Genomic DNA, 208,346 nt, shown 5'->3' on the forward strand with positions numbered 1-208,346 from the left:
CTGCAGTACTGTCCTCAGCTGTGGGCTTCCCAGAACAGGCCTACTGGAGAGTGTCCAGCAAAGGGCCATAAAGACAGTGAAGGGACTGGAGCATCTCTGTTGTGAGGAAAAGCTAGGACTGCTCAGCCTAGAGGAGGGGAAGGCTCAGGGTAAGGGCAAGGGATCTCATCAGTGTTTATAAATATCTGAAGGGAGAATGTAAAGGAAATGGAGTAAGGCTGCTTTCAGTGGTGCCCAGTGAGGGGAACAAATAGAAACACAGGAGGTTCCTCCTGAACATCAGGAAATGCTTTTTCACCCTGAGAACACTGAGCACTGCCAGAGGTTGCCCTGGGAAGTCATGGGGTCTCTCCCCTTGGTAATATTCCAAAGACACAGATCTGGATGAAGGTGGCCCTGCTTGAGCATGGAGGTTTGGACTAGATAACCTCCAGAGGTCCCTTCCCACCTCAAACATTCTGTGACTTCACAGTAAGCTGAGCTTGTTCAACCGTTTTAAGACAGACAGATCCAACACTGCTCTTCTAGGGCTACAGATCACACTCCAATTATTTCATAGTGATTCCTCTGTGACCAACAGTGACTTTCAGTGGTCACTGTGGGTAATAATGTGGGGCAAGGGGGGATTGTTAAGAAACTGAATCACACAGGTAGAAAATAAAAGTTGCTTTTGCTTCCATACCCAGCAGGAAAACCAATGAGAGAAATGTGGAAAAGGGGTGAGCTGGGAAGGAGCTGTGGAAAGGCACAATAACTGCATCTGGAAAAACCTGCCAGAGGGCAAGGAATTTAAGCCTGCCTTAGTTTATTCAGGAGATAGCCAAGGCAAAATGGGATCATAATCTGCACCTATATGAAAGGGTTCCCAATAGAAATCATTATGAAATTATTTAAGTTAAAAGCATCTGGAAATGCATGGGTTAGCATACTGGTGTGCCAACAATTTCCTGTGCACTGAAGACCCCTGCTACTTTCCTGGCATTTCCAGTTCAGGTTTGCAGAACAGTTACAGGGTGCTGTACACACACCAGGAGCCACTGTCTTCACTCTGATAGCTGCTTCTCTGCATCAAGCTAGAAATGGTGACTACAAGACTCCTACCTGAGATCAGAAGACTGAAGTTAAAATGAGAAGCAAAACCTTTCAGACCTGTTTTTCCCCTTTTTTCACTTTGAAAAACTTTTGATCGAAGTCCCTTAAAGCCCCAGTTAATTCTTACAACAAAGTGCATAGTGTTACATTTTTCATGATAATTTACTAACTTTACAGTCTTGTGGATGCTTGCTACTAAAAGCGTTCCATCTTTTTAGTACTGCAGTTTTCTCCATGTGCCACTGTAACATCTTGGTTTCCTCACCTCACAGAAGCTATTTTAACAGATTGTTCATCACATAGAACTGACATCCAGGAGCTATCCTTGCCTCTCTCACTTTGGGGAAAGGGTCCATTCTGTTCCACATTATCTTTGTTCTCTGAACTGATCTCTCGCTTTTTATTTTACTTCTGTCCAGTTTCATACCCAAACCAACACTTTGCTTTTCGCAGTATTTGCTATTGCTCTGTCTTGTGTGTTTTGCTCGGCCAGCAGAGACATTGCTTCACTCTGCAAGCTGCAGCTGAAACATTCCCTGCAGTGTTGCTGGTGCCTGATGACTGATGCGAGGGGTTCAAGAAAAAGGCCATGCAAAAGTAAAAGCACTGGAACACAGAATTATGGCTTATGATCCATCTGTGAGGCAGCCTCTACCTTGCCCTTGTCACAAGTCTTCAGGTCCTTCTGCGTAAGACTACACAAGCCACATCCTAATGACCACCGATGCCACAGATGAGCAAAAAAATCTCAAACACCAAAGGAAAAGCTATTGGTTTATATATAGATATATATATAGATATATACTGTGTTTACAGAGTCAACAAGTTAAATGCAATATTCATAAGAGCATTAACAATAAAAATACAATCTGTGTGTAGCCAAGTACAGACTTAAAATGGTAAAACAGGAAAAAGGATCTCACCAAAAGTACAAATATACAGTACAAATTGATTTATTTAAAACAGTTACAAAAAAAAGCACAACAAAATAGAGATTATCCTTATAATTATTAATGCTTTGTTAAAGATCAGGTGGGAGGAAAGGGGCAGGAACAAGATTGGAGGGGAGCACCTGACTAGTTCTAAGGCTTTAGATACAATGCGGTCGGTTACATGTTAATACAGCCATTACATAACTGGGATTATAGTCGGGGTCAGCACTTTTTATCTACAAAGACCTCCTTGCCTCAGGGCAGCCAGCCCCGCCGCTCGCAGGGCACGGGCAGAGCCTCCCCTGGCGCTAAGGTGCCGTGGCAGCAGAATACAACCAGAATGTGCAGGGGTGTGGGGTGGGATGGGGCAGTGGCAGCCTGGGGGGATGCGAGGGACAAGTCCTGTCCTCCACCAACAGATGTGGAGACTGTGGAGGGGCCTTGACCATCAGCATTTTAAGCCATACATGGAACACACCCTGGGCCAAACTCTGTACAGAATGTGCATTTGTAGCCATCTTAGCAGCTTCTGCAAATTTTCAGGCACTAGGACAGCCTGAAAGACAAAGAGCAGTTTTGAGTGACACTGGAGAAAGGCACATGTACTACTGCGGGCAGGAACTCGCATTCGGGCTGCTTAAATTGCTGTAGTTTCTCTCACAATATTTTCTGAGTAACAAGGATTGTTAGTTCTCTACCGGGAAAGTGACTTTAAGTGTGGGGTGGGATAGGGGGTGGGGACACCTAATGTGAAAAGTGCATTATATGTGGGCACCTGCTGGAAAGGGGAGGCAAAGGGGCCTCTGCAACCTGCCTTCCCTCCAGACAGAGCTTCCTCTGCATAGTCTGGTAGTGATGAGCACTTGTCACTTGGAGCAAGTCTCACGTTCCTGGAGCAACAGTGTACATGCAGCCTAGACACAGGCCTGGCCTCTGCTGGGAAGCTGACCCAAGGAATGTTTGGTGAGGGACAGATGGCTACAGACATTCGTTATTGCATCCTACACACTCCTGCCACCACTGAGGGAGGGTGAGCTGGGTAAGTCTGAGGCCAGGAAGCCTTTCTCCTCCAGGTAGGACAGACCGCAGCTCTCCTCCCCTCACAACAGCAGCAGGAAAACAGTCTGTTTCTCCGAGTAGCCTGTCACATCTCTGCCAGCAGAAAAGCCTGAATAACCATCTCATTCCACAATGTCTTCCTGGCTTTATCTCCTCCCTTCCCTGTAAACCTAAGAAATAAGAGCCTCCTCCATGGGCTCACTTGCAGACTTTCTGCCTGCAGCAGCACTGGTCTCACATGATCCCTGTCTTGGGAGAACCTCAATGCAGCCAGCACCACAGGCAGGCACTGAGCAACACAGCCCAAGCCCGTATGGACAGATTCCAGTGATAACAAGCACTGCCAATCTGGGCTAGAGGGCCACCAGTGGCCCTGTCCTGCCCACCGCCTCTGGGGCAAGTTGCAAGCAGATGCCCAGATTCTCCACCTCTCTAACCCACTCTGGGATGTGCCCCAGACTGTTTCGTCCATAGATGAACCAGTAGCTGAAACAAGCACAGCCATGGGACTGAGGGGGACTCTGGGTAGAAGCACCAAGGTCAAATTCACCCTGTCCTGTTTCACAGAGCTCAGAAACATGCTCAGAAGCGCACCTAACCCAGGCCCAGGGTGAGCACCTGCACAGCCCTTCAGCTGCCACAGGACAAGGATGCTCTGTCACAGGGCAACCCCCGTGGTCCATCAGTGTCTGCCCTGCCAGACCACTGTTCAGTGTGGCCATGACTCCATGAGGAGCATTCGTTACAGTAACATGAGATTAGGCAGGCTCCCCAGACCCTCTCCCTAAATGACAGAAACTTCTGTGTTCAAAGGTGCACACAAAGGGTTCTGCGCCCATCAGCTGCTCACATGCTCCCTCACTGTGTGCAACCAGCCCATATGCATTCACGCACCTTAGGTATGCCAGATCCTCCCTAGCCACCTGCCACAGCTCTGAATCCTCTGCATGTACCATGCAAGGGGCAGGAAAGAGAACCTGGGCTCGTCTGCCTTCTGCCTTTGTCCACAGACACCCTGGATACCCTGAGCATTAAGCACTAACCCACATGAACTGAGGTCTTTGTGTAATAGAGTCCAATAAATAGCAACTGTGAAACACACAAGGTGATGAGGCTGGGCACCTGCGCCCAGGCAGTACATTTGACTAACAAATGGTGCCATGAAAACAGCATCTGCTTCCACAGCTGCTGCATCCAAGGAGGCAGAATCTTCACATTACAGCATCACCATGACTTCATACATTTCAAATGCAGCTGATGAGATCAGAAGCAGTGCATCATTTGGGGGGGGAAGCTGCATGTGATACGGGCAGCATCCTCATTCTGGAGAAACCCTCTGAGGCACAAACACTGAAGCATGAGCAGCACATCTCACCTAAGGCTGGAAAAGAAACTGTCCTAGTGCAGGCATTTCAAAGGCAACAGAAACAGTCAGCATTATGCTAGGTAGGAGAACAGGGCTGACGGCCTGGGATGCTCTGTAGACTCTCTAACTTGCCCAGTGCCCAGGCAGAGCACCCCTCCATCTCACAGCCAGGTGGCTGCAGTGCGTGCAGAACAGCCCTGAGACACCAGCACTGCCTGGGGGACAGCTCGGCCCAAGAGGCTGTGCAGGAAAGAGCAGCAGTGCCGCAGCAGGCAAGTACACAGGATGAAACTGCAGGAGAGAAGAGAGAGGGGGAGTGGTACACAGAACATCAGGAGCAGCACTGGGAATCAAGCAGGGGCCTGCATGCCAGACAGAAACCCTCCCAAAGCCTGGGCCGAGAAGGGAGATGGGCACCTCAGTACCAGGAGTGCTTCACCCCCCTTAAGTCAGTGAAGACTCTTATCCTCAATTTCATGGTGACTATTTTTAATTCTACCTAAGCAGTTGGAGCTAGTGTAGTAACACACCATCAGAGAGGGCAACTTAGTGTAATTACAGGAGCCTTCACTTGAGTGGAGTGTTATTACCATAACGAGGTATTAGTATATGTTTGTATTAAATCTCACTGTGAAGACTACTCTTGATTTTACCATATTGTTGTACAGGTGAAGTCCAAAGTAAAAAAATTAGAAAAACTAACACAACCCACCCCGAAAATGCCCTGTGATGCCGTGATATTTTTAGAGTCCCTACATTAACCACAGAATTGTATGCAGCAGAAACTTTGTACCTTGCCTGCACATGCACAACCACTCATCTCTTGTCTAGAGCTTGTTCAGGAAACTTGCCTGCAGGGAAAAATTAGCCACCCGGAAAGTTTTCGTCTGATTTAATTATGAAATAGTCTCAGTTCTCTCACATAAAAAGGATGTCTTTCCATCCTTCTCTAGAGAATGCTAAACATATTTTACTCCAACTTAAAAAAACCCACCAAAATCCAACAACAACAAAAAAACCAACCCAATCCCAGTCACACACGGCTAAGCTTCTGCAAAGGCTATAAGCCTGACAGATGTTTGCTTTTTTAAAGTTATTAACATGGGAAAGAATATTTGATTTGGTGGCAAACAAATCTATTTCATAGCAGAAAACTTGTGTCCCATCCCAACTCACATCCCATCCCAAGTGCTCAAGTTCCCTATTTGCCTATACCCAAACCCATCCTTTTGGTCCTTCCTCTTGAATTTCTGCAATTCACTCAAATCTGTACATTCTTTGCAAGAAAGAGCAGTTGGATTCAGTGGAAGAGACATTAAACAGAACCACCAGAGAAGCATCTCCATTCATCCTGCCCTCAAGAGCTCCATTGGTGAACGGTCCTTTTAAAGTGCATGTGTGAAGAAAAGGGATTCTGGGAGTAGAGCCCCCTCAGCTCCATTGGGACCCATCTCTCCCCATCATGAGAAAGGAGGAATAAAATCTTCAGCAATTTTATCTGCTATCTTAAGCCATGTCTGCCCTCCTCCTCTCCCCGCTCATCCTGAATGCCCAGACCCTGCCCTGCAGGGGATCTGTTCTGGGGGAGGTGTGAGAAAGCCCCAGTCTCAGCCTCCGGAATGCTCTCAGCACACCCCCACTGCCTGCCCCTGCTAGCCTGCTGCTGCTCCCTGAGGCACTGGAGCCCTCTGGATTCCCCAAGAGGACCTGGTCAGACACTGAACTGGATGGAACAACCCCAGTCCTGCAGGGCAGAAAGCAGCCAGGCTGGTGAACCTCTCACAAAATCTATGCAATGTCTCCATCTGACAGTGAGGCTCACCTACAGGGGATGCCCTAGCTGACAGCCCAACGGATCATTTCCCTGCATTGGAACGCCCTTCGATGGACAGTTTGACCTCCTGGGGAATGAAAGAGGGACGGAGCAGGGAGGGCCGAGACTCCTCTCCCTGCGTGCTGTATCTTTGGAAGCCTGGGGCTGCCCAGCTGTGCTGGCCACCAGCCTCAGGCTGAGAGGGCTCCACACAGGAGCTCAGGGCTGTGCCCTCCCTATCCATGTGGCTCTTCCTTTCAGCAGCTCCTTTGGGTGGCTCTGTAGACCCCTGAGCTGTCCTGTCAGATCTCTCCCTAGCAGACACCATCTGATCTGTCAGAGGGTAGTTAGCCTGAGAAGCAGAGTTGCCATTCATGCTCTGTAAACTGATGGAGATGCAGACGTCGCCCACCTGCAGCCTGTGGCAGGGCAGAGCAAAGAGCTGTGCAGTCCGCCCCGGGCTGCAGGAGGACCAGCCCTGGCCATACACAAAGAAGGGATGCTCTGGGGGCACATCAATGCTCACTTTACTTTGTTGCTCCCCAACCACAAAATGCAGTGTGACAAGCCCAGGCCACTGGCTTTCCTGAATATCCACCACGGTGCTGGAGTCAATCTTCAGGCCTCCGCTCACCTCCGCGCTGCGAACAAAGTCTTGAGTCTGCAGGTCCTCCACCCGCTTCAGCTCTCCCGTGGCCAGCTGGATGATGGCTCCTTTCATGAAGTGAGAGGGCAAGTGTGAGGAGCTGGGGGGCTGCAGCTGGGCCAGGTCCTTCTCCAGCATGCTTCCTTGAGCCTGTGCCTCTGGGCTCCGGCCCACCAGGGTTTCAGAAGTGGAAGACCTGATGGGCTCAGATCCAACGGGAACCAGGACTGGCTTGCCGTTGGCTATCACCATTCCTTTGGTTAACTGTCTTTGTCTAAGTGGCTCTTCCGGGGAGGTGACATAGGGGCTCCTGGACCGGCTCTTCTCAGGAGGAGCAGCCCTCTCGACCGCGTTCCTCAGCGCGTCCTTCGACTCCCCCTGCTGATCAGGGACATTATGGCAAAGGTTTACAGGGCTCGGGTCCTCTTTCCTCTGGGCTGCCAGCACATGATAATCCTGAGATGCCAACACCCCCACCACCCTCTGAACCTCCAGATCAGTGTCTGGGGTGCTTCTGTGAGCAGGCACAGAGACCTCTGTTCCCAACGTCTGGTAACCTGAAATGAAAGGTCCATCAACCCCACACCCCACTGCTGCAGCCCCAGGCAGACTGTCTTCAGCTTTGCTAGCAGCAGAGTCCACAGCCTCACTGGTCCTCCTCACCACATCGTGTTCCAGATGCCTCTGTCCACCATTGGCAGCAGCTACCTCTGAACTCAGCTGACTGTCCTGCTGAGGAGACTCTGGGCTTCCACCTGCTGTGGGTGTCTCATATGCTGAGTACCCTGGTGGGAGACGGGACATCTGGTAGTAAACTGGAATTCTACCTGGTGCAATGTCTAACGGCTGCGTCCCGGTGTGGTGCTGCATCTGGCCAGAGGGAGAGACTGCAGAAGCAGATTTGTTGAAGGTGTGGGTGGGAGAGGTAGTCTGGGGGGAAGGGGCAGCTTCTTCCGTAAACAGAGAGGCGTATGGCACAAAGTGGGGAACATGGGAGGCGGTGAGGTTGGTGGAAGGAGACAGGAGAGGGCTAGGCAGGAAGCCGGGAGGGACAGCGTAGGGCACGGTGTAGTGCGAGCTGATGAGCTGCAGGGAGGCTGGAGGGATCTGGGCATAGTGGATGGGTGGGTAGGGCACCCCAGGGTGCTGGAGAATTGGTGAGGCCACATTGAAGGATGGGGGCAGGGGGCTCACGTTGACTACAGGGTGCAGACCCGTGGGGGAGAACGTGGCGGGAGGCACTGCCACTTTGTAGAGCATCCCGTACTGGTCCACTGTCAGCCCCGCCACCGCTTCCGCGGCCTCACCAGGGCCATAGCGCAGGGCCGCAGCACTCGGCCCCGCCGTCCGGGCCCACTCGGGGCCCTCTCCCGAGGTCTGGGCATCCCCCGCCCGACCCGCCTCGGAGCCGGTGCTGGCGGCGGGAAGCTCCCGCTTCTTCGGCGGGAGGCACTCCTGGCTGCGCTCCTGGCCCGCTCTCATGGCGCCCCGCGGTCTCCCGGCAGCCCCGGCCGCGGCGCTGGTTCATGGGGGCACCCGCTGGGGCTGCCACACGCCGGCTCCCGGATCCCCGCCGCCGTCCGCCGCCTCACCTGCACCAGGAACAGAGGTAGCCGTAAGTCCCGGCTCCGTCGCCGAGGGCCCCGACAGTGGCGAGACCCCAGTGCCGCAGGGAGCCCCGATCCTACGGAAGAACGCGGCCGCGACTCCCGCCCCCGCGGGCCCGCCCGGTGCCCCCCGCGGCCGCGGCTCACCCGCCATCTCCCGGCTCCACCGCCGCCCCCATCCGCCCCGGCGCCGCCCGCGGCCCGACCCCTCCCCGCGCCGCGGCGCACGGCGATGACGCACCGCTCCGCGCGCCAGAAGCGCCTCACGCGGCGGGCGTGTCCACCGCCAGAACCCTCCTCCTGCCGCCGCGTGAGGCGCTTCCGCCGCGCCGGTTGCCGTGGCAACCCGCCGCGCCCGTGTCCCCTCGGGCCTGTGCGGCCTCCCCGCTCCCGTCAGGAAAACGGGCCCGGCCACAAAGCAATGCCCTGCATGCTTTCTGCATCAGACGCTCTGCTTCGTGCTTGCTGCCGCACTGGAGGCGCAGAGCTGATCTCTGCCGTCGGGAGAGCGTGACGCTGTCCCGGGGTCACCAGCAGAGCGGCGGGCTCCCTGCGGCCCCGCGGACCGGGCCCGGCCGCCCTGCAGGCGGAACCCTGTTTGCGGGCGACGGGACCCGCCCGGCTGCACCACGGGGGAGCGCTGGGGGCTTGGGGGGGAGGGGGAAGGCCCTCCCCGCGCATGACGTCATCAGTGACTGCCACGGCGGAGACGCGTCGCTCCTCTCGAGACCGGTACCGTGGATGCTTCCGCCAAGAAAAGTAGTGCGAGCGGCCTTTCTTGTCCCGCTGGTGCCGGCGCTGCGCTGCTTCCCCGCTGTCCCCATCGTGGCCTCTGCGGCCGTGCTCTCGCCCGAGGCAGGGAAGGTCTAGAAGCCGAGGGGAGCGGGCCGGCGCGCGGATCCCTCCGCCTGCGGTATCGGTGCTGCGGCCCCGCCGCCGCCATTTTGAATGCCTGGCTCTGGCCGCCGCCGCTTCCTCCGCTGCAGGGACCGGCCCGGTGAGTGGGGCTGCGGCTCCCGCCGCCCCTGCACTGGGCCGCCTCCGCTTGCCCCTCTCCTTCCCTCCCCTCCCTGCGCTGCTGACCGGGCCGGACTCCGATGCCGTGGTCCTGGCCGCCCAGCGTCCCCCGGTGCCCGCGCTGCCCCTGTCCGCCGCCGCGCTTCGTGGCCGGGCTGCGCCGTAACGCCGTTGGCTTTTCCTGCTGGCCAGGGCTGCCTGGGGTCCTCCTGCGGCCTCTGACCACGCTCGATTCTCGCCGTGGCCCTGTGCCCCTGCCCCCGCCCAGGCCCGTCCCGGACTCTGCCCCGCGCTGTGGGCCCGCCGCTCCCTCCCGGGGCTCGGAGCAGCGCCTCCGATCTGCCTCGGCTCTCTCCCGCTGCAGAGGCGGTACTTGCAGGGCCCTGGGCCCCGCTCCCCTGTTCTGAGGGTCGCGAGGTCTCGTACGGCATTCCTTGGAGAATGTCGCGTGGCCCCGTCTCTGCTCGGGGCCCGCGGCGGGCAGGGAGCAGCCTGGACATTGGCGTCCGTGCTCGCTTTGGTGCCTTGTTGCTTGGGCGGCACAGCTGCCCGGAGCCTCAGCGTCTCCTTAATGCTGTATTAAGGTTGCGTGAATTTTAATGGAAAAAAAAATCTGTGATTTATGCCCTAAAACATTTGCAGTAAACTGCAAGAATGGGTTTATGGTAGTGGTAGATGCTGTTCGAGAATCCGTCGGTAAAAACAATTTCGAGTCCCTTCTTAAAGGCTGGTTGAGTTTTCTCTCTCTGACATACTCTTAAACTCTAAGACATACTACAAGGTTTATTTTTGTAGTAAGCATTGGTTTTGAAGTTTGTAGGTAGAGTAGTTGTGTTCTATTACGGTGCTTAAAAACACTTAGTGGTGTATTTTGGTTTCTGCTGCTGGAAATGTTACAGGAACAGAACAGAATCCCTGTAGAATGCCTTTGGAATGGTGACACCTCATCTGCATGACCGGAAGGTGTGTTTGACACATGCTGGCTTACGCAAAGCAAAGTAAATGAATATTTTTCCCTGCTCAGTATTCTGAGCATCTAACATTAAAACCAGCAGAGATTATGTTAAGTTTCTCTTTCTTTTTCCTGTTCTGCTTCTGTGTGTCAGTGCTTAGCTGGGGTTTTTATGCCTGTCTGCTCTCCCCCCTTTCTCTCAACTACAAATTTGTTTTTCCTTTGTTGGCACCACCTGTTCTGCTAGCAAATTCTTTCTTTTGCCTACTCATGTACACTCAGGATTTGGCACGGGATGTAAAACTTCACTGGGTACCTGAGAACTCCATGAAGGCAAGAGATTTTAGATTTTTTTTCCGAGGAATTCAGAGTGAACCACTCAATCCTTCCATAGTGGGAGAAGGAGGGAAAGATATTTAAATTCCTGTGAGTTTAATAAGAGGAAAGTAAGGGTAATTGTTTAGCAATGGGATCCAGCTTTTCTATCTCCAGTGTGTAAGGTAACTTTCAGATTTCCTCCTTTTTGCTTAAAAACATTCTCTTCTTCCTTTTTTATTTTTTTATTTTTTTCTTCCAGTTACTGTGATTTGATTTTTTTTTTTCCCTAAAGGTGTTGTGGTGGTATGATAGGAATGGTTGGGCCCTGCACTGGCTTTGTTGCAGTGCTCTGGCAAGAGAGTGAGGGACACAGAAATGTTCTAATTCTTGATAGCTCCTTTGCTTACAGGGTTTTGCACTGGCAGTGCTGTAAACAAAGATGAGATCAGTAAGTTTGACAGGCAGTAGTGTGAAAAGGTCATGAACAGCAGCAAAGGAACTGGACTTGTCTGTCTTGGGTGTGCAGACAAACTGCATTAGTTGCTGCAGTTCTGATCTGGAAAGTCATAAAAATCTTAACTGCTTCTGCAGGTAATGGTCCTCATTCAGCCAAGCTTCTTGTGCCTCCTGAGTGTGAATATTTTGTTTTGAGTTGGCACTGTATGTAACTCCAGGAGGTGGATGGATTTCTTTCTAAGTTTTTAATAATGGGGCAAACCCTTTTGGTAGAAAGTTGTGTTAATTTGTTCAAGACAATACCCAGGGGTTTTATGAGGAGAAAGGTTTGGTCTGCCACGGTCATTGGGCAAGGGTTTTAGAGTTAATAAGTTAATAGATAATGAGGCTGTAACTAGAAAAACAGGGTTACAGTAACTTGACCATAAGTGAATTTGCTAATATCACAAGCAGTGGTGTTAGCCCTTATCTGTGGTTTGGCAGAGATGCTGTAGGTAAAATCTAAGATTAGAATTATCTCAGAGCATCCCTGAAGTTACCTGATATATTTAAAATTTGCACTAATGAGTGTGAAAATGTGGCATGTTGTCTTTCACCTGGCATTAACCAAGGTAAAGAAAGGTGTGTGGAGGAGTTTGTCACAAAGTAGTACCAAATTTTTATTTATATTTATTTTTAACTGTGAAAGAAAGTGAACAGGAAATAACCAGGTTACCTTACAGATGAAAATAGTTAGGAAACTAGAATCAGGTGAGAAATCCAAAGGCAGGGTAGGTCAGCAGTGATGAAGTACAGACAGAAGCCAGAAAATGTGGGGTTCTGATCCCATTTGTCATGCTGATCAGCTCTCACAGGTACCTCTTCTTCCAATGCTTTGTTAGCTTCTAAAAAAAAAAAAAAAAAAAAAAGGGAAATACTTTTTTCTTTGGCAGGTGTTGATGTTAACAGTAGCAATGCTTGAAGCTAACATTAATGAAGTTAAAATTAGAAAATTTTTTCAAGCTGAAGGTCTTTCAGAACAGAATGTAGCTTTCTTTGTCATTGTCCCATCTCCTCCTCTCCTCAGCTCCTGAACAGGGTGGTGGCTTGCTCTTGCATGCTCTTGTGCTACATTCCTTGGTTTATGAGTGTAACCAGAAATGGGACCTTTACTTATTCTTGGAATATTTTTTAGCTCGTGATTTAGGACATTTTTTTTCTTTACTTGGCTTCTCTCTCTCTTTTTTTTTTTTAAATCCCCATGTCATCTTTGTATAGTACAAAGTGTAACACTGATGCCTTTTAATATCATTCTGTATCTTGAAGCCCCTTGCTTCCTTTATTTCTTTTTGATTTTCTGATGTTACTTTGTAGTTCTCTGTTTAATTAAGTATCTTTTCCTTAAGAGATTATTTTACTGCTTGGAATGCTGTATGGTTGGTTGCTTTTTCTCTCAACTCTTTTGTGTTGCCTTTGCCCTTCATTGCCCTTCTGTAGGATGATGGTGTTCCTTGGCTAGGTGTTGACTGTTTTCTGTACAAATACTGATAACACTGGACTGTGTGCCCACATCTCTGATCTTGTTCAATGCTTCCTCTCTATTTGCAGTGTATATTCCTGTTTTTACTGCCAATATGAGGCTTGATTCAGCTGTACTGGGGCAAGGAGGGGAGCTCTGCTGCTGATACCACTTGGGAGTTGGGTCAGGGTTTCATGATGTAACTTCCCAAAAACTGTTTTTGCTTGAGAAATGTGATTACTGATGCATGCACTGAGGTGGAGCAACTGAAGCTGTGTATTTCAGGTGTGTTTGAAAGTGTGTGCTGCTTCAGCCTTGGGTTGCTTTCTAGGATGAACCAAGTTCAGAAGTGCAGTTTGCAAGAAAAGCTAAAACTGGGTATGTAAATAGTTCAGACAGCTTCCCCAAACAGCAAAGCCCTTCTTGTGAATAATTCCGTAAGCTTTAGTGGGGCTTGGGTATTAATGTTTACAAAATTCAAGGCTAAATAAGAATGAAATTTTATAGCAAGAGTGGTAATTGTTCTATACAAGTCATTAAGCAACATTTTCTTATTTGAAAGAGTAGTTTTAGTATTTATTTCTAGACATAAGCTAACATTTCTGAGTTGTTTCCAGATAGCAGGATCTTGACTCAGTTACACATTTAAGGTTAGTAACCCCTTTTGTCTTCACATGTCTGTTCTGATAGGGGAATATATCTTGGCTGAAGCACTTCAGAGTTTTCCATATGGGCTTTGCTAGTATTAAATGCTTCTTGTGAATATAAAAGGTTGCTGTGAACACTCGTATTTGAACATTATTGTATTCTAGGAGATACTTTTAGTGAGGCTCAGTACTTAAATATTTTTTGCATAATGGCATGTTAAATAAAATATTTGAAACCTGACAAGCTTAAATAGAAATAAGACTATAAAAGGGGAGAAAACTGATTTAGAAGCATAATTTAGATTAAACCAAGGGGTTTTTAATACAATACAATTCTTGGTTTCTTGATTAGTTATTTTTCATTTTTGGATGGTTTACTAAGAATGAGTTATGTACAGAAAGAATGTATTGTTATTCCTCAGGGGAGGAATAACAGAGGGAGGAGGCTCACTGAGCTAATGCTTTTCATGCAATCCAGAGACTAGGAAAAAAGCTGGAACTCTATTCTTAAAGGAACTTGCACACCAGCCACCCGCACCATTGGAACTAATCTGAGTTGGGTATCTGGCTCGTTCATAAACTTTCATATTGGTAGAAGGTTACTCAAATGAGCAAGGCCTTCAAAACAGGAAGGGGGAAGCAGACCTGTGGAAGAATTGTGCATCCAGTTCTGCCAGATGTTGTAAATATTACCCAGCAGTCTCTCCTCAGGTGTTTGGGGATCATACCTGATTTCTAGAGTTTGTAGTTATCAAAGAAATGTCAGGGTCAAGAAACATCAAATGTCAACTGCTTCTGTAAACAATGAGGAAGGGAGGTAGCTACTTTTGAAAATTGCCTTGTTGTTTTGTGAAAGTGCAAAACAAAAAACTTACGCCTGTACTTACGACAAATGCTAACTAATCCTGATGAACAAGCTCTGCTGCTTTGAAGGAAGTTCTTAGCAGCATTTAGCCAGCTGAAGTTAAACTTAAGGTCTGCTATTACTAAATGATACAGTTGTCCTCTCCCTGGTAATGATCTTGTATAATAAAACCCATTTCTGTGATACAGAGAAGTCTCTAAAAGGTAATTCTTCATGACAGTTTGTTATTTTATAGCTTAGTAACCTTGCACATAGTTCATAGTGTGAATTTCAAGATTCTCGTTTCAAGACATTATATTGTCAAAATTAGATGATCATTTAGTGTTCTAATTCTTCTGAACTCTTATTTATAATTTGCTTTTCCAAATTTTTAGTATTATTTTTGCTTCAGCTCATCATTAATCTGTTCATTGATGTGTAGCCCTGATTCCCTCGTTCCTAGAAGTCTGTAAGGTCCTATATCAAGTCCCAGTAAGATTTTGATACTGTAACTGTTTGACTGCCTGGGCAGAACTGTTCTACATTATGCTGTGTGTCTCCATGCTTTGTTTATATGATCAGAAAAATACTGAGTACTTGCCACTAAATGATCATCTAGGGCTTGCTGTAGCCCCTTTCCATTCTTTGTGCCTTTTATTGTGCTGCAGCTTCCTAAAGTGCCAGCTCTGTATCCATGGAGGATATGGGACCTAGTGCTGGTCTTGCTTTTACAGATTGTGATTATGGTCAGCAGGTCTAGTCTGCAGTCATGGATGGCTTGGCAGCCATGTGGAGCAATGTTTTTTTTCCTATTGTTCTGCATCTCTCAGAGTCGTAGGAAATCAATACACAAGTAATGCTAAAAGAATTTTCTTGGGGTGTAGGAGTGAAAGTGAAATTCTGAATGACTTCACCAAGTATTGTGATATCTGACCAGAACCCGGTTTGCTTGCTCAGATGGCTTGGCTTTAGGATTATTTGCTTTCCTGACCCCTGCAAACCGTGGATCTTTGCTTGATGACCAAGGGGTCTATGCTACTCTTAGATCTCTGGGAGAGATTCACGGGCAGGACATGAAAAATATCTTCTCAGGCATCCTTGGATCCTTTGTTCTTGGTCTTGAAGCTGTGCACACAGCTGTATTTTTTAATGAAGTGGTAGTATCTGCCCCAGCAGTGCCTGCTGGCTTGCCTTCTCTGGTTTTGCAGTTGCTTACTCAGTAGACCTTGTGTAAGTACTGTCCTGATGCTTGTCACCTGCTGTAGTTGGATATTTGAGAACTGCAGCTACAGTTTTTGTGGGCAACACAGGGCTCTTCAGGTGTCTGAATCTTGCACAGGTCTCCAGGGAGAGCAGCAGGAAGCCCTTCTGTGGGCTGCAGCAAAACTGACCACGTTTGTTTCCCCTTGCTACAGCCACAGGGGCAGTTAAGCTGTTGTGCCTCCTGAAGCCTGGGCAGTCAAGCGTTACCCATGCTGTGCATCTGAGAACTGAGGCAATGAAGTGGACAAGGAGAATGTAGTTGCTGGTGGCTGTGTGGAAGCCATGCCTGACTGTGCCTTTCAAATGTGACAGTGTCAGAGAGATCCAGTAAAACGGAAGAGCTACTGAATATTGCTGGAAGTTTTTTTGTGTTTTGCTCCTAAGCAAACTGCTTGACCTGTTTTTCTGTCCTTATTATTCTTCTCAAGGAATGAAATTTATTTTTTTCTTAATGTTCCAGTGACACCTATAGACCATGTGCCTGGGTAGGACACTGTTTTGTTGCTCAGTATAGGAATATGATACATAGCAAAGACATATGCTAGAAGACAGACTGATAAGCAGTGTCTAAAGAGAACAAATTCAGCAGAAAAAAAAAATCCACATTATTTATGTCAGTGCTTTATATGGAAATCCATGAGAAGTACTCTCAAACCGAAATGTCACAAGAAGATCTTTTGGAACAAATAGGTAAAAATAGTAATAAATTGCCAATAGAAAGTAAAGTTCACTGGAATCTCTGAAGGAACTCAAAACTGTTCAACTTGTAAATCTGATATGTCACTATCTTAATGAACACCTTCTTTACAAGAGCAGGTGGCAGTTTGTTTGATGGCAGTTTTCTTAAAGGGCTCCAGGAGAGGACCCAGGAACTGCGTGGTTCTTGTCAAGTTCTTAGGAAATGAGTAAAAGCCATCTGGATTATAAAATTGTGGATTTTTCAGAAATCTTGACAGAGCCTCTAACTAGAGGTTTTTATTGTGTTATGACACAGTTTTTCAAGGGAGATCTTATGTGGATTAATAGCTAGCTAAGGAGGAAACAAGTGGCCAGACAGTGACAGAAAATCTGTCTGCTTTTGTAACAGGCAGAGGTTATTGAGGTGCTCTGTGAAACTGCCAGTAGGTGTGTTCTTAAAACTGTCTGGAGGAGTGAATAGTGAGGTGACAGTTTCATCCTAAAGTTGTGGAAGGGTATTGTGATGCTGAGGTAATACAAAGTAAAATGGTGAAGTGGTGCAGAGAAGCTACTGTAAAGATAAACACACAGTGAAGGGCTCTAAATAAGTTGTGACTTAAGCTGGAGGTCTTGATTTTTGTAAAAAATGTCAGCTCAACAGTAACCAAGTGGGCAAAGTGAGTTTAAACATTTTTAGCTTTCTGAGTGCAAAGAAAAAATATCTTTTGTGTAAACCCATGATGCACCCCTTGCTTGAATACTTTTTGTAGGTCCACTCCTTGTTTAAAAAAAAAGGAGAGGTAGAGAGCCATAGGAAGGAATTGTGCAATGGCTTCGCACAGAAAACGATTAATATAGGACTCCAGTGCTTTGGTGCGGAGGTAGCTGAGGGGCAGATGCAATTAAAGGCTGTAAAATCATCGATGGCATAAAAGCAGTTAACAGGTGATAAATATGTTCTCCTGATCTAAGAATTTAGTTTAGTAAACCTAGCTTGGTCAGTTAGCAGGTTTAGAGAAGCAGATAATTCTTCAAGGAAGTTATAGTTAAACGGTGCAAATTATTATCACAGCTATGAATGGGAAACAGCTTTGTCAGTGTGTTCCACGCAGTGAAGTGACACTATTTGGAGTTAGTGTAGAGCACACTTTTCTTGCATACTCTCTTTGTTCCTGTGCTGCCAGACAGTAAGTGTGACAGGACTGATTGTTTTAGAAAGGATTGTTCTGTTTGGTATGTAATAGAGATGCTGTCAGCTTGATTTATTTCATTTTAAAAGGAAGTTATGTGAAATATCCATACCTTTTTTTCTCCTCATCTGCTTTTTCTACTGACTTTGACAACTCTAAGAAGGATGTGTGTTTGGCACAAGTTAGCAGGATTTTTGAAGCATGGCTTTCTGAAACACTTGTATGAAATCTTCTGCAAGTTACTGAACAGCACTGCTCTTTGTAATGGTGTTTTGTCTCAAGCTGTCATGATTTTGGGATCAAGTGTCCTTGGAGCCTGACTTTTCTGGAGCGGGGCAGATGATGTGAATGTGAGAGCATACCTTGCAGTCTGCCATTTCTGCCTCTTTCAGGTAGAGAAGTTATGTTCACCATAGCAATTCCAGTGTTTAATGTTCTGGAAAAGCAAATGTGAGGTACAATAAATTCTTCTGGTTTTCAAGTTTACTTTAAACCGTGCTACTGAAGCAGTCTGCATTTTCTTAGTTCTACTTACATAATTGTAGGGTGAGAGAGGAACAAAAATATACAAAGGTATAACAGCATTATGAAGCCTTTAGGTACACCAAAGGTTTACAGATCTCTATCTTCTCACAGAGGATGCCAGCCCCCATCAGACTGCGAGAGCTGATCCGGACTATCCGGACAGCAAGAACCCAGGCAGAAGAGCGTGAGATGATCCAAAAGGAATGTGCTGCTATCCGGTCGTCCTTCCGAGAGGAAGATAACACATACCGATGCAGAAATGTGGCAAAGCTGCTGTACATGCACATGCTGGGATACCCTGCACATTTTGGACAGGTAGGTTGGAAACCCGTGTTTGCTGTAAGCCATATGCCAATCTGCTCTGTGTGCTGGGGGCACCATACTTGGTCAGAGCACTTCTAGTAGCACTTCTGCTGTCTGCTCTTTGGGATGTTTTGAGGTCTGTCTTGTATGTTCTGAACCTACGTTTTGACTTTGTTAGTGAGATCAGCTGTTTGGAGATTTAGGTATTTTGTTAGGAAGCTTAGGGTTCTACTGGTTTTGCCAGATTGTCTGCTCCCTTCACACATTTCTGCAGAGTAATTCTTAAGCAGTAATTCTTAAACCACAGTCCAGTACATAGGTATATTTCTAGTTGGGTTCAAAACAGCACCTTGGAGTTCTGTGCCTAATGGGAAGTACCAGATGCTTCAAAGGAGGTTCTGTATCCTTTTCCTTCTAATTCTCATCAGGTAAGAGCTGATCTGTCTCCAGCAATAAAAATCAGTGTTCCTTATCCCTATTTCGTGAGGTGACTTGGAGAATGCTGATACAGGTTTTTTATCTCTTGGCTCATTTTTGACATGCTGTTGTTCACACAGGTTGTGGAAAGGGGAGACAGGAACATTCGAGTTCTTGATCTACAAGATGTTTTCCAGGTTGAGTTTTGCTTAGTCTTTGGGGCATTGTCTGTTTTTCTGGGAAGTCAGTAAGCGTCCTGTTATTAGTAATCTAACCTAGGCCTTCCATAAAGCTAAATAAAAAGTCATTCAATATCTCTTGAAGTAGCTTCATCTCTTGGGAGTCTACCCATTCATGATCAAGTTTACCAGTGCTGACACATCTCACTGAAACTGTAATCACTGGAATAGAATTCCAAGTAGTTTTAATGTAAGGGAGTGAGTGAGTCTAGTCTGATCTGTTGAATATAAAGCGAATCATTTTACTTTTGCATCATTAGATTCTTCTTATAGAATACTGAAGAGTTGCATAAGAGCAAGTTAATTTGTGTATTACCCTGTTTTTGACACAGCAAAGGTGTCCCTGGTCCAAGAGAAACTACTGTCATAAAAATTCAGGCTGAGTATCTAGGAGCTGCAAGAAGAATGAAAAGTGTACATTTAAGTTTCACCTAGATTATCAACATTTGATCTACATTAGGAACATGTTGAAGTTTTTTGGGGGTTATTTGATCTTGTTACTTATGATTTTAATCCCATATATGGAAGATGAGACCAGATATCTCATAGTTTTTGCTTTTGTCAGTAGTGGTGAATTACCTCTTCACTCTCAGTGAAGGAAGGATAAAAACGATGATTCAGTGCCTTTTGTTGCCAATGTTGCTGCATCTCAAACAGCAGCATCTATGCTGACTATTTTGTGAACAGAATACTTCATTCCAAGTCCTTAGTTCCCAAGTAGTTTATCAGCTGCACATTCAGGAAGGTTTTTGGCCCAGGGCTGGGAAGGGCTTTGAACAAGTATTCTCAAGGTGAATAAGCTGCTAAACTTTGTGTGTCCTCAGTGCTTGTAACTGGAAGGAATTTGTTCCAAGGGCTGCTGATGTAGGTGCGGTATGGTTTGTGTAAGCTCTGTGGGGCTGTTGAGGTCACTTGCTGCTCCAGCGGTGGGGCCTGGTAGCCCAGGAAGTTAGAGAGTAACAGGATAAAAACATGTTTTGATGAAAAGCAGGAGAGTGCCACAGGCTACATTAGACAGTGTCTGAAAGATGGAAGCAGACAACTACAGTTAATGGTATGGATGTAGTAGCCAGCAATAAAAGAGAATATAGAGAAGGTGTCAGAATTAGTGGGTGATTGATCTACTTCTTTCAAAGCCAGGGATCCTCAACTTATACAGAAATATGAGCATGAGCATCATACTTAGCTAGCTGCCGAGATGCACAGGATGTCAAGCCATTTCTTGAGCTTGTGCAAAGGCCACTCGTGCAAGTCTAGAAAGTGTCAGGCAGTCTGGGCAAATGGTAAAATCAATCTATTGCTGTTGTTATTTCTCCTTGGAAAAAATCCTGTTGGAAGAGTGACTTATGTCAGTAAAAATACGAGTAAGTCATAGTCTGGATATATGCCTGTATGTGGCTTTACTAATGTATGTTACAGTACTGATGTAGCAGATTTTGATTGTTCCTTTAAATGAACTGGATATAATGGTATCAAGATTTCTTCCACTAATTAGACCTAGTAAGAGCTTCAGCTGGTCATGTTTCTCAGTATTGCTGTGCATGGCGTTAGTTTGCATGTGTTTGTATACAAGTGAAACAAGAACTCACCAGCCTTTCACAGGGTTATTTTCAATAATATCTTTCAAATTCAAAAGTTCTAGAAATGTATCTTGCAGTTACTAGTTTCCTTCTGCTTTTTCTTCATCATTCATATTCTGCCTCTGACATTTAGACTGTAGCTTAGATGTCACCAATTCTGCATTGCATTTTTGCAGAGGTTTGTATAAGAAAGTATCTTGTAAACTTGGGGAAGAAAGTTGGTTCAGAGGTACATTATTCTCTTACATGACATGCTGGAAAGGTAAGAGGTTGATGTCTAGTGTTCTGTGCCTTATCTGTGGTTGATCTTGCCTGTTTGTGTGAGTTCAGTTTCCTTGTGATGACTGATCTTATTGTTAAGAGCTGTTTATTCTAGACTTTCATTTCCTTCAGTTCCTAGCAAACTGAACTTGTTTTCTTTCAAGCTTTGTCTTACCTGTTTGCCACCCTGTTGGATGCTCCTGTGTGACAATTTCTTGCATAGTGGAGCTGATGTTTTGATGCCATGCAGTCCTGAGAACTTGTCAGTGGCTGTGCCATAGCACTGACTTTCTCTGGCACTTCAACTTTAATTTTCTTGTCAGCATCATCCTGTAAATCTTTACCTTCCTGATCACAGAATATGTGTGTATCTGTTGTTCTCTTCAAGCTTTCCTATAGCTAGGGACCATGATAAACTTTTCATGACACCCTCTATTTTGCCTGTACATGCCCCCTTTACTTCCTTTTAAATGAATCTGTTGTAAGCTTTGTCTGACTCCTCCTTAAACCCATTAGGTATGCTTACTTGCTGCCCCACTCCTTTGTAAAATAGACTTGCAGGATGCGTTTGTGAGGAGTAGGTCTCTTAACCTGTTCTGAAGAGCCATTTCTGCTGCTTCTTGTCTGAAATGTAAAGATTGATGATACTTGATTAGTCATCTGTTAGAGAAAAATATTTTTGTGCATAGTAATGTCAGAATATGTCTGGTTGTTGTCTTTTTTCTGCATTAAGCGTTAAGTTCAACAACAGATTAGCAATTCTTAATCAGCTGAGTGCAAGTAGCAGCTGTGTATATTATCTTGAGCATCTCCTCTATGCTCTTGAGCCCAGTTGGCCCTTCTGTGTGGTGAAAAGAAGGCTTATAGTGGGTACAATGCATACAATTTTGTGACACTTCAGGTGTTCAAATAGAGATTATAGAGCAGCACAAACCCAAAGTTTGTTACGGTTCATAATAAACAGAAGCTGGTTTTGGCAGCTTACAGAGCACTGACCCTCTCCCTGGTAGGTGGACAGACCCATTGAAGCCTGGTTCAGAAATTTCCAGTGCATACCAAATACGACACATGATACAGATTTCTAGATATTTACTATTTTGTTTTTAATAATATATATCTTGTCTCTATAAATCTGCTTTTACTTTTGTGATCTGACATAAACCCTGGTATATCTGCAGTCATGAAAGGCCAACAGTGTCTTAATACTTCAAGGTGCAGGAAATGCTGATGACTCTCCTGCTGGCTTGCTGAGAGCTTGGGTCATGTAACCTTTCTTTGTTTTCCTCATCACCAAAATGGGAATAAAATACACTTTTACAAATGCATTCTGAGAGACCAACATGAGTAAACATAAACATTCAGACTTTTTCTCCTCTAGTTAAGAAGCAGTTTAAGCTAACTCTGTCCTTTTTTTTGTCATCTTTTCCCTTTTTTTTTTCCAGTTGGAGTGCCTCAAGCTCATTGCCTCTCAGAAATTCACAGACAAGCGCATTGGGTATTTAGGTGCCATGTTGCTGCTGGATGAGAGACAGGATGTCCATCTTCTTATGACCAATTGCATCAAGAAGTAAGGGTACCACCTCTCTCTCCATCAACACATGCTTTGAGGCTTCAGGATCTGGGAGTATACTTCTGACAGTGATATTTTGAGTACTTCAGGTTTTTTCTCTTGTGTTAGAAAACTGGTATCTTCAATTTGTTATGTGCTGTCAACTGTACAAGACTGTTTTTGTATTGTACTGTATTGGGTGATCCTGTTCAGCTTCCATAGAGAAAAGAGAATATAAAATTCCTGAAGAGGTGTATGTAGCAAACAGCACTCATGTAACTACTGTTACAGAATGGTAGTACATGTTTCTGGGTGTCATGTTAAGATAAATAAAACCAGGGAGATGAAATGACCAGAGTAAGCTGCTCAGCTAGCGCAGGAGACCTCCAGTTGATGTAAAGATCTCTCCTCCATTTCTGTAGATTCATTGACTTCCAGCTTACAGTAGGAAAGAGCCATGCAAGCAGTAATGCGGCATCAGTAAAGATCAGTAGACCTTCTCAATATGTTTGAATCTGAATGTTTTTATAACACTGTTAAGGCTTTGTAGGCTGGACAGGCCGTTATGTGCCACAAAGTCATATATGCTGCTGCAGCCATGTTGTCCTGTGTTTGTTTACTCGACTTCTGGTGAGCTCTGAAGGGTTTTCTGAATGCAAGGATCAAGGCTGTGTATCCTTTCATTTCAAGGTTGGCCTAATGGTCCTGATGGATCTTTTTTCTTGGAAACAAGGCAGCAACTTGAGATGTGCTGTCTGCCTTCCATCTTGCTGCAATTAGACAAGATATGGGAAATATTTTTTCCTTCAACTATTTCTCTTAGCAGAATGCTGTTAAATTTATGATAAATTGATGCATTTCCAATAACACTCATTTTCAAGATGGATGGGAGCAGGAGTAGAACAACTGGTTTCTTCTTGTTGATTTATCCAAATGCCTGCTTGATTGTGTGTGATGAGTCTGTTTTTATTATTTCTTTTAGAACATAAGCCTCCCAGATATTAGTTAGTAAAGTATTGGTCTTCAGCTAGACTGTGGCTTGGAAATAAACTTGACAAAACTGCAGGCCTGAGGAGACATTTTACTAAAGATCTTTCATTGAAATGTCATACCTGTGAGGCTGTTTTGATTAGAGCCAGACTGCTAGGTTAACACCTCTTTTGACTGCTTATGCTAAAATGAATTTGTGTGGTACTGATGGTAGTGAGTTTGAACTGGAAATGGGTCAGACTGAAGCTAAGCAAAACTGGTGGACAATTTCCCTCTGCCTCAGTGAATTGTTAATTGTTTTCTCCTTTGGCTTCTGAATCAGTCACTTTGTCTAGCTTATGTCTAGACATTAAGGTACTTGATTTATAGCATTGTCTCTCATTGATTTATAGCAAGTTCTAGATTTTTGTTACAAAAGAAGCAGGCACCATTGTGGAGCATGTATTTGCTGTACACACTGCTCTATATATCTGCCAAAAATTGTTAAAGGGAGGAAACAAAAACCAGTCCATTTAGTGGCATGTGCTGTCTGCTTCTTCATCTGCATGTTGCCATAGCTGCTTGATGGTACAACCAGAGTACTGTGTCCTGCTTTCTTGCACATTGTGCACGTTTGGCTATGTACCCTTTCTCTCCCACCATGCAATTCCCAGCTCCCCTCGCCTCCCAAACCAGGAACCACGTTTTGTACTATCTTCAACACTGAATTATGGAGACTGGTGACATGAGAATAGTCTGATGGAAAAGTGGTTTAGAAGTAATTTTAAAGTCTGTTGGGATTGCCATGTGGAAGCTATAATTGTCTTGTAGTTAGAGTGACATCAGTAGCTGGCCTCATAAATAGTATCTAGTGCTAGGTGGTTTCCCATCTTTTTCGACCACTTTTCACAGCTTTCTTAGGCATACGAATAGTTATGATTGCTAAACAAAGTTCCCGTGTAGATTATTTTCAAGGTGTGCTGCTATTTGGGGGGTTGTTGTTTTTATTCAGGATAGAGGATATTTATACGTAGGTTTTTATGTTTGTTTGATTTGTAAATGCAGAAACTAAAGCTCCAAAATACATTTTGTCTTTACTTTAGAAGTTTAATGGAATTCTGTGTGGTCTTCTCAGGTCCACCCCTAGATACCCACCAATAGTTTTAACCGAGTATTGTGTCTTTATGACTAGTGGAAGTAGTAGCTAGCTCTGTGGTACATGCATTCCAAGGTGCTATTGCTCCTATGTTATGCTCCCAAAGAGCAGAGATTCTGGATTAGATGACTATAATGCGTGAACACACATTTTCTTGTGTGTTCAGGTTTTCTATTGTGTGCATGCTGATTGGCTTTTTGTTGTTCTCCTTTACAGTGACCTTAATCACAGCACGCAGTATGTGCAGGGGCTGGCACTCTGCACTCTTGGCTGCATGGGCTCCTCAGAAATGTGCAGAGATCTTGCAGGAGAGGTGGAAAAGCTCCTCAAAACTTCCAACTCCTATCTTAGGAAGAAGGTACTTCAGGAACTACTTTTAAATACCTTGTTATGGTTTAAAACACAAGACTGATCAGATACTTTGCTAATATCTGGAATACCATCTCCATGGCTTGGATCACACTGGCTGAATATTTGCCAGTGTGCAAGACTTAAGTCCACACTTCCTGTCTATCTGTGGCAGAAGCGTGTGCAAACCTCTAAGTTGTTTCTGTTTCTATACTCTCTACCTTAGGGTTATATTTGGTACTGTGAACGCCTGCCTGTTCACAGACACTAACCTCAAACTTCTAGTCATCAGTTTTTGTTGTTTTTTTTAAATATATCTTCTCAGATAATTCCAGAGAAACTTTGATTATTAACAGTGCAGCCTGATGTCTGAAGATGTGAATCTATTTGATCTCTTGTGTTGATGGTGGTGGCAGTGGTATGGTAGAGAAACGTTAAGGGCTTGAAGTGGACAAACAATTATAAATTGTCTTCTTTCCATAGCAAGTGTGCTGTTGCATCTGCAGAGTGTGATCACCCTTATTCTTTTAAATTTATTTCATAGGAGAGGGTGGGAAGCAGTAAGATTTAGAAAGTGATGCATTTTCCTAGTCTAGTCCTGGATCAATGCCAAGAGGTACTTCTGTATTCTGGGAGGAGGCCCTCGGTGCACTTGATTCTCAAGTAGCTGCAAAAAAGTGTTTGTCTTCTGTACCCTAGAAGAAGTAGTGTAATTTCTTTGCAGTACACTTTTGCTTTTCATAGGACCCATCACCTGTAGGAGAAAGCTTTGTGGCCATGGAGATCATATTTAAGGGGAAGAAAAAGAGCCATAAATTTGACATGAATTTCATTATTTGCTTCCAATGCATTATCTCCTCCCTAGCAACAGGAAGACGGGCTGAAGTAGCCCTGATAAAGGCAGAGGTGCTTTGCAGTTAATAACGCTTTTGAAATGAATGAGTGTTAAAATGAACCATTGCTAGTCGGAATGTTACTTTGTAGCACAGTGCTTTTTTTTATTTTTTTTTTTGAGCTACTTTTACTGAACTCTTTCTTCTGTGATGCTGTTTAGTGTTGCATGTAGTAGCGAGATGTGAAAATGTACCATCAACTTTCCAGGCTTTCATATATCATTACATTTGTGATTCTTCCTACTCTGCTAGAGGTTCTCAAAACATATCACTGTCAATGCAGTATGTACTAACAGAGCTGTTTTCCTTGTACAGGCAGCGTTGTGTGCTGTTCATGTCATTAGAAAGGTGCCTGAACTCATGGAGATGTTCCTGCCAGCCACCAAAAACTTGCTGAATGAGAAGAACCATGGTAATACCCAAGACTGTACTTCGCAAGGCTGTGGCATTTTTTTATGGGATGGTGCATTTGCTGCCTAATCCTTTTGTTTGAAAGGAACTGTCTCTAGTTCTGAGTACTGAGACCTTCTGAAGAAGGCCCAGTTTTGGTCATATAGGGTTTGCTAGAGTACCCAGATCAAAAGAGAAAAAATCAAGAAATATGAGGAACCGAACAAGTACAAAACAATTAACACATATTGTCCTTCTGGAGTCTTATGTTGTATAGAATCAGATAGGTTTAGGCTGGAAGGGACCTTAGAGAATGTTTAGTCCAACTATGTCTATTACCATCTGACTGTATATTTAGTATGCAAGGTTCTGCAGACAGAGTCCGATTTCTCTTCTCCTTTGGTCTTTAGTTGCAGCTTTAAGACATGTGCATGTTGCTGTCTGCTTTCTCTTGGGCACAGCTGCAAGTGCAAATATTTTTGGGGATAGATATATTTGATTCAAGAAGACTGTTGTTTTAGATGATTTCCTGTTTTTTTCTTACAATCTTTGTGACATGTCCAGAGACAATGAAATTGTTAAATGTTGATTATTTTTTTCTTCCCCTGCTCCCTTCCTCCTTCACCTTTAGGTGTTCTTCACACATCCGTTGTCCTCCTCACAGAAATGTGCGAGAGAAGTCCAGATATGCTTGCACACTTTAGAAAGGTAAGTCTGAACTGATACTATTTCAGAGCTAATGAACTGATAATATTTCAGAGTTAATATTCATAGTTTATGGTAGGCTGGGTTTTTTGGGTGTTTTTACCATTGCATCCTCTTAGTTTCCATAGTGAAAGCAGTATGTGTGTCTTAATAAAATCCTTAGAACTATTCAGGTGAAGAATTTGATGTTACTGTCTGCTTTGTTATCAAAAAAGAAAAAAAAATAATTTGCTTTGGAAATTTTGTATCTAGCCCTAGTCCCCTTCAATAAGCGGGTAAGTTACAAAACATCAGTCTTCAGACTGTGCAGTGTGATACTGATCCTGAAGTTAGATTTAAAGCGTCTTCTTTGTTCCTGTAGGGTTTTTTCCATTCTTTGCAGCTAGTTGCACAGTGACATTGGAGTCAGGAATGTATTAAACATTAAAGAGGCAAAGATTAAAAACTTGAGGCTTATATTAATATGCATTAATCACAGCCACACAATTTTATAAACTCAGGTCAAAAATACCAATGAAAGTTCAAGTTCTGTGGAACTAGAGGTATCTGTGGATACCTCATCTCTGGTGCCTGCTATGTTACATCATTTCCCATTTTAACTCAAGGTTTGAGAATCAGTGTCCCTTCTCCTTTGCCTAGGAATGCTTGCCTCTCCTCTCCTGCCCCCCAGCGTATACTCCCTAACACTGTTTGTAATTTGCTGTGCTGTATTTTTGCCATATGACAGGTTACCAATAGAAGGGCATCTGAAAGTTGCATTTATTATGTCATTCTGACTTCTTGTTTAAAGAAGGGAAAGTTGAGCAAAGCTGGTAGAACAGAACTGGCTGTTTGCTCCTCAGAAAAGTCTTGAAGGTGCTTATTTATTTGCATGCACAGTTTACTGTTCTTCCTTGGCTTTCCTGTGTCATGAGGGATTTCAAACAGTGCATCCTTTTATGCATCTTTCTTTGCCTGATCACCTACATAGGAGCAGGAGTGAAAGTGGTAGTAGGGTCACCCTGTAGGTAGCCATCCCTTCTACTTGCTCAGTTAAGATTGTAGTAGTAGGAAAAGAGGGAAGACAGCATCCACAAAATTTAGGTACTAGATACATTTTATTTTCTAGCCATCTCTTGTAGTTTTTTATGCTGTGAATGATATAACATTGACCTATCCCTAATGCCTGCTTCATCTGTTTTGTCCCTTTTGTCTGTTTGGAATCCTGCTGAGTTAGAATGAAAAGGTAAGAGTTAACTCTTTTAGATTGTGCATGCTTGTGTTGAATCTCTTGATGTTTGTCTCTTAATGCCACACTTGTGATTGACACCACATGCTTAGGTCATTTGTCTAATGCTTTTTGTGTGTCACTAAACTGCTACACCCATGGCAGCCTTGAATCTTGGTTGTGGCCTTCTCTAAACCCAACCCTGCTTTCCTCAAGCTCTCTGTCATTTGAGGAAGACTTAAATAATTTTTTGTGCCTATGGGCGCAGACTGTAGCCTTGGGCTTTCTTCTTATCACAGAATGGGCTTTCTGTTTTGCTTAAATCATGAGACAACTTTGGGTGATTCCCAGAATGCAATAAGGTGGAGAACAGACCATGTAGCTACTTTCAGGGAAGAAGTAGTTTGACTTGGGAGAAACCTGAAGGGAAATCCATGCTCTAAGTTATATGGAAACTCTTGGAGAGGGTGTAGATCACAGAGGTTTTCTTTCTAGAAGCTAAGTCGAATGGACTGTCAGACTTGAAGAAATTCCAAATAATTTACTGTAATCGGAGTAGTACGATACTTGAAAAGGTCAAAACTCTTGGCTATGCCTGATGTTTCCATGGAGATGTATGCTAAAAATGAGTTGGGTTCTAATGTTCTGCCCCTGTACTCAGCGCTGGTGAGGTCACACCTTGAGTCCTGTGTCCAGTTGTGGGCCCCTCAGTTTAGGAAGGATATTGAGGTTCTGGAGCAGGTCCAAAGGAGGCAACTGGGCTGGTGAAGGGACTCGAGCACAGATCCTATGAGGAGAGGCAGAGGGAGCTGGGGGTGTTCAGCCTGGAGAAGAGGAGGCTCAGGGGAGACCTCATCACTCTCTACAACTCCCTGAAAGGAGGTTGGAGCCAGGGGAGGTTGGGCTCTTTTCCCAGGCAACTCTCAGGAAAGAATTTTGGAGAGGGTGATCAGACATTGGAATGGGCTGCCCAGGGAAGTAGTGGATTCTCCGTGTCTGGACATATTTAAAAAGAGACTGGATGTGGCACTGAGTGGTCTAGTAACTGCAGCAGTAGCGGACCAAGGGTTGGACTTAATGATCTCTGAGGTCCCTTCCGACCCAGCCAATTCTATGATTCTATAGCCCCTAAGCAAAGTCCTGGAATTACACAATTTCAGTAGTCCAGCACATCCTGTTGTCATGAAGAGAGGAATTTAAGTTGATATTTCCTCTCAGTTCTCTGGTAAATTTAGTACTTAAAAAACCAACCAAACAAAACCCAAACCAACAACAAACAAGCAAAAAAAAAAAAAAAACCCAAGAAAACCAACAACAAAACATTATAGTGAGTAGGTCCCAGCTTCATTGTTTCTGGTTGTGCCATAGCTAAGCTGTAGGTTTTCATAAAACACCAGCTACAGATGTACAGGTTGAACTTCGTGGAAGAATCCATAGCCTTGCTTTCAAAGATAAGATTTTGTTCTTGGACCTGTACTTCAAAGTTCAGGGGGAAGGAACACCACCCTAACAGGACAACTTTCTTCTTCACAGCTTGTTCCCCAATTAGTTCGTATTCTGAAGAACCTTATCATGTCTGGGTATTCACCAGAGCATGATGTGTCTGGGATCAGTGACCCCTTTTTGCAGGTAAGAACCGATGCAAACAATGATTGATAGCTTTAATTCAAGTACTGTGTTTTGAGACTGAGGTATGATGAGGTTGTTACCCCAGGGCAGCTGTACTGATTTTAAGATTTGGTGTCTTTGTTAGAGCTGATTCTGCAAATGCTCTTAAATCTACCGTAGTGAAAGTCACCTGCCTTAGTTTCAACAGCAGTTGTGCCTTCTGATGTTAGGTGAAGCTGTGACAGAATGGGGAGGCTGCAGCACATGTTGGTCTTGCAAGACCATGCCTATTGGGGGTTCTCTTGACAGAAAGTGAGTACAGCACAAGCCTGTTCTTGTTGGTAAAGGTCTTATTAAGGATAAGCATTTGCTTAGGAGTGGAAATCAGCAGCTTGTTTTGCTTCTTTGCCACTCCTCAGAAATGAACTAGGCATTCCATGGCCCCTATGTGAAGTGCTTCTATCTAATAAGATTTTTTTTCTTTTGCTTTATTTTGTGTAACAGGTACGAATCCTGCGGTTACTAAGAATATTAGGACGAAATGATGATGATTCTAGTGAAGCAATGAATGATATACTTGCACAGGTGAGGTCTGCAAGGTTGATGAGCAGCTTAAACTTTGTCTTTGGGTTTCTTAATTTGGATTCGGCAGCTCTGTTGAGGATATAGCTAGTTGCTCTGCTGGGTTGCATTTTGCTGCAAGAGATGCATGCTAGGGATGGATTAGTTTCACGGCGTGTTGTGCAGAACAGCAGAAAAGGTATTTGTTATGAATGCATTGGAGTTGCTTATTTTGTTTCTTTTCCCCAGGTTGCCACTAATACAGAAACAAGTAAAAATGTGGGAAATGCCATTCTCTATGAAACTGTGCTGACTATTATGGACATAAAATCTGAGAGTGGGCTGAGAGTAAGTTGCTTTTGCTATAGCCTTTTTTTTTTTTTTTCCTAGGTTTGAGTAATTTGTGTAGACGACATGAAACTAACTAGAGCTTGTGCTGTGTCTTAGCTTTTCCTCTGCTTAGTCAGTTTCTAGAGTTCTTTGTTATGCTTTTGGCCAAGAACCACAGTGATAGTGTTGACATATTGCCTTTAAAATTACCTTGAAACATTGAAGATGACCAAGAGCCTTTTTTTGATCACTGACTTTCCCTCTTTCTGCAGGTGTTAGCCATTAACATCCTAGGCCGTTTCTTATTAAACAATGACAAAAACATAAGGTAAGTTGTATAAAGCGTGTTTTGGCAACACCCAGTTTAAAATATATGAGAAGCTATTAGACAAAGATGGTGCTGAAGTAGAGCTTCCCAGGAGACCATACTGGGATCAGTATGTTGTTGGGATCAGTATTATTGTCTAATTTTTTTTTTTTTTTTTTTGTCAGGGCATTCTTTTCACTCTGAAAATCTTAACTGTGGCCCTGCCCTTCTTAGCTGATAAGTCTGGGTGTGTGATCTAATTCCTAATGTGATTTCCTAATCTAGTCAAGTTTTTTTTTCCAATAACCTGTGAATCTCCTGTCTTGTCCCAGCTGGTCATGGTGACATTCAAATCAGAGGTGGCATTGAAGATCTGAGAAATCAGGCAAAGACTGTGCTTTTTCAGATTGTGTGCTGTTGGCAACAAGGAAGTTTGGTTGTGCTTTGGTCACTGAAACTGGACATGGAATTGCTTTAGATGCTAGAGTGAAGTCCCATTTATAGGCATTATGATTGCAAATCATAGTATTGGTAGAAGACTCTAGCCTTAGCAATGAAACTTGTGCTAGTTTGAATGTGTGGTCTGCAGAAGTCTTAATCTTTAACTGCTTTGTTTTTTTCAAAATCTTCATGAAGAATGGACAACTGACATGAGCCCCGGATTGGTACGTGTGCTTGTCCAGGCAGCAGGGTGCTTGCTAGGCATGTTACAGATTAGTACAGTAACTCACCTTTGAAGTTGTGCCAGCGGTCCCCTGGAAGACTTCCATTTGTTACTGTTTACAAGAGAACCCTGTTCTGTTGCAAAATAAAACTACATTTTGGGGTGGTGCATGTCTATTGTAGAAACTAAATGCCTTCTTTTGTCAACTCTTTATTTACCCTGTGTCCTTATCCCAGATATGTAGCTTTGACATCACTGCTGAAAACTGTGCAGACAGACCACAATGCAGTTCAGCGGCACAGAAGCACAATTGTGGACTGCCTGAAGGACCTTGATGTCTCCATTAAAAGGTACTTGAAATACCAATGCAGTAGATTCTCAGGATTATGGAACAGTGAGCAGGACAGAGGACAAAATGACAGTAACCTTGGGGAACTTTAATTGTGATTAGTATGAATGCATAGAAGTGTTCATACTTGAAAGAATGTAATGGAGATACGCAGTCACCTTCCTTGGGAAGCTGCTTCTATATTTTAAGCATCTTGGATTGGAAAAAAGTATTTTTGTTTGCCTGAATTTTTCCAAAATGAAGTAAATGGAGATCAAATAGTGTGCTCACAGCAAGATGGGAAGCCTCTACAAAGTGTGATCCTAATCAAAGCTGCTCTCACATGTTCTGTGTTGCTTTTCTTTTCCAGACAAACAGGTAGCACCATGTTATCTTGAAGCAGTGTGAAGCCATTCAAATAATGCATTCTAGTTTAAATTTTATTAGGCAGTGGTGGAATTCAGACTTACTTGATTGCTCAAATAATTTGCTTATAAACCACATCCTGTTATGCATTCTTGGTGTTCATTTGTCATTTAAATCGCATGTCACTACTTCTCTGGGCAGTGGCAGAGCGTGTGACCTTACTTATCACTACAGGAAGACTTTTTTCTGCTATTCACTCTAAACTTCCTCTTTTTCTCCCTATTACTTGAGTATGTTCCTTTTACTCATGATGGCAACTTTCTCTTGCATCTGTCTTGACACCTCTAGATATCTTAAGTTGTTTGATCTCACTTTTGCCCAACTATATGGAATGCATCTAAACTGAGCCTTTCAGCCTGTCAATTGCTTGCTCTTTCTTTCAGTACTCTCTTCCTTATCATTATTCTTCCTGTAACTTGTGATCTGAGCTCAGTGCAGCATACGACGTGACAGTAATAGTGACAGTTGCATCCATGCTGCTTGTGTGGAATCTGTCTGCAGCAGGCCACTATTTCACTGAGCTCTTGTCACATCATGAATATGCTTTCAAAATGCTCAAGCTCTTTTTTTCTCTGTTGTCAAATGGAGTAGATAGGTCATAGACAGGCATAAGTTTGGAGGATGCCTATCAGAATGACTATGCCTACCTTTGAATCAGAGCTAGATGATTTACAGTACTGTTCAGTCTGATATGAATGGAGTAGGAAAGAAATTGGATCAGTCTCACTTGGTAAGCTTAATTTTAGCTGCTACATAATGGGTATCATCAAATCTATTTTTAGAGCTGCAGTCTATCCCAAAACACAAATGCCTGTCTGGCTGATGTTGCTGATTGGTGCCAGAGGCAGCATGAGGCTAGGCTGCAGAATAGCAAAGCTCCATCTAGGTTTCTGGATAGGAAGAAACAAAAGCATTTTAATGGTTCCTTCTAGGACAACACAGGTATGCGACAAATGAAAATGGTTCGTGTCTGAGTGCTGTTGGAGGATGAAGCTTCTGAGTGATCCATCAGCAGAGCACAGTGTTGCCATGCTGACACTCATGCTGCTGACAATGCACTGTCTTCACTGAAGCAGTATTTTGACCAGGTGTCAGTCCACAGGCAGCAAGTTTCAAGGGCTGAGACTTGAGGGACTTGGTTTTATGGGGGTTTTATTTCACTAGCTGAAAATACTTTATTGGTTTTCTGTTTCTTGCCCTAGGCGTGCAATGGAACTGAGTTTTGCTCTTGTTAATGGGAACAATGTCCGTGGAATGATGAAGGAGTTGCTGTACTTCCTAGACTCCTGTGAACCAGAGTTCAAGGCAGACTGCGCATCTGGAATATTTCTTGCAGCTGAAAAGTATGGGGTCAATTTACTTGCTATTAATTTTTTTTATATGTCCTTGGAATTATGAGCATTTTGTATGTTGTTCCTAATCATCAAAAGAGTGTGTTGACCAGCTTTTCGGTTTTCTCCAATTGCTGATCTGTGAGTGGTTTGTCAGGTTTATATTCATTCAGCTTTCTGATGTTAGCATTAATGCAAAAAATGCAAATACGAAGAGTGTAGTGTTTTGTGGATATTTTTTGTATGTGTTTTGTTGGTGTGTCCCCCTTAGGAAACAACAGGTCAGGAAGTAACTGAATGGGGAGGTTTTGATAATGATGGGTTTCTTGCTAGAGTTGAAGGCCAGCAGTTACTGCCCTAACCTACTTTCTTAATTTTGTCAGATATGCTCCTTCCAAACGCTGGCATATAGACACAATTATGAGAGTCTTAACAACGGTAAGTGAGATTTCCTCTTGTGTGTGTGACTGTTTTTTAATTCTGTAGGAAGTTACTCATTATCAAGTTGGAGATGGCAGTAAAGGCTGGAACATAACAAATCATACAGTACAGAGAGAAAGTGTACTTACGTGGTTGTGACCCAAGGCAGCCAGTCAGAAATATGATGTAAATTCATTAAATGCAATTGGGTGGTCCTTTAGAAGAATCGTATGATTTCAGAAACACACCAGAACACAGTGTGAGCAGTGTTTTTTCTACTGAAGTAGTCACTTGAACTTCTCAGTTAGGACAGCTCTTGTCTTTGATTCCAGTATATAGTGCTTTTGGGGGAGGGTGAACACAGCCTTAAGTTACTTGCAAAGAGAAAGGGGATGAAACAGTTTATTGGAATTAATCCAAGGTGAGTTTATCAAAGTTTTTTTAAATGAAACTGTGTCAGCAGCTCTCTAGTCCCTCTTTTTTGACTTTAATTATTACTGTCTACCTACAGGGATTATTATATATATATATTTATATATTTATTTATAACTGAAATTGTGTTTTGGCAAACAAAAAGAGTTCTTTAACTTGAGTAGGCAGTTTGTTACCTGAGGCAAAGGGGAGGGTAAACATTTTTTTAATCAATACTTCAAATTTGAGAAGATCATCAAGAAGCAAGCCTGACTTGTGTGCTGTTTTACTACCCTGAGACACAGCAAAGTAGATTCCTCTGAACTGAGAATTGATTTCCGTTACAAGGTTGGCTGTGATAATTGCCCTCAAATTACTTTCTTCAATAAAGTAACTTCCTTCTCTTGGCTGCTAGAGAGACTGTTTATAAAGCTGCATTCATGAGGCTAACTACTGCAGACTTACAGATTCTTTTCAGTCTAGCAGACTTATGAGAGCTAACACAGAAAGACTGCGCCGGACATCTTTGTCCAGGTGAATTTTCACTTAGTTGACCTAATTTGGCTTACTTCATTTCCTTCTTCTTCCATTCTTTGCTCTCAGTGCCAGGGGAGTACCCAAACAGAACCGGTTTTGAACAGTATACATCTTCCTTTCAGTGCCAAAGCTGTGTGACTGTGTATTGCCCCACTTACTTTCCCAGCCTTGAAGTGAGCTTTTCCCTCTGGGTTCCATGTTCTGTCCTCTAACCAGAGTGGTATGCACACAAGTTCCTAGGTCCTCTGCTTACTTGGAGTAGTCTGGCTTTGAGCAAGTAATTGAATAAGATGCATTCAGCCCCCAGGGTGTCTTTGACCTAAAGCTTTCCATTTAAGGGAGCAGTTTTCTGTGCCGTTTTTTGTTCCTTCTGTAGCACAGGCTTATTTGTCCACGTTCTGTCCTCTTGATAGTTTCAGGATATCTGCAGTATGGTTTTCTCTGGGTCTAGTGAGTTCATGGGAAAAATGTACTGTCCTGTACTTCTACCCATCTTAACCAGCTCAAAATCAACCATAAATTGCTTGGGGATGAGGAGCGTGATTTTTATTTCTATCAGGTAGCCTTGTGAAAGATATCAGCAGATGCTGGGTGTTAAGAGAGCATTGGATTTGTCTCTTGAATGCACACTTGTTTTTGCAGGCAGGAAGTTATGTTCGTGATGATGCTGTTCCCAATCTGATTCAACTCATAACTAACAGTGTGGAGATGCATGCCTACACTGTGCAGAGACTCTACAAAGCCATCCTTGGTGATTACTCCCAGGTAATACCAAATATGACAAGCTTTAGTTTCCTTGTTCTACTGTAATAAACATGTTTACTAACATCTCAAGGTAAATCACGCTGTCTAATCCAAGAGACGGATCGCAGAGGAGGCATGTCTCCTACAAGTTCATGTTCTTTTTGTTTTATCTAATTATTTTATGGAATTATTGATTAAATTGACTATTCTTGCTTCTGCTCTGGAGAACTTCTTTGGGTGGAAGGAGGGCTAAACTTGCTCTGGGAAATGTTGATGGTTTAATTTGTCATACAGGCATCCATTTAGCCCTGAGGTTTCTGATTTTTCTTCTTCTAACAGCAACCACTGGTACAAGTGGCCTCTTGGTGCATCGGAGAATATGGAGATCTTCTAGTGTCTGGTCAGTGTGAAGAGGAAGAACCAATACAGGTATAGCTTGAAAAAGAATAACTGAGTACCTGGCTGGGGCTGGAGCTGCTTGGCTGTGCAAAGGCAATGCTTGCAAAAGTCACTAAGCAGTGGTGTCCATGATGGTGATGGACCCTGGATAGGAATCTCCTTGCCATGCTAAAAGGCATGGTCTGCATAAGTACTCACTGTGAGGAGTGCAGCCAAAATTGGCAGAGCCATGTTATTTCAGTGTGACTTGCAGGGTATCTGCTATGGTCTTAGCTGTGTATTTTGGTGGTAAGCCTGCTTCAACGTGAGGAACTGGAACTGTAGATCTCCAGCTAGATGTATCTGCCTCATACACTGAACATAGGCAGAGGAGGTATAACATGGCCATTAAGCAAGAGACAGCTTTTTACAGTATGCCACTAGAAACTTGTTGCTCTCTGTCTCAGCCTAACCTTTCTGTACCTTTTCAGGTAACAGAGGATGAAGTTCTTGATATTTTAGAAAGCATCCTGATATCTAATATGTCTGCATCTGTTACACGAGGCTATGCTCTCACTGCCATCATGAAGCTTTCCACAAGGTTCACCTGCACTGTCAAGTGAGTTATCATGGATGATGTACTGCATAGGGCTTTGCTGCAAATATGCTAGCATCAGTTGTCTTCAGCAAAAGTATTGCTTGGACATGTTCTGCTTCCATGATTTACAAGCGTCCTCTTGTTACTTGTTGGCTTCTACAGCCCTCCTCTGCTTGCAGGGTGGAAGACTTCCACTGATCTGTGCTGTTTTCTCTGTGGATGTCCTCTGCTGTGTAGGGCGTTACTCCAAGCTGCTGTCACTAGAAAACTCCTTTATGGGGAAAAATAAGTCCTTATTTTCAGTGGACTGTTCTTTCCAGTTCCTTTTTTGGATGATAGAGGTTGAAATAACCTTGTTTCCTACTGATGGTATCTTGGTGTGAATAGTTGAGCATTCTTATGATACACCTTGTGGTGGTATATTAACCACCTGCTGATGTTGCTGTGAAGAGACAGTTCAAAAATGGATGTTGTATAGACACTCTAGGAAAACAGGAAAACAGCAGTTACTACTGTATTATATGAGTCCCACAGGACACCTGTTGAGGCCAGATAGTGTCTTGTGGATGACACATGCTAGTCCCTTGCTTATTGTTTCTAATTCCATGGTGTGTTCCTGTTTTTTCCCCCCCTGTCTTGGTGCAGTCGCATTAAGAAGGTAGTTTCCATTTATGGCAGCAGCATTGATGTGGAGCTGCAGCAGAGAGCAGTGGAATATAATGCACTTTTCAAGAAGTATGATCATATGAGGTAAGTGCTGATGAGTTTTGGTGTTTGCAAAGGATCACTTTAATTACAGTCCTCTCCTGTGTACCATGTGTTGTGCTTTGAGAACTTTGTCTGGTGATTTTGGTAGGATTACAGACAAATTAGAATCCCTCATATATAGGGTTAGTGGGTGTTTTAAGAGCTTAACATGAGGTTATTCTATGACCAGAGACTTTCTCTGCCACAACATTTGCCCTGCTTTGAGCTCAAACTTGACTAATTTTTATTTGTATGTGTTGAATCTTAAATTTTACCATGCTAGATCACCACAGTCATTAGGTTCAGACTTATTTTAGAATGTCTTTGGAGTAAATATGCAGACATCCATTGATGTGTCCTCCTAAGCTGTACTCTAAACTTGAGGTAGTTATTCCAACTATAAATACTTTTTGTTTTTTTAGAACATCTTTGATGTACTGTATCTTCTTGTAGAATCTTTTAAATCTGAAATTCTGCATGCAAAGGCATATTACTTCACTGCATCACTCAGCATCCCTGTTCTACAGTTTGTGAACACGTTAATCTTAAACCTTACAGTTGAGAGATCCCCATTCATCATTGCTTTGCTTACATTAATTTCTTTCTGAGAAAGTTAGTTATTGCAGCAAATCACAGTTTTAAGTCTGTGAATCTTTGCAGACTAGCCATTAATCTGCTATGTACAACAGTTAATTGTTGATACATAGGTATTCCACTGATCATCTTCAGTGAGGATCATAAGATTGGAAGAGATGTGGAAGTGAACTTCATCCACCACTGTAATCTTTCCGTAAGATTCCATTTGCTGTAGGAGTATCCATTTCAGCATCTAGATTGAGAGTACAGAGAAAATTGGTGCCACTGGACTAAGTTTTGCCTGTGTTTTTAGGGGCCTCCCAACCTTCTTACAAAGGCTCTTTGCAGCCACTTTTTTCTGTGGGTGCCATCCAATACTACGTCTACCACACAACATCCCTATGAGTTCCTCTTTTCTCTCCTCCCACGGGACCTGTGCCGCAACTCAAACTGTTCTTGGAAAAGTCATGTTAATGACCATGGGCATGTGAGCTGCCCTATTGATGAGCTGAGAAAAATCTGGCATGAGAAGCTTTAGATCCAAGTTGTCCTGTCCTGTATTGCAGACTGTATCCGGTGATCAGCTGCCTTTTGATCATATGCTATTCATAGTTTTGGGAAGCATGACACTTCAGAAAAACTTGTATGAACTTCTTTCAGTTTTACAAGAGTGTCTGTATCCTCCCCCTCCCCCCTTATATTCTGGTGTTTGTTACAGTGTGGAGGTCGATGTTTAATGTTTAATAGTTTCTTTGGACTGAGACTTTGTTCATGGTCAGAAATGTAGCCCATTGTTGGGTGTATTGGCTCTGGAACACTTTTTTCATCCCAAAAGACATGTTGACAGTGTGGCTTTCCTCCATTACAAACAGCACTTTCTGTCTTGATCTGCAAGGGTAATGGCCTTTCTTGTATTACAGACTAGTTCTCCCTGTACAGGTTTTCCAAGTTTTTTGTTTTGATGTCAGGATTCTGGATCCTGTGCTGCTGCTGCCTCAGTATCTGTATCATTTCAGGAGGGTACTCTCGAGGGCTGAAATTAATCTTTTTGGAAACCTTATTTGGCTAAATAAGAGCAAGTTGCTTTGCTTTTTCAATTTTGTCACCTGTTTTAAATAGCTAACCCTTCTGCAAAGAGAAATCAAATGACCTCACTCTGACTCAACTGCATATGGAACAGAGCGGCCAAGCGTTCTGTGTCTGCAGTTCATCCACCATTGCTCAATTATTTAATTTTGTCTTGAGTTTGTTATTCTAGCCCCATAGTGGAGACTGTGTCAAGTACTAGGGGAAAATGGAAAGCAGGAGGGCTTGTTTGGCTTTTGGCTGTAAAGTAGTTTTTATGCTGGCACAGAATGCCAGGGCTTGCTTCTGACCACCTCAAGCTGTCATCCAGTCTTACATTCTTCTGCACTGGAGCTAAAATGAAAAGGCAGGTTGCCCTGTGTATATAGTCTCCTGGATGTCTGAGTATTTGGATTGGGATCCAGGAAGATGGCACAGTGTAACTATGTCAGCTTCTTTCAGGCCAGCCCTGCTTGAGAGAATGCCAGTAATGGAGAAAATCACCACAAATGGCCCCACTGAGATTGTACAGACCAACGGAGAGACAGAGCCAGCAGTACTGGAAAACAAACCTCCATCCTCTGGATTGCAGCCTGCTAGCCAGGTAATGGAAGCTAATCTTGGCTAAGTTTCCAGTGCCTGTCAGACCACACTGCTGGCCACTGCCATAAACTGATACCATTTCCCTCCTTCTCTCTGCCTCCTGGCTAGTTGTAGCCTGGTGGTTTTTGCATCATCTCTACTCTGATGGCTCCAGTGTCAAGAAAAGGTGTGTGGAAGAGGTCATTGTGGGGGAGTGCAAGAGCATGGTGGCGTTAAGCTATATGCCCCAGCCTGTCCTGATGTGCATAAACTCCTTCAGCCTTCTCTATCTTTGTGGTCCCAAGAGCATGGAAACTAGATCTGTCATGGGGTATGGGACCATAGCCAGACTAGGAACCTCCTTGACTGGCCAGCGGCTCTGTTGGTCTTCAGTTTGAGAGCAAGACAGAATTCATTGCATTTGCAAGGGAAAGTAACAGGAAGTTGAATTGTAACTGTTACATCTGCTCTCTCATTAGGCAAAAGAGTTGTTGGACTTGCTGGGGGGAAGTGATATAACACCCGTAATCCCCACTGCACCTACAAGCAAGCCAGCCTCTGCTGGTGGGGAACTTCTTGACCTCCTGGTAGACCTCAGCCTAACAGGTGAGCAGGCTGTATCTCTTCAAAGTCTACATTCTCAGTGCCAGGGTGGGATGAGGGCTCTCTGGTTCTTCACTTTCTATCAAATTGTGGTCTTCACTCTTATTCTTACCATATTAGCATACAGGTGGAAGTCAGGGAATCAAGTCACAGGTTGAGCTGCATGATTAGCTGGTGAGACTTGCGTGTTTTTGCACTCCAGCCTGGGAATGCTGTGAACATTTCCAGAGAGGACTGTGAGATCTGAGGAATTCGTTCTGTTTGGATGCCTACTAGATCAGGAGGATCCAGTCCTTGTTAGTGAAAGCAGAGAAAGGGACAGTGACAGCACAGATGATTTGTAGAGCTTCTCTAAAGAAATACACAGCAGTTGATCTTTGGAGGAGTAATTACTCTTCACTGTATGACAGCTAAGTAGTAATCTTTAACCATTTCTTGTAGGTTCTCCGGTATCTGCCCCTGCGCCCCAGATAGCACAGCCTCCATTCCTCCTTGATGGACTTTCATCACAGCCTCTCTTCAATGATATTGCTACAGGTTAGGGATGTAAATCCTCAGCCTGGGGTGTCACAGCACCGAACTAAAATTAAAAATGAGTATTAAAAAAAGGGGGGATTTTGGAGTGAAGTGTGGCACAGACACCTGAGGGGTGGGTGTTTAATCTTCAGAAGAGTTCAAGTCTCAGGGAATGTAAATGTACTCTGTCATGCTGAGAATGATCTCCAGGTTCTGTAGGTCTGCTAATTTTATATTTTTTTTCTGCAGGAATCCCCTCAATAACTGCATACAACAAGAATGGGCTGAAGATTGACTTCACCTTTGAGAGGTCAAACACCAACCCTAGCATCACTGTAATCACGATACAGGCCTCCAACAGCACAGAGCTGGATATGACAGATTTTGTTTTTCAAGCTGCAGTACCAAAGGTAGAACCACTAAGGACAGACGCAGTTGTAGACTGAGGGCCAGCTATATATACTTCCCAATGGGTGCTTTCATGTTAGCAAGAAACTTGCAGCACAGTCAACAAGGCTAAGAGCTGTTACTAGTTTCTCTTAGTGCTCAGTTTTGTCATCTCTTTCTTGTCTGAAAGTAAATGTTATTTTCCCATCAGACTGGTCTACTTCTGCTTGGACAAAATCTTGTTTTAGAATCACTTGTTAGGAAGGTTGCTATAAACCACAGAAAAATGTTGGCTCAAAAAAAAAGTGAAGATACTAATATTTCCCTTTGTTCTTAGTTTCTAAGAGATATATCATGTTCTTTGCAGCTATGAATACATGAAAAGAATCTTCTGAAAGCTATTAGCTGCTTACAAAATTTTAGATTAATCCCCACGTGGTGTTGAGTGACATTCCTTCTTTAATCAGTGTGTCTCCCCTTGCACTTTGCTGCAGCACAAAATGGGGGAGATGGATATTGCCTAGTTTATAGTAGAGCAGATCATGTAAGCAGGCTGTGAATGGAATGTTCCTCAAGTTTCAGAAAATAGGTTCTCTTCAGGAAGTTTCACTTCAGGAATCAGTCATGCTTTCACTTTAATTTGGACAGGTTTCATACATGCTCTAGGAAGGGATTAGGAAAAGACTTGGCCTCCTGAAGGGACAGGTGTGCTGAGCACTCTTGACTCTCCTTCTCTGTGTGACACTTAAAACAAAGCATTGCTGCTGATCTTGATGCGCTACAGTAAACCCTTAGCCCCTAGTGTTTGTGCTGTCTGGGTCTTGATTGTGTAGAAAGCAAGTGAGACAGTGAATATTTTTTTATTTAGAGATAAGGGGTTGAAGAACAGATGATTTGATTTTGTTGTGGCTGTACTTAAACTGTCAGAGCCAAGAACTGACCTCTTAATTTTCCTTGGTTTCACTTAGTACAGAACTTAGGCATCAAGCTGTTTTCTCTGTTTGCCCTTTCTTCAGACGTTCCAGCTGCAGCTTCTGTCTCCCAGCAGCAGTGTCATCCCTGCATTTAACTCGGGAACCATCACACAGGTCATTAAAGTCCTGAATCCACAAAAGGTGAGTGATTTCAAGAGAAGGTATGAAAGATGCTGACTTGGAATTGGGCATTTAGTTGTTGGTTAGGTATGCATCTCTGAGAGATAGGGAGTGATGGTAGTGGATTATGTAGTTATAATGACAGTCATTTTGGTTAGAGTTAGGAAGAAGTTATGAAAAACACAGGAGACTGGACACAGGCTTGGCCTTCAGTTCAGTTTTACTGCTGAATCAGATTCACAGCTTTGCTGGCTTGAATTCATTGTCTTATGCATCAGAATGGTTGTTAAACAGGCTTTTAAAAGACCTTTCTAGAGGAGCTCAGCCTGGTGTTTGTACGTGTTGTAAAAGTGGTATCGGAAAGGCACGCATCTTGACATATAGATATATTTAGCATTTGCTCTTGCTATCTGTAGCAGTGTTACTGAAAATGTTATGCAAAAACCAGCTTGGTCCATAATCTTAACAAAATTCTGTTTTCTCAAACAGTGTAATTGGTTTTAGTGTGATGCATGTAGATTTAAACAGTTGATGTAAAGAATCTTAAGGTGTGATTTAATAGAATTCCATTTGGTTTACAGCCTTCAGAGGCTTCAAGACTGGGATATAATAGACTTGAGGGGAGGGAAGGGTGTTGCCCACATGTTCTCCTTAAGAGGCTTTGCAAGTATTCAGGTGGCATAAGAAAGAAAAATAAAATTTCATATTCCTTCTGTTGTGGGACAGCCTTAAGATCTTCACAGTCTTTAAGAACTTAAAACATTTTAGGTTTTTCATACATTAACATTTATGCTTTAGATGTTAAGTGTTACTGCTTGACTGATGTGCAAATTAGAAAAATGCTCATATCTTAGCCCAAGGATTCACTGAAATGGCTGTCTTCTAGAGTATAGGTTTTGTGGTTTCCATGGATCTCCTCTTGTTTCCATGTAGTGTCCTCCCCCCTGCTTATGTTAAGGCAGAAGAATAATTATTCTCTTTGTCTTGTATACATCTGATAGGAATTTCTCTGAGGTGCTGTAGATCACCTTGAAAGAGTTTAAGGAGTTTTCCTGTTAGATGCCAGAAATTGCAATAGATCTGCCTTTGATGGGGCCCCACAAGGTGAATTCCATCCTGGATGGTGGGATGCTTTCTTGTTAGAACCAGAACTCCTATTAACACTAAAGAATACTGTGGTGCAAAATACTATTTTACTACCTTTCTCTCTTGCCCAGTGTTTTCTAACTCTTCGGCCTCAGGTATTTGTGTGCCTCTTACTGTCGCTTAGGTTGCTGTTGCCTGAGTACAGCTTTGCAAGAATTCTGTCCATGAGATAGCGTAGTTACTTGGAATACTCTGAGGGAGGCAACCTTGGAACAGCCTTGCTGTTTAGGAGGTAGCTGTCTTGTCAGTGTTGTAAAGTCACTTGTTCACTTGGATATGGACTGTCTTTACACTGGATTTAAGCTGATGGCCCCTTTCACAAAACAACACCAAATAGAGCAAAAATTGACGCTGGTTCTAGTGATCTACTAGTGGTAAAGCACAGATGCTTTATTCTGAGGCTGGCTGGAGTTATTTCCCTCCTTTTCTCCCTCTGCTCAGTCTTTTGCATACTTCCCTGTCAATATGGGCAAAAGAGAAATAGCTAACTTTTTTCCTTTTAGGCCTTTTGGCAACAATTTTTTTTGAGAGAGAGAACGTGGAATCTAGCTGGAGCAGGCTGTGCTGTAGCTATTTTTCGGGGCTACCTTTTATCTGGATGAGAGTCAAATGAGAGTGCAAAAGAACTTCTGAGCTATTCCATCATTTACCCACACTAGGAAATATTCTTAGAGGCTGTTTCCAGTTTCTTAGGCTATTTCCTTCATAGTGGTACTGAGCTATGCAATACTTGAAGTTTCCAGGCCACTGCTTTGGGTGAACAGCTTATATGGGAAATGACACCTCATTTCCTGCAAGCCTCATTGCAGAGCAGCAGCGTCCAGATCTGCCTTCTGCACTCTTCCCTTGTTAGCTGGAAGCTAAGATGGAAGCTATTTTTGTATGTTTAAGGACTTCAGTGCTTGTGAGATCAGGTCCAGTGCAGAGATAGATGTGTGTAGACGCTATGCTATGCTACAGGCTTTTCTTAGAGCTTTTACCTGATCTGAGAACTACAGTGACCAATTAACATCCTACTTGATTAAGCATTTGTCTGCAGTGTCATATCTTATCCTGCACATCCTTCCAGCTAGCTCCTGTGGTGAGGAAAGGTCTGTGATTTGTATGTCTGGGGTAAAGGAGGCAGGCTGGATGTGGGGGGAATATCCGACCTGTAATGAAGACCTGAATTTGTTTTGTGTTTTGTTTTTTTCCCTTTTCTCTTGTAGCAACAGCTACGTATGCGGATCAAGTTGACATATAATCACAAGGGCTCAGCAATGCAGGATCTAGCAGAAGTCAACAACTTCCCCCCTCAGTCCTGGCAGTGAGGCCCTGGCACCATTCTTATTCTCACCCCACCCAATCAAAAGAACTCTGGGAAGAAGGTTGTGATCCTTTGTAATCCCCCAAACTGCACCATGGGCATGGGGAACAGATGAGACCTGCTAATGAGGAGGAATTTTCCTGAAGTGTTTGCTGACTTTGAAGCATATCTGTTAAGACTATTCTCTCCTCCGCTGATGAGGCTGGTGGCTTGTGGAGGCTATTGTGCACTCCCTCACACATGCATTCACAGCCAGAAGCAACATTCCCTTCTCCTTGCTCCCTACCTGCCCTACCCCCATCCCCCCTGAAAAGAAACACAGCCTGGTTGGAAGAGAAGTCTGGAATTTTTAGCAGGGAACTCTCTTCTCTCTGCAACAAGTGAACAGCTGCCCCTTCTTTCTGCTGTCTTTTTCCCCTGGGGTGGGCAAGGCGTGTTGTCATTCATTACTAGCTGGATTCCTTCAGTCACCTTCATCTGGGGCTCAATCTGGGGACTTGGGGAATGTCAGGCTGCCCTGTCTTCATGTACCCCCTGTGTCTGAAGGGGTTGGAGGCTTCTTATGGCCTAATTAGTGCATTATTGTATACACCCACCCCTTAGTTACATGATACATACCAAGAGCAAGTGAGGCCTTGGGGGAGTTCATCTGCAAACCTGTGACAGTGCAGGAAAAGAGGTGCTGGCGAGAGCTGGTAAAATGGCTTTGGTGCTGTACTTGGAAATGACCAAGGAATGAGGACCTTAGTGTTGAATTTTCTTTATTTTCATCAATAGCTACAGCCATACAGATTCAGAGTCAGTCTTCTGTAGCTTCCCCAGAAAGTGTGGCAGTGATGTGAGAGATGTTAGAGGTTCAAGGAGCAGCTAGTTTTCTACCACAGGTGGTTTCAAAGCCTTTTAACTTGGTAGTAGTGGTTTATGGGTAGAAAAAACATATTCAGCTTTTTAGGTCAATCTTTGAGCAAGGACTCTGTTCCTGCTGTGAGAGGAACACACAGCAAAGTTGCTGCAAAGTTGCTCTTCCCAGTTATTCCAGACCTTCTCCCCAGTTTGATTTCCTGTTGTAGACCCCCTTTGGATTCCTTTGGATTCCATCCGAGTTACTTCTGACTGGGACATTTGTGTTGTATCTGTAATATTGGCACTGAAATAAAGACCATGCAGTTTAAAGAGACCTTTTCCCATTTTGTTACTTAATTGATCCCTGTAGGTTTCTCCTTGCTCCCCTTTCAGAGATACGTGCTAGTTTAGGTTCAGACTGAAAGTAGCTGAACTGGTTTTTTGAGTGGAAGCCAGTTGTTTGGTTATTTGGATCCCAAGGTATGAGGCCCAGTACTCTTCTAAGCCTACAGAAAGCATGTTTAGTTATGCTCCCTAGTGTGAACTGTTGTCAAGGTAGTACAGCTCTGTGAGTTCTCACAGAGGCAATGTGTAGAACATAAAGCACAGTGTGACAAAGCTATTCTGATGTTCAGCACTCTCCAGGGAGGAAAAGGGGAGGATATATCTTGGATCTTCAAATGTGAGTGTGCTGGTAAGTGTAAGGCACTTCAGCTTGCACCCCAGTGCTTTCTCAAAAGAAACTGTTGGCACATCTGCTTTATTTCTGTTACGGGGCTTTCCAGATAGTAGTCACTCAGTGCTCTGACAGCAAGCTTAGACACAGCTTTTTGCATCTAAACTAATACTAGGCTCCAGTCCTTGCTAAAAACATCGCAAAAGTGGTGCTCATTGTACCTAGATATTATTGAAGACCTATTTTGCTCTTGAGTTGGGAGCTGGAGGCCAGTAAAGGTTGTTCAGTCTGCTTTGGTTTTAACGGCATTAAGTAATATAATGTAGGACTGACTTAAGTGCTGGTCTGTGTAAATAAGTTCAGCTTCTCTTGGAGGGCATTTTTGCTGCCTTATTGATTAGACAGGTTTGCAAAGAGCTTTGGATTAGCAAAGAGCTTTTTCTGTTCTATGGGAAGTGGTATCAGCATGGAGTTTTAAAATCTAGAAACATGATGTATGCTTTCCTTAAAAGGACTTTAGGGTTGTGGCCTCATGCCTTGGCTGTCAGTGGTGAGATAGATACTGTACTTCAGCTAGGAGCATCCTGAAGCAGGCAGTCATGCAGAAAATGTATGAAAAGTCCATTTGTAGGTATGGAACATTGATCTGTGTTGCTCTCACTGCAGGTGTGAGTATTCACCATCCCACTAGCTCAAATTTCTGTGTTGAAGGCTGGGCTTGTTAGGTTCCAGTGAGCTTTGAGGGCATTCCAGATATGAAGCTAACTGGAAGTCTTTGCCACAATTCCAGGTCTCCCATCCTCCTCACAGAGTTTTACATGGTCACTTGTAGTGAAAGCTGGCATGCCTCAGCCTCCATTTGTTTTTGCTGAGAAAGCCCTGATGCAGGAGCAAAGATGAGGAGAAAGAAGTAAACTGTCTCTTACCTGGCCAGTTTGTTGCAGCAGAGTTGGGAACAGCTTATTTTGTTCCTCTTGTTGTACTGTTCTCTCTCCCCTAGAGCAGATGAGTTTTGTTGTTGGCCTCTGGTAAGTTTGTAGGGTAAATTGCTAGTCTGTTCTTGGCTCCTTCAGCCACCCTTACACAGTGTGTTTGTGTTTTGGGAAACAGGCACTTTGTCAGGTGTTTCTGAGTCGAGCTGAAGGAGGTGTTTTGTGTACCTGAAATGCATTCTGGTTGAAGCCATCCCTTGGCTATGAAGTACTCCTTTGTAGCAGCCCAGCATTCCTGTTGCCTTTGGAGCTCTTTCCCTTCCCCTTGCTAAGGGATGGGACCCTAACATGGCACCAGAAGAAAGGCCAGGTTTCATACCTTCCCCGTCTGCAACACTACATAACCATTGCTTGCTCCATCACCCACCCTTAAGTGCATCTCTTAAGTTCTGTGCTGCTGCTTTGTTTTCTGACTGGAGAGTACTCTCTTGAGGGTAGGGTTTTTTTCTGCCAGTTGAATGCAACAATGCTAACAAGTCCTTGCTTTGGTGTAAGGGGAATAAGAGAGCAAGATGCAGACTTCGTGGTTTATCTTAATAATTACCTGCATTGGAGACTTTGGAGCTGGGAGAGATTGAATGTCTGTTTTTTCAAGTGAATGTATTTTGAGTCAAAACATGACAAAGAATAGTGGCCATAATGGGCCTGAAGGGGGAGAAGACAAGAGAAGATCCAACCTTTTACTTTGTCTGGGTTTCAATGGGACAAAATATAGCCTTGAACAACCTTTTGAAGCAATAGCAGTGAGGGGACTGCCACCTATACAGTACCTTGGATATATAACTCAGCAGATGTTGAAACAGCTGGAAAGGTGACTTAGTGCCTTCCCCAAGGCTGGTACAAGCTGCAGGATGGAGCAGCAAAGATGGCTTTTTTTTTTTCTTTCTTTTTTTTTTTTTTTTTAAATCTGCTGGTGCGCTTTCTATGTGTTCATTTTCTACTTGGGAGCGGTGAGGGAAGGAGCCACTGGACTGCTTCCTTCTGGACTTTCACTCTATTCCTGTATATTACTCCTTTTTCTTTCCTGATGTAATTTACATTTTACATGGAGCCCCATCCCACCTCTCTGATGGTATAATAAAAAATAAAAAAAAAAAAAAGAAAAAGAAAAAAGAAAAAAAGCAACAACCCCCCCAAAATGCAATCAAATTTAAAGTGAAAACTTGCAATTTGACCAAGGAGCTTGGTGGCATTCAAACTTTTGCAGACCTGTTTTTGAGGTGTGAAGAATTTAAATCCTGAGTATTAGGTGAGTGAGGAGCATAACGGATGTAAACATTTACATGGGATGCATTAGACTTCTTCTGTGTGTATTGTCTTTTGGTTGAAACAAATTATGAAGTGACTAATAAAATGAGTCGATATTCAATGATTTACAACTGTGCCTTGTTGCTTTTTCAAGTACAGTGGGATAGGATGTACTGTTTCTTAAATGCTTGGCCGTTACAGATGATGTGAAATTATCATTAAGGGCAGAATTTCAATAACTTTCCAGGAAATCTTTTAGAGCAAAATGAATAGATGTGAAATAGAACCCTGACAGAGCTTGTCAGTTACTACCAGCAATACTTGTCCAGGTGCTAGAAAGGTGTGATGAGCTCCAAAGACAAAGAATTTTTTCCCCTGGAGTTTGCAGCCTCCCTTTGGAGATGGCTACATTTCCCTTGCTGATGAGGAAGCACCCTTACATACTGCATATGCCCCTTAGGGCAATGCACAAACCTGCACTAAGGTTCTTCCACAAGTTTTTTAGTAGTAGTAACATTTTGATAAATTTGCATGTGCTTTCTAACACATAATAGTGCTTCTGGCTGTGAAGTACCATCTCTCTTGTCATATGGAAATTCTCTTGGGGCAAAGTGGTTGCAGAACTACAAAGGTAGAAAAGCAGAGAAAACCCAACAAAAATGTATTTTTAAAGTTGCTTCAGCTTGTGTGTATAGTCTGAAGTATTAAGAACTAGGTGAGCTTTCCTGTGGCTGACTTGTTGAATTACGTGAGTTAATACAGAGCACTGGGGAGCAGCTTTAAGCGTGCTGATGCAAATGGGTTGCCTGTCCCTACCTTGTTTGCCCTCCCGATACCTGAGAACTGGAAAATGGCACCAGAGTGTGCCCGTTGGGGTGGCAATGAACCCTCCATCACCCTGGGCTCTGGTTCTGAAGCAGGACAGGACACCCGGAGCCATTCCTGTGACTTCTGCTGCGAGTTGCCTGTGCTGTGGTGTGCCCAGAGCAGCTCCGGTTCTGCTCGGCTGGCTCGTGGGGGAGGCAGGAAATGTTTAAAGGAAGCATATCATGGAATTGAAAGTGTTTGGTACAGTGACTATGCCAATGGTGGGGATTCCAAGAGAGGTCTGGGCTTAATTGTGAAGACCAGAAATGTGTGCAGGAAGAAAGAAACTTGATGCCAATGCCAGTAATAACTTTCGTAACCACTGGAGACTTTAGGGCGAAGGCAGGAAGATTTTTGCTGTTTTGTTTTTAATGTGTTGACCCTCTTAAGGCATGAGCAGTACCAGAGCTCGGCGGGGCTTCAGAGCGATGCTGCTGCCGCTGGTGCCCATTACCACTGCCAGGAGCCAGGACTGCCCGACCTAGCACACCGGCAGAAGGCGTGTTCGGGGGCCGGGCTCCGTCACCCCGGGACTCGGCCCGGGGCAGCTGGTGGGACCGGCGGCTCCAGAGGTGAGCGGGTGAGCGGCTGCTCCTCTCCCCGCCGACCGTGCCTCCCCTGAGCAAGCACCTGCCCGACCCGCCGGGCAGGGCGCCGGAACGCCCCTGCTAACGCTCCCGGAAGGCTCCAGCGCAGCCCTCGTACAGCTGCGAGCAGACAAGAACCGAGTGCTTCAGCCACCCGGGCCCGGGCCCGCCGCCGTGGGCCGGCTCTGCAGCCGCACCGGTCGGCGGAAGCGCTCGCCCTTCCGGGGCGGGGCCGCCGCCGCGGCCCGGGGTGTCGCGGTCCGACCGGCGATGGGGGAGGCTGGTCCGGGTCCGGGGTCTGGGCCTGACCCCAGAGATACGCCGGAGCCGGAGGAGGACGAGGCGGCGGCGCCGGGCGGTGTGCGGGGGGGACGGGCCGGGCCCCGCGGCGGCATCCGGGTGCTGAAGGTGAGGAGGGGGCCGGGACCGGAGCCAGGGCCTGCGCGGGGCCGCTCCGGGTCAACCCGGCGGGGCGGGGGCGAGTCCCGCATTGGGGCTCCGTGCCCAGAGCGCTGCCCGCCTTGACCTTGGCGGGGCGGCCGGGCCGGGGTCTCTCCGTGCCCATCTCCAAGCGGCCCGGCAGGTGCCCGCGGGGCGCCCGACGAGCGGTGCCGAGGCTGCCCGGTCCCAGTCCAGATCGCGGCCTGTGCCGAGGGGCTGCCTGCGGAGCCGGGCTGGGGGCAGCCGCTGACTCTGGGGGTTTTGCCGCCTTGCAGAGAAATGTGAAGCGCAACGGGAGCAGGAGCTGCCTGAACAGGAGTCGGTTTGGTTCTCGTGAGAGGGACTGGCTGAAAGAGGACGTGGGACGAGGCTGCGTGTATGTTTATGGGAGAGATTCTGCAGCTGCTGCCTCTTCAGACCTGCGCCTGGTCCTCTGCAGGGTGGACACCCCGGCGTCTGAGATCTGTGATGGAGAAGGGAGGAAGAACCTCTATGTGCAACTTCATGGAGACCTGGTCAGGTGAGGGCTGAGACGGGACAAATCTGTTTGAGAAACATAGCAGTGAAGTAGGAGTTCACCTTTTACAGATCTTAGTTAAGCCATAGGTGTTTTAGCTGGGAGGTTTGGCTAGTGCTCCAGACAGAAACTTGTCCTGATTTTGTAGGTTGAGTCTACTGTTCATATGCTCTTTTATTATGTTCTGTGGTATTAATATTTTAGTATCCAGAAAACTTAAACTGTAAACAGTTATTCTGAGTCAGTAAAACATTTCAGGTACTTTCACCGTTATGTCAGATAATATTTATGCATTAGTAATTCTTTTTCTAAGAAGAGTTGCCAGCTAAATAATTAAAGGTAGACATAAACATAGTGTAGTCAGGGTTATACAAAGAAGTCTTAAACATCAGATTATATGTTTTATGCCTGCAGTTGATTTAAACTAAAAATTGACAGCTCAGGGTTTAATGTGCATGAACTTTATGCTGTGGGTGTGTTACAGCCTCCTCTTGGTTTACAAGCTCCCATTATGTTTGTTAGAATTTAGACTTTGGGTTGATCCTTTTGGACTTAAGACTCATTTATAACATTGCTGTTTCTTTTCTTGAGAAAAAAAAATTGCTGTGGTCTCCTTGAAGAATAAACAGTAATACATGCTGAACTGGACTTGTGACTGGTTTTTGACAGTGAAACAGAAGTCTTAAATTGCATGTATCCAGTTTTTAAAACCATAGTACGTGTTTGATTAGGTGGAGGGAGGGAGTGCTGATGGTGAAGCATGCAGAGAAGACGAAGTTATTAAAACTGTCTATTGGAAAAGTTATTAGACACGTTTGCCTTTCCCAGCCTGGGTTATCATGACCAGAAATAGGTTAGTTGGAAATACTTGAATGTAACCATGAAGGCAGCTGGAAATCTTCATTAGTTGCCTGAATGAATGGAGGATTTATAAAGAAAAGTACTTGGTTTAAACCTTTGCAGTGTGCAGATTTCCCAGCATTTAGAAAGAGCATACCTTTTATTGCAGATTATGACAGAGGCTTGGTAAAATGTATAGATGTGTTCAGAGTAGAATATTTGGACATTTTTTAGCTTTTGAAATGGCTTTGGTGTTTGAATTCTCTTTCTATGTATGTGTTTCTCTTCTTCTGCTAGGTAGCTGTGCCTGTCTTTGATTTTTAGCAGGCTTTGCACTGGATTAGCAAATTGGTCCTGGTATCAGTGTTTTAGAAGCAAGCACCAAGTTGCAAATGCTTACTTCCCATCTTCATTGTCTCTTGGTGTGTTAAGCACTGTGTCAAGTTTTGTCTTAAATGTCATGAGGAGTTCTTGACTAGAGCATGTCTGTTCCCTGTAAACCTTAGAACATCTTTGCCACAGAAGAGATTCCTGAATTACCTCCCACTGGGTGCATTCTCTAGAGAAATGGGAGTTACCAGTATTGCTTAAGTAGTGCCCTGTAGGTAACAGGAAGCTGAATGGAACCTGCTTGCATGTCCACAGGAAGATGACAGAATGCCAAAGATATCCCTGTGCCCTGTTGAGATAATCCCTTCCTTCAGCAGAGCTCGATGGTTGCTTTAACATAATGTGTTTGCCAATACAAATTACTGTGTTATGCATCTGATTGCATTTTACCCTTGTGTTACAAACAACTTCTGAATTCTTCACCCTTTTAATATCAGTAGGTGACTTTGTTTCAGAAGCTGAGTATGGCAAAGATAGCTTTGGCACCTGACTCCTAGGACTGGAAGCTGGACAGTAAATGGAAGAATAGCAGAAATCTTTTATGTATTCACTTTAAATGTTCAGTGGTGTCCTTATGGTCATTCTGCATTTTTCTTTCAAGTGTGTGTACAGGGGAGTCAGTTTCTGTCAGGTTTCTTTAGGTTCTCCTAGCTAGTCCCTCCTTATTATAGCATCCTGTCATACTGATTTCTTGCAAAGGTGGATGGATTAAACAAAAATAGCACAGATACCTTATTTGGTCTGAACACTTCCCACAGCAAAAATTTAAACTACAAAGATTTGAAAATTTGACTGTTGCTTATGGAGAAGAGCTGCAGTTGCAGCAGGAGGTGTGAAAGTGTTCATACTTTCTATTGGGTTTGCTATCTCTTTGCTCTTCTTTTAACAGAGCTGCTTCTCTGACTGTTGGCAAGAGCCTCAGTCCATTCAGCAGCCAAATTGGGAAGCTTGAGTGGTGGTTTGTTTTCCATAAGAGACCTAGATGCAGACTTCTTGAAGTGTTCTTTTTGTGACATTCAAGCATTTATGGCTCCTAAGCCATGGGTTACATGCTGGAAAAGCTCTTTTCTGGCAAGTGTGAGGCTTTACTATCAGAAGAATTGCAGGGTCCTTGAGGGGAACTTGGGCAAGGTATCTGGAGATCTGCACTGAAGGGTATAGAATACAACAGGGTCTTTTGTGTTGGAAGTCAGCATTATTCAGTACATCTATTATTTATTTCAGCTTCTAGTAGCTTGTGTGTTATAGGAGATGGGTAGACAGGTTTGTCATTTCCAAGATTACCTCAGAAAGCTTTTCTGAAAGTTTGGTATCATGTTCACTGCAACCTGTAGCACACAAAAAGAAAAAAATTTATAATATAAAAATAGAAATTTTGTTGTTTTGTACCATAACTTTGAGGGTAATCCTATTTCTGATCTAGAGGTCTTATGTGTGAATTGAGTTGCTATATATTTGCTTGAGATACCTGAGGTTATTTTACTTCTTGAGATGTGTTCTGTTGACTACAAAGAAAGTCTAGATGTCTAGATACTTGTAAGTGGTCTGAGTTTTATGAAATCAGTCCTGCCTTAATTACATGGTGGCATTTGTAAAGCTGTTGGCAATAGTGGAATTACGATAATATAATCATTAAAAAGTAACAGGTATTTTTTTTCTTCAGGTGGGAAGAAGCAGAAAGGTTTGGGACACACAGTAATGAAATAATTTAGGTTAAGACATGCAAGTGGTGAATGCAAGTCAACAAAGTTTAGTAGAAAACAGGTCTTACCAAACAAACTTGATCCTGATGCTTTGAAATTCGAAGCTTAGTCGCCAACGGCGTCAGTCATTTGTCATGCATGATGTTGGACAGGGGTCTGATCCAGCTCTCATTGCAGGAATTGCGTGACCTTTAAAGGTCCTTACCCACCCAAACCATTTTGTGATTCTGTCTTCTGATGTAATTGGTAGGAAAGCAATACACAAAGTATTAATATTGGTTGGCTGATACCTTACAAATTGGAGACTGTTACTCAGTTTATGCGTTTGTTTTTTGGATGAGGGGTTAGTGTATATGTGAATTAAGAAAGGCAAACTTGCGCAGTTGTGGTGCTCTGTTAATAATATGCTCAAAGAAAGGTAGCAACTTGGGAAGGCATCAATGGGGAAGGGGTGATGAGTACCAGGGAGTCAATATGGTAGATTATTCTAGATGGTCTAGCAGACAATGTGCTCTGGAAAACAGCTTTTCGACATCACCAGGTATATTTGTGTAAAAGCCAAGTGTACTAAATACTGATGAGGAAAGGATAGCGGCTGTAACCTGCAAAAACTGCAGATCAGGAGGATTCATGGATTGAAAGGATATAAGTGAATGTGCCAGATAATCAAGAGCAGGCTGATCCAAGAATATTAATACTGTTTAGTAGCACCCAGAAGTCTCAGTATGGTTTTGTGTGGTCAGTGCATGGAAACAGCAAACAGTCATAGAGCTGGCACTTACAGAATGTTGGTAAGCTAAAAAAAAAAGAAACATTGTTAAAAATTGTTTTGAGTCAAAGTAGACCCACCCTACTGTAAGAAAAATTTAAAAGCACATTGAGCCTCACCTTGAAAAAGAAGTTTGAAATAGTTTGACATGGTTAGTCTCATGATTTGTAAACACCCATTTAAAGGATAGGTGACAAGTTGAGGTCTAGTGACTGTAATTGGAAGCTAGGCACTTCTAGAGTAAAATTGAGGATTTTTAATGGTGGATAATGACTGGGCCACTGGAGCAATTTATTTTTACTCCCATCTTACATTTTCATTGCTTAATATTTTAAACCAAGATTTTTTTTTTCCCTAAAGCAAAAGTTCTAGTTTACCAAGAAACTCAGTAATTTTTGTTGCAGAAAATAGCAGTTCAGCATCTCTGGAAGAAGTGAGATGAGAGGATCAGAAAGCTTCTTTTCTGTTCTGAATATACTAAACCTGATGTTTCAGAACTTTCTCTTATTGTCATTCATTCAAGTTAGCTGCTGAATCCTTCCTGTGATCTGTTGTAGCTCTAAAAACTTGCCTTCTTTAAATGCACTGTTTGAGTTCATTTGCCAAACCATGAGAACCTTCCACTGATAAGAGCTAAAGGAGAATGGGAAACTTCTTTTTAGAAGTCAGTCCTCAGGAGGATTCTCATATGCTTTGCTCCCAGATGCATTTGAAAGAGAAGTTTAGTAGAATTCTTTTATATCTTTCAGTCATTATTTATAGGGGTTTTTTTTAATTATTTGGGTTTTGTGTAATATTTCTGGTTTTGTTTCATGTTGTTGTTTCCTCCTAATGATTCTTAAATCATGGAATGGAAATTACCTCCGTGGACTGTATGGCTTATGCCTATTGCTTTTCCTTTCCATTTCCCATCTGCAACACGATCCTTCAAGTGCTACAGTGCTTCAGTTCTCCTGGGCATGCAGGAGGCACATCCCCCAAGGATGTGTGCTTCCCAGAACTTTTCAGAGGAGCAGAACAATCAGTATGTCAGTACTGTAGTTGCACTTTAGCTGCAATGAGACTTGTTTAATATTTTTTGTTTCTCAAATTACTTTCTTGTGTGTTTTGGCAGGAGGCTGGAGCCCACAGAAAAACCCCTTCAGCTTGTGTATGACTACTTGGCTGGGTTGGGTTTTGATGACCCCGTTAGGATGCAGGAGGAGGCAGCAAACTCTGATCTCAGCTGTATGATTCGCTTTTACAGTGGTAAGACATTGTGTATATGTCTGTTCCTGTAGCTTTAACTATGAGGTGGAACTCAGCTGAAACCTGAGTCATTGACCTGTTGAGTTTATAGGTGGCTACATCAAAAACCCAAAGTACCAATAAGAATTTCTTAGAATAACAAGTTTTTAATCAAGTTTTCAAGATTAATAGAAAAAAACCCCAATTCTGTAGTTCTCTTGATCCTATCTGTGGCTTGAGGAAAGACAGCTCCACAGGAGACACAAAATTGTTCTGTTGTCTTCAGTTGCCAGTGTTGTGACAAGTGCTTTAGACCTCCCTAATGGGATCAGAAACATCTCGCAGTCTAGTTCAGACTAGATATGCATGAAGATTGTATTTCTAAAGGGGGTGTGGGTATATGCAGGGAAGGTCCTGGTCAGATACCTCCACATCCTGTTAACAGAGTGAGAGTGCCAGCTGGGTGACAGTAATGCAGGCTGCTGTTAGAAACCAGGTGCATTTCCCTGCAGAAGCAAGATTTCTGAGTGGCCTCTTGCATCAGTTTGGGCAGGATACCACCAGCACAAGGAGCAACAGGATGATAGCTCTAGGCCTGTGGGCATGCAGTGCTAGCAGTCAGAAAAGTAATTCACTGAAGAAAAGAGGAAATATAAAAGAAATAAGGGAAAGTTGATAATGAAATTATTATCTTTAAATACCTGACATTTGCGTTTTAGAAGAAAAAGTGCTTTTAATGATGTGTGCAGTCTGGATTACAAATTTGATGTGAGGAGATCCTTAACACTTGTAACTCAGAAGTCCATCAGGTCAGGCTTATTCCTGTTCTTTAAAGTACTCCATTAAGTGACTATTTTGAAAATTTTCCTAGCCAATGAGAAGGTATAAATATTGGACAGAATCTTGGAAAGCATCTGGGAAATTTGTCATTGTCTTGAAAAACAATTATAAATTAAAAAAAAAAAAAGTGCAAGGAGTTAGGATGCCCTAAAAGCAAGTGTATGTGCATTAGAAGGCTGAAGAAGACTTCTGTTTTGCTGGTTTGAGTCATAGCTATCAGTGCACACAGCACAGGTATAACAATCAGTGCCCAAGTCCTTGCTTCAGGGAAATAACTCTCTTCTGTAGTGGATTTTCCAGGCCTTCCTTTAAAGCCCAATAGAAACCATGTATTTAATAGTTTCTGTGACTTTAGCTGACTCAACAAGTTTGAAATTGCTTTTCTGTTGCATCTGAATGAAGAACGTTTGGCAAGTTTATAAGCTTTCTATGATCTGGAATTACCTGTGGATTAAAAACACACTACATGGCAACCATTACAACCTTGAACTGAAAGACACTCTGTGGCCATACCAGACATTGCTGCACCCCCTGAGGAAGTTGCTTGTCCTCTGCTTGAGATTTTTTGTAAAGTACAACTTGTCTTTACTCAGTCTCTAGCATAACTGTTGCACATTATAGCTGTGTTGCTATTTGTACTCATGGCTGAGAACGAAGTAAAAATGGAAAGTAACTGCTAATGTCCCCTTTTTCTTCAGAAAAACCTTGTCAGGTGGAGCAGTTAGATCGCATCCTGCTCTCTGGAGTCTACAGTGTCCGCAAAGGAAAGACTCAGTTGCACAAGTGGGCAGAGCGCTTGGTAATTCTCTGTGGTACATGCCTCATTGTGTCCTCTGTGAAAGACAGCCACACAGGGAAGATGCACATCTTACCTCTTGTTGGAGGGAAGGTAAGACACTTTTTGGTCAACTTCCTGTGTCTTAGAAACACGGAAGGGATTATAATGATGGGTATTATCCACAAGAGCTTAATCTGGGCTTTTGTAGCAAATTACAGCATTAGCGTGTGCGGAGAGTTGTAGAATCCCTTTCTATTTAGTAGTCCTAAGGCTAATTAACCAAAGAGGCATAAGTTCTGCTTTCATGTCAGTAGCCAGCATTGTGAAAGGACATTCTGGAAACTACCGCTTCTTGGATCTTCTTCAGCAGAAAGACAATAAGAAGGATTTGGACTTTCAGTACTTAAAGGGGGCTTACAAGAAAGATGGGGACAGGCTTTTTTTTAGGGCCTGTTGCAATAAGACAAGGAGCAACAGTTTAAAAGCAAAAGATGGTAGATCCAGACTAGATAAAAGGAAGAATTTTGTTACATGGAAGGTAGTGAAGCACTGGCCCAGGTTGCCCAGGGGGATGGTAGATACCCCACTCCTGGAAACATTCAAAGTCAGGTTTGACAGGGCTCTGAACAGCCTGGTTTAGTTGAAGATGTCCCCACTTGCTGCAGGGGCGTTGCATTAGATGGCTTTAGAAAGGTCTCTTCCAACCCAAACCATTCTATGGCTCACTTCTGTGTTTCTCTCCAATAACTTTATGACTGTGTTTTCAGCAAAATGTAGTTCCTGGTGGTCAGTGATACTTTTCCCTAGATCCATTGTAATTGCTGGAATTTAGATAAACTGTTTTCAAATCTGCCTTTGCAGGTGGAAGAGATGAAACGTCGGCAGTACACACTTGCTTTCACATCTGCAGGAGCACAAGCTCAAACATACCACGTTTCCTTTGAAACACTGGCTGAGTGTCAGCGGTGGCACCGACAGGCGTCCACGGTGAGGCCCTGGAGCTGCAGTCATTCAGGTGGTGGGTACAGGGGTAAGAAAGGTTTTCTGATGCAGGCAGAGATGAAGCTAGGATGCTGAAGAAAGTACCCAAGACACTTTCCAACTTTCTTAATTTCTTTCGTGACCAGCACTATGGAGATTTTCTTTCAGCTCTTTTTTTCTCTGACTGTGCCACAGTTTTGAGCAGCATATCTGCATTTTTTTTCACCCCCATTGGACCTATTGATAGTAACTACTCACAGGTCGGTAGAACAAACTCCAGAGACTGACTGACTTTGCAGCAATAGAAACCAGTAAATTGGCCTGTTGCCATATTGAACTGTGGGCTGGTGTGGGGCTGCTCTGACAGGTTTGAATTAACACAGATCATAGGTCAACAATGGAAGTGCAGTTTGCTCAGAGCTACATCCTTGTTCCACATTAAAGTAGAATTAGGTGGCTGTAGCTTAGCACTGAGCCACACATGTATAATATTATGAAATATGAAATGAGTTCAGGATAAAGCAGGTCTTAAAATCTGAAATGAAGCACCAAAGACCTCAAAACAAAGTGTACTTAATGGAAGGAGATCTAATATTTGCAAAGAGCTTATGAAATGTTGCAGGACCATTATTTATGAAGCCTTTTCATCATGACAGGTTATGTTTCCAATATTATATCCCGAATAAGATAACAAATAAAGTTTCCTCAGCCAAAGACATTTTCTCCATTTGGTTGGCTCTTTCAGGGCAAGCTTTCAGGCAGCACCCATTGCACATACAGAGCAGGGCTTCTTGTGTGTGCTAGTTGGTATCCAGATACACATCCTTGTCAGGAGGCTTGCAGATGGCCTAAACTCACACTTAGTGAACTCAAGTTTTCTGCATGGACTCTACCTGATGGGTACATGGAGTTTTTTTCGTGTTCTTGCAGATTTTTTACTACTTGCGTTCATTGGCCTTCCATTAGCCTTCCAGAGAAAAATTGTTGCACAGCTGCAGCTCTTCCTACTCCTTTTCAGGTTGTGTCAATGCGACTTAGCATGGTTGATCTTTCATGCTACAGCCTTGAGGAACTACCAGAGCACCTCTTCTACAGTCAAGACATCATCTACCTCAACCTACGACACAATTTCATGAGATCAAGTGGAGCAGGGAGTCTTGACTCTCTTTACAGGTCTGTGAATAATTATTTTTATCCTACATTTGGAGTTCTTGACATGTGCATCGAGGGATGGAGAGGACAGAGTGTATTGCCCATCCTCAAGGATGTTAAAAAGATTGATCTTCAGGAAGCCCTAACAAGTGGAGGGGCTAGGAAGCAAAACTGAACAGCGTGGCAGGCATAAGCTTCCAGTGATTTACTGTATTCATTAACTCCCTTCCACAGATTTTTTGTGTTTTGTTTGATCTGAGCTCAGTGGAGTGATACGCCATTTGTCTAGACAAGGTGCAGCTGTAATAGAAGGCTGCTTGCTAAACACATAATATTTTGGGATATAAAATAAAAGATGAGGGAAAGCATAATGCTGTTGTGGATAAGTGTTTGTAGGAAGAAGTGCACATCTGAAAAAGCCTGTTTTGGTAAGGTCTTAATGTGTACTTGGAATTGGCAGAGGGCCTGTGAGACTCCAGGTTTGCTTTGGGAACTTGCAATTGTCTGCTTTTAAGAGAGTAACAGTCGTGTGATGGTATGGAAACATGATGTTGTCTTCTTGGGTAAGTGAAGGAGTCTTACGCAAATATTTTTGAGTTAATTCCTGAAAACCATAAAAATCTAGAGGAAGATTAGTCTGTTGATACCTACCTTAGCAACACTAAAGAAACATTCAAGGAGTCATTCTATGAGCTTCAAAAGCTGCTAAGAAGCCTGTGAAGTCAAATGACTCTGTGTTTAGAACACATTGTGCCTTAAGAAAAATGTATTTGGGGAAACTTTGCAAAACTGCAGGGTTTTGTTTTGGTTTGAGGTTTTTTTGTGCTTATTTTGTTTTGTTTATCTCCAGGAGCCTATTACCAGGTAACTTCATTTTTCTTCCTACAGAGTAATGAGATACCTAGGTTATCTGTGAGGTTATGCAGGGGCAAAAAAGATTGTTTACCTATGGGAACTTCTTGCACATTCACTGAGAGCCATAGCCTAGTTTGGTTTTGTTTCAATTCTGAAGTTGTTTAAATGTTTTCTAACTGCTGGATTCTAATAGTTTATGCTATTGGAAAAGCGTCTTAAAATAATTCAAGATTTTTCTTTCGACTTCTCTCTTCAAGTATATTGTGATGTGTAAGACCATACTAGAACTTTATTTTCTAAAATGCAGTATCCTTGGTTCACAGGATCAGCAAAGGGGCTTGAAATTTCTTTTGACTTTGCATGTAGTCAGCAGGAGATATGACATATCAGAAACTCAACTCTTTGTGGCAGTGACTATGCCTGATGAAGCTGAAATCCTCAAACTAACAAAAGCCATAAAAGAAGCCTTCACTTCACACAGTCTTGAATAAACAGGTAGCATTAGGTAGGCCACATAAGGCTCCTTACTGCCTTTTGAAAAGATTTTCTTTGAAGTTTTTAGGGTGTTTATCATGTCACAGCCCTAAATTAAGAATCTTTTCTCACAGCAGCTGTTATCAGTGCCTAGAGATAAATTATTCCAAACAGCAGAATTTTTTGTAATTAATATATCTGTTCCTCTGAGGAAATCTTGGAAACTCTAGCAGTCTAATTAGCTATAACTGTAATAACTGAACAAAATAATTAACTGAAAGGAAACTGAGAACACCACCTGTTTCCTTATGTCTCCTAGCTTATTTTATATGTTGCATACTGCCTTTCATATACCTCTCTCTTCTGCAAAACATTATCAAGCCTGATGTTCATTGATAAGTGTGTGTGTGTGCACATGTACACATGTGCATGTCTCTTGTCACCATTTGAGCTGGTTGATACAGAGTTGTACTGGGATGCTTTGGTAGCAGAGTAGGATTTTCTGTTAGACTGGAAATATTTCAGGCCAGCACCAGTTTGGGCTGCTGAAGAGTGGATGGTCATGCCACTGAGGTTAGCTGCTGTTTTTCCATACCTCGATGCTGTGATTTCAGTGTTCCCTGTGAGAGCACAGACAAAACTTAAGCAGTCATAACAATTTCAGGACCCTTATTCCCAATGAGTTCATCTATACAACTTGAATGAGAGCTGGATATGCATTTCATTCCATTTCTGAAAAAAAATCATTCTATAACCTGAGAACTGTGATCTTTCCTAAATCTGTGCTAAAGTTGAATCAGGTAATGAGAAAGCTCTCTATTTGGACCTAGTACAGTCATAGAAGGATCTGGAAAAGGCAACCATCTGCTCAGCACAGGAGCACAGGTGGTACCTTAGTGACCACGAGGGCTGTGGCAATGCTTGCTGGCTGTGCCTGTGGTACAGTCTGCCAAGCAAGTGGCACCTTTAGACATGGAATCTCTTCCAAGGACCTCTGGGTGCAGGTCTTGTGGCTTCCTGGTGTGAAGGCAGCACTTCCCTGGATATCGCTTTTGCAGCTCTGCTGGGCATTCTATTATGCCTAGCTAGAAAAGGGTTTCCCCCTCTTCTGTTTTTTCTCAGAATGGTTCCGTTTAATGTTTTCAGCTCCTGTTTTTCGAGGCTGCATAATTGTGGACTGTTACTCTATGTAATTCTTTGAAGGTAATTTTTTTGAAATGAGTACTTTTACTTAGTAACTGTCACTAGGATGAAGCCTGTCAAGAATCAGGGTAGAAGGTTGTTACCAGTTTCTTCTGTAAAACCATAGTATTTGATCACTTCCAGCATTACCACAGATACAAAATATCATCAACTTAAAATTTTTGCAGAAACTACCATAATGAGTTAGCTAGCTATATCACTAGTGTACAAAGACTTAAAAATTCTTTATGACTGCTTTTGTATGGTTTTGCTTTGAGACCACAGAGGCATGTGATGTAATTTATGTTCTTGCCAATAGGTTTTCTCAGTTGAAGAGCCTGAACCTGTCTCGTAACAGACTGGGAGAGTTCCCTGTGTCATTGTGTGAGATCTCTACTCTGACAGAGCTTAATATTTCCTGTAATGGACTTCATCACTTGCCAAGCCAGATTGGGAAACTGCTGAAGTAAGTATATTCTTTTTATCTGTGGTCATAAATATCCGTGGTGCTTCAGCTGAAGTTTTAATTTATTGTATAAAACTTTTCTGCGGTAACTTCTCACAGAAGTCTAGCAATTTTTGTCAGCACTAGTATGTTTTGATATGTTCCTACAGAATTTTTTGCTTTTTTGGTAGAAAGAAGATTTTAACATGGAAATACTTCTCCTAGCCTGTTACGTGTAATAAAAGTGCTCCAGTAATTTTATGTGTATAAGAATAAAATAAACTATTAGGTGCCTTTAAAAAATAACCAAATTGAGACCAGCTAGCTATACGAGGAAATTCACTGCAAATTCTAAATGTGATGTCCACTGCTTTTTGATGAATTATCTTCTTTCCATTTTTCACTCCTGCAGTCTCCAAACCTTCTGGCTTGATGGGAATTTCCTCACATCCTTACCAGAAGAACTGGGAAGTCTGCAACAGCTCAGTTGTCTTGGGCTTTCCTTCAATAACTTCAGTGAATTGCCAGCAATTTGTGAGAAACTTGTCCTATTAGACAAATTAGCCCTAGCAGGGAACTTGCTGGAGACCTTGGACCTTGCAGTGCTGAACCGTATGAGTCACATCAAAAGTGTGGACCTGAGGTAAGGGGGGGGAACTTGCATATATCTATAAATCAGATTGCTGCTTTCCATTTACAGCAGAGGAGCTGTGTAACTTCTGGTGCATTCTGCAGTAAACTGGGTGTATTTTTTTTCCTCTTGTTGATTCTCTACTGATGTAGCTTTTAGGGAGTTCTGTTTCTGAGGGTGTGCAGAATTCACTTAGAGAAACAAGGTTAACTGAAGCCACTGAATATGAGTCTCAGTCCTCTAGTTTCCTTTTTTTGATGCTGTAACCGTGAGCTTTGGCAGATCTTTGATCTCTCCCAGCCTGTTCTGCCTTCTCCTCCTCCCCTTGAGATGTGATCCTGATTCTTCAGGCTGCCAAATGCAAGGCTCTCAAAGAGACAAAGAACTTTTTGTGGCAAGGCAGTCTAGTACTTAGTCTTGCATTAGCTTCCTTTGTCAATACAAAGTAGGTGTCATGGTTTAACACTGCCTGGCAATTAAACCGAGTAACAGATGCTCTCTATTAATCTCTCTCTCCTCCCTGATAAAGAAAGGAGAGAGAATAAGGGAGAGAGACTTATGGGTTGGAAACTAAACTACACAACTTTAATGAAACAGTAATGATAAATAGGAAAAATTACTAAATATATACAAATATACAGGAAAATGGAAACCACATTCCTCTCCCCCTTTCCCCCCAATAACTCTCACATCATCACCGAGGCTGCAGGGCAGCCCTGGGAAAATCCAGGCTGGACTCCTGGGGCCAGCAGCAGTTGGGAACTGGAGGCAGGAACACACAGCTATGGGCTGGCACGGATCAGGACCACAGGCAGACAAAGAGATGGAATCCTCCCAGGATGCCGAAGGAAACAGGGAACGGGTGAAGAAAGGGAAGCAGGAAGGGCAGAAAGCTGGAAGCTCTTGTGATCCCTCAAATTTATACTGAGTATGAGCTGTATGGGATGGTACACTCTGTTTGGTCAGTTCTGGCATCTATCTTGTCCATTCCTCCCCAAAGGAGGGCTGCAGTTGGGACCTCTTTATTCCTTCTGGAGGGTAAAATGTTCCTCAGAGCTGAGCAGTGTCCTTGGTTCTGCACACCAGTCTGGAGCAGTACCTATAAACATCGAGTGTTATCAGTCCTAGAAGCGGACACTGTCTGAGAAACTTGCTGTTAATTTCAGCAAGTGCAACTACTTACAAGAGACTTAGCTGAAAGCAAAAGTACAAGACAGAAAATCACCTTTATCCTGGCCCAGACCAGGACAGTAGGTTTCTCTTGGCCTGCTCATGATTTCTAGGCTGGTCTTCAGAATCTCTTAAACACCAGGGAATGAGTAAGATGGTTTCACATAGCAGTGTACACAGAGGAAATGCTTTTCTTTGTATCACTGCCTGAAATCCACCATTGTTTCTCACACATTTCACTGTGCTCACCTCTGGCATTAGCAATCAACAGAACTCTTCCTTTCCTCTTCTTTCTCCTCTCTTCTTACCCATGTCCTACTTTCTGACTTTGTAATTCTTATCTCTGAGTGTTTAGGCTGAACAACCTGAAGAGAGCATCAGCTGACACTCTGGAAGGGAACAAATCTGTGACTTACATGGACTTACGAGACAATCAGATGACAGATCTGGATCTGAGCTCGCTGGGTAGCCTGGAGCAGCTGCACTGTGAGCGGAATAAGCTGACAGAGTTGACGTTGAGTGGCTTCTCTCTTCGGGCCCTCTATGCCAACAGCAACTGTACGTCTCTTTCCCTTACACAACTTCCACCTTCTTTGAAGCCCTGGGGACAAAGGAAAACAGCCCTTTGCACTCACACACACACATCCTTACTGTGGTGTTACAGTAGTGAGACAGTATGTGATGGGTCTTCTGGGGTCAGCTCCTGGGGATTACAAATGCATGTGCACAGGCTGTGTAACATAGGAAGGTTGTGGTGTTTAGTTACTGCCCAAGGAATTCATCTTCCAGTGAGATCTGTTTGGGAGTCCACAAATAAAAGCACAGTTCTCCCTGTGCCCCATGTGGCAAGAAGAGAAATAGGATAGTGAGAAGCTGGAGTGGCATGTGGCAGATGTATGAAGTGTGAACTCTGTCCTGGGAAGAATGAGTAAAAACCTTGATTGTCCATAAAGACTGAATCTTGTGTAATAGCTAGTCTGTCTGATTATCTGTGCTGTTCTTCCCTCTAATGCTCTGTAATTATAATTATTTGCTTTACTCTATCAGGTTTGACAACTGTCAATATTTATCCTGTTCCTGGTCACTTGACGTGTCTAAAACTCTCTCAGTAAGTAGGTGGTCTTTAGGTATGTTTTGAAAACACTTCAGCTTTTAGCTTTTTAAAAATTCCTCTTTTGTAGTTGAATATAAAGCAAATATCTAGACACAATAGCTGAGGTTTTTTTCAGAAATGTTTTGGAGCTTTTAAACTTTTGAAAGGGCTTAGAGCAATTGAGAGAAGGCACTCCATCTGCACAATAGGGCTGGAAAGCCCAGCACTGAAGAATGATTATAGTTTCCCAGACCAGAAGCTTCTCTAAACAAGTTCTCTAAACAGCCTTTCTAGGTTACTGGCTGTCCTTCAGCTATAGGCTGTAATCAGCAAAAAAGGCCAGGCAGGGACCACTGAACTTGTGGCAGCTTTCTGGGTTGGATGGTGAGAGTCTGTGTCATGAACTTTGAGAGTAGCTGCCAGTGATCTGCGTTTGGCTTCATTGCCTACACCTGCCCTTAGAGCAGTGTTGTGAGACCTGTAAGATAGGGTGTCCAGAGGACCTGATTACCTTTTGCTTCAGTTCTGGGTTGAAGCACAATAGCAGGATAGCATAGAGTGGCCTGTTCTGCTGCTGTCAGCACTGTAAACAAAAATCCTGATGATCAGAGCCTTGCATCAGCATTGCCTACCAATCATGCACCAGCTCAGTCTGCCATGAGGTAAATTCCACATGATACTAGAGTTCATTTTCTGTCTGTTGTCTTTGGTTTGGCTGCCAGTAATGTCATGCAGCATCCAGAAAGGGTGTGTTGCATACAAAGTGCCAATGTCTAGCTTTTCTCCCCTTCTTTTCTAGCAATCAACTGCAGTATGTCCCTGACTGGGCCTGTGAAGCAAAGAAACTGGAAGTTTTGGATGTGAGCTACAACCTCCTTGTGGAACTTCCATCGAGGTCAGTAACCTTCTTATACAGAACTGAGCTTTCCTCTATGGTAAGCTGAGCGATGAGGGAGAAGCAGTGCTATTTCAGTTGCTTTATTCCTTGTGCAGAGATACAATCTACTTGCTTTCTCTGTGCACTGTCAGAAATACTCTATTCAAATGTTAGAAAGGTCTGATTTCCAAATAAGCTTCTTGAATAGCAAGGGACAGGTAATTTCATCCTGTCCTTCTGGCTTCTACCATAGCTGTTTGCACCTGAAGTGGAACACACTGCTCTGGTTTGTTTGTGTTATCATAGAGCCTGTGAACACAGCTCGTAGGTTAAGCCCTGGTATGCTTTGCGTTGCCCTACAGAGATTTCATCTGTTACTGTTCACTGGGAGATGTCACAGATACAATACAGTTGATCTCAAAGGTAGCTTTCTCAGCACATCATTAACCAACTCCCTTCTCCCCATTTCCTTTTCATTTACCACAGAAATGTGGTAAAGGGGAGTCAATAACCAATACAGTTTGCTGATACTTATGACTTCTAGGTACCAGGATTATCATGTGAAGAGGCAAAGCACAGATGTTCCTAGACTAACAAATGTGTTTGGTGGGGGTAATTGTGACTAATGAGAGACAACATCTAGGGCAAGCTGTATGGAAATTGAAGGCAGGGATGGATCACAATGGAGAAATGCAGAGAGCCAGTGAAAGCAGTTAAAGCAGCAGGCACAGGAAGTGATCTTAGCAGTGATAATCAAATAATGTCAGAGACAAAGACTATATACACCAAAAGCAGGAAGAAGATACAACAAGAATGTGATAATGAGAACTTATAAAAAAATTTTAGCCATGCCAATGGATGAAAAAGACCAAATATTATGTATGTTATGCAATGAGAACCTGCAGAATTCAGGCACAGAAATACATTTTCTAAAAAGAAATTGAATTATTTTTAAAGATTCTTAAGTGCTGGAATTTACTGTATACATCAGGGATCTGTTCCACTATATATTTGTCACCAACACTATGTCTTCTGTACAGATAGAACTTCACCAATGGTGAATTTCACTGATCAGGTTAGTCCAGTAGACTGAAGCTTAAAGTGCCTTGCCCAGGGGGATATAGTTCACCATGAAGTTGTCTTTTACACTTAATTATCTGAAAACAAAAAAGTATCAAAGTGGTGCTGTGACAGTGTTAAGTGGAGATACCCAAGACAGCTTTGGATGAGTCAGCTTGAATAAGGAAATTGGTGCTCTTGAATGTTTGGGGTTTTTTGCCCCAGTACAGTCAGCTTTGAGAAGCCACAGCATGCAGAAAGAAACTGAATTAACCAACCCATGTGGAGCAGTGCACTAATGCAGCCTTTGCATTTCGTGCTTCAAAGCTGTTCTGTACAGGGTGCTCAGAAGATGGTCCCAAATTACCACCTTACCCAAATGGGCAGGATGGCTCTAGGCTATGCCCAGGTGTGTTCAGAAACTCTTTCTCAAAATTGCTGCAAGAAATTCTCTGCAGTTCATGGGAATAGAGGTCTTTTCCTTCAGTAAACTCCCAGTTCTGGAGTGTGCAGCAGTTTGCTGCTCAGTTTGCAGCTGAATGCAGCAACATCCTCAGCAGTAACACAGGAGCACTAAGCAGCCTGTTAAAGCTCTGAATTTAAGTTGGCTCAGTGGTAGCACCTATTTCTGCATACGAGCCATTTAAATCCATCCTTTGTGACTGCTGTTTTTTGTCTGCCTGAGAGGATGCTAGGCAGTGCACACAGGCAGTGTCATAGGTTACTGACCTGCACTGGCTGTCACGGTTTAACACTGACCCGGCAATTAAACCGAATAACAGACGCTCTCTTTAATCTCTCTCTCCCCTCAATGAAGAAAGGAGAGAGAATAAGGGAGAGAGACTTATGAGTTGGAAACTAAACTACACAACTTTAATGAAACAGTAATGGTAAATAGGGAAAAAATTACTAAATATATACAAATATACAGGAAAATGGAAACCACATTCCTCCCCCCTTCCCCCAATAAACTCTCACGTCACCACCGAGGCTGTAGGGCAGCCCTGGGAAAGTCCAGGCTGGACTCCTGGAGTCGGCAGCAGTCGGGAACCAGAGGCAGGAACACACAGATATGGGCTGGCACGGATTAGGACCACAGGCAGACGGACGGACGGGATCCTTCCAGGATGCCGAGTGAAGGAAGGGAAGCAGGAAAAGATCTGGCTCGGCCCACGTGATGCCTCAAATTTATACTGAGTGTGACGTATATGGGATGGAATACTCTGTTTGGTCAATTCTGGCATCTATCTTGTCCGTTCCTCCCTAAAGGAGGGTTCAGGTGGGGCCTCTGTGTCCTTGGCTCTGCATACCAGTCTCTAGCAGTAACTATAAACATCAAGTGTTATCAGTCCTAAAAGCACACACACTGCATGAGAAACTTGCTGTTAATTTCAGCAAATGCAACTACTTACAAGGGACTTAGCTAAAAGCAAAAGTACAGAAACAGAAAACCACCTTTATCCTGGCCCAAACCAGGACACTGGCCTAGGGTGAAATGTAGCTGCACTGACAGACATTCTGAGCAGCTGAGGCACCTTCCCATGTGCGTTCTCCTGCTTTGTCACTAGTCATGTGTTATGGATCAGTGTCTTTTACTATTTCTCTGCTGTACAGTCAAACTCTAAAAGGTTAAGTACTACCCTTTCTGATTCTCTGGATGTGAAGACGAGGGGAATTGTGCTGATACAGAAAATCCTGTGTCTTTGCAGGATCCTCAGCAGCTTGAGCCTTCGGAAGCTGATGACTGGGCACAATCGCCTGCAGAGCCTTCCGCCTCTGCTTGAACACATTCCACTGGAGGTGCTGGATATTCAGCACAACCTATTGACTAAACTCCCAGAGATGCTCTTTGTCAAGGCTCTGAAGTGAGTGGCAATATGGAGCATCTTTTGTCTGCATTAGCCTTTGGAGCTGTAAAGGCTGATAGTGGCATCTGTGTGACTGTCCATGCAAGGTGCCTCTCTGAAGAGGAGATAATGAGGTGTGCGCTTTATGGGGAAGCAATTCAGGTGCCTTGAAGGAAGTTATCAAGCTGATTTGAGGGAAGCAGTCTGTGTTACTCTTTAGTTACCAGAAAACAGAGGTTTGCCTAGCCCTACAGCCAACTGAACAATTAGCTTCAGTTGCAACTGTTTAAAAGATTGTTTTACTGCCTGAAGACCTTTATCTTTAAAAGTAGTGCATAAATTCAGGTGCAAAGGAAAGAGGTCATACAGATTTTTCAAATATTACAGCAAAAAGTATATCAGATCATGGGAGAACAGTGAGAGGCACTGTTACAAATAATCAACCCTTCTTAACTGTGTGTTTAGACACAAGACAATCCTTCCTTTAAAGAGTCCAAGTAATGGCTTATGTAGTTGACTTCCATCAGAATTATTCAGCCCCTCCACAGGCTGTGACCTTCAGTGGTCACTTTTTACTGTAAAATGATGTGGGCATCCCCAGTGCTATGCAGCTAGTAAGTCATTAGTAGACTCAAAAATTTTAATGTGAGCAGGGATATTATGATGTGTTGTCTGGCCTCCTGTCTAATGCTGTTGCTCCACCCACACTGGCATTTGTATAGCTTCTTTTCCTGTTGTTAATGATGATCTGAAGTCTGATTTTTGTGCTTGCTTTGGTTAGCCTCAGGTACCTGAATGCATCTGCAAACAGCCTGGAGTCCTTGCCCTCTGCATGTACAGGAGAGGAGAGTCTGAGCATGCTGCAGCTACTTTACTTGACCAATAATAACCTCACAGATGAAAGCATCCCTGTCCTGGTGGGACACCCAAGCCTACGGATCCTACATCTGGCAAACAACAACCTACAGACTTTCCCTGCAAGGTAAATAAATAATACTGCTGGGTGAGACAGTGCTCACTAAGAGGGTGTCTCCTGCCTTGCTGTGACTGTATATGAATCAATGTCAAAGCAAGAGGCTGTCCCTGTGACTTGGTGACAGAAGTCTGCCACTCCTACACACACACTGAGAAGCAGCATGTTCAAGGGGATTGGCACAGGGTACTGTTGGCTGCAGTTGTTCCTGTCCTCCTCGTGGTGGTGGATGTTTGGGGATGGAAGCAGTCCAGTTATGGGTTATCAAATATATTCTCTTCAGGTTACAGTAGAGAGCTCATGCTATCGTGGCAGACTTCTTTGTCGGCTTGATTTGCAGTCTCATAAAACCCAGCAAATTTTGTTACATTAGCACAAAAAATCCAAGTTTTTTTATATTAATTATGCCAGCATAGTTCAATATTGATGGCATCTGTCCAAGATTCTTTCTGTTACTAGTCAGGCTGAACAATCACTTTCATGTAAATCTGTTTATTCCTACAAAGTACACTGGCACAGCTTAGCGCACTTGTTTTGCCAGTTTTTAAAATTAAGACTGTACAACCTTCTGCTTTAGTACTTAAGAAGTCAGGGGTGAAAGGTTCCGTGTGTTGCACAAATCCAAGGCATCCTGGGGACCCTGAGCTCTTGTTACTGCATTTTTTAGGACTTTTGGTGGCCTATTGGTAAATCAGAAATGTAGCACAAAAGCATGTGTGGATACCTGTGCCTGGATTCAGAAAGGGACAAGTTCTTGCCTGTAAGATACCTCATTCTTTTGTTTGCCTTTCAGCAAACTCAGTAAGCTGGAGCACTTGGAAGAGCTGAATCTGAGTGGTAACAAACTGAAAACAATTCCCACAACAGTGGCAAACTGCAAGCTACTTCATACACTTATTGCACACTCTAATGAAATTAGCATCTTTCCAGAGATCCTGCATTTGCCCCGTATTCAGGTATTCTTACAGAGAAGGTGAAAAGATATCAAGGGAAAGTTTGGGTTGGAGAATGAAGAAGTAACTGCTAGGGGGGGAACTGGAGATCCCAGCATTTTGCGTGATCAGCCTGAGAAGAGGGCACAGAATATGCATTCTAGATCCACCTTTCAGATCTGGTCAAAGATGGCTCTTGTCTCATTCCTCTTTACGATCTGTCTCTGACTTGCTGTATTTCTGTTTTACCATGAGACAGTAGGGCATGTTCTGTAGCTAGGCAGGTTTGTTAGATATAGGCGTTCTGTTACCTTTAGCATGACCTATTCTTCAGCACTGGAGTCTGGCTACTGCAAGTTGTAACTATTTGCTGCTTACAAACAGTTCTTCTACTGATAGGTCAGACCCATTTTCATGACCTGTTTGTGGGTTACAATCAGTACTGGGGTCAAAGGATGTTTGGAATGAGCACTGGAGAAACAAATCACATGAGAGAACAGAGAGTAATTGGCTTTGTCATTGTGGTTTTTTTTTTTGATACTAGTTTGTGGACTTGAGCTGCAATGAGTTAACTGAAATCCTAATCCCTGAGGCATTGCCAGTTGCCTTGCAAGAGCTGGACCTAAGTGGAAACACAAACCTGGTGCTAGAACACAAGATGCTGGACATCTTCAGGTGAGCCATGGAGATGCCAACCCAGTAGTGACCTGCACAAGGGCAGGTAACCCTTCCCAAGAAGAGAAATGGGACAGTATAGTGTGTATGATACTTCATAATGTTACAGTGTTCCCTACCTGAGGCAGCTGAAGCTTTCTGTCTTGTAGGAAGAGAAATGTCTGGGTGCAGATCATGAGAACAAGCAAACAATTTCTCAGGTGGGATGAAGTTCTCCCAGTTGTCCCTGGCGATATGCAGCCAGCTATCTCCAGAAGGCCAAGACCTTGAACTCTTCTCCTTGATGCAATTCTTCCCACAGGCTGCTGTCTAAAACTCTGGACTGAACAAGGTCCTTTGGACATAAGCTGTTGAGAGTGGTCTAGGAGAGAATTACTTCCATTCTTCTCTCTCTACAGTCACATTACCACACTGAAGATTGATGCTAAGCCATCTGTCACAGCAGACTCAGCACTAAATTCTGCCTTCTGGAGTCATGGAGCAGCTGAGATGGCAGGCCAAAGAAATAAGTGAGTATTGTGGTCTGCTGGATGCTAACACTTTGTCTTCTCAGGGTGCTAGCTGGAGTGCACTGCGAAACACTCAGACAGCCTTGCTTTGCTCAAGAGTTCATCTGTGACTCTCCAGATCTCCCTAACCCTAAGGGCTGGGGATGGCTAAGGGATGGTACTTCCAGCTTCTGCATTGTCCTTTCCCTCAGTTTTCAGACTTATCCTCAGAGGCTTGGACGTTGCTTCCCACCCTGGTGGAGGTGCATTTCCTCTTGCCAGTTGTGCCCATTGCCCTCACCTGAGTATGGTCAATGAAGGTTTGGAAGTTCCAACAATAAACTGCAGCTGTACATCTCATGGGGCCATGAATGTTGGGGCAGCAGCTTCGCTGCCCTGTGACAATAGCACTCACAGCAAGGTGCCTGATGGCTGTGACTGGGGGGGACTGTATACTGTACACTCTTTTGAGGTGTATTAACTTGTCCTGTATGCTTTTCTTACAGGCTGTGTGTGTCATCCCTGGCACTGGGGAGCTTTGCAGAGGGGGTGGAGGCTGTGTATGGCATGTTTGATGGTGACAAGAATGAGGAGCTGCCACGCTTGCTGCAGTGCACTATGGCTGATGTGCTGCTGGAGGAGGTACAGCAGTCAGACACCATGTTCATGTCCAACACCTTCTTGGTCTCCCACAGGTAGGACAGTGGGCAACCTGGTCCTGGTGGGACCTGCATAGGTATATCACTTAATGTGTTAGGCAGGGTGAGGCAGCCCTCCAGAATGCCTGTCACTGGAGTCTGGAGCCTTTCTACACCTTCTTCAACAGGAAGCTGGGCATGGCTGGGCAGAAGCTGGGTTCCTCTGCTGTCCTTTGCTATATTCGTCACGATGTGGCTGATCCAGCCAGCAGCTTTTCTCTGGTAGTGGCCAATGTGGGGACGTGCCAAGCTATTCTGTGCCGAAATGGAAAACCACTGCCTCTCTCCAAAGTCTTCAGCCTTGAACAATGTCCAGAGGAAGCCAAGAGAGTCAAGGAGCAGAAAGCCATTATAACAGAGGTTGGTTTGGACCCCAATCACTTCAGTTTCTGCCCTCCTGTAAAAGCTTGGTACAAACACATGATCTCTGCTGTCTGCACAATTCTACATGGGAGAGGATGGGCATGAAGGTGTTTGAGTGATTTTTTTCTGTTGCTTCCTACCCTGCTTGTCTTGCTGATTAGCTGTTCATAATGACATGTTCCTTAAACACTTGCAGTGGCCTGAGAACTACAGGTACAAGATACTAGGTATGGCTTGCAGTGAGAAAGTAAAAAGTCATAATCTCACTCACTTGAAAAAGCAAGTTTCATTTAAGAGTCACAAGGTGAGATCCTTAGATCCATTTGCTGCAGGTAGTCCAGCTGCACATTATAGTTTGCTACAGGTCTTTAGAATGTGACAAAAAGTCTGGTGGAATAAAAGTGTATTATTGCCAGCATGGGTGGTGGGCACTGATCATGTACTGTGAATGACCAGATCCTTTTCTCCTATATTGTAGCTGTGGACTGGCATTTCTCAGGGCTTCAGATCAGTATGTGGGTAGGGGAAGGACTGCTCTCCAGTGATCTCAGAGCAAATCTAAAGAGCTACTGCCTTGTTTCTCTTGTCTGCAGGACAATAAGGTCAATGGTGTGACTTGCTGTACTCGAATGCTGGGCTGCACATACTTGCATCCTTGGATCCTGCCCAAGCCCCATGTCAGTTCCATTTCACTGACTGTACAAGATGAGCTGCTGCTTCTGGGCAACAAAGCTCTCTGGGAACACCTTTCCTACACAGAGGCTGTGTCAGCTGTGCGACACCTACATGACCCACTAGCTGCTGCAAAGAAACTCTGCACTTTAGCCCAAAGCTATGGTTGCCAAGACAATGTAGGTGTAATGGTGGTGTGTCTGAACATCAGTGAGGACAGCTGCACATGTGAGATGCATGGCCTTACTCTGCCAGGTCCTGGGGGATTTAGTACCACCACCACCAAGCCAGCAACACCTTCGTCTAGCAGTGGAATTGCTTCAGAGTTCAGCAGTGAACTGTCTGCTTCTGAGGTTAGCAGTGAGGTGGGCTCCACTGCCTCTGATGAGCACAATGCTGTTGGTCTTGATGGCAGCCTGCTGCCACGACAAGAGCGACGTTGCAGCCTACATCCTATGCCCCCCTCAAGCATCTTCCAGCGCCAACCTTCCAGTGCTACCTTCTCTAGCAACCAGTCTGACAATGGCTTAGATAGCGATGATGAGCAGCCTGTGGAAGGTGTGATGACAAATGGCAGTAAAGTAGAGGTAGAGGTGGACATCCACTGCTGTAAAGGAAAGGGCCTGGAGTTTGAACCTCCTGCTGCAGAGTGCAGTTCCTCTGCTCCGGGGCCAGAGGATGACTCTGGATTTGTCCTCATCATTCGGAGACAGAACAGTGTAAACAGCAACTCTGTGCAGAAAGGGGTCAAGGAAAAGTGTGAACTGCAAAAATCTCTTTCCACTTGCTGTCTCTATGGAAAGAAGCTTTCCAATGGCTCTATAGTGCCCTTGGAGGAGAGCCTCAACCTCATTGAAGTAGCCACAGAGGCACCCAAGAAGAAGACAGGCTATTTTGCTGCTCCGTCCCAGGTGGAGCCAGAGGATCAATTTGTGGTGCCACCTGATCTGGAGGAGGAAGTGAAGGAACAAATGAAACAGCACCAGGAAAACGGAGCAGATCATGAAAAGAAAGAGGAACATGAGGCAGCTCTGCCAGAGGAGTTTGACACAGCTTTGTAACCCTACAAGTACTGCTCCCACATGGTGTGTTCCAGGAAGCTCTGTCTCATAAGTGCTATCTTGCCCTCCAAGGGGAGCTGCGATCTGCAAGTAGTACAGGCATCTGCTGCTTCATTCATGGAGTTGAGGAGAATTGGGAATACTAAGGTCTGGGCTGTCCCTTTTTCTCTGTAGAGGCTCAGTTGTTCTGTGAGCACTCAGACCAGCAGCTGAGCTCTGTGTTAGGGTCTGTTTGGAAATTGTACCAGCACTAGGAATGAGGTGTTCTAACACCTGCCTGTAACTCCTTGAACCCTGAGGTTCTGCCAGCTCTGCAGGGAAGAGGCTGGCATATGTGGGGGGTGAAGGGGTGAGGAGGCTGCTGATGAGGCAGTGTTCAGCATTCAGAGTCCTGCAGATATTTTCTGGTGCAGCCACTGCCCAGTGCCTCACTTTGTTATTCCTTGAAAGAGTACAGCCAGCTGCAATGAAGCTGATCCAAGAATGGTTTCCTACATAATTGCAAGCACTTTTATTGATTGCACTTAAGCCGTTCTGCTCCCCTTTAGCCCAGCACTTTATTATTTAGGGCTAGGGGAGAGAGCACTCCACAGCAGGTGTGGTGGGGCTTTTTCCAGTGGATTTTGTTAGAGCCATGGAGGACTCAGGGAACCAGTGCTCTGATGAGCACTGGTGTAGGGCAGAGTGAGGGTTATGATGGGATCAGCCAATGCAGGATGAGAATATACACAACTGAGTAATAAGCAGGTGCCTACCAATGCGTTTTACAGGGAGCACAGGAAAGATAGCCCTGAACTGGTTGATTAGGTAATGTGTAGAGCTAAGGCTTCTAGCTACAGAACACAGGCCCAGCTCAGTAGCAACCTGGTCACCTCTACTCTGCTTCACAGTAGACACTTTCTGTATCCAGAAGAGATGGCATGAAACCTGGAGTTGATGTGAGGTCCAGTGAGGTACTTGGTGAGGTGAGCAGTGGTGTGTTGCTCTGAGGCTGCCCATCAGGTGCTGGGGAGGTATTCAGTGCTCTGTTCGCCAGCACAGACCTCTGCACTGTCACCTACAGCATCTCTGCTTGCCTCTGAAAACAGGAGTCATTCCAGATCCACAACAACCTGTGTTTCATGGTACATGCCCAATTTGGCCACAAACAAAGTAAAAACATGTTACTGCTTAGCTTTCAATTCAAAAACAAAAAAATAGAGGTTTTCACCTTAATAACATCTTTATCAGTCCTGCCCATAACAGTGATTTCGCCAGTCCGCACACAGCAGATGCATTGTGTTTCCATGAGGATTTTTGGTGCAAGGTGCAAGCTAGCTGGCTATGTCCTCTCCTTGAGTGAGCATTGTGGAAAGACCATCTCCCCTATAGCATGCAGATCTGTCTTCCCTAGCTGGCAGAGAACTGGACAGTTGTCTCAGTGGTGCAATAATCCTGACTGTAATGTGGGCTTGTGCCTTTATTAATTATATTTATGAGGAAAACTTGAAAATTTCTTCTCAAGAGCTCCAAGAGGCTTGAGTTGTATATTTTTTTATCAAATTCTGGCCTTGCTCAGAGGGAACTACTGTTCAGACAACTTGCGGAATTTTGTCAGTATAGATCTTCTGACAAAATCTAATAGAGTTTTACTGAGATTTCAAACCACCTTGAATTTCTTCTCACTAAGAAAAAAAATGGTTTTATTATATGAGAATGCAACATTTTAGCATATATCTTGTGCTAGTTACAGTGTAATCATGAAACAAACCAACTCTTTCCAAAGTTTAAATTCTTACAAATTTTGTCTGTTTAAATGCCTATTTCATTTGGAAATTGAGAGAAAAGTTAATTCTTAGAATCACAGAAATAGCAGCATTTGAATCCCTTAGGCAGAGAAACAACAGGAGAAGAGATAAAAAAACAAAACCCCAAACCTCTTTCATGTTCTCTTCCTGTAAGTATGCAGAAAATACTCAACCCAGTGTATTTGACTGTAATTCTTAGTTCTGTCGCTGGTGATAATTTTACTAAATACCTGTGCCCAGACCAACACCTTCTGATGCTTGACAGGGCTGCTAAGCAGCCCCTGTTAAGTGTGGGACTGATGAAGAAACACTTTTCTTTCTGAATAAGACTGTGACAAACCTTGCACTAGGAGAGTGGCAGATGTTACTGCAAATAAGGTCTCTATTTCTTGCACTGATGTGGAAAATACAGCATGTCCTTGCTAGTCCAAACCAGTAGCATTGCATCTGGAGTTGGTCATGAATAGTTATACCTAGCTCAGTGGGGAAGGACTGAGTAAATAAAGCTCTACAAAGGAGCATGCGGATTTCTGAGCTGCTGCTCTTCAGGGTTGTGGCAGAATGGAATGCAAAGAATTCCTACTTAGCCTTTTTCTCCAGTGCCATTTCTGGTTTTGAAGCAAAAAGAGAGTGTAATACAGACAGGTCCTATTTTCCGTGGGTGTGAATTGTTTTGGCAGAACATGGGATGTTCTGTTACACTAGGTAGAGCCCACAGCAATCTCTGCTTAAGCTAATACTACAATCTGTCTTATTCTGGGAAGCACAGCCTGAGTGCACCACCTTTTGTTTTCCTGCTTCCCTAGAGGCAGCAAGCTTCTTCTCTGTCTTCCTAATCTTACTTATTAACATCAGGTTAGATTTCAAACTCCTTAGGAGTACTACTCTTAAGTGGAAGTGGTATGAACTGGCAAGTCTAGTGAAGGGCTTGTAGCAGGGGATAGATAGAAAGTGTGTTCTTAGTTCTTTTGTTCTCTTCAATATCTTCCCTGTTTTTTTATGTGGTTCTGGCAGAGATATGTCATCTCCACAGAGCCAAATCACTATAAATGTCCCATTTGGTTATAGACTTGCTATTGGAAAGAGCTTGGGGTGATGAGACTCTTGTCCCTGCTGAGCAATGCCAAATCTGCCATGACCATGTGGCCACAGTCACATTTGGCTGGTGAGTTAGTTTGTCCATCTCTTCAGTAATTCTGGCTCTGCTGATGAGCATGCTCCTCAACAGGTACTCTCTACTCTAGGTCTCACTCTAAAACAGTGACCTATCTGCCCTGTCCTGTCCAGAAAGGCTTCTGCAAAAGGAACCCATGAAGGTTATATAATCAGTGACAAGGAGTTGGGGCCCCAGTATTACGGGATCACCTCCAAATTGCTCCCAGCACCAGAACAGGCCTGGTGGAGGTAGCACCACAGATTTCTGGAACGTGATCAGAATCCTCAACTAGATGGGAGGGTAAAATCCTGTCCCAAGAAGAAACAAGTATTTAGTTTTCTTGGTGACAGGCTGCTGTGAAATCCTTCTCCTAGTATACAGGACATTCAGCCACACCTGAGGCCCTTGGACATCAGGAGTTTCTACACTCCTTCTGGATGGCGATGGCTTTTCTGTCAATTGCCAAAGGCTTTCTTCAGGCAGTACGTTCATCTCTTTGGTTTTGTGCAATCGTCTGCTGTTCTGTTGCTGTCTGAAGACTGAAGTGTATTTTTTCCTCTTTTTTTCACATTTAAACTGTTACCCTTTTTTTAACTTGAGCCAGCGCATGGTAAGGAAATACTGCAGTGCACCAAGTGTTTATTAGTAATCCTTTTTCATGTTTTTTGTTTTAAAAAGGAGACTATTTTCTGTATCCCACTCTAGCATGCACCTATAATCCTGTTTTTATTGTGTATGGGAATAGGTTGTCCTATGAATGCACCTTCAGCACTGCAGCCTATGTTTGTATTGCTTTGGAAAGGAAATAACATAAGATTGCTGGAAAACACTATTCCATTCAAATGTATAGAGCAATCCGGGAAGAATATTTTTGCATCAACTTTTCAGCTGACATAGCAATAAAGATTTCTACTTTCATCTAACTGTATCCTGGTTCCATTACTGTGCTGGAGGGAAAATTTGCAATACCCCAGTCAAACATAGCTGTGGGCAGTGATGGTAGTTCCTCTAAGAAGGACTGTACAGCACTACAGACATAGCTGTAGCTGGAGGAAGTACAGAGTCACTAAAAGAAATATGACCACAGCGGACTGTCTGCATAAATCCCTGCACTGAAACACCCATTGCATATAGCTGCTAAAAGGGAGGAGAAGTCAACAAATTCCAGAGAACGTGGTGTGTTCCTATTTAGTTTTTGTTCTAGTTCTGAGAACATCTCAAGTTCTGAGAGTGTTACATGGTTTTGGCAATTGTGAGGATTTAGTTACTGGTGCCAGTGAAACGAGATACATCTAAGCCAAAGCTAATATGGGCAGAACTGGTGAGACCTGTGGTGGTTCCATCTTTATATGGGCAGTGAGCACTGCTCTGAAGTGGTATTTCATTCTGACACATGATTTTGTGATTCTAGTGCTACTTTCTTTTCCCCATTATTTTTAAAACCTTATAGGAAATCTAAATTTTACACTTTTAGTAACTACAAAACCAGCATCAAAGTGTATTTTGAAAACAATACACATCTATCTCTAAATCATGTATTTCAGCTCATAAAGCCTATAAATGATTGTCCCAACTCAGGGCATCTTTTTAAGCAAAACTGTTGTATACAGGCTATATAAAAAGACCATTTCGTACAAAAATGTGCTCTCTCCTGGAGAGTTTGAAAAGGCATTATGTCACACGTAAGGCTGAGCCTATTCATCTTGCAAATTCTTTCAGGATTCTCTGATGGCTCTTAAATGCCATAATCAAAGCCCCCTGTTAGTTCCAAGAGACTTACAAGAAAGCAGTATTTAGCTGCTGCAGCCTCAAGCCTTGATCACTTGTTTTTAAGAGCTCGGTTCAGTGAACAGTCACATGCCTTTTATAAAGACAATTTCAGCTTCAGAAAGCTGCTCATCAGCAGACGTATGTAGTAACAGTACGTTCAACGGGAGGAGAACAAGACAGGGAAAGAGGGGATGGCACAACTACAGGTAAGGCAGGCAGCTTGCTGATCAACTAAACAGGGATGGATATCAGTCTGTGTCCACTAATAATTCAATAATGCACACTGAAGTTACAATCAGCCTGATGCTCCCATATTTAGACTTCACTGCCCAGAAGCAAGGAAAATTGTACTGCTCTGTCTCAGTGAGGAGGCTGGCAAAAGCCACTGAAGCAGAGGAATAATTCTAAAGCTCGTATAGTTGCACTGGCTTCTGTTTCAGATTGTGAACTATTCTGTACCCCCTGACAGCTAGGCCTGCACTAAGCAAGAATGCCACAGCAGCTATGCAGCCTAAGAGACCAACAGCAATCTCTGCCCCATGCAGGCTGCATCTGAAGCCCTGATAGCCTTTGCTTTGATAAAGCTGCTCTCTCTCTTGACACACTGATGAACTGTAAGCACCCAGCAGAAAATGGAAGAAGTAGTACAGAGCAGGCACCACGCCAATGGCAACCAAAACGTCCAGGATGCATTCAAGCAGCAGCCACGCTGGGAAATGCCACGGTAGCCGTAGAATTCCAACCAAAACAAGAACGCAAGACAAGACCAGAAGACACCCTCCCACGGCCATCACTGCCCTTCCGATCGGCAGCTTTAGCTGGTAGAAGCCCTGGTCAAGCTGCTGCGCTTTTTCCCCGTCCGCCCCGCTGAAGCCGCTGTACGCCCCGCCGTAGTGGTAGTAGTAGATGCCGCCGAGGTCGGGCAGGCTCGTGTACCCCCCGGTCGAGCCGCAGGACACGGAGCCGCAGACCAGGATCAGGAGGGCGAGAAGCGCTTGCGTCGCCTGGCAGGAGGCTGGAAGGGGAAGCGGACGGTGGGGCCGGGCCCGGGAAGTCTGGGCCCAGCGTTCCGGCGGACAGACAGAGCCTCACCGCGGCCCTGGGGGAAGCCGGGCTGGGACAAAAGGAACGGCAGCCCCTCCCGCTCCGCTCACCCCGGTCCGTGCACAGGTACTGGCACTCATAGCACTCCAGCAGCCCTGGCACGGCGGCGCGGCTTCGCGGCGGCCCCTCTGGCCCTGCTCCGGACATGGCGCTGAGGGGAGACAGTGGTGGGAATAGCAGCGGCCCGCCCGGCTCCCTGGCCCCCGTCCACCCCGGCTCTGTTCGGCCACCTGCCCTCCCCACCCCGCTGAGCCCGGGTTCCGGCCCCTCACGGCCGCCTTCCTCCCCCCCTCACCGCCCTGTCGCCCCGGTGCGTTCAGTCCGCGGGCCGCGGGGGCTGCTCCGCACCGCCGTGGCCTGGCCCGGCCCCACTCCTCCGGCGCTGGAGGCGGAGGGCCGGGCCGAGCCGCGGGACACCCGGCTGGGAGCCAGTGCCGGCGCGGTGCGGGTCCGCGCCACGGGCTGGGATGACTTCAGTCGCCTTCGCCCTCGCCTAGCCTGAGCCCGGGCGGGGCCCTCCTGAGGGCACTGAACGGCCCCGCCTGAGGGAGGTGTCAGCCGCTCCCTCCGCACCTGGTCACGCAACAGCTCACGGATGTGACCCCGCTCCCGTCCCACGGCCCCTTCTGGCGGCGTTTTCCTCCTGCCATACAATGGGGTTGTACCTACTGAGCACCGACTCGTTTTGACAAGCACCATTTTTACCCGTGCTGTGAGTTTTGGTGAAAATACTCTGAGTTCAGCTTGCCTTCGACCTCCCACCTCTGTAAACCCCAGTCCTGTCTCTCTTCAGACAGCAGTGGTACCATTCCCTTTGCTGTATCAGCTGCCCTTCTCAGGAGCGTCCCTAACTCCCCATTATCTATCTTGCTATGCAATGAGTGGACCTCCATGCAGCACTCAAGACACGAGTGCACCAGGGTTTTCTATCACAGCAGAATGATTGCCTCTGCCTGGTCCTGTGCTTCTCCTGGCAATGCATAGATTTTGTTGCTTCTCCAGCTGCCCTTACATGCAAAGCCCGTGTCTCCAGAGGACAGTCATCAGTATCTTGGGATGTGTCCTGCAGTGCAGCTGCCAGGTTCCAATTCAGCATGCTGCAGGCCATGTTCACATAATTTTCTTTAGATGCATTACCCTATGTTTATCCATACATAAAACAAGTGGATCTCTTCTATTTGTGTCTGTTAGATGTAGGCTACTTCAGATAGACTGATGTCAAGTTTTTACTGGCTTTCCCATTTCCGTGCACAATAATGCCCTGCTGCCCTGTGAGATTGGCTGCCATTCTGTCCCAAGAGGCTACTAAGCACAGCCATGAGCTTCCAGCACAGAAGGTGATTAATTGCTCCTTTGTTTATTGGTTTCTAGAGTGAAGGCAAGTGTCCAAGATCTCACCCATACACAAGTGTCAGCATTTCTCAGGGCTGGTGACAGCAGAGCTGATTCAGGAAAGGCTGTGTGTCATGGGAAAAAAATAAACAGCAGGAAAACCTGTAAACACAGAGGAAGCATAGAAAACTCCATATCCAGAGTAAATGCTTTTGTCAAAGAGTTTGACCAAACTCTGCCTGGAAAAGCTTTAACACTGCAAAGAAATACTTTTGTTGCATTTAGGAAAACAGAGACTTCTAGGGAAAGGAAAATGGTTAGGCACTATTAGGTCTCAGACACAGTGTCTGAATATGTGTCCTGAGAGGTCCAAATTAGTCACTAAGATGAAGAAATAATTTCCCTCATCTATGAGACTGAGGCAACAGCAAGATTACTTTATCCTTCTGGCCTTCCAAGAGCAACAGCAGCAACCCTTATAGCCCTATAGATAGGCTATAAGAAGCCTATAAAGTGCAGTGCTATACCTCAGCACTGTAGGAAAACTGCCTAAAATGCTAGAAAGAATGCACCTAAGCCTTTCACCTGACTCCACAAAGCATGAGAGATCTGAAAACTCATCTTAAAATTTACTTTGGGGATAATAGAGATGAAAAACAGAAGAACTCTGTTCTGTAGTGAAATGAGGCAATCAGGTGTGGCTAATTACAAGGTGGGAGGTGTGAGCTTCTGCTAAGACCACGTGTGCCCAGTTAAGGCTTACCCCAGCTGCGCATGAGCAGGATTGGGCAACCAATAAAAGAAGTGCTTCCGAGTGCATGCCCGGATCATGCTTGATCTCACAATCTCGGCGTTGCTCGGCTTTGTACTCCTTCTATAAGCACTGCGCTAACCTGATTGCGCCACTGGAGCTCACCCAAAGGTGAGGCTCGAACTCAGAGCATCAGCATTGCTCGGTTTTAGTACTGCTGTATTAGTACCGCGTGCTAAATGATTGTGCCACTGAAGCTCTCCCCCCTCATAATTAGCCACACCTGTTTGCCTCATTTCACTACACTATTCAGTCCCAGGAGCTGTATCAGGATGGTAAGTTAAGAATGTTGAGACCATAAGGAGCTTACTGTGAGGGTTCTGGAGGGAGTGCAGATGCTCAGCAGTGAGCCTGTTGCACACACTTCTTTGTGAGCATATGTTACAAGTCATGTTCTTGTGACAAAACTCGGGTTTCCTTGCTGCAATGCACTGGATGAGCTTAAAAGCTTTAGCAGCCCTTTGTATAATTTTAGGATCATGGGTAATGCCATTTTGCTTAGTAGAACTTTTGACTGCCATGATGGGGATGTTAAACAGCTAAGCTGAATTATCTCAAGTCACAAGAAGGGATGAAATAAGCGTTTCTTATGCAGAGTGTTACTGCTTGTCATCCAGCAAGCTCAGCTGAAGCTTTCTTTGGAATCTGTGATGTGGTAAAAATACTTGTTAAAAGACAGAGCTGGGAACTACTGGTCTGCTGATTTGTTGATGCATTTGGTGTTTAGAGTGTTTGCTGCTAATAAGTGAGGTACAGACTTCATGGTATTGTAGAACTGTGCTGGTCTTCATTCCATTTCTGCTGCTGTATCCAGAATTATTTTAAAAAATGCTTTGTGTCACTTCAGTCCTGCCCAGAGTATGGCAGCTGAGCTTGGTTACTGTTGTCTTCTAGGTTCCTATTCTCACTTCAACAAGTAGCAGTCAGCAGAAGAGAGCAATCGGAATCTTCACCTATGCTTTGGCTTATTTATTTATTTATTTATTATTTTTTAAATTTTCGTCTCTTCTGTTTCTGGCATCTCCTGATTGCTGTGCTATGCGGAGGAAAGGGCCTGGCCTGGCTCGCCTTGGACCAAGAGCACTGACCTGGTTCAATGCCCTCCCTGGGAACTTGCAGGGTGAAGTGGAGGGAGCAAGGCATGAACTGCCTCATTTATCCAGTGTGAGGCAGATAGGAGCTGCAACACAATCACTGTGGAACACCACAGCTAGATTTATCGGCTGTCCCCCATAAATAAATAATCACAGGAACAATGAGTGCAGCACAATGACGATGCTGCAGTGCTGAAGAAAAGAACCGGAGGTGATTGTGAATGACAAGTTGAACTCGAGTCCACAATGTCATCCTGTTGCGAAAAAAACTAACATTGCTACGGTGTACAAACAGGAGTGTCACATGTAGGACATGTGAAGAAATTATTCCCATCCCCCACCCTCCCCCCGGCACTTGAGCACTGGATAGACCTCTGCTTGTATGCTGTTTCCAGAGCTGGAGCAGATCCAGAGAAAAGCAAAAGAAAGCTCTAGAAGTATCAGTCTATGAGAAGAAGATTGATCCCAGTCCTCTCATTTGGCAGAGCAGGTGCCTGTTAACAACTTGTAAGCTTGTTAATAGGGAGGTGTCTCAAGAAGTTACAAACTTGTAAAAAGCTGCTGTCAAGAGGAGGGAAATATTAAGTCAGGGAGCAGTGAGGTTAGCTTGAAGCAAAAGGGAAGCATCTTAGGCATCCCCCAAAGAAGACTATACTTCTCACACATACACCAGTTCCTCCCCTTTGTAAGGAGCTGAGCAGTGGCTGCTGGAGCAGATTGCCTGGGCAGATGGTAGATTTCCACTACTGTGGCTCAAATTAAGTCACTAGAAGGGCTGGCCTGTCTGTGCTCTGAGACAAGGAAGTGCCTGGTGCTGCCCAACCCCTCTCTGCAAGCTCATGGTGTCACCTTGCCCCCCAAAGCCACCATGCCCCTTTCCATCCCATACCCATTGGCTGGTTGGCTGGTCACTGTCCCTGTGGCTTCAAGGCCACCAAGGGGGCAGCTGCCACAACAAAGACTGCAGCACTTTGAGTCTCTGAAGTCATAACTCAAACACAGGGTAGGCACTTACATAACATTTACCTAGTGGTAAGCAAAATGCAAGGCTGAACAGGGTGTTTCTCTTCACTGTGCCTGTACCCAGAAGCCACAGATGCCACTTATGCTTTGTAGAGCATTACCTTCTGCATCTGCAACAAGACTTGCAAGTCTTCCACTGTGGTTGTTGAGCCTGTAGATGACCAGTGCTTCTGACTCTCACAGACATGTAGTGCACTGCGTGTCTCTTGGCATGCTGGCAAGGCACTTGGTGCTCAAGCTGATTGTGCAAGGGTGCTCATTGCAGCTGGGCTCCCTCCCCAGTGCTGCAGTGGTCTGTGGCTGGGGAGAGCAATCTGTATTGTCCAGCAATCCTGGGGTCATGTTGCAGCACAGGTATTGTGTGAGGCCCACAAGCAATCATGGCTATGAAATCATTTCATTTTACATTCCCTAGTTTTCTTGATAGAAGGAAATTGCAATTTTAAGAGGTAAACACTCATTAAGGCAGGTATATTAATGCAGCTTTCAGCCTGGACTGCAGAAGAGAGCTCCACCAGGAGCCTGGGCAGAATATCACTGTTCCTGCTGCAACGCCCTTCATTCCTATGCTGTGCAAGCCACCTTGTCCTCTGGCAAAAGTGCAGAGATCAGAAAGGCCCCAGGTGCCAGTGATTGCCTTTCCAAAGCCCAGCTCACACAAGTGGCAAAAGCATCCTGGAAACAGCTTGCTGTACACAGGCTGCTTTTCCAGTGAGGAGTTTCCAGACTCTACAATTTGCCTTTTAATATCTTTCAAACTTTTATTTCTGAAATAAAATCAAAATTGATCCTAAATACAGGCGATAGATAAAATAGATACTGTATATTTTTGAGTCAATTGGTTATGGGCTTTGAGTCATGGTCTGGATTGTACTGGCTTTATGCCTCTTAAACACAATGTTTGCACAGCTTTGTGGAACTTAGCTGGGGTTTTTTGGCACTGATTTTCTGCTCTGATAACAGAGATAACAGCTGCTATGCTCCATTTCAGGTGAAAGCTGGGCAATTAAGATTGCTGGAGGCACAGCCATCATCATGGTTTGATCAGAGATGCATGCAGATGTATGTAGGTTTGGCAAAACAGCTCTGTCCACACCACAAGACAGATCTATGTGTGTTTTCAGAGTGTGTATGTGACCTGACCTGTAACAGACAGTTTGACCCTTGCATTTCAAAAAAACCTGCTGCAGTATTATAAATATGCTGTGGGAATCAATAAACAGTCACAGAAATCATGAGCCAAGGAGGCTTCATGGCTTTTGCTCATCTAAATGAGAGGGAAGGATCTAAAGAAGGTGGCTTGGGCATATTTGTGGAATATCAAGTGCAGAGCTGTATGCTCATGCTTCAGCCCTGAGAGGCTCTGAGCACCACAAGGTTTTGGGGAGTGTGGCTGGACCACTAGCCTGCCTGCAGCCCCAAGTCCCTGGCGCCCACTGTGACTTGAGAGTGCCTCAGATGGACACCAGTGCCTGGTGGCAGGTGCCCAGCAGTGTCACTCCATCCATGAGGGGAGGGGGGCCATGGCTTGCCCTTGAAGAAGTGCAGCCTTATTGCTGGTGGACTGATGAGTGTGAGCTCAAGTAGTCCCTCTTCTCAAGCAGGAGCTGGTATAAAGAGGCAAAAATCACAGTAAGGAAAGACTTGGAGTATGGGGAGGGTGCAGGTACCTCTGTTCTTCATACCAGGCTTGCAGGAGTCAAGGGACAGGAAGGCATAGAATTCACACCATTTAGTAAAAGGGGACCTTTTGGGAATGGTGTCATTTGTGCTTTGCACTAACATCAGAGACAGAAGAATTGCCTCATTTCTGTTTGCTGCCAAAATCAGGAGTTTGCTTAGGACCTTTAGGAAAAAAAAAAAAAAAAGGAGGTGGGGGAGACCCAAACCAAAGGCATGGCAACTTGATTTTTTTTTTTAACCCTTCATATCCTGATACCTCCAAGACTCCAGCTAGGGAAGTGCCTGCCTCCATTCAGGCTGTGGAGGAAGATGTCTCCTGATCATCCTGATGCCATAAACTGTTCTTCCTCATCTGGTACACTGAGACTTCAGAGCCTTTGGGGTCAGGACAGGCTCGTGCTTGCCACAGGTTTTCAGATCCATCAATCCACTCCTGGTGCATTGCAAGGTGCTAGGGCTGGAATACATGGACTCTGTGTAGATTTGTCCTCACAATCTTCAAGGACTGTGGGAAGTGGTGCAACAGGGTGGCAATCCCTGGCCTTCAAGAGGTCAAGCTGTGTCCCTCTGGAGGCTGCTCCCAGAAAGAGTTAACAGGCAGGCATGTTCCAGGTGTTTGAAGTGAACCTAGTTGCAGTGGGGAGGACAGGGCATTGTTGGGTGGGGAGAGCAGTCCTATCTGTGAGCCAATGGCTAAACGAATCAGACCCAACGCCCAGTTTTGGGGTCTATTTCATAGGCAAGAATTGGCAGGAATTCCTTCTCAAGGGGATTTGTTCTGTATGAACAGTAGTGACAGGACCCCTAGGCTTGTTGGTCTCTCTCTGTGCTGCAGAAGGTAAAGTACTATGCTCTAGTACCTTGATTCTTTCAGGGGAGAAGTGAAGGCATCCATTGTACTTGTGTCTGCAGCTCCCCTTTGCATGGGAACTGTGTTGCAGGGTGTTGTGAAGGTTCTGCTGGGACAGACTCTGCACTGTGCATTTGGGACTCAGCCCTGCTGTTGTACTGAGATAGATGTCTCCTTTTCCTGGTCATTTTTTATGCAGTCCTGCTGCACATTTTGACTGTTTTTCTTTTGGTAGAAAGGGGACCCAGAAGGTATTAGCAATAGAGAGATTGAATGAAGTCTTGCCTTTGTGACCCTGTTAGATCAAGCTAAGCTGCTGTAAATAAGCTAAGGAGGCACTGCTGACAGAGCAGCTGCAGCAGCATGGGGCATCTCTACGTGCAAACTTAGTGAAGCCACAAAGACATTTTTTCAGATGGCAAATACTTCCTGAACCAGGCAATGCTACGATCCTTCCAGTGCAGTCTCTACAGCAAGGGAGGGGCAGCTGTGTTGTGAATATCTGTGAGCCTGTGGCTAAATAACTCCCACCAGGACAGGGCCACTGTTCATTGAATTGCCTTTCAGTGGAACACAGAAATAGCACAGTACAGAGATCATAAGCAGTTAATGGCATGATTACAAGATAGTGTGCCAGTATCAGCAAAAATGGGCTTGGAGGCTCAGGAGGTCTATGCCTACCCTGCCTCTTGTTTTTAACTTTCTGCAGGAGTCAGCAGTAGTTTGTAAACAAGGCTTTTGCTACCCGAATCTGGCTCATGCTCTGCGTATACATCTGTGTACCCACGTCTGGGGGCAGTTGTAAGTTGCTTTGGGGTGTGTTTTGTAGTCTAGAAGGCAGCTGTTCTTGTGTTGTGCTTCGGTTGTTACCCAGACTTGGGTGGGACCTCAGGCACTTTGCTTGGGGCAGTGTCACCTCCCTGATTTCCCTCTTAACTGTGCCAGTGTTGCTCCATTTCCGAAGTAGTGCAATTTGATGGAGGGTCTCTGGGCTAGGCTGTGGCTTCCCATTGCTCAGCTGACAGAGGCAAGCATTGTAACTTAAACCCTGCCACTGCTCTGTGTGTCCTGATAACATTGGACCAGACCTACCTTTTTGGCATCTGAGATTTGATTTAAACAGCAGTGCATTTCTGTCTGCAAACTGGAGGGACATTACGGATGTGAACACACACAGTAGCCTGATTCTTGTGGTTGCAGCTTGAGGTGTACAAGTTGATAGCTGGAGAGGAGGAGGGGGGATGACCTGGCCCTTTCTCAGTGAAACATTGATCTGTAGTCAAGCAGTGACTACAACATGCTGCTGACTCTTGGCTGCTGAATTCAGCAGGGGCCAGCTCCTCCTTAGCACAGCAAGTCCATGGTAAGCAGTGGTGCAGTTAGCAAAGAGAGGTGCCTTTACCTTTTGCACTGCATTGTGCTGTTATTTATGTGTGGGGTTTCACCTTATACTGCCCCCCAAATGCAGCCCTACTTGCTGCTGATGACTGAGGTCTCAATAGGCAGCAGGTAGAGTCTACAGCTTTAGAGGTGTACTTTTGGAGAGTCACAGGCTGTGTTCCTAAACGGGTATATCCCTTGTTTGGCGTGTGTTTACTAATCCCAGGAAATCTACTTTACACTGATAGCTCTCAGAATGGATTCATACCTGATCCAAGTGAATGGCCATGGAGATCATTCCCCTATGCTGGATGTGCATCTCAAGACCACTGGAAACAGCGTATCTCTGGGGAAGGTTAAGGGTCGAAAGCCAAGATGGGCTGTCAGGGCTTCTGAAATGTCAAAGAAGACTTTCAATCCCGTCCGAGCCATTGTAGACAGCATGAAGGTGGAGCCCAACCCAAAGAAATCTTTGATCTCCTTGTCTTTAGGTGAGCACAGTGCTGTGGCTGAAGCCTCCAGGCAGTGAGGTGAACTGTGTGGCTGGCAGATTGCAGGGCTCTGAAGCATAAAGTGTGTGTCAACAACCACACAGCTCTGTCTCTGTCATAGATCAGTTAGAACTTTACTATTTTTCAATCTTTGAAAAGGAGACCCAACAGTCTTTCGAAACCTTCCCACAAATGATGAGGTCACACGGGCTATCAAGGAGGCTTTGGACTCAGGACGTTATAACGGTTATGCTCCATCTGTTGGTAAGTTGAAAAAGCTCTTCCTGTGGCAGTAGGATGAAGTCATATGCCAGTTCCTACTCCACAGCATGTGAATGGAGCCCACGGACATCTTTCTAGTAGCACCCTACAGGTGCCCTCACCAATAGTCCCATGAACACACAAGTGTGTGTAGCCCCCAGACACCCCTGAGTGCCCTTCCCTTCATGATTGTATTTGAGGCCCCGAGCCTGCTGCAGAAGCTGTGCTTGCTCCCCTAGCCATTAGAGCAGGCAGGGTTTCAGGCATCCCAAAGGGCTCAGGACTGTGTCTCCCTGCCATGAGTCACAGCCAAGTTCCATTCTGATCTGCCTTGAACAGGGCTCACCATGGGCTCCCTGATGTCACAGACAGATTGAACCTTGTTTGTAGCTAGTGCAAAAAGCATTCATGGAGCACAGACCATGCCTGCCTCCCAGGGCACTCCATGTGGTGCCAGGGAGAACAGCCATTGAGCAGTGAAGGCCATGTAACAGCACTTGGTGGTCTCCTGTGGGTCAAGGCAGCTCCCTGGCTACCTTCCACCCTGTTTCTGTCAATGCTGTGTCCAGGACGTGAGGGGAGCAGAGCCTGCCTCCCTGCCTGGGGGCTGTCTCTGCTCTTGGTCTGCCTGGCTCAGCCTTAGGGCTGCCTGGTGCAGTCTCTGCCACCATGGGACAGTGTCACTAACAAATGGTCTTCCCCCAGCTGTCTGGCAACTGTGGGCACTGTACTGGCAAGAAAAAGGAAACTGTGTAAAGGAAACCTCTCTTCTATGTCTGGCTTCTCTATCCACAGGCTACCAGTCCTGCCGGGAAGCTGTGGCCACATACTACAGCTGTCCAGAGGCACCCCTGAAGGCCCAGGTACTGGTTCCCCTCTGAGGCATCCTCACTGATGCAGGCAAGGTGGCAAGGTGCTCTCCCCCTGCCCAGCCCAGGTGGTGTGGGGGTCCTGCCCAGCACTACCTGCCCTGCCCAGCTATGCGACTGAGGGGTGGTCCATGGCATTGTGTCATTGCTGTGTGGCCAGGGTACTTAAGAGTGGCTGTGCTTTCCACTGACTGCTGTGTGCCCTTTCTAGGATGTCATCTTAACAAGCGGCTGCAGCCAGGCCATTGAGCTTGCCTTGGCAGTGCTGGCCAACCCAGGCCAGAACATCCTGGTGCCACGGCCTGGCTTCTCACTCTACAAAACTCTGGCATTGTCTATGGGGATTGAGGTCAAACTCTACAACCTCTTGGTAAGTGATGCCAGACCTGGAAGGGGCAGTCCTGACATTTCTGCCCCTTGGAAATACCCTACCCTTGCCTGGGAAGTGGGTGAAGATGCAACCTGAGCAACCATAGGGACCCTATCATACCTCACATTGTATGGCAGCTCCAGTTCCTCAGATGTTGCTCCCCTTCTCTTCACTTGACTAGCCAGAGAAGGGCTGGGAAATTGATCTGGAGCACTTGGAGTCTCTGGTGGATGACAAGACAGCTTGCCTCATTGTGAACAACCCATCAAATCCCTGTGGCTCTGTGTTCAGAAAGAGCCACCTCCAGAAGATCCTGGCAGGTGAGCTTGCCCATATGTATCTGGGGTATGGTTACAGTCTAATGTCTACCCACAATGCCCATGTCTCCCTCACTGCAACACCATGGCCCAGGGCTTTGCTCCTCTCCTCATGACTGACTTCATCTCAGGAAGCAGGGCCTGTTCAGTGTGAAGGTGTTGCTTTATCTGGTCAAAAACATGCAGAGCATGTGTCTTGCTCTTTCTCAGACGCTCTGTGTGGCTTGGACTGCTCATTTCTCCACTCTGTCTCTGCAGAGGGAAAATGTTCGCAGGGAACCCTATGGTTCCTGAGCCCTGGCCTGTCAGTGGGAAGGCTGTGCTGCCTGCCCGCACAGGTAAGAGCAGAGCTAGGCTCGGCCAGGGCAGGGATCTCTATTGCTGGGACTCTCTGAATGAAGGAGTCTGTAGGAGGAAGATAGGCACCCTCTGCTCTGCCCTGGCAGAGCTTCCCTCAGAGCCCTACCAGGCTCTTCAGACAGCAAAGGGCAAGTCTGCTCCCACAGAGGATGCAGAATGGCAAGGCTGAGTGCCTTTTCTCCCACAGTGGCATCAAGACAGTGCATGCCCATACTTGCTGATGAGATTTATGGAGACATGGTGAGTGTTGGTTGTAATCTTTTCTGCCCCCATGCTGCCTGTCCATTCTGATACACTTGTCCTTTAGCCATTGCAGTCACAGTGAGTGAAAGATCCATTCCCCTGTACTGTGCCTGCGCTTATGCCTGGAGCTCCTAGTCCTCTGCTGTTCATTCTTGGGAGTACCTCTCATGTCCAGCTCCTTTCCTCTTCCCAAACTTCTTGCTTTCATGTGAGTCCATTTACCATGTTCATACCTTGAAGCTGGGAGCTTTAACCATCCATTTCCTATCACTTCCCTGCCTCCCTTCTTGTTGTGCCTCATGCATCTCCTCCCCTCTCTCCCCTCCCCCCAGCTCTCACAGTAAGAGGCAGGAACAGTCCTAACACAAGCTCCTGTTGCAGGTTTTTGCTGACTGCAAATATGAACCTATTGCAACTCTCAGCTCCAATGTGCCTATTTTGTCCTGTGGTGGCTTGGCAAAGCGGTGGCTAGTCCCTGGCTGGCGTATGGGCTGGATCCTAATTCATGACAGGAGAGACATCTTTGGCAATGAGGTAAGAACTGCTGAGTGTTGCTGTCACAGCAGAAGACCTGCTGTGTCTTCGGTGTGTGGATCACGACGGCTTTAAGTGATAAAGGCATGTACTGCTCTTTTGCATTCACATGACTGTCACTCAGTTGTTACATGTGCCTTAGTCCATCTACTCCCATACATGGCCTTCTACACCCACATCTACACTGTAAGACACCCACTGTCTCTGCTGCTCCTTCATATATACTTTGTCCTTTTTGTGTGCTTCAAATTCCTTCTCTCCTCAAATAGTTTGTGTTCACTGAAGGTATCACATGGCTTATCTGGCACGTGGAGTCCCTGTGTGGTCTCTATGTGCTCTTATATAGTTTCTCTTAAATGTTATTAAGTAGCATTCAGTGCTGCCAGTGCTGCATTCGGCTATTTGTTAATCTGTGTTACAAAAACACCCATTTACTGAAGTGACCCTTCCACCTAGAAGGCTTTCTCTGGAGGAGGAGGAAGAAGAGACAACCAACTGAATAAGCTAATGTTGGTTGTTCCTACCTGGCTTTGAATGTGTGGATTGTGGGACCAATCCCCTTTCCCTGCGGGGAAAGTTCTGGCTTTATGTGTATTAGCTTTATTCCAGCCTTGGTTTAAGTCAGATTGGGAAGCTCCAAAGGTTATCTCTGTTAGCATTACAATCTGCAACTGAGGAACAGAGAAGGACACTGTAAATAGTCTGAAAATACCTACCATATAGTCCAGCAACTGTTCTTTAGTATGCTCCTCTGTATGCTTACTGAAGAGAGGGGTGTGAACAGATGCAGAATAAAGAGAATAGACCTTGGAACTGCCCCTTCAGGGAAGCACAGCCTGAGCTACCAATTTTACCATGTTTTTTTTCAGATCAGGGATGGCCTTGTAAGACTGAGTCAAAGGATCCTAGGACCCTGTACAATTGTCCAAGGAGCACTGGAACATATCTTGCACCGAACACCCCCTGAGTTCTACCACAACACGCTCAGCATCCTCAAGGTAAACAGGCTGCAACAGGTCCAGCACAGTTTGTTCATGGATTGTCTGGAGGGAGTCATATCTCTCTAGTTCATCATCCCTCCCCATCTCACTTTTAGATGCAGTTCTATCTGTGATTATGAGAGCCAAATAAATCCAAATCCAGCAGAAGACCAGATACCCCAGGGGCAGAAATAGCAGCCCAGCCCTACAGCTGGATCTGGCAAGCCAGGGGATAGGATGTTTGGCACCAACTTGCTGAACTCAGTTCAGTCACACCTGCTGTACTCAAGGCCATGACCTCCCAGACTGTTTGCATTTGTTGTCCCTTTATTTGCAGAGGGTGACCCTGTTTATAGTCCTGGTCCAGAGATTGGCTTCCATTTGCTTAGCTGCTTCCTGGAATTTCTCTTGCTTTGAAATTTCTCTTTTCTGATTTTCAGGCCAATGCTGACCTTTGTTATGCTGCCTTATCAGCTATCCCTGGCCTCCGACCTGTCCGGCCTGCTGGAGCCATGTACCTCATGGTAAGCGAAGAGAGTGACATGCTATCTCCAGATCATTACACTCCCGCAAGGTCTCTTGCCAGTGCTTGCCAGTGGTTTCAGATTGGAACGTGTCAGCAGGTCTCCATTACCGTGCATTTTCACATTGCCCTGTGTGGTGAATTCAGACTTTGGTCACTTCAGAAGGCCAAAATATGTTTTTCACTTCTCACATAGCAGAAGCTGGTACATTCCACTAACTCCTTCCTGCACAGAACCTGATGACTTTTACTTTGCAATACAATGTTGTTTTACCTGAATTTGTAGTCTGCTGACAATGGGAAGCCCTTAACAAGTCAGATTATCACATCTCATGTTGAAGATGTAGCCTTCTTCCTACTGGCATGTCTGTCCTCTGCCTCTGCTGTTGCTTTCCTCTTTTTCTGCCTTTTTCTGTACCTATTTGGTGTTTTAACTTTTCGTGATGTGGTGACATTTCCTTTTTCATCACAACAAGCTCAATTTTTGCTGTATCTGAACATTTATTTGAGCTTAAATAATCTTGTAAAATTTTTCTTCCACAGGCTATTTCAGAACTTCAGCATGCAAGTTATCCCTCAACTGATTCGTTTAAGAATATTTTCATGAGATGTTTAAAATAATCATTGATTATAAGTAAAAAGGCTAGGATATCACTGTCCTTATATTATAAAGGGATAGCCTCCTTCTTTCCAAATACAGAACAGAAATAATGAACATTTCTGTATTCCCATGTAATTTTACCAGTTATATCATTGTGCAATGATGTATTTTGTCCATGAATGATATTCTAGATCTTGCTTTTTTTTTTTTTTTTTTTTTATAATTGGAACTTTAGTTTGTCCTTCTTACCATATGGATTTCTTGCATGATAGAATTATTATGCATATTGACTAGAGTTTCTCTCCCAAGATCTTTTTAATTATTTTATTCCTTTTAACTTCTAATCAGTTACCATACCTTTGCCATCAGCTTTTGGGGTCTGGCTTTTTTTTTGTTTTTCACTGAAGTTGTCCTTAACTGAAAGTCCAGCTTCAGGTTAGTCTATAGTTCTTAAAGAAACCCCAATTTTAATTTATATTTTCTGTTTGTTTCTTACATTCCAATAAGCATAAATAATGAACAAAAATTGAAGGCAGCTGCACTTAACTGTGAAGTTGTTGGGCCATGTGGGTAAGCAGGAACAATACACATAGTTTTGGTGCTCTTGGTTGACATGTTCCATCCCTCTGCTGCAGGTTGAGATTGAGATAGAGCATTTCCCTGAGTTTGAAAATGATGTGGAGTTCACTGAGCGACTCATCTCGGAGCAGTCTGTGTTCTGCTTGCCAGCCACGGTGAGCCTCTTGCTGAGAGCCCCAGGGAGCCATGGGGCCAAAGCATAGGGAGACAAGCAACAAGGGTTTGTACCCTTGTTTGAGCTCTGGGGACAGGTTGGGAGTGTATGCAGTGACCATGGCCCATACTGGGGTGTATGTGCTGGCTGTGAGCTCCAAGGGCGGTCTGTAGGTAAGGGGACTTTAAGTCCCTGGCTTGATAGCAGCCCTCAGTCAAGCTGCTAGGATCTTCCCAGCTCCAGGCTTGTTCTGTATTTCTCAAGCTTTCAAAGCTGTATCCCTCATCCCTATGTACCCCACACACACCAAGTAGTCTGCTAGCTTCATCCTTTCTCATTTCAGTGCTTTGAATACCCAAACTTCTTCCGTGTGGTGATCACTGTGCCTGAGGAGATGATCTTGGAGGCCTGCAGTCGCATTCAGGAGTTCTGCGAGAGGCATTACCAGGGTGCTGAGGCGGGCCAGGATCTGGAGTGTGACAAATAGCCACAGTTGGTCTCCTGCCTCTGCCAAGTAAGACTTTGTGTGAGGCAGAAGCCAGGCAAGCTGGGCTGCTTCTAGCCAGCCCCACATCTTCCTGCCTGCAAGCAGCCAGTGTCCTGCTGGTTCACTTCTTGTACTCCACCAACCCCTCAGCACTATGGGAAGAAGCAGCCACCTCTTTCGTCTCCACTGCAGCTTGCATACTCTCTGGCATCCAGTGCCTGTGCTCTCCATATCTTCTGCACTTGCATCCTATGTTGGGTTGTGCTGCCTGAAAACCAGCTGCAGGCAGGGGCAGATGGCTGCTCCTGTGCCAGGCCAGGCCAGTAGCTCCTGTGCTGGCTGCTTCTCCCTGGGGACAGGTGATAGCCACTATCTTGGAGGACAAGAGAAAAGTACCCACCTCTCACTTCTGTAACATTAGGACACCAAAGCTCTTTATACTGAGCCCTTTGTATGACAAAGGGAGTAAATTATTGTGACTTTTTTATTAATAAACATTCTGACACACTTCTCTACACTGTTCTCCTGTTGTGCCAAGTCTGGCTGGGCCACTGTGGAGGTCACCCTTGCTCAGCCCATGGTGCTGCAGTGTCTCTGCCTTCAGCTGGCTGTTCCTGTCACCAGCAGGGCCTGGCTTGAGCACCTTAGACCTTCAGAGGCACCCACCAGGCCCCAAGGGCAGGATGGGCCCTGCACACTGGTTGCTCCTACCCGGCTGATGCCAGGGGCTTGCTGAGGTGGCCCAGCCCTTCCCCACAGCACAGCCCTGTCTGCATCTGCCCATGGCCCCCTCTGTAGCCCCTGAGAGAGTGGTGGTGTGGGTCCCCACTTCTGCAGGGGAGCACAGGTCCTGGACCACAGCCTGCCATGCCATGGGCTGGTCCAAATGCTCAAGGGTGGGGCAGAAGGTGTTTCCTGCTGCACAGGTGCCAAGGGGGTGGCACCTCATGAAATGCTTGGGCTGTACAGGGTGTTGTGACATGCCAGCAGTGCCAGGGTTACCGACTGCTGAATGTCAGCTCTGTAAAATAATAAGGCACTGGTGGCTTGGTGTCTATTCGTTCTGTGGCAACAGGAGTGCCTGTGCTGTCAAGAGAAGATGCCCACTAGACCCCTTGTTCTGGTGAGCAGCTTAGGGGCCATTCCTGAAACTGACAGAGGGGTCATTTGTGGAGTGTCTCACATTGTCACCTACAACCCTGCTCACCTGTGTTTCTGCAGAATTGGGATCCACAGGTCAACCCTGCCTCCCCAGCAATAGTAAAGGTGAGCTAGCTCTAGATTACAGTACTTCATTAGAGGGGAGGCATCTGTATGAGAAGGATAGCAGTGTATGAAAAGGGTAATCAACAGCTGAGTGGCCCTGCTACATCTTGCCCATGCTACATCCTTTCCCTGAAAAGAGAATAATCCTAGAATAAAAAGGCAAGCTGGAGCTATGGGTGAGTGGTAGACAGCTTCAGAGATTTCATGCCATTACATCTCCAAATAGAGCCAAATAACTTGAGTTACTTAAGACAAAATATCAAGTAATAGGTAGAGGGGTCTGAGGGGTCTGTTGGGCCAGGAGAGTGTGACACTGCTGCATTGTTCTGCTGTCTTGCATCTACTACAGCTGTCAAGTTTCATCAGTCTCTGAACTCTAGTAGCTGGGGTCAACCCACCAGTGAGCCTTTCCGTTTCAGAGTTGCCTCAGAGATGTCTGTTAACATGCAAATATTCTGCAATGATTAACACCGTTTTGTTTCTCGGTCCAATAGAATTTGACCAGAGCCAAAGACATATATCTCATATATGAGATAAAGCTCGTACATCTCAAGATACTTAGCTTGCTCAAGGCTGTGTCCTCTATTGCCATCTTTTGCAAACATAACACTGCCTTTTGTCCACACCTGGGTTTTCTCTGCTGCAACAGCAAACCAGCATTAAACCACAAAAATGCTACTATAATTTTTCAGGCATTATACTCACAGATGCCTTGCGTCAGAGTGTGGGTGTAGCCTAGAGCACTGCCAGCCAAACAAATGATCTGAAGCTGGTGTTTGGAGAAGCTTTGTTCCAAAGAAAGCCCCTTCAGCATTGAGACCAAGGAAGATGCCAAAAAACAGATCTGGAGGTGCTCTTCCTCAGGTGCTTGGATAAGGTATGTGGTGCTCTAGTAGAGCTCCCTCAGTGCCTTTATGGCTGTCCCACAGCCACCCTCCCTGTCTTAGCTGGGGAGCACCTGGAGCATGCTTGCAGTGTTCTCTGCACTGTCTAGACCGGGCATGTTTAGAAGGAGGGTGACCTACCCCAGACTAAGGGACCATGGCAGTGAGGCAACCTCGTGTCTAGTGCTTTCCTTGGGAAAGGAAGAAACTTCTCAGCTCATGGGCTAATGAGGGTGAAATGTGTAAGTCCTCAGCTTCCTAAGGGGCTGCCTGCTGGGCAAACTGTGGCACTGAAGGTGGGCTGGGCTAAATCGCACCTGGCTGCAGTGAGGCCATCAGCTTCCCCAGGTGCCTCAGGAGCCTGGATGCAGCCCAGGCCCTGGCCTTGTCCACACCCTTCCATCAGCCCTGACTGCCCCCCTGGGGCTGCAGCCTGGACCTATCCCCCAGTGCCTTCCAGCTCTGGGGCCACGGGAGCCAGTCTGAACTGGCCTACTCTCCACCAACATATAGCCCCCCTGTCCATCTGCAGAGGGAGGAGAGAGGCAGCCTGGGGGTGACTGGAGAGGCCTATCCAAGGCCCAGTGTGCCCAGGAGCTCAGGTGAGGCTCAAATGTTGCTTGGGAGGGGAAGGAGGACCCCAGGGGAAGGGGTCTGTACAAAGCTTCTTTGTACATGAGGGCTGGAAAGTAACCTTAGCTTCCCAGGCTGTGATGGCCTGCTATTTGGCATTACACATGAAGGCTGGAGGAAGGTAATCATTGGCGTGTGACAAAGGGTGGTACAGGAAGGTTTCCACAAGGAGAACTGGAAGGGGCAGAATGGGTTTAAGAGGAGGAGGGAGCAGTGGGCTGGGAGACAATACATTCTTAATGTGACTGGGAGGGATTTTGCAAACCGTACTGTAAGAGGGTAGAGGAACTCTGGAGAAGGGCGGTTCAGCATGGGCAAAGTTTTGCTGTTGACAGAACAGCCAAAATATGCAGCCTTGGCAGGAATCCAGTAGCTGGAAGGCACCTAAAAGCTGGCTAGCTAAGCTTAAGACTTGGTCAGAATCAGGCTGGGATTATATCCTCTGGGATTCCAGCACCAAGAAATCCTTCTGAAGTGTAGAAGCCCTGGATTTTTCTCGTGACTTGGCTGTTTGGCCTGGGTTTTCTTACAGTGAGGGGGATCTATACCAGCCCTTTGCTTTGTCATATATTCTCTTCCATTAGCTAATTGACCTGAGCTGGTGTTTCCTGAAGCCTTGCTGCTTGTTTTTTGTGAGAAAAATAGCTTATTTGTCTGAGGAATATTTTTAATTTATTGCAATGCATAACCTCAGATTTTGTTTCCATACATTTAGAGGTTTTCACATGGAAATTCAGTTACCCAGTTTATCTGGAATGTGTGTTTTGCAACTCTGTAATTTCTAGTTACTGGTTTTATGTATTAATCACACTCTATTTGCTGCTGCTCTTATCAGTCACTCTGCTGCAGTGCATTTTGTAGACCATTTGCTGAATGACAGTAGAAAAGGGCCTTGCTTGTAAGGGTAACTTAGCTCTTTTGTAAAAGAACTAGTTACAGCCACAGGCCAACTGCAAACTGCTTGTTTGGGCACTTACATTCAGAGAGGTACTGTATTCCAGAACTCACAGGAGGCAGGAGATCACCTAGAGAGAAAATGTCCTTCTTGTTCTCTTTTTCTGGGAAGATAGGGCACATGGAGTTGGTCAAACCTTTCAGCTGAGCTGGTTCCAGTGCTCTAGATTTGCCTTTTTCTATCATCAGGCTATCAACGACATGACCTCAGGAAGAGAGTCTTCTCCAGGGTTAGCACGGAAGAGTTTGTTACTTCTAGTTCACACCTCTGACATTACTCCACAGCCTACTGCTGCTCCAGGTGTGCTCTGTGTATGTGTGCAAGGACCACAGAACACATTGCCTTCTTCTTTGGCCTTGTGACTACAGAACAGTACAACAGTGTTCAGTGCAGTCACGAGACCTGAATAACTGTGCCAAAGGAGCACCATGTATGTAGTTTGCCTAAAATAGATGAAGGAGTTTTGGTACATCTCTGTTCATGCATATGTTGGTCAAGGAGGAATAAGGCTTCAGGAAGAGCCACTCAAGTGGTGTGATCTTTATAAACCAGCTTTGTAACACAACATACAGGTAGATCCTTCCTTTAGACAGTGTTACTGCAGGCACTGGAACACAAAGGTGAAATCCAGATTGCACAGAATATTGCATGCTTTTCTCTGCATGGTCTTACCTGGGCCACTGCCAGCATCTCACCTTGTTTCCTAGCCCAGGGCTACCAGGGCTTGACCATCTGTGTTTGCAACACAGCAAGTGAAAGGGAACATGACCTGCCACATTCAGGTTCTCCCTCCTGCTACAAGGACGAGCCTTGCCCAGATTTGTGCTTCTGCTATCTCCTATACCTCAGCTGTTGTCAGAGTAGGTCAGTGAGATCCTTGGGGACAGGGGCCAACATCAAGAGGTCTACACCTCTCCAGATAGTGTGACAGAAATTATGAAACCTGTAACAGGAATGATCTGAAGTGTTTGTCTCTGCATGGTTGCAGAATACCATGAACTTCTCTCTCGAGCCCAGCGCTGCCCTGCTTCACTACCTCACTTGGTACAGTCCCACCACAGCTCCATCACCCTTGTGAATCATTAACAGGCTGAGTCCAGCTGATCCTTTCAAAGCTTCTCCTTTCACATGGTTTTCTTTTCCAGCCCTCAAAATGTTTAATTCAGAAAAGAGTCAAAAAGACTTCATGTGAATCTGCATCTGCTGACAACACAGCAAGCAGCCAGAACAATGGCAGGAAAATCCGCCCTATTTCTGCCCTCCTGGTCGGCAAGCTGGCCTTCCCTGCATCAAGGGTTCCTGTTGGTCCTTTGATGCTCCACAGACAACTCTTGCTCCTTTTCTAGAGAGCTGTCTCTTTTGGGGCTTGCAACAAGACTTACAGCAGCACCTCTGAAGCTCCTTCATGAATTTCCTAGCTCTTCTCCTTGGTCATTTGTGGCCCCGTAAGGACCTGCTATTCCCATACTTTGCTGCTTTGTGCTGGGTGGAGTTTTCTATTTTAAGGCTGGTCAAAGTAGGCGGGCACTGTAGAATAGCAAGTCCTAGAGCTGGGACACACACAAATGAAGGAGAGAGCAGGTGCAGGAATAGGTACCAGTCGAGTACATGTGCATATGAGAGCCTGGCCTGAAGGCAGAGTGCCAGTACATGACTGCAGAGCTGTTGGTGTGGCTGCCTGGAGGAGTGTGTACCACAGCAGTGTATATATGCGAGGGCAACTTTGCTTAAACAAGGCCTCGTGGTGTTTCAAGAAGACTTTTTAAGGTGAGAGTTTCAGCCATTTCTTGGTATCTGTTGTGGATGCTCTGGTGACCAGAACTGTATTCACTGCTTGTGTTCAGCAGCCTGAACTGGGTGATAATTTTTGTAAAACACTGTAAGCATGCAGATGCCGGTAAATTGCTAAATGATTCCTCCTGCAGAGAGAAGCTATTAGTTTGGCTTAGAGGGTAGTTCCTGCTTCTCCAGACTATCTTCTTAGCATCCCTTCTCAGTATTTCCTACTAGTGACAGTCAAGCCATCTGTCCTGTGAAAGGGCAGATGCTACTTCTAATTCTACAGCAGCTGAGCAGGTTAAATAGAAGGCGGCTTTGGTAAAACTGTAGCATCTATCAGTGCCACCAAGGAGCAGTGTCTGGGGCTTCCCTGACATGGGATCCTTTCAACTGCTGTGTATTCTGGGGACATGCCGCCCGTGCTCACAGTGTGTTTGGTTCATGCCTCCCTGGTCTGCATGCTGCTTTCTGTGATGCTTTTTATTTGCCAGGATCAAGATTTTCCAAGGCCCTGGCATGTTTCTGAAAAGCTTAGAACATTTTCTCTAGCTCCTCAGGCAAGCAAGTCCTGGTTCTTTGCATTTTTGTATGTGTGTTGAGGGAAAATATATTGTGTGACACTGGGTTGTATTTTTCGGTAGTTTCTGTTCTTCATCCTTAGTGCCTTGAGATTCTTCCTGTCTTTTCTGCTCTCAGAAAAATCCTGGATCATCTCTCTGACAGTAACAGTATGCCTTTTTTTTTTTTTTTTTGTTCTGCAGCTGAGATGTTTCAATCTTTCTGTGCTGATCATTACTCTGCATTACTTTTGCAATATGAAATGAACTGAATCACTTGTGACACTGAATGTTTGCTGTAAGGAGAACACAGTAAAGCTTAAGTTTTGGAACATCCAGCTGCCATGATCAAGATACAGATAAGATTATGTATTCCTTTCAGATTACAAAATGTCTGGCTGAACCTCTATAATGCCTTGCTGCTCCCTTATTCCACTTCACCAGGCACATTTCATTCCTCCCCTCCCTTCCAGACAGAGCTGGTGGACCAACAATTGTCACAACTTGTATATGAATGAATAAGCTGTTGAGGTTACAGCCTCACATGAGGCCATTTCTCAGGCAAAACCCAAGAGCAGTCACAAGGATAGTCTGCATACTCTGTGACGTGTCTAAACCACACCATTGTTTAATTCAAGGTAAAAACACAGCCTCGTTTCCCCAGAAAAAGCTGTATCTGTTCTCTTTGACTCATTCTCTAACTATGCACAAACAAGTTTCCAGAGAAATAATGATTTATGTGGTTTTAAATCTGACTATCTCAATGATAGCGTTCATGTCTGCTCAACAGGGTTTTTCTCAATCAAGAGCTTCTGGCTGAAGTCCAGGAACTCTGCCAGGGGTTAGAATAATTATATGAATCGTACTGAATGGAATTGATTTAATAAAAGTTCATTTGGGAATCAGGACTTTTGGTAAACAGTGCTGCATTCAATTGCAAGGAGGAAGCTGATACATGACTTATTTTTACCAACAGTCTTTGTTTGCAGGTCTTCCTAGGCTTGGTCCAAACATTGACCTGAATCAGCTTCTTATCAGACCTGAACACTACAGTCCGTTTGTATAAGCAAAAAAACCAGTGGACTTATTTTGCAGGAGACCAAATTATGTGGTCCCTGACTTGCAAGGATAGGACTGTGAATTTAGACATTACTAAAATAAAAATCATATTGTGGTAGCACTTTTTGGCAACAGCCAGGCTTGCTCACTGAGCTGAGACTTGTCCTGGCTTTGAGAAATTACAAGTGCTTCCTTGTAAACCCTTAGCTCAAAAGAAATGCACAGCAGGTGGATTAGATAAACAAGCCGATTTGTACATAAATGCTGGAGTGGAAAAGATGAGTACTGTTCCTGGGTTAGCAGGAGGGATTGTATCTGGAAATCTTAAGTATCAGTGCTACAGGAACTAAAATAATGGCAGGAGGCACCTTCACACAAAATCCTCTGAAACATTTGCTGCAGAGGGAAGTTGAGGGAGGGCATAAGGTGGAGGTTAGGGAAATTTTGACTGGGAACATTGATGCATTACCATGGACCCAGAAGATAACATGGTAAGCACATAGTGAGTGATCAGTGTCTTCCCTGTGGCCAGCTGGGGCACGCTTTACACCTCTGCAGCTTTAGCAGAGAGGCAGCTGCTCTGCCTGGGTATGGCTGTCTGAATTCAGCACCATTGTGGGCTGCTCAGAAGCACTGTGCAGAGCTGTAAGGACCTGGGCTTCTGTGATGCTCTGTCCAGAAGGACTTTCCTGCTTGACCTGAAACCCTGAATGCCCTGCTCTCTCTACCCTGTCTGGCTGTGGAAGCAACTGCGAGGACAGACCATGGCTGAGAACCAGTAAGGCTTTTAAATTTTAGTTCACTTTGGGAAATGTAAAGTGGTTGCACTGGCCAGAGGGGTGACAGAGGAGCACACCATCCTGTGTGAACTTCTGTGCTGAGAACTGTGTGCCCAGGGATGGTCCCCTGGGCCTTCATGCATCCACTTGTGTTCAAGGCACAATCAGGCATGGCTGGGGCAGGAAAGAGTGCAGGAGAGGACCAGTTGGCAGAGTATGCTTTAATGCATTTGTGCCAGCTGGGATTAGGGCTATGAATTGTCCCCAGGCAGCACAATGGATATTTTCCAGTAATGAAGTAATTTTCAACAGGCAGAATAGAAGCTTAATGCAAGAATCAAAGAGACAGTTTTTGGCAAACTTTTGAATTGGATTAACACATTGTGTTGTACCTCTTCTCATAAAAGACCTACAGAATAAGAGGGGTTGGAGGGCGGGGTATCAGGAAACAGTTTTTAGAAAGGCGCTAGACTAAGAAAGGGGTTAGTTAATAGTAGGTAAGCATGCCTACACAAGGATGGATGAGAGAAACCCTTGTAGGCCTTTCTAGCAAAATTGTCTATGATGCTTTGATGGTACAGAAAGTACTGATGTGTTTGGATGTATTACAGTGCCAAATGACTTCCTTTGGAATGAGATTTTTTGCCTATGATGACAATAAATGTTTCTTGAAATTCCAAAAAATAATATAAGCAGAAGAAATTGAAACCTGTGTTGGATTTTTACAGCATGCTAGCACAAAGATAATTGTAAACAGTTGTCAGAGCAGGAGCTTAAAAGTAACAATGTGGAACTGTTGAATTCTCCTGTTTCTTTCATCCACCATAAAAATTGCCAGGACCATGTCTGTAGGGACTGTATATACTAAATACATGTTTGTGTGACACATTTAAATACACTGAGTTAACTCTTAAACTTTTATCAAAGTGTAGACAGGCTTTTCAGTTATATTCTAAGACTGCATTAGATTGGCTTATTGACAAACAGTGTTTTGTTACAGACAGCTTTGAGCTCTATAGTATTTTGTGCTTTCCAAAGACACCTTGTGCTATGGTTGTCATAGTACCACTGGTAGTCTCGCAGTCTTCCAAACCCCTGAGCCTGCAGGAAGATTGGCAGGAGCCTGGTGCACCACATCCTGCCTTCTTCATGACCCTGATGCTGAACTTCCTCTGTCTCTGCAGGTCCTTTGCAACCATGATGAAGTCTAGAAGTGTACAAGTGCTCCTGATTCTGGCAGTTCTTGCTTTCCTTCTCATCCATTTTCAATTCCTACTCTGCAGCAAAAATACCCCAATGGAAGAAAAACCTTCTCCAGTCCACATCCTCATTCTCTCCTCCTGGCGGTCAGGATCTTCCTTCACTGGACAAATCTTCAGCCAGCACCCCAGCGTCTTCTACCTGATGGAACCCGCGTGGCATGTGTGGGTTAAGATGTATCAAAACAGTGCTGAAGTCTTACACATGGCAGTGCGGGACCTTGTCAGGTCAGTCTTTCTGTGTGACATGTCTGTATTTGATGCTTACATGTCTAGCCAGAAGAAAAAGTCTGATCTATTTCAGTGGGAGACAAGCCGAGCCTTGTGCTCCCCCCCTGCCTGTGACTCTTTCAGTCGCAGTGACATAATCACTGCAGGCAATTGCAGAACAATCTGTGGCAAGTACCCATTCAGCAAGGTGGAGGAAGCCTGTAAAACCTACAGCCATGTTGCCATCAAGGAGGTTCGGTTCTTTGACCTCAAAGTTCTGTACCCCCTTCTCACTGATCCATCCCTGAACCTCAAAATCATTCACTTAGTCCGTGATCCTCGAGCTGTGTTCAGGTCTCGAGAGAATACAATGGCAGACCTGAAACGTGACAGTAACATTGTTGTGGGGTCCCAGAAGACAAAGGGAGAAATGGGACCTTACAACACAATGCAAGCAATCTGCAAAAGTCATGTTGAGATTTACAAAGCAGGCAGTCAGGCTATTCCCAGTTTCCTGAAAGACCGCTACCTGCTGGTTCGCTATGAAGACATTGTCAGAGACCCTCTGGAAAGGGCTGCTCAGATGTACAGGTTTGCAGAACTCCATTTCACACCAGAACTTCAGAAGTGGGTGCACAACATCACCCATGGGAAGGGGCAAGGAGCCCAGGCCTTTGATATTGGGTCCAGAGATGCACTGAGAGTATCCCAGGCCTGGAGGACAACCCTTCCCTTCCAGAAAATAGAAAAAGTGCAAAATGTATGCAAGGATGCTATGGACTTGCTGGGCTACCGGGTCGTTCAATCTGAAGAGGAGCAAAAAAACATGTCGCTAGATCTTTTGTTTGCCTGGAACTCCTCTGAGTAACAAGTTCTGAAGGCAGAAATGCTGTTCTCTGCACCTGCTTTCTGAAGGCTGCAGGGGGCAGACTTGTTCACTCTAGAGCAAAAGGACAGAGGTGCATACATGCGGATGTAACAGTGCGTGCTGGGATGCGCTCTCCAAGGACAAATAATCCAGAAACTCCTGAGAGCTTTCTCGGCAGCACAGGGTCACTCTCCAAGGCCCTTGGAGGCACAGCCTCAATATACTAGGCTGCAGTAATGCAAGTCTTTCCCAAATTAAGTCCATGATTTATGCAAAATAGTGAATATGCGTATGTTGGAGTAAACAGAATGCCAAAGAAGTGGGACCAGATACCAGAGCTCTTGCCTCTCACAGACCACAGATAAACACTGAAACCCCATGGAGCAATTGCACTGCAAAGGAAGTGGACACATAAATAGAAGCTGAATAAGGAGAACGTTACTTGTCATGCCGACTTCCAGGGTATGTAATGCCAGAACTGATGCAAGGATGATCAGACATTGGTTACTGGAAAGATCCTTTTCTGGGAATGGTTGAGATTTGAAGGCCAGGTTTGTTGTTTTGTTTTCTCCATTCCTGTGCTTGGGAATCCAGTCTTGGTGGCAATGCTGGGGAAAATTTTATGGTCACTTACTATATAATGGGGAAAATGGAGTAATGTGGCTATGGTTGAAAATAAAAACTCTGCGTTTGCATATAGGGATCCTTTTCTTGGACTGTGTGAATCCATTTATTTCTCAGCTGAAGTAATTCCATCTTCTAGCTTTCAAAACCAAGAATAGCTGTTCCCCTCGGAGTTCTCACAGTCTGCATGTGTGACTGAGAAGAACTTGTGCTAAGGTTGAGACTGAAGACAAGGTAAGGACACAGATTTCATTGTATAAATACTGGACCAAGGAAGATAGGTTTATGGCAAGTTGACTGAAAGAGCCCAAAGAATGGGAAGTTATTCTGTTGAATTATTTGGTGAAAGTATTTTCATCTTAGACCTAAGACAAGAAGAGATTGTTACCAGACTTGGGGAGTGAAATGCTTACAAGTGCATCCTTCTAAACATCCTCTCTCATGTGCAAATTGCAGAGTCCATTAACATGCATCTGCTTAACACTGCATTCTCTAGATGTGGCCTATTTTCACTACTCTGCAAACAACAGGGCAGCATCACAAGCATTAAGAAAGGATGAGGCTTAATTCTAAGGATGTACATCTTTGACAGAAGATGGTCAAGGCAGGGCTGGGCATCAAAGGTGATCTGAGGAGGTTTTAGGCAGGATCAGGGTATTCTGGACCAGGGAAAGCTGTGCTCCCCTTCCCTCTCCACCAAAACCTTCCCCCATCCCTGGTTCACTGCTCCTCCTCCCTGTGCTCCTCTTCTGCATCTGCCCTGGCTGCAGCTAACTTGCCCTAAGGCCCTCTTCACTTTGCTAGTCAGCTGCCCTCCTCATGCCAGAATAGCTCTGGTGAGGAATTCTCATATGAAACTTGCCAGAGGACATTTGGTGCCCACAGTATAAAAGTAACACCATCTACCTCATTTGCATGTTCGTAAAAAGCCGCAATACCTTCATAAAAATAGAAATACACACTGATGAATTTTGTAGCTAGGGGATATAGTGACTGTGCTGACATGTTTGGAAGTGTGGAGGCAAGAAGCAGTGTCCAGCCTCTCCCCGCTGTGTGTGTTTGAAGGGTGCCAGAGGATGCACTGCAACAGAATAACCACCTCTAAGCATGGGAAGGCAGCCCTCAGGACAATTCCCCAGCAGCTGGCTTGGTTGTGCTTCTTGTAGTAGAGAATTAATGAGGGTTTTATTATGTGCTGCTGCTGGTTAAGTAACCTTACAGAAAAGCACTGAGCAGCTATGTTGATTAGTAAGAGAAACTGGCTGCTAGCTAAAGGAGACCTAGGGTTTTTACAATAGAAGTTTCTACTTAAAAAAGTAAAAAAGCAACTTACTACTATATTTGCTACATCGTGTTGGACTATCTCATTTAAGTGCTTGTCAGGTCTAAAACAGTCTGTGTGGCATGAATGTACCATGACTTTTTAGGCAGGAATGAACTGTCCAGTGAAATACTGCATAGCCTAAAACAGAGTTTTGGCATTTATTTGGTTACAAATAGCTCTCCAGACAATCGTTTCAGGACAGTGGTTTTCTCAAGTAGCAGTCTCATGATAGATTGACTTATTCTTGACATTTGATATATTTCAGATTTGGCTTTAAATTGTCATTTTCTTAATTAATTCCTAATGTGACTTAGATTTTGGTGACAACCCTTTTCAAAATCCCTTGCATGCAGCAATCTACAGGTAGAACTTGTCACCTGTTTTCTATAATAGATACACACTTGATAGTAAATTTTCAGTGAAAACTTAATACAGCATTGAACCTTCCTCTTCACCTTTTTCTATTTTTAACTGTCTAGTGTACTCTGTACTACAAATAAAAATGAAATACAAAATAGGCTTAAAAAATATTTTAAAGCATTTCTGAAACTTATGAATGTTGCATGAAATTTTTCATCACTTTTGCATTTCTGGAATGACTTTTTTTCAAGTTCCTGCCCCATTCCTAGATCTGTCATTTACTTCTATATTGCTAACTTTTCCTAAATGCTACCCGCTTTGCTACGTTTTCAGCTCCAAATTTTGCTATCAACTTATTTCTGACATGTTCATCATCTTTTTGCAAGTCCAAATCATCCTCTCTTTTCCATATAGGATACCCGTCCAAGCGCTTCCCTGTCTGCAGGAAGTATGAAGTACTCTCCACTTCACCAGTGTTTTTCAGAAAGGCTTGTGTAACAGTGGACAGGTCTGTGCTGAACTTCTCCATGAAGTGCTGCATAGTTTTTACTGCTTCTCTCACCAAACTGGAAGAAGAGCAAGTGTTTGTTGGTCTTTCTTCCCTTTGTAATTGTGTGTCAGGGAGAGCAGAGCACTCCAGTCCAGTTTTCAAACCAGATGATGTTTCTCCTGGGGACTTTTCCTCTCCATGTTGTGTAGAAAGTTCTTCTGAAATGTCCGAAGTATCACTTCCTGACTAAAAGAGAGGTGGAGTCATCAATGAGACATGGTATTTTCTGGCAAGCTTCTTTTATTACCACTACTCAACCCTTTTCCACTGTGACTCAACAGTATATAAAAAATGAAAAAATTACTAGACCTTGTAAATTTCAGTGACCAAAGAGAAGCCATAGGTGGTGGTGAGCACACACAGGACTACAGAAAAGGACAAAATATAAGGGAGAATTTGAACAAAGTATGACAGTTAAATGTTAACTGCAGAAACACTTTATGCCTGAGGTAAAAGGCTGACTTCCGTTTGCCAATACAGCTTTTACCGTGACAGTGCTGTCCCATACATTTCCTCCCCGTTGGGCAGAGAATCACACAAAGGCAGAGTGCCGCAGCGAGGCACCACAAGCCACCTGAGATAGGTCACAGGAACCTCCCCGTTAGCCACAGCAGAAGAGATGTCACGGTATAAAGTCATTTAAATAGTTTATTGAGTTATTGTTGTGCCATCCAGGAAGGGCTGCTCGGAGCAGCCCGCTCAGTGGCCCTGCGGGGGGCAGCAGCTGCCGCGTGGACACTCCTCCGTTCTTACCTCCGTGCTCTCGAACTCCCGGTTAGCTGCCGCGAACAGTCCAATGATTTCTGTGGGCTCGTCCATCCTCTGGGGTTCTGCGGGAACACGCGGGCATCAGCTGTCAGCCCCAGGCGGGCCCCCGCCCGCCCCCCGCCCCCAGCTCACCCCCCAGCAGCGGCCGCAGGTGCCGCAGGTAACGGTCGCGCATGGCCTGCCAGCTGTGCCGCGTCAGACCGGCTCGCTCCAACTCCTTCCAGAGCGCCCGGCCGCTCACCCGCGCCCGGCGCCGCCCGCGCACCGCCCGCACTAGCGCCGCGTCCTCCTCCTCCGTGAAGGACAGGCGCCCGCGGGGCTCGGCGGCGGCCAGTGCGGGAGGCGCGGGAGATAGCCGGAACGGGTCCAATGGCAGCCGCTGGTTGCGCTCCACGCACTCCGCCACGTACGCGGTGGAGACAGCGCCGGAGGGCGCCGCCTCGCCGGGCTCTGCCAGCAGCAAAGCCCCCGGTTCCTGCAGGCGACACAGCCGCCCGCCGCCCGCCAGCACCAGGGGCGCCAGGCGCAGCTTGGCTTGCCCGGGGCGCACGTAGAACCGCATCGGGGTCCCGTCGTCCCACAGGAAGAGTGACCGCGACCGAACGCTGGCCGACACCTCCCGCTCCGCCATCGCCGTGCCAGGCGCGCAGGCGCTGGAAGGCCGGAAGGGGCGGTCGCAGCGGGGAAAATGGCAGCGGCGGCGGAGAGCGCGTGTGAGGCGGTGGAGACCGAGTCGCGTCTCAGCAAAAAGTGAGGGTGGGCGGGCGGGCAGGGGGAACCGGGCCGCGCCGCGCCGGGCTGGGGAGGAGAGGAGAGGACAGCCGAGTGTCCGGCTGACCCAGAGCGCGTCTCCACCAGCTGCTGTGCGGAGCCCGCCATGCTGAGCGCCGCTGCGCGACTGCGCGGCTGGGTCTGGAGGGCCACGGTCCCGTGGCGCAGGGTACTTCATGACCGAAGCAGGTCGGTGCTTTGCGGACTAGGTCCTCCTCTTTCCTCATGAAGTCCTGGCCGGTGGGGTCGGGATCCGTGGGGCCGCGGAGGCTTTGGGCACCATAAGTAGTACTTGCTCTCTCAGTAGAGAGCTGACATCATTTCACTTGTGCCTGGGAGTTGCTGGGCTCTTGGGCTTACCATGGCCTGAGGAAGGAAGGGGCGTTGAGCACACAGGCATGCATCCTGTTTTTGCAGTATTTAAGTTTCAGTTTTCAGTTTCTTTGGGCATTTATCTCATAGGAGATGAACTGAAAGAGTTCAGAGAAAGCAATTCTTAAACGTGGTTAAGGATTATTTTGACTTTTAGACACAGAAATTATAGGATTATTTGTACAGTAAGCTTTTGAGTCGAATCCTGCCGAGTGTTTCCCTGTGGAAGTATCGGAGTACTTGCTGCATCTGGGCTGCATGTCTTGCAGTGAGATGAAGAGACGTTTAAAGGCTGAGAGAAAAACAGCTGAAAAAGAGGCAAAGCAGAAAGAACAAAGTGAAAAGCATCCAAATAAGCTTTCCTTGACTTCTGACTCTGAGAACAACACGGGTGTTGATGAAGAAAGCTTGGATCCAAATGTGAGTGTCTGACCTCGTGTTTATTACTGTTCTGAGAATAAAATTGGTTTGCATTTGAATTTTTAGTGAAGGGGAACTAAGTGGCTAAGAGGGGAGAGACGTACGTATTCCTATGTAAGGGCAGCTATGTTTTAATTTATAACCTTTAAAATATTTTTTGTTTCTAACAAATTTTTTGGTTTTGTTTGTTTCTGTTGACAGCAATACTTCAAGATTCGTAGCCACGCAATCCAGCAGCTGAAGGGCACCAGTGAAGATCCTTATCCCCACAAGTTCCATGTAGAGTTATCTCTCCCAGATTTCATAGAGAAGTACAGTCACCTGCAGCCAGGAGATCACCTGACAGACATTACAGTGAGAGTAGCAGGTAAAGGCTTATCTGGGATGCAGAAAGATGATCTGCTGCTTTGCTGAGCCAAGTCTTTTAGCTGCTCTTAGTGACAGGGTGGTCTCTTTTAAAATTTTGCTGAGCCCTTGTTACTCAGTCATTAAGTATGTAGCATTGGTAGACTGTTCAGGACACATCCTGTCAGATTGAGTGGACCTATGCAACATTTCTTACAGCTACAAGATCAGATTGTGATACCGGCTCCAGGACCCCAAATTTTTGTGGTCGTATATTGTACGCTGGTATTAATTTTTAGACACTTAACTGAGACTTAGGAGATTTTTGAGACTTCTCTTTTGTGGTTAGTGATCAGTTCAGAGCTGACAGCCCTTTGTGCAAGTGATAATGCTGTGGCTTTTGCCCCTGCATCCTTTCTGCTAGTGACTTTCTTCCTAATGTCCTGCATACTTTGATACTTAGGTCGAATCCATGCAAAGCGTGCCTCTGGAGGGAAGCTGATTTTCTATGATCTTCGTGGTGAAGGAGTCAAGTTGCAGGTCATGGCAAATTCTAAGTAAGTAGAGGTATTCCCAGTAATATTATGAACTGAACTTAATTTTGGGAGCTGGAGGTCTGTATTTGGGCTTTATATTCCTTCATCTCCTTGCACTGTTTGTCTATGGATTGTCTTAGGCAGACAGGTAATGTTTTGTTTAGGATGTTGTGTTTGGCTTTTCTGCTAGAATAATCTTTTTTTAAAATCTATTTTAAAACTGCTTACATAGTTTTTTTAATTACAGGTTCTACAAATCTGAGGAGGAGTATTTCCATATTAACAACAAGCTGCGCCGTGGGGATATCATTGGTGTGGAGGGGAATCCTGGGAAAACAAAGAAAGGGGAACTGAGCATTATTCCTAATGAAATAACTCTGTTGTCTCCATGCCTGCACATGTTGCCTCATCTTCACTTTGGCCTCAAAGATAAGGTACTTGTCACACCTGGTCACTCTTGGAGGCACTCTTGACCAGCTGGTCTGAAGGGGATGATGTTTTATACCTGCAGTTAGTATCAGTCAGCAAAGGAATGTTAGTTTCATTCTGGTATTTTTTCCAGCACATGATTTTGTCTAGCTTGTTCTAAAGATATTTGTTCTTTTCAGGAAACTAGATATCGTCAGAGATATTTGGATTTAATTCTTAATGATTACGTAAGGCAGAAATTTATAACCCGTGCAAAGATCATTACATATATTCGGAGCTTTTTAGATGAGCTGGGCTTTCTTGAGGTAAGGCTTTATTTCTCTCTGCATAGTGCTTAGAGCTTCTCAGCTTCAAGGGTGCTTTATATTCAGGCTCATACACAAAATATAGACCGATATGAGAATGTTTATATATACTGGTGTGTTTTACCAGTTTAATGAGAAACATGTCTTTCTTTTTAAAAGTGCTAAGACTGTGGCTCATACTTCTTACCATTTGGCTAGAGGACTCATGAGCTGTGGGTGATAACAGATTATTGTAGAGTGGGTGTACAAGTGCCTTCCAGGAATTCACCAACAGGGGCAATGAAAGCAAAACAGTTATGTAAGAGTACAGTTTCACTTTCCTAGCACTGCCTTTCTCAAGCATCCCAGTTCCCTTTCTTCACTTCTGAAGAAGCCACTGTAAAAACTAAAATGTTTCCCAACTAATAATTCCTTATCACACTAATCTTTTATTGTCTTTCTGGGCTGCAAGTGCACATTGCCAGCTCATACCCAATTTTTCATCCCCCAGTGGTCCCACATCCCTCTTAAAGGGCTGTTCTTGATCCCTTCCTCCCTCAGGCTGTGTTGATCTGGGAATTTCCCTGACCCAGGACCTTGCATTTGGCCTTGTTTGAGCTTCATTTTCTGCAATGTAAAGAGATGATATTGTGATTTATAGTAAATATTAATGCTTCTTGATAACAAGAAATAGGTTAGGTAGTTTGTCTTTATTGGCTGCGTGGGTGAAATGCTCTTTAGTTATGACGGATTTTTATATACTGGAATGTCAAACAAACGAAATGCAGATATTTTTCTGCAAAGCCAGCTGTGCTGGGTTTGTTTGCCTGATCTACAGTTCTGCTTCAGAAGCAAATTACGCAAAAGCAAGACAGTGAGGTTGGGAGCCTGAAAATATTAATGGTACTGGTAAAATAATGTCTTAATTGTTACTGTTTTACAGATCGAAACCCCTATGATGAATCTAATTCCAGGTGGAGCTGTGGCAAGACCTTTTATCACATACCACAATGAACTAGATATGAATTTATATATGAGAATTGCTCCAGAGCTTTACCATAAGGTAAAATACAAGCCTCTCGTGACTAAGCTTATATTCTCCATATGTTGTAATGTTAATGCAAAAAATAGTAAATATAAATAAACCAAGGATTATTCATAAAGAGAACTCACTGGACTGGTGAAACGAGATGTATCTTGAATGGCACATGTGAGGTGACATTGAAGTTGTGTATGTTTTAGCTCTCTTTAGTTCTTTTGGAAAAGTTTGTGTGTTCATTAGAATTTCCTTTTGTTTAGATGCTGGTGGTTGGAGGCTTGGACAGAGTATATGAAATTGGGCGTCAGTTCCGGAATGAAGGAATTGATTTAACTCACAATCCAGAGTTCACAACTTGTGAATTCTACATGGCTTATGCAGACTACCATGACTTGATGGAAATTACAGAGAAGATGCTTTCAGGTGGTGTATGCAGCATTAACTAGAAAATAGTAGGAATCTCTGGAAGAACTGCATATTGTGTGGCATACTCTTCTTCTAAACTTCAGATTCGTTTTGTAGGAATGGTGAAACATATTACTGGAAGTTACAAGATCACTTACCATCCAGATGGTCAAGATGGGCAGGCCTATGAGATAGATTTTACTCCTCCCTTCCGGCGAATTAATATGGTGTATGATCTGGAGAAGGTCCTAGGAGTGAAATTTCCATCAGCTGAGCATTTTGAAACCGAAGGTCAGATGCTGAGCATGAATGTCTTATAATTCTTCCTTAACAGAAAGTGGGCAAAGGGTCTCAAGTTCTCAGCCTAGGGTCTATCAGCTGCTTTTTTAAGGCTGTACTGACATATGGGTTTGGTTTTCTTTGATTTTGTTTGTTACCTAAGAGTCCAAGAAAGAAGCCTTCATGCCTTGCAGTCTTTGGCAGTGTCTGATTCTTTTGCCTCTTTGTTGAATGTAGGTAATGCTGTATACTCAAGAGCCATGATCTAGAGTATTCAACCTAAGAGTCTCAGCATTTTATTTCTTATTTTTTTGTGTCTTCTGTGCGCTTTAGTCTCAATGCCCGTTACCATTGGTTAGAAGTATGATTATTTTGGGCTTTCTTCAAAATGTGCATTGGCGCTATTGTATTCCTGGAATCCAGAGCCTTGAGGAATCAAGATCTGACACTTTTTAGTATTTTCTTGTTCTATTTTTTTCCCCCTAAAATAATACACTGCAGTACTGTGGGGTTGTGCTTTACTGTTCTCAAGTTTCTGAAGTATAAAATAAATTCTCTTTTAGTCTAATTTGATTAAAAGCAAATACTGGTTTTGTAGATGAACAATTAAGCTGATGTTGTCAATGGTGTATACCATTAAGATCTTATAAATGACTCTATAACACCTTGAAGTGTGCAGAAAGAAAAAAAACTTGGCTGCCTGGGTGGATTTTCTAATTTTTGTCTGCAACAATTTCAGAAACTCGCAAGTTCTTTGATGACCTTTGTGCAGAGAGGAATGTTGAGTGTCCACCTCCCAGGACAACAGCCAGGCTTCTTGACAGAGTAAGACAGTTATAATCCTAATGTCTCTGATATGTGTGTATCAACAGAAATCTCCTCAGGGCAAAAGTTTATCCTAACATCAGTTTTGTCTGCATTTATGTGTACCTTATCAAATTGGCAGGCTTACTGTATAGTTCTGTCAACTGTATTAAATCTTTTCCTTTGTACCCAAAATATTGCCTGATAGCTGATTTTCTGCTGCTTTTCCTCTTGGCCTTTGTTGTAATGTCCAAATTTAATTATGTTGTTATTTTTATACCAATGCACAATTTTTCCTATGTATTTTTCCTGTGTAATTTTTCTTATCCAACTAGGACACGTCTCTAATGAAAAGATTACTGTGATCAGGAATTATTAGTTGGGAAACTTTTCAGTTTTCTCAGGGAAGAGAGGGAACTGGGATGTTTGGAAAGGCAGTTCTAGGAAAGTGAAACTGTACTCTTGCATAATGGTTTTGCTTTTGTTTCCCCAGTTAGTTGGTGAATTCCTGGAGGTCACTTGTATCCACCCTACATTCATCTGCGATCACCCACAGATCATGAGTCCTCTAGCCAAATGGTAAGAAGTATGAGACACGGTTAGTGTGTAAATCTTTCAAACCCTCTACTCCTACCCTTATTAAAAATAAAAGGGGAAAAAAAACAGAAAGAAATTAAAAAGTCAAATGTGAAAACAAAGACTGTTGTTGTATATGAGTTAGTGAATTGTGACACCACCTGAAATAGATGTTGGTTCCTGAGCTGTGAGACCCATTACCCAGGGAAGAGGTGTGCTGATGCTTAGCAGTAAGAGCTGCTAGAAATCCAAACTCTTAAGTGCGGGCATTCATCCTGAAGTAGCGTTCCTTCTTTTTGCTTCTGTAAAGATAGTTATTTTAAGGTGTGGTTGTTTTGTCTTCTTCACAAAGGCATCGCTCTCAGCGGGGACTAACAGAACGCTTTGAACTCTTTGTAATGAAGAAGGAAGTGTGCAATGCCTACACAGAACTTAATGATCCTGTCCGTCAGCGGCAGCTTTTTGAGGATCAGGCCAAGGTATGGTGTCTTGCTGGTAGGGCATCAGTGGCAAGGCATGTAAGCAAAGAATATTTCCTGTGTCTGTATCAAACCCATCACTAGTCGCTGTACTGCTGAAAAGGGTTGTTACTGCTTTCAGTGGGTGTGCCTCACTCAAGTGAAAGCCTGCCATTAAAATTGAATTCCTTTTGTCCCATGATTATAGCCAGACTTTGCAGACATATAATCATGTGTATCAAATGAAGATACGCCTGAAAATCTAATGTTAAGGTAGAGTTAGAGATGAAGGATGGCAGTTCACATTTCAGGATTTTTGGACCTTGGAAGAGAAGTTTCCTTTGGATTCTAATGCAAAGTCTCACTTGAAACTGCGTGAGTAAAAATGTTTATTGTTTCAACACTTAGACTCAGCATTTTCAAAATTTGAGAGGGTTGGCTAGTCTGCATTTTTCTTGTTACAACTTTTGGCCCTTGGAGAGGCAGTCAGGGTCAAACATGTTACCATCTCAGTGTAGGGTTTTTAAGTCTTTCTACTTGAGGGTGAAAAAAAGCAATCCCTAATTTTGTTTAATGGAGCAACTAGCGATGATTCAAGGAATTATGTGTCTTAGTTGTTTCTGCAAACATTAAAGGATGGGTTGCAAGCAATAAAGAACCTGAGAGGCCTTTGAGAACAGATTATTCCACTGTCACCTGCTGTCATACAGCTTTGGAGATATTTTTTACTGAAGTGAAGGGCTGGGCCTTTGTTTAGAAAAGAACCTTGCAGATCAGAAGGAACTGAGCCTAGAGCTATTTTGGAAGCACCTGTACCAGTGACCTCCTGAGTTCTCCAGATGATGAGATTCTTTCATCTGTAACTTAGTCTGCTGTACAGGGCTTTGGTTTCATCAGTTATGTGACTGCTACAAATGCCAATATTCCTCTTTTCTGGCAAGGGTTAACAGAAGTGGTAGTATCTGTCTGTTTTGCTGATGATTTTATTGTTTAGGCTAAAGCTGCAGGTGATGATGAAGCCATGTTCATTGATGAAAACTTTTGCACCGCTCTGGAGTATGGCCTACCTCCTACAGCAGGCTGGGGTATGGGAATTGATCGCATCACCATGTTCCTTACAGATTCCACTAACATCAAGGTAAATATCAGAAATGTCTGGGCCTGCTTCTGGTGTACCAGAGATCAGGGAATGAGATTCTGCAAATCAGGCCCTCTCTCTGACAAAACAAGTAAGACGCTGCAGCCGTTAGAGAATCTTTAGGCTGAAGAACTATTGCTTTAGGAAAGCTCTCCTTTGTTGTGCTTGCTAGAAATCTCGACAGTGTGCAGCCCAGGCTGTGCTCATGCCCCGCACCAGGCCGAACACCGTTCTCGCCCACGGGGGTCCTTGTCCCCGGGGAGGCTCTGGCGCCCTCTTTATTGTGTCCTTCTCCGCAGGAGGTGCTTCTCTTCCCTGCCATGAAACCGGAGGACAAGAAGGAGGCGCAGCGCGACGCCCACGCCGAGGGCACCTCAGTCTGAGTGCAGCGCGGGCTTCTGGAGCTCCGCAGCGCCCCCTGCCGGCTGCGGTATCTCAATAAAGGCAGCGCCGTCTGTCTCGGTCTCTGTGTCTCTCTGTGCGCCTGCGCAGCAGCTCCGTTCCCGGCGTACCCCGCGGGGTGGGGGAAGGGAGGGAGAGGGTCGGTGACCTGGGAGTGCGTGGGTGTTGGGATGCGCTCCATTGTACTGGGGTAGCGTGAAGCGGGCCGAACCGCAGGTGGGGGGGTACAGCGGCTGGTCAGATCTAGCGGCTATGCAATGCTGTCCGGTCTCCGGTGGCTGGGGCGGGGCGATACCTGGGAGTGAGCGCGGGGACGCCTCGCTGGGAGAGGAGAGCGACGGGACTGGCGCTGTGGTGCGCGCCTTGGCTGCTGCAGAGGGGGAGCCTTGGGAACTCAGCAGTCTCGACTGATGTCTAGCTTTGTTTTTTATTCCAAGCAATTTGGGGAAAAATGGTTTTTATTTCATATGATACATTTATTACAAATAATCCCGAAAGGGGGGATGCAGTGAGGCCTTCGATGTTGGACTGGTACATGCAGGTGTCATGCAGATCAAGGTGGTAGGGTTTGAAGAGATGGGGGTCGTTAATCACCGTTGTGATGGAATCCAATTCTGTTTAGAACCCGCGCGTGCCTCAGGAGCCATGTGGTCAGCTGATGAAATTGCTGAGCTGTGTTACCAGCATTATAGGACCAGACTCCCTAAGCAGGGGAAACCAGATCCAAACAGGGAATGGACTTCATTGGCAGCTGTTGTCAAAGTGGAGTCTGCAACCCAGGGAGAAGTTCTGGCTAGTCCAGGGAATATGCAGGGTAAGAACTTGAGTTGTGGGGTTGGGAGGGGGAGGGAAGGTGGCAGCCCTTGATTTTTGCATTTTTTTTAAGCTACCTTTTAAAGAAATCATACACTCCTTCCTGTCCCTTTTTTTGTTTCCACCCACATTCTTTACTATTGGTGACTGCAAAAGTTTTTATAGCTTCTGTCTGGAAAGAAGTTATGGTGAAATGTGTTTTCAGACTGTAACTAAGAAGGTGAAAACCAATATTTGGCTGTTCAATAAGTTGTAAAAGTATAGGCATTCCTTTGCAAATGGTGGTTCAGCTACTCTGAAAGAATCCTAGAGGTCTCTGCTTGCTCTCCTTTTACAGGCTGCATTACTGCATTGTGTATACTTTACCATCGTCTTTTTCCTTAGTGATACTTCAGGGTGTCATGCAGATTGTATCCCATACTTCTTTCTTACATGTTCAAGGAATGCTACACCCGTGTCCATGCAGTATCAAGTGTGTGTTAGTACTCCTCCTGTCATATCATACTTTGTTAAGCTGTCCAGCTGATGCAGTTTCCTTTCTGGAATGTTCCACAACTTGCCTTCCTGTACCTGCCCTTCTACACAAAGTTCTGTGTGTTCTCTTACTGGAACGACTTTATGAACAGAGCTTCCAGTGATAGTTTGTTCAGTTAATGTTTCTTTTTTCAGTAATGAAGGAAGTTGTTGCTATGGGAACTGGAACAAAATGTATTGGCCAAAACAAAATGAGAAAAACTGGTAAGTATGGTGTAAAATCTGAGAATGTACTACCTAGGCTGCCTTCTTGCTTGCTGCTGTCATAGAATCAGTGAAAATGTTCAAGGCATTGACCTCAGACTTCTGCGTTGAAGCCAAAAGTATAAGGCAGACCTCACCTCATCAAGAAAGGAGAGGCTTAGGCACCCAGAGTACCCGGCCTGAAAGTTTGCTGCATTTTTTGTCTTACAGGGGAATAAACTTGTTATATGTAGAAATGTGTAGTTTAGGCCCTGAATCTGCACATTCAGAGACTTCATAACTAAAAGCAAAACAAAATGTAAGCAAAATAATTGTTCTTCATTCACCTGTTACCCACTGGTTTCATTCTGGTCTGATGGAAAAGCTACAGCTCCTGAGGTAGGGTAAGGATGACATCAGAAAGGCACTAACAGGCTTTTTCTTCCTGACTGTGTTTACTGCAGCTAATTTTAAGTGTTTGTACAATAAGTGTGTGGGATATCTGTAAGACTTCCCACAGCTACCTTTTTTTACTATGTATTGTAGGACTTCCCTTGCTCCTAATGTCCATTGTTTTATTCAGAATGTATGTCTTTTAGGAAAGGAGAGAAGCCATAGTAACTAATGCTGAAAAGTGACTAAGGAGGAAAAGTGCAAAGATGTAGATAGAGGGCTTTCTGCCCTCAGAGAATGAGTAGAGCAAAATAGGAGAAATGGGTTTACATGCATCAGTCCTAGGCTGTGTAAAGTCCTTCGTATTGATATGAATTAGTGGAGCAAAAGAAGGAGCTAAATCCTGTTCCTTAGATTTTTGTGGATGTTTCTTGGGACCTAGCCACCTTGGAAGAGTATTTTTACAGACATGTTTATGATTTATTTAGAAAAAATATGGTTAAACTGTTGTACTACTTCCAGTCTGGGTATTGAGTCAAAGTAGAAATTTGAAAAATGTAAAGCTAATTCCTCTTTTTTTTCCTTTAGTGATCTTAAGTTTAGAAAATATTTTCCTCTTGTGATAACACTGATTTATTTTTAAATTAACTTGTTTGGTAGTTGTAACCTACCCCCCATGTTGGGGGTTATCTGTTAGAGAGCTTTTAAATTCTAGACTTTAGGAACTGTTAAAGAGGACTGTTACCATGTGAGCTTTTGTTCCTGAAATAAGAGCTGATCTGCAGGACCTGTTCTTTAGATATTGCAATAGGCAGATGCTGCAGGAAGTTTAAATATGAGGTGTGTAAACCTTTTAAAGATCAGAATTATTTACAAAAAATAATTGAAACTGTAGTACATTGTGCAACAAGGTATTTCAACTGAAAGGTTAAACTCTTGAAGTTTCAGAATGCTATGCTTCATCTGAGAATATCGAGCAAATATCAGGAGGGATTTAGGGGAAGCCAGCATGTGTTCAACTCTTAAGGGTTTCAGATATCAGAAGAGTTAAAATTTGGTATTTAAACAAGTCTGACTTTCTGTGGAGTGAAGAATTTTATCCTTCATTAGTGTAGGTTATTTGCCTTCTTTTATAGTGATTGGAAGCTTAAGTATCTTGCAATAACCTAAAGCCAATGTTAAACCTTCAAATGCTAAAAAATATGGAGAATTGTCATCTCTCAAATTCTGTTTGCTTTGTTCATCTTCTTTTCTGTAGTTACGTGTATTGTTTTTATTTGTTGTTGTTGCTTTAGGAGACATTCTGAATGACAGTCATGCTGAAATTATGGCCAAGAGGAGCTTCCAGAGGTGGGGCATGAAGTTCACATGCTGTTATTTAGTGCCACTTGTTCTTTGTTGTGCTAGAAATGATTTGATACATAGCTGAAATGGACAGATTTTGCAGTTTAGTGGATGAGAATGTAAGGAAAGAGTGTTACTTCTTTGTAAGCGATGCTTTTTCCCTCTTTCTTATCAGGAGTCCAGCCTAATTTTTGCATTTCTAGATGGTGTTAGGGCCCTTTCACAAAAGCTTGTTTGTTGCTCATTCTTGTAGAGCCTCTATAAAAAGAAGTAAGATTTTATTTCATGTGACATCAATGCTGGTCTGATGACCAGCTCTCAGGGTAGCCTGTTTGCTGTTTCCCACATACCACTCTTGTTCACATGGAATAAGCTGGATCAAGGAACTGAGTCAGGAGAATGGTAATGCTACAGAGTCAAGTACATTCTTTGTGTTTTGGTGCCAGTAGACTGGCTCTCACAGGATTGGATGAGCTGCCTTGCTGGTCAAAGTACAGAGTGGGAGGAGGAAGCCTTAGGTTACATTTTTGGGGAGATAGTTAACTCCACTGAATCCAACCCTCTGAGGTCTGTTACTGAGGTTCCAATAAGATGTTTGTGCTTATGGAATATATTGGATCCCATCTATCTGTGGTAGCGAACTGATTGGCTCCTCATAGATGTCATCAGGAAAGAACACGAACTACTGGGGATCTAATTTTTGTAGTTTTTCCACACATAAAAACATGAAGTAGATGTTTCATGAAAACTTCATGCCTCACAGGTATCTTCTCCATCAGATGTGTCTGGCAGCTTCCCATCAGCAATGCAGTATCTTTATTCCAGGAATTGAAACTGGGAAATGGAAGCTCAAACCAAATACCATATTTGTTTTCTTCACCAGTCATACACCATGTGAGTATCCTGGAGCGAACCAGTTTTATGGCTCATACTCCAGACCAAAGAGGGACCAAAGAAAGGAAAGGGGCAGAGGGTAAGGCAGTAACTACTAGTGTTACCAGAATGTGTCCAAAGGAGTATTTGACTGATCCTACACAGATACATTTGGCATTTTATTTCTCTGGATGTGACTCATGGGAGCTCAGTAAATCTAATCTGCTGCTCATTATGTAGTGGAATATTTTTTCTTTAAACAATCATGGCTACAGTTTTCTTTTCCAGAAATCACCATACATTTCAGACATACGGTCATATCTCCTGGTTGCTTTAAATATTATCTCCTTGGTTTAAAATTTTATTATGAAAACATTGACATTTTCCATAGTTCCTTAAAAAAACCCCAAAACAACAAAACCAAAATTACAAAAAACCCCAAGCACAACAAACAGAAAAACCAGCTCTCCTACCTCCCCCAAATAGGCAAAAGGAAATGAAAGAACCAACTAACCAAATGAAGCAAAAAAATGAAACACCAAAACAAAACAGGGAAGAAAACCCAACACATAACCAACAAATCAAAACCAAGATCTCAAAGAAGAAAGCCAAGAAAACCTCACTCACGAAACACCACCACCTCCCCAGCCCAAAACTAGTTATGAAATGGAATGCAACTTTTTGTATTGTCATGGGAGATGACTTACTTGCTCATACATTTTCATGATTTTGCTGGAATATGGTATTATGGTTTTCTTCATTAATGCAGTATGAGAATAGAATATACATCTTCAAATTTAATAGCAAGAATAACTTCCTGGCTGCCTTTTACTCACACGTCTGTCAAGTTTTGCTTTGTTTTAGTTACACAAATTAAAATTTCCATCCTCATTTGATAAGTTATTTTTAAAGTATTCCTTTGAGGATTGTATTATTTGGTTAGATCAGATTAATTTCCTTGTGAGTCTTCAGCACTGCTTGTAGTCATGTCAAATGCCTTTGACACCTTTTGCTTTATACGTTTTCTTTTAAATTCTGCTTTTTAAAATTATTTCTTAGGTAGAATTCAAAACCTGAAGTTAATGCGTTTTTTTTAGGCTCAAGTTTCAGCAAAATCTAAGTCATCGTTGTATAGTGCGATGTTTGAAAAGTGTGTTCTCGTAGTTAAACTTTCCTGAGTGCAAATACATGAAAGCTAATAGTGGTAGCTGTAATGTTACTGGTGTGATGTGTTCCAGTCATGGGAGATGTATTTTTGGCTAAATTGTATTTTACTTCTTTTGTTCTAGGTGGAGATGCTTCTATTATTCCAATTAGTGAACCAGAAAACCAGCTTTCTAAACCAGTGACTGGAGATGATGCAGCTGAACACTTAGTGGACAGGAGTAACCATGGTCATTTTGGCCCAGAAGAAAAAAGGAAATCAGATAAAATGCCAAGTAATCATGAAATGAAGAAAATTAAAATTGATTATGATGGTTCTTTTTCCAGAAGCACTGAAGACCTTGATGTTCAGCAAGTATCTGTGGAACGAGGAGACAACACAAATCCAAACAGCAGTGAATGTTCTGCAGCGATGCAAACAACTAATAAGGAGACTGGCTTAGGGAGACCAAAAGTACTAGATGTTTATAGAACTGGAGCAAAATGTGTGCCTGGAGAGCTGGGTGATACCCAAATACCTGGGCTAGGGTATCACTGTGTGGGTTTGTTACGAGTAAAGCCAGGTCGTGGGCACAGAACATGTTCTATGTCCTGCAGTGATAAGATGGCTCGTTGGAATGTGTTAGGGTGTCAAGGAGCTCTTCTTATGCATTTCCTGCAGTGCCCAGTGTATCTGTCAGCAATTATAGTGGGGAAGTGTCCATATAGCCAAGAAGCCATGCGGAGAGCAATTGTTGAAAGGTAAGTGCTCTCCTTTGGAAATCAGATCATAGAATCATAGAATTGGCTGGGTTGGAAGGGACCTCAGAGATCATCAAGTCCAACCCTTTTACCACCGTTGCGGTTGCTAGACCATGGCACTGAGTGCCACATCCAGTCTCTTTTTAAATATCTCCAGGGACGGAGAATCCACTACTTCACTGGGCAGCCCATTCCAATGCCTGATCACCCTCGCCGTAAAGAAATTCTTTCTAATATCTAACCTAAACTTCTCCGGGCACAACTTGAGACCCTGCCCTCTTGTCTTGTTGAAAGTCGTATGGGAAAAGAGCCCAACCCCCACCCAGCTACAACCTCCTTTCAGGTAGTTGTAGAGAGCGATCAAGTCTCCCCTGAGCCGCCTCTTCTTCAGGCTGAATAGCCCCAGCTCCCTCAGCCTCTCCTCATAGGGACTGTGCTCGAGTCCCTTCACCAGCCTGGTTGCCCTCCCTTGGACCCACTCCAGGACCTCAATATCTTTCCTAAACCGAGGGGCCCAGAACTGGACATAGTACTCGAGGTGTGGCCTCACCAGCGCTGAGTACAGGGGCAGGGGCATCTCTAGACAGATGGTGTGTATAGAGACAATGAATTAAGGAAGACAGTGTGTCACACATATATCAGGGTTTTGCACCAAAGTACTTTGCAGAAAATGTGAATTTATGCAGATTAATATTTTCAGAAAGAAGCCCTTTGTAGTCTGGAGAAAAGGTAACTACTGCTGATGGGTCAGACTTGAAGATTTGTAGGAGAATTTCCATTAGATTCAGAATCCCCTTGGTTGTCCCCTTGTGGAACAGTGAGAAGCTGTTACCTACCCAAGTTTTTTTGGTAGCCTTCCAGCATATAAAACAGCTAGAAGGACACAGATGCATTGTAGTCAAGTTTTTAGCATCATAAAGTTGAACTTACCCTATTCCTGATTTTAATTCCTCAAGCAGAGTCAGGAGAAGTTTTTCACTTATCCATAATCCACAAAGTTGTTCTGAATATCTGTAAGTTCCTTTTTATATAATTCTGTTAGTGAGCAAAAGCAGCTTTTGTATTTTTCAGGACCATTGCTAAAATTAAATTTAAAAGTCCTCAAATCCATCTATCCTGAAATAACTAAAAGAATGGATAGGTAGATTTTTGCACTGTGGAAAGGTTGTCTTTCTGGTGGTCCTTCAGGTTTTTGAGTATGATCCTTTAGGTTCATAAAACAGTTGTTAATGTAATATGGTTGACTATGTAAATACAATTATTATTTTTTATTTGGATTGCACAAGTATATTGCAGTTTTTATCCTGCATACTTTATCTCCTAGATTATGCTAGGTTTTAACTAGACCTTTTGTAAAAATGAATTCATCATAGTTTTTCTAGGATGGACAGGGTTCTAATAAACTATATGGCTTTGTTTCTTAAAAAGTCCTATTTGGAAGGGAAAAACTGGCTTGTTTGGGAAGACCAGAATTAAAACCACTTGCATTTTTCTCTCTTTACTTTAGGTGTCAGCACATCTCCCTTTTACCAGCTAGTTTTCTTACTCAGGACGTTAAGCTGCTGCAGTCAGATCTTCAATTTGAACACAGCCGCCAGGCAATTCAGCAAGTTCAAGCTAACAGCAAAACAAAACTTGTTCCTTGTGGTGCAGGTGAGTTAACTTCAGATAGTTGTGCAACTGCGCAAAAGCCCAAAAAGAAATCAGGTGGCTTTGTTGGTTTCCTAAAATGGAATAGCGTTCTTTGTCTGTGCTGAAGGCAAAGTATGACAGCAAGAAGTTAATTTCAGGCCAGAATGTAATAATATCTAGTTCATTCTCTAGTTCTGTAGAGAGTTTTCAGTCTAATAAACACTTGGTTAACACCATTAAGAATTTATAATCTGAACAAAGACAGAAAATAACCAGTTAAAGCAAAAGTTTTGAGGGCAACAAGAAACCAAAAAACATCAGAAGACTTCTGTTTCAGCTAGGTTTGCACTCTCCTTGATAATGAACAGAAGACTTGCCCTGCAGAGTTATGCTTATAACTGCTTCAGAAATCTGTGAATGTAAAAAGAATACAGAGTAGTATAGTGTAAAGGTTTAATTGATAGAGGTTTTGGACATCACATTTTTTGCCATGGTGATAAATGAACATGCACGTCACGTTGTGATTTAGCAACATGGTCACATTTAGGGAAAAAACTCCTGCAATGGAACTGCCTCTGTGTGTGCAAGGTTAAGCAGTGTCTTTATGGTTGGATGTGCCAACCCTCTGCTGTTTTACACTTCTCTGTGGAATTCAGATTCAGTAAACATGAGTTCTTTACAGGTGCCAGGAAGGAAAAGATGTTCATCCTGGGATGTAGGAAACAAAATCCATCATTGAAAACTGGTGCAAATTCACTTAGCAAAGATTTGAAGCCAAATGTGACTAAATTCCTGTGCATGCTTTTCTTTCTGCACAGTTACTTGGATAATGAAGATGAGTGATGCTGTATCACACATTTTTTGCATATATGAATTATGTCATCTTGCTATTTTTCTTGAAAGGATGAAAATCAGAATAAACTCTAAATTTGAGGCTGTTACACCAAGTATTGAAATATGCTTGACAGGAACATTTCAGCTGGTATTTTTAAAAACCAAAAGTGTGTAGCTTGGGGGCGTATTTCACAGCCTCATAAAAAATAAGCTGTCTGCCTTGGACATACATTTCTTTATGCTTTGTCTGCATAGTAGATCTAAAAGAAAGTAGAGTCCCCCTACAAGGGAGAGAATTACAAAGCTTGACACCAAATATTTAGAGATGTGAATTCTTGAAGTACCTGTGTAAGATGAAAGGTCTCTGTATTTTTAAGTTTTATTTTACTAAATAGAATCTAGCTGTTAAGGTAATGGAATGCTAGCCCTAGAGAACCATGAACCTCTTTCTAGTTTGATTTTGGGAAGCAGCATGGTATCATGTGGACACAGAATGAAAGGAACGGTTAAGTTCTGCTTTTTTGATGAGAGTATCTCCCTTGTTCATAATGCTTCCTTCTATAGCTATCAGTTGGAGTGCAGTCCCTGAGCAACCTCTGGATGTCACCTCAGATGGCTTCCGGCAGGGAACAACAAAGAAGGGGATTGGGAGCCCTCAGAGCAGGTGTGAGGGTGTTGCAATATGGGGATGCATATGTCTTTCTGGTTAGTGTACAAGCTTCTGTCAGCTCATGTGTAGTGCACTGTCAGAGCAGAAGGACACCTAGGATTTGGGGAAAAGGGGAAAGGTAGTGAGAGAGAGGGGGGGCTGGAATGACAACAGTTGAATGAATTGAATTTATTATTGTTAAACATGTTGAAATGTGACTTTGTCTCAAAGTTTGGAAACATTAAATGTTCGCAGCAGATTCCTAACACAAAGCTCATCATGTTTCCAGTTGTCATCTTGATACTGCTCTTTAAAAAACATCATAATCTTTTAGCAACTATTTATGTTTAAAGAAAAGTTACTTTTAAAGAAAAGTATAGTTTTCTTGTGGTCGAGAAGAATTACTTGTAAACATCTGCAGACAGATTTCTCCATCTTTCTACACTTGCCTCATCACTGGTTTGTGGAAGTTCAGCTTGAGGGCTGGGGTTTTGGTTTTTAACTGCTTATAGTACCAGTTTATCAATGGTCATAATGTTATTTTTTTCCCAGTCTTTCTGGGAGAAAGAAGATAATCCTGACAGTAGTGAATAATATAAATAGAGTTTAATCTAGTGGAGCATTCATTCACATGCCTATGAGATGCACAATTTGAGCTTCTTGAAGTTTTGCCCGGCTTGACTTATGTTTATCCTGGTATATCCTAGTATTTACAAATTTTATGTGGAAAGAGGAGCCTTTGTAGCTTGTGACTAGTATTGGTGTCTGGGATATTGTTAGCACAGGTGATGTGGGTGACTGTGCCTTTTGAGACAGGCTTTATGTGCATATAGGAAGACTGATTTTTTTTTTATTCTTTTTTTTCCTCTCCAATGCTTCTGGAGAGAATCAGCTTATACTTGTTGAGAACTGAATCAGTCACTGTGAAAACAAGTGTATAAAGAGAATTTAATTTAATAGAGAAAATAGGTAGGGCTTTTGAAAATAAAGCATGCTTTATTAACAGCTCTTCTAGTTACCCTTTCTTTGGGGGAAGAGAAGGGATTAAAGCTCATAGAAATGCATATGGTGTCTTCAAATAGACCTTTCAAAGTTTGAATCACTTTTATTTTTTGATAAGCCTCTTTGTATTTAACTGCCCTGCATCTGTTGCTCAGTGTGTCCTCATCATCATTGTGAAAAGAACTGCATTGTTCCAGATACTTCTTTAATTTGTTCTGAACAATATGAAGTCTGCCAGTTTGAGAAAGCCTTCAGATCACTTCTGCTTCAAGGATCTGGTCCTTCTGGCTCATCCTTGCTGTAGCTGTGAGCTGATGATGGTGCAGACTCATACAGATAGCAAGGTGGGGATATTAGAATGTTCTCTTTGCAAACTGAAAGTGTTGGCTGTCACAGTGGAGGCAATGCTACTCTTCAGCTACAAAAAGTCAGGTGGGCAGCTTGGCTGGGGTACGAAAAGTTAAACTACGAAGACCTTTTTTGAGAAGTGAACATTATTTTTTTTTTTTAATAAAAAAAATTAGAAGTGTGTTTCCACACAAGTTTTCCATTCTTCTGATTTATGTTTTTTTTATCAGATCCAAGATCTGTAAAGTAGAACTCTTCCATACATTCCAAAAGCTGGTGGCAAGTATTTCACAAGAGGATCTACCAGACACGCTCCGGTAAAAATGTTTTAATTATATTTGAGAGTGAATTTATTTCAATCAAGCTCAGTAATACTGTGATGATACCAGTGTCTTCTCAGGAATCTCACTTTAGATAAGTTCATTTTAAAGATTTGGTACTTGAAAAATATGGCACGTGCTTGGCGGGGTTAGGAAGACTCTTTTTGGTATTTTGAATCATGTTCTTGGAGAAATAGCTACCACATCCCAAGATCGTATCACAAGAATTTGCAGGTCCTGCAGCAGCCTCTGCTTCTACTAGCTGTAGATTCCTCTCCTCTCTTTTGTCAGCAGCACTTCTCCAGCCTCTAATGGTGAGCCAGTTCAACTAGCTTATGTGGCAGAAAACAGTTTCCATGTTTTCTATTGGACAGATGGTCTGAATTGGCCCATGGAAAGCTAAAACAGATAATGAAACTTGTGCAAAGGCAGTAGGAGGCATGTGTGGCTAGAAGCAGGGGAGGTAGGCCTTTCATAGTAAGAAGACAGTAGACGAGGTGAAGTTAGCCAAAGTCAGTGCACCCTGGATCTGCTTTGCTTTTGAGTTTTGATTAAAGACTGCAGTTACCTTCTGTGTGTGTAGAAGTGCCTTATAATTGTTTAAAGTACTGCTTTTCTCCAATTAAAAAACCAAAATCACATTTGGCAAGAATTTTGTTGCTGTTTTTAGGCCTTTTCCAGTTTCCTTTTTAAAGTTTGTACATGAAGCAAGTCCTGTGATGGTCCTACCACTGCAGGAAGGCCTGCAGGACAGTAAGGTCCTCTGATAATTTCTACACTGTACATCATAGATGCTTGTGAAGTCTTCGTCAGATTTGTTAGCCTTTTATTTTCCTACCCTATAAAATTACTAATCCATCGTAATAATTTCAAGACTTTTTTTTTTTTTCTTTTTATTACTCTATTTTTTTCTCTGTGTGATTCATTTGTTCCACATCTCAGATGATGTTAGGAAACGCCAGAGAGACAATTTTCTGTTTTTTCAATAATGTTTTGAAAATCTGCTCTCCCAGACTAGGTACATCAATGCAGTGGTAGTCTTCCAAATGCCGCAAAACCTTAAATTACTGTTAAACTTCATGTATTCAAATCTAACTCACTCACTGAGGTGAGGTCACTTGGTGACGTTTTTCTTGCCTGCAGTGAGTGTTGAAAGCATTGAAGAAGATGGTTACAGAATCAGGCCAAGGAAGGTTTCCTTGCCCCCTTCATTATGGATTCACACAGATTTTTAAATACTGAAGATCTGTAAGATTTTGCCCATTTAAGATGCCAGTGTTTTTGTTTGATGCATTCTGTTTATGTCAACATGTGCAAGATGCCTGTCATCTTGAAAGCACATTATAGCTGAATATAAATGTTTGAAACTGAATATGGGGTTAAAGGTACGTTTTGTTGTTGAGAAGAAAGTATTGCAGCAGTGTATTGCTTGTCTTTGCAGGCTGCCTTGCTTGTGAGCCCATTTCTGCTCAGCTTTTGCACATGGCTGGGCATGTGAATATTTTCATGCATAATGGTGATTTGTGTAAGGTAGAATGTGATACCTTTCAGAATGAAATCTGATCACCTCTCATGTCTCTTGTACAGGCATCAGAATCATTGTCTCTTATGCAGTATTATAGGGGCAAGAGTGAAACAGTAAAGGGGAAAGTAAAAGGAATGTAGTCAGGCAGACACGGATAGGCTGGAGATCATATTATTGTACTGAACTTTGCCTGGGGCAGCAAACTAGTGTTCACTTCTGCCAAAAAAAAGTCACAGGTTCCTCATTACTAATGCTGAGAGCCTTAATGGCCCAACCAAAGCCGAGATACAGTTAAATCATGTGAGGTTTTTAAGCAGATACAGTGTACTTTGAATTTGAACGTACTTTTTCTAAAAATACATTAATAATTTCTTAGAAGCCTAATGCAGAAGCATGAATTAAATAAATCTGGCATTTATTTATTTATTATTAATTATATAAACTAAATAAATTTTGTATCTGGCAGCTCTCCAAGGAAGCTGTTTAAAATACAGTATTTTATTGCATCCACTGTTAAATTCTGTGTTTTAGTTAAATTAACTCAGATACAGATTGAAGAGCCATTGATTTGCCAGCAGATTCAGTAAAAATAGCAGTATTTATCAAAGAAAAAATTAGAGAAACTAGGCATTGGAGATTTTCTCTTGGCTTAGTGGCAGGTGGAGTGCCTCTGTCTGTTTGTCTCTATATCTGGATCTATATGTGCATTCAGACCAAATGCAAAGAAGGCTGTTTCACCTTTAGTAAGCTCGAACTGATCTACAAAAATGTGTTGCATAATTCTTTTTTTATCTTTGACCATGCTAAATATGACCTCCTAAGTACAAGTAGCTGTGTTTTGAAGATGTAAGCAGCTACTTACTATTCTATTACTAGCTATTCTACTACTAGCTATTCTATGGTAAATAGATACTAGCTATTCTATGGTAAAAGACAAATGTAAGTCATTTAGATGCCTTCACAGTGAAGAAGGGCAGGGTCAAAGCCTTAAACAAATGTATCAGACATACACTACATGATTCAGTCATTATCCTTAAGTGTAAGTATGCATATTGTTCCCCAGAGAATGGCTGCAAGATGGAGGAGGTGCAGTGGTTGTCAGACTTTTAGATTAGAGTTCTGCTAGTAGTTAGGCTCTTCTTTCTTGATGAAGGTCATGTTGCCTGTGATCCTCCCTTTATATTGGGTCAGATGTATAAACATTACATTCCACATGTGGCTGACAGACTGTTTAGCAAAGGGAAATGAAAGAGGCTGGGAAAAAAATGCAAGCAGAGGAAAAAGTCTTGATGAAATTGTCTTAGAGGTATTTGTGTGCAGATATTCTAGACTTGAATTCCACTGTTTTGAAAAACAATGGTTTAATGCTCTCAGCAGAGTGACCAGTGGTTCTGCTGAGATTGTGGAGAACATTGAAGAAGAACAGAGCATCAAAGCTGATTAAGTCTCTTTTGTATTATGGAGTAGATTAAAAAAAAAAATTCTCACTTTTCCCATTATTTTGTGTTGGAAAAGAAAAACTTCCCTGATCTTCCTTGTCCCCTTTGCTTCCAGTCAGCAATCATAGCTGTTCATACAGCAAAACAAGGCTACTTCCACCCAGTTCAAAGGACTTCTCTCTAGCCACCTTTTCTGCTTTGCTTCAGTATTTTTTGCTATCATGAAAGTTTTCTGTAACCTATTGTCACATAGTCAAACTCTAACACTTCTACAACTGGAGAGTATGTTACGAAGTATGGAAGAGCATTTGCTTAGCTTCCTTTTGTAAACAAGACTGCTGACAGTGTCTAGATGCAGGGCTGGGATCCCCCCATGTTTACCTAGCATAACAGCTTCATGTAGTGTCATGAAAGAGCTCTTAGGGCATCATCAGATATTTGATTCATTTTTTTTCATTTTGTGAATTTACATCCAATAGGATAATATAAACGCTTTTGTTGTGCATTTTCTGTCAGGATGAAGACTCTAAAAACCTACTGGGACTACAAGGAAGCTGCACTGAATTATCAAGAAGCCTGGAAAGTGCTACGTGGCCAAGCCCTGCTGGGTTGGGTCAAGAATGCCAAGGAATACCTGCACTTCACATAAGAGTACAGAAGGCTCTGCAGTTCAAGGGCCAGGAAAAGATGTCTTCTAGTTATGTGTTGTAAGGAGACAGGAGTGAAAAGGAAAACTATAGGGATGTCTTTTTTGATTGAGGTGAAGCCCCTTTTAATTGAAATATAGAAAAGGATGACTGCAGTGACTTGTATGAAGCAGTATGCCTCCAAAAGGGCTGAAGCAGTGATAATGCTGTCCTCTGTTAACTGAGGATATGATCTATCAGCCGTAGTCCATTGCAACAGAAGTAAATTGAAATTGTAGTAGTGCTATGGAAGAAAGCTGTCACTGTAAATTTCTTTTTTTCACTCTTCATGATGTTGTGGTTATTTTTGTGTTGCTGGGACAACCTTAATGTATAGTACGTAATATTTTTATAACTCTTGGTTCTTGTCTGGTGCTTGGAAGAATTTTCTGTGTCCCCCAGCCCCATTGCTCCTAACTGGAAATAATAATTCTGGTAAAGGGTCTTGTTACTTTGAGTCCTTCATGCTAGTTTCTATTTAGTAAATGTAGCCAAAGCAGAAGAGTGCTGGGGAGAAGACTGCATGGAATTACTACTACTTAGGATAGTATTTTCAGGATATTGCCAGAAACCCCTTCAACTGCTTTGCTTCTGTGAGCAGGAAAGAAACCTCCTGAATTACCTGGTTCAAACCTGTCAATCCTGTGTAATTCCAGACTTCACCTACTTTTCAGTGTTTCAAGCACTGCCCATCCCCCTGCTCCCCCGTAATTCATGGTTAATTAAAAGCAGAGATGCCATAGCCATTTATGTCACATTTTCCTGGCAAGTGTTCTTTAATAGTCTGGCAAAGGTGATGCTCTTGGGGGACTGGAAGTAGTCTTTGGCAGTCTTTGCCTATATGTTTTATAACCAAGTAACATCTGCATGGCAAAGCAGTCCACATTGCAACCTAGGGAGAGGGAGCCAGCCAGTAGGTAATCCTCCTTAAACTTTCTGTCCCAATTACTTTCATTTGTATGACAAGCAAGTTCAGGAGTATGTAACTGCTACTGAGCACACTCCCCTTCTGTTCTTTTTCTGTTGTAAGCTACAGTTCATAAAATATTTGGACAAGGCAATGGCAGATTGAAAGAAGTGGATAATTTAGAATTTAAGAATTCTTAAGTGATTTGAGTTTTCTTTGGTATCTTACTCTGGTTTTGGGTTTGAAAAACAGGCACAGCAGTTCTCAGAAAAACCTTTATAGTCAACCTGCTGAATAAATACAGGACTGAACAGTACATGCAGTGTCACAATCTGAGAGTCAATTACAACAACTCCTTCTACTTCAAGCTTGGGTTGACTTGTCAAATGTGAATAGTCCTGTCTTACTTGTTGAAGAAATAACAAAGAACTTGAATTCTGTGTGTATAAGCCTGTCCTTTCAAATCCAGCAGAAAGACCAGTTGTATAGGTGAGGAGGGGATTCATTGTTTGTGTTTGTAGAGGGCAGGGGCATTACGGAGCATGGGGACTTGGTTAGTCATTGGAGGATGAAAAATGCAGATGGGCGACAAACGGTAGCAGTTATTTTCATTGAGCAAATAGCATTCCAAGGACAGAGTCCTGCAGTGTACCTAAAGAGAGAACCAGTAAATTTCCAGGCTCCTGAAATTTGTTTTTTCCCAGAAATGTTGCAGAAACTATATCTTAACATAGCTCATTTCCCTTTGTTAATCCACAAGGTCTGCAGTGAACCTGTTGACCAGACTGGACCGTTCCCATTTCCTGTCCAGCTGTGATACTAAAACAGGTTGGTATTAAGTAAGGCTAGTTGTTGTTGTTCTGTAGTCTTGTGTCAGTCTAGTTTTCAAATGAGCAGTTATACAATGTAAGCTCTTTTAACTCTTTCCTGAAATTCGAGCCTGGCTTTAAGAAGAGATTGTTCCTAGTAAGATTTCATGCTTTATTCTATCCCTCTCATCATTTTGGTGGCTTCCTTTGGACCCACTCCAACAGGTCTGTGCCTTTTCTATAGCAAGGACTCGAGAGCTAGATGCTGTACTCCAAGTGGGGGTCTCAACAGAACAGAATGAAAAAAAAAATCCCTCCCTTCACCTGCTGGCTGTGCTTCTTTTGATGCAGCCCAGGATACAGTTTGCTTTCTGAGCTGCAAGTGCACATTGTCAGCTCATGTCCAATTTTTCATCCCCTAGTACTGCTACGTCCTGAAGCTATTGGTTTCAGAACCTTCAGATAGCTCCTTATTTCTGTCTTGTTATCAGTATCCACATATCAAAGGTTGAGAAGCTGTACAGCACCTAGTAAATGGTATAAGCAGCTGTATAGTGCTTAGGAAATGTGATGTATAACTTTCTGGCCAAAAAATAAGGTAAAAAAATGAGAGCACTGCCTGTTTGTGACAGGATTTTTTTATTGTACCTGTTTGTTAATTGAGAGAGGAACATACTAGCTCAATTCAACATAATCAGCATCTTGCTTATTTAGGATAAGCTAGCAAATTCAGTGTTCCCAAGACAAATTCAATGGTTTTATTTTTCTTAAACTAACACCTCAAAACAGAATTAATGCATATTATTCTTTTTGTGTTTTAGTAGCCTAACTACTTTGCTTATTATTTAATCAATGTCATTATTTAATCAATGTGTATCCCCCAAAGGAGTGAGGCTCTGGGAATATTTAATCATGAGAGAAAAAAAAACCACCAAAACCCACAAAAACAACAAAACTTTTTTTGATAATTTAACAGTCTAATAAAACAAAACCTATCAATATATTAAGAAATAAATCCAGTTACAAATGCATGTGTATAGAAGGAAATTCTGTGGCTGTCAGAACACAAAATTATCAGCTATTTACAAGATACACAGCAGGATGATATACTAGCCAAGACCCACCATTCAGAAACCAAATGTGTTCTCTCCACTGTAGGCAACATACAAGAATCCATCCTCATCTTTTTCCTTCTCATAAAGTTGTCCCATAGTTAAGCTTGAAGGAGAAAAAAAGATAAATGGTTTGCTTGGATCAGGACAGTGGCAAATGGTAACAGTTAGAACCTAACATAAACAAGGGTTAATAAAAGCTAGAATTTCTATGTCTCTAAATTAAAATACAAAAATGAAGATATATGAAAATAAGTTGACCCATGAAAAGCAAAATGATTGTGGGCTCTCAGCAGAGCCTAAGCTTTTGTTACTTCTTCACAAACCCGTTTGTCAGAATGCTTTATTGGCAATTAGTAAGTGAATGTATTTCTGAATCCATTATTGATGCTGTGAGTAATACCAGGATCAATAGGCTGATGGCACTTTCCTTGCATACAGCTGCATTAACTTGTTGCTGCTTTTGTGAGAAGGAGCATTTCTACTTCTAGCTGGTGTAGCTGTGACTGTTCACCTGGCCCCAAGTCTACCAAACTTCTTGTGCTTTTTGGACTGTTTCTTTGAGGTTCAGGTTGGTTTTGGGGGTAAATGCTTTGTTTTCAATAATGGTAAAAAGCAGTGACTTAAATTAGTGAATTACTGAGTAGTAGATGAACTGGATGAGCAGAGAAGGGTACTAAGAGTGTAATCTGTGTAATAAACTCAGCCTATGAGAGAAGCAGAGCTATTAACAGATCAGATTTTTGTTTTATCTGTTAACAAGTTACCATTTTTGCATTAATATTGAAGGTTCAAGGCCCTATTTTTCCGGCAGACATGTGACATCTCATCATGAACATGTGAGATGAGACAATGTGCTTTTTCTTTTTCCTTCCTGTTCCTAGCAGTTCCACAGGACTGTTAAGATGACATACAGGCATTCCTAATAGGTATAAAAAAGCAAGCAGAAAAAGATGGTTCTCACAGGTCTCTACTGTATATCACAAAGTAAATAAAAATATTCTTGACTCTGGACAAGTTACCTGGAAGGCACTGTTACACAGGTAAGGATTTATGAGAATAATATTTATTGTATCTAAGCCATGTAACATCATAATGTACTATTTCTTCAGATACTATTAAAGTATCTCATACATAAAGCAGTTGTAGTAGCTGCTTCTGCTGTTCATTATTCTCTATGTAGCAGACAGCAATTAAACTTAGTCCTATACAAAAGCAATGTGAAAAACCTTTCTATAGTAATATAGGATTTTAGTTATTTTTAAAACAAGTAACAGCAACAAGTCTGTAATCTCATAATTTCTTTGTGAGCTGACAGGTTAGTGGTTTTCAGAATAATTTATGGTGCTTGCTTTTAAGTATTTAAATGCACAACTTTTTTGTTGCATGAAGATGAAATTTTTTTTTTGCACTGATGATGTATATATTCTTGCACGCAAAGATCTAGTAACTCCAGAGCTCATCCTATTGCCATGGGAATGTATAATGTATTTTTCAGTCACCTTTTCTTTCAGTCTAGCTCAAGAAGCAAGATGTTTATCAAACTCAGGACAATAAAGGAGCTCTCATTCTCATTCTCTCATGAGATTATTATGCAGAGGTTAAGATGTAACCAAACACCTCCAAAAATCACTAAATAAGGCTTAAAAGGGAAGTTGCTGCCCCTCTGATAGGCACAGGCTTGCTGAAATAGTTCTGAATACCAAGTAAATAGCCTCTCACCTGGATTGTGGGACAGTCTTGTCTACAAAGAGGAATATTGCTTTCTCAGATGGCAGTTGAATTCTCTTCCTGATGATCCACATGAACTGGGCCACGGTGATGTCAGACGGAACCAAGTACTTCCTCTTGTCAATATCAACAATCTGAGATCCTGAGACCTTCTCCACTATGACCTGTAAAGTGCAGGTGTGAAGGACAAGCTTTTCCAGATTGGGATGAACAGACAGCTTTTGGTAAACTGCTTGCTGGTAGTCTTGCAACAGTGAGCAGAGGTAAGGAACAGAAAGGTTTCTTGATTGCAACAACCTGAGAGGTAGGACTGGCTCACTACTGTAAAACCTGATTTTACAACTGCACTGAAACCTATGTTCATATACACACAATGGCTCAAAACTTCCCATGCCTGAGGGTGACAGTCACAGGGTAAAAAGATGCAATATGCCTAAAAGAAATCTGTGGCAGAAAAGTATATACATCTTTTAACTTTTTGTACATCAGTCATATGACTGCAATGTGGACTGCAAGTTGAATGTGAGCCAGCAGAGTGCTCTGGCAGCAAAGAGAGTTAATGGGATACTGGGCAGCATTAGGCAAAGCACTGCCAGCAGTTCAAGGGAGTTGATACTTCCCCCTCTGCCAGCACTGGGGAGGCCACACCTGAGCTCTCTGCCTTGGGCTCCTCACTGTGCAAGAGACAAGGAATAGACTGTCCAGTACAGGGCCTTAATGTCTGAGGGATTAGGGCATCTCTTGGATGAGGAAAAGGCTAGGAGCGTTCAGCCTGAAGAAGAGAAGGCTTGAGTGGGATCTTAATTTGTGTAAATACTTGAAGTGAGTGTGCAAAGAAAATTGAGCCAGGCTGTTTCAGTGACAGGACAAGAGGTCACGGGCACAAAAAGAAATCAAGGCAGTTCCCTCTGAACATCAAGAAACATTTTTTCTCTATGCAGGTGACAGCACTGGCAGAGGTTTCCAGAGATGCTGCGGAGTCTTCTGCCTTAGGGATGTTCCAAAGCTGTCCGGATGTGGTCCAGGGCAGCTGGCTGTAGGTGGTCCTGCTTGAGCAGGGAGAGTGTAGAGAGACATTGTCGACCAGGTGCCTTGAGTTGCCAAAGAGTGGGTGTGAGTCCACCTGTGCCTGATTAGGACAGGCCCCTATTGGGCATGAGCAAGACCAGGGGGCCAATAAAGGTGGGACACACACCCACAGAAGGCACCTCAGTTCACTCTGGTGCGAGGCATGGAGAGGCCAGCAGCTTGTCGAGCCTCTGGAGCAGGAAAGGCTCTTCCCACCACACTTCTACCCTGGAAGCACTGTGTGGTGGCTGGAGTCCTCGAAGAGACCAGCAGCTCGTCGAGCTTCAGGAGCAAGAATGGCTCCTCCCTGCTACAGGAGAGGTTAAACCAGATGACCTCAGGAGGTCCCCTCCTACCTCAACCATTTTGTGATTTACACCTAATAGGCCAGTAATATCCTATTCTGTTTATGTATGGCTGGTATTCACAAAGTTCATAATTTCCCCATCTGCACTATCAAAATCCCAGTGTATTCTGAGACAAATGCTTGGGGGGCAAGAGCAAGAGAGGAACTGGTGTCTACTGAGATATTTGAAGCACAGGCAGCTTGAAAACTTGTGTTTAGGAGTCTGCAGTACTTCCCTTAAACAAAGTACCAATTGAAAGGAGAAACAGGAGGAAGGCAGAGTAGCTGCCCCTTGCAATTTTTGTATGAGGGACCTGTAAAGAGGACCAGTGTAAAAGGAATATTAAAGTCTTATTGTAATATTTTTTAAAAAATAGTTTTTAACACACTAGGCTTTTTAGCTTTATAATGCAGAAACTGTCATAACGGCATAACTGGAAGTCAAAGCTCTTGATTAACTGCTTCTTGCAAAACTTACAGAAAGTTTCAACCTTTAGACCACTTGATTTCTCAGGCAAATTTAAAATAGCAGATCTTAGCAAGCATAAATTTCTTTTACCTTCCATGTTTTTTCCTAAAAGGTCTACCCTAGGACAGAATCAGGATGTTATCATGTATTAACAGATCTGAACCACTGAAACATCTCTAAATCCAGGCAGATAAGATACAGCACCTGAGAACTGACATAACTTTGAGCTATGTCACACTGGATGCAGGCTACAACCTGGAAAGCAGTGGATATACACACTTTTGACTATTAAATGCAAAAAATACATTTGATACCACCTGTTTTGTGAGAGGTATATGGTATATGGATCAGGTAGAAAATACATACTGGCCCAGACAAAGCATCACGCTGCAATTTGAGCTATTTAATTCCTGGATCCATTCAGGAATGGGGGGTGTATATACATACAGAAGGTATATACGTATTAGGGGGTAGTCAGCCAAGCAGAGTATGGCAAGGATTGGGTCATCTTGCCAGACTGCAGTTGAAGAAGATGCTGTGATGAGGTGCAACTGAGCAGCAAGGAAAGTCAATGGGACTAGATGTTCTCTGGGCTGCACTGTTTAATGGGTAAGTTATTTATCAAGAGGTGAATGCCACAGGAGTGGCATTAGCATGTGGTCAGATGGGAAGTGAGAAATTTTACTCACAAGCCAGATAAGTTGAGAAGCTGGAAACGTTGTTAGCTGTTATATAAGGATGTGAAGCATGGTCATTTCACCGACTGAGACATGATAAAAGGGGTTGCACTGTAAAGACAAGGGGTCATTCACTATTTAGCAGGTAGGTAAGTGGTATTGAGGCAGAAAGGAGAAGAGGCCACCACTTGCACTGCCTCTTCAAATAACAGGGTTTGTATGGAAAAGTTCACCACAGTAAGACTGGTTATAAGGTTGGAATACAGGAGGGAAAATAACTTTCCTCATAAAGCCAGGACAGAAAATGGTCAAGGTTTAAAGAATTTATGTGCTTTCTTAGAATCAGGCATGAAACCTCCAAGTGGAGGTGCTTATCAAATGTAATTGCCATTAGAGGAAACCAGGACACTAATAAACCATAAAAATGCCTGGAAACCCTTTTGAGAGTTGGGTGGTATTGGTTACTTTTCAATGCACCCTGGGGCAGAAAAGGGAATACTGGATTGGTTAGATGTGTTTGGGGCTTCTTTAAAACATGTAAGGATGCAAGAGGGACGGCGAATTTACTTAGTAGACTCTGATAAGAAAGGGCAAGACGGAAACAACTTATCTGCCTTTGTCTCCAAGTACTCAGCTGAAGTTTGCTTGGTTACTCACCGGAACACGGTCAGGGTATTTGGCACGGATTTTTGCCGACTCGACACATCTGTGCTCTGTGAACAAAACTCGTAATTAGTCACTGCATAGTAGCAGTATGGCCAGTGTTCTAGGCAGAGAGGGCAGCGCCCGCAGGGACGCGAGTCTGCGGGATCGCGACCGTCTTGCCACCCGCGAGGGGGTCTCCAGCCGTTCAGGGAGGCAGTTCCCAGTCACCGTACCGCCCGTCGGCGAGGGCGGCAGCCGGCTGTCCACCCAGACATAAGACTGGCGGCTCGAGGCGCAGACCGGGGCACACAGAGCCGGGAGGCCCCAGAGCAGATGGCGACACGGGAGACGAAGGGCAGCGGGCCTGGCCCGCGCCCACCCTTACCCAGCGCATGGTCCTCCTTGAACATCCACTTCATGGTGCGGTCCGGCGGGGAGGCCCGTGTGCGGGCGGGCGGGGACTGGTGCCGGGCGGCCGGGCCTGTCGCTGTCACGGTCCCTGTCACAATAACAGCCACAGCTCGGCAGGCGGGACTTCCGCCTCCCCGGTTCCCTAGTAACCACCCGAAACGCGGCGCTTCCGGCCGGAGGAGTGGGGGGCGGGTTTGTAGCACCCAGGCACCCAGTCACTGGCCAGGTGCTGGGCGTGCGGCGTTCCCGAGGCTGTCGGAGGCGCATCATGGGCTCCGCGTCCCGGGCGGGTGCCTCTGTCTCCGTCCTGCTGCCGTTCACGGACGCTCTCCGCCTCACCGCAGCCGCCGGTCCCGGTAGGCAGCGGGACACGCTCATTGGCTGAGCGCCCGTTGCCCTTGGCTCGCTCATAGGCGGAGCGCCCCGTCAGCCTGGCGCGCGCCGTTGCCGGAGGGAGGGCCCACGCTGAGCCATGGCCGGTGTGGAGCTGTTTTCCCATCCTGCGCTCAGCACGCGGTACCGGGCCGGGATCTGCTCCACTGCTGCCCTGGCGCTGCTAATCATCACGGTGCTCACCTACGTGCCACCGCTGCTGGTGGCATACCGAAGCCACGGTGAGCGTCCCTCAGCCCCGTGCCGCCCGGCCCGGCTCGATGCGGTGCTGAGGCGTCGCGCTGTCTCTGCCCGCAGGTTTCTGGCTGAAGCAGAGCGCGTACCTAGAGCAGCCCACGGTGCGGTTCCGGTATGAGGTGCTTTTCGTGGCCACCATCGGCCCCGGCAGCTTCTTGGCGTGGAGCACGTTCCCAGCGTTCAACAGGCTGCAGGAGGACCGGCTGCGAGTGCCGCTCCTCTCGGTAGGGCCTTCCCGGGGCAGGCCCGGGCGCGGGGCGGGTGAAGCGGGACTGGTGGTTTACTTGAACACATAAGTTTACTTTTCCTCAAGTTAGTGTTCCCGTCCGCCCTCTACATGGCTTATGGTGATCTTATCGGGGTTGCTATGGTAGCCCCTGGTTTCGAAAGCAGGTGTGTGCTTTTTAAAGCACATAGCCCCTGCCCTGCAGCCATTATTCCTGCTGGGTTTCAACACCGGCTTTAGTCTGTGTTGCATCTATTACGAATCCAGTTATACTTGCACATAGCTCAAGTACTCGGTGTTTGTGGCACGGAAGCGTGGCGAGCTTCGGCTCACAGACAGGGATTGGCATCCAGAGGCGGTAAAGAGGCAAAAGCCTGATCAGCAGTCACACTTCAGCACATGTTACAAAGCATACAGGTGAGATGGTAGGAGTGGTAGAGAGCTGGAGAGACCTTGAAGAATCTGATGAACTTTCCTTCCTGGTGGGGTTTTATGAGACACTGTATAGCAGGCAATCCCCTACAGGCTTCTGTCTCTAGTCCTTTGTTTATAATGTCAAGCATCTTTTTATTGCTTTCCTAACTGTGCAGTTTATTTGCTGTATGTGCTGTAGTATGTGCATGCTACAGTTGTGGAGATCCCCTGTGGTTTTACCTTTTCATATGTGTATTTCTAACAGAACTTTCTGTCTTAAAAAAAATATCTTACTGAATCTTTTAGACAAGAGAAGAAGACAAAAACCAAGATGGCAAAATGGATCTGTTGCATTTTAAACTGGAACTTCCACTACAACCTACAGAGCATGTAGTTGGGATTCAGCTGATTCTGCTCTTTTCTTACCAGCTTTATGTGAGCATTTTTTGTTTCATTTATTGTGACATATAGATCCTATTCTATTGTATCTCAAGTGGCAGTGTCATTAATACCTGAAGCAATTAGTAAAGCATAGAGAACCCATGGTTGCATCTGAATGGAGTGCTCTTTTATTAGAGAGATCAGGCTTAGTTTATTCAAAACACTTGCAGATTGCAAATGGACAAGTTTAGCAATCCTAGCTGTGTGGTGCAGAAAATATTCCTAAACCTTTTAGGCCCAAAGTAAAGGCCTGATGGTGCAGCAGTATTGGTTCAGGGGTTAATATTACTGTGAGTTCTGATGCTTACACCACCCTTGTTTTACCGTAAAAAGTGAAAATTTTCCTTCTGATGGAGTGGTTGATAAGGTTTGGGAACTTCTGTGTTTGGTACTTATTGCTGAGCAATATTGTCTTTGGCTGCTGAGTGTTTTAAAGTATGTCTTCCAATTAATGTGTTTAGTCATGTTGCTCCTTTTTGCATGTTACAGAATTAGCCCCCGACTGTTTGACTTCCCATGGAACTTTAGTTTATAACATTACTTAACTAACAGCTAGAGTAGTTCACTTTAAAATATATAAATAAATTAATATTTCTTATTTCATGTTCCCTTGTTTAGACTAATGTGACAATCTGAAAGTCGGGAGTCAGGAAAAGATCAAATCCATGCAGCAGATTTGTAGATACAAAGAGGTAGAAAATTGTGTTGTGTTTTCCCCCATAATGTCCCACCTCTAAATTTTCTTTTCTTGTGTTCACTGTTTCAGAGGATGTCAACACTTGTGATGCAGAGCATGGCTTTTCTTCAGTTTTTTTCTCCTGTGCCAGGGTCTCAGCTCTATATGAATGGAGACCTGAAATTGAACCAGAGGCAATTACTTAACCATTGTGGACTGGATACCAGATACAATGTGAGGAAACTTTTTTTCCGTCACCCTTATTATTTGTACTCTTGCATAGAGTGGACTCTAGAGCTTTGAAACTGGTGTTTACTTGTTAGGTTGAAAAGTGAAAGTAGTTATTCCTTCAAGGGCATTGTTCATTTGTGTAAGAAACTTGGTAGAATTACTCTCTTGAGTGGACAAACAATGCAAGTGTCTCCTTCTTGCAACAGGTATCTGTGGTCAATGGTACAAGTCCTTTTGCAAGTGACTATGATCTAATAAACATCCTGGCAGCATATTGGGACAGAAATGGTAAGCCTGTAGTGTATAGCTGCAAATTACAGGACAGCAGTCGCTAGCATACTTGGCAGCTGCTCTGTGAGGATTTGGGTTCTGTATTAAAACTGAAAACTCCCTTAACGTAGATGTTTCCTTTTCCTGTTTTAGTGACAACAGTCTTTTCAGATCCCAACCCTGTCTGGATGACTGGAAGAGCAGTAGATACACCATTCATCATTAATGCCACTATTCATTACCCAGTAGAAGTTATCTTATATCCTTTGAAAACTGTATAAACTGTGACATAACTGGGTTGCATTATTTGGGCCTTCACATATGAGCCAAACAAAACCTTTTTTCTTACATACTTGTTGCTAAACTCCTTTGTTAGCTAAGCAAATGTTAGAGTTTTGGACCTAACTGAATACCTCATTTCTCCAGATGGTTCTGCTTGCATGACTGCATTCTGCCTTTCTCTGCTGGAAACCTGTTGCTTTTCAGCCTTACTAAATTAACCTTTAAGGCAGTTCCTTAGTAATGCCCAGTGGATACTCTTAGTAAGTCTTGCTTTGCTCCTACAGCACTTACTGTCATAATCTGCTGTGGCGTGCCAGTACTAGAAAAGCATGGTACTATATTCTGTGGCCTAAAGCAAATCATTAGAAATCTATATGCAAGGTAAGATCACCATATAATAGCCCTTGCAGTGGATGTCACAGACAGACTTGCAATTTTTTATTCATTGTGGTTATTTTATGTTTTCTTAGACAAGAACAAGCCTGTGTTTAGAAGAATCTGTATGGAGCACATTTCTTAGGAGGTTTGCTTACCTGAGTATTACCAATAATTATTTTCTGAATGGATGGATGAAACAGGCACTTTCCCCAGAACTCGTTTATATGTCTTTGAGGACAGACATTCTCTGCAGCTTTTGTTACATACGATAGTAAAAGGCTTCTAGAGGTTTCTGTGTCTCAGAGGCTTTGCAGCTGCTGCACAAACTGATGTCTAATGAGTTTTGTGCTTTTTGAGTTCCTTTGCTTAATTAATGCAGCGGTAGTATGAGAAGCTTCTTCGTTAACACTCCTTGACTTGCTTTAAATATCAGCCAGGATTTTGGGAAATTATTAAATTTGCCTGGATCCAGTATGTCAGCATTCTTCTTATCTTTCTTTGGGTGTTTGGTAGGATTAAAATGTTTGTGTTCCAGAATCAGGTGCTGACTACAACTCCAGTATCACCAATTCTCCCAGCATCTCCCGTACTGTCCTACAAACAGCACCAGTCCTGAGGAGATGCCCAAGAAAACTTTAAAGAAATGCACTTCCAAAATACACACCTGATTTTTACTTCAGAAGATCGTAACTTTGTAAGTATATTGTATTTGTGCTTCCTTTTTAAAATAAATGTTCACTTATCTGTTTCTCTGGGAACACTGCTTTGGGACTGAAAATTTTAGTATTTTTGACAGTTAAAGAACCACTCTTTTCTGTAACAAACACTTTGAAAAACAGTAGAATTTTAATTTTGCTAAACCTTGAAGACTGAAAATACTATCCTAACATTAGTAACATAAATTATTTTTACTGGCTTGGAAATTGAATCACTGCTGAGTTGGAGTCCTGTCAAAAGTTACTTGTTCATGTATTTATCTGCATTATGAAAGGAAAAAATGTACGGGAAAAAATTACTAGAGAGTTAAGGTCAGAGCTGCACTTCTGTAATTGTGGCTATATGGGCTCACCCATTTGGTTGGATTGGATGATGCATAAGTTCAAAGTTGATGTGAGAAACTGGGTTGTGGATGATGGTGTATGCAGGATTTGCACAATCACTTACTGTTGACATTATCACTGTAGCACTAAACTGCTAGCTATGAATTAGGAATGGTAAAACAGGGAAGCCTGGTATTTATTTAAACAACTCGAATAAAAAAACTGTTAGAGAGGCTTCAGAGTTCCAAAGCAAGTGAATAATTAGTTTCAGAATGTACATGATAACTTAGATGAAAACTGAATCACTAATAATCATGTGGTGAGCACTGAGAGACTGTATTTCTCATTCTAGATGGGGTAGGGGTGGTAAGGAAGATTATTTAATTTTATTTTCTCTTTCTGGGCTTACTTGTTATGCCCACAAATCTTAAAATGTAATACAACAAAACATCCATTATATTTTCATCTTTTTAACAAGGATTTAATTCAAGGAATGCTGTGTTATGGCAGCAGGAGAGTCTAAACCAATTCCAGATGCTTCTGAGTGTCTTTGGTTCTCTTGAACTGCTAAGACATTGTGCTGCTGTGAAATGTAAAAGAATGATTTGTACAGCAGTACCCCATCTTTTGGCCTTTGTCCTCTAGAATCCAGACAGTTTGGAGACTTGCCTATTCCTTTTTCTTTTCTCCTTAAAACAGCTGATTTGTTTTTGAACAACTGTTTGAGCCTATTTTAACCTTTGTAATGTTTTGAAGCTTGCATTTCTCTCAGCTCTTAGGTGCTCCAGCCTATTCCATGCAAGTGTAACATTTATACGGGGAGCCATGTCTTGGTTATTCAACACATTTTTGTGCTTGTGAAACTTGTGTACTTACATGTGAATTATAAATTATTGCAAGGAGCATTTGCTATATATACACATACATATTTTGGTTTGTAATCTTCATTTTGATCTTTGAAATCTGTACCTGGCAGCTTGTGTCTACTGATAATTTGCTTAGTATCAGAGCCCACAGGGTTAAAGCAATTGTCTACAGTGTTTTAGTGCTTATAGGAACTACACAGGATGAACAAAGGAGCATGTAAGCTTGTTTGCCCAATATCTCAGGCTGGTGTACATCTGGTCTGCTGTAGTCGCAGCTCTTCATCCTCACAGTAGTGATGGTGCTTGTGAGACTGCATGAGTTAATTCAGGGAGTTCATTATGGTGAAGATCATTACCAAGTATACAAGTATACTTACTTTTTTATGGAAGTCAGTACATGCAAGGAACTTGTGTGTCTGCACAAGCATTTAGGGTGGGCATAAGCAAGGAATAATAATTTCTGAAGAGACCATAGTACATAATTTTAAGGATTTGGCTGTTGTATGCTCATAATAATGGAATGTGTAGCAGTCCTCACAGGTGTTTGCCTTCTCCCTCCTCTTCTTCCACATTATGACAAATGACCCTGAGCAGCAGTTCAGTGAATGCGTGTGATATAAAGTGGTAAATAGGTCATGAACAGGAAATGCAGAGAAAAATATCATTATTCTAATTTCCTTTAGAAAAAGGTTAGGTTTAGAAAAAGAACCTGGAAAAAAAAAAAGTAAAAAGCTGGAAAAAATCCTCTACAGTCATTGAAGAGAACTATTTATGTTAAAAACAGGAAATAAAGAATTATCTGTTTGTGGATAGTAGGACTGAAGCAATCCCTCCTGTTCTTTTGAAAGAGGTGCATTTCACGATGGGGATTAATAAGTAAATGCACTGTAAAAGGATCAGTAAAAGCAGCTGTGACTACAGCAAGGGGAAAAAAAGCCCAGCTATTTGGTCTGCTGTGGTAACTTCCTGCACCACTTTAATAGTAGCTAGTTTGTGGTTCATAGTTCTGACTCCTTTTTCAAGCTTTGAGAGGCATTCGGCTTCTGTAAATAACCAAGCAATACAGAAAAGTAGGCAAGATTTTATCGCTGTAACAAACTGAAATAGAAAAAATATACCCAGAATTCCAATGCAACTAGTATTAATGGGGCTTTAGGAAGGGTCTTTTTCAGAAGGCTCTCTGTAAGAACTCTTCCTTTAAAAGCTGCTGATCAACAGAAAATTTAAAATGCCACTGCCATCCACCACAGTGCTACTACACACATCTGTGTACACATATGCCAGGGATCAATAAAAGTGCTCCTCGTGGGGGAAAGCACGGGCATGTTAAAAATAATGAGGTTTCTGAAAGAGGAAAAAGGAAGCAACCGATTGAAAGGCCTGTGCATAAATGAAAGTGGGAAGGTATATATGTAAGAGCCATGCTTCACGAGTTTTTTTAAGGGCTCATGCTATGTGAAAGGAACCACTTCTGCCTTTTTGCCAGCTAGGGGAGCCGCCTGTTTGCGGGGATAGCTGTCGCTCGAGGCCGGCAGGGTAGGGTGGGGCGTGTCCAGTCCGGAGGCAGCCGCGGCGGAGAGCCCGTGGGGCCGGGGCCTGGGCCGGACGCGGCTGCAGGAAGAGGCGGTGGGGCCCGGACGGTTGGCGGGGCTCAGCTGGTGGTGGGGCGGGGCCGGCGGGCGTATGGGCCGCCCCAGCTCTGAGCGGGGATGCTGGGGGTACGGGGCGGGTCGGTTCCTGACCGGACTCCTCCCGCAGTCCCCGGCGCCTCGGCCACGTCTGAAAGCGGCTCATTGTCTGCGCGGGCAGCTGGGATTCGCGGCGGGAAGGTACGGGCAGGCCGGTGGAGGGGGAGTGGGGTGTGGAGGGTATGGTGGGGGGAGGTGCGTGCGTGCGCCCCCGTCTGTATTTGTCCGTCCGCCCGTCGGAGCTCTTCGTTGCTGTCGGCGGGCTGGTTACTCCCCCCCTGACCCCCGAGTTGCGTTTGTAACTGCGATGCGTTTCAGGGGATGTTTTTAATCCGTGCGCGCACGCCCCTGCTCGTCCTGGTGAGTAGCGGGAACGTTTGCGGAGGCAAGCGGTGCAGCCCAGTGCCCCGCCGGGCGCTGCGCGAGGCGTAGAGCTGTTGGCAGAGGTAAAGCTGTTGAAAATCAGCCTTGTTTTCATTACTATTTTTTTGTCTTCTCACCTCCCCCGTCCTCCTCCCCTAGAGAACATGATCTGGGGGGGGGGGGGTTGCTGGAGATAGTTTGCTGGAGTTAGGTGGTGAAAGAAGAGCTTTAGCGAACATTTCCAGTCATTCTGGAGAAATCCCCCTTCTTCTACTGTGTTCAGCCTCTTTTTCTAGGTAAAAGTGACGTACTGGACCAAACAATTTGTGGTTATTTTTTAGCTGTAGTGGCTGCTTCAGTGGGGCTCACACAGCACTTGCCTCTCAGTTACTGTACCGGTGCAGGTAGAGTCTCTACTGAGTGCGCAGTATTCAGTCACTGCCAGTGTGCCATTGTAAAAAATAGTAGAAATTACTATCAAAATTTAAACTGAGCAGATCTCGTTTCTTGAACAAGAATTCTATTAGCTGAAAACCTTGTGATCTTCAGCTCCAGTTCATGGAGAAATAGATGTATGGCTGTGCCCCGATACTGCCGTTTGTTCAAGCTGGACAACTTTACCAAACTCTGAGCCATGTAGAGGAAAAAAAAGAATACAGTATCTTATTTTTAAATATTTTTTATGGTTTTATAATGAACTCTATGGAGTGCTTCGTTGTATTGTGAAGTATTTAAAGCTGATGATTACATAGAAGTGAGTCTTCCAGTCTCATTTTCCCCAAGTTTGTAGAAGAAAATACATTTTCAAAAGCTAACCTAACGATATCAGCTGAAATGCTACTATGTTGGATTTCAAAATGTTTGATTGAAGTACATTTATTGTACTTTTATTATTTCTATTGCATTTTCAGTGTAGTATTAAAAAAAATGCAAGCTTATTAATTCTATAAATTTCTGCCAATGATCAGCTATTGGAAATGCTATGAACTCTTTTTGAAGTACCAGTGGTTATAGTAGGCATTCTCCGAACTTCTTTCCCCAAAAGCTATTCCATATATTGTTGGCAATACAGTTGGCTTTGCCTTGTAAAGATGTGTCATTTGTAGCTGTGGAAAAACACTGGAAAGTGATATTTTGTCAGCTGGATGATTTATAGCAGGAATTACTAGTAATATTGTGTATTTTACGTGGATCAGCTTTGTCACATTCCAGTGCCTCTCACTGTTTTGAGCAGAAAACTGAGTTTCTAATGTTAGCTCATAGAAGCCATTCTGCTAGTATTTACATTTGTATGATGTCTTACAGGAGGAGTATATAGTGAGTAAACTTCTCCATTAAGGTATAGTAGACATTCAGATGGCCTTTGCTCTGGTCTCACCCCGTGTACCTACATTTTCCTGTTAGTTCTATAAAACGCATGATGATATATGATTTCATAATTAGTACCGAGGTACTTTGGTAAATCAGAAGTACATAAATGATAAGTTCAACTCATATGATTGCTCCAAATGTTGGCAAAAAGTGTATGACAAGCATGCAGGACAAAATAGTTTATGGCTAGCAAAAGATTGAGCACATGATATAGCATTAGATATGTTTTGTTGGAAGAGATCAATCTGGGAAATTGAATGTGTGTTTTTGTGTTTTGTGGAAGTTGAAATTATTTCTGTGTAATCTATTAAGATTTTTGGCTTATAAAGTGCATAAACTGTTTTAAATTAAAAATGTGATGAAAACTTTTTCAGACACAAAATTGCTGGGGAAGACCTTGACAAAGACATCTAAGATTCAGTTGCTCAGAAGCCCTTTTAGGGGAGCAGGTACTTTTAATTCCTCTATCAGTTGTTTTCAGTGCTTTGAGGTATTTCAGCCAGGTTTTTCAGGCTTCCCCTTACAGACCCAGACCTGTTTGTTCAGAGGAAGTCTTTCATTCCAGCCTTTTGTCCCATGCTCAGAGACACTGTATTTCTTTACAGCTCTAGTGTGACATTCACTGCCTTGTATAGTCATTTTAGTATCTCAGAAAAAAAAAAATTTAAAAGATGAGCAGTGTAATAGAGGGTTGATGGTTTTTTTTCTTTCTTTTTTTTTACCCTATAAAGTTATTTTTTGTTAATTTCCTAGGTCTCATCAGGTTAAATTCTGTAGTACAAGGAAGTTCACTGAACAATTGTGCTTCTTTCAGTGCTGCCCTGCAAAAGATCTAATTACTCACTTATGCATTATTTGTCCTATGTGATAAACAAGTCTCCAAAAGTGAAAGCTAAATGATCACCTACTCCTTCTTTCTTTACTCATCCATTCTTTCATACCCTTCTAGGTCTGAAAAGTGCTCTGGATAGAAAACAAGCTTTCTGGTATCAATACTGGTGTTCACTGTATTTTTACCTTGACAGGTAGAAGTGGATAGCTTTCTGTAATGGATCTAGTCTCTCTGCAAGCAATGGCAGGTGCTAGGGGCCCTACAGCTCAGCATTCTATGAGATCCACTTTAGGTGGTGAAGAAAATAATTGTGTTGTCCAGTTTGTATGATTTCCTTTGCACTGTATGTAAGAATAGTTACTCTGGGGCAGACACAGGGTTCATCTAGTTCAAGATCTTGTTTCCTTCAGTAGCTGTTAGCAGAGAATCCCAGTGACAAAGCTTGACTCAGGACAGTCAGATAATCCATGCATGCATATGCTTTTCAGATCACATTTTGAACGTTTGCATTGTTGTCTGAAGAGATGATTCTGCCTTACAAATTTGTTAGAATTAGGGTTTTGATTATTCTACTGTTTGTCCTAACTCTTCCTGAAGGAGCATCATCATAGAAGTAGTAACGCTACTATTGCAGAAAAGGAATAACATTGGAACTTAATGCATATTCCTAAGCATAAATCATTTTAGTATGTACAACAGCGTGTATTGTCGTACCACCAAATATTGCAATATTTTAGACATCTCAGCTGCGAGATGCAGGAGATGTTGGGGTGCTCTGTGCAGCAGCTTGGTGTCTCTCAGTCCTTTTCTGCCTCATTCAGCTCCCTCACCACTTCTGGTCAATTGATTTCATGTGTCAGTGAGGAGGTGCTTGCTTAGAGCGTCTTGTCACTGAGAAGGTAGCTGAAGTGGCAGTAACGGTAGGACACGTTGCTTCTCCCTTTCCCCCCGCGTTTTCAGTCAGCAGGACTGCTCCTCTTGTCAGCCAGGTGCAGCTACCGGGAAGCACTGCTGTGAAACCAAGAGAGAAGAAAGGAGTTGGGAACAATCCTCTTAGCTTTCCTGAGGGGAGCTTTGGGTAGACAGGTAATGTGGCTGAGCTGCAGGCAGAGGATGAGGGCATTGGCAAAATGAGAGGCAAGACAATGCAAAGCGGGCCACAGGTGTTTCAGTTAGTTACTAAAGAAATTTTAGCATATTGCCATTCTGTGCTGGAAGAAAGCTTCTGTAAGCACTCTCTGGTGTGTCCTGCGGTAGAATAGAGGATCAGAAGAAGCAGCCTTTATTGCCAGCCATAACTGCCTCAGCTCTCTTTCTTGACTGCAAAATGTTAGCCATTTTCTGCACCAAGACTGTGTTCTGCAGCTACCCACAGTCGTTACATAGCTGTTGGAGATCTGAGGATGCTTTTTAGAGAATTAATAATGCTTCTACTCTAGCTACCCAGAACTGCCACTCCACTCTAATGAGGGTGACATCTGGGGAAATGCAAGCACTAACTAGTTCTTTAGTCCTTAGTGGTGAGGGATGGAGGAGAGAGAAATAAAAATACGTACCTATCAAACCAAAAGGCAGTTATTAAATTCACATCTGCCATGTCTATCAGTCAGGTATTATCTTGGGAATTTTCTGATGCACGAGGGTAAATATGCATCCAGTTCACTAGATTATTTCTGTAAACAGTCTCTCTTAATTCTTCGTTTCTTACTGTGGGCATGTGTAAGTAATTCTATTTGTGTGTAAGTATTTTACAATTTCACTATTTGCAATTGCATTATGCAGTTCAGGTATAGTTTCAGCCTGGGTTAAATTTACACCTCCATAATGTGCAGCTTTATAACACCAAACTCTTTTATGATTTCTGACAAATGTTAACTGAGGTAGAAAGCAGCTCTTGAATACCCTGAAGAAACACCTCATAAAATTGCTGAATGCATATATGTATATTTGCAGACATATATATATATTTATAAATCTACTTAATAGGTTACACTATATCATTGCCTCAGTCATGATGAACTAATTAATGGTCTTTTTCATGTTTCATTGGGCTAGCACTAAGAAGTTAATTCACTTATTATGTCAAAAGAGTATGTACCTATATACACTAGTCTGCATGGTTTACTTTTGAGAGTCCAGTGTGTGTTGATATATGTACCTTTCAGTGTAACAAGAAAAAGGTTGCCTAAATGCATCTAGATAGCAAATGCTGATGTGTAAAACTCTTGACATAAGCTTCATACATGAGGATTCTTAATTTCCTAATACTATACCTACTAACATACACTGACTGCATACAAGTGGAACCTGCAGAAGTGAGAACACAAAGGGGTAGGTGCCAAAAACCTCAAGTAAAAAGTTCTGAGGATGCATGTGGCTGGAACTTTGACTTAAAACAGAAGTTCAATTGGGTTTGACATACCTGGAATTTCTCAGGTGTTGTACGCTGACTAATTCTAACTTGCAAATGGATAAATCCTTAAATGCAAACACAGGGCATTCAGTCACAGGGTGTATGTGCTCTTGCCCAAAGATACACACCAGCTGCTTTTTCATTTTAACATATGTGGCCATTTGCACCTTCAGATTGCGAGTTTTCACCCATCTCCTGCCACTTATTAAATAGCAGGTTATGCGTAAGCATCAATTGCTGTAGTGCCCTACTGTCACTGCAGAAGTCTGGGCTCACATTGGATAAGAAGATGATTTTTATTTAAGTCACCACAGTTACAGATGTTCCCAGTTCTGTGATCTACTCCTTTTAATGGGTAGAAGTCCTTGTAAAGTTAGACTGAAATGGAAATACAGTGGAGCAATTCAAAAAAGGGTTTTCCCCTTGGCAGTATACCAGAATTCAAGTCGAGGGCTTTGTTTATTTTGTAGATTTTTTTTTTCTCCAACAGTTGAACTGCATCAACCTAAGGCTTCCTTTAGTCAGACATTTGCTCTGAACTTCTTTCTGCTGTGATCTTGCTGTCATGCATCACTTTCAGTTTCTGATACCTTTCACCTGCAGATGATCATTTCCCAGTGCCACTGATTAAGGAAGCAAATAGTGCCAAATATATAAATGCATGCTTGAAAAAAGGTTTCACTAACAAGAGTTTTTATTGTGTAATTTTTATCATTATTGTGCCATAGGAGCAGTGGTTCACCAGGGTTTTCCTTCTCTTTTTCAGGTTTTTTGATTGCTTTTCCTTTGTGAGAATGGCAAGGATTCGGATTCCTAGCACAATTGTTATACTTTTTGTTACAGTTCAGACTGGATTCTTACTCTTTATGTATGCCCGGTACAGTAGCTTCATGCCTCAGTCTGAGGAGAAACCGTCTCAAGTCCACATCCTCATTCTCTCCTCCTGGCGGTCAGGATCTTCTTTTGTTGGTCAACTTTTTAGCCAGCACCCCAGTGTCTTCTATCTGATGGAACCTGCGTGGCATGTGTGGGTTACGATGTACCAGAACAGTGCCAAGGTCTTGCACATGGCAGTGCGGGACCTTGTCAGGTCGGTCTTCCTGTGTGACATGTCTGTGTTTGATGCTTACATGCCTTGGAAAAGAAATCTGTCTGACCTCTTCCAGTGGGCAGTGAGTCGGGCTCTGTGCTCAGCTCCTGCTTGTGACTCCTTTCAGCGTACTGACATAACCAGTGAAATGGCATGCAAGACTTTATGTGGGCGGTACCCGTTCAGCAAGGTGGAGGAAGCCTGTAAAACCTACAGCCATGTTGTCATCAAGGAGGTTCGGTTCTTTGACTTGAAGGTCCTCTACCCCCTTCTTACTGATCCATCCCTGAACCTCAAAATCATACACTTGGTCCGTGATCCCAGGGCAGTTGTCAAGTCACGGGAACAATCAGTTAAAGCATTAGCCCGTGACAACGGAATTGTTTTGAGTACCAATGGCACCAAAGTGGAAGACAGCAAATACAAAGTAATGCAAGAGATTTGTAGAAGTCATGTTCAGATATTTGAAACGGCTACTTTAAAACCACCCAATTTCCTTAAAGATCGCTATTTAATGATCCGTTTTGAAGATCTGGTAAGAGATCCATTGTCAGAAATCTCAGAAATGTATAAATTTGCAGATCTTAGCTTGACCCCCACGCTCAAAAGCTGGATTTATAATATCACGCATGGACAGGGACCAGGAAAAAAAAAAGAAGCCTTCAAAATCACATCTCGAGATGCAGTTAGTGTTTCACAGGCCTGGAGAAATGTTCTCTCCTTTCAGAAAATTAAGAAAATACAGGAAGTTTGCAAAGGTGCTATAAACATGCTAGGCTATCAGCTAGTGGATTCAGAAAAAGAACAAAGAGATCTGTCATTAGACTTAGTGTTGCCAAGACGACATAATCAGTTCAGTTGGTCATCATTTCATGCAAAGCATTGAGACATTTTTTGAGAGATCAGGGCAGGTGGGGAGGAGGGGCAGATGATTGAGTCTACTGTGCAGCCTATAGGTAATTTGAAAATCCTTGGCTGGTGAGTTTAACTATCCTCCTGTCTGCTGTTTTTCTGTAATGGAAATAACTTTTTTTCCTGAGTTTCCTATGCCGCAAAAACAAAGTGAGAAAAGCTGTGAGATTCTTGTCAGATAGCAAATTTAAAGCTGAACTGTGCTGTTCTCAGCATTCTTTTAAAAATACAATTTGGTACTTTGAAAAAGATGAATTGTCTAAGATGTCTTTGTTCATTGATAATAGTTCACTTCTGTTTTCATGCTTTAAATAATTAAGAATACCAGTTTTTAATTTGTATAAATGGAACAAAGTAGAAACTAAATTCTTTCTCTTTCTTCCAGAATTGCTTGGCTCTCTTCTTTTACTTAAAAGTTGTTGTGCAGTTGTGTATTTTTTTAGACTTTTCTTGATTTTTTTTTTTTAAATGCAAAAGTTCTCCAAGAGATGGGGCAACTGCAGCAAGTTCTGTTGTAAAAGGCAGGAACTTCATTTATTGATAGACTTCTTAGTTCTTAGGGCACTGGGAGGGGCTAAAGTGGCACTGTGGGGCACTGGTTTATACTGGGAGCGACTCCAAAATGCTCAGGGGGTTGGGGTACTTGGGTGGTGCTTTGGGGCAGGGTCAGACTCCTGACTAGTGATTGTGGGGTGCTGTGGGGCAGGGGCAACCTAGGGGGGGGGCAGTGGGAGAACCTAAAATGATGGGGGCGTTGAGATGGGGCACTTGGGGGTTGCTGTGGGGCAGGGGGTGGCCCTTAAGTGTTTTGGGGGGGGATGACTATGGGGCTGTATCTGGAGCTTTGAAGTACTTGGGGCTTGCTCTGAGGCGAGATGCGGGGTAAGATATGGGGCATGGGTTGAGTTATGAGTTGGGGGGAGTTAAGGAGCGCTACAGGGTGAGATATGGGACTGGGTCGCGGTAATTTGTGGGTTGCTGTGGAGCACAGGTGAGCCCTGACTGTTTCTACTGCCCCCCAGGGCCAGAGTCAAGACGAGGGGCTTCTGCCCAAGGGCCTTCAAGGGGCACCTGGCCCGCCTGCCCCGTGGCAAGGACCAGTAGCTGCACTGGGACCTGGTGAGTGTGACCAGCTGCCTCCCTGCCCCACAGATACAGTTCTGCCCCACAGATACAGCTGTGACCCACAGGTCCCCACCCTTTCCCAGATACAGTTCTGGTTCTGCCACGTACATGCGTCTCCTATGATGTCATTGTTGTGCGTCTGATGACATCACCACCCCTTACACCAGATCCAGGCTGATGGCCAGGGCTGTGATGTCACCGAAGTGGCGTCGGCGTCATTATCCTCCTGGAGCTGTGTGACATCCTCGCTCACACCGTGATTGTGTCAGCCTTGTGATGTCAGCATTGTCACTGAAACTGTCTCTGGTGAGTACCTACCTTCCTGTGCTGTCCTGTTGTTTGGATGTCATTGTGAATGTGTGTGATGTCACACGGGGGTGATGTCATTGATGTTATCAAGATGGTGGCACAGGGTGTGGTCCAGGCCCCACAGTGGTGGGGGTGAAGGGTCAGGGCTGCTCCAGCTCTGAGGGGAGGGAAGGGGACCCACACTTAGAGACCCAGACCCACACTTGACCCCCTTCCCCTGCCTCCCCCCCTCCCTCTGTTCCCCCAAGACCCACAAGTGTGGGGCTTCTCCACAAATGCCCCCTAGGTGCCCCCCTCTTCTGCAAAGGTGCTCCCACTGCCCTCTGAGTGGCCTCTTCCACCCCACAAGTGCCTCTCCCCACCCTATAGGTTGCCCCCCGCCTCATAAGTGGCCCCCCAAGCCCCTCAAGTGTTGTATCTGTCCCACAAGGGCCTCACAAGAATCTCCCCTGCCCCAAGTCCCAGCCCCACATCTCCCCTTTCCCCTCCCCCCCCAGTTTTGCCCCAGACCCTGCATTCTTACCCCAATTATCCCCTGTCCTGGGTATGCACTCCCCCCCCCCAGGGCCTTGCAGGGCAGCAGGCAGGAGCTACAGGTGGCTGCCAGCCTGCGGAGAGACCCTGAAAGGGTGGGAAATGAGCCCAAACCAAAAGCTGCTGCAGCTGGGGAGGGTGTGGGAGAAGGGGAGGGAGATGTTGCCAAACGGGATAAAAAGGGCTGAAAAAGGGCAAGAAAAGGAGGTACCAGATCATGCTGAGGCAGCTCATGTGCCCCCCAGCACCTCTGGGGAGGGGAATGTGGTGGGAAAGCCCCAAATTGACCCCAGAAGGGATAGGGGAGGAGAGGGAGAGGGACCCAAAATCGGCGGGCTTTGGCCCTGAAAACTTGTGTATGGGAATGGGGGGAAAAAGCCCCAGTTCAGGTAACCGCGGTGAGGGGGGCTGCCAGAATGTAACGTGTAATATAACTTCACCTTCATTAACTTTATTTAATTTAATTTAAATTTTCAAATTTAGTATTTCAAGGTAAATGTTCATTGGACATGTTTTAAATTCTATTTAAACATAAATTAAAAAAAAACTTTTAATTTTTTTATTTAATAGAGATTTATGTTTCCATTTAGCAAACTTCATCTTGATTTTAACTTAAATTTTAGTTCTCTGTGAGTTTTAAATATTAATTCTGCGTAAGCTCAGATTCACTTCACTAAATGTTAATAACTTAATAGTTCAGCTGATTTAAAAAAAGATCTCAGAGTTCCCCCAGGGTTTTCAAAATCACCCCAAAGATTCCCAGACACCGGGATCCCCAGAGTAGGACTGAATAATTTAAAATAATTAAGTCAATAAATAACGTTAATTTAAATGGTGAGGTGACAGAGTGATGATAACTTCAATAAATAACACTAGTGAAACTGCAGTCATTTAAACAATTAAGTGATTGAAAGTGCAGAGTTTCACCCCAAAACCTTGGCAAACTGCCCCCAAACCTGTCCCTGCCCTCCCACTATATTTATTTTTGAAACATTAACTTAAATAAAAATAATTTTGTGGCAGGAAAAGATCCCCAAAAGAGGACTGATGAACTTTAATTTAAACTGAATACTTTAGAAGCTGAATTCAGCAGCAAAAGACCAGAAAACAGCCCCAAATCCCTCCCAAATCTATAAAAGTAGAATCATGGAATTGGCTGGGTTGGAAGGGACCTCAGAGATCATCGAGTCCAACCCTTAAAGATGATATAGGAGCCGAGGGGGAAAAAAAAAAAAAGAAAAAAAAAGGGGGGGTGAGGGGCGGGGCGGGCGCGGGTGAGTGGGCAAGTGGCAAATTCTCTGAATTGAACGCCGCCCTTTTTAATTAATCCCGGCAGATAATTAATCCATATTTAAATCCCGCCCTGCCCTGCCAATTAATGCCAGTCAATTCGTCCCGCCCGCCTTAAATTACTAATTTAAACTGTCTTTTCTCTCCGCAGGCTCTTGGGGTGGGGGGAGGGGGCGGGGGTGTAAATTAGCTGCTAATGAGACTGGGATTGGCTGGGATGCGGCTTGTCTGCGAACAATCGGGGTTTGCCCTGCCCTTTATCACCTCGGTCCTCCCGCCTTCCAAAAGCGCTTGAGCCAATCAGTGAGCCGGCTCCGTCAGAGGCGCTGGCCAGTCAGGACCTGGGGGCGGGTGTGACTGAAGGAGGCAGGCAAGCGGTGACTAATCAGCATCTTGATCGCCTCAGAGAGGAGGCGGGCGCCCGAGCCTTGAAAACAAAGGAAAGCGGTCCCGGGGATGCTGGTGATGCCACGCCCTCGCGGCAATGGGATGGACGGTTGCTTAAGCGTCGCTGGCCAATCAGCGCCTCGGAAAGGTGGAGAACGAGAAGGCAGGAAAGCAGCGACCAATCAGCGCGTGTATCACCTCAAGAGGGAGGCGGGTGCACGAGAGGCGGAGGCAATGGGAGCCCCCCCTCCCCCAGGGCAGGCGGCCAATCAGCGAGCCGCGAACGTTTGGTGCTGCAGTGAGGTGATAAAATGGTGGCTGAGGGGGGGGCATGCGGAGGCAGCGCAGGGCTTCGGGAGGGGAGGGGGGAACCGGGAACAGCCAGAGGGGGTCTGCGGACACGGGGATACCCGGAGGGAGAGTGCGGGGATGGCTGCGGCGAAAAAAGGGGGTGGGGGGGGAAGAGCTCGGGGAGAGAAAATGGCAGCCGGAGAGAACATGTTGTCTCCCGGCACAGCGACGACGACTTGGATTCCTTGTCACTGGAGATGCAGCTGCACGGGCACAGGCGATTTGTGTGGGGCTCTGGGTGGTTGTGAGGCTGGGCATCAGTGTTCAAGAGCGGGGCGGAGCGATATGTGTTTGTGTGTGAACGTGAGCATAGGGTGGTAGAACAGTGTAGTAAGTGGGGAGGGGTAGGAGAGGTGAGCACGGGGTCGAAAAAGAGTGCAGTAAGGGGAGTGGTGACCATATGGTGTACAAAGAGTGCAGTAAGGGGGTTGGAAGGAGGGAGGTGAGTATATGGTGGAGAAAGTGTACAGAGAAGTGTCCATCACACACGTGGTGTGTCCGTACTCTGGTATGGGGGTTTAACAGAAAAAGGATGTATCCACACACAAAGCGTGGCAGGGCTTTTACACCTGGGTGTATGTCCACAAAGAAGGAGGTGGGACCTGAGCCCACAAAAGGGGCGTGATTGCACGGCAGAGCGTGTGGCTTGCGGCAGTAGAGGGAGGAGTCAGGGTAACAGATCCAGCTCTGCCATGGACCCCAGGTGGAACAGGTACTGGGGAAGTGGGGTTTGGAGGGGACGGGACACACACCAAGCCCTAGGGACAAGTGGGGACCCACACCAGACCAACAGTCACCTCTCCACTGGGCATCTCAGCTGCCTTACAGTCTCCCAAACTGCCACACACAGACCGCCAGTGCCCCGTGGGGTATCTTGGGTGCCGCACATGGGCCTGTCAGATGCCCTATAGTTTCCTAATCTGCCTCACAGAGACCCCCAGTGCCCCACAGGGCATTTTACTTCTCCCAGATGGGCCCTTCAGCTACTCTATTGTCCCCTAACCTGCCCCACACAGACCCCCAGTGCCTCACTGGTCATTTCAGCTGTCCCAGAGTCCCCCAGTCAAGCCCCTAAGGACCCCCAGTGCCCCAAAAGGCATTTTAACTGTCCCACATGGGCCCCTCATCTGCCCTATTGTCCCCTAACCTGCCCCATGCAGACCCCCAGTGCCCTATAGGACCTTTTAATTGCCCCACATGGTTCCCTCAGATGCCTTATAGTCCCCTAAGAAACTGCACACAGACCCCAGTGACCCATTGTGCATTTTAATTGTCCCACATGGTTCCCTCAGATTCGCCATAGTCCCTTAGCAAGCCCCACACAGACACCCAGTACCCCATGGTGCATTTTAGTTGTCCCAGATAGGCCCCTCAGCTGCCCTGTTGTCCCCTAACCTGCCCCACAAAGACCTCTAGTGCCCCATTGGACATATCAGGTGTCCCATAGTCATGGGTGAGTCGTGTATGGCTCCTGACAGGGGATTAACACAAAAGGGGTGTGTCCACACCCAAGTGGGTGGGTTTTGTACCACGTGCGGTGTGTGTCCATGTTCAGGATGGTGGGGATTAGTGTAAAAGGGGTATGTCCACATCAAAGGGGGTGGGGTTTTCACGTGGAGGGTGTGTCCAATATCAGGAGGGTGGGACTATACCCAGAGGGGGTGTGCCCACACCCAAAGTGTGTGGGGTTTGCAGCACACAGGGAGTGTTTTTTCCCAGTAATGCACCCCTTAATTCAAAGGGCTGGGGTGTGCATCACACGAGGAGTGTGTCCATATTGAGGTGGGCGTGGCTTAAGCCAAAGGAGGCATTTCCACAGCGATAAAGGTGACAGAGGAGGTATATCCACTCTTAAAAGGGTGGGGCTATACCCAAATGGGGTGGGTTTATTCCCAGGAGGGTGTGGCAAAGGGGGTTTGCTCACAAGTAAAAGGGGGTTGTCCATAGCTAAAAGGGGCAGGGTTTGCATTACAGAGGGTGTATCCTCTTATAGGACGGCGGGGTATACAGAGGGGGGTGTCCCTACCCAAAGCAGGTTGGGTTTGCACCACATGGGGTGTGTGACCATCCCAAAAGGGCTTAACCTGAAAGGGCTGTGTCCACACCAAAGCGTGCAGGCTTTCCATCACGTCGGGGGTGTCTGTGCCCAATGGGTGTGGGGTTCCATCATACATGGGGGGTTTATTCTCAGGACAACAGGGTTTAATGCAAAGTGGGTGTGTCTGCACCCAAAAAGGGCTAGGTTTCCATTACAGGAGAGGTGTCTACAAATAGGAGGGTGGGGCTTTACATGAAAGGGGGTGTGTCCACAGCTAAAGGGGATGGGGTTTGCACCACACAGGGGGTGTGTCCACTTAGAAGGGCGGGACTATAAGGAAAGGGAGTGGGAGGAGTTTTCATCACACAGGGGGTGTGTCCACTTATGAGGGAGGGGCTATGCAGAAAAAGGGTGTATCCACAGCCAAAGTGGGGGTGTGTCCATGTTCAGGAAGGTGGGGCTTAACAAAAGGGACGTGTCCACACCCAAGGGGTTGGGGTGTGCATCACGCAGGGAGTGTGTATTCATTGGAGGGTGGGGCTTAACGCAAAGGGGGCGTGTCCACAGCCAAAGAGGGCAGGGTTTGCCATCACACAGAGGGTGTGTCCAATCTCAGGAGGGCGGGACTATACCCAAAGGGGGGGGCATGTCCACATACAATAGGGGTAGGGCTTCCATGACAGAGGATATATCCACTGGTAGGAGGATGGAGCTATATGCAGAGGGTGGTGTCCACACCATAAGTAGGTTGGGTTTGGACAACAAAGGGTGTGTCCATACCAAAAGCGCAGGGTTTAACATAAAAGAGGTGTGTCCACAGCCAAAGTGTGTGGGGATTTAATCACGTGGGGGTGTGTCCCTGCTCAAAGGGGGTGGGGTTTGCATCACATAGGGAGTGTATAATATCAGGAGGGTGAGATTATAACGCAAAGAGGGGGTGTCCACACCCAAAGAGGGCGGGTTTACATCATACAGGAGTGTTTATTCCCAGGAGGGTGGGGCTTAATGCAAAGGGGGTGGGGTGTGCATCACACAGGAGGCATTTCCATGCACAAGAGTGCAGGGCTTAACATGAAAGGGACGTGTCTACTTCTAAGAGGGCAACCCTTAAAGCAAAGGGGAGTGTTCACACCCAAGGGGGAGTGGGGTTTTACTCACACAAGGGATGTGTCCATGCCCTAAAAGGTGGGGGTAAACCTGAAGGGACCATATCCACACCCAAAAAAGGCAGGTTTTTTTATCACACGGGGGGCACCCAAAGGGTGGGGCTTAATCCGGAAAGAGCATATCCACACCCCAAGGGGGTGGTGGTTTGTTTTTTACACCAGAGGGGTTGCCCGCACACAACAAGGGGGCACGACTTCCACATCTTGGGGTGCATCTCCTTGGAGGGAGCGGGGTTTTTACACAGAGGGGTGGGTGAATGAGATGTGTAGGCACGGGTTGTGTCACGCAGGGAAGCGTGTCCACACCCTAGAGGGGGCGGGGCCTTTTCCCCCCCGGGGTATGTCCACAGAGAATTGGGTGGTACATGTGTCCATAAAAGGGGTGTGCCTGCACAGCACTGGGCATTGCTTGGGGCAGCAGAGGGAGATGCTGAGGTAACGGAGATCCTGCTCTGACATGGACCCCAGATGGAACAGGTACTGGGGGAGTAGGTTGGGGTCACTTGTGGGGCTGTGTCAGGGTCATTTGTGCATCACTGTGGGACAGGGGGATCCCTGACCATTTTTTCTGTCCCCCAGAACTGGAGTTAGATTTGTGAGGCTGCTGCCCCACAGCTTTCAAGGGGGCCTGGCCTGCCTGACCAGTGGCTACTCCAGGCTTCAGTGAGCGTGACCCACAACTGCCTGCCTGTCCCATACATACAGCTGTGCCCCATAGATTTCATCATGTACACTCATTGACCCCTTCCTATGACATCATCACTATGCCTCGTGACATCACTGCACTTTTCCCAGGGCCAGTCTACCTCCTCCTGGTTTTGTACTATGAGGTGGGTTTGGAAGGAGAAATCTAAGTAGAAATATCTTTAACAAATAAAATAAATAAAAGAAACTTACTTGTGTGTGCTTGTAGGAGGAGAGCAGAGGAGCAGGCCTGCGTGGGATAGAGGAGTGCTGCAGATTTCCTGGCATTCACCCTGAAGAAGAACAAAGAGTTGTAAATAACTTGAAGGAATTTGCCATCTGGATGATGTTATGTCCTGGTACCCAGTGTCTCTGGTGGGAACAGGTAGATAAGGTTTTATGTTAGTAGAAAGAGCACTTTGAGGTGTAAATTGTAGATCAATCAATAGATATCAGGATACTATGTAAGTCTTGCCAGCCACACAATAAACGATTCTGATCGTGCACAGCAATTGGGGTCCGTGCCTTCATGTCTTCCATCATGTCCTCATTTAAAAAAACTTGAAAATGCAATTAAGGATATGAAATGTAAAAGAGAAAGATAATAAAAAAACCAACCAAACCCAGCTGTGACTCCAAGATCTGCGTAGGTATGAAAATGAGAAATAGGACAGAGGAGTTAACTGGAGATTGGAGAGGTGTAAAATGAGAAGTGAATATTTTTGTGTTTCAACAGTATCAAATTTAGTTCCCCCTCCCCAGCCTCCATGTGATGCCCCGTCCCAGCTGCATCATGTCCCCACGCCCCCTCTAGTCTTGTCCCCATCCCCCCATGGGTGTGGCCGCACCTCTGCTCAGGTTGTGTCTTGGTCCCGGGCTCCCTGTACTTGTCTTGTGCCCACCTGAGTGTCTCCACCCCCTGGGGTGCGGTGGCTCTGACCCCCTGATCTGGTCCAGAATCCTCTGCATGATTCTGTCTGCCCTGTGTGTGGCCACGCCTCTGATCTTGACCACACCCCTCTGTTTGGCTCCACCCTCTGCTCTGGGAGGTTTCTCTGAGCCTGACCACGCCCCCATGCATCTCTGCCCACCTCAGGCTTGTCGCAGCCCCCCTGACTGTGACCCCGCCCTCCCACACGTGCCTACACTCCATTGCCTTTGCCCCGCCCCATCGGTGACTCGATGATGCTCTGTAGCAGCACTGATAACGGCTTGGTTCCCTGCCCATTCTTGTCATTGTGGTCCTGTCCTTCTACTCTTCCCCCACGGTTGTGGACTTGCCCTTCTTTCCCACCCCTCACCCTTTTGCTCTCGCTTATTCTCTTTCCTTAATTTCTCTGCCTCAGTTCAGGCTCTGAGCCTTGTTCCCAACTTTGCTGGGATTTCTGAGGAGTCTAAATGAACATTTTCCTGCTTTCAGAGTGCCCTGGGGGGGTGTTGGCAGCCCCTGGGGACAGAGCTCCCAGCTGTGGCAGGAGCAGGGGATGATGTTCTCTGAAGGGCTTCAGCTGGGGCTGGGGTAGCCCAGGTGTGGCCAGTCAGGTTGATGAGGGGGCTTTCCCAATGGATTGTGGGAAGGGCAGTGGGGCGGGGCCCAGGGTATATAAGCCCTCACCTCTACTTAGGGGCTCAGTTTGCTCAGGGGCTGTGTTGTGCTTGGAGCTCTACTGAGTGAGAGGAGCAGGAGTGGTGGCTTCTGGTGGGTGCAGTAGTTTGCTCTGTCTTGGTATTTTTTGGTTCCCCAAATGGCTGCAGTGTTACACTCTGGAATGAGAGGGTAAGTGGAACACCCAGAGGCTCTTTGGAGGAGTTCAGCATTCTGAAAGAGGTTAGTGTTTACTGATGTGGGACTAATTGGTGTTACTGTTGGATGGAATTCCTTCATGGCACATAATAAAGAGGAACCCTGTGGCTACAGGAACATCCCAGCCCATTGATGTTGCTTTCTTTGTTCATCATGGCTTCAGGTGCCCAGCCCTCTCAAAAACAAATGGAGGATGGAAGTGAAGAAAGAAATGAGTGTGAGGAAGGGCTGGGCAGGTGGGGCAAAGCCACTTGCAAGGGTGGCAGGCAGATGGGCGAGGGGCCAAGGTAAAGGACTGAGCAGGAGGTGGACACCACAGCGGACTGCCTGTTGTTTAAGGCAATATCTTGGCATGTGGTTTTCCTTTGACTTCTGCAGGCACCACGCAGCATCAGAGGGACAAAGGCACCTGCCTAGGAGCGGCTGAAGAAGGTGAGATGGTTGGGGACTTGCTCACCCAGAGATTTTATGTCAACTCGGTTAAGCATTTCCTTTTGTTTTTGCAGGTGCTGCATGTGCCACCTTTGGAGCCGGAAGAGCGCTGGAGGTGAGACGGGATGGTAACAAGGAGGCTCGATCTTGCAAGCAGGAGAGTAATTTTGTGTGTCCTGGTATTTCAGGTGCCAGAAGCAATGGTGGCCACAACGTGTGTGGAAGAAGCTGAGCAGGGCAAGTCGGGGGTTATGAGGAGCTTGTGGAAGAGGTTGGTATTTATCCAATTTCTGTTGGTACTGCCGTTTGTTATTGCAGATGATGAGGAGGAACTTGGTGGTATTGGGAAGATTCCCGTCAGCCGATGCGGGTTAATTTTTTGTCCAGTGCTTCAGAGCCCCAGCCGTTTGAAAGTTAAGTGAAAGGGACAATGGTTGGGGAGGGTCTGTGTAGAGACATCAAGACTAGGAATCTCAGTGTTGGGTTTTAAAGTTACTGTAGGGGAGTGGGCTGTCCAGAAGCGGTCCCCTTTGGGTGGTTGATGGGAGCCTGTCTCTCTCTGGCATGATGCTAGCAAGTTTCAGGAACTGAATGAGTATTGGGGGTGAGGTGGTAGTGCAGGGCTCGTGGAGCTAGTGTGTTCTCTCAAGCACAACAATAGTTAATAGTTTTTTTTTGCTTTTTAGGTGCCCAGAATGATGATATGTACAGTGTCCCACTCTAGAAAGCATGGGTGAGTGGGACCCCACAGGGCTCTTCTGTAAAGCTGGGTTATTCAGAAGAGAATGGGGCTGGCCGATGTTAGTTATTGCTGGATATTCTGGTAGGTGTTCTGGTGTTGTGGTTATGTTATGTGGTTTTCTGGTTTGTTTATTTTGATATGGTTTTGTAATATGATTTTTTTTTATTCTTTTAAAAAATTTTTGAAGTTATTTATTTTAAATGCATATGGTGAAGGGGAACCTTGGAAGTTGAGAATTATCCTGAGCTGCTCCTGTCTATTTTCCTGGCTAACCACAACTTTGGAGAGCCAGTCCTCTGAAGGATAAGTTGAGGGACCAGTGGTGTAGAGGGGTCAAGCCTGGTGGGAGTTGTGGAATGGGTTTTGAAGTTAGCGTAGGGGAGAGGGCAGTCTGGGAGCAGGCTCCTTTGGTCTGGCGAAGGAAGCGGGTTAATTTCTAATGCAATGCCAGCGTGGGCAGGGCAGCTCCAGCCTTGGTGTGTGGTGGTGTGTAGTTTGTGTTGTGTGTCTTTGTCTTAGAGCTTCCTCGGGCCTTGATGTCCTCTCGGAGCAGGTCCCACATCTCTGGCATCATCCTTGGCAGGCCTTTACTCATCAACAAAGAGCTAGTCAGCAGCATCGTCTTCTTGCGTGACAAGTTTGAAGCGCAGATAGGTCTTTCATCAGGGAAGTTTCCTGTTGGTTATCTTCTGAAACATCATTGCCAATGGCATCAGCATCATCTCTGGTCATGGATTTTCCCAGAGTGGGACTTTGTTCCCTGCATCCTTCCATCCTCGGGTCTTGAAGCCCAGGTTCTTGGGCATCCCTTGGTTCATTCCCTCATTTTGCAGTTGCATTGCTGTAGGTCTTTTTGCTCAACAGTCTTGGATCTTGGATATATTCTCCTTGCTTGGTATTCTCTTGAGACCGAATCTCATGATTTGAAGGACTTTGTCTTGAATTGGTCTGAGTGTTTGGCTTGGAGCTGCCCTTCCCAGAGCTGTAGGGTCAGGGTTTGTTGGAAGAGCCATAACTGAATAGTTCAGCTGTTGGGCAGCGTTCCAGTGACTTGTGTAACACTGTTTTTCAGATCCCGTGTGATGAGGATGTACATGAAAGAGCTGGAGGATAGAAGAGTGCAATCCAAAGGTTAGTCAGTGTTTGGTGTTGGAGTGAAGGTCCCTCTCCTGGCTACCTGACCATTACGGTTGGTTTGTCCATTTGAAGGTGAGAGCAGCCAACGAAACGGAGTATCTGTTCTGGCAAGGTGAGCAACGGCTGTTGTGCTGAAGGAGCAGTTACTTCTCAGGTGTTTTATTGCCGTTGAAGGCATTGGCATTGCCTGTTTTTTGTGTTTTACAGGTGTCCTCTGAACCTACTTTTGGCTTCCCACAAGGATGGCAGGCAGCAGATGGGTGAGAGGCTGAGGTAAAGGTGAAGGAGGTGGACATCACAGTGGACTGGCTGTTGTTGTTGGAGGCACTACCTCAGTATGTGCCCTTTACTTTGACTTTTGCAGGTGCCACAACCCTCCTTGGAGGGACAAAGACACACGTTTAGGAACGGTTGGAGAAGGTGAGATGGTGGTGGGCTGGGTCAGCTATGTATTTTACATCAAGTCGCTTAAACATTTCCTTTTGTTTTTGCAGGCGCTGTGCATGCCACCTTTGGAATCGGATGAACGTTGAAGTTGAGCTCAGTTGGTAGCGAAGGGGTGTCTTGGGGCTGGTGACTTCTGATCAGCAGAACAGGAACTATTTCTCTTGGTGTTTCAGGTGCCCCAAGCAATGATGGCAATGGCATTCAACTCTGGAATGAGAAGGTGCGTGGTATACCATGGGGCCTCCTTGAGGAGGTGAGTGCAGTGGAAGTGGTGTGTGTTAGCTTAGATGGGACTTGTGCCAGCGCTGTCTGTGACATGTGGGTTGTGTTTTTTCCTTTTCTGTGTATAGGGGATGAAGAGGAACCGTGCGACTGGAAGCACATCCCAGTCAAACAATGTGGTTTTTTTTTCATTACTGACCGTGGCTTTGTGCTGCTGTCACTCTTGAAGATAATTTGAGGGCCCAGGGGTGGGTGGGGAAGGGGCTGAGCAGAGGAGTCGAGGTTGGGAATTGCAGGTGGTGTTTTGAAGCTAGTGTAGTGGAGAGGGCTGTCTGAGAGCAGCCCCTTTTGGGTGGGTGAAGGGAACAGGTTACTTTCCAGTGTGATTCTAGCACGGGCAGGGCAGCTCCAGCCTTGGTGTGTGGGGTTGTGTGTTTTGTGCTGTCCTTGTTGTCTTAGAGCTTCCCCAGGCCTTGATGGTCCTCTGTGTCCTCACAGAGTGAGTCCCACGTCTTGGGCATCATTCCTGCAAAGCCTTTCCTGCTCAGCACGGTGCTAATCAGCAGTGTGTTATTCCGCATGACAAGTCTAAATTGCAGGTCGGTCTCTTGACTTGGAAATTTCCTGATGGTCGTCTTCTGCAATGTCAGTCTCAATTGCATTCTCATCTGATCTCTGTCCATCCCGTTTCCCTGAACAGGACTCATTCCCCACATCCTCGCATCATCGGGTTTTGAATGCGGCTTCTCGGGCATCCGTTGCTTCGTTCCCTCGCTTTGCAGACACATCTCTGTAGGTCTTATTGCCCAAAAGTCTTGGATTCCAGAGTCCCTCACAGGACAAGTCAGTAATATTGAACATCATCCCCAGGGTGTGGAACACATTTAGGCATCATCATTATAGTGCCATCTGGATCCTTCTTTTCTTGCATCTTGCAAATTTCTTGGTGCGTGTCTTTTGTAATCTTCTTTATGAAAGAATGAGCATCTCTGGTCATAAGTTTTCCACATCTGCAACCTTGTCTCTGCATCCTTAGGTCTTGTTGCTAGTGTTCTTGCACACCTGTTATGTTATTTGAAGAGTAATTATTGTAACTAGTAGTGTTCCATGACACTTGATATCAGCATTGGGCCTTCTTGCCTCACCTGTGCATCACTGGCCAACTTCTTGGAGCCCAGAGTAATTCTTGTTGAGACTCTTCTCTTAAAGTTGAATCTTGTAATTTGCAGTGGTGTGTCTTGGGTTGGTCTGTGTTCGTGTGTTTGGCCTGGAGCTGCTTTGCCCAGAGTGTAGAGTTGGGGATACTGAAGAGCCATAAAGGTCTCTGGTGTTGTTTGTGTGCCTTGGGTTTTCAGGCCACAAATGTACAGTGATCTTAAGTGGAGCAGCCATAGTTAGGCTGGGTGGGCAGTTGCTTTGCTGTTTGAAGGTGATGGGACCCTCATGAAAGGGTTTTTTCCTGTGCAGTGCAGGAGATTGACCCTCTCAGTAGTTAATGGTTAGGGTTAGGGTACGGGTATGTGTATGGGTTTAAAGGTTTCGGGCTGTCTTTATTATTGGCATGAGGGTAGTAGTACTCTAGATGGGTTTCCTAACTGGGATGGAGATATCTGGAATTGTCTGTCCATTGTTCAACATGTTCAGTGACTTTTGTAATACTTTCTTTCAGATGCAAAGGACAAATATGCGCTTGTAAGAAGAAATGAGGGAGCAGAGTGCAGTCAGGTCAGTCAGTGTGTAGTGTCAGAGGGATATTGTGCTTTTGGTAGCTACCTGATTACAGTGTGTGTTTAACTCATTTTGAAGGTAGAAGTAGTAAGCAAAGTGGGATAGTCACTGAAGGTGATTGGGGTGAAGTGAGTGATGACTAGTGGGCCCAAACAGTAGTTATTTTTCAGGTGTGTGTGTTGTTGAAGTTAGAAGCATCAGGTGATATTTATAGGTTTTATTGTAGCCACCATGTGACAATAAGAAAATTTCAGAGGCTGGCTATGCAAACTGCCAAGGTAAAGGAGTAAGAGATGGGAACTGTTTCAGGCAGGGTGCTGTTTGAGGCAGCATCTTGGTACATTCCTTTTGTTTTTTTGCAAATATTGTAAGCAGGGACAAAGCTGCTAACTATAGCAAGTAGTCCAAGCTAAGGTCAGTGTCAAAGGGCAGAGAATAATACTCGGTGAAGCTGTTACTTTTTTGCATGAACTTTGTAGGCCACTTTTGGGTCTGGATGAGAATTTGAGGTGAGCTGGGGTAGTAGTGAGGATGAACATGGAGCTGGTGACTTCCTTCAAGTATAACAGTCATTTTGTCTCTTAGTGTAGCTTGGGTTCCACAAACAATGACAGATGCAGTATCTGGCATTGGATGGGTACAGAGCAGGTGAGGGTAAGCCCAGGGTGCTAATCACAGAATTACCTCTATTAGAAAAGACCTTCAAGATCATGGAGTCCAACCATTAACCTAACACTGACAAGAACTTAAGCCATATCCCTAAGTGCTATTTTTATATGACTTGAGGGTTGTCTTTAGGGATGATGAGTACTTCAAGGGATGGTGAAGGAGGTTGTTGCAGAAGAGGTTTGTCAACCCATGGGATTCCTCTGGATGCTTCCTGCTGGCATTCTGCTTTGTGGAAGATGAAGACAAGTCTGGTGATTGCAGAAATATACCAGCTACCTGATGTGCCTTTTCTTGAGGAAGGAATCTGATCCCTGGCCTGCTGCAAGCTAAGCTGGGAGACCAGGAACAACTGCCTTACAGCATGAATATTGATATAAGATGGGAAGAAAGAGTCCAAACCAGAAATGCCTCTCATTCAAAGATGTTGCGTTTTGGAAACTCCCCATCAGAGCAGATCCCAACAGAGTCTGTGGAAATCACCAGCAACAAGACTCTTTCCTCGTTCAAAAAAAGGAGAAAGTAATTCTCAAGATGGAAGCACAGCACATCTTTCTCAAGTTGATGGTGTTTCTGGTTTTGTGGTTCACAATTGCAGCAGTTGAGATGATGATGAAAATGCATTCCTCTGCATGTTTTGGTACATCCAGATGTATTAACAAATCAGAGTCCTTTTTGGTAACCTTATATATTGCAGCACGAGGGATTTGTTTGACTCCTGCAGTTTTACCCTCTTTTCTCTCCATTATCCTTCAAAAATTAAAGCCAAACAGTTATCTCAGATTTTTTTGTATCATAAATGTAACAAAAACTTAGTTGTATGACATACAAACTGCATTGTTTAGACTTTAACAGCCCCATAATGCTTTTTATCTCCTATGTTACCTAGTTTAGTTAATTATCTATTCTAAATCTTTGCACAGAGAGACAGCTGGATGCTGCAGGTATCTTTTGCTGGTGTTTTGCTGGAGTGCTCTGAAGTACTATGTTTCTGTCTCCCTCTAAATGGGATATTTCCCTGGTGGTTTGGTAGCATCTTCTTTGGGTAGCCATCCCTCCCAGACGCACAACACGCAAAAAATTCCTGTTCAAATTATCCCTGTGTTTGAGATAGAAAATGTAATGGTATCAGTTAACAGTTGTACAAATTACATGAATGCAGAAAGGAAGTGAAATAGTTGCCTATAGAAGTATTTAAATAGGATATTTATTAACACGTGGACACCTCATGAGCAGATGGTGAATTTATTTTTTTTTCTTTCAGGAGTAATTTTTTCCTTTCAGCTGTGCTATCTAAGCAGGTTGCAGGGCCGCTACTGCTGCAGTATGTGTGTGTAGGTGTCTCTTGTGATACAAGTAGAGGCAGCCATACAGGGTTCTCTACCCCAGCAGTGGAATAAGGAAGGATGGAAGCTTTTTCTGCCCCCAGCAAGAGTGTTACTTTGTTACGAATGTGATGACAAATCATGCCCAATAGTCCTCATACATGTGTTTTAATCACTGGGGTTACAGTGGGGAGGGGTAAAGGGCTGTGAGGGCTGTCATGCTGTCTGGGGTAGAGGTGAGGGGGGATTGTGGGACCGGGAGGGATGGGTGACATTTTGCTCCAGGGAGTATGTGTGAGTGTATCAAAGCTGATCTATAGGTCAAAGCAGATATTATATGTGTAAATGGGTATTTAAATGCTTGCTGGCTTGCTGCCAGACACCAGTCCTCCAGCAACTGGAAACAGCCTGTGAAGCAGCCAAACATGCTCTCTCTTTTGGACCTTTAGAAACCAGATGTCCCCAATTACTCAGCTGCACTCTGTTCTTTTTTGTCCTCCTGTAACTAGAAGCAGTCAGCTGCTCACTGTTCTCCCTTTTGGTCCTCCATCAAGAAGGTAAGGTGGGGCTTAATGGAGAAGTAATGGGGAAATTCTGATTGGACATAACTTCATTTTTCATTGTGTGGACAGTAAAAGCTTGGAATGGCCTCCTAGCAGAGGTGGTAGATTCCCCCCCCCCCCCCATCCGTTGTAGAAAGTGTTAAGACATTGAATCCATAGTATTATGTAGAGATATGGACCAGATGCTCTTTGAGGGCCCCTTCCAACACAACTCATTAAATGCATCTATGAAGTAAGAGAGAAAATTGAGAGGTTTTGGCAAAGATCAGAGGGTCTCCCAAATGGTTTGTTTCTACGCTCAGGGGCCATTGGCAGTTCCTGGGGACAACGCGGATTCCAAACTTCTAGTTTGTCGGATTGCCGGAGACTCATTTGTAGTTTTCCGCTAAAAAGATGGCCGACTTCCGGTGACAAAATGGCCGACTTCCGGAGACTCGTTTGTAGTTTTTTTGCTTAAAAAGATGGCCGACTTCCGGAGACAAAATGGCCGACTTCCGGAGACTCGTTTGTAGTTTTTTGCTAAAAAAGATGGCCGACTTCCGGTGACAAAATGGCCGACTTCCGGAGACTCATTTGTAGTTTTTTGCTAAAAAAGATGGCCGACTTCCGGTGACAAAATGGCCGACTTCCGGAGACTCGTTTGTAGTTTTTTGCTAAAAAAGATGGCCGACTTCCGGTGACAAAATGGCCGACTTCCGGAGACTCGTTTGTAGTTTTTTGCTAAAAAAGATGGCCGACTTCCGGTGACAAAATGGCCGACTTCCGGAGACTCGTTTGTAGTTTTTTTGCTAAAAAAGATGGCCGACTTCCGGTAACAAAATGGCCGACTTCCGGAGACTCGTTTGTAGTTTTTTGCTAAAAAAGATGGCCGACTTCCGGTGACAAAATGGCCGACTTCCGGAGACTCATTTGTAGTTTTTCCCTAAAAAGATGGCCGACTTCCGGTGACAAAATGGCCGACTTCCGGAGACTCATGTGTAGTTTGTCGCTAAAAAGATGCCCGACTGCCGGTCACTGGTTTTGTATCTTCTTATATTAAGTGCGCGGCAGTGTGCATTGGGGTGTTCAATTCTTAGCACACGTCGCACTGTTTGGTTTTTAGAGACAGCGCATCTGACACGTATGACCAATCCCAACCCTGTATGTCAGGTAACAAGGGAAAAGTGTGAGTTTGCAGAAATGAACAGCAGGGTGATTTGAAATTGACAGAAGAGGCTGAACAAAAGGTTTTGTATTTACGATCCTCACAAATAAGGAGAAGAGGTCTCAAACATATATGTAAATGGATTACACAGAACTTGGAGCCCAGGGGAGAAAATTACCAGAAGCAGAAAACAACTACACTTTGAGAATTATTAGCATGTTTTTGGGCTGCGCTAGAACTAGAACAACTCACAATAGGACATAGAGGGGCTCTGCCTGCCATAATTCCTGTCATGCAATGGGTCAAATATATTCAAGATAGAGCCAAAGTCAGAGTCTATGATGTGGCTGCCTTCCACTAGCAGCTAGCCACTGCCCCCCATGAGTAATCAAGAACTAAACCCTGATTTTGCAGTAAAAAATAAATCTTGAATGAGGTTTGGAAAAACCTTGGATCTATTATCTCATCCTGAGACAGGGCTAACTTGGTTTACTGGGAGATCAGCTAAGTATGTAGGAGGAAAATGGCTTGTGAAAGCAGTTGCTTACCCTCCCCATTCTGAGAAATTTTTTTGAAACTGTGAGAGTGTAAAAGCAGCCAATATGCTGAATTGTCTGGGAAGATATTTTAGGTAACCACCTGTAAGATGTCTAGGGGAGATAGTTTACACAACGCTATGATCTGCAACTTGGGCCCCAGCCAGGCCCTGGTTTCAGTCATTAGGGGGCATAAGACCAGATGTTTTCACATTAAGAAAAGCACAAGTCCTTCGGACTAGCAGCAATGGGATACTCAAACTGGACCCTTTCTGGGGTCCTCACGTACAAGAGGATGCACCGTGTAGGATTTCCCAACTGCTGGGAAGGGTTCTCCATGTCCTCATAACAACCAGGGCTCCCCAGTAACCGCAGATCCAGTCAAAGTCAAATCATTATGGCAATCAGCGACGCATCTTTCTTACTCGCTATTGCTGCACGTTATAGTAACAATTAGATGAGTTGCTGTGTTTTGCTTTGACTTTGCTATTGCACTTCAGTTTTGTTGTATTAAATGGTATGAGAACAAGTGCAGAAACAAACATCAGTAAGTATAAACTAATTTTTTATTTGGGTGCCTGTGTCTTTTGCGCTGACCCCACCCATTTGGCAAAATATCATATTAAGTAGCAGATGTCATAGAAATCTAGTAAAAGCATTGCCACGTGAAACACTAAGGACAGACTAATAGAATAGCAGTGCAGCAAGCCCCTCCCCGCTTGAGAGTCACATAAGTCACAGAACATGGAGCCGGCAAAATGAAAGCTGAATTTCAGGAACCAGAGTTCCATATGGAGACCAGGAAGCAAATGGATCAATCTATTTGGAGATGGCAGCAAACCATCAGAACTTCAGGTTCAGATGAAACAACCAGTGAAATCAAAGGCACATGCAGAAGAGCCAAGAGACCAATCACCCTGGGGTAAGATGCATTTTAAAGAAACCCTTTATACGATGGCGCACATCATGCGGACAGGTAGCGAGGTATTAAAAGTCAGAGATAAAATACACCAACCCTGGGGCAGAGGGAGAATATGTACTCCACTTTACTGCCAGGGGCAAAGACCACATCCAGCCACACGCAGAGTCCTCTCCAAGGAAACATTCAGAAAGAGATGGGGGTCCGGTCTCCCCTTCACGACTCTGCCAGAGGGTCTTCCCGGTCTCTTCTTAAACGTTATTGCCTATCAGAGCCCTGTCATTCAGGGCACCGCTCCTTACAAGACCATCCTCACGCTGCCCCACACCCTTCGATCTCTGTGGTGCTCTTTTTAGCTCTCTTACTGAGAATCCTTCTTCAGGCTCTCTTTGCATCCCAGAACCCTTCCTTCATCTGTTGTGATCTTTGACATCTATTCAGTCACTCAGCCCCTGAGGACACCTGTACATCAACTGAACACATCCAGTTTTTCCTCATGTCCCAGAGCTGCCTTTTACCTCTCCCGCAGCACCTTTCTCTCACCACCACACCTCCGGAGGCCAGCCTCACACCCCCCTGTCAGTGTTCCACAGCCACCTTCCAGCTCCGTTTTGCATTTTATGCCTTTTTTGCTCCACGAGAACCTCTTCTGATGCTGTCTGTTACTCAGTTCCCAACATCCCAGGGACACCTGTACTCTATTAAAATCCCCTCCAGACTGCTGCTTGTGCCCCTCAGCTTTTGTCAGTGTCTTTGATCCAAAAATGACCCCTCTAAAAGCAAGGCTGCCTTCCAGGTTGCCTTTAGTACGCTTTTAGCCTTGTAGCAGAGCTCTCACCCCTCTGAATCTTTCAGGAGACTTTGTGAGTCCATATCTGTGACCCACCCCACTCCTTCTTTCCTCTCTTCTGTATAATCCAAGCCCCCAATGACCTTTACTCTGTTAAGGTTCCCTCTGGGTCAAATTCTTACCTGGTCATGTTGCTCAAGTAACAAGGAGAAAAGAAAAGAAAAAAAAATCAGCCATCATCATAGTTTTTCTGCTCATCATGTAAACCAAAGACAGAAGAACAAACGTATTGCTTTTCCTCTAGCTGCTTTTATACCTTGTGGTAATTGCCACCTCCCCTTTCCCAGGGGATTGTGGGAAAGGCTGTGGGTGGTGCCTGTGGTATATAAGCCACAGCCTTTGGCTAGTGGCTTCAGTCAGCGCCTGGGTTTCTGAGTTTAGAGCTCTCCCGCTCCTCTAGCTGATAGTAGCTGTTGAGCTGTCTGGACTGTTTGAGAAGACTGTTTAAGGTAAGAACCACCAAAAGATAGCGCTCTTTATAGCAAGAATATGGTTGCATGCAAGTTTCTCTGCTTGTCATGTAAACTGAACACAGGAAAAAACTGACTACTTTTCTTCTGGCTGGTTTTATACCTTGTGGTAATTGCTATCTCCCATCTCCAGGGCAGGGTTTGTGTTACTGAGGGGGGGCCCTCTCTGGAGGTGGGCACTGTACCTGAAGGGGGCGTGGCTACAGCTAAGGGGATGGGGGTTACATCATGCAAGGGAAGTGTTTATTTCCAGGAGGGTGGGGCTTTATGCAAATGAGGTGTGCCCACATCCAGAGTGGGTGTGTCAACACCCAAAGAGGGTGGTGTTCGCATCCCCCAGAAGGTGTGTCCAATCTCGGGAGGGCGGGACTTGTGTGTTTTTTGCATCAGAGCAGGTGCCCACGCACAAACGCACACGGAACAAGGCGTGGCTTCCTGGTCTTAGGGTGTGTCTTTTTGGAGGGGGCGGGCTTTATACACAAAGGGTGGGTGTGCATGAGACCTCTAGACAGGCGTTTTGTCATGTGGGGGCGTGTCCACACCTGAGTGGAGGCGGGGCTCGTGTGCCTGTGTGTATGTCCACAGAGAATGGGGCAGGACCTGTGCCCATAAGAGGGGCACGTCTGCACGGCAGTGGACATGGCTTGTGTCAGCATGGGGAGGCACTGAGGCAATGGGAGAGCCACCCTGCCTTGGACCCCAGGTGGAACAGGTACTGGGGGAGTGGGGTTTGGGGGGGAAATGGGACACACACCAACCCCTAGGAACAAGCGTGAACCCCCACCTGACCCTTAGTCACCTCCTCACTGGGTGTCTCAGCTGCCTTATAGTCTCCCAACCTGCCCCACACAGACCCCAGTGCTCCATGGGGTATTCTAACTGCTCTGTAGGGCATCCCAGCTGCCCCATAGTTCCCCACAGAGACCCCCAGTGCCCCGCTGGGCATCCAAAGCTGCCCCAGAGTCCCCCAGTAAGCCTGTTAAGGGACCCCCAGTGCCCCATAGGGCATTTTAGCTGCCCCACATAGGCCCCTCAGCTGCCCTTTACTCCCCTGACCTGCCCCACACAGATCCTCAGTGCCTCATAGGACATTTTAACCACCCCATAGTCCTCCAGTCAGCCCCTAAAGGACCCCCCAGTGCCCCATTAGATATCTTGCCTGCCCCAGAGTTTCTCAACCTGCCCCACAGAGATCTCTGTTGCTCCATAGGCTATCCTTGCTGCCCCATAGTTTCCCACACAGAACCCTCCCCTGCCCATTTTTAGCCTTACCCTTGGTGGGTGCCACTACTCCTGTGCCAGGTCTCACCCCTCTGAGCAGGGCTGTGCTTCAGGGCAGGTAAGCTCCATACCCATGAATGGGCTGTGCAGATGGTGTGGTATTCAGTCAGGCTGGTGCCAAGGGAAAGTAACTTGTGCCAACTCAGTGCAGCACTTTCCAGTTCTGTTTGAAGGTGCTGTGCAGGCCCTGTTGGGATTGGATGGGCATTTGGGGTGAGCTGGGATGGTAGCCAGGAGGGCCAGGGGGCAGGTGACTTCTGACAAACACAACAAGGATTTTGTGTCTTGCTGGTATTTTCTGTACATCAAAAGATCATAGCCCCAGCATCGGATTCTGAAATGAGCAGAACACCGTGGGGGATCTAAGGAGTCAAGTGCTGAAGAGGTTGGCAGTGGCTGGTGTGATGCTCATTGGCAGCACTGGTTGTGGCTTTGTTCCTTGCCCCCTTCTTGTCATTGTGGCCCTGTCCTTTTACTCCTCCCCCTATGGGTGTGGCTGTACCCTTCTTTTCCAATGCTCCCAATTTCTCTCTCTCTCACTCTCCTTTTTTCTTTCCTTTTCTTTATTTCTCTGGCTCAGTGCAGGCTCTGAGCCTTGTCTCCAATTCTACTGGGATTTCTGAGGAGTCTAAATGAACATTTTCCTACTTTGAGGGGGGTGGGGGTGGGGTTGGCAGCCCTGGGGGACAGAGCTCCCAGCTGTGGCCGGAGCAGGGGATGATATTCTCTGAAGGGCTCCAGCTGGGGCTGGGGTAGCCCAGGTGTGGGCAGTCAGGTTGATGAGGGGGCTTTCCCAAAGGACTGTGGGAAGGGCAGTGGGGCAGGGCCCAGGCATATAAGCCTTCACCTCTAGGGACTGGCTCAGTCTGCTTTGGGGTTGCCTTGTGCTTGGAGCTCTACCAGGTGAGAGGAGAAGGGCTGGGGGCTTTTGGCTGGTGCAGTGGTTGTTTGCTCTGTCTTGCTATTTTTTGGTTCCCCAAGTGGTAATGGCTGTGTTGTTCACCTCTATAATGAGAGTAAGTGGAACACCCAGAGGCTCTTTGGAGGAGTTCAGCGTTCTAAAAGAGTTTAGTGTTACTGGTATGGGACTCTCTGGTGGTACTGTTGGTTGGAATTTTTTCATGGCGTATGATGGACAGGAGCCCTGTGGCTACAGGAACATCCCAGCCCACTGATGTGGTTTTCATTGTTGACAATGGCTTCAGGTGTCCAGTCCTCTGGAAAATAAGTGGAACCAGGTGTAGGGAAGGGCTGGCCAGGGAGGCGGTTGGAATTTAGTGTAGGTGAGAGGTCTGTCCAGGTGCAGCCCCCTTTGGTCAGGTGAAGGGACCAGGTTAGATTCCAACATGATGCAAACATGGGCAGGGCAGCTCCAGCCTTTGTGTGTGGTGGTGCATAGTTTCTGCTGTCTGTCTTCATTGTCTTAGAGCTTTCTATGGCCTTGATGTCCTCGTTGTGCTCACAGAGCAGGTCTTGCACCTTGGGCACCATCCCTAGGCTCTGAAACACCTTATCAACACATTCAGTAATGTGTTGTCTTGCATAACAAATCCACCACATGGAACAGTCTTGTGTATTGTAGCTTTCTCAAAGGTTGTCTTCTGACATGTTCTTCCTAACTGCATCAGCATCTCTAATTGTAGATTTTCTTAAACTGGGACTGGTTCCCTGTATCCTTAGGTCTTGAATCCAGGCTTTTCATTTACCTGTCACCTAAGCTAGAAAGTAGCTTCTTTTAAAAGGCGGTGTCCTTTGACACTCTTGGGGCCACAATGGAGCCTTCATGTGTCACTCTTGCATCCCTGGATGTCTTCCAGCCCAGCTGTCTTGGATCCTGGAATCATTCATCTTCCTGAGAGTTTCCGCTTGAGGTTGAGTCTCGTGATTTGCAGCGTTGTGTATTGAGTTGGCCTCAGCATTGAGAGTTTGGTTTGGAGCTGCCCTGTCCACATTGGGTCAAGGGTCCTTCGAAGAGTCTTAGTGGAATTGTCCATGTGTTGAGCAGCATTCCATAGAGCGAAGGTTGGTGGGCTGCAGGAGCAGTTATTTCTCAGGTGTTGTATTGCAGTTGAAGGCATTGGCATCCCCTGTTTTTTGTGTTTTCTATATGCCCTCCAAACTTCATTTTGGCACCCTGCAAGGGTGGCAGACAGATGGGCGAGGGGCCAAGGTAAAGGAGTGAGTCGAGGTGGGCATCACAGTGTGCTGCCTGTTGTTTTAGGCACTATCTCGGCATGTGCTTTTCCTTTGACTTTTGCAGGTGCCACACAAACCCATGCATTGAGGAGCGGTCGGAGAAGGTGAGATGCCTGCAGGCTGGCTCATCCAGAGATTTTACATCGACTTGGTTAAGTGTTTCCTTTGTTTTTGCAGGTGCTGCACGTGCCACCTTTGGAGCCAGAAGAGTGCTGGAGGTGAGACCGGATGGTAACAAGGAGGCTCGATCTCGCAAGCAGGAGAGTAATTTTGTGTGTCCTGGTATTTCAGGTGCCAGAAGCGATGGTGGCCATAATGTGTGGAAGGAGAAGGTGAGCAGGGCAAGCTGGGGGTTATGAGGAGCTTGTTGAAGAGGTTGGTATTTATCCAATTTCTGTTGGTACTGCCGTTTGTTATTGCAGATGACGAGGAGGAACTTGGTGGTTTTGGGAAGATTCCCGTCAGCCGATGTGGGTTAGTTTTTTGTCCAGTGCTTCAGAGCCCCAGCCGTCTGAAAGGTAAGTGAAAGGGAGGATGGTTGGGGAGGGTCTGTGTAGAGGGGTCAAGGCTAGGAATCACAGGGTTGGGTTTTAAAGTTACTGTAGGGGAGTGGGCTGTCCAGAAGCGGTCCTCTTTGGGTGGTTGATGGGAGCCTGTCTCTCCCTGGCATGATGCTAGCGAGTTCCAGGACTTGAATGAGCATTAGAGGTGAGGTGGTAGTGCAGGGCTTGTGGACCTGGTGTCTTCTCTCAAGCACAACAATAGCTTTGTGCCTTTTAGGTGCCCTGAATGATGACGCCTACAGCATCCAGGTCTGGAAAGCGTGGGTGAGTGGGACCCTGCAGGGCTTTTCTTTGAAGCTGGGTCATTTGGAAGAGAATAGCGTGGGCCAATGTTGGACTTATTGCTGAATATTCTGGTAGGTGTTTTTGGTGTTGTGGTCATGTGTGTGGGGTTTTTTGGCTTGGTTGTTTTGGTATTGTGGTGTGATTTTTATTATTTATTTTTTATCTTTTTAAATACAGGTGGTGAAGGGGAACCTTGGAAGCTGAGTATTATCCTGGGCGGCTCCTGTTTTTTTTCATAGCTAACTATAGCTTTGGAGTGCCAGTCCTCTGAAAGATAAGTTGAGGGCCCAGGGGTGGGTGGGGAGGGGCTGAGTAGAGGAGTCGAGGCTGGAAATTGCAGGTGGTGTTTTGAAGTGAGTGTAGGGGAGAGGGCTGTCTGGGAGGGGCCCCCTTTGGGTGGGTGAAGGGAACAGGTTACTTTCCAGTGTGATTCCAGCATGGGCAGGGCAGCTCCAGCCTCGGTGTGTGGGGTTGTGTGTTTTGTGTTGTCACTCTTTGTTGTCTTAGAGCTTCCTCAGGCCTTGATGGTCCCCTGTGTCCTCACAGAGCAAGTCCTTCATCTTGGGCATCATCCCTGGAAAGTCTTTCCTGATCAACACATTGCTAATCAGCAGCGTGTTATTCCGCACGACAAGTCTAAATTGCAGCTCATTCTCTTGACTTGGAAGTTTCTTGATGGTTGTCTTCTGCAATGTCGTTCTCAATTGCATTGTCATCTGATCTCTGTCCATCCAGTTTCCCTGAGCGGGACTCAGTCCCTGCATCCTTGTGTCCTCAGGTCTTGAAGGCGGCTCCTCTGGCATCTGTGGCTTCATTCCCTCGCTTTGCAGATGCATCACTGTAGGTCTTATTGGCCAAAAGTCTTGGCTTCCAAAGTCCCTCATCTTGCTGCGAGTTTTATCTTGAGTTCAAGTCTTGTGACTCACATGGCTGTGTCTTGGGTCCGTCTGTGCATGTGAGTGTTTGGCTTGGAGCTGCCCTGCCTGCTGTGTAGGATCAGGGGCCATTGGAAGCACCATAACCTGACTGTCTAGTTGTTGAGCAGCTTTCCAGCAACTTGCGTAATCCTGTTTTTCAGATCCCACGTGTCAATGACCAGCAAGAAGCAGATGGAGGAGGAGAGGAGGCTGCCATCCAAAGGTTGGTCAGGGTGTGGAGTCAGTGGGAAGGTGCTTCCCTTGGCTACCTGACTGCGTTATGGTTTATTGTAATTTTGAAGGCGGAAGTGGTGAGCGAAGAGGGATACGGGCACTGGAGGTGGCTGTGGAAAGGTGAGCATAGGCTGGTGGGCTGAAGGAGCAGTTACTTCTCAGGTCTTGTGTTATTGGTTGGTCATGAACATTCCATGTTGTTTGTGATTTTTTTTTCAGGTGCTCTCCTAACCTCATTGTGGCACCCCAAAAAGATGACAGGCGTATGGATGAGAAGCTGAGGTAAAGGAGCAGAAGACGGATGTCACAGTGGCCTGGTTGTTGTTGGGGGCAATATCTCAGCGTGTGCCTTTTTCTTTGACTTTTGCAGGTGTCACACACAGTGTCGGAGTGACAAAGCCATGTCTTGAGGAGCAGGTGGAGAAGGTGAGATGTCTGTGGGCTGCGTCAGCCGTGCATTAACGTCAACTCTGTTAAAGGTTTCCCTTATTTTTCAGGTGCTGTGCGTGCCACCTTTGGAACCGTATGAGCATTGAATGTGAGCTGGGGTGGTAGAGAGTGGGTTCATGGAGCTGGTGAGTACTGATCAGCAGAACAGTAACTCTTTCTCTTGGTCTATTAGGTGCCCAAAGCAGTGGTGGCCAAAGCATTCAGCTCTGGATCAAGGAGGTGAGTGGAACAATGTGGGTCTCTTTTGAGGTGGTGGGTGTAGTATAAGTGGTTGTTGATGGCTGAAGTGCACCTTATTTGTGGCACTGTTTCTGATTTTCCTTTTTTTCTGATTGCAGGTGATGAAGAGGAACGTGCCCGTCAGACAGTGTGGTGTTTTGTTGGACATAGATCAAAAAACACCGTCACTCAGAAAGATAAGTTGAGGGATTGAACTGAAGTGCTGAGGTTGGGAGATGTTGCAGAAGGGATTTTGAAGTTTTCTGAGTAAAGGCTGGTGTGGGCTGCTGTTGATTGGGGCAATATCTCAGCACGTGGCTTTTGCTTTGACTTTTGCAGGTGCCACACACTGCCTTGGAAGTACAAAGCCACGTGTAGAGGAGCAGTTGGCAAAGGAGAGATGGTTGTGGGCCAGGTCAGCTGGGTGTTTAATGTCAATTCAGTTAAGTGTTTCCCTTTGTTTTTGCAAATTTTTTTTTGGTGTGGGTTTGTGTGGGATTGTTTTTTTTGGTGGGTGGTTTTTTTCTTTTTTGTGGTTTGTTTGTGGTTTGTTTGTGGTTTGTTTGTGGTTTGTTTGTGGTTTGTTTGTGGTTTGTTTGTGGTTTGCCACCTTTGGAGCTGAGTGTTGGAAGTAAGTCAGGGTGGTAATTTAGGAGGTTGAAGGTGGTGATGCCTTTCAAGCCAAACACTAGTTTTGTGTATTTTATGTGCCCTTCATTGAGTCCTGTAGTGCCTAATTCTGTGATGAGCAGGTGGGTGAGACCTCACAGGACTCTTGAGAAGCTGGGTCTTCTCTACAAGGTTGGTGCTGGCTCATGTTGGAATTTCTGGTGACAATTATTGTGTGATGATGTGGTTGGTTTGTTTTTTTTCTTTTACAGCAGATGGTGAACAGGAAACTTGTGGCGGCAGGAACATCCCTGTGGATGGTTTTGTGTTTCCTTGATGACCACGGCTTTGGACCCCTACCATCAAATATAAGTTGAGGGACTGGGAATGGGCAGAAGGGACAAAGCTGGGAATGGCAAGGAGCGGTTTTGAAGTTAGTATCGGGGAGAGGGCGGTCTGGGAGCAGCTTGCTTTGGTCAGGTGAAGGGGGCAGATGAGTTTACAGCATTGGTTTGGCCTGGGCAGGGCAGCTCCAGTGTTTGTGTGTGGTGGTGTGTACTTTGTGTTGTCTGTTTTGAGTGTTTTACAACTTCTTCATCCTTCGATGTCCTCTTTGTCCTCACAGAGCAAGTCGCGCATCTTGAGCATTGTCCCTGGAAGGTCTTGTCTCATCAGCACAGTGCTAGTCAGCAGCATCTTTGTCTTTTGTGATGAGTTAAACACATGGATTATTTTTGCATCTGGGAAATTTCTTGATGGTGGTATTCTGAAACACTTTTCCATCCTTAAACAGCATCTCTGGTCATGGATTTTTGCAGAGTAGCACTTGTTCTCTGCATCCTTAGGTCTTGAAGCCCGGGTTGGTGGGCATCTGTTGCTTCAGCCCCTTGCTTCAAAGCTGCATCGCTGTAGGTCTTCTTGCCCAACAGTCTTGGATCCCAGAGATATTCTTTTTGCTTGGTGTTCTCTTGAGATCAAGTCTCATGATTTGCAGGGCTGTATCTTGAGTTGGTCTGTTTGTCTTGTATCTGCTCTTCCCAGAGTTGTAAGGTCAGGGTTTTTTGGAAGACCCCTAAAAAACTAGTCCAGCGCTGTTGAGTAGTATTCCAGTGACTTGTGTATCACCGTTTTTCAGATCACACGTGACAAGGATGTACATGGAAGAGCAGGAGGAGAGAAGAGCACCATCCAAAGGTTAGTCAGCATTTGGTGTTGGAAGGAAGGTCCCTCTCTTGGCTACCTGATCACATTATGGTTTGTTTGTCCTTTTGAAGGTGAGAGAAGCCAGCAAAGCAGAATATTTGTTCCGGAGGTGGCTCTGGCAAGGGGAGCAAAAGGTGGTGTGCTGAAGAGCAGTTATTTCTCAGGTGTTTTATTGCCGTTGAAGGCATTGGCATCCCCTGTTTTTTGTGTTTTCCAGGTGTCCTCCGAACCGACTTTTGGCACCTCAGAGAGATGGCAGGCAGATGGGTGAGCGGCCGAGATAAAGGAGCAGGAGGTGGACATGACAGTGGGCTGCCTGTTGTTGGAGGCACTACCTCAGCATGTGCCTTTTGCTTTGACTTTTGCAGGTGACACAGCCATCCTTGGAGAGACAAAGACACATTTAGGAGGGCTTGGAGAAGGTGAGATGGTGGTGGGCTGGGTCAGCCATGCTTTTTACGTCAAGTCGCCTAAACGTTTCCTTTTGTTTTTGCAGGCGCTGTGCGTGCCACCTTTGGAACCGGATGAGCGTTGAAGTTGAGTTGGTAGCAAGGGGTTCATGGGGCTGGTGACTTCTGATCAGCAGAACAGGAACTCTTTCTCTTGGCGTTTCAGGTGCCCCGAGCTACGGTGGTGCTAGCGTTCAACTCTGGAACGGGAAGGTGCGTGGTATACCATGGGGCTTTCTTGAAGAGGTGAGTGCAGCGGAAGTAGCGTCTGTTGGCTTAGGTGGGACTTGCGCCAGTGCTGTTTGTGATCTGTGGGTTTTGGTTTTTTTTCTTTTCTATGAATAGGGGATGAAGAGGAACTGTGCGACTGGAAGTGCATCCCGGTCAAAAAACGTGGTTTTCATTACTGACAGTGGCTTTGTGCTGCTGTCGCTCTTGAAGATAAGTTGAGGGCCCAGGGGTGGGTAGGGAGGGGCTGAGCAGTGGAGTCGAGGTTGGGAATTGCAGGTGGTGTTTTGAAGTGAGTGTAGGGGAGAGGGCTGTCTGGGAGGGGCCCCCTTTGGGTGGGTGAAGGGAACAGGTTACTTTCCAGGATGATTCCAGCATGGGCATGGCAGCTCCAGCCTTGGTGTGTGGGGTTGTGTGTTTTGTGTTGTACATCTTTGTCGTCTTAGAGCTTCCTTGATGTTCCTCTGTGTCCTCACAGAGCAAGTCCCGCATCTTGGGCATCGTCTGTGCAAAGCCTTTCCTGCTCAGCACGGTGCTAATCAGCAGCGTGTTATTCCACACGAGTCTAAATTGCAGATCGATCTCTTGACTTGGAAGTTCCTTGACTGTCACCTTCTGAAACATCATTGCCAACTGCATCAGCATCTGGACTCATTCCCTGCATCGTTGCGTCCTCAGGTTTTGAAGGCGACGTCTCGGGCATCCATTGTTTCATTCCCTCGCTTTGCAGACACATCGCTCTAGGTCTTATTGCCCAAAAGTCTTGGATTCCAGAGTCCCTCTTCTTGCTGCAAGTTTTATCTTGAGGTCAAATCTTATGACTCACATGGCTGTGTCTCGGGTCAGTCTGTGCATGTGAGTGTTTGGCTTGGAGCTGCCCTGCCTGCTGTGTAGGATTAGGGGCCATGAGAAGTGCCACAACCTGACTGACTTGGTGCCGAGCAGCTTCCCAGTGATTCGCATATTCCTGTTTTTCAGATCCCACGTGTCAATGACCAGCAAGAAGCAGATGGAGGAGGAGAGGAGGTTGCCATCTGAAGGTTGGTCAGGGTGTGGAGTTGGTGGGAAGGTGCCTCCCTTGCCTACCTGACCACATTATGGTTTGTTGTCATTTTGAAGGCAGAGGCGGCCAGCGAAGAGGGATATGGGCTCCGGAGGTGGCTGTGGCAAGGTGAGCAAAGGCTGGTGGACTGAAGGAGCAGTAATTTCTCAGGTGTTGTAATATTGGTTGGTCATGAGCATGCCTTGTTGTTTGTGGTTTTTTTCAGGTGCCCTCCTAACTTCATTTTGGCACCCCAAAGAGATGGCAGGCAGAGGGGTGAGAGGCTGAGGTAAAGGAGCAGGAGATGGACATCACAGCAGCCTGGTTGTTGGGAGCAATATCTCAGCATGTGCCTTTTGCTTTGACTTTTGCAGGTGTCACGCACAGTGCCGGAGTGACAAAGCCATGTCTTGAGGAACAGCTGGAGAAGGTGAGATGTATTAACATCAGCTCTGTTAAATGTTTCCCTTATTTTTCAGGTGCTGTGCGTGCCACCTTTGGAACCAGATAAGCAATGAAGGTGAGCTGGGGTGGTAGAGAGTGGGTTCATGGAGCTGGTGAGTACTGATCAGCAGAACAGTAACTCTTTCTCTTGGTCTTTTAGGTGCCCAAAGCAGTGGTGGCCACAGCATTCAACTCTGGGTCAAGTCTTGTGACAAGGAGGTGAGTGGAACTGTGTGGGGCTCTTTTGTGGTGGTGGGTATAGTATAAGTGGTTGTTGATGGCTGAAGTGCACCTTGTTGGTGACACTGTTTCTGATTTTTTCCTTTTTTTCTGATTGCAGGTGATGCAGAGGAACATGCCCGTCAGACAGCGTGGTGCTTTGCTGGACACAGATCCAAAACCACCATCCCTCAGGAAGAGAAATTGAGGGACTGAACTGAATTGCTGAGCTTGTAAGTTGTTGCAGAGGGGATGTTGCAACGGCTGGTGTGGGCTGCTGTTGATTGGGGCAATATCTCCGCATGTGTCTTTTGCTTTGACTTTTGCAGGTGCCACACAAAGCCATGCATTGGGGAGCGGTTGGAGAAGGTGAGATGGTTGCGGGCTGCCTCATCCAGAGATTTTATGTCGACTTGGTTAAGTGTTTCCCTTTGTTCTTGCAGTCACTGCGTGTGACATCTTTGGAGGCGAAAGAACTCTGGAGGTGAGACGGGATGGAAATGAGGAGGCTCGATCTCACAAGCAGAGCAGTAATTTTGTGTGTCCTGGTATTTCAGGTGCCAGAAGCGATGGTGGCCATAATGTGTGGAAGGAGAAGGTGAGCAGGGCAAGCTGGGGGTTATGAGGAGCTTGTGGAAGAGGTTGGTATTTAGCTGACATCCTATTTCTGTTGGTACTGCCGTTTGTTATTGCAGATGACGAGGAGGAACTTGGTGGTTTTTGGAAGATCCCTGTCAGCCGATGCAGGTTACTTTTCTGGCTGGTGCTTCAGAGCCCCGGCCTTTTGAAAGGTAAGAGAAAGAGAGGATGGTTGGGGAGGGTCTGTGTAGAGGGGTCAAGGCTAGGAATCACAGGGTTGGATTTTAAAGTCACTGTAGGAGAGCAGGCTGTCCAGAAGCGGTGCCCGTTGGGTGGTTGATGGGAGCCTGTCCCTCCCTGGCACGATACTAGCGAGTTCCAGGACTTGAATGAGCTTTTTAGGTGACGTGGTAGTGCAGGGCTCGTGGACCTGGTGTCTTCTCTCAAGCACAACAATAGTTTTGTGCCTTTTAGGTGCCCTGAATGACAACGCCTATAGCATCCAGGTCTGGAAAGCATGGGTGAGTGGGACCCTGCAGGGCTCTTTTGTGAAGCTGGGTCATTTGGAAGAGAATGGGGCTGGCTGATGTTGGACTTCTTGCTGAATATTCTGATAGGTATTTTGGTGTTGTGGTTATGTGTGTGGAGTTTTTTTGTTTGCTTGTTTTGGTATTGTGGTGTGACTTTTTATTTTTTCTTTTTAATGCAGTTGGCAAAGGGGAACCTTGCAAGTTGAGGATTATCCTGGGCTGCTCCTGGTTTTTTTTCCTGGCTAACCATGGCTTTGGAGTGGCAGTCCTCTGAAAGATAAGTTGAAGGCCCATAGGTGGGTGTAGATGGGTCAAGGCTTGTGGGAGTTGTGGAAGGGGTTTTGAAGTTACTGTAGGGTAGAGGGCAGTCTGGAAGCAGCCTCCTATGGTCAGGTGAAGGAAGCAGGTTCATTTCTGATGTGATGCCGGTGTGGGCAGGACACCTCAAGCCTTGGTGTGTGGTGGTGTGTAGTTTGTGTCGTGTGTCTTTGTCTTAGAGCTTCCTCGGGCCTTGATGTCCTCTCTGAACAGGTCCCACATCTCAGGCATCATCCCTGGCAGGCCTTTACTCATCTGCACAGTCCTAGTCAGCAGCATCTTCTTGTGTGACAAGTTTGAAGTATAGATAGGTCTTTAATCTGGGAAGCATCCTGATGGTCATCTTCTGAACCATCATTGCCACCTGCATCAGCATCATCTCTGGCCATGGATTTTCCCAGAGCGGGACTTTGTTCCCCGCATCCTTGCATCTTCAGGTCTTGAAGCCCAGGTTCTTTGGCATCCCTTGATTCAGCCCCTTGTTTTGCCGTTGCATCGCTGTAGGTCTTCTTGCCAAACAGTCTTGGATCCCAGAGATGATATTCTTGCTCAGTGTTCTCTTGAGATTGAGTCTCATGATTTGCAGGGCTGTGTCTCGAATTTGTCTGAGTGTTAGGCTTGGAGCTGCTCTTCCCAGTGTTTGTTGGAAGAGTCGTAAGTGAGTAGTTCATCTGTTGGGCAGTGTTCCAGTGGCTTGTGTATCACCGTTTTTCAGATGCCGTGTGACAAGGATGTACATGAAAGAGCAGGAGAAGAGAAGAGCGCCATCCAAAGGTTAGTCAGGGTTTGGTGTTGGACTGGAGGTCCCTCTCCTGGCTACCTGACCACATTATGGTTTGTTTGTCCTTTTGAAGGTGAGAGCAGCCGAGGAAGCAGAATATCTGTTCCAGAGGTGGCTCTGGCAAGGTGAGCAAAGTCTGGTGTGCAGAAGAAGCAGTTATTTCTCGGGTGTTTTATTGCCGTCGAAGGCATTGGCGTCGCCTGTTTTTTGTATTTTCCAGGTGTCCTCCCAACCTACTTTTGGCTCCCCACAAGGATGGCAGGCAGCAGATGGGTGAGAGGCTGAGGTAAAGGGGTAGGAGGTGGACATCACAGTGGGCTGCCTGTTGTTGGAGACACTACCTCAGCATGTGCCTTTTGCTTTCACTTTTGCAGCTGCCACAACCATCCTTGGAGGGACAAAGACACACATTTAGGAGCTGTTGGAGACGGTGAGATGGTGGTGGGCTGGGTCAGCCATGTATTTTACATCAGGCCACTTAAATGTTTTGTTTTGTTTTTGCAGGCGCTGTGCGTGCCACCTTTGGAACCGGATCGGCGTTGAAGTTGAGCTGCGTTGGTGGCGAGGGGTTCATGGGGCTGGTGACTTCTGATCAGCAGAACAGGAACTCTTTCTCTTGGCGTTTCAGGTGGCCCAAGCAATGGTGGCAATGGCGTTCAACTCTGGAACAAGAAGGTGCGTGGTATAGCAGGGGCCTTCCTTGTGGAGGTGAGTGCAGTGGAAGTAGCTTGCGTTGGCTTAGGTGTGACTTGTGCCAGCGCTCTCTGTGATCTGTGGGTTGTTGTTTTTTCCTTTTTTACGTAGAGGGGATGAAGAGGAACCGTGCGACTGGAAATACATCCCAGTCAGACACTGTGGTTTTCACTACTGACCGTGGCTTTGTGCTGCTATCACTCTTGAAGATAAGTTGATGGCCCAGGGGTGGGTGGGGAGGGGCTGAGCAGCGGAGTCGAGGTTGGGAATTGCAGGTGGTGTTTTGAAGTGAGTGTAGGGGAGAGGGCTGTTTGGGAGCGGCCCCCTTTGGGTGGGTGAAGGGAACAGGTTCCTTTTCCAGTGTGATTGCAGCACGGGCAGGGCAGCTCCAGCCTTGGCGTGTGGGGTTGTGTGTTTTATGTTGTCCGTCTTCGTTGTCTTAGAGCTTCCTCAGGCCTTGATGGTCCTCTGTGTCGTCACAGAGCAAGTCCTGCATCTTGGGCATCATCCCTGGAAAGCCTTTCCTGCTCAGCACGTTGCTCATCCGCAGCGTGTTATTCCCCACGACGAGTCTAAATCGCGGATCGGTCTCTTGACTTGGAAGTTTCTTGATTGTCATCTTCTGAAACATCATCGCCACCTGCACCAGCATCATCTTTGGTCATGGATTTTCCCAGAGCGGGACTTTGTTCCCCGCATCCTTGCGTCTTCAGGTCTTGAAGCCCGGGTTCTTTGGCATCCCTTGATTCAGCCCCTTGTTTTGCCGTTGCATCGCTGTAGGTCTTCTTGCCAAACAGTCTTGGATCCCAGAGATGATATTCTTGCTCAGTGTTCTCTTGAGATTGAGTCTCATGATTTGCAGGGCTGTGTCTCGAATTTGTCTGAGTGTTAGGCTTGGAGCTGCTCTTCCCAGTGTTTGTTGGAAGAGTCGTAAGTGAGTAGTTCATCTGTTGGGCAGTGTTCCAGTGGCTTGTGTATCACCGTTTTTCAGATGCCGTGTGACAAGGATGTACATGAAAGAGCAGGAGAAGAGAAGAGCGCCATCCAAAGGTTCGTCAGGGTTTGGTGTTGGACTGGAGGTCCCTCTCCTGGCTACCACATTATGGTTTGTTTGTCCTTTTGAAGGTGAGAGCAGCCGAGGAAGCAGAATATCTGTTCCAGAGGTGGCTCTGGCAAGGTGAGCAAAGTCTGGTGTGCAGAAGAAGCAGTTATTTCTCGGGTGTTTTATTGCCGTCGAAGGCATTGGCGTCGCCTGTTTTTTGTATTTTCCAGGTGTCCTCCCAACCTACTTTTGGCTCCCCACAAGGATGGCAGGCAGCAGATGGGTGAGAGGCTGAGGTAAAGGGGTAGGAGGTGGACATCACAGTGGGCTGCCTGTTGTTGGAGGCACTACCTCAGCATGTGCCTTTTGCTTTCACTTTTGCAGCTGCCACAACCATCCTTGGAGGGACAAAGACACACATTTAGGAGCGGTTGGAGAAGGTGAGATGGTGGTGGGCTGGGTCAGCCATGTATTTTACGTCAGGCCACTTAAATGTTTTGTTTTGTTTTGTCTTTGCAGGCGCTGTGCGTGCCACCTTTGGAACCGGATCGGCGTTGAAGTTGAGCCGAGTTGGTGGCGAGGGGTTCATGGGGCTGGTGACTTCTGATCAGCAGAACAGGAACTCTTTCTCTTGGCGTTTCAGGTGGCCCAAGCAATGGTGGCAATGGCGTTCAACTCTGGAACGAGAAGGTGCGTGGTATACCACGGGGCTTCCTTGTGGAGGTGAGTGCAGCGGAAGCAGCGTGCGTTGGCTTAGGTGGGACTTGTGCCAGCGCTCTTTGTGATCTGTGGGTTGTTGTTTTTTCCTTTTTTACGTATAGGGGATGAAGAGGAACCGTGCGACTGGAAATACATCCCAGTCAGACACTGTGGTTTTCACTACTGACCGTGGCTTTGTGCTGCTATCACTCTTGAAGATAAGTTGATGGCCCAGGGGTGGGTGGGGAGGGGCTGAGCAGCGGAGTCGAGGTTGGGAATTGCAGGTGGTGTTTTGAAGTGAGTGTAGGGGAGAGGGCTGTCTGGGAGCGGCCCCCTTTGGGTGGGTGAAGGGAACAGGTTCCTTTTCCAGTGTGATTCCAGCACGGGCAGGGCAGCTCCAGCCTTGGTGTGTGGGGTTGTGTGTTTTATGTTGTCCGTCTTTGTTGTCTTAGAGCTTCCTCAGGCCTTGATGGTCCTCTGTGTCGTCACAGAGCAAGTCCTGCATCTTGGGCATCATCCCTGGAAAGCCTTTCCTGCTCAGCACGTTGCTCATCAGCAGCGTGTTATTCTCCACGACGAGTCTAAATCGCGGATCGGTCTCTTGACTTGGAAGTTTCTTGATTGTCATCTTCTGCAATGTCCTCCTCAATTGCGTTGTCACCTGATCTCTGTCCATCCAGTTTCCGTGAGGGGGACTCGTTCCCCACATCCTTGCGTTCTCAGCCGTCTTGAAGGCGGCTTCTCGGGCTTCCGTCACTTCATTCCCTTGCTTTGCAGACGCATCGCTGTATTTCTTATTGCCCAAAAATCTTGGATTCCAGAGTCCCTGAAAGGGCAAGTGATACTGAACATCATTCATAGAGAATGGCCGGGCCAGTGTTAAACCGGGAGACAGTTCTAGGGCCTATTTTCATTTTGAAGTCTCTCCAAGCTGTCTGTGAGTGTACATGAGATTTGCAGCTGTCTCATTTTGGCTTCCCGTGGATATAAGTAGATACTTGTCAGTCTCTAATATTATGTAGAACTAGGTTTAGAGGTTAGTTTTTTTTTTCTTTTTTCTTTGAAGGCTCTCTTTGCGCTCTTTGGTACTGCTGGGGTCGCTTGGAAGAGAACTAAACGGATACTCCCGGGGTGCAGGGGGTGACGGGGACGCTGCGGGGCGCTTTTATTTTGGAATTATTCTTGTTTTCCCCTTCCTTTTTTCCTCTTTTGCCTTTTTTTCGGCGCTGGCGGCGCCCCCCGGAGGCGAGAAGCCGGCACTGCAGCAGCGAGGCGCCGGCGTCTCTGCGCATGCGCGGCGGCGGCTGAAGCCGGGCACCCGCCCTCGTTACGGAATCATGGCGGCGCCCTCTCGCTCCGTACGGAACGGCCGCGTCTGTCTCTTCCCAGCCCCCCGCTGTTGGCGGGGCGGGCGGGCAGAGCACGGAACGCCGGATCGGCGGCCGCTCCACCGCGCTGCGTCGCCTCCGGGGTGAGAAAAGGCGCGGGAGGGCCGGGGACGGCGGGGGGGCTGGCGACGGCAGGGGACGGCGAGGGGGGCCGAAGCGGGCACGGAGGGGGTACGTCTCTCTGGAGAAATGAAGGCGGTTAGGCCCGCGAGCAGCCCGTCCGTCCTCCGGGGCTCGTCTCGTTGGTGGCTGTCCTCCGGCGCATGCGCAGAAGCAAGTACTGGCAAGCGGGAGGCGCGTATTTGGGTGCAGAGGGAGAGGTGGAACATTGGAGGTTTTCTGTACTGTAGCAAAGTTGCAGCCTGATTGCTGGTGGTGCTGTGGGTAGGGTTCCTCGTGGGGGTTTGGGCCAGCACAAGTTTTCAGTTGTCACTTTTTCCTTTTTTATCTAGGCCCATTTATGGTGAATCTTGGAGCCATCTTGCGAAACGTCGGGGGGGCGGCCGAGGGGTCAAATATTGGAGGTATGTGGTACAAAAACAAAAGTTGTAGCCAGACTGTTGGTGGTGCTGTGGGTAGGTTTCCACGTGAGGGCTAGGGCCAAGTAAAGTTTCCGGTGGTCACACTATGGATTTTTTTTTTTTTCCTAAGCCCTTTTGTCTGGAATTTTGGAGTGGTATTGTGATACAGTGGGAATTTTGCCGAGCGGTCAAATATTGGAGGCTTTTGGTACCAAAGCAAAGTTTTACCATGTTAATTCCTTGCTCTGTGGGCAGGGTTCCACGTGAGGGTTAGGGCCAGCACAAGTTTCCAGTGGTCATACTGTGGGTTTTTTTCCTAAGCTGATTTAGATGGAATTTTGGGGAGATATTTTGAAAGATCTGGTACGTGGCTGAGGGGTCAAACACTTGAGGTTTTTGGTAGTAAAGCAGAGTTGTAGCCGGACTGTTGGTGGTGCTGTGGGTAGGTTTCCATGTGGGGGTTAGGGCCAGGCCAAGTTTCCAGTGATTGCACTATGGATTTTTTTTTCCTAAGCCCTTTTATCTGGAATTTTGGAGCCATAATTAGATCCAGTGGGAGTGCCATCGGGGAGTCAAATATTGGAGGGTTTTGGTACTGAAGCAAAGTTGTAGCTAGGCTTTTGGTGCTGCTCTGGGTAGGGTTCCACCTGAGGGTTAGGGCCAGCACAAGTTTTCAGTTGTCACTTTTTTCCTTTTTTATCTGGCCCATTTATATGGAATTTTGGAGCCATATTTTGAAACGTCAGAGGAGTGGCCGAGGGGTCAAATATCGGAGGCTTTTGGTACCAAAACAAAATCTGTAGCCAGACTGTTGGTGGGTCTGTGGGTAGGTTTCCACGTGAGGGAAACCACCTGCGCATATGTGGTAGGAGCAGGGGATGATATTCTCTGAAGGGCTCCAGCTGGGACTGGGGTAGTTCAGGTGTGGCCAGTCAGGTTGATGAGGGGGCTTTCCCAAGGGACTGTGGGAAGGGCAGTGGGGTGGGGCCCAGGGTATATAAGGCTCCACCTCTACTCTGAGTCTCAGTCTGTTCAGGGCCTGTGTTGTGATTGGACCTGTGTTGGGTGAGAGGAGAAGGGGTGGGTGCTTCTGGCTGGTCCGGTGGTTGTTTGCTCTGTCTTGGTATTTTTTTTGGTTCCCCGAGTGGTACCATCTGTAGTGTTCGACTCTGGAATGGGAAGGTAAGTGGAACACCCAGGGGTTCCGTGGAGGGGTTCAGTGTTCTGTAAGAGGTCAGTGTTTGCTGATGTGGGACTTGCTGGTGCTACTGTCAGTTGGAATTTTTTTATGGCACCTGGTGAAGAGGAACCCTGTGGCTATAGGAACATCCCAGCCCTGTGATGTGGCTTTCCTTGTTGTCCATGGCTTCAGCTGCCCATCCCTCTGAAAAATAAGTGGAACCATGTGTGGGGAAGGGATGGGCAGGGAGGGGGAAAGTTGTGAATCGCAGGGAGGGGTTTTGAAGTTAGTGTAGAGGAGAGGGCTGTCCAGGAACAGCTCCCTTTAGGCAGGTGAAGGGACCAGCTTAGATTCCAACACGATGCAAGTGTGGGCAGGGCAGCTCCAGCCTTTGTGTGTGGTGGTCTGTAGTTTCTGATGTCTGTCTTTGTTGTCTCAGAGCTTTCTACGGCCTTGATGTCCTTGTTGTGCTCACAGAGCAAGTCTTGTACCTTGGGCACCATCCCTAGGGTCTGAAACACCTTATCAATGCATTCAGTGATGCTTTGTCTTGCATAACAAGTTCTCAGCATGGAACAGTCTTGTGTACTGTAGCTTTGTCAAAGGTTGTCTTCTTACCTGCATCAATATCTCTAATTGTGGATTTTCTTAAACTGGGACTGGTTCCCTTTATTCTTAGGTATTGAATCTAGGCTTCTCATTTACCTGTCATCAAAGCTTAGAAAGTAGCTTCTTTTAAAAGGCGATGCCCTTCGACAGTTTTGGGGCCGCAATGGAGCCGCCATGCATCACTGTTGCATCCCTGCATGTCTTCCAGCCCAGCTGTTTTGGATCCTGGCATCATTCATCTTTCTGTGAGTTTCCTCTGGCTGAGTCTTCTGGTTTGTAGTGTTGTGTATTGGGTTGGCCTCAGCATTGAGAGTTTGGTTTGGAGCTTCCCTTGCCCACATTGTAGGGTCGAGGGCCCTTGGAAGATTCTTAGTGGAATTGTCCATGTGTTGAGCAGCATTCCATAGAGCAAAGGTTGGTGGGCTGCAGGAGCAGTTATTTCTCAGGTGTTGAATTGCTGTGGAAGGCATTTGCACTTCCTGGTTTTTGTGTTTTCCGGGAGCCCTCCAAACCTCATCTTGGCACCCCACAAGGCTGGCAGGCAGATGGGCAAGGGGCCAAGGTAAAGGAGCAAGTGGGAGGTGGACATCATAGTGGGCTGCCTGTTGTTTGAGGCAATATCTCGGCATGTGCTTTTCCTTTGACTTTTGCAGGTGGCACACAAAGCCATGCGTTGAGAAGCGGTCGGAGAAGGTGGGATGGCTGCGGGCTGGCTCATCCAGAGATTTTATGTCGACTCGGTTAAGTGTTTCCCTTTGTTTTTACAGGCGCTGTGCGTGCCACCTTTGGAGGGGGAAGAGCTCTGGAGGTGAGACGGGATGGTAACGAGGAGGCTCGATTTCAGAAGCAGAGCAGTAATTTTGTGTCTCCTGGTATTTCAGGTGCCAGAAGTTATGGTGGCCATAACGTGTGGAAGGAGAAGGTGGGCAGAGCAAGTTGGGGGTTATGAGGAGCTTGTGGAAGCGGTTGGTATTGAGCTGATGTCCTATTTCTGGTGGCACTGCAGATGACGAGGAGGAAGTTTGTGGTTCTGGCAAGATCCCCGTCAGCTGATGCAGGTTACTTTTCTGTCCAGTGCTTCAGAGGCCCAGCTGTTTGAAAGGTAAGTGAAAGGGAGGATGGTTGGGGAGGGTCTGTGTAGAGGTGTCAAGGTTAGGAATTGCAGGGTTAGGTTTAAAAGTTACTGTAGGGGAGCAGGCTGTCCAGAAGTGGTGCCCTTTGGGTGGTTGATGGGAGCCTGTCCCTCCCTGGCATGATACTAGCAAGTTCCAGGAATTGAATGAGCATTGGAGGTGAGGTGGTAGTGCAGGGCTTGTGGGCCTGGTGTCTTCTCTCAAGCACAGCAATAGTTTTGTGCCTTTTAGGTGCCCTGAATGACGATGCCTACAGCATCCAGATCTGGAAAGCGTGGGTGAGTGGGACCCTGCAGGGCTCTTCTGTGAAGCTGGGACATTTGGAAGAGAATGGGGCTGGCTGATGTTGGACTTATTGCTGAATATTCTGGTAGGTGTTTTGGTGTTGTGGTTATGAATGTGTGTGGGTTTTTTGGTTTGTTTGTTTTGGTATTGTGGTGTGATTGTTTTTATTATTTCTTTTTTATTTATTTAAATGCAGGTCATGAAGGGGAACCTAGCAAGTTGAGGATTATCCTGAGCTGCTCCTGTTTTTTTTTTTTTTTCCGGGTTAACAATGGCTTTGGAGTGCCAGTCCTCTGAAAGATAAGTTGAGGGCCCAGGGGTGGGTGGGGAGGGGCTGAGCAGTGGAGTCGAGGCTGGGAATTGCACGTGGCGTTCTGAAGTGAGTGTAGGGGAGAGGGCTGTCTGGGAGCGGCCTTCACCCCTTTGGGTGGGTGAAGGGAACACGTTACTTTCCAGTGTGATTCCAGCACGGGCAGGGCAGCTCCAGCCTTGGTGTGTGGGGTTGTGTGTTTTGTGTTGTCTGTCTTTGTTGTCTTAGAGCTTCCTCAGGCCTTGATGGTCCCCTGTGTCGTCACAGAGCAAGTCCTGCATCTTGGGCATCATCCCTGGAAAGCCTTTCCTGATCAGCACGATGCTAATCAGCAGCGTGTTATTATGCACGACGTGTCTAAATTGCAGATCGATCTCTTGACTTGGAAGTTTCTTGATGATCGTCTTCTGCAATGTCATTCTCAATTGCATTGTCACCCGATTTCTGTCCATCCAGTTTCCCTGAGAGGGACTCATTCCCCACATCCTTGCATCCTCAGGTCTTGAAGGCGGCTTCTCGGGCATCCATCGCTTCATTCCCTCGCTTTGCAGACGCATCGCTGTAGGTCTTATTGCCCAAAAGTCTTGGATTCCAGACTCCCTCATCTTGCTGCGAGTTTTATCTTGAGTTCAAGTCTTGTGACTCACATGGCTGTGTCTTGGGTCAGTCTGTGCATGTGAGTGTTTGGCTTGGAGTTGCCCTGCCTGCTGTGTAGGATCAGGGGCCACGGGAAGCACCATAACCTGACTGTCTAGTTGTTGAGCAGCTTTCCAGTGACTTGCGTAATCCTGTTTTTCAGGTCCGACGTGTCAATGAATCGCAAGAAACCTACGGAGGAGGAGAGGAAGCCGCCCCCCAAAGGTTGGTTAGGGTGTGGAGTCGGTGGGAAGGTGCCTCCTTTGGCTGCTTGACCACATTATGGTTTGTTGTCGTTTAGAAGGCGGAAGCGGCGAGCGAAGCGGGATACGGACACCGCAGGTGGCTGTGGCAAAGTGAGCAAAGGCTGGTGGGCTGGAGGGGCGTTTACTTCAGGTGTTGCAGTGTTGGTTAGTCATGAGCATCCTTTGTTGTTTGTGTTTTCAGGTGCCCTCCTAACCTCATTTTGGCACCCCAAAGAGATGGCAGGCACATGTGTGAGAGGCTGAGGTAAAGAAGTAGGAGATGGACATCTCGGTGGGCTGCCTGTTGTTGGAGGCAATATCTCAGCATGTGCCTTTTGCTTTGACTTTTGCAGGTGCCACACAGTGCCTTGGCAGTACAAAGCCACGTGCAGAGGAGCAGTTGGGGAAGGTGAGACGGTTGTGGGCCAGGTCAGCCGGGTGTTTAATGTCAATTCAGTTGAGTGTTTGTCTTTGTTTTGCCAGGGTTTTTTTGGTGTGGGGTTGGTTGTTTTTGTTTCTTGGTTTTTTTGTGTGTTTGTTCTGTTTATTTTGTTTTGTTTGTTTTTTGTCACCTTTGGAGCTGAGTGTTGGAGGTAAGCTGGGGTGGTAATTTAGGAGGTTGATGTAGGTAGTGACTTCTTTCAAGCCAAACAGTGGTTTTGTGTATTTTAGGTGCCCTTCATTGATGAGTCCCGCAGTGCCTAATTCTGTGATGAGCAGGTGGGTGAGACCTCACAGGACTCTTGAGAAGCTGGGTCTTCTCTAAGAGGTTGGTGCTGGCTCACATTGGAATTTCTGGTGACAATTATTATGTGTGGTGATGTGGTTTCTTTGTTTTGTTTTTTTCTTTTTTGGCAGATGATGAACAGGAAACTTGTGGCTGCAGGGACATCCTTGTGGATGGTTTTGTTTCATTGATGACCATGGCTTTGGACCCCTACCACCAAAGATAAGCGGAGGGACTGGGGATGGGCAGAAGGGACAAAGCTGGGAATGGCAGGGAGTGGTTTTGAAGTTAGAATCGGGGGGAGGGCTGTCTGGGAGCAGATTGCTTTGGTCAGGTGAAGGGGGCAGATGAGTTTACAGCATAGGTTTGGTGTGGGCAGGGCAGGTCCAGCCTTTGTGTGTGGTGGTGTGCACGTTGTGTTGTCTGTCTTGAGTGTTTTATAACTTCCTCATCCCTCGATGTCCTCTTTGTCCTCACAGAGCAAGTTCTGCATCTTGGGCATCAGCCTTGGAAGGTCTTCTCTCATCAGCACAGTACTAGTCAGCAGCATCTTTTTCTTTCATGACCAGTTAAACACATGGAATATTCTTGCATCTGGGAAGTTTCTTGACGGTGGTATTCTGAAACTCTTTTCCATATTAATCAGCATCTCTGGTCATGGATTTTTGCAGAGTAGCACTTGTTCTCTGCATCCTTAGGTCTTGAAGCCCGGGTTGGTGGGCATCTGTTGCTTCAGCCCCTTGCTTCACAGCTGCATTGCTGTAGGTAGGTCTTCTTGTCCAACAGTCTTGGATCCCAGAGATATTCTTCTTAGTGTTCTCTTGAGCTCAAGTCTCATTATTTGCAGGGCTGTGTCTGGACTAGGTCTGAGTATTTGGCTTGGAGCTGCTCTTCCCAGAGTTGTAGGGTCAGGGTTTTTTGGAAGAGCCCTAAAGGACTAGTCCAGCACAGTTGAGCAGTATTCCAGTGAATTGTCTCATCTGTTTTTCAGATGCCGTGTGACAAGGATGTACATGAAAGAGCAGGAGAAGAGAAGAGCACCATCCAAAGGTTGGTCAGGGTTTGGTGTTGGACTGGAGGTCCCTCTCCTGGCTACCTGACCACATTATGGTTTGTTTGTCCTTTTGAAGGTGAGAGCAGCCGAGGAAGCAGAATATCTGTTCCAGAGGTGGCTCTGGCAAGGTGAGCAAAGTCTGGTGTGCAGAAGGAGCCGTTATTTCTCAGGTAGTTTATTGCTGTTGAAGGTGTTGGCGTCGCCTGTTTTTTGTGTTTTCCAGGTGTCCTCCAAATCTACTTTTGGCTCCCCAGAAGGATGGCAGGCAGCAGATGGGTGAGAGGCTGAGGTAAAGGGGTAGGAGGTGGACATCACAGTGGGCTGCCTGTTGTTGGAGGCACTGCCTCAGCATGTGCCTTTTGCTTTCACTTTTGCAGCTGCCACAACCATCCTTGGAGGGACAAAGACACACATTTAGGAGCGGTTGGAGAAGGTGAGATGGTGGTGGGCTGGGTCAGCCGTGCATTTTACGTCAGGGCACTTAAATGTTTTGTTTTGTTTTTGCAGGCGCTGTGCGTGCCACCTTTGGAACCGGATCGGCGTTGAAGTTGAGCCGAGTTGGTGGCGAGGGGTTCATGGGGCTGGTGACTTCTGATCAGCAGAACAGGAACTCTTTCTCTTGGCGTTTCAGGTGGCCCAAGCAATGGTGGCAATGGCGTTCAACTCTGGAACGAGAAGGTGCGCGGTATACCACGGGGCTTCCTTGTGGAGGTGAGTGCAGCGGAAGCAGCGTGCGTTGGCTTAGGTGGGACTTGTGCCAGCGCTCTTTGTGATCTGTGGGTTGTTGTTTTTTCCTTTTTTACGTATAGGGGATGAAGAGGAACCGTGCGACTGGAAATACATCCCAGTCAGACACTGTGGTTTTCACTACTGACCGTGGCTTTGTGGTGCTATCACTCTTGAAGATAAGTTGATGGCCCAGGGGTGGGTGGGGAGGGGCTGAGCAGCAGAGTCGGGGTTGGGAATTGCAGGTGGTGTTTTGAAGTGAGTGTAGGGGAGAGGGCTGTCTGGGAGCGGCCCCCTTTGGGTGGGTGAAGGGAACAGGTTCCTTTTCCAGTGTGATTCCAGCACGGGCAGGGCAGCTCCAGCCTTGGTGTGTGGGGTTGTGTGTTTTATGTTGTCCGTCTTTGTTGTCTTAGAGCTTCCTCAGGCCTTGATGGTCCTCTGTGTCGTCACAGAGCAAGTCCTGCATCTTGGGCATCATCCCTGGAAAGCCTTTCCTGCTCAGCACGTTGCTCATCAGCAGCGTGTTATTCCCCACGACGAGTCTAAATCGCGGATCGGTCTCTTGACTTGGAAGTTTCTTGATTGTCATCTTCTGCAATGTCATCCTCAATTGCGTTGTCACCTGATCTCTGTCCATCCAGTTTCCGTGAGGGGGACTCGTTCCCCACATCCTTGCGTTCTCAGCCGTCTTGAAGGCGGCTTCTCGGGCTTCCGTCACTTCATTCCCTTGCTTTGCAGACGCATCGCTGTATTTCTTATTGCCCAAAAATCTTGGATTCCAGAGTCCCTCAAAGGGATATTGAACATAATCCCTACGGTGTGGAACACATTTAGTCATCATCATCATAGTGCCATCTGGATCCTTCTTTTCTTGCATCTTGCAGATTTCTTGATGGGCATCTTTTGTAATCTTCTTTATGAACGAATGAGCATCTCTGGTCATAAGTTTTCCACATTTGCAACCTTGTCTCTGCGTCGTTAGGTCTTGATGCTAGTCTTCTTGCACATGTGGTATGTTATTTTGAAGAGTAATTATTGTAACTAGTAGTGTTCTATTACACTTCATGTCACCATTGGGTCTTCTTGCCTCACCCTTGCATCCCTGTAGATCATCTTGTCCAGCTTCTTAGAGCCCAGAGTAACTTCTTGTTGAGAGTTTTCTCTTAATGTTGAATCTTGTATTTTGCAGTGGTGTGTCTTGGGTTGGTCTGTGTTTGTTTGGTCTGGAGCTGCTCTGCCAAGAGTGTAGAGTTGGGGATATTGAAGATCTATAAGGGTCTCTGGTGATGTTTGTCTGCCTTGAGTTTTTAGGCCACAATTTTACAGTGATCTTAGGTTGAGCAGCCATAGTCAGGCTGGGTGGGCAGTTGCTTTGATGGTGTTTGAAGGTGATGGGACCCTCATGAGAGGGTTTTTCCTGTGCTGTGCAGGAGATTGACCTTCTCAGTAGTTAACAGTTGTATGTGTATGGGCTTAAAGTTTTGGGGCTGTGTTTATTAATGGCTTGAGGGTAGTAGTACTCCAGATGGGGTTCCTAACTCGGATGGAGATGTCTGGAATTGTCTGTCCATTGTTCAGCATTCCAGTGACTTGTGTAATACTTTCTTTCAGATGCAAAGGACAAATATGCGCTTGTAAGAAGTGAGGGAGCAGAGTGCAGTCAGGTCAGTCAGTGTGTAGTGTTGGAGGGATTGTGCTTCTGGTAGCTACCTGATTACAGTGTGTGTTTAACTCATTTTGAAGGTAGAATCAGTAAGCAAAGTGGGACAGTGAGTGAAGGTGATTGGGGTGAAGTGAGGGATGACTAGTGGGACTAAAGAGCAGTTATTTTTCAGGTGTGTGTTGTTGAAGTTAGAAGCATCAGTTGATGTTATAGGTTCTATTGTAGCTGTCATGTGACAATACGAAAATTGCAGAGGCTGGATATGCAAATTGCCAAGGTAAAGGAGTAAGAGATGGGAGTTGTTGCAGGCAAGGGTGCTGTTTGAGGCAGCATCTTGGTACGTTCCTTTTGTTTTTTGCAAATATTGTAAGCAGGCTCACTGGGACAAAGCTGCTGACTATAGCAAGTAGTCCAAGGTAAGGTCAGTGTCAAAGAGCAGAGAATAATGTGGCTACTCAGTGAAGCTGTTACTTTTTTGCATGAACTTTGTAGGCCACTTTTGGGTCTGGATCAGCATTTGAGGTGAGCTGGGGTAGTAGTGAGGATGAACATGGAGCTCGTGACTTCCTTCAAGTATAACAGTCCTTTTGTCTCTTAGTGTAGCTTGGGTTCCACAAACAATGAGAGATGCAGTATCTGGCATTGAATGGGTACAGAGCAGGTGAGGGGAAGCCCAGGGTGCTAATCACAGAATTACCTCTATTAGATAAGACCTTCAAGATCATAGAGTCCAACCATTAACCTAACACTGACAAGAATTTAAGCCATATCCCTAAGTGCTATTTCTGTATGTCTTGAGGCTTGTCTTTAGGGATGATGAGTACTTCAAGGGATGGTGAAGGAGGTTGTTGCAGAAGAGGTCTGTCAACCCATAGGATTCTTCTGGATGCTTCCTGCTGGTACTCTGCTTTGTGGAAGATGAAGTCGAGCCTGGTGATTGCAGAAATATACCAGTTACCTGATGTGCCTTTTCTTGAGGAAGGAATCTGATCACTGGCCTGCTGCAAGCTAAGCTGGGAGACCAGGAACAACTGACCTTCAGCATGAATATTGATATAAGATGGGAAGAGAGAGTCCAAACCAGAAATGCCTCTCATTCAAAGATGTTGCATTTTGGAAACTCCCCGTCAGAGCAGATCCCCAGAGTGTGTGGAAATCACCAGCAACAAGACTCTTTCCTCCTTCAAAAAAAGGAGAAAGTAATTCTCAAGATGGAAGCACAGCACATCTTTCTCAAGTTGATGGTGTTTCTGGTTTTGTGTTTCTCAGCTGCAGCAGCTGAGATGATGATGAAAATGCATTCCTCTGCACGTTTTGGTACATCCAGATGTATTAACAAATCAGAGTCCTTTTTGGTAACCTTATATACTGCAGCACTGGGGATTTGTTTGACTCCTGCAGTTTTACCCTCCATTCTCTCCATCATCCTTCAAAAATTAAAGCCAAAGAGTTATTGCAGAAGAGAGTGGATCAGGCCAAGCTGTTTGTGTGAATTTACTTTATGTAGAATTAAGACTTGTAATATGCTAATGAATTTGTATTCATAATTACTAAGAATTCAGGGTTTAACTGAGAAAGAAGCTAACAAAAAAAGAAGCTGCTTTTTCCCATACAAAACAGCTGAGACATTTCACTTTCCCATACAAAGCAGCTGAGACATGTCATTTTCCTACTAGAACAATGTAACCAATACAAGGTCCTAACGGGATTAACTTCTAGCTTGGAAATAATTGAGTATAAGTCTTTTCTTCTGTAACTCTTTTCTTAAAACAAGTCTTGTTCATAAGAACAAGTCTTGTTCTTATTCAGGTGCCAGCTGGACAACAAAGGATGTGAACATCCGCACAAGGAGAACATAAAGATATCACCATCAACGGATAAGAAAATTATAGCTGGGGTCTGATATCGCCTTGTAACAATATAATGAAGTCAGCAAGAACTGAACTGAGAAAGTAGTAATATTGTAACCTCCCCCTTTTACTGTATAAATACCCTAACCCCTTTTCCTTTAAGCCTCGGAACTCTTTGTCCGGCACAAGCTGGGAGTTCCCCGGATCCGAAAATAAATACCTTTGCTGTTTAAAGACTCAAAACTCTGTCTCTAAACAGTTTTGTTTGGCCTTTTTCGCTTCATTATCACAGATTTTTTTGTATCATAACTGTAACAAAAACTTACAGTTGTATAAAGTACAAACTGCATTGTTTAGATGGTAACCATAATGCTTTTGATCTCATTACCTAGTTTAGTTAATTATCTATTCTAAATCTTTGCACAGAGAGACAGCTGGATGCTGCAGGTATCTTATGCTGGTGTTTTGCTGGAGTGCTCTGAAGTAGTATGTTTCTGTCTCCCTCTAAATGGGATATTTCCCTGGTGGTTTGGTAGCATCTCCTTTGGGTAGCTCTCCGTCCCGGTTGTGTAACACACAAAAAATTCCTGGTCAAATTATCCCCGTGTTTGAGATAGAAAATGTAATGGTATCAGTTAACAGTTGTACAAATTACATGAATGCAGAAAGGAAGATAAATAGTTGTCTATAGAAGTATTTAAATAGGATATGCGTCAACATGTGGACACCTCTGGAGCAGATGGTGAATTTATTTTTTTTCTTTCAGGAGTCATTTTTTCCTTTCATGTGTGCTGTCTAAGCAGGATGCAGGGCTGCTACTGCTGGAGTGTGTGTGTAGGTGTCTCTTCTGGTACAAGTACAGGCACCATACAGGGTTCTCTACCCCAGCAGTGGAATAAAGAAGGATGGAAGCTTTTCTGCCCCCCAGCAAGAGTGTTACTTTGATGTTACGAATATAATGATAAATCCTGCCCAATAGTCTTCATCCATGTGTTTTAAGCACTGGAGTTACAGTGGGGAGGGGTAAAGGGCTGTGAGGCTTTCTGGGGTAGAGGTGAGGGGGGAGTGTGGAACCAGGAGGGATGGGTGACATTTTGCTCCAGGGAGTATGTGTGAGTGTATCAAAGCTGATCTATAGGTCAAAGCAGATATTACATGTGTAAATGGGTATTTAAATGCTTGCTGGCTTTCTGCCAGATACCAGTCCTCCAGCAACTGGAAACAGCCTGTGAAGCAGCCAAACGTTCTCTCTTTTGGACCTTTAGAAACCAGATGTCCCCCATTACTCAGGTGAACTCTGTTCTTTTTTGTCCTCCTGTAACTAGAAGCAGCCAGGCAGTCAGCTGCTCTGTTCTCTCTTTTGGTCCTCCACCACCAAGGTAAGGTGGGGCTTAATGGAGAAGAGGTAAAGAGGAAATTCTGATTGGACGCAAGTTCATTTTTCACCATGTGGGCAGTAAAAGCTTGGAATGGCCTCCCAGGAGAAGTGGTAGATTTCCCCCCCGTTGTAGAAAGTGTTAAGACATGGAATCCATAGTATTAGGTAGAGATGCTCTTTCAGGGCCCCTTCCAATATGACTGATTAAATGAATCTATGAAGTAAGAGAGAAAATTGAGAGGTTTTGGCAAAGATCAGAGGATCTCCCAAATGGTGTGTTTCCACGCGCAGGGGCCATTGGGGGTTCCTGGGGCCAAGGGGAATTCCAAATTTTTAACTTTTAGTTTGCCCAATTGCTGGAGACTCATTTGTAGTTTTCTTGCTAAAAAGGGCTGACTTCCGGTTATAAAATGGCCGACTTCCGGTGACTCATTTGTAGCTTTTTTGCTAAAAAGTCGGTTGACTTCCAGTGTCAAAATAGCCGACTTCCGGGGACTCATTTGTAGTTTTTCCCTAAAAAGATGGCTGACTTCTGGTAGCAATATGGCCGACTTCCGGAGACTCATTTGTAGTTTTTCGCTAAAACAATGCTCGACTGCCGGTCAATGGTTTTGTATCTTCTTATATTCAGTGCGCGGCAGTGTGTATTGGGGTCTTCAGTTCTTTGCACACATCACACTGTTTGGTTTTTGGAGACAGCGCATCTGACACGTAGGACCAATCCTAACCCTGTATGTCAGGTAACAAGGGAAAAGTGTGAGTTTGCAGAAGTGAACAGCAGGGTGATTTGGAATTGACAGAAGAGGCTTAACAAAAGGTTTTGGATTTGCGATTCTCACAAATAAGGAGAAGAGGTCTCAAACATATCTGTAAACAGATAGTTTAGACAAGTTAGTTACACAGAACTTGGAGCCCTGGGGAGCAAATTACCAGAAGCAGCAAATACACTTTGAGATATATTAGTGTTATAAATGACTGGGACTCAATATTCTGTTAATAGTTTAATTTAATTAATAAAATTGCAATAAGCAAAACAGCGCTGGGTGCGTGGGGAGTCTCCGCTCCACTCACACGCACGCCGTAAAGTTTAATCTTTTATATTCCATATCTATTCTAATACATATTCATGACTGTTCAGGGAATAGTCTGGATTATGTTTATTAGTTCTTGGAAGAGGTGGGCCTTCAAAGGCACATGCCCAGTTTATCCCTGGGGGTCTTTTTGACCCCCATCTGTTGGTCGTTAGATGAAGTCAGTATCTGCCCCGGTTTCCCCTCTCGTTACCCTTCGATTCCGCCCATGCGCTCCTTCTCTCCTTCCTGTGCAACACTCTGCAGTCAGCAGTAAAACCACCTTAAATTGCAACGCTATGTGGTGAGCAGCACAATCAGCTTAGATTAGCACAACAGGGTGTACACTGTAGTGTTTTCAGGGTACAGAAACTGTGGATGTCTTGTTTCTTGTTCCCCTAAGCCTTGTAGTTACAGAAAGAACAGTTATTTAATTCTAACAAATTCCTACGTTTGCATATTTCACAGTGTTGAATACAGATATATTATTAGTACTCTCAAAGTTGGGTTAGCAAACACTTTATAATTATTTAATGTGAATTCACAAACACATATATTACATTAGCACGTTTTTGGGCTGTGCTGGAACTAGAACAACTCACAAGAGGACATAAAGCAGCTCTGTCTGCCATAATTCCTATCATGCAATGGGTCACATATATTCAAGATAGAGCCAAAGGTGGAGGCTACAGTGTGCCTGCCTTCCACTAGCAGCTAACCACTGCCCCCATGAGTAATCAAGAACTAAACCCTGATTTTTCACTCAAAAACAAATCTTTAATGAGGTTTGAAAAAACCTTGGATCTATTAACTCATCCTGAGACAGAGCACATTCACATTTGGTTTAGTGGAAGATCAGCTAAGTATGTAGGAGGAAAATGGCTTGTGAAAGCAGGACCTTACTCTCCCCATTCTGAGACATTTTTTTGAAACCATGAGAGAATGCAAAAGCAGCCAATATGCTGAATTGTCTGGGCAGGTATTTTAGATAACCACCAGTAAGATGTCTAGGAAAGATAGTTTACATAGCCCTATGATCTGCGACTTTGGCCCCAGCCAGGCCCTGGTTTCAGTCGTTATGGGGCAGAAGACCAGATGTTTTCACATTAAGAAAAGTGCAATTCCTCCGGACTACCAGCAACGGGATACTCGAAAAACTGGACCCTTTCTGGGGTCCTCACCTACAAGAGGATGCACCGTGTAGGATTTTCCAACTGCTGGAAATGGTTCTCCGTGTCCTCATAACCACCAGGGCTCCCCAGCAACCACAGATCCAGACAAAGTCGAATCATTACGGCAGTCGGCGACACATCTTTCTTACTTGCTATCGCTGCGTGTGTATAGTAACAATTACATGAGCTGCTGTGTTTTGCTTTGACTTTGCTATTGCACTTCAGTTTTGTTGTTTGTTTCTGCACTTGTTCCCTTATAATTTAATACATCAGTAAATACAAACTAACTTCTTTATTTGGGTGCCTGTGTCTTTTGGGCTGACCCCACCCATTTGGCAAAATATCATATTCAGTAGCAGACCTGTATAGACCTCAGGACACTCTCAACTGTCATTGAAATCCAGTAAAACCATTGCCACATGAACCACTAGGGACAGACTAATAGAGTTGAAAAGCAGCGCAGCAAGCCCCTCCCCGCTTGAGAGTCAGATAAGTCCACAGGACATGGAGCTGGCAAAATGAAAGCTGAATTTCAGGAACCAGAGTTCCCTATGGAGACCAGGAAGCAAATGGATCCATCTATTTGGAGATGGCAGCAAACCATCAGAACTTCAGGTGCAGATGGAACAACCAGGGAAATCAAAGGCACATGCAGAAGAGCCAAGAGACCAATCACCCTGGGGTAAGATGCATTTTAAACCAACCCTTTATACAACAGGTCGAGTGCACATCATGCGGACAAGTAGTGAGGTATTAAAAGGCAGAGATAAAATACACCAGCTCTGGGGCCGAAGGAGAGTAAGAACTCTGCTTTATTGCCAGGGGCACAGACCACATCCAGCCACACCTAGGGTCCTCTCCAAGTAAGCATTCAGAAAGAGATGGGGGTCCAGTCTCCCCCTCAAGACTCTGCCAGAGGGTCTTCCCGGACTTTTCTTCAACATTATTGCCTACCAGAGCCCTCTCATTCAGGGCACCGCTCCTTATGAGACCATCCTCACAATGCCCCACACCCTTTGATCTCTGTGGTGCTCTTTTTAGTTCTCTTACTGAGACAGAATCCTTCTTCAGGCTCTCTTTGCACCCCAGAACCCTTCCTTTATTTGTTGTGATCCTAGATGTCTGTTCAGTCACTCAGCCCCTGAGGGCATCCATACATCACCTGAACAAATCCATTTTTTCCTCGTGTCCCAGAGCTGCCTTTTACCTCTCTCGTAGCACCCTTCTGCCACCATCACTCCTCTGGAGGCCAACCTCACACCCCCTTGTGTCCTGGTCTGGGCCAGGATAAAGGTGATTTTCTGTTTTGTACTTTTGCTTTTAGCTAAGTCTCTTGTAAGTAGTTGGCACTTGCTGAAATTGACAGCAAGTTTCTCAGACATTGTGTGCTTCTTCTAGGACTGATAACACTCGATGTTTATAGGTACTGCTAGAGACTGGTATGCAGAGCCAAGGCCACTGCTCAGCTCTGTAGTGGGAGGAGCCATTCTTGCTCCTGAAGCTCGACGAGCTGCTGGTCTTTTCCAGGACTCCAGCCACCACACAGCGCTTCCAGGGTAGAAGTGTAGCGGGAAGAGCCTTTCTTGCTCCAGAGGCTCGACGAGCTGCTGGCCTCTCCATGCCTCGCACCAGAGTGAGCTTCCTCTGTGGGTGTGTGTCCCACCTTTATTGGCCCCCTGGTAATAGGGGGCCTGCCCTAACCAGGCACAGGTGGACTCACACCCACTCTTTGGAAACCTGAGGCACCTGGTTTATCTTGTTTCTCTACACAGCTCTGAGGAAAACTTTGACCCTCCAGAAGGAACAAAGAGGTCCCACCTGCAGCCCTCCTTTGGGGAGGAACGGACAAGATAGATGCCAGCAGTGACCCCACAGAATGTTCCATCCCACACACCTCATACTCGGTATAAATTTGAGGCATCACGAGGGCCAAGCCAGATTTCCTGTT

The 208,346-nt window shown here is 45.1% G+C and overlaps 12 protein-coding genes, 1 long non-coding RNA gene and 1 other non-coding gene across 39 annotated transcripts; 10 read left to right on the plus strand and 4 right to left on the minus strand.

Moving 5' to 3' along the window:
* Window positions 1-1,859: 1,859 nt before the first annotated feature.
* On the minus strand, window positions 1,860-8,564 carry ATXN1L (ataxin 1 like). 2 transcript variants are annotated; one of them, XM_030457754.1, is made up of 2 exons: window positions 6,789-8,556; window positions 1,860-2,580 (listed from the first exon to the last, which is right to left on the minus strand). In XM_030457754.1, exons 1-2 carry the CDS (start codon window positions 8,388-8,390, stop codon window positions 2,473-2,475), a joined length of 1,710 nt encoding a protein of 569 aa, XP_030313614.1. In that variant the 5' UTR covers window positions 8,391-8,556; the 3' UTR covers window positions 1,860-2,472. The 2 variants fall into 2 exon arrangements, with proteins under 2 accessions (XP_030313614.1, XP_008489770.2); XM_008491548.2 differs by having other exon boundaries at window positions 1,860-8,564.
* A 627-nt stretch (window positions 8,565-9,191) lies between these two features.
* Window positions 9,192-48,472, plus strand: AP1G1 (adaptor related protein complex 1 subunit gamma 1). Of its 5 annotated transcripts, none has more exons than XM_030458120.1 (25): window positions 9,278-9,512; window positions 10,432-10,495; window positions 18,015-18,218; window positions 22,146-22,270; window positions 24,594-24,735; window positions 25,934-26,030; window positions 26,640-26,716; window positions 27,930-27,938; window positions 29,454-29,549; window positions 30,033-30,113; window positions 30,339-30,437; window positions 30,692-30,747; window positions 31,627-31,740; window positions 33,347-33,487; window positions 33,859-33,913; window positions 35,486-35,608; window positions 35,927-36,016; window positions 36,457-36,584; window positions 37,209-37,313; window positions 39,414-39,555; window positions 40,013-40,139; window positions 40,578-40,673; window positions 40,902-41,062; window positions 42,056-42,154; window positions 44,488-48,472. In XM_030458120.1, exons 2-25 carry the CDS (start codon window positions 10,466-10,468, stop codon window positions 44,587-44,589), a joined length of 2,499 nt encoding a protein of 832 aa, XP_030313980.1. In that variant the 5' UTR covers window positions 9,278-9,512; window positions 10,432-10,465; the 3' UTR covers window positions 44,590-48,472. The 5 variants fall into 5 exon arrangements, with proteins under 5 accessions (XP_030313983.1, XP_030313984.1, XP_030313980.1 ...); XM_030458121.1 differs by having other exon boundaries at window positions 35,930-36,016; XM_030458123.1 differs by lacking the exon at window positions 10,432-10,495 and having other exon boundaries at window positions 9,192-9,512; window positions 44,488-48,462.
* Window positions 33,118-33,204, plus strand: LOC115598970. Its single transcript, XR_003988052.1, has one exon. It is a non-coding gene; the product is annotated as a small nucleolar RNA SNORD71 (small nucleolar RNA).
* Window positions 48,473-50,052: 1,580 nt separating the features above from the next.
* On the plus strand, window positions 50,053-78,797 carry PHLPP2 (PH domain and leucine rich repeat protein phosphatase 2). The gene is made up of 19 exons (XM_030457694.1): window positions 50,053-50,206; window positions 50,515-50,759; window positions 55,573-55,706; window positions 57,224-57,414; window positions 58,165-58,290; window positions 59,303-59,457; window positions 62,267-62,413; window positions 62,805-63,035; window positions 64,549-64,751; window positions 65,241-65,301; window positions 66,086-66,181; window positions 68,932-69,087; window positions 69,851-70,051; window positions 70,836-70,998; window positions 71,519-71,649; window positions 72,048-72,158; window positions 72,644-72,832; window positions 72,964-73,195; window positions 73,792-78,797. The coding sequence occupies exons 1-19, from the start codon at window positions 50,069-50,071 to the stop codon at window positions 74,929-74,931; spliced, it is 4,050 nt and encodes a 1,349-aa protein (XP_030313554.1). The 5' UTR covers window positions 50,053-50,068; the 3' UTR covers window positions 74,932-78,797.
* MARVELD3 (MARVEL domain containing 3) lies at window positions 78,789-81,447 on the minus strand. Its single transcript, XM_008491526.2, has 3 exons — window positions 81,044-81,447; window positions 80,799-80,899; window positions 78,789-80,659 (listed from the first exon to the last, which is right to left on the minus strand). The coding sequence occupies exons 1-3, from the start codon at window positions 81,445-81,447 to the stop codon at window positions 80,049-80,051; spliced, it is 1,116 nt and encodes a 371-aa protein (XP_008489748.2). The 3' UTR covers window positions 78,789-80,048.
* Window positions 81,448-87,435: 5,988 nt separating this feature from the next.
* Window positions 87,436-96,205, plus strand: TAT (tyrosine aminotransferase). Of its 3 annotated transcripts, none has more exons than XM_008491026.2 (12): window positions 87,436-87,529; window positions 89,170-89,412; window positions 89,572-89,676; window positions 90,469-90,536; window positions 90,754-90,912; window positions 91,094-91,232; window positions 91,777-91,829; window positions 92,214-92,366; window positions 93,236-93,364; window positions 93,787-93,870; window positions 95,106-95,204; window positions 95,547-96,205. In XM_008491026.2, exons 2-12 carry the CDS (start codon window positions 89,178-89,180, stop codon window positions 95,688-95,690), a joined length of 1,368 nt encoding a protein of 455 aa, XP_008489248.2. In that variant the 5' UTR covers window positions 87,436-87,529; window positions 89,170-89,177; the 3' UTR covers window positions 95,691-96,205. The 3 variants fall into 3 exon arrangements, with proteins under 3 accessions (XP_008489248.2, XP_030313556.1, XP_030313555.1); XM_030457696.1 differs by having other exon boundaries at window positions 87,449-87,529; window positions 89,148-89,412; XM_030457695.1 differs by lacking the exons at window positions 87,436-87,529; window positions 95,106-95,204 and having other exon boundaries at window positions 89,148-89,412.
* A 1,556-nt stretch (window positions 96,206-97,761) lies between these two features.
* On the plus strand, window positions 97,762-106,642 carry CHST4 (carbohydrate sulfotransferase 4). Of its 8 annotated transcripts, none has more exons than XM_030457506.1 (3): window positions 101,031-101,195; window positions 103,503-103,601; window positions 104,787-106,642. In XM_030457506.1, exons 2-3 carry the CDS (start codon window positions 103,534-103,536, stop codon window positions 105,937-105,939), a joined length of 1,221 nt encoding a protein of 406 aa, XP_030313366.1. In that variant the 5' UTR covers window positions 101,031-101,195; window positions 103,503-103,533; the 3' UTR covers window positions 105,940-106,642. The 8 variants fall into 8 exon arrangements, with proteins under 8 accessions (XP_030313370.1, XP_030313371.1, XP_030313366.1 ...); XM_008491013.2 differs by lacking the exon at window positions 101,031-101,195 and having other exon boundaries at window positions 103,331-103,601; window positions 104,787-105,950; window positions 105,996-106,642; XM_030457510.1 differs by lacking the exons at window positions 101,031-101,195; window positions 103,503-103,601 and adding an exon at window positions 97,762-97,833.
* A 1,440-nt stretch (window positions 106,643-108,082) lies between these two features.
* On the minus strand, window positions 108,083-110,232 carry TERF2IP (TERF2 interacting protein). The gene is made up of 3 exons (XM_030457513.1): window positions 109,698-110,232; window positions 109,551-109,627; window positions 108,083-108,983 (listed from the first exon to the last, which is right to left on the minus strand). Exons 1-3 carry the CDS (start codon window positions 110,194-110,196, stop codon window positions 108,540-108,542), a joined length of 1,020 nt encoding a protein of 339 aa, XP_030313373.1. The 5' UTR covers window positions 110,197-110,232; the 3' UTR covers window positions 108,083-108,539.
* On the plus strand, window positions 110,189-117,882 carry KARS1 (lysyl-tRNA synthetase 1). 3 transcript variants are annotated; one of them, XM_030457503.1, is made up of 14 exons: window positions 110,189-110,315; window positions 110,978-111,128; window positions 111,330-111,495; window positions 111,937-112,030; window positions 112,257-112,443; window positions 112,618-112,743; window positions 113,666-113,785; window positions 114,022-114,184; window positions 114,284-114,457; window positions 115,185-115,270; window positions 115,743-115,828; window positions 116,178-116,304; window positions 117,278-117,421; window positions 117,721-117,878. In XM_030457503.1, exons 1-14 carry the CDS (start codon window positions 110,254-110,256, stop codon window positions 117,802-117,804), a joined length of 1,770 nt encoding a protein of 589 aa, XP_030313363.1. In that variant the 5' UTR covers window positions 110,189-110,253; the 3' UTR covers window positions 117,805-117,878. The 3 variants fall into 3 exon arrangements, with proteins under 3 accessions (XP_030313363.1, XP_030313364.1, XP_008489726.1); XM_030457504.1 differs by having other exon boundaries at window positions 110,227-110,315; window positions 110,866-111,128; window positions 117,721-117,877; XM_008491504.2 differs by lacking the exon at window positions 110,189-110,315 and adding an exon at window positions 110,339-110,525 and having other exon boundaries at window positions 117,721-117,882.
* Window positions 117,883-117,957: 75 nt separating this feature from the next.
* ADAT1 (adenosine deaminase tRNA specific 1) lies at window positions 117,958-136,705 on the plus strand. Of its 2 annotated transcripts, XM_030458079.1 has the most exons (10): window positions 117,958-118,039; window positions 118,446-118,637; window positions 119,306-119,374; window positions 121,042-121,096; window positions 121,854-121,984; window positions 123,253-123,868; window positions 125,376-125,521; window positions 126,899-126,998; window positions 128,564-128,650; window positions 132,134-136,705. In XM_030458079.1, the coding sequence occupies exons 2-10, from the start codon at window positions 118,469-118,471 to the stop codon at window positions 132,264-132,266; spliced, it is 1,506 nt and encodes a 501-aa protein (XP_030313939.1). In that variant the 5' UTR covers window positions 117,958-118,039; window positions 118,446-118,468; the 3' UTR covers window positions 132,267-136,705. The 2 variants fall into 2 exon arrangements, with proteins under 2 accessions (XP_030313939.1, XP_008489222.2); XM_008491000.2 differs by lacking the exon at window positions 117,958-118,039 and having other exon boundaries at window positions 118,122-118,637; window positions 132,134-134,937.
* GABARAPL2 (GABA type A receptor associated protein like 2) lies at window positions 133,708-140,694 on the minus strand. Of its 2 annotated transcripts, XM_030458088.1 has the most exons (5): window positions 140,453-140,694; window positions 140,080-140,135; window positions 136,854-137,026; window positions 135,144-135,237; window positions 133,708-133,862 (listed from the first exon to the last, which is right to left on the minus strand). In XM_030458088.1, the coding sequence occupies exons 1-4, from the start codon at window positions 140,484-140,486 to the stop codon at window positions 135,147-135,149; spliced, it is 354 nt and encodes a 117-aa protein (XP_030313948.1). In that variant the 5' UTR covers window positions 140,487-140,694; the 3' UTR covers window positions 133,708-133,862; window positions 135,144-135,146. The 2 variants fall into 2 exon arrangements, with proteins under 2 accessions (XP_030313948.1, XP_030313947.1); XM_030458087.1 differs by lacking the exon at window positions 133,708-133,862 and having other exon boundaries at window positions 134,642-135,237.
* A 120-nt stretch (window positions 140,695-140,814) lies between these two features.
* Window positions 140,815-144,661, plus strand: TMEM231 (transmembrane protein 231). Of its 2 annotated transcripts, none has more exons than XR_003988047.1 (7): window positions 140,815-141,092; window positions 141,169-141,332; window positions 142,055-142,183; window positions 142,956-143,099; window positions 143,303-143,384; window positions 143,520-144,171; window positions 144,562-144,635. XR_003988047.1 is itself a non-coding variant. In XM_008490980.2 (7 exons), the coding sequence occupies exons 1-7, from the start codon at window positions 140,951-140,953 to the stop codon at window positions 144,640-144,642; spliced, it is 957 nt and encodes a 318-aa protein (XP_008489202.2). In that variant the 5' UTR covers window positions 140,815-140,950; the 3' UTR covers window positions 144,643-144,661. The 2 variants fall into 2 exon arrangements, 1 of the variants encoding a protein (XP_008489202.2); XM_008490980.2 differs by having other exon boundaries at window positions 143,520-143,625; window positions 144,453-144,661.
* Window positions 144,634-156,492, plus strand: LOC103525983 (carbohydrate sulfotransferase 6). 7 transcript variants are annotated; one of them, XM_030458081.1, is made up of 4 exons: window positions 147,624-147,761; window positions 147,939-148,066; window positions 149,729-149,803; window positions 153,366-154,896. In XM_030458081.1, exon 4 carries the CDS (start codon window positions 153,394-153,396, stop codon window positions 154,573-154,575), a length of 1,182 nt encoding a protein of 393 aa, XP_030313941.1. In that variant the 5' UTR covers window positions 147,624-147,761; window positions 147,939-148,066; window positions 149,729-149,803; window positions 153,366-153,393; the 3' UTR covers window positions 154,576-154,896. The 7 variants fall into 7 exon arrangements, with proteins under 7 accessions (XP_030313945.1, XP_030313941.1, XP_030313946.1 ...); XM_030458086.1 differs by lacking the exons at window positions 147,939-148,066; window positions 149,729-149,803; window positions 153,366-154,896 and adding exons at window positions 155,624-155,720; window positions 155,810-156,492; XM_030458084.1 differs by lacking the exon at window positions 149,729-149,803.
* A 12,441-nt stretch (window positions 156,493-168,933) lies between these two features.
* LOC115598932 lies at window positions 168,934-202,370 on the plus strand. The gene is made up of 3 exons (XR_003988022.1): window positions 168,934-168,994; window positions 171,543-171,545; window positions 201,804-202,370. It is a non-coding gene; the product is annotated as an uncharacterized LOC115598932 (long non-coding RNA).
* Window positions 202,371-208,346: the final 5,976 nt, after the last annotated feature.

The sequence above is a fragment of the Calypte anna genome, chromosome 11 (genome assembly GCF_003957555.1).
Source record: "Calypte anna isolate BGI_N300 chromosome 11, bCalAnn1_v1.p, whole genome shotgun sequence".
Taxonomy (NCBI): Eukaryota; Metazoa; Chordata; class Aves; order Apodiformes; family Trochilidae; genus Calypte; species Calypte anna.

Bases quoted from the DNA above. Each gene is read 5' to 3' on its own strand.
- TMEM231 (XM_008490980.2), top strand. From the start codon at position 140,951: ATGGCCGGTGTGGAGCTGTTTTCCCATCCTGCGCTCAGCACGCGGTAC. The intron at 141,333-142,054 runs GTAGGGCCTTCC...TGAATCTTTTAG, and splicing joins TGCGAGTGCCGCTCCTCTCG to ACAAGAGAAGAAGACAAAAA. The intron at 142,184-142,955 runs GTGAGCATTTTT...TCACTGTTTCAG, and splicing joins TCTTTTCTTACCAGCTTTAT to AGGATGTCAACACTTGTGAT.
- TERF2IP (XM_030457513.1), bottom strand. From the start codon at position 110,196: ATGGCGGAGCGGGAGGTGTCGGCCAGCGTTCGGTCGCGGTCACTCTTC. The intron at 109,628-109,697 runs GTGAGCTGGGGG...GTGTTCCCGCAG, and splicing joins CCTGCGGCCGCTGCTGGGGG to AACCCCAGAGGATGGACGAG. The intron at 108,984-109,550 runs GTAAGAACGGAG...CCTCTCTTTTAG, and splicing joins GGGAGTTCGAGAGCACGGAG to TCAGGAAGTGATACTTCGGA.
- LOC103525983 (XM_030458085.1), top strand. From the start codon at position 153,394: ATGGCAAGGATTCGGATTCCTAGCACAATTGTTATACTTTTTGTTACA.
- ADAT1 (XM_008491000.2), top strand. From the start codon at position 118,370: ATGCAGATCAAGGTGGTAGGGTTTGAAGAGATGGGGGTCGTTAATCAC. The intron at 118,638-119,305 runs GTAAGAACTTGA...TTCTTTTTTCAG, and splicing joins TAGTCCAGGGAATATGCAGG to TAATGAAGGAAGTTGTTGCT. The intron at 123,869-125,375 runs GTAAGTGCTCTC...TCTTTACTTTAG, and splicing joins CGGAGAGCAATTGTTGAAAG to GTGTCAGCACATCTCCCTTT.
- CHST4 (XM_030457506.1), top strand. From the start codon at position 103,534: ATGCCCTGCTCTCTCTACCCTGTCTGGCTGTGGAAGCAACTGCGAGGA. The intron at 103,602-104,786 runs GTAAGGCTTTTA...CTGTCTCTGCAG, and splicing joins CAGACCATGGCTGAGAACCA to GTCCTTTGCAACCATGATGA.
- MARVELD3 (XM_008491526.2), bottom strand. From the start codon at position 81,447: ATGGTGCTTGTCAAAACGAGTCGGTGCTCAGTAGGTACAACCCCATTG. The intron at 80,900-81,043 runs GTGAGGGGGGGA...GTCTCCCCTCAG, and splicing joins CGCACCGGGGCGACAGGGCG to CGCCATGTCCGGAGCAGGGC. The intron at 80,660-80,798 runs GTGAGCGGAGCG...TTCCCCTTCCAG, and splicing joins GTACCTGTGCACGGACCGGG to CCTCCTGCCAGGCGACGCAA.
- KARS1 (XM_008491504.2), top strand. From the start codon at position 110,443: ATGCTGAGCGCCGCTGCGCGACTGCGCGGCTGGGTCTGGAGGGCCACG. The intron at 114,185-114,283 runs GTGGTGTATGCA...TTCGTTTTGTAG, and splicing joins TACAGAGAAGATGCTTTCAG to GAATGGTGAAACATATTACT. The intron at 114,458-115,184 runs GTCAGATGCTGA...CAACAATTTCAG, and splicing joins TGAGCATTTTGAAACCGAAG to AAACTCGCAAGTTCTTTGAT.
- ATXN1L (XM_008491548.2), bottom strand. From the start codon at position 8,390: ATGAGAGCGGGCCAGGAGCGCAGCCAGGAGTGCCTCCCGCCGAAGAAG.
- GABARAPL2 (XM_030458088.1), bottom strand. From the start codon at position 140,486: ATGAAGTGGATGTTCAAGGAGGACCATGCGCTGG. The intron at 140,136-140,452 runs GTAAGGGTGGGC...TTTTGTTCACAG, and splicing joins CAAGGAGGACCATGCGCTGG to AGCACAGATGTGTCGAGTCG. The intron at 135,238-136,853 runs GTGAGAGGCTAT...TTCTCCTTCAAG, and splicing joins AAGACTGTCCCACAATCCAG to CTTAACTATGGGACAACTTT.
- TAT (XM_008491026.2), top strand. From the start codon at position 89,178: ATGGATTCATACCTGATCCAAGTGAATGGCCATGGAGATCATTCCCCT. The intron at 89,413-89,571 runs GTGAGCACAGTG...ATCTTTGAAAAG, and splicing joins TTTGATCTCCTTGTCTTTAG to GAGACCCAACAGTCTTTCGA. The intron at 90,537-90,753 runs GTACTGGTTCCC...TGCCCTTTCTAG, and splicing joins AGGCACCCCTGAAGGCCCAG to GATGTCATCTTAACAAGCGG.
- PHLPP2 (XM_030457694.1), top strand. From the start codon at position 50,069: ATGGGGGAGGCTGGTCCGGGTCCGGGGTCTGGGCCTGACCCCAGAGAT. The intron at 69,088-69,850 runs GTGAGTGGCAAT...TGCTTTGGTTAG, and splicing joins CTCTTTGTCAAGGCTCTGAA to CCTCAGGTACCTGAATGCAT. The intron at 73,196-73,791 runs GTTGGTTTGGAC...TCTTGTCTGCAG, and splicing joins AGAAAGCCATTATAACAGAG to GACAATAAGGTCAATGGTGT.
- AP1G1 (XM_030458120.1), top strand. From the start codon at position 10,466: ATGGTGACACCTCATCTGCATGACCGGAAG. The intron at 18,219-22,145 runs GTAGGTTGGAAA...TTTTTTTTCCAG, and splicing joins ACCCTGCACATTTTGGACAG to TTGGAGTGCCTCAAGCTCAT. The intron at 40,674-40,901 runs GTTAGGGATGTA...TTTTTTCTGCAG, and splicing joins CTTCAATGATATTGCTACAG to GAATCCCCTCAATAACTGCA.